The following is a 262,066-nucleotide window of genomic DNA, read 5'->3' on the forward strand; positions in this document are numbered from 1 at the left end:
CTCACACAGAAAATATACATGAATGGATTAAGAAATGAGATCATACTTATGCATATTTATGTATAGATTTGACTAAAGTGGAATATTTTCAGTTTAAAATCCTTTTACACCCCTCTCTGTGTATCTGTGCTTTTACTGTAAATCTGTATGTATGGTCCACACAACTTCAGAGGGCTGAAGTCTGGGTTTTAGAGTGCATTACATCAATGACTGCGTGTGTGTGTGTGCGTGTGCGTGTGTTGCATTTGAGAGTGTGAGTCAGGAAGTATCGACATTAGTCTTACCCACACATTGCGCACGCAAACACATTTTAACACACACAAAGGAAAGATTCGGAACAGAAGGTTCTGTTTTTTCCACCGCTTCCTGCCTGGCCCACCTTGATTCTAAGTCATTACACACATTTACACAGACACGCCACATCTTCCTCAAGCCTACATTATAGTTAAAGCATCAGATGTATATCCTAGACTTATTATGAGAAGAAATAACACAAGTATGTGCAGATACTCATAGTGATTTATTGATCTTCTCAAGTACAGAATTTATAAGTAAAAACGTTTTGGTGGTGTGTGTAAATGTCAGTGTGTGTTGTTAAGAATATATCACAGAAATTAATTACATTTAAGAAATTAAAAGGACAGAAATTCAAACAGCAATCATTGGTGTTTATTTATGTATTTTGAAATTGTAGATAAATCAGAAAACGGTGGAGACCGGAAACATGTCAGAGAGACACACAGACACAGAGTGAGACGGAAACAGACAGAGAGGACAGAAAGTTAAGAGTCTGAGCCAGTCCAAACATGTTTGTCTCTGGTTTATGTGGTATCTTATCTTTTATGGGAAGAACACAATATGCCTTGAACTGGTTTGTCAACATGTATACTAGTGTGTGTATGTCTGTGTGTGTGTGTGTGTGTGTGTGTGTGTGTGTGTGTGTGTGTGTGTGTGTGTGTGTGTGTGTGTGTGTGTGTGTGTGTGTGTGTGTGTGTATGCAAGATATGAATGTCTGTGTTTGGTGAAAAAGCAGGGATGAGGAAGCTTTACATCAGGATTTAACGTATACACCCACACATGTGAGGAAATGATAATGCTCTTCACACCTCATATGCACAGACACACATGTTAATGTCATGTGTGTCAAAACTGTAATAATCACCAGCTGATCTTGGAGTCTCACACTGGAAAAGGAGATGTTGGGAAAAACAGAAAACGACGAAATAAAATAGCTTTGACTGGATGATAACTTCCTTTTTTACAGCTTTCCACTACATCACATTGTCTTCATTAGTTGTCATGACGGTGAGAAGATAATTATATTAAAATGATTAGTAATTGGATGTTGGCAAACATCCTATTGGTCCCTAATTCACTATTAATTTAGTTAACTGCCACTGAATGTATTAAAAAAGCAAAGGGAATAGATATCCTAAAGTATACTCAGATTGGGGCGGCTGTAGCACAGTTGGCAAGGCACTCATCCACCGACCACAGGGTCAGTGGTTCGATCCCCGGTCCTGGCTATGTGTCGAAGTGTCTCTGGGCAAGACACTGAACCCCCAACAGCCCATTCCCATCCCCAGCTGTGCAGTGACGGTCCAAGCCCGGTAGAAATTGGGGCTTGGTTGCCTCAGGAAGGGCATCCGGTGTAAAAACTGTGCCAAATCATCATGTGGACAATTTTCCGCTGTGGTGACCTTGAACTCAAGGGCAAGGGATAAGCTAAAAGGACAAAAATAAAAAATAAAAGAGAAAAACTCATAAAAGAAGATGATGAAATCTGATTATGTACTAGTCAGTAATAGAGTTTGATGATGACAAATTACTGTGTGCTCATAAGCACATATTGGCACATGTGGAGAAATATTCTATGTAAAGTGTTTATTTCTTAATACTAACCCTAACCATAATAAAATTAAACTTAAACACGTGTAATAATGATCTCGACCCTTGGAGCCTTAACATTGAAGATATATTAAAATTAGACAGATTCTCCTTTCTTTGTTTTAAAAGTTCATAAACATGACTTCAGAACACAGGGGAGACTGAAGAGAGGAAATACTGGTATTGGAATGAACACAGCTGTTTCTTTACACCCTCCAGCTTCACCAGGAGGATTACCTCTATTTATTATCAGCGCATTACTATATTTATACATTATATTTATTTATATTGTATTTAAACTTTTACTAACGAGAAACACCAGAAGCAAAGGGCACGACCCCCCCCCAGCTACCCCACACACTGCAAAATGTTGTTTGGTGGAGCACACAACCAAATCCAGGTGATCCCATTGCAAGAGACTGAACCAGGCTCAGACCAGAGAGCACTGACACATCCACTTGTGACTCTGTCTGAGTCACAATTCATTACTGCTTTGATGAGTGTGTGCTTGAAGGTGCAGCGGTCACAAGGTTGGCCGAACAGTTGCACCTTACTGTAAATTGCCCTCTGTCTCCATGGTGACAGGAACTTCAAGAGCAAGGCATGATAACAAAACAAAATACACTGTCTGTGACTCAAAAAAATTATGCCTTACTGTATTAAGTTTCATCTAAAATAATAAGAAACAGTTCTCTCACATTTAGTTTAATTCATGTGACTTTTCTTCTACATCAATGTATAACAGTTATGTTCCTACTAGATTTTATTAAACGTTTCTTAACATTTCAAACAATGAAAGTTGTCATTACATTCAAAGTAAGAATCTTAAAAAAAACCTAATGTGCTCTGTAAATATAAAAGTTCATTTAGCTGAATGTAGGTGACTGAAATCCTCTCAGAAACCATAAAAAATAGACACAATAAATCCCATGTCAACTTTAATTTGAACCTCTGTCAGCTCATCTGTCTCTGCTATGTTTCCTGTGGCTGCAGGAAGCAATTACTCCGTCTGTGTGTGTTAAAAGTAACCTGAAGTCCTGCTCGTCATTCCTTAAACCCCTTCCTGGCTTAAACATAGGCCATGGACAAGGTCAGCTTCCTGTGATCACATGCACGCAAACACAAACATAGGAACAGATGTATTCACAATGCATTGCATGCAATGCATTTCCACCTCAAGTTTTATAGAAAAGTCTTGTCAATGCCAAAAAAGTCTGAACTTTGATCCAACGATTCTTTAACAAAGTTTAGAAACTAGTAAACGTATCAGAAACAATCGGTGTTGTGACAGAATACATTTAAAAGTATTTCTGTGTCAGAAAGATCCAGCTGTCATGTTAAATTAAGTTCCACTATGATTGTAAAAAAATCGATTACATCTATTACATCAGCTTCATTCAGTTATAAAACGGCCTGTAGGGTGATAGAGTATCTCTGGGAAACAAAGCAACACAACAATAATTCACCAAATTTGTTGCACAGGACAATAAGACGCCGTATCAGAATGCTGTGTTCTGAAATTTCCTCCTTGTATTATGATTTCCACTTGAAATACCTGACACTTAATCTCCAGGACGTCACTGTATGAGAATTATAGATAAATTAAAGTTCTTTTTTTAATTTTTCTTTTTGACATCTGTAACAGTTTTTCTGTAATAGACGAGCTAAATGCCGATTCAAGATATTGATAATAATTTTATAATCCACACAATAATACATTTTCATGATTCTTATTCAAGCAGATTATTATTACTACAGGAAATTCCATGTAGTATATAGGGGTATTTAAAAATCATTATTGCAGTATTACTTAAGTACTTTTTAGGCAGACCCCTTTTTGCTCTTATGGTAAAACACTAGATGGTTTTCCTCATAAATGTGTTCAATTCAACTTTATTTATATAGAGCCAATTTACAACAAAGTCATCTAAAGGCACTTTACAGAATAAAGTTCAGACTACACAAGTATGTAGAGGCAGCCCAACAAATCCCCCCTGTGCAAGCCCTAGGCAACAGTGGAGAGGAAAAACTGCCTTTAACGGGAGAAACCTCCAGCAGAACCAGGCTGACTGGTTGGGGTGAGAGGAAAGTGAAGAGAGAAAAGAAATGAAAAGAGCAACAAAAAGCAACAACATGAACATTATACAGGCTGTTGGGACGAGTAGTAGTTGTTGTTGCTACACTACTTCAGTTCATGTGATCACATGCTGCACTCTTTACAGCAAACTTTATAGATTTCTGAAATGTCACTTTTTAGATTCTTGTTTTGCTCCCAAATGACTGAATTCCTCCTCCGCACTATTTTCTTGAGGCTTTTACAGCCTGATAAATGGACTTGCTGTGCTATAATTGTCCCACATTGATTTGCAGTCTTTAGCATTTTTCCTGCACACAGGATAGTCGTCCTGGAGAGTCGCCACTGTGAATGAAAACCGAGGGAACACTGTATCAGTTGACAAATGAGCTTCTGTTATCTGAACTTGTCATGGGTCAGGATGAGAAGAGGATGTTTTCCTTTTTCACTGACAAGCAGGACATATTCTCAGAAAACACAAAGCCTATATATAAACATAACAGTGTTAAATCCTGTTAAAAATGACAAATTCACAGGTTGGCAATTAATCCCTGCTATTCTACTCCGACATTTTAATACAAGTTCAAGTCCAAACCAAATCAAATTTCTGAGAGAGTGAAATTATCTGAGCTTTCAAATGTCCCTCTAAGCCTTAGTCCAAAACACAACTTCTCTACTCAGACCAGTTTAATCTGTTGGTCTTTCTGGAAGACAAAGAAGCAAAGTTACACATTTCATCACACTGAAGACATCCAAAACAGACAGAAATAGCAAAGTCTAACGTCTTCTGCTCTCCTCTTCTTACATCTTTGCTGCCACCCACTGGTCACGCTGTCCCAGCTCCACAAGCCTGTTTCTTATAGGTTGGATTGATTTCAAACTATATATAGTCAGTTCAATGTTTCAAAATCTTCTCTCATTTGTTCAGAGTGGTGGATGTGTTATTGTTACATTACAGTAAACTACAACTACCTGCAGACTTGTAATTCTTGCTGAATGTTTTTGTAGTTTGGCTCCTCCCTTCTTTTTCTCAGTGCAGCAACAAGATGACCTGCTGGCCGGGAGAAACACCCCGAGCAAGGTGTCTTTACTGTGTGCATCAATTACTCTGTAATAAATTAAATATATTTTGTTTATTTTTGTATTTCAACTATGCTGTATTTCCCACAGTCTTAGCCAACAACACTATCCACAGGAGGTCCAGAAATGATCTGTTAGTTTCAATTTGTACTGTGGTTTCAATTTGTATGAGTGGTAATAAGCCTTATACTAAAGCCTCCCTCTGCTTCAACTCTTCAAATGATGACAAACAACCCTCCAACTAATGTCATCTAGCTCATACTAACAAAATGCTCTTCCAGATGATGTCATCTTCTGAAGTAAAAGTAGAAATGTATTTCAACACAGGCTTTGTCTTTAGAGTTAAACTTTAAATTGATATACAGTGAACTTTGGGTCCTCGTGCCGACTCTAGAGGGAGGTCAAATCCAGAATTTTCTTTAACAATAAAATATGTTTCAGTGTGAAATTTTAACCATACATGTTGTCTAAATAGCTTGTAATTAAGATTAAGTTCATATTTGTTGAGTGTTTAACTTCAGTGTGTAGCTAAGTTGACTTTAAAAAGTTCTTCAGTGTTGTGGGAAGAACAATGCACAGTGGATGTGTAGAATATGATCATAGCACATGAGTTAAATCAACTCAACCTAACTGAAGGGTATAGACTTAAAGGGATAGCGCACGCATCCATCTGTATTTTCATATATAAATGTAAAAATAGGCCCATTAACTTTGATATTTGCTGAGGTCATCAAAATCAGAAAAGGTCAAAATCTAAAGAAAGTGAAGTGATCCCATGATCTAATATGCTGATCTGTGATACTGGCAAGTCACGCCTTTGTCTCCCTACCCACCCCAAAGCGGACTTTCCATTTCAAACTTTCCCAACCAAGCTTTAATTTACTTTGTACAGGAAATTTCATAATCTTTGTACAGCTTCGTAAGCTGCAGAAAGCTTTAAATACATTTTAAATATTTCTTTCTTTAATATTTGTATGTATCTTGTCCTATCTAATAATAGCAATCAAGTTCAGATTTCTTTATATTTTTTGTCAGACTTTTCCATTAATAATCCCTGCATTTGACCAAACATAATTATTTTAAATTGTAATTAACAAATAAAAATTTCAGAGTTAGAGTGTATTTGGCTGCAAGTAGCTGCTGCAGTTTTCTGTTCTTGTTAAAGTTTACCTTTGTTCACATGGGACAACTTGAAATTATTTTTCAAAAGACCATCAGTGTACACACTAAATTATTTTAACAAAATTTTGTCTGCACTATAATATGAGGCTGAAATAAGTGTGATTTTCCCTCTTAAGGAGATTTTTTAAGATTTCAGTTGGCTTTTCACACGTCCATATTTGTACGTTCTTGTTGCACTTTACCCCTACCTGTGTAACAAACCACAGGTTTCCGTTTGAGTATGCAGGCAGAAGGTTTCTGCTGTACTCAGCTTCTGGGGTTTTATGTTAATGTCTGTACTATGCAACTAAGGACGCATTAATTCTGTCAAATTTAAATACACATTGAAAGACACAGTAAGTATTGCAAGCTAACACACACCTAAACAAAATTTACAACCACCCACATGTGTAGTCAGGTCATATCAGATCATTTCTACCCAGCCAACACTTGGACATTAAATCCATCTTAATGTTTAATACTCGAGAAGAACCAAGTACGTAATATGGACATTCAAAAAGGGTTTATTTTCCAAATAAACTTTGGTGACAATCTTTTCTTTCTCATTTTAATTCCAAACAAGGATTTTTATCATGGCCTGATCTAAATGAGGTTATGTTATCTTCTGTGTGGTTAAAACTGTGTTTGTGTGTGTGTGTGTGTGTGTGTGTTTGTGTGTGTGTGTTTGTGTGCGTGTGTGTGTGTGTAAAAGGTAGCCATAGGTGTACTTGTGGCGGTGCTGACCATAAACCACAGTGTCCGTCTCCAGTCATCTCACTCCCCAGGCCCCCCGGCCCCCCCACCAGGCTGCCAATTTAGTCAGCAATTCACCCCACCTGCATGTATCTGGACTGTAAGTGAAAGCTGGAAGAAATCAACACAAGCACAGGGAGAACATGCAAACATCACTAGCCAGTGGATTCAAACTACAGACCTTCTAGCTGTGAGGTGGCAGCGCTAAGTACTCCACCACTGTGCATCAGCATATATCATGACATGTGGTATACGAGAATGTAATTGCTGTTATCTTCTTTATTTTTCAGTCACCTCATCATTCCCATTCCTGCATACTTTACACACACCCTTAATGTCTAGAAAAAGAAAATTATTCAGAAAAAAGCAATATATTCAGTGATTTTAGTATCAATATCAATACTGACCTTATGTTTTTATAAAATGTGTTCATAAACAAAGCTTTTGTCAGCAGGTGCTAACCTGTTTGTTTTCTAACCTCAGATCATATACAAAGACTATTTGCGGTTGAAAGACCCCTGAGTTTAAATGAGTAGAAATGATTAGATTAAAAAAACCCAGCTATATTAAAAGTTTAATTCTTTCCTTTTTCAATCAATATTGTAATTTTCAGGAGCTATAAATATCAGAATATTAAAATTACGGTAATAGTTTTTCACGTTTTATCATTTGAAACCATATTCTATCAATAACCACATAAAGCAGCATCATGGGAGGAGTGTAAAACCACAGTGCATCTGCACTTTGCAAAACAGGAACATGCACAAAAGGTGCACACATTCACACACACACTGACTGCAATACACATGTGACGTTTTCTCAATTTCTGCTCTCGCATCTTTTACCCCCGGCCCCTCACCCAACTTTCCCCTAAGGCTCATTTTACTGAGAAGTGTTGACCACATGACCACAGTCTTTTTGCAAGCTGGGGAGTTTCAGGCCTTTACTTTGTCATGGAAGCTGCTACCCATGCTTGCAGCCACACACACATGCGCACACATGCACACACGCACACACACACACGACAAGCTGCATAATAAATTGAGTGGCTGCAAAGAAGCGGACACAAAGGAGACAGATACTGACATCTGGAGAAGATGATGACAATGATGAAGAACCCTATGATTCTGGTGGCCTGCACCCTGCTTTTCGCCTCTCTCGTTGTCTTGTCATCTCAGTGTAAGTCCACTGTTTTTCTTTTTTTTCAGTGATTCAAAGACCAAGTGTTATTTTGTCTTCTTGCATGTTGTTCTTTGTGACTGGGGAAGAGAAATTGTTTCTGATTTGATTGTGTGAAAACAAGCAAGTTAAGACCTACACATGTTCTAACGTTAATAGAAGTTTACAGAGTTTATAGAGTTAAACTCACTAATCACTTACTTTATTGGTTATTAACATAACATTACATCTAATCAAATGTGAGTGAAAACTACACTTTTACCTAACTATAAAATATGTGCGTTTTAATTTATTTTAGTATTAGTACCTCATATCAGCAACAAACTAAACCACAGCTTGTTTCAATGTGTATTTATGTGCTCTCTAAACTTACTGTACACCAATAAATCATTTTATAATATTGTAATGGTTACAGTACTTTGATTGTAATTTTAAAAATTTCTCTCTGTTGTACATCTTTTCTGTATCTGTCTTTGCTTCACAGCCAGCTTTGGTCCGAGTGAGTGCTGCTTCCGTTACAGAAATGCGGTGCTGCCTAAGAAAAGTGTTGTGTACTACAAGTACACAGACGTCCTTTGTCCAATGGAAGGTGTTCTGTGAGTGTCTAACGCTTATTGTCTTTAGTAAACTTTAACAATCCAAGTTCAGATTATCATGTTTAAATATGTATAAGCACCGGATTGCTTAAGAGGCAAAAAGAAACACAACTGGTGACAAAAATCTGTTGCAGAAAATAACTTTAGGTTTTTTTCGGTCTCTTGTTCAGCTTTACAATGAAGAACGGGGGAGAGATCTGTGCTGACCCATCCAAGGAGTGGGTCAAGAACATCATTGAGGCCAAAAAAAGAGCCAATAATAAGAAAGTGAACAATCCCAGCGGAACAGAAAGCTCAGTGAATTAAAATGCAGAAGATGGCAGAACAGATTTTTCTATTTTTACACAGATTGTTTTTTGTTTGCTTTAAAATAAATGCAAAATATCTCTTCAAACTTTCCTCCCTTATTGTCCCTTTTTTATTTCAGTGTGGTTTAAAGTGAAACATTGACAATTTGATCTAACTTATTTTATCACAAACATTTTTTCGAGTATTATCTTACACAAGCATATACAGTATGTTTTTATTAGTCTTTTCTTCGTTTCTGGTTGTGCTCATTGAACTCATACAAATCACATTTATGTTAAGCAACAGTAAAACATCAGAGTTAAAGTGGTTTTTGATGAAGCCACAGGAAACTTAGATCTTCACCACAGAGGCAGGAGAGGCTTAACAAGCACAACCAGGTGTTGCTCAATAGACAAAGTAATCGTGTCAGATTGTGGGAAATGAGTAGCCAGCAGATGTCGCTCATCTCTCTTTTTAAACATTCTCTAAAGTCCAGAAATGTTTCCCAGAGGTTCCCAGAGTCCGGTTTCTACAGTTCTAGTTGGTCTGCAGCTAAAGGAAGAAGTGTTTAATCCCATTTGTAATTCTGATTTGCACTCAGTCACTCAGTGAAATTTATTTCAGCTCTGTATTTTTAACAGCTAAACCCCACTGAATGTGATAATTCTGTCAGATAGCAACTGCCTGGGGTCAGTGCTAAAATAAAACACTCTTAAGGGAAAACATATGATGAAATTCATGAGCAGACTGTAGGTGGCAAGTCTAACTCCCACTGCTCTTTGAAATTTCAAGAAAAACTGACCTGAAAATCTACTCTTGCCCCTGAACAACAACTCAGATGATGCCAGCACTGTGACATCATCATCCATACTTTCTTTAAATAATTTCAGACCCAGATTCTTATTTTTATCTCCTGCTGGAATCCATGCTACATCAGGAAGTGTGTCTGTTTGTGTGTGTACACAGTGAGCACAACTACTAAATAAAAGCTGGAAGCTTTGTACTCACACTCCAGGGGACCCATTGGAGTAGATGGGCTGATCATATTTGAAAAATAATGAGCCAAAAAAAAACAAACAAAAATAACGCGGCACACTGGAAAATTCCCAGTGTTTCTTGTTTGCAATTTTTATTTAGTTCAAAAGGCTAAGTGACGAGCAGTTAAGTTAATATAACAGAGGATTAACGCTGTTTTTCACTTGGTCCTCTGTCACATTAGATTTGCTTTTATGAGCTCGAGGAGAGCGTTTTGGAGATGTCCTATTAAATTTACATATAATCATGTTTGTCAGTGTGACCTACCTGTAGCAGAATTAAATTAGGACACAAGTAAGAAGCCTGAAGCTTTACAGTCACCAGTAAAGAAGTATTCAAAACAGAAGGAAACAGAAGAAAATATTAATACAATAAATAATATGCAGTGGGGTAAAATGTACATTTCCCACTGGAATTTAGGTCAAAAATATAACAACAAATAGAAATAAGTCAAGTACAAGAACTTCATTGTTATACTTCAGTGCTGGAAACTAATGTTTAGACATTATAGTAAATGTATTTAGATATTTCCAACCACTTAAGTAATCATGGCAAAAAGTACTAAGCAATACCTCACTGTAGATTTCTTTAGTTTAGTCAGAATGGAGTATGAAACTATTTTAAGTAAATGTTTTACGGTTTACTAAAAATGTGCTCCAAAATGTGGAGAGCTGCTGTTGAAGTCTTCAGTGACTCAGACTCTTTGAACAGCTCTGGCAGCAGTGCAGAGATGTTAACCTCTACCATTAACATTTTTTGGTAAGCCTCTCCTTTCTAACCAATTACGGAATTTCAATTCTCTCTGATAAATAATTTTATTCGCAGATATTTTGATTTCATAACAATGATCTAAAGCGCTGCACAGAGGGGAGCAGAGCTCAGGAGGGGGAGCGAGGGGCAGTATTATATATATAAAGTATTTGAAGATTATGCTTTGATGTAATGATGTGACTGTACATCTCATAATGTTTTACATGTTGAAGGAAGTCTTAATGATACACAGGCACTGATCATTTGAGCCAGGAAATGCAAAGTCGTGACCTTGTGATGAAAAAGCTCTAGTGTTAGTGAATGTTTGTTCATAGGAAGCTGAATTAAAACATAGTCTGCTGTGATATGATTGTATGGGGGCCTATGTTGCATTAGGGGCCAACTGAGAAAAATGGAAAAAGGAAAAACATAAAAGCCAGCAGGAGTCAGCCAGGAGTCTGCAGATGAAAGGCGAGAGAAAAGGAGTGTGTACGCCACAGTCACTGTGGTGATGATCTGGTCTGGGGTGAAGCACACAATGGGATGCCAACAGGAGTACTCACACATTCATCAACCCACACACACACACACTAACACAAACACACACACTCAGGAGCAGGCATGAACAAATGGTGTGGGTCATGTCAGCTTTCCCTGACAGATTTAATCAACACATAATAAACCCTGAGCGAAGATGACAGGAAGATCTCTGTGTGCGTGTGTGTGTTAGTGCATGTGTGTGTGTGTGTGTGTGTGTGTGTGTGTGTGTGTGTGTGTGTGTGTGTGTGTGTGTGTGTGTGTGTGTGTGTGTGCGTGGCAGCAAGGCAGGATGAGAAGGAGTCAGAACCAGAGAGGTTTACACTTTCACAGGTGCAAGGCAACTAAGTGTCTCAGCATGTGTCAAGCACACACACACAAACACACACAGACACACACTCACATACAAACACACACACAGTCAAGATTTTTTAAGAGTCATGCATTGTCAGATATCACATAATGGTGCTTTGCATGACAAATAGAGAGTGAAACTACCTATAAATCAGTTATCTTGTGTGTTTAAAGATTAAAAAGAAATTAAAAGTGAGAATTGGCCAGAAATGAGGAGAAATGGGATTAGACAAAAAGGACCAAAAACCTGAAGATCAATATCAGTATAATTACTGAAAGTTTGCTGGGTTGCTAGGAGACTAAATGGAAAGAGGAAAGTAGATGAGACAGAGAGAGACAGAATAACACAAAAGTGGAGAAAAATCTCAGGGTTGCACTCATTCCCATTGTGTTTTTGCCACTTGTGATTGCGTAGAGTGGGAACGAGGCAGAGAAGAAGAAGAGGAGGAGGAAGAGGTGAAAATGTGAGCTAGAGAGACTTAAATGAAGGTCACAGATAGAGTTAGGGGATAAAGACAGAGGATGAGGAGACAGAAGGATATGTTTGATCCTTAGGGAATTGGGTTGCATGAATAATTACTGAGATATTGACATTGGCCATCTCTTCATCTTTTCCTCCTCCATCCAGACATTTATTTTTATAATTTTGTTTTATTCCTCATTCCAGCTTACTTTCACTCTCCCTCTTTTCAATGCATAGATTTTTTTGCACAGCTTTTCTCGTTTTTTTTTTCAGTCAGTATCTGTGCTTACAGCTTCAAATCTTCTTACAATTTGATTTGAAAACATGTCTTATAATATTAGACAAGCACTAACATGAGCTCTAATGAGCTGTCAAATGCTTGCAGTTATGTCTGTATGGATGAACCAAATGATTGTAACCAAACTGCACTATGTATGGCTGTAGCTATAGCATGCAAGGTTCTCTACATTTTTGCATTATTTAAGATATTTTAAATCTGAAATGAATCCATTCAGTTACATGGTGACACCATCATCAATCACCGATTAGATTAAGATGCACTAAATTACAGCTTGTCAAATGTGACAAACTGTTGCTGTCAACGTCGGATTGGCGCACTGTTCCTTTAAATGGGGGGAGAGGATGGGGAGGGCAGGGAGAGAGGGCGGCGGGGAGACAAGAGAAAGAAAGAACGAGGGAGACGTAGTAGAAAGAGTGGGCTTGATGAGAGCACTTCTCTCAGAAAGAAAATAAGAAAGAAAGAAAGCAAGAAAAAAAGAACAATAGAAAGAAAGGACAAAAGAAAGAAAGACGTGAAATGAAATTGCTGAGAAGAGCTGCACATCTTTCAAGGATTTTTCTGAAGACATTCAAACAATTTCAAGAAGGACCTGTGTGTGATTCAGCTTTGCTTCTGAGAGCATGTTAGACATGGAAACCTGCGACAGATTTCACTGACCTCTGACGAAGCAGTGTGGGCATGTTTAAGGATGTTTAAGGCATGTGCACAGTCTTGAAGACAAATTCTTGCTCCTCAGACCCAAACACCTGGTGACTTTTTCAGAGAAAAGTTTAACCTTTTATATAAGAAATGATTCAAAATGAATACTTTTAGGGGACACTAAAAATACTGGAATATTTTTTACAAGCTTTTTAAAGTTGAGTTTTAGGATTTTTATCACAGGCTATTTCACTTTTATTTCCCGGGATAGTATATAGTATAGCATTTTAATTTTCATTAATTTAGTCCCACCAATTCTCCATATACTCTACAAATAGACAACTTGTTGTTGCTTTTTATTGTTAGTTAATGGGAAATAGACCTGTACTGCTGAAATTTTAGCAAATTCTCTGAGGATAAAATCATTTCACTTCAACCACTAAGTGGAACAGAGAAAACAAATTCTAGTTCTTTTGCAGCATCGCACCAACTAGTCTTAGTCTTTATTCATAGATTAGAGCAAGTAAAAGAAAGGAAGAGCGATGGCACAGAAAGAAGGTGGAACAGAGCAGGGGCGTGTTACAACGGGGGACAATCTGGGGGCCAAAGCAGTGACTGGAGCCGCTACAGCGGGTGGTGGAGTGGTGGTGGAGGTCAGGGAGAAAAAGGGACCTCTGCGGGCTGCAATACCCACAATGCCTTTCCCTCTGGCCGTTATCTGCCTCTTTCTGAACACCTTCATACCTGGACTTGGTGAGTTGGAAAACTGATGTTTCTTCCTGTTAATTTTTCATACTTGTTATAAATTACGGCTTTTCCTTTAATTCATTTTCCACCTTTTGTTTAGTCTTTGGGTCTTATTGTACAACAATAAGGTGATTATTGATGAAAAAGTCCGAATGAAGTGATGTATTAAAAACTGAAGAGCCAATGTGACTGAAAATAAATGTGTTGAAAACAGCAAAATAAGATGCTGGCTGGTCACAAAAACACACTCACTCACTCACTCACACATACACACGGTGATGATGTAAATAAATATCAAACATTAAGTAAAAGTCAGAGTGGGGTGAACTGTGGCCACGAGAGTTTTCAGACAAGTTCACATTAGTTTGACATAATAATCATCAGATAACTAACAGCTAAATCTTTTGAACAAAAAGTATTACCTCTATATGTGTAAGACATTCTCAAGTCTGCCTACACATTCAAATATTTATGAATGTGTATGAAGTGATGCATTCTGTGTGAAAAGAAAAGTAATTACCCAATGTAGAAATACAGGGAACAAAAATCACTGAAAATAAAACACAACAAGAAGGAATTAGGAAATTCAAGTTTCCATAGCAATCACTCATGACCACCATCAAAGTCCATCATCAAATAACCCATGATGTGTCCACTCCGCCTCTTGGCTGTTGGCTGTAATTCTCCGGAGAGTCATTGATTGTCTGTTTATTTTCTCTTCCTCTCTTTCTTTGTGATCATCAGATCTACCACATTGTCTTTTTCTCTCATCTTTGCCGACAGTCAGTATTTTATCTACTGCAGCCCTTCAACAATAAATGTTGAATTACCGATGGCTACAAAATGTCACAAACACCATACTACACTGTAATAAAGAGAATCAGAAATTACCAAAACCACCAAATTATAATATTTTCCCCTGTGGCAGAAATGTTGAAATGCCCTGACTTGTTGCCTTAATTCTGACTCCAACATGGAACAAAAGCATCAAGGCGACACCTCATCTAGGTGTGTGTGTGTGTGTGTGTGTGTGTGTGTGTGTGTGTGTGTGTGTGTGTGTGTGTGTGTGTGTGTGTGTGTGTGTGTGAGTAGAGTGAATGTGTTTGCTTGGTATGCCTTGACATTTCATTGAATAGCTGCACCTAGTTGCCATGACAACACTGTCTAAAACGAACACAATGCATGCAAGTGTGTGTGTGTTTGTGTCAATGCCATTTGGGTCTAATTGACTGAGACTAAAAACAGCGTCTTGTTCTTTGAACCTCCAGCCAAAATGAAATTTAGAAATGTGTAACTGAATTTAGTCAAGGTCAATTCAGGACATTTGTAATAGTGTCTGTCTCCTAAACACAGCAGCGAAAACAGCCCTTGTGCAGATTAACATCTGGATCACTCGCAGTAAGCAAATCTCAGCTGAACTGGAAATTCTGCTCTTTAAAACTCCAGTGAGCGTTACAATGTGATGGTTAATTTTTGGTTAGTTTAGGCCCATAAATTAGAGAGACACAGAGGTTATGGTTAAAGGAAAAGGAGAACCACCAGTCTGGGTCTTTTTAAAGGTGAAAAATCCACCTAATAACACAATGAACCCTTGATTTTATTCCTCACTGTTAAATCTATGCGGAAACAAAAAGGTGATAAAAACGATTTTGTGGTTTTATGTGTTTATACTAATCCAGACAAACCAGCTGCTTCATCTATAGTATATAAACTTAATTGAAAGTTATATTGATTTTGTCATGTAATTTATACCAAGAACATGAACAGAGTTGAAGAAAAGTGTACTTATTCCAGAAGACTGAAGACTGAATGGGTCTGGTCTGGTCTGTGAGTTGATGTTCTCTATTTCGTCAATTTGTAATTAACATTTGGACAGAGGAAGTTAGAGTTACACGCTGTTTGAAAAATCTACCTTCTTGCTCAGGGTTTGATAAAAAAGAGCGATTAGACCAATCTCATGCTCCAGTAACTACAGAGCTAGAGCCAGGAGCGGATGGCTGTCAGCACCCGCAGAGTCCAGCACCCAAACCCCATATGTTGTTAGTTTAATCGTACACAATCACAATTGTAAAAAGGACAACCCGTGGCTGTGGGAGTCAAGTTATGTAATTATTCCGTTGGTAAGCAACAGTTCATCAGACTGTAAAACTGTATAACTGTAAAAGTATTTGATCATGGTGCAGAAAAAAAGTGTTGTACCCAGTAGGTTGGTCTGGAATGTGAGGGAAAAAGTGTGTGTGTCCACACCCGGAGCTCTGCTCCGCAGTTGGTGAATTCAAACTGACAACCTCATTCTGTCTGCTTCGCTTGTTCTAACTTTACATTAATTCTGCCTGATGTTGTGTTACCAGCTCCTAAGATTGTCCCTGTAACACAATAAAGACTGAGTAGAAATCTGTTGGTGAGCACCACAGAGGCTGATAGTCAGTGTGGTGTAAACTGATTAAAGAGCTGCTAGCATGGAAATAATTACACATCCTTACTGTGAAAAAAGATGACAGCTCAATAGTCATGTTACAATCTTTGCCATAAGAGGATTGGAAACTCTGAGGCTTTGACACAGAGCTGAAGTGAATATAGGATATAGCCCCTCAGTGTGAGTGTGTGGATGGCAGACGTCACGTGTGTGTGTGTGTGTGTGTGTGTGGGTGTGGGTGGCAAGTTGTCTACTGTATGTGTATGTGCACGTGTGCTGATGGTGTGTGATATTGGAGACACTGAAATTCTTTAATGGGTCATGTTGACATCTTGCCTCTGGATACTTGTGAGTGAGTGCACCGGGACGTTTAGCCTTGAGAGTGCACCCTGCACAAAAGTCTTGTGAAAACGCTCTAAAGTGAGAACATATCGCTCTTTATAACCCAGCTCATTAGAGGTTATTTGACATCCAAAAGATGTCTTAGATTTAGGATTAAGATTGTGATGTTAAACATGTTAAACAATATTTTGAGTTTGAGATTTTTTTTTGTGTTTCACTCTAACTTGAAACCAGATTTATATTACCCTTAAAATCAACACTCATGTTGTTTATTGCATTTGAGTCTGATCTTCACACCGAGTCAGACGCACACATTGTGAATACCTGTAAGAGTTCTGAAGGACCCCAAAGTCCAGGACGTGACTATATTGATGATTAAAGCTGCTGCTTCCCGTGCATCCTTTAATGTCTCTAATGGTCTGTTCTGTAACTTTGGTAAGCATTCCTGATCATTTTGTCAATAAAGGAAGGAGACAAGTTTATTCATCGAGAGAGATTCTGTTTCTAACCTGTGTGTATGATGGGATGTGAATGCAGAGAAGTGGTGCTAATATTTGACAGGTTTGGCCACATTAACAAACTGGATTGGGATTGGCAGGCTCACCAAAGAATGTACCTACACGGGTGCTGAAATGTTTCATTCTTGAGCACCGTGCAGCATCTTTATGGGCAGACAGAAGCCTGCACAGCTTGTGCCTAAAAAGCAACTATAAATGAAACAGTTCCTTAAAAGCATTTTTGACTAAATGGGGCTGAGTAATACAGTCATCCAGTTAATAATGCACTTAGTTTTTCAATCAGGGACGTCAGATGATGCCGGACACTGCTAGGCAGAACCTGTCTTTCTCCTTTAATCTATCCCTTTTTTCCTTTGTCCCCTCAGTTCTTTCTCTCCCTTTATGTCTCCCTTTTATTCTCCTGTTCTTTCTCCTTGTGTCTTTCACGCTCTTACACTCCATCATTAACCTCCCACACTAGCAGTGGGTGCTTTGTGGAGTTCTCTGTTTAATTATAGTCATTAGTCTGGGTAATATCTAGGCACACAAGCATCCACACTGACACATAGATCTACACGTGCACACTCACACACACACACAGAGAAAGAGAGAGAATCTCCCACATGCAACATACAGAGAATCCAAGAGATTTTCACACACTGAGAAATGTTACAGTAGATTTTTGTATGTAATGAATTGCAAAGCTATCAAATCTTTATTGTTGCAGCACGAAACAATTTGTATTCCTAAGCGGCTTTTGGTGTTCTGATCAATAATGAGCACTTTAAACACCTCTGTTGACATCTGCAGCTGCAAAGTGCGGAGCAGTGAAATAATAACATTATAACTAATTTGATATTGTCTCTATTATGGGATTAATCTTCTATTAACAAAATATGGCAAGTACTAGTGACAGATGGTGTGTTTGAAGCCATGCATTATTTTGTTTAATGAACTTCTGTTCATGCAACAAAAAGAAACAAATGGGATAATGAGAAAACACAGAAAGCTAAAGCTGATTTCTTGGGTGCCAGTAGCTGGAAACATTTCATCAGGGAAGCTTTTTCGATAGAACCGATCTCTGGTCATCTGACTGCCCTGGTCAGTAAGCTGCTTAGGAAGTGAATACAAATTAGAGCTGAACTTATGATTTGATTAATCAATGTGACAATATTTTAAAGATTTATCAGAAAATGTTACTATTCCTCTATAGTCTCTGCCCAGTCACAAACAACAAACACGTAACTAACAGCAAGTGAACGCGCTGCTACTGAAGCAGATATTGGCCTCTCAAGATGGAAGAGACCAAAAACAAGGATAAAAAAAGAGTGAATATTTATTGCATAGCCAAAAATTCCCAATTAATGCTTATACTCTCACTCTCTAATCAATGTGTAACTAAGCTACTGTTTCTGCTACAAATTATTAATAAAATAATATCAGCTAAAATGTACTGCATGTCAGTTTACATCTTGTTTTTGCTGCCTCAAGTGGCCAAACTATCAGTTTCTGCATGTTCTAAGCTTTTTTAAAGCCAAGTTTCTAAATTGAATATTAATTTGTTGTAATCAATACATGTCACAACAAGCTATTTGAAGAGGTTACTTTGGGCTCAGTTGGTTTTTACTATTATCTGAAATATAACAGATCAGAGGATGAAATGAGAAAACAGTAGATAAACCATTATTCATGGTTTAGAAGTCCATAAAAGTCAATCACATTGACAAGTGCAGAAAATATCTATTTCTTCCAACACTGATATGACAGGAACCTACTGTTCAGTGAACTCAACAGACAATATTGGTACCTAAGTGAATCTACAGAAGCTGGAAGTCATACAGAAAAACAAAAAGTATCGACCAGACGGTGTAAAGCCTGTTTTTCATGCCAAACACTCAGATGGTAAAGATGTGTAACCATTTAGCCACCAGCTTGCTGTCAATCATGGCTCATGTCTGGAGGTGGGCAGCTCCATCAGCAGCCAGAGCATCTGCTCGTGGGTGTGACCTCTGAAACCTGCAAATTTCTCTGTCTGATCAGACCATATCGGCTCTGGGTGGAAGCTTTTTTAACCCGTCGTTGCTCTTTCTGCGAGAGGCTTTAAAATGGGCCATGTCAAAAAGCATGAAAGGAAGACTAAATATCCATTTCCTCCCTCCTTTTCCACATGAAAATGTTGTCCTTTAAATAAAGGGTTTCCACAGCTATTACTATTCTGGGATTGTGATGGTTCCATGGTTTAACTTTTTCCAAATAAGGGCAATGTAGGCCATGTGAAAATAAATATTTTGGCGTTCAATCAGATTTGTCAGAGATTATGGGACAGACTGAGTAAATCTGGCATCCCTGACTTTTAAGTGTGCCTGCTAAATAAAGAGAGAGATGGAAACAGGAAAATACAAAGTGAAAGAGAGAGAGAAAATAAAAATCAACCCATGAGTCAACTTTGCTCCTTGGTCCTGAGAAACAAGATGCAGCTGAAAGCCCCACCAGCACTTCCCCACCACGCCTCCCCTGTTTGAATTCCTCCAGTGTGTCAAGAAATTGAGCTGTAGCAGAAAAAGCTGGGCCAAGGCCACCATGCACTCAATGCCCAATGAGCAGTTCATGTGTCACATTTGATATTCACTGTATTCAGTTCCGAATTTGCATATGGGCACAAAAAGCCACCAGAGAGAAACCCTGACAACTGACTAATTGTCTGAATTAATGATTTTATACAAATGAAAACATTTCATGGACATAATGTTTGCTAATAAAAAGTAATGCTAATAAAACACCTCACATTCAGACAGTTTTGCAAAATAAATTTTACACTTTCTGAATAATACAGAACTAAATAGAGGAAAGGCAAATACGCTATATTTTTGTTGTTTCCCACCGAATCTTTATCAGCTAGTTTAGTGACACTTTTATCAACGACAAATCACAAAAACACAGAATCCCACTCAGGCTGTTTATACACTGCCGGAGATGTTTTGAAACTGGCATGTCTCATAAATATTTGGAGCTGGAAATATGCACAGTTATATTTACCAAGGACCCACTGATAAATTATGTAAAATAAATCTGCAGCATCTCCTGCACAATGTCAAACTATTTTAAGCATAAGAGTCAAAAAAAGTAAAATTTTACATCATTACTACTGGACCCAACCGTGTAACTATAGTGTTGGTTTAAAAGCCTCTGTAGGCTGCAGTTTCTGTAGAGGAGATGTGCACTGTGAACTTGCCTGTGTGCTGACTAAAATGTCATACAGTGTTTTTCAACGCTAATGTCTGTTTTTTGTGCTATGATATACAAAGACAGGGTCTAGAGATGAGTAATTATCAGGATAGAAATTATTTCCAGCAGCTGCCTTCCCCTACATCAGATGAAAACATTCTTGCATATAAAATGATTTTATAGGTTGACAGACCATAAATGTGGCACAGCTCTGAGCTGCAACAATTGTTCCCATTCCTCCTCATTTTCAACTTCATGAGAACTGGGAACTGGCTTATAAAGTGGCTGTGGTGAGTGCAGAACGAGCTGCAGGTGTGTGTGTGTGTGTGTGTGTGTGTGTGTGTGTGTGTGTGTGTGTGTGTGTGTGTGTGTGTGTGTGTGTTGGTTGGGGGGCATGCTAGACAGAGGTGAAGAAAAGTAGAACAAAGGAAGTGGGAGGGGCTGAGTGAGTGAGTGACGGGGAGAGTGCAGAGTGGAAACAGGTGTGTTTGTGGTAGACAGCGGGCAGACTGAGGTTTGGGTGGTGTAACAAGGAAGGAAAGAAAATGAGGACAAGAAATAAACAAAGGGCAGGACTGTGACATTTGCATAATTATTCCTAGAATTTTTTGCTTCTTTGTTCTGTTTCTCTTCATTTATAAGAAAGACACTGCATTTCTTCATGGCCTCAAGTGAACTTAAGGCTCCTGGCTTTACAACTATGACTCTATAGATGTCGCGTAAGACGAAACAAACACTGCTAGTGTGTTTGCAGTGATTCCTGTGTAGGCTGTTAACATGATAGTAGCCGATTTGAATCATCATTGATAATATGAGGTGGCGCCAAGCTACAGAGAATAAATAGCAGGTTTTATAAATATCGTATTCCTGAGGGAATGTTGTCATGGAAACACTATGTAATGAAATAACCTGATCAATGTGCACTGAGACACACATTTGGGTGTGTAACACATGCACCGCATACACACAGACACACACACATTTGCTCTCTAATGAACAGGGCCTGGGAAGGTCCAGGTCTTGAGATAATGGGACAGAGAGCAATAGTTGATTTAATTCAGACAGAAAGGATTTGTCCACAGACATAATCCTGTTTGAGTTTTGTAACAGTGAATGTGAGCACTGATGTGTCAGTGCACTTTTACAAGGCACTGGATCCACTGTTGCCATGGCCAGACACACTAACAGTGGCCACTTTAATACTGACTCACCTCCTCAGTGGACAATGTGGGTTAACACTACCTAGAGCCGCTTCACTGTGCTGAGCCTAGTATTTCCTCTAGGCACATTGAATATTTGTATTATTTTATTTTAGTAGAGAGACTGCAACTGTCAAAATATGTTTGGCTATGATTGGCCATATTTCTTTAACAATTAACATAAACAGAAATATGAATTTGTACTATCTTTATTCATGTCCTTATCTAGTGTAAAGAATATAATACAGGCCTTATAGGGCTAAGCAGCAACATAAATGTGTTTATTATTATTATTATTATTTTGCTGGGAAATTCTGCTCTAGTTACCAGGGTCTTCTGATGGTTTTAATGTTTTTTATGCATAGAAATGAAGCCAGTGTGATCAAATGTCACCAAGACAATTACTGTAAAAGATCAGAACTTCCATAGAAGTTTTACCCTACTTTACATTTATTACAGACATTTATGGTCCGTAAATGCCATAATTTTGCTGATTCTTTGATTTTTTTCATAAAATCTTTCTTTCTGATTCTTATAGGATCGGAAGATAAACCTTTGGGGACCCATCATTGATAATCATCAAGTGTTGAAACAATGACAAACATAATGAGCCACTTAATAAACATCAGCTTGTGAAGTTAGGATTCAGATCAAAGCACCGCAGCATGTGTCCCATCCTCCTTATTTCAAAGGACATTCTACTGTCTGCTGTCTAGTGTACTTCAATGCAACTAACAGAGCGAAAAACTTTTTCCTTTTTGTAACAGGATGTTTTGCTGGTTTTGTCCCACAGGTACCTTCATCTCAGCGTTCACAGTGCTGTGTGGAGCTCGCAGTGAGCTGATCTCAGAGCGAGGCGTGTGCTGTGTGTTTTGGCTCAACGTGGCAGCGGCTCTGATCCAGATACTGACAGCTGTTATCATGGTTGGATGGATCATGAGCATCTTCTGGGGAATGGACATGGTCATCTTGGCAAGTCAGTAGCTTTTAAGCTGGCTGTTCCTTTTTTTTTTTTTAATGTTTGTTTCGGTTTTAAGATGTTACAGAAAGTATTTTCTCCATTAAGTCTTAGATTCCAACATTCTTTAGATTCCAAGTTATTTTTAGAAACATTTTTAAAGGATAACTCTCTATATTTGTCCTGTGGACAAACCGGCAGCAATCAATAAATCCATATATACATAAACACTGCCTGTATGTAGTAGTACTTAAATTGAATTACTAAATATTGCAGTTTCAGACAACGTGACCACCCCATCTGTCACATATTAATGAGACTTTCATAAGCTGTCTCCAATAAAAGACTATTGTTCAGCTTCTTCAGGATACTGTTGTTTTATTTAAGAAGTTGTATATATGACTAGAGATCAGGGGACTAGGGGTAGAGGAACCAAAACACTGCCCACATTTTTAGGTATTGTTTTTTTTGCACACACAGATTAGTTCTAAAGGTATTATTCTCTGTTTTTGCATGTAATAGAATGAGAAAGCAGAATCACTGTGGATGGAGAGAGCAGAGATTGAAGCTCTGTAATTGTAATACACGCACACATTCTGCCTTTGAATTACCACAATTCTGTTTCCTTTGTGTACATGTGATTGCGCCAATGTGAGGTAACCGCTGCCTGCATGCGCAGCTAAGTGTGTGTTAGTATGTGCGCCTGCAAGAATCTGTGTGTTTGCGTAAATGAGGTTCAGTAATTGTGTGCGTGGGAGTGAGCAGCCCCCCGGTGTGTTTTTGTTCACAGCTCCCCTCTGCTGTTCAGGCCTCTGGGCACACATCATATTCAACTGTTGCTGCTAAAATCTATATATCTGTCTGGAGTCACATAGCAACTTATGGAAATTTATATTGAGTACAAAAAACATTTTCCTGCTAGCACTGAAGGATTCTCATGCCCAAATCATGCTTTGCTTCTAGGACCAATTGTTATTCAACTGTTCATTACCATAAAACATGTCTTTGTAGCTTTGGGAGTTATGCCCTTATTCTTCCTCCATTCAATGAATCATTCTATAATGTGGCATATTTATCTCTTTTCTCCCTCTCTCCCTAATGAGCCCTTGCTGCATATGATCAATGTATTCCTTCTTTCTGTAGCTCCATCTCTACTGACACCCCTCCTTCTCTTCTCATTCTTCATCGTAATAATGATCAGAGTATTATCTTCCTCCCACTGATCGCCTTCCTTCTGCCTCTCTCTCTATCTAATGATTGTTTCTACTTGATGCCATATCCTTGCTCCCTCTCACTCACAGAATTCCTCCCACTCTCTGCCTGCCTCCCCCCAGTCTCCTTCTCCGCCTCAGTTTGTTCTTCTTCTTCTTTTTTTTTTTTTACTCATATCATCTCCCTCTGTTCCTGTCTCCACCTCTTTCTGCTTATTGATCCGGGGCTGTGTTACTGTATTTGTGTTCATTTGATTGTGTAATGTCTCTGAATCAAAGTGAGGTCACATGTTGACTTTCCCCTTCAAAGATCCTTGAATGGGTTTGGAAATTACTTTTTTTGTGTCCAAAAAAACCTGTTTTGTGTTATTTCAATCCATTGAACCTCACAACACAAAAATAAAAAGAACTTTGCTATGATGTTTTCTCCTTAACTTAGATTTTTGCTGCCTAGTACCTCACTTGTAAGTCACTAAAAAAAAGCTAAAAAAAGCTAAATGACTAAATGTAAAATATCTGGAAATTGTTCAACAACTCATCAATAATTGTCTCTTTCCTGTCTCTTCTCTCCTCCCTCTGCCATTCTTCTTCATGAACCAAAGTTTCTGATGGTAAGTGTTTTCTCTTTCCCTTACTGTTAATAGTAAGTTGATGTAATTTTGCTGCGATGTAGAAGCATGTATTATAATAATAATAATAATTGTTACTATTTGCTATTTGTCATTTAAGTTGGTTTAAATGTACTTTATCAAAGTTGATTCTACCTTTGCAAAAAAGAAAAAAGCTTCCAAGAGCTTCAAAGCACATCATGCATGATTCATCAGTGAAAGCAGTTTCAAAAGGTGGTCCATCTGGTGGCAAAGACTGTGTGATATGATTGAAAGCTCAGTGATAATGGGCTCTACTCCATCCTCTGGTAAAGGTGGACACTGTGAGCCCTTGAAAAGCTCCAGAAAAAGCTGGTAGCTGAGGCGTTTTTTTAGATCTGTTGAGAATTGCGGCAGAACGAAAGAGCAACAAGTGGTTAATTTGATGATTGAACTCATCTACATTTCACTGTGGATTTCTTGATGTAAACAGAGTTATAGCTGATTTTGTGCCTGTGTGTATCCATAAAGTCTAAAAACAGGTAAAATACAGTTCTTTCTACATTAAAATGTGCATGGCCATCATCATACAAATATGGAACCTACAGTCTTTTTCTTTCCTGTCTTTGTTGGCACATTGCTGAGTTTGTTGGCGTGTAATCGCCACCAACTGTTGATGAGTGGAATAGTGTGAAACTGTGACAGAGCATGAATGCCGCAAAAGAGGGACCCAGTCTTTAAAACGCCGCTCTATGGTGCTACTAGTAAACGATGATCCTTATGGTGCCTTTACTGTAAATACAGGTAGTAAAGATGAATTATGTTCTTAACTGGGGCCACGGAATGCAGATAATAAGGACTGAAGTAGTCAAACATCTCCCTGTCTGCATGTCACCATCCTCAGGGTGTCGAGACCAGGGTGTACCCCAAGATGTCTGAGAGACATTACTCCTCTGTTTGGTGATGGATCACATGGACTGTTTGACCTCTTTAATGCCCCTGAATCCTGATGTGACCTTTACCTGGGTGCTGACCTGAAGATGACAACAGAGCGAGACCGAGATGCTGGGAATGGATCAGCCAAAGTGAATCAAGTGACTGACCTTTGCTAAATGTTGCTTGACTGCTTTTGTTGCTGATGAGTCAACACCTGGCCACATTTACATTTACAGTCAAAAGGAGCAGAACAGGAAGAAAGACTTAAACTGTATAATCTCAAGAGCTTCAATGGATTAGACAAAACTACGTGTTTGTATACTGCTGGCTAAATATATTAGAGTGACATTTAATTTCTGTCTTTTGATATTTTTATTTGAGCTGTTTGAATGAATTTATAGGTCTGTTAAAATTGTAGGTCCACTTAATGTTTTCTACAAGATATGATGGAGTGAATGAAGAAAAATTTATTAGTATGATGGTGTGAAATAATGAAGCTACTAATTTCGACGTTTTCTATTTCTGGCTTGTGAATTTTCTCTAAATCTAGTTTTAAAAAAAAAATAAAAATTTCACCAAATGCTGTACCAACACCAGATACTTTCCAACAGCCTTTACAGTCTGAACAGGAATCCACAGAAACAATCACATCCCTTTAGAGCCAAAGCATCCTGGTTCATTTTGAACAAGCCTGTTGTTTTCAGGCTGTGTGAAAGCAGAGTGTTCACTGTATTTCACTTCCTGCTGCAGTTGCCATTTTTCTTAAAGCTGGTAATTTTAATGTTAGATGTGATTGGATTTACAGTTTAAAACTGACTTTAGAGTTAGACTCTAGTTAATCTTTAGTGCCCTTTCCATTGTGATATTGTGAAACCACTGCTCTGAAAAGGTAAAATATATTAATCCTTCAATCTTCTCTTAGTTGTGAGTTTACCTATAAAACAGGCAGTAAATCTTACAATCATTGTGCCACATCCCAGGATCAGCGTTGAGGAAACTTCCTTCCTTTGGAGCATGTGACCAAACTGTACCACAAACGGCATGTTACACAGATAGTACAGTATTTTTCTTTGCAGTATTTTAATTCAGTGTTTCAATGGGAAATACATTTGTAACATGCTGCATCTTACAGTTGTTCAAAGGGACGAACAACACAGATGTGTTGAAAATGATTCATGCTTTCTGATAATAATATTTGATTTGAAAATTCATACTTCCTGAACGTGTAAATGAGTGTCTAAAGGATAGTACACATTATTATTGTATTGTATCTAATTCACAGTTCTCAAAATATAACCGGCCATTTTGGGGAACGATAGTTACCCGCCTGTCTTTCCCATCGTGGCAAAAATAGAGTTACAGCAATGTGCCTGAGTTATGTTACAGCAGTCATTTTTTTAAATGGCTGTTTTAGACTTTAATCACAGAAATCTTAGGATTAATGAATTCTGGTGTTGAGTACAAAGCCAAAATGTGTACATTCTGTATGTATACTGTATATGCATGTGTGAGTGACTTGTGTTTATGATTGATTGTGTGCGATATAGAGAATATGTGGTGTATCATAATGTCATACATCATAAAACAACCTTTTGTATTGTAATGTACAAAATTAAAATTACTGCAAGTAGGTTTGCATTAAGAGTGTGGAGTAAACTTAATTCAATTACCCAAATCTGCTGGCTGGTTTGGCAAACGTCCTGCAACATTACTGGAGAAAACTTCTGATACACGTATTTATCTAAATGATAATATAACAGAAATCAACATTAATGTGCATAATTTATGCTGGGACTTTAACCTGCTCAAGAGCAGACCTAACTTTTTAATTATTCACTTATCCTCTGGGTCTTATACTCAATGTCTTGCCAAAATGCCTTTTGAGGGTACCGCTGTATTTTTGGATGACAATATCTATGATTTTATGGTTTGTTGTACAGTGCGAGAACGATGATTACGTCTGTAATGGTGATGATATTTTATGCCTTACAAAAAAACAGTGTTCTCCCATAAGTGTTGTATGTAGAATTGGTGCTGGAGTTGTTTGATTTCTTTGAGTTTGGATGTGCATTAGAGCTTTGACATAATAACCTAATCATAAATAACCTTCCAGCCCTAATTGCTGATTCTGTTTAGTGTTTTGGGGGAAACAGATAAAAACATGTTTTTATTTTTTATCAATGAAGGTGTTGTACTGCCATGTACAGTTGCATGTATATTCTTCAATATTCCATATTATTAATATTCAAACAACTGCATAGAGAAAGAGACACACACAGACTTAGTGTAATAGTTTTAAGATTACAGCTTAATTTAGTGGCTTTATTGGTTTTCTTTTAAGTTCTTCAAAGTGACAAAATCTTGTTATTAAAAAATGCACTATTTCTACCTACTGAATACTTGTGATCGAATTATGCATATTGGTGTTCATTAATGAGTATGTACAAATGTGTGTGTAAATAAATTATGTGAGTTCAAATTTGACCACTGGTAGGTTAGGAAACACTTCCCTTTGTCGCGGCACAGCAATGGCTCAGCATTGCTTCCAAGCTCCACCTGACTCATGAATAAGCTTGCTACACACAGTGACATCTACATTTAAGTTTCATTACTTTATGTATTTGTCTGTGTCATTTCCACAAGTATTGTTATGCATAAGTGGAGTGTGAAAGGATCCATAGCCGTTATTTATTTATTTAATCTATATACTTTATTTCCTGAACCAGATGTTGCTTCATTTGTGTCTGTGAGCTTTATTAGGAAGTGAACAGCTCTGGTACCTTTAGGAGCCTCTCATTGACAGGCGTTCTCATTAAAACACGTCCATCAGACAGAAAGTAACAATCGAACATTTGCCCTGGGAAATATTGCAGTACTGTCTCAGTGACCACTGCTGCAGGTTCAAGTAGCAGAATGTTTGAATGTCAAGAAGTAGTAATATTGACTTGTCGAGACAGAGTCCCACCTATAGGTTTACTTATCTGAATGCACTTCTTGTTGACAGCATTATAAAATAATAGGGCATTTCTTTACAAAGCCATATTAAAATAGTCTTCATTAGCAGGGATCCTGGTGGTTAAGATAATGATGAGTCATCCAAAAAAATCTGGTAAAGCTAGTGTTGCATGTTGTTTTTGCCTTTAAGATTGGTGCCCAGAGTCTGACTGTCCTCTCTTACCAAAAAAGGATTTGTCACTGCTCACTTTGTTTCTGACCACACATCTAGGTGTACACCCCCCCTCCCCCCTTACATTTCCACCATCCTATCCGTAGTGTAAATACACACCACTGTCAAGTTGTTTCCATCTCATCTCAGCAAGCGGCAATGTCTAAACACATTCATGTCACTGAGATGTAACACAGTGACAACACTGAAACTCCAAATTAACTCCGGTTGATATTCACTTGATATCATCACATCATGAAAACAAACCTGCATTCTAATCGCAAAGCATTCACAAAAAAATTACTTACTTCGACTTACTTTTGTTTTTAAACTATATTAAGTTTCGAACTCATGCTCAAGATATTCTGAGGGTTTTCAGTGTTGCTCAGGTGTTTTTGGTATGTGTGAAGCCATTAGGCTCTAGAGGTTTAGATGCACATCTCCCTCCTCTGCTTTCAGGATATACTGAGGCAGAAATGCCAAATTAAAGTCAATTAAGTGTGTTTAAGGGTTTAGGCTGGTTATTGTTGTTTTTTTTTGTTTTTTTTAAGGCTTTGCAAAATAGCTATTGACATGTCAGTGACTGGTTGTAAACACAGCAGTGCCATGTGCTGTGTGCTGAGGTAAATTACAACAAGCTCTCAGTTTAATACAAATATGGCAGCTCTGAATTACTGGGGGGAAAAATGGTGTACAGGATTTTTCGAGCAAGAACAAAAGACAGAAACCTGAAACTTTGTGTACATGTCTATATACATTCACTCACCCTTACCCACTGCATTTCCTGTGTGCATGATTCATTTGCCCAGATGTTTACACGTGTGTGTGTGTGTGTGTGTGTGTGCGTGTTTGTTTGCGTTCATGTCCCAGGCTCACTGCCAGTTCTTCCACAGCTGGCCAAGACATTACTAAATAAGGAAGACACCCTCTGTCTCCCTGTACAGTATTTTTACTCTTCTTCTTTAAACACACGTTACAACCGCTTGACCTAAAGACTATGATACATGGATAAAATCTGGGTTATATACATGTTGAGATTTGTTAGAAAATCAAATCATACCAGTGCTCTAAGGAACAACTCTTACAATGACTGTAAGCCACAAAAACACACAGAGCCACATGATGAAAAGTAGATCCAACGTTTACTCTTTTCATAAAATATCACATCTTTTTGTTAAGAATGCAGTTTGATTAGAAAAAAAGTTTTCACACAGTCTTTAATTGAAATACAAAGTTGAAAAATTTTAGCTAAAAGCCTTCCACTGCAAACTTTAGGCACCTTGTTTTTTTTTTGTTTGTTTTTTTTTCAGCTTTACACAAGAGACCATCATAACTGTGAATAGAATATAGAGAACTCTCACAGTCACAGAGCAGCCAGGTGATGGAGGATTTCACACCAAAGAAGGTGTGGAGATGTCCGGCTTGTGGAAGCAAGGTGAGCCCGCAAGCTGAGCTTGTGCGATATAAGCTTCTTCCAAGCCTGTAGTTCATTAACATTCATGACCGAGCACAGGACAAGTGCTGATGTCGTGTCTTCTTAGAAAGAGAAACATGGATTTCATGTATGTGATTTTTTTTTTTTTTTTGGTGATACTACTGAATCTGAATAATTTCTAACAGTACTAAACCTCTGAGGCATGGTGCTAACAGTTTATTAGGAACCAACTGGAATTCAGTGAAATATCTGACACATATAACCATAAACCATGAGACGTCCTGACAGCTCAAAAAGGGGCAACCATCTCTACTGTAGCTGGAGTTCTGCACACTTTTGTCCCAAGACAAAAAATAAAAAAAAGAAATCATGCCTTGACCAGAGGTTCTTTGAAACAGATCTGGTGATTTAATGACATGTCCACAGTATTGTTTCCCTAAAATGCTAAAAGCTATAAACAGCAACTGATTAGATCAACAGCATTAACTATTGCAAATATGGAGGGTACGTTGATGTGGAGGCTACGGTGTACCAGAAATAATATGAGCGTAGGAAGTTTCAGATTTACTAATTGGCTAAATTTAGCTAAACCCGATCACTTAGTAACACCTTTATTTGAACTCCATTATCTTCTTATCAATATGACAAAAGTTATTTTGCTGTCTAAATTCATGCAAAGCCTAAATTCTTTATGTCTTTATGTTTAATTAAGCTTCCTTCACAAAAAAAAAAAAAAAAAAAAAAAACAGAAATTATATTTATGACCCTGACAAGTTGGTCCTGGTCAACACTGTGACTTATATGTCCTACATACTAACGTAATGCCATTATTTTTCAACTGTGGGTCTGCAATAAAAGTAACGGATATTCCATAGTATCATGGGTAACACCTCTGGCAGTCAACAAGTTCAACAAAACACAGCAATTAAAAAAAAAGAATCAAAAAAAAGAATCATCTTGAAAACATCAAAGAAGATATAAAACTAACATTTTTACATTCATTTTACACCTAAACACAGCAGTTTCTCTCCGTCTTTCTCCCTCCCACCTCTTACCAATCTGTCCTCTTGGCGCCATATATTGGTAAGAGTTTGGCCTTAAATCGCCCATGATACAATGTTGACGCTCCCTTTCAGACTAAGAAATAGTGGTTGTGAAGATGAACCATAACCCCATTATAGTGGGTTGCCCAAAATGAGAGGGCTGAGCTAGTGTTCAGTTATAATTAAAGGACGGAAACCGTAGTTCTTCGTCTTCATACCCTAACCTCTCCATTTACGGCCACATTGCTCTTGGCCCCATTGTCTGTCAATCAAAAACACTTGACACCTGAGACTGACTTAGGCTGAGTGAGGGGGTGGTGTGCGGCCTTCCCAGTACTTCTGATATGCTTTCTGGAACATTTCCTTACACTGCAGCTTTGCATTCAGCCGGGAGCAGATAAGGAATGAGCCGCCCATCTTGCGGTGCAGCGAGTATGTCTCTTCAGGAGGAGGAGTGAGCCGGTGTTTGAGCATCACAGGGATGAGGTTGTGGATTCTCTCTGTGGTGGACTGGCAGCTAAAATCGAAGGTCTCCGTGGAGGCGAAGGCCTCACCGAGGATCATCACCGCATCTACATGGGCACTCACCATTGCCTGGATGAAGAGAGGCAAAAACACACAGCGATACAACTTATACAACCAATGTTCCAATTACACATTTCCAAACAAGAACAGAGATATTTGCCCCAGTAGTAAAATCTAACACATTAATTTTGTCGTGTTCTTAAAGCAAAAGGCACATGGAAAAACACACTCTTATGTTTTTGCTGATCGATTAGTTTAAAAGTGAATGATTACATATACAAATAAAACTAATAATTCAATCATTCAATTAATAAGCAGCGGTGTCTTTGGATTGTTTTTACATCCATTGCAACAATTTACAGACATGATCTCTGAAGTCAAACAGGAGGAATGAATGAGAGAGCGAGAGCGAGAATTACCTTTGACTCAAATCCAGTTAGGAACTTCATCTCAATAGATTTTTTCATAACTCCTTCTCTATCCCCCTCAGCAGCACAACGGATTATCTACAATTACAAACAGATCACCACTGTCTCTAACATAATGTCAATTTGACACACATTTCAGTTATTTATTGTTTGGTCACTGTGTATAATTAAGACATTTCTAATACTGATTTGAGATGCAAGTATGCTTTTGACAACTGAGTCACTGCAATCAAACTAAACTATGTCCATATGTGAATTCAGTACCCTCTTGATTTCACAAAATACCTTTTCTCACGTAAATAAAAAATAAGAAGCAGCCAACTGGTCTTACCTCTATGTAGACATCTGTGAAACTCTGATCAAATCCTCTAGTGGCCCCAAAGTCCAACAGTGCCACCTAGAGAGATCAAATTGTTACTTTTTCATAACTCTTAAATCTCACTGGAACCGACGATGTGTTCAAACTAGTAGACCTATGTTCTCTTTAGACAGACTCACCCTGTGTGTCTGTGGGTCATAGAAAAAGTTGGACCAGTTTGGGTCAGTCTGCATGTATCTGAATTCAAACAGCTCTTTGAGGCACAGTGTCAAGATGTTCTGACAGATCTGTGACAGAAAAAAAAAATACATAGATTCTACTGTGGCAAATAGAATTATAAATATTCATTTTTACATGTCTTCATGCTTGGCTGTGTCTTTCTAGTGAAGTCCAAGGCTAAAAACTAAGGATGAAAGAGAGAAATCTGTGAAAAGGAAATCAAAGAATTGAGCAGCAGGAGAAATAGTAGATAGTAGAAAGAGGCAGAAACAGTTCCTAATTCTGCCACTAGAGACTCATCCATCTATAAGTAGAATTACTGATCAGAAATGAATTAGTTCACGGTCTCTCTCTCTCTCTCTGACAAACAATATCCCACATAAATGTAATCAAGTTCTCATTAATTGTTTAAAGATTCATTAGCTATACCTCGTTCTTCAGCTCTTGTGTGAGGCTCTCAGCCTGGTCCAGAGGAAACCCAGAGACAAGCTCTGTGGTCAGGACATGGCTGCTGCTCAGTTCCTCTATCACTTCTGGCACATAGAAGAACGGATGGTCCTTCAATAGTTCCCTGAGTGAGACATGAATTTATAGTAATACATAGCACATTCATAGTAATAAATCTATTTATCATTTATAGAAAAATCTAGTTATAGTTGGCTGACAATTGCATTAATTCTGACCCTGAACGGCAGATGAAAATTTAATAACTGAAAGCAATAAGCTAAGTATAGAATTGTAATTATGAACCTATATTTGTAAGTGTAACACAAGTCTCTATGTTACTGTGTGTTGTAAATGAGAAACAAGGTGGGACAGCAGAGAAGACAGTGCTGTTAATTTACCAATGGTTGAATAAAAAATTAAATCAGCAACAGAACATAGTGAAGTTAAAATACTTGTTTGACCTGCAAAAACGGTTATAAATTTGAAGTATGCTGTAAACCCTGAATTAGATAAATTGTCGAATACGTAGGATGTCATGCAGAGAATAAGTGACTGTTGACTTTCTAGACTGTGACAAAGCTTTAGTCAAACTTTTGCTAAATAATACCTGAATTTCTTTGCACACTGCGCTTCTCTGATATAGTCACACTCCAGGGCCAGCTCCTTTCTCATTACATAAATAAGATGCTCTGGAAACAGACCTTAAGAAACACAAAGACGAAAACAAGAGGGGAAAACTGTAACACAAGCTATTACAGGACTGTACCATTCTAAATGTTGTTTTAGACGTTTGTAGAAGACAGTGAGGAGCAGAGGAAAGTGTGACACAAGAAGTGAATGTATGAGAACGAATGTATGAGAATGTATGAAGTGTGACACAAGAAGTGAATGTATGACAACCAAGTAAGGGTGAGTGCAGCAGAGCCGCACGTACAGCTGACAGATGAACTGCATGTGTTGTTCCTGTGGGTGAAGTAGAGTACATTTCTGAGAGTGTGTACCTTCAGGCAGGGCATTACTCATATTCAGCACAGTCATCAGGTTGTTTACATCACTGTTTATACTTTGAGCCACACCGGGGTACTAGGGACAAACAGACAATGAAAAAATGACTCATTTTAATTTGATTATCAAAATACTGTGGGAAAAAAAATACTTCCATGTCATTAACATTTCTGTAGTGGGGACACACAAAGGAGAAACTTGAGATTCCGTGTCTTTCTCAAGGACCATATAATATGTGCCCTGGAGGAGCTTGCGACAGAAGTGCAAACATTGGTGGACAACCTGCTCTACCTCTTGAAAAAGTGCTACCCCATGACATATGATCAGCATAGTCAACACAAATTCTAAAAAGCATTTAGTCTGAAATTACTAAGACAGCAATCATAACAGTGATTATGTTATCAACATGAAAATATACTGATCACAGCCCACCTGTATTTTCATAGCCACCTCCCTGCCATCCTTCATCTTCGCAAGGTGAACTTGACCAATGGATGCTGCTGCAAATGGACGCTCCTCAAATGTTTCCAGCTTGTCTCTCCAGTTAGGACCCAAGTCACTGTTTAATGCTTTCTACAGATGGACATAAAACAGCTCATCATATAAATGAACAGACTGTCAGTAAAACAAGTCTAATATGCAGGTAATGTAAAAGAAAGGAAAGAGTCTTACAGTCATTTGTTTAATTGGCATGAAGTCCGCACTTTGTCTAACGCGGTCAAAGATCTTGGCAAGCTGAGGGTTGATGAATGCATCATCTGGCACACACACACACACACACACACACACTATTTGAATAAAAGTTCGTCATGAACAGAAAAAAAAAAAACTCACACACACAATCCTTCATCCTAACTTTAAAAACATCCAAAATCAACAATAACAATTACAATATAACATTTAAATAATATTTTACAGCAACCACTTGAAGCCTAGTCATTACCAGGTTTAATCACAATTAATACTAATACTGCTTGACATTTACAAGCATTGGGTTTAGCTGACATTGCTCGTGATACGAGGAATCACTTTCACAAACTTTATTATCATATTTAAAAATAGTTTTAGATTCTACAAGTGCAACTATTTTGGACTGGTGCTAAAGGGTCCAATGGTTGGACACAATCAGCCAGCCACACAGTGCATTCCTGCCATGAAAGATAAATGTCAACAGTGGGCAAAGACAACTGCTGTGATTTTTATCCTTCACGTTCACTTACTTCCAGTCACTGACAGCATAGTGAAGTGTTTTTCAACCTTCTCTGTATGTAGACGACTTTGACCTTTTTATCTATAATTTAGCAATCAACTTGTCACTACTTCAGAGACAGAGAGAGAGACAGAGAGAGAGACATACAAAGAGACGAAGGAGAGAGAGAGAGACAGAGAGAGAGACAGAGAGAGAGAAAGATAGAAAGAGAGAGAAGCTTTGCCTGTTCTGCAAATACTCACATACATGCACACAAGGTCGTTTCAGGACAGAACCTGATCAGCAAACACTGGGCAGCGGTGTGCTCTTCTCTCCTACTATGCATTTTGCAGTTTACACGTTTACTGCACAGTACTGTACACGTGCCGTAACATATTCAGAACTACATGACTGCCACAGAACAAAGGTCACCATCCAAGGTCAGATGGTAGAGGCAACAACCAAAAACAAAATTAATGATGTGTTTACTGCCGTTACCCGATCAGGCTGCACTTACTCTGTGCCAGGACATTTACTGCAGCAGACTTTCCAGTCTTTAAGTGTTTGCTGTATAATCTGTACACAGATGAGTATTAAAATTAGACTGTAACATATTCTTAGCTTCTGTTATCAGCATGTTTGTGTCTCTGGTAACACATCAATGCTCTGATAGAACATATACGCAAAAAGCAACATCATTAGTGGTACCACAACAATCATCTCTTTATTCTTGTTTTTTTCCTTCTACTCTCTTACATTCAACCTCTTTCTCATTTTACAGGTTGGCTCTCAGCTCTCTTTTCTCATGCCAAGCCCATCTTCTCTGTATCATCAGTCTACTGCTCTTCTTTGTGAATGTGTGCGTTTCTTGCTCACCTTGAATGCTCAACATCTGTCCCAGTTTTAATGCTGCTCCTCTGACTTTGCACAGGGTACTGACGATGCGTTCGGCGTTGGCCTCAGACAGGAAGGGGCTTGAGTCCAAAACTGCCTTTTTATTTTCACCTGAAGCCCGACAAATCAGAAAGGATTTGGGTCAATACACAAAGTGTATGAGTACTGGCTGCTGTTTACACCACATGCACACCCCTAGTTAATCTCTACAGGTGTTGACTATGTAATATTTTGTGTCATGTACAGTGAATCTCTTTGGCACTGATAATTAATTTTAGGTTTAGGGTTGTATTTAATATGTGCTTGAGTTTGCATACAAACGCCAATATGTGTATGCTTCGACTTAAAGAGCATTTGTGTCATTAAGGAATCAGGTAGGGGCTTTAACAATGGTCACACACACACACACACACACACACACACAAAGACAAAGACACACACAGCCTCTTATCCAGGATTAATGTGCACACAAAGATAAACGCCCACAAACAGATGCACAAATGCCACAGATTTACGCCCATACGCTCTGTTTTAGCATTAGCTGAGTCACAGTACGGAGCAGGAATGAATGTTTAGGTGACAAGTTCATGAGAGAAGCAACGTTTTTTCCTCCTCTTCTTTTTGCTATGTTGGCATACAACAAGTGTGTTGGATTGAAATAAGCATAAAGCATGGATACTGACAATAAATCCATTTTTACAGTGGTGCAGTTCAACATGACAGCAGTTGCAGAGGTTTAATATGAACAACAAATCAATTGAAACGTCTGTCTTTACAGGGACAAAAACTTGAATACTAATAGCTGCTGTGTCACAAAAAATATGTTGATCCTGTTTTTTCTGTATCAAATCAATATTAAAATGCATTCAGAGCAACTGTATGCTCTGAATGCATTTGTACAGTTACCTGCACCTTTGTGTCCGATTGTCTTCTTGGCAACTTCTGCCAGGGCTCCAATACCCAAACCAACAGCCAGACCTGATAGGAACAAAGACAGAAACGGTCAGACAAAAGCAATTAGAATGGACCAGCTTATTAAATGTAACTATTATGCAACAGAAGATAAAGGCACTTTGATCATCTCAACATAATGCACTGGCAAAACAGGGACTGAGCAGGCGGAAATTAAACCAGTCATAAAACTATGTTATTAAGTTGCTGAACTATGTAATGCTCTGAAAAGTTTGAGTACTATTTCAGCAGCTAACGAAGAGAAAAAGTAAAACTGCACGAGTAGGGGATTGTTTGTGAGCACGTTTCTCCATGTTACGTAATGGAGGATTACATAATCAGTTAGTCAGCAAGTCTCCGAAGAGTCAGATCTGAGATGCATTACTAAATGCAGAAATTTGGGCACAGCTTGCTTCAGTGGTTTGTATATACAAGTTTCTTCACTTGCCAAAAACAGGTCATAAACTCTACTGTTGCAGACAGGTTGGCCCAGAGGGAGGAAGTAAATGTGTCTGAAGTTTTGCTGAGCACATGTGTGTTACCTTTTCAATTTCTGCCTTTAAGAATCACTTTGCTGCTTCTTTCGGGCCTAAACAGTATTATCTAACTCCAGTTAAAGCAATGGTAAAAACATAAGCAAAATAAAAAAGATTAACTTGACTAATGCCCTCAATGAATTTTCCCGGACGGTGAAGGGCAAACCAAGTTTATATTTCTCCACCACCTCCCCTCCTCTGTTCAACACCTAAATGTCACCATTGTCAACATGCTGTATAAACCCAGCGCTGCCCTTTGTTTCTCATTGACTGTGTTTACATGCACTTAACTAACACGGTTGCAGTCAGCTTTCTCCAGTGAGCTGATTTCTAAACTCTTTTGTAAACAAGAAACTCAATTTCTGCAATCGGGCCGGGGGGATATAAGAAAGTACATCTGCGCAGGTAGATTTCTGCTGCAGCGTGCTGATTCTTCTATGTAAATGCATATCTTTCATTTGTTTGGAAAGATCTGCAGCTAAATTCTGCTGCATATTTGTGTGGAAGGCGACTCTGACTCATTTGAGACTCTGGGTCTAGTTTGAAACAGTTTATGTCCTCCCTCACCCTGTTATTGTAGCTTTTCTGTATAAACTTTATGTCACCTGTTACCTTCATCCATCAACTGTCTGAAATGAAACTACAAGCTGCTAATGTGTTACTCCAGCTTTGTACATCAGAAAAATAACAGCCACACAACCGAAGACATGTGGATTGCAAATGCCTTTCAGCAGTGTTTACAACTGCTACACTGAAATATATAACAACTTGAAAACATGAACAAATTTTATTTGAACTCTATGTGAAGTCTTCCTGAACTCTTCCTCAGGCTGTTAGTGTCTAACCTGACAACAAATGTGCACAAGAGCGCAGGTTCTTTGTTATAATATCTTGGGAAGCTTGATTTAGTTTGTAGGTCAAAGTTTTATTTATGCGAATGTCCAAGGTGACGCTTGATGCTCATGTCATTCTCCAGCAAACTGTGTATTTTCCCTTCTGGGTAACTGTTTTGAAATTCAGACATACCTATACAGTATATGTGTAACGAAGGGTGTTTTCAGGCTTATCATCCTATAGACCTTGAGCAGGTCATTGATTGACACAACACTGCCTACGTTAAACCTGGTGGAATTCACCAACCAATTTTCATGTCACATATATTATCAGGATATAAATTCAGACACAAAATGAAAGAGATGTATTACTGTACCTCCAAAGTTGGCCAGTCTGCCAAGGCGAGTCACTGGCACCTTCCTCTCTCTGGATCTCTCACTCAGCTAAAGAAGGAACAACAATAATGATCGTTTTATATTAAAATCTGAGAATGTGTAGCAACAAGAATTTAGGAACAGGAATTACCATCTGTTTGTGTGGTTTGATCTCAGCCCTTTTGCTCTGTCTGGCTTTCTCAATGTCTTCAGCTGTCAGTCCCCCAACTGTGGATGGGTCCTGATGGTAGCTCCTGAGCTGACTGATTGGATGCTGACAGTACAACTGTCTCCACGTATGTCTGGTCAGACTGTGGTTGTAGAGATGATGGTGTACAGTAAAATGTCTGCCACACACAAAGTAAAAAAGATTATTTTATTCATAACAACAGCACAAAAACTATTTAGGGTAGAAGCACCTGAAAAGCAGGCTGTTTGTACCTGGCATCCTTGTGGTACGATCTTGTGTGTCCACTAAACTGTTTGCTGGGATCTTTGTATCCATCAAACAAAGACTGTTTTCCACTGACATGGTTCGTCCCTGCGGTTGCACTGTGAGGGGCTGTTGCATCAGCACTCTTACTTGAGGGATCCACTGTGAAGTCCACACCTTCCTCCCTGAACTCTGAAGCTGTGAAAGCACTCTCATCCTGACTAAAGGCAGATTCTGGCTCCGAAGCGGAGGTTTGCTGCTGGCCAGACAGCTCCTGCAAAGACAGAAACACATATGCGGATTTGCACAATCAAAATCTATGGAAAACATTCTCTTGACAGTAAATGTAATGTACAATTCTTTATTTATGATATCAATTCACACAATAATATTTACACATGGTCACACACCTGCATCTTCGTCATGGCAGCAGAGAAACCTTGTTCTGCAGCTGACTGGACACTTTGGACTGCAGCACCAACACCTGGTTCAACAGTGTTACAAACACAGAGGGAAAAAAATAGAACATTTAAAACTGTAAAGTGCAAAGAATTTGGGTTTTGGTCCGTAAATACCTGGTAACAAAAAACATGAGGTGTCAGACTTTGTTTAAGGCCTACTAGTGTTATTATTTTTACTACCCAAGTTGACAGCAGTAGTGGGTCTTAGTCTAATAGTAGTAGCACTACAAGTCCAGAAAAGTGGAAACAAATGATTCGTTGGAATTTCTATATGCAGTACTACTCTGGACAATTTAGGACACATCTTCTGATTCTCAGAATGTTTCTTACCATTATTTTTTACATGGTCAATTAATACTGATTCCGCCTAAATGAGGACACAAAGTGATGGAATATGTGGTGGCAAACATGTGTTTAAAGTTAAATTCAGACTTCTAGCCCATTTTTTGCTTTGATGACAGCTTTAAAACTATCAGAAAATAAGTGTAAAGCAGCCTTGATTGGAACTCACCAGGAATACTGCTACGTATTAGCATACATTTGCCTTCAACCTACAGGCTGAGCTAGCCACAAATCAGGTTAGCAATCCTACTGGTTTCTGTGCAGTTACAACTCTTTCTCAAAGACACTTTGTAGTAACACTGCATGTAAGGCTAATATGAGCTACTAAGCCAGTTAGCTAGTTAAAAGTATGAGCTTAAATCACTTTAACACAAAGGTTAAGGAGGCAGTTATGGGGAGTTCCAAGACAAAACGCTAAATTTTCTGAGTCCCACAAGTCCTCAAATTTGGGAAGCACATGAGCAGGATAAACTTACCAGTTCCACTGCGCAGGGCATTGGTCTGCGTCTCTACAACAGCTTGACTCAGCTTAGCTAAACCCCGCATAAGATAGATCATATCACCTGCCATGATGGACTAGAGACAGAGACAAGGAGACAAAACACGGAGAAATGCGTCAAAATCAACATTAGTTAGGCCGCATCTCCTTCCATATATAAGCGGGACTGATAGTTTAAAAAAAAGGGGTCAGGTAACTTTTCTGTAATTCTGTAAGACGCTGACTTTACTAGGTTAAGTGCTTTGAGATTATTAAAAACATTTGACATTAATCTGTCAAAAATGTTAGAAGACAAAGATGGACAAAAAGGCAAATGGCAAATCCCACACACACACCTGTCAAATCTTGGGACGACTTCAATATTGAGTCTAAAAATACTCATGACCTCCATTCCCTGTGTTCATGCACACGAACACTGTGCATGGGTGGAAGCTGTGAAGAAATCTATGTCGTCCAGGAATCGGATTTAAAAGCGTCACTGGAAACCTACACAGAGGCTTTCAAGAGTCGCTGCCTGTCACCCGTTTTAACTATTTCTAGGGACAAGAGAATGTGAGAACACACATATTTGTGCACACGGTTTGCTGTCCCACCGCACCTCTCTGCAACTGGTTGGTTCCTACTAGGGCCCAAAGGTTCATTAAATGCTAAGAATATTACACCTAATTTGTAAGAAATAATCTCGTTTATCCTTTGCTGATTATTCTAAGAATTATCACACATTTTGTTTAAAGGTGGTGTGAAGTTTGTAAATATGCAGTGAATATGCATCCCCTCTATTTAAAATGGTTTAAAATAGTTTAAAAATGTTCATTAATATAACATTTAATGCCAATGAAACTAGCATATGTTGTTTCATCAGAGATAATTAATTTTTAATAAAATGATCTAAAAGGGAAATTTTGCACTGATAGCTTTTTTTTTATTTCACTATTCTCTACCTTAGTTTTTTTTTTATTAATTCCTTTATATTTTATATTTTTGATGATATAGGAACATTTGTACTAGCTGAACGTGCATCAATAGGATGTTGATAAAAAACAAAAAATAACAATCGTGGTTTACCATTTTTGCCATTTCAAAATAAAAGGAATACATTTTTTTGCACCCATCAGTGAGCAAAGGTCCAATAGGGAAAGACATAAAAGTCAATTTCCTCTACGTTTTTTCTCCCAAACTCTTTTCTAAACACAGCACACAATACATTTCTCTGTTTATTGGTGTGTTACAGGTGCTGCTTTGTGGGTGTGACAACAAGCTTCAACACAGCTCGGCTGGGATACGGGCCAATGGAAAAAGCTGTTGCTGGAAGAGTCAAAGCAGTGTGTGGCTGTGTGCGTGTGCGCGCGCGCGTGTGTGTGTGGGCGTGTGCATGCGTGTGCGTGTGTGCGCACTGTAGCGCACATAGCCAATAGGTCTGTATGTGGGTCATCCATCTTTCTTTGGGGCAGCTTAGCTTTTTCAGAAAGTGGACAGAAGTCCAGACGTGGGCTTGCAATCGCCACACAAAGGCCCAATAGCTTAAGAAAAGTATTAGTGGACAAAGATTATTAGGAAACATTACATGCGCTAACTTTTTGTCCTACCAAAACATAAATGACACAAACACATATGTATGATAGAAATAATGTAGCTACAATTAATTTGGTGCCCTTCTGAAAACACAATGCATTTGTGTGCTCCATACTTTATAAAGCTTCGTCGTGTATTGCTGCACTAAGATTCAGGATTCAACTGCGAATGTGATGAATGCCTTCAGAAAACAGAGATCCCTGGGGCACAAATACTGTTTCTTGCTAAATGTAATTTATTGAGCAACTTCCCATTTGTCAGCATGGGTGTGTGTCCTTTCAAGGTGCCAGCAAGCATCTTTACTTTTCTGTTATAACAAACCTAAAACCTTAGTAAATGTAACTGAGGCAAGAAGGAAAACTGAAAGGTCACTTTTGATGTCAACAAGCACCATAAGATAACTGTGAAAACATGTAGACTCTGATTACACATGATACTGTATGCCCGAGAGAATGCACATAAACACTCCTAAGCCTCAGCTGCTGTCTCGGCTCTACTGACGTTTCTGCACAAGCTGTTGACTCACTGCTATGAAAATAGCTCCGCTGTGACACAGCCCGAGTGGGATTCGGCACTGATCAGCCAGTGGACTGGGGTCAGAATGGCCACTCTGACCATTAGGCAGCAAGCTGCGACGCATTGCTTGTTCCGAAACATGTTGATCATAGCCAAGAGTAAATCTGCGGTAATTTGTGTAATGTCGGGGGTGACCGGTATATCTCGGAATCCTGCTCAGCACACCCCAGGCTTACCCAGCTGCCCGTCACTGCCCTCAAAAAATGCGCCTGAGGCAACTGTGGAAAATGTTTCCTTAATTACTGCGTAGCCTTGAGCCACCACAGCAGCAGAGTCACTACTACTAATAGGGGAAACGTGAGCTAAACCATGTTTCCTGAAGCACTGCAAAACAGGAGAGAATCTGTACTTCATGTCAGTAAATTACCCATAATACATAATTCTTGTACAAAGAAAACACAATCACTAGAAACATGTATTGTGGCTGTTTGATCCATTATAACACCGTATTAGATGTATTTATAGTAACTGCGGCGCTGTCTGTTTATAGAGGCAGTTTGACAGAGACAAACAATATAAGAACGTTAGTAAAAATGGCTATTTGTTTGTATATAATGTTAATATTTACTCTCACAGAAAGGATAATATACTTTTTTATAGTTGTTCCTTCTTTATTTAGTTTTTAAATTTTTCTATCAGTATCAATTTGACAACATTTTTTAATTGCCAAGTAAATAACATAGGAAACTGTTTTGAAAAGGACTTAATAAATTTGGAAATTAAGAAAACTGTGACGGCTTTGTTCTGGGTCTGACATAAATCGTGTTTTTGTTATTTCTGTGCTGACATTTGTTGTTACTGATTGACTGTCATAAAGAACCATGGTGATAAATCTCTGATAAGCACATATCAGTCAAGCAATTCATTCACATACTCATGTTTGTCAAATATAGACATGCATATGTTCGCTCGCAGGACTCACTTTTTATTTATATGTTTCACATTAAAACAACTTGTAGTTATTGTATTCAATTTCATCATTTTGTCATCATTTTGTCCCTGGATAAATTTAACACATTCACCCCAAAGGGTCTGAGGAGCCTTACAGCATACACAGTGTAGAAGTACAATTTCAACAGTCCATGCAACTGTTCCCAAAGTTGTCAAGTGATTGTGAACTCAAATGAAAAAAGGAATCTGAATATTCCACCGTTTCATGTCACAGGGCCAAACACTGCTCCAACAGGACACGAATGAATTCACTTCTCATCTATCAAAGGCACTTTCATAGACTGGCAGTGTAGTCAGGGAAGCTACTACAGTTTCGTTCCTCTTTGTTAGAGTTGGAGCACACGAGTACTTCAAAGTACTACAAAACAGCCCATTTCAAAGGTTTGATTATTAACTTCCTCGTGTGCATGCAAACGTTGGCCACGCGACTGCATCAACAAACACCACGTCGTTAACCTAAACTGTATTAACGGAGCGCAGTAAATCCTTTGCATAAATGTGTATAAATCACGGCCGTTGCAGCGGGTTTAGCAAAGTTTGCGGAGAAAGCAGCGAAGGCAGCAGCCATGGGAGGAGCAGAGGGGGCAGGATTGTGCCTGTCGGAGCAGTTTGAGGTCGAAGCAATCGTGAAGGGGAGATGATCATAACAGCACTAAGCACAAAATGCTGACGCTCTGGACACATATGTTAGCTAACGCATGATAATGTGGAGGAGCATGTCAAATACTCACCTGCAGCTGTGGTGCTCGATGTTTTGTTTCCCCAAATCCGACGAGGTCAACTTGACGCAAGCAACGCCTTTATTTAAAGCCACGATATAAAGAACAGATGGTTCCTTATATCCCGTGAAATGCAGCAGTAGTTTTTTTACGGGACGCGGTTTGCTAGCAGCATGAGCTGCAAGATGTCTGAAGTTCACCCTCTTCCTCCTGCTGGCAGTATTTAATCCAGTTTGTCTCTCTGACACGAGGTCAAACCTTATTTACCAACTTCGCACAGCAGCCAGAGCCGCGTATTGACGCAACCCGCTCATATCTGCCCCCACTCCTCTCCCCGACTGTTGTGCAACACACACAATGTCTAAGTGTGCACAAAACATGCACAGCAAGCTCTGCGTTCACGTACCTAACAAAGAGCTGGTGCTTTCTGCAGATGTTCGTGTGTATGTTTTCAACTGCAATGTACCTTCGTATTCGCCCCCGGGATCATTACAGTAATCCTGCTCCAAATTTAACCCGACCTCATTTTCCCACGTCCATAGATGTAGGGCGGCCAAGCTGCAGCACTTCATTTACAAACGGCTCTGGGTTTGGGCCTTATGGTCTACTGACAGCAGGGGGCGGGGCTATAAAGGTGTTCCTGGTTGGTTCAGGCATGAAAAACAAAGTGCTACCCTGTGCTGCTTTACTAAACTTGACTGGTCGTTATTAACAATAAATTTCACTTTTACAAGGCGTTGATCGGCATGAAAAGGTGTTAACAGATGCCGCATTAAAACACAACAACTTGAAAGTTGTCGCCCAAAGCAAATAAAACGTACCTGGAACGTGAAATGAGGCTCTGCTGCCATCTAGTGTTGATCCCGGTGGTGGAAGAACTACGTATATGTATGTTAAAATGAGGTCTGCATTGAAGGTATTTGCTGTAAGTAAAAGTGCCAAATCATTTTCAGCTAACGATAGGATCAAAAATAAAATCTAAAATATTATGCAGAATGACTCATATTAAGAGACCTGCATTTCAGGTGGTAACAGGGAGCTACTTTATCATGCAGCTACCTAGTTTGTGAATCAAATTACCCCCAGGATATCAAAAACTTTTCTTTTATCTTATCCCCTAATAATAAATCACAAGTGATTGGATTTTGTATTATCTGTTTGAATCTAAGCCGTATATGCAACAATCATATAAATGTAGTGCAGTAAAAGTACATATCCTCATAAAATTAAAAAGCCCATTATTTCTGACAGTTATTTAACCAAATAAGCCCTATTAAGATTATAAATCTATTTTGGATGGGCGAAAAGGTTAGTATTGGCACACACACACACACACACACAAAAAAAAAACCAAGTACCTCACAGCTGCAGTTAAATAAGATATTTAAGTAAATGTACTTCAGTTTCTTTCTACTACTGGTTATTAGCAATTGACAGAGAAGATTCTAGTGAATGTTTGTTTCAGAAATATTATGATATTATAATTTTTAGTGTAGTGAATTGCTATTACAAAAGTTTTGATATCAAAATTATATGTATTTCTAGAAGACGATAAACTAAAAAAAAAAAAATTAGGCTGATACGTTGATGTCTTTCTACAATGTCAATGAAGTGACAGCAGAGTGCGCTACATGTCCACACAACCCCATGTTATTCAGCTTTGTGTTATGTAAATAAAGTTATAGCTTTTCCCAGTTTCCACGCTAAATAAACTCTATCACCCTGTAAAGTTAACACATTTCTTTTCAAATTGTATAATATCAAATTTAGTTCTTAAATTACCCAAACAGAACAAAACAAAACAAAAAACCATTTACAATCAAATCACATCTTTGCTCTGTTTGTCTATTGACAACCTCACTGCGTCCCTCAATCATGTCCTTTCTTTTCCGCCTTCTCCGGACGCAGCTGTTGTTGTGGACAGGTGTGATTTGAATGGTAAATGAACCTCATGCAAACGAAGCAATTAATGTGGCCAAGAAGCAGAAGGAGCATGTGGTCAGTGAGAGTTTCCTCAGGTCAGCTTCATAAAGGGCTGCGTCTTTGCATTTGAAAGTTCCTTTAGTGCATTGTGTGTTTTCTACTAGTTTAAATACAGGTTGATCAGACTGCACTGATTTCCTTGACATCGGGGAACTACATAGACAGATAGATCCCACCCACATTTAACATAAGCTTAAATTACAAATGCAAGCAGCAATACACACATTCTAAAAGGAAATATTGACACAAATAGAAGCTGGCAAAAAACCAGAATCACATACATACTAGCAACTGTAAAAACAGCTCAGATGGTTGGTCCTAATACATTAGTTTGTGATTGAGCAATACACTAATCAGCTTTCTTTTTTAGCTGAGATGATGATATACACTACAAATATTACACACAAATCTGTAGATAAGATAAAAGCTAACCAATGCTGGGGGACTACCTAGTATCAGGCAACAAGTGGAAACAGCTGGTCATAAAATAATCATCCTATCTCTAAAGTTCACTTAACATGTTATAGTGTTTTTGATTAGTTAAGAAACTTTCTCCCCTATTTCTTCCTGATGCTAAGCTATGGTAAGCAGCTGCTTTATGGTTATGCTGTATATTTAGCGTAGAAGAGAGTAGTCTCACTCTGAACAAGAAAGCTAATCAACACATTTCCTGAAATGTTGAATTACTTTAACAAAGCACTGCCCAGAATTACAGTCAGTCTCTTTGTCTGATTACTGTCACTGCACACATTAATAACAAACAATGACATTTTAAACATATCGTGAAACCTACACACTGTTTAGTTTTTATTGTTCATCAAGAACCTGTTACATTATGAGAGATGTTTTTCCTCCGGTGTCTGCATTTCCGATTCAAATAAATGGCTGTCATCTGAAAGTCATCGTTTCTACAGCTTTGCCGGCTGATCTCGATGTCAGAAGCCTACCCCACAATTTAACTTTCACTCATACTGTAACACATGCTTGAGGAAAAAACCTCACAGCCCAGAAACTAAATTGTCACAGTATCCCGTTAACAAAAAAAAAAAAAAAAACAATAATATAATGTTATAAATAAAAACAAGTAAACTACAAATGAAGCCCAAACGTTAAGAGAATTAATAAACATGCACCCTTGTAAGACTAAGTATACAAACCCACAATTAAGACTAGGCGCTAAATCCATCATTACAATAATAGGTAGAAAGATATTTTCAGCTGTCTGACTTGGCTTTGTAACGTCAAGGCACTCTATAGCTTAAATAAAATTGTTCATGGCTGTAAGTGTTCCACAGGGTTTGACTAAAATAATGTTAGAATTAAAAACTACATCAAACATAATTAATCTTACTGTACAGTGTGAAAATTCCCAACTAAGTGTAAGAAGGGTCATAAGTGTTTGGCCTTGGAAGTATTATGAACACCATGCTGCCTGCAAATATGTTACATGTGAGTCAGTGTCCTTCATAACAAACTGAAACTACTGTGAGATGTCTAATTCAGCTCCACCTAAATGCCAGTTATTGCCAGATTATAGTGGAGCAAACATGTTTGCCACTGCAAACCCCAATGAGCAATTTACAGAATCTAGCCTCTGTCTCTGGCTTTGAGTGTGACGGCTTAAAACGAAAAGGGAAAAAGAGCTTAAAGACTAGTTTTGTATTCCACTGTAAAACACACCTAAAATCATGTTTTGATGAGTAAAACCACACCCAACTGTATAATCACTAACAGTGGAGGTGCCATTAAGTGCAGGTAGTTTTAAAGGAACAGCCAACGTGCTGTTATTATAGAAAAGAGAGACAATCTAATCAAACAGAGTGCAGTTCCACTAAGACCTCTGATTCAACAGAGGTGCATTTTTGTGGAGTCTGGAAACAAGGTAGATATTTAAAACGAATAGGTCCCAAATTACTGACATTAAATGTCAGTATAGTTTATTTAAATCTCTGCATCTGCAAAGTGTAGAAGCCCAATCACTTGCTTTTGGACATGGGGGATTGGAGTCAGAACTCTTCCCACACAGCCAAACACCCCTCAAAAAAATGAGAGGTGTTTGGCCTTTTCATGGGATTTGTTCAGAATAACAAAAATATAGCATATCCTTAGATTTATTCATCGATATGGATGACACAATCCATTTTTTATGCTTTTAAGCTGATCATTTCTAACTAGAAATTATGTCTTGTCCATATAATGCATGCAGAAATATATTTTCTTCACTGCAGTCACTTTGACCTGTCCTACTGCAAAAGCACAGGTGTAACAAATAGCATTCATGATATTCCTCATGCATGTTCATGGGTTTCTGGAATATCTACTAATGTTATTAGTTCCACCTGTTTTTCCTGCTGTGACATGTTAAAATGTCTGCTGTAAAGAAGGTAGAGAAAGGCCTGTCCTCGAGTCGAAAAGGAAAACAAAAGAATGCTACGAATGAGGAAGAACTAGGTTGTGAATCTTCACTGGATAAAAATAAAGAGGCTCTATCTGTCAGTGACATGGCCACATGCTGTTTTGGGATGTTGTGGCTTCTAACAAGTGGACAACCGTCTGTCAAAGAGTCCTTGAGGAAGTCCAAAGTATTCCCTACCAAGTGTTCCCCAGAGAAATGAAGAATGAATGGAAGTGGTTGTTGTCAGTCCAATGTTAATTCGGATAAAGGAAAATAACTCTTCAAGTCTCAGAATTCACCATGGATGAAATAATGTCCACCAAACTATCAAGTCCAAAAAGGTAGCCATCTTCTCTGTTGCCCTCTATCCAAGATGCCCGATGGGTTAGTTCCTCCCCATCAGGTAGAGGCGTGGTTTTCCCAAAGTCGATCATCCAGACTTTGGCCCTTCTCTTGCTGTCATGAACAAATAACAAGGAGCTGCCGATCACCTGCAGAGTCACAGAGAGACAGAGGCCATGAGTAAGAAAATAAGAAATAGTCAATAAGTCCTCTCTTTTTTTACTCAACATTACGTGTTTGTTTGCATCTTTTAAAAACTTGATCTCGCTTCCTGTTTTGTGACACCACCTACTTACATTCATGTCTGGTATGTTTATTTGTATCTGTGTGACTGTGACACCGGTTGTGTGAATGTTGTCAGAGCCGTTTCTGACCATTTCACTTGAGAACATTTGCTATGTACATAAACATGGCATACGGGTGCGTTTGCGTCACTGAGTTACTGTCACTAAACAGCCCTTACGGTAATTACTAACGTACATAATTTACATGTAATGTATTATGCTGAGGCCAGTTTACAAAGAAAGAAATATTAAAACACTTATTAAAACAAGTCCACATAAACACATATGCCTTAACATTTTGTGCACCCAATTTGCAATTGTTTGCTACTGAACAATGAATCTAAAACTTTTCACAAGCATAAAAAAATACCCAGTGTAGCAAAAGTAAACAACAAATCTGAAAATAACCTTGTATTGCTTAAAACCCACACAGTGGTTTTGTTTTCTGGTAATACATTTTTATTTATTTTTTCTACTTAGTATTTAACACACATTTTTTGTCATAATGTTTTTATGAATATAAGTTGACTCATAAGTGATGCAATTTATGTTTGATGTATATATGTATGTGTAAGAGTAGCACCAACATGAAAGCAGCAGTACAACAGTTCCCATCAATGGACAAGTGGCTATTACCTCGTGGGTTTTGAAGAATGGGGACGTCTCCAGAGTGTCTCTGATTTCCTTCAGCCTGGATAGATAAGAGATCTGGAAAGTAAGCACATAATGCTTTGTTTTATTTCATTCTTCGGCTTCTGCCCAATTCTGAAACAGACTCTTAGACTTTACAAGAACTGAGCTGCAGAATGGTTCAATGAGCAAACTCAACTCTTAAGTAAAACATTTGATTTCCTGATCCTGATGCTTTATGATTAAAAGAAGGGTGTAAGCAAATTTTAAAAATGTGATTTTAATAATTCCTTATTCATCTCTGACAAATAAAACATAAAACATGCTTATAAATGTAGACATATAATGTGTGTTTGTTAAAACAGACAGTACAATACAAACATATTCACCAGTATGTCCTTATTTCCTTTGACAAAGTCGTCAAAGGCTAAAATAACTTGCTCTCTCGTCTTTGTCTTCTTAAAATCTCTGTTCACTGTACCGTCCTCCTTCTACATAGGAGAGGAGAGGAGAGAAAAGGCCATCAGCATGACAAATGTCATCTGACTTCACAGTCATATGAGAGGTCAACATAATGATGATGATGTAGTATGGTATTATGTATAGTAATTTTGTGTTAATGACGTGTTAATGACGTAACATTCAGGCTACGAATGGGAACATTGGGGTTGATAATAATAATAATATTAATAATAGCTTTATTTATAAAGCACTTATCAAACAAAGTGCTGTACATTAAAAAGGAAAATAAAGATAAATATAAATAATAATTAAATAAATAAAATCAGGTTAAATATAAAATCATAAATCTTAAATATAAAATCCAAGACAAGCACAAGGTAAAATACATCAAGTTATATAGACAGAATACACTATTTATACTAAAACCAGAATCTCACATGTCAGGAAAGGCAAACCTATAGAAATGCGTTTTCAGACAGGACTTAAAAGATGACACTGAGTCAGACTGCCTGATTTCCTCAGGCAGGTTATTCCACAGTTTTGGAGCCATGATGGAAAAGGCTCTATCCCCCTTGGTTTTTAACTGGGAAGTTGAAACAGACAACAATCCACTGTCTGACAAACTTAAATTTTGTAATGGCACATATGGAATTAAATGATCAGAAATATAGGATGGCACTAAACCATGCAGTGATTTATAACTAATCAGTAAAATCTTAAAATTTATCCTAAGAGTAACAGGGAGCCAATGTAGAGATGCAAGACAAGGTTTAATGTGGCTGAACTTCCCGGTTCTGGTCAGGAGCCTCGCTGCTGAGGTCTGAACAATTTGTAGGCGTTTCAATTGTTTTTGGTGAAGTGAGGGGCAGAGGAAGGGAGGAGAGGAAAGAGAAGAAGCAGATAGAAGGAAGAACAAGAAAACATGAGCAAACAATTGTTGGTGGAAAGGAAGCAGGGAGGGAAATATATTTTTAGAGTTTTAGACTTAAATCAGGGCAGGGTCACCATAGTTGGATATAACAAACTTTTTTTCTTACAAATTTCTATTTAATTTCTGTGGCCTTTTGACAAGCTGATACAGCATCTGAAATTAGCTTTATTAATGATTCATCTATTACATTTTATTAGCTGACCATTTATTTTATTACAATTAACCAATTGATTTATTCATTTCAAATTCAGAAGTTTTGAGAAACATCTGATTAAGTAGTGTTTTACACTCATTTCTTTTATAAAAGCCTGACCTGTGGTCTGACATGTGTAACCTCACAAGCTGACCTAACAAGAAAAAATAAAAAAATAAATATTATGCAAAGAAGCATGATAAAAAATATTTCATCTACTGGTAAAGAAAAGAATCATTTGTATTAGATAAACGTCCATTAATATTATATTATGTTCAGGGTGAGCTAGCATCTCCCTACATGAATACACATCCAGCTAGTACAAATGTTCAAACAAAGTTACGTATAAAAACAATATTAAAAAACTATATTGGTGCAAGAGTTTGCAATTCCCTTGATAAATGAATAATAACTCTAACTCTAATAACCCGCAATTTATTTCTGAAAACTTGCCAAATGTGTTCTGAATATTACTTTGACAAAAAATATTTGTTCTACTTTTTTACCATTTCAAGATAAGGGAATGCAAACTTTTGCACCCAACTGTAGCCATAGTACAGTTGAGCAGCAACAGAAACAGTACCAGGAGTGGAAGGCAACCAATTGGTTGATTCAGAGTGGAATCAATGAGCTTTTCTTAATCTACTTGCTGCCAGGCAACAAAGTACTATTTGGAAAATATTGGAGACAAAAGTATTTTTCCCTTTATGGTTCATGTCCGAGCACAGCTACGGCACACACACACACAGGTTCATATTTCTAATGTTGTTAGGAGTTTCATCAACATAATGCATTCCCTAGCTCCTTACCCTAACCTTCACAACTACATACCTAACTCTAATCTTAAAGCCAAGTTTAACCCTTAAACATGTCCTCTCTTCACTAAAAGGTCCTAACTTGGTTAGGAAAGATTTTTCACCCCTAACTAGGTAAAAAACACAAGCACACACACACACGCACGCATGCACGCACGCACGCACGCACACTGATGTCCTTATATAGACACAACACTCAAATAAAGACAGGGACAGAGTCGTGTGTGTGTGTGTGTGTGTGTGTGTGTGTGTGTGTGTGTGTGTGTGCAATGTCAGTGCCAGATGTCAAGGCCTATAGAGCTGCCATGGACAGGCGTCTTGCATGACAAAGGACCTCAAGTACAAATGTACTTCAGAGGAAGTTTCTGTTCAAAACAGGAAGTAAGGAAACAGGACCCCGAAGGACACACATACAGACCTCTACACACAAACCTGAATTGAATATTGGAAGGAAGGGAGTATGGACACACACAGACACACATACACACACACACACACACACACACACACACACTAATATTGTGAGTCTTACCTTGACTCCCTCTATCCTAAATCCCAGGGTAGCTGTTGAGCTTATGGTCTCTCTCCACTGCATGTATCTGGGTTTAGTCACTGCTTTCTGGTGATTTTCCTCTGATGTAGGTGCCTCAGGATCAACTTCAATCATCTTCTGATACATGTCGGGTCTTGGAGAGGGCTTCTTACGGGCCTTAGTAAGCTCTTCCTCAAGGTAGGTTCTGAGGCAAGAGAAGAAATGTGTGATGGTGGAGAAAAAAGTGGGTACAGGTATGAGCGCACTGAGCTAGGACGAAGGCAAGAGCTCTTTCCAATACAGCAGGACACAGCTGCTTGCAGTTTCATCTAGAGTCTTACTTGAGCACATGAAATTAAATTTTGCATTTTGTTTTCTGAGAGCTACTCCCCTTTATCCTTAGTGTGATTTGTTTTAATGTGATATGAAAATTTCTCACCTTACTCCCATCTTACAGTCCATCACACATGGGTAGTCAAACTCCGCCAGCAGATCCTCCATCTGGTTGTATTTCTGGCCGTCCTTCTCAACGTCTCCATGGTAACCAGGGACATAAGGGCGCAGCACGTCCCTCATTAGAAGGGACAAACAGCGCTGCTCACATTCACAGTGTTTCTAAAACATATCAACAAGTTAGTAGCATTACAAACACAGCTACAATGATTCACAATTCATATGAGCAATCTCAATAAATGAGGATCTATTAAAGCATTTCTGTTCACTTAAAGAAGGTGTAATTCATGTGAAAATGCGTCTTACTTTTAATATGCGACCATTTGCTCCTGCCTTGAAGCTCCCTGTAAAAAGACACTTTTTTTTTACTGTGAAGCAGATGCAGAAACTGTACTGTCACATTGAGTTTACAAGTTTGTTCAAACCAACAGATGTGATTTATTCATTTTATTTTTTTCATTTTTGTCAGCTCTATCCAAATAAACTGATTAGGGGGGGTTAGCTCGGCTGTGCCTCAAATCTCTAAAACATTTATCTAATCAATTGAGACATTCCCTGACGTTTAAATATGCCATTGTTAATTAACCATCCCCACATATATTTTCTCTTGAAGCGCAAAGTTTCTGTGAAAGTATTGCCACTGAACACACCATCAAGAGGTGTGACTGAGAGGAAGTCATTCACATTTGTAACCATGTAGTTTGTGTAAGTGTATGTAGTGTGCAACTACCTGCGTGCCCAGCCAGTTGTATCCAGGGATATTTCTTCTTGAAGGACATAACAAAAGGAGACCAGTGGACCATGTTCTTAATCTTCTTCCAAGACTTGTGCTAAAAACAAACACACAACATAATTGATTATCCTTAAGAATTATATTTTACCAGTGCTGTGTGCTTTTGAGTAAGGAATTAAACACAACCTCTACTGGAATCCTCTTTGTGTATTACCATAATGCTCCTTCCTGGTTTAAGTATAGATATCTGCGGTCATGGCCTGAGGTTTACAGTCCTTAAACCTGTTTACAACCAGCTTTATCTGTCTAAAATTGACATGAACCAATGCAATATTAATGTTTGTACTTCTGCCTATGTAAACAATTTGGACATTTTTGAAACATACCCTGGGGGAGCTGTATTCAATATCTCTCTTCTTGGTTTTCCTACACTGTCTTTTTCATTTTGTCTGATTTAGAACTTTTTTGGAGGATCAAGCTGGGGTTTCCCCTGGTATAACACACACACACACACACACACACACACACGGGATCTCCAAGTGATCTTCTTGTCGTTGGCAAGGACACATGAACTGCAGGACTCCTGCCACACACACACACACACACACACACAGACAAACACAAACAGAGACACATGCTGTCTCTGACACACAAACACACACAGCAAGTTGTTTCTACTTCAGTGGACTGATTCAAGTCCAGTTTTCCTGCTCTCTGCCTATGTGACGCAAAGACTTTCCACAGTAACTCAATATTAATATTTAACAGTAGCAGCTGAAGAAACACACGCTAAACGCAAATTACTATCTGTTCCCTGCATAACAACAACTGCTATAGTTACTGGAAAAAGACAACACAAGTTAGGAAAAATATATGTGAAGAACAAGGAGTGTTAATAGATCCTTCTCTACTGTCTATGGAATTGCCATACAAAATATTCTCCTGATTCTCCTGCACCCCCTAACTACAGATTCACATGCTCATTTTGTACCTCATGGAAGCCACAGTAAATCAACGTATTAAGATTCAAGATTCAAACAATTTTAATCATCTCATAGGGAAATTGTGTTTCCTTGTTACAGCTGCTCTTTACGTGAAAAGTAGAAAAGAAAGGAAAAAACTTCCACCAAACCAAGACAATAAACAAGTACAAATAGAAGCTACTGATCAATAAGTAAGAAAAGGTCAGCTAGAGGAGTAAACATGAATAAAATAAAAATAATAAATGAAATAAACACAATGCTATTTGTCCTTTTGTAAATTATTAAGCAAAGGATTCAAGCCCCAAACACATTTTTTATCCCTGCTGCATTACATCAGATGGAAAAAATTCAGATGTCTTGTTCTGTGGGTTTAAACAATGCTCAGCTGTGCAGTGGACGCAGCAGAAATGAAAATATGACAACATCAAAGTCAAGATTTATGTTCCACTCTTAGAACTATTAACACCAACATCACCTGTTTATATAATAGTACAAAATGTCTGCTTTCCTCATCTTAAAGATGTGATCACACATGCACAAGATTTCTGTTGGTCTGCAAATGCCAGGAATAATAATATTTCTATGTCAACAACTCGAAAAGAAGGAGCGGAAGAATAAGATAAGAGGACCAAAGAAGGAGATATATAACCCATGTCACATAATCTGGACATGATGAAAATTCATCAGTTGATAGCATTACTATCTATGGTTATATGCTTGTGCACACACACACACACACACACGCACACAAATGTATATATATATATATATATATTTTTTTTTTTTGCTGACTTTTTCTGTCTTAAACCATGTAGACACACCTCAAGGAGGTTTTCTGCACTATCGAAAGAGACAGAAAATTTTACCCTGGACAAAAAGTGACCAAAAAGGAAGAAATAAAAAATAATTATAATGAAATAAAATAAAATAAAAAAACATGTAAAAATAACATGGTGGAAACTAACAGCAGAAATACATTTCAGAGAGCAGTGCATCGTCTTATATCAAAAGGGTCTATAGGCATTGCAAAGTCCAGTCTGGTAGCAAAGTTCAATGTGCTTAGAGATTTACTAAATTGAATTGTTGTGTAGAAATCAACCAAACATTTTCCATAACTCGCCATGCTTCACATCTAATAAATTCTTTGCAATTTCAGGAACACAAAATGAAGGTATTCAGTATGGTTTATAGTAAGATGATGGCAGCCTGGAGGCATAAGAAACTATTCAGTCGAAGCTTGACTTGGGCATCTTCGTGTCTCAACATGTACAGTATGTATTAGAGACACAAGGCTATACAGCTTTGCCTGACTAAATGACGCTTGAAATAAAACAAAATGGCAGCATTGGCACACATATCTTAATCATAAAAGAAATACACATATTACTGAGCTTTGTAGGCCGTTTGAAAGACAAACAATTTTGATAGAATGGTATTCTGCTTCTCATTTTGTCACCATCTTAAACAAGTTAGAAAGAGAGTGTCAGACTACAGATTGGTAAGTAGCCAGGGTCTGTACTTTCTCTGTCAACTCTGTCATCCATCTACCATGTTGCCCACCTACAGCTGCTGTGTGTGTGTGTTAAAGAGAGACACAGACAGAACAGTGGAGAGCAATAGAGAGAAACTAAGATCTGCACTGCCTCAAGTGTGTGTGAGTAATAACAGACATTGTCACTGGGAGTTGAGACATTAAAATGCAATCAGAGGAGAAGAGGAAGAGAAGAGAAGAGAAGTAAAGAGCGGGTTAGTTTGTGTGTGGCTCCAACTATTATATGTGACATTACTAGCATTATTATAGGTCCATGAATAATTCCAAGAATAGAGCTGTCAGACACTAATTAACAATGAGTGAATCATTTTTAGCCATTTTGTGACAGTAAATGCAAGCTATAGTAACAGTACCTGAATGTTGTTGGTGCAGAAGTGGATGATGGTTATGATAAAGATGGCTCCAACTGACACAACAACACTCCAGACTGAATATAGCCATGCAGACCACATCATGACCGATGACCTTTCAGTGAGCCGAGGAATTTACAGGCTAACAAGACTGATTACCTGCGCAGCTCCGTCCCTCTCTGCTTTAAAAAGTAGCACCTTGGCTCACATACTCCTCTTTCTGTGTCCCACAAGATTTACACTTTGTATGTGTGTGTCTGAGTGTGTGTTTAGGGATAAACAATTGTGGATCATTTGTTTAGCAAAACAGAAGACAAACAATCTGGGCATGCAAATCTAAAACACAGGTCACAACATATGAAAGGCACAAAAAGAGTGTGTGTATGTGTGAGTGGGTGAGTAAGTGTGAATGCACACTAAGCACGAGGAAAACATAGGGGCTTCGTGGAAGAAGCATGCAAAACGAGTACATTTGTACATAATTTTAGCGTGTGTATGTATCTCTGATTGTGCAAATTGTGCATTTGTGAGAGACAGAGAGATAAAGTTACAGCACAAGCTATGATAAACAAGGTGTTCATTCCTTTGATTGACTATATTAAATATTGGAATTTAATTTAGTTCTTTTATTGATGAATTATTTCATCAGTCCTACTGCAGTTTTTCAGCAAACCACCAAAATGCAGTCTAATTGGAGACTTTTTTACTTTTACAGAGGTAATTTACTGCCGTTCATTCCTTTACACAATAGAAACCTGTTTCACGCATTCTAGTGTATATCAACCACAACACGCAAAGTATGTGTTGCCTTAATTTGATGTTGTCCGTGTCCCAGTGTTTTTCCATAACAGTGTGTGCATTATTTTTATACTGTAGGCGCTCAATCATCAGACACCCACAGGAAGATATGAATATCTTCCCAATAACTCCTCAAAACATGCAGTTCAAACTAATCTCTATGGCTTTATATATTTTCACATGCATGTCTACAGTTGCTTTATTTTTGTTTTATTTTGTAATTATCATGTTAAGTTTACGCTTTAACAATTGGGTAAAAATTTACATAAAGCTGGATTCATATCCAGCTTTGAGAATTCTGAAATACACTTCAGGGAGGTGTTTGGATTCCACAAGTCCACAGTGGCTCTGTGTCTCTGCCTAAAACTGCCAAAGTCAACCTTTCTGTTTTTCTCATATCTCTTTCTGGCTCACTGCAATTTGGTGGTCTTTCTCTCTCTCTCCTACAATATCTCTATCCCCAGAATGGCTAGATGACAAGAGCAGAGCAGAAAAACATGAAAGTTTCCATTGAGAGAGAGAGAGAGAGAGAGAGAGAGAGAGAGAGAGAGAGAGAGAGAGAGAGAGAGAGAGAGAGAGAGAGGGGAAATGGTAAGCGAAGGAACTTCTTGCAGACAGGAAGTTGGGGGGGTTGCCGCTCGCCTCAGCGACAGTATTTTCCACATCCGCCGCTGACTACAAACAAAAGATAGAAAAAAAGAGGCTATGTCCTCTGTAAACAACAGAAAAAGCACGAAGAGAGAAAGAAACAATGAGGCAAAGAGTTTTTATCGGCCCATGAAAATCATCTTTACAAATGTGTATCGTGCTTTTCAACACATACATCTGCAGATATGCTTTCATGCAATATGCATATTTACATATATAAGTGCGTGTGTGTGTGTGTGGGCCTTAAATATATGACAATTTACTGATGAAATTGTGCAATTATCAGGTGCTGTGTTAGAAAGGGTGTTGCCTGAAACAATGCACTCAAGTATGAAAATTTGAAGGTTTTTTTGGGGGGGGTGGGGGGGTTAAATATGGCAACCACATATTTACATGCAGGGAGGAGTGAAGAGAGGCTGAGAGTGGTGAGAATGATAAAAAAAAAATGGGCAAAGGGTAACTCTGGGTTACAAATGTAAAATGTGAACAGGCAGGGGAAACACTGATGCATACTGATGTTTTCAACCGAGAGGCACTGAGGAAACAACAAGCCTATCACTCACCACAAGGTTTCCTTGCAGATACAAATATTGCAACTGTCTGAGTCTGCAAAGTTTAGACTGACACACACATACACCCAAATTAAATATACTACACACCAAGACATATTTCAACTGCACGGAGTGTGGTGCAGGCTTAGAGAGTGCATTTTAAATCTCACTGCATGCAAGGCTGCTCACTGGTGTTGCAAACACGATGCTTCAACAAAAGTGGGAAAAACGGACACCTAAAAGAAAAAAGGGTTAGATGTTTGTGATGTGACTGTTCGGTTATTTTATAACTTAATGCTTTAGTCAGATTCAGGTCACTCTGGAAAACGAGAGATTATCAGATTTTAGATCGGGTCTCAACTCTAAAACATTCTGGTAAATAGATGTGGTTTTGGGGGTTTCACTAGTCTTCAGGATAACCTATACAAAACACGGTTTGGGTTAGTATGAAACTACCAATTCAGATATAAAACAATAGCAAAGACATTAACACAAGCATTCATGAATTCTGAATGAATTCTCTTGTCAAAAAGTTATCACAGCCTATTAATCTTCAGACTATGAGCTGCATGTATGCTTTGTTTTTATTAATGTATCACATCCAGCAGGGTTTCCCCAGTGCGTCTCTGACAGCTCTGAAACCAAGTGAAACTACTTTTCACTTCTGCACTGGACCCAATACTAAAAGATACACTTTCAGATGTCAGCTTTTCTAACTGGCGGCTACCCTGACTCCCCCCAGGCAGGGGCAACTCAAACATGCACATGCATGCAATCTCACTAACAAACTCACACAGAAACACCAAATAAAGAATTGACCGGTGTTTCCCCTCACACAAGAAACTAAGTAGGCACTCTCTAACACACACACACACACACAAGGTAGACACACACCCATAATCTTACAGACTTTCTGTATACCCACACACAGACACGTGTGCACATGCACGCACACAAACACACACACACACAAAGACACACACACACACACACACACACACACACACAGCTGTGAGAGGGAAACTCAGTTTGACGTCACAGGGTTGCTAGGCGACTGGCCGCCGTGGTAGCGAAGATTTTCCACTGCAGTACAGACAGTGCGTGTGTGTGTATGTGTGTGTGTGTGCATCCCAGTAAATGTGTGCGCTTGAGTTACAGTTGAGTTACAGTTCTGAACACAAAAATGAGTTTTTGTCAAGTGCAGTCCACCACAAAAACTCTTTTTTTGGTCATTGAGCGGAGGTTAGAGTCACAGTTGGATTAGTAGAGGATAAACCTGGAATGGTAAAGATTAGTGTTTGGGTCAGTGTGTGACTGCATTTCAGATGATCATAAAAAGGGATATGAGCCCAGGTAACATAGGTGTGTTTGTAAAAGAAAACTGTTTCTGTGTCAGTACAGTACTATCTATTAGCGTGTTGTTCTGCAGAGTGCAATGAGCAAAAGTTGCACTGTGGCGTGTACAGAGGGTGTGTCAATGTTAGATGTGTGTCTTTTGTACAAGAAGTATGGGTGTAGTCTTCAATCCAAAGACATATTTGTTTATATAATCTGTTTATTTAATGGATGCTTCTGAGCAAGAACCGGAGGTGTATTAAATGGGAATAAAAATGTAATGCACCCCAAGCTTTATTTACAGTAAAGATACCCAAAGGAACAACAAACCTTCTGCATCATTTGAAAAGAGACTTTCATATGTCCTGCCCCACTTCCGTTATAATGTAGCTTTTGCTCTACAAGCTTTACTTTCTTTCATCATTAATTCTCAAGCTGAGGGATGATGCTGGAGTTCCGTGTAAATTTGACTTTAAACAGCGCTACCCTTATTATAAATGCTTTACTTTTCTAAACAGCTGATAATCTACTGATAATTTTGACTAAAAGATGTCAAAAAGTGAAAACATATCCAATAATATTTACTCTAAACTCAACCCACAATTACGTATCTAAAATGTATTTTTTACATGTATTTTTTTTCACTCAAGCAAAACAGAAAAGGAATTCAGTTTATTATGATTCAAAACAGACAGTAATAGCTGGAAGCAGGAAATGTCAGGCATTTGTGCTCAACTGTAAATTATATTATTAATTAACCAAAATTTGTTAATTTTCCAGAGTGTAATTGATGAAATGGCCAATTTTCTAAACTAATGAAATGAATTCAATTATTTTAGCAAGTACTGTCATGTGTAAAGCATTTTGACTGGCAGAAGATTTGTCTAACTTTACTGATAACCCCTCTAATTCTCAATGTTCACTGGTGTTTGATCGAGCTCATTTACACACTAATATTTGCAAGACTCTGAATACCTTTTTAGACTAGATAATTTCCAAGGATTATGCATTTCCTTTGTCTGAAACTCATTCACGAATGGGCGTGAATGCCCAAAGGTAAATTAAACAGAAAAGCAAACAAAAGACTCAGCTAAGACAAAAATCAACAAAAGTTTGGAATCCACAAACTCAACTGAAATTTGACAGTAAAAGGGAAAACGCAGATGCCAATCTATTGCAGGTGCCCTTTTGCTGCCAATTTACTAGAACTACAAAAACACTGGCAGCACATGTACCTTCTCACCTTGGCGAGATGCCCAATAGTCAAAAGATCAGCCAAATAGTGTCTATAAATGGCTGTGTTCAGGTCCAGCCTCTACCAGTGTGCACACTTAGAAAATGAGTTGATATAATCCAAAAGTTAATACCATAACAAAGCTGACGTGTTTGACTGTGTTTAAACAAAAAATGAAAATGTCATGCTCACTTGGGTGAATAAAACAAAGGAGTATTAACTAAAACTACTGTGGATAGTGAATTCTGTCATTAGGATTACAAACGCTTCCACAATGTGCTGGTAAATACAAAATGTAAACCTTCAGTAAAACTGTGATAAATGTATTCTGCAGACAACATTTTTATACTTCCTATTTTTACTAAGCATGAAAGAAATTGTACTTGCACATTTATTGTCTGCAATAAGTGTTTTTTCGAGTACTAACAGAATGAAAATGCATAAAAAAAAAACCAAATTAATTCATGTCACTCCTGCGATGATAAGTCATGAAAACAATAGTGTCATTTAATGTTGGAATAAAGAAAAACAAACTGTAGAAGTTGTGTAACTTTTCCTTTGATACTTTTTCTTTAATCAGTCTCTCTGCCAATCTTGCTCTGAAGCTCACACTGTTCTTTTATATGTCTTCCACTCTCAGTCTTACTCCTCTTCTCTGTCCCTCTCTTCTCTCCTACATACCTCCCACAGAAGCAAGCATGCTTTATGTGTTTCTGCATGTTTCCCTCTTGCACACATATACCAGGTTTCCTTAAACTACAGATTAAGAACTGTGCCAAGCTACAGACAAAAATGTGAATAACCCCCGTGTTTTTTTTTTTGTTTTTTTTTTGCACTACTGGGGTAAGAGACATTTACTATTTAATGTAAATTCAACTGCACGCACCAACTGGAGCTTCTGTCTTATTGTTTTCCTCGATAAAACAAAACAGAAAAAACAATGCCCGGAAATATGCAAAAAGTGATACAAACACTATTCAAATCTATCAGCCAGATTCTATTAAACAAATAGTTTGAAATCCGTCCTACCTGAGAGGGCTGGGATTTGGTTTAGGGATGGGTTATTTCATTACATGTGAAAGAAAACTGCTTCTGTTTCTAATATTAAAACTAAATACGGAAAATTAAGTTTGAATGATTTAAAGGTTAGAATAAAAATATCATAATGTAAAAATATATGTGTAAATATAGAAGTGCTGAATAGACTGTATGATTGTTTTGTATTAATTTAATAGTATAAAATAAACACGAGCCCCTTATTCCTAAAGCCAAATATCCAGGAAGAAATATTTTTGTACCATCTAAAATGTCCCAAAAGTGTGATTTGTTAAGAGCTGGCACAATGCTTAAGAAACACTGGTAAAATCAGTTATACAATCCTGCATTATCCTGCATGTTTGAAAGCAGAAGTGAGATGGCCTTGTGAACTTATGTTGGCTACAAATAAAAACACATCCACCCACCCACCTACACCTACACACACACACACAAACACAATTACACACACGCACAAACATACTCAAACAGGCCTCATCCTCCTCTTTGAGTTGTGTCCAAATCCAGGCAAAGCCTAAGTGTGTGTGACTGGCAAATTCTCTTGCTTTGCCTTTCTGTATCACCCGTTCTCTCTCTCACACACAAACACCCACATTACCTACACTCTTACAAACACACCTACACACACTCACAAGCATACACACATAGGTCGGGGCACAGAGCTAGCTTTGTTACTGTGAATGTCAACCATTACTCAGTGAGACAGCACAGGCCAATTTGACACAGGAGCACCCAGTACACAGACTCAGTCAAACACACACACACTAACAGACACATACATGTTAAGGTGTAGTAGGTAACAGAGACGCACATCAAATTCAGTCACCAGATGGACACTAGCTAGAATAAAATTTTGTTACATGACCTTTGTCAAAAATGTGTTCCTCTCTGTAACACTGCTGAACTTGCTCAAAATATTAAATTATAAATTGTAACAAGTATAAACATTATTTTAATGCAAGAATTGATGCAATAACTAGGACACAAGGGTGTGAGTCTATGGCCATCTTTGCCATAATCTGTTTTGAGCTAAATACTAACATCAGCATCAGCTTAATGATGCCAGGCACACAATGACAAAGCTAACATGCTGATGTTAAGCTGGGTTCACCATGTTTGCTTTAGCATGTGAGCAAGCTTACATGCGATTTCTAGCACTACAAACAGGCAATGTGGAGGCTGGTGTGGATGTCCTCAGTTAACCCTTATTATATAGTCATAAAGATTAATATTGGACTTGAAACAACTTGAAAAGTAAGTCTGATGCTGGTCAGGTGTTCAAAAAAGTGATTTTAAATTTTGAATGTCCAAACCAGACAACAAGTCAATGGTGTTTTAACTTTTCATGACAGAAACCTGAGCAAGAAGTAAAGTTAGGGATAAACAAAATCACCTCCAGGGAGCATTTATGATAATATCTGAGATATTTTGTGGAACCATAAACAGATTAGGCACTATCATCTCTAAAGCCACATCACAATGGATCAAACCTTTTGCAATATTCCAGTTAAATAGAATAAAATTTTTGCACAACTTTAAAAAAAAAACATAAATTTCTCTTTTCCTGTGTGATGAAACATGAATGCCATTTCCAAAGGTGTCTAGCGAGCTAAAAAAGGCCTCCTAACTACAAGCAGGTTGTACACACAGAGATAATATTGAGCAGACAAACTCTCACTTGGCTCTACTTACTGCTTTCTGTTGAGAACTGAGGAGAGCAGGGTTGAGAAGCTGCTCCCCTTTTTCTGTATCACTGGAAATATCCTCCTCCGACTCCTCCCAAGACGAGGAGAATCCGGCCGAGGAGGCAGAGGAGGATGACAGCTTCCTGAGGGAACGGGTGGATGAGTTCGGACCGGGGATAGGGCTGGAACTGGGACTGGGGGTGAAGCATGGTCCCACGTCTGACCCTGGACCATCAGAAGTTTGAAGCTGGCTTTCCAAACCATGGTCAGTTATTATGACTGCGGGGATGGAGGGAGAATGGTTGGAGGGCTGATCGGTGATGTCCAGGAAACAATGGGGTCTCTCACTGCTTTGTGGGTGAGATAAACAAGGGCTTTCTGAGTTAACCTCCAACCTGTTTTCGTTTGTCTGGAGCAGCATCACAGGACACAAGTGTCCCTCCTTCTCATCTCTTATTTTTTCCGCAGTCCGTTCTCTTTCATATTGCAGAATCTCTCTGTTTTCTACCTCCCATCTGTTTATTTCTCCCTCCTTTTCTCTATGTCTTTCTCCTTGTTTATTTTCTCCATCTGTTGTTGCATCCGGGGTTAATGTATCAAAGGAACCCTGACCAGCAAATGATCTGTCTATAGAGGGAGTTTGCGTTGTTGTTTCAGAGTGACGGCCATTTTGACCAATCAGTGTTTTATTCTCTGTGTTCATTTTAGTGCCACTGCTGTCTCTCCTATCTCCTTCCGTTATTTTTTGCCCACCTGCTCTTCCATTCTGGACAACAGAGTGAACTTGACTCTCTGTGTTTCCTTTGCTGGGATGGGAAGGGGTTTGGCTAGTTGATCGTCTTGGAGATCTAGGGCTGCGCTGGAGTTCACTGTTAAGCACCTGGGCACGAATCCCGGAAATGTGTGCCTCGAAAATGCCCACTTTACCCCTGACCTGAGAGACAAAGAGAATTAAGGTTTAGTTTTTCTTAATCTGACTGTAAAGAAATGTACTTTAATGCTTGTTTTTCCCCTATTTGCCTTATTTTAGATGTAGGCTACTTATCTTTTTACATTTGTACTAACATAAGCAAAGCCTGAATAAACCCTGACTGAGTATTTTCTCTTGTTTGACAATAAACAAACTGTTTGAAAACTGAACTGCTGACAAGCTTAAAATTCAGTGTGGGACTGTTTCAAAAGTTTAACAGTGTGTTCTACATGCACATAGCAAAAAGAGTACATTGGCACAGTGGATCATTGTCCGCATGTTGATTTGCCACAGTTCTCACAATAGGGCAGTTAGGGGTTCAGTGTCTTGCCCAGAGACACTTTAACATATAGCCAGGACCACTGACCCTGTGGTCTGTGGACGAATGCATAACATAACATAACAAAGTTTAAATAAAATAATCTATATCAATGCCAAACATAAATATCCCATAGAGGTGTATGTTTTTAGGGTAATTAATGCATATTTTGTCACATTACAAAAGTACAAAAAAAATCCAGAACTAGTACACAAAAGTCAGAAGAATGTTTTTTGACATCTGCCAGCTCAAAGTACACATCAATTTACCTTTTTCAACATTCATGCTAGATAACAAATTATTGTACAATATAATAGCTCATCACCTCTGGCTGGGGTGAGAGTAGCTGTCATTGTTCTGACTTGCCCAACAAATAAAAATAAAGTAGTAAATCCTTCAGAGGTTGAATACCTTGCTCTGTGTAGCTTACCGATCACATTCTTAGATAAAGACAGACGGGGGGGGGGGGGGAGATATAAAGATTTAAGGAGCCAAACTTGGAATCACATGTAAAATCACCTCAACGTTTTGCAGCTCTCTGTGAATCTGCAGCAGCTGTGCCTGGCGTCTCTTCTCTTCTCGTCTATCCCCTCCTCCTGTCTCTTCTCCTCTCTCCTCCTGCCCGTCTCCTACCTCTCTGTCTTCACCACCGGGTGAGCTCAGTCGTCGGACCCGCTGACCCACATTGACTCCTAGAAGCTCCGGGCTACGCGGGGAGGGGGATTGCGCACGAGGGGTGGGGCAGGGAGAGAATGAGGGTGAAGGAGGGAAGTCAAATTTTTGACCCAGCGAACGGGGACTTGTCTAAATGCAGGCAAACAAGACAGGGTTGGAAGAATTTCAACAAAATGAACAATTTATACAAACAAACATTAATATACTACTTTTATTTTCCACATATAATAATAAAAGTATCACATAAATGGTAGCAGAAGCAATGAGTTATATTGTCACTTATACAACAAAATGGAAAAGTAAAATCTAAAGTCTGTTAACATTAGCTAAGCCACTGGTCAAATCAGAACAAGTAAGACTTTAGTACTAAAAGCCCAAAGTGAACTAAAGTTAGCTGTATGCTTACGAGAGAATACATAAAAAATACATGTGCTCTTCCAAATTATCACTTTCAAAAACACTATAGCAGTTATATTAGTTTAATACTGCTGACTATCTAGATTATATTTATATCATACAATTTTACGTGTTTGTTGACCTTGAATTCAGGGTAAGCTTGATCTTATTGTACACTCATCAAGCATGGTATTGTTTATGTAAAAAATGGAGCATTTATACATTAGTTTTATTCTATTGTAATGATTTATACATTTGTGTTGTTTTTGTGTTTACATAAATAGCATTTTTCAATTTATGGCACATGTGGTATATAAGCTACCTTGGGACTGGTGGGGCTGTAAAGACCTTCACCCAATGCTCCCCCACCTAGGAAGTAGGGTGAGGGAGCACTGGTGCTCCGATCAGGGACTGGCACCACAGGTCGGGCGATTGGGCTGGTTCTAGCTCGAGAGGTGGTACTAGAGGAGCCTGGCTGGGTGTGAAACTGATTACTGCTGCGGAGAGAAGAAGCGATGGTTAGTTGGCTTGTCTGTACTTGAAAAATGCTATAACTATAATATGACTATCACATATATCAGGTTTTGGATTTGCTTTCTACAGAAAAAATAAAACCTAAACCCTAGCTTTGTTAATTGCTCTGTAATGTATTGAAAACAAGTTCCTACCAATCTGGTCTAACGGCTTCCGAGCTGCAGCAAACCATACTAACCAAACATGTTTAAAGCATGTATTTCCACTAGAAAACATCTCCAGGACAATGGTGCACTCTTTAAACAATTAAAAGTAAATACATGGCAAACACTGTAAAAATAACTGACCTGTTCATGACGCTGAGGCTGTTCAGGTTTAGGGCAGAGGCTGCCATCCCCGCAGCCAGGCCAGGGGCTTTGAGTGCTGCGTACACATCTGACAATCTCCCCTAAAACTGCAGGGAGAACTTTCAGTGTTTTCTCTGCATTCAGTCAGGAACATCAGCAGCTCCACACTGCAAGGAAATCAGCTCGCAAGGCTGAAAAACGAAAAATGCCAGGAAACGTCATTATACAGTATCTTGCCTGTCTGACCATTTAAGAAATACAGTGAGCATGAACCACATTATTTAAGATAAAAATGTCAAAATTTTTTAGAACTGACAAGACACTGGAAGTCCAAGTTTCCATTCCAGTGAAAGCCATCTCTAACTGCGTCATGGACAAGGGAGATTATTCATACAGTCCTGCTAAAAGCCCAAAATAAAATATATCATTGTTGCTACTGAGAATAAAATAAATGATATGGAAAATATAAGAGACAGATGGAGAGATAGATAAAGTGAAAATAGAAATAAAATGATTTAGGCTCAGCCACTAGAGAGTTTGCCTTTACTCCGTTTTCCATATAAGTAGAGATTTTTACAGTGCTCAATTAAATTAAGCAGCAGGTTTATTAAACAATCCACTGTGATTGTTTTCTATCCTGACAATCATAATAACTAGTAATTCTATAACAGACTGTCTCACAGTTTCATATATGTAACTACCTTGTTTTTGTTTTTGTATCTTTGACTTAGCTTCAATCATGTAGTTCTATACCCCTACTTCAGCTTGAAAAAATAACTTTAACGTACTATTACTTTAAAGTTACTATTACGAAAATTAGGGAGGCACAGGAATTGGGGTTGGGAGGTGGAGATCAAGAGAAACATGCAGAGAGGGCAAATGGGAACAGGCAAAAGGTAGAGAGGGATCTGCAGATGGAGATAAAGAGATACATAAGTAAACAAATAAAGTGTGGCAGCATATTTAAATACTAAAGGAGAATCTGCAAGAATAAGGTACATAGAAAGCTACAGTTGAACTGCGAAATCTCCTCGTCATGATGTGATGCATTAAAATGAAAAGAGATGCCCAGGGTCACTGTATTACCACGTCTATTTTTGCAGTAAAAGACAACAAATTCACTTGTATGTGGCATGTTTTAGCCCTGTACCGTTTTAGCTCTGGCTTGTAAAATTTTATGTGACTTCTAACAGCTGCTTTATTAAAATAGGGGAAGACTGAACAAATGGCTGAGATCAACAACAAGAATGAAAGCTACTCCAGAATGTGCTATTTGCCGATTGGATTGAATAAATACACTCAGGCTCAAATAACAATAGAGCTAAATACAGCTGTTTAGTGATCTGCACTTATGCAGTCATGTTCAAATTCTGTATGTTTATGAACAAGAGTAACAGGTTGTAGTATCATGTCCTGCTCTGAAATACACTATGCAAATAAGCTTAAATGAGAGATGACAGCTGGTATGTGCAGTGGTCAACTGTGCAACATCTCTTTCCCCAATGAGATTGTGTCTGAGGACTTTTACAGACAAAACTCCTGTAAAATAAAATAATCAGCTGTAGTGATATCCATAAATTGTCTTAGAATTTTAAAAATTTAAAGTATAAAAAAGACTTTTTTGCAATCTTGCAATTTTTTTTGCTCTGCAAATCTTACTCATTTTCTTTTCATATTTTCTCCAAAGCAGACTATAGGTCAACTAACTTCATCCTATTATGCATCTGTCTTACTCTAATATAAGGAATCTTAAAGGATTAAATGATGGTAAATATGGAGACTCTTCACATTTCAGTCAAATGTGTCAATGAACTGAAGCGTAAATGCAATGTGTGTGTTGAAGAATAGCATATTCTTTTGAGTCAGGTCTGGGTCTCAGTCAAGAGTACCACCTTGGGATGTGTTGGGTGCCAGAAAAAGTTAGACATCAGGTCATGAACTATGAGATAAACATGGGATTTCCTTGTTGCAATGTGACGCAGTTAGAGAGAGGCAGGAAACAATCTGAATGGCTCATCTCTCAAGTAGCTTACTAACCACCAGTGCTATTTTCACACTGTATAATAACTTCTCTCTGTGTATTGGCCAAACTATTTTTTGAGTTTACTAGACAATTGTGTGGAAACCTTAGGGTGTATAAGGGGGATTCAGGAGATAAATTAAGACAAATAAAGTTAGCATTAGTACTCGTTTTCAAAATTATTTGAGATTTCCATTCATTTCACATTTCTCATTTAATATGAAGAACCTAATCAGCAGCTCTTGTACTAAAGTCACCAAAAAGAAAGGATCTGAGATTGCTCCCACAGACTGTTAAATTCCGAGAAGTTAACTGGTACGCTGGTTCTGTCTTTATTTTTATTTATTTTTTATTTAACATAATTAGTTGAGGTAACTTACTAAATGTCTATGACCGAGAGAGATGGGTAAAAGAAAGAAGAAAAGAGATGTTTAAGGGCTATTAGGTCTTCACAGTGACACACAATGGAGTGCACAGCTTAAAATTGGTAGACTACATTTACTGGAAGAAAACAGCAAAACAAAATGACATTAGAAAGGGTCAAATTTGTCAGCAGAAAACACGTGTCACTATCTCCATGTAACCATGTAGCACGGTAGTGACCCAAACCATTAGCCTGACAATAACTTCATACTGTGCTGATATGCCGTGGTCAAGCTTTTACACAAAAAAACCCTGCCTGAAGCACATCTGATCTGACAATTACAATAAAAAGGAGCCGCAAAAAATACTGGTGGTGATGATGCTGGTATAATAACACGTGTAAACTATGTAACAATTTTGTCTCTTTTCAGCACAGCCTGATGTCAGATTGAGTGGGTCTGTGTGAGTTTGCAAACTGTCCACTTGCCTACACAAGTGGGCAATAAACCAACATTTAGTACACTGACAAAACTTGCATGATGTTTTGATGCTGATTGCTAATGATGTCTAAATTTTATGTAAGCAGCTATGCAGCAGGTGGGTTATTCAATTATATATTACAGTAATATATAGTGAATACAGAAAATCATAAATTTTCATGACATGTACATTTTTTAATGTCACAGATTCCACCATATTTTTATTCTGTTTACATCCATTTCATATTCCTGGGTGTATTAGGTTAATGTTTGCATCAGTTGACCGTCTATATTAATTCTAAAGGGTATTTAATGCACCAAATCTGCCAAAACACACACTGCAATCTGGTTATCAAACCATAACGTGAGGAGTTTGTCGATAAAATATCTGGAAATGTTACTTTATTACAATTACTCGTAATAGTAAAATATAGAATCACGCATACCACAACAGGCACAAGGGCTTTTCAAAAGCAGAGACACACTCTGATGTGTCACTCTGATGTTTTTCTTCAATATTATTAATAAAATGTCTTCGGGTGTTGGGCTTTTTCCCACACTAAACATACTGACATTTGATAATGTTTGCAAAAATATGATGGCCATTTTTCACCATTGCCAAACACTTTATAGACCAAGCAAAGAACTGTGGAAAACGTATCTAAATGCAATGTTGGGTTCGTATGGTTATTCCTCATTTGGATGGTTGCAAGTTGGAAAACAATTTGTTAGGTCCATCTGATAAATGTCTTGCTGCCTGTTTAGTGTGCTTTATCCAGCTCGTACTTTAAGTGTGTGCAAAACATTTACGAAGTCCAGTTGACATGAGCCTTCGGATAACCAAACCTGGATGACTGAGAAGCTTCACCAACATTCAAGTAGTCAGTAGCCAATCTTAAAAGTAAATATGCACAAAAATGTGGAAAATCCTAAGTGTCAGTTATTAGAATAACAATATTTGAGTTTCAGTTTAAGAGTAACTTTTGTTGCAGTCACCTTTTGAGACCTAAACCCAAACGCAATTCAATTTTGGACTCGGGTGCAAACACAGGATGACCCCAGGATTAAGTAATACAGTATTATGGCTAAAAATGAGTATACAGCATTACTACTGCAATAGTACAATCAGTAAGCACATACTACAGAGGACAGAACTGAGGAAGATTAAATGCCTTTTCATAATAAAGATGCAGCTGTTTAAATAAAACTACCCCAACACCTGGGTACCCCCACTTCCAAACTTTGATATGCCTGAGCTCAACCCCGGTATTAAAGTGTAATAATCTCTCTCCAGTAAGAAAACTCTGCTGAGATGCAGGTCCTGACTAGACAGCGGGCTTTGTTTCATCTCACCTCAGCGCCGTCCGTCCTCTTCAGGGCTTCTCCAGCACACTTGTGTTGGTCTGATAACCACCAGTAATAAAACGAGGATGTCTCTGTGTGTGTGTGTGTGTGTGTGTGTGTGAGAGAGAGAGAGAGAGAGAGAGAGAGAATGTGTGTGTGTGTGTCAGTGACACTCGAAAACAACCACAAAACACACGGATACGACTCCTTGTGCACCAGAACAACTCCTCCAATTCCGCTGTGCTTTTGGTTTCTTCCCCAACGAGCTCAGTCGACGCTGGGTTCTTTTTTCGCTTCTTCACCTTCTCACTCACAATCCTCCTCCACGCAAGAAGGAGATTTCAAAATGTCTTTCTCGTCCTGTGGCAGACTTTTCCTTCTTCTGTTTCGGGTTATTAGAGGAAAGACTCCACGCACTTCGCACCGAACAGTGAAATCCTTCAACAGTTTCTCCTCTGGATAAATTGTTCTGGGGAGCTTTGTGTTGCCATGCCTCTTGCTCGACACGTCTGTGTTCGTAGTAAAGCGCTGTTTGTCTGCGTGTGTGTGTGTGTGTGTGTGTGTGTGTGTGTGTGAAGCCGGAAGCGTCTCTCTCTCTCTTTCTCTCTCTCTCTCTCTGAAATGCTGTGCGCGTGCTCGTCTTAGCTTGTGTATGCACGTGCAGAGCAGGGAATCTAAAGTTGACCTTCGCGTGCACCAGCGCGTGCCCGTGAATTAACTTGGTCTTTGAATACTGTACATCTCACAATGTATGAATGTGCATTTGTGAATTGTTTGTTCAATTGGTCAAGAGTCAAATCAAAGAGTTTTTAGTTTTTTTTAAAGTTTGTTATTATCTTTGACTTTTTTGCTTGCTGTTCATTAAGTGATCCCTTCTTTGACTACATTTGTAACACAAAGAAAGCCTACAAGTTTTCCTGTTTTTTCAGGGATGTCACTGGTGTTTGTTTGTGTGTGTGTGTGTGTGTGTGTGTGTGTGTGTGTGTGTGTGTGTGTGTGTGTGTGTGTGTGTGTGTGTGTGTGTGTGTGTGTGTGTGTTTCACCCATAGGAAATTGAAATGACTTTACTTACACACACAGTGAGTGACTAGGGGTTCAGTGGCTTATCCAGGAAGGCTCTATCATTTGGACTGGGCATTGAACCACTCAGTTGATGGACAACCACTGTGCTTGCTGAGTGACAACCAGCCCATTGATAGAGGACAAAATCCACAGTCCTGCACAAAAATTAACTGAAGATGATATCCAAAGCTAATACGAGGCTTTAGCAGTATGAAGTAATGAAGTCATGTGGCTGTCTTCCAAAGTTAAAGTCCTTTTAGTGCATATGTCCTTCTTTGTGTTTCCATGAACAGTGTTTTCCTAATGATTTGCAGTTGAAGGCAACTTGCATAAAATTAAAAAATACTGCAGCTCCCGAAGATTTGGAAAATTGAAGCCTTCAGATACACTTTACCTTTTGTATACTATCACTTGGCCTATATGGAATTTCTTAAAGTCTTGTATAACCAGGAGGAATGATTACAAACCAGTTCCAGCAGATCTATGTGGACACCTGACTACTGTCTTTTGACTGACTTGGAAAGCTGTTTATCAATTATTACAATAGGCTTATTATATATGAACATTAATAGTGACATAAATTCTCCAGACTCAAGTCATTCATATGTGCATTATTAAAATTTACTGAATCACGTGTTCAAAGCAGAGTGTGCAAACATTTGAAGTGGGAGATAAAGTACAAAATAATAAAAATAATAATAATAATAATAATAACAATGAGAAGAAGATGATGATAATGAAGTAATGCACCAATATTAAACAAATGTTATGTAAAAGTATTGCATTTGCCTTTTGTCTCTCAGTGTTGTAAAAAAGAATAGAATTAAGAATTCAAATTCGGATTATCAATAATTGTAAATCTATCATGTGTCTGTTTTTTGCACACATCTGTTGCACATCTGTCCATCCTGGAAAATAGATTTTGTGTGTGTGTGTCTGTGTGTGTGTTGGGGGGGTCTCATTGCTGGGACTGAGGAATGTGGGTGTCCATTGTTGTGAATTTGTTCCTGTGGAGTATGTAAATAAAACTTCTAATGTTGAAGTAAACAGTATACCATGAAGCATTTTGCTCATTAAAAGCACATATACCTAAAATTAATTCTGAACTTGATAAATACATGAACTTCTTGGCTTAAAATAACAATATGAAATTTGATTGTGATTTCACATCACTGCTGTACTAGAATTATTAAACACTTGATGATCAAATAGGCAGAGTGAGAAACTACCCAGACCTCAGTCTATCAAGTTATTAATACAAGCTCAGGGAGGCTATTGTGGCAACACAATTTCCCTATGGAATCAATAAAGTTGTTGAATCTTGAATCTATGCTGGGAGTTATTCAGTGTCGCCAAACTTTATTGCCTGATGACAATAAATCCTGTGTAAACTGTCGCACCCATACAAGTGGAAAACCAACCACCAGGACAGTGAAGGAGCTGTCAGTCACAAACAGTCTATACACATGCACACATTGTTCAGAAGACCTATGGCAAACCATGGGTCTGATGCTGGCTTTAATGTAAATCATGATGCCCAGTCTTGTTGAAATGTCAAACTCTGTAATATCTCGGTCCACTAGATGCCCAAACAATGGAGCCAATTGTGTAATTTCTATTCATCCAATGTAATTTGATAGAGACGTCCGGGTGATAATAATTCCTCCAAATGAGAAACATAAAAACAACCACTTTAATAAATCAAATACACTCAGTGATAACTAGCATCATAAAACCTTTCTAAACAATAAATGCTCCCTCGCAGATAATGAACTAAGTGAAAGTCATTGGACTTATGTGTGTTTGTTTCCATACTAGTCCAAGTCCATGAATATGTATCTGTTTATTTCATCTTTCCATGCCACGATAGAGAGTATGGCTGGACATTGATTTGAATGTGGCCTGGGTTGCGACAGTAGTAAAATGAACTCTCCATTAACCGAGGAGAATATAGTAATCTGCCTGTGACAGCAGCTGTGCCTAGATAATAGTTTCTCTAAATGAGAAAAATAAAAATGACCAGATTCACAAAACAAATACAAATCAGTGGTAATCATAAGTAATCCGTATCGTAAATACCTTCTAAATAACAAATGCTCCCTCGCAGATACTGAACTAAGTGAAAGTCAATGGACTTATGTGTGTTTGTTTGCACATTATGCCATAAATATTTATCTGTTTACTGCATGTTTCCGTGCCATTATGGCCAGTGATGGGACAGTAGTAAAATTAACCCTCCATTATATGAGGAGAATATAGCAACCTGCGTGTGAAAGCGGCTGTGCTTCGAGGACCAGATCTCAATTAGACTTATTGCAATTCATAGGAAAGTCTTAAAAAAACACCATAAAGAAATTAGCAGGTAACTCAGTACACAGTAGGAGGAGCTACTTCATGGCCCAGGCTGTCTTCAGCCGGAGTGGTGATGGTGATAATGATAATGGATGTACTCTATTTATGGGCCAATTTATTGGCAGTTTTCCTGTTACATGCAGCACAATCTGGGGACAGTGTTTGGTTGAATGGTCAGCCAAGTAACTATCCTCCAACTGTAACCTCCCTGGGTGACTACAATAAATGATAGAATCAGGCTTCACTCTTGTTGCTAAAGTTGCATCAGTGGATCCGTTTGTTACCATAGATACTGGAGGAAGAGTTCCTTGACAATGTGTTCTCTTGAGACAGGAAACATTGGCGTCAAGTTTGTCTGAGATATGTGAGCAAAGTCTGGGCAACAGGTGGCTGCTGGAAAATTCCAAGATGATGGAATGTAACTATCTTCGTGCAGAAAAAATAGCATCACAGATTATATAATTCTTCATTTGTTTGTTTGTTTACTGTATATAGCTGCACTTTTCCACACTGGTGTTGCCTCTACTTGCAGAACATAGGCAAACCAATCATAGTGAAACTGATAAATTGAAAGTAATGGGAAGTTGTAGAGAAACTGAAACTTTAAGTGTGACCACTGGCATCAAAATAAAATTAAAACAGAAATAATTTGAAAATGTCAATTTAAATGAGTCAGTGCAGTAAAACAAGTTTACATTGCAGAACAATGTACTGACACTAGTTTATTACAAAGCTTTGTAAACACTAGTTTATAAAAGCTGCAACATTTATATTTGTGCTGTGTGATGGGGAAGTGTTAAACTCAAATACTAATGTAAGTATTTTTACAGTAGAAGATAACTAATAGTATAAAGTAATAATCATTACTTACAATAATGACATTTTGCAATTTGTTTTACATTTTTAAAATTTAGGTTGATCAATTTTATCAGATTTATCACCGCTCGGGCTGAGAGGAGGATTTCCCCTCAGTCCTCTTGCTATGAGATACACAAAATTCCCAAGATTTCTCTTAGAAAGTTTCAGTCTGACTCTGCAACTCTGTGTACATTCCAAGTGAGACCATATCCCACAATCTCCTACTTAAGAAAACAGACAAATTAAAGAATTCTCTTATTAAAAACACTTTTTTTCTGAGCCACCTACATTTATAACTATAGTACACCCATGGTTTTATTCCACTTGGCCACTGAGGCTAAGGTTCATTTTTGGCTCATCTATCATGAATCAGATGGTGATGCGGAGACTAGCTGCCTCCCTCTAGTGGTCCCTCAGTATTATGCAGGCTGGCAGTTAGACCATTACCAACCACAACAGGCCTGGTCGAATCAGGAAACATACATTAATAGTGTGAAGCTTCAATGCAATGCAAACCTGTCTGTTGTGGTGCATTCAGGTACCAGGCCACTATTGGACTAGCTTGTAGGGATAGCAAAAATGTTTTCTAGCTTCCTATTGATGTCTTTGTATTACACACTATTATGGTTCTTCTGAATTCAGCTGCTTGCATAGGATTTGCAGGTCTTAATAAGTGTAAAGATGAAATTGTATGTATAAATGTTGGGGTTCATAGGTTCATAGGAGAAGTGTTGTGTTTTCTTACCTTTTTGCTTTGCCTTTTTTATGATTCACACATTTTAACGATGAATGTTTTCCTGAGTATAGTGAGTGTTAAAGTCAAGTGACACATGTTCCTCTATTATTCTGAAAGTGAGCAAAACATTTATGGCCCACACAGAGCCCTTTGATCACCAATATACTGTGTGTGGGTGTCAGTAAGTGTGTGTTACTAGATAGTTGCTATTCTCATAGATGTGCACGCAAGGAATAATTAGAGAATTTGTTTATTTTACTGGTTAAGCTCTTTAATCCAAGCTACAGTGAAATACCCATGAGTAGAAACTCTATCACACAAACACTTGTTTTTGTCTATCATGACGATGCTGTGTTACCCCATATTAACATTCTAGTGACTTACCCCTACTTGGGGCCGGTAGTTCCCTCCATGTGAGACTGTGAACATTATTGAAACAAGCACACACAGAGATGGGTGCATGCAAGTGAATACTCATACACATTGACAACTCAAAAAACAGGTTTCAGAGTAAACATTTTACTATCCCATCCGCTTTTCTTGTAGTGATAAGGTTATGGTGTTACCCATTAGTGTCAAATATTTCCTCTCTGTATTTCATGCCTACAACTTTCTTAACATTGTTCTATCATATTGCATATCTTCCATCTGTTTGTTTCTCTTGTACCACTGTTTCTTACTGAGTCTTCCTTATTTCTTTATCTGACACCTGAACCTTGAGTTTAGTGTTACCACGCACACAAAGAAGTGTAGAGAGCGAGCAAGAGAGCTGGTGGTTGGCATTACATAAAACAAACAGGTGTGAACTGTGTGAGAAGTATTTGTTTTAGTACTTGTTTGACACATAGGAAGATAGAGATAGTAGCGTTGCACAAGTAAAATACTCGTAGTCATCTAGGTCAAGCAACTTGTTGCAGCTGATTATCACCTGGTTGGCAGGTAAATTTCAGTTTGAGTTGTGTGTGGCTAATTAGGGCAAATTTTGTTGTAGTATCATGTTTTTGCTGGTATTAAAAGCTTGTGCAGGTCACCAGGCTGAGCATGTACATAGGTGCATGTGTATATTTATTGTTGGCTACATTCTGGTATTATATTTTTACTATTTATACAATTTATTCCTAAAAATATATTAAAAGATGCGGAGTGGTATCTCTCAGTGCTGCCCACACATGGTGGTTTGCAGTATGAGAGTTTCTGTTGAACATTATTAACAGAGGTGTTTCCTCAAACATAACTGGTTCGCGACTCGGCAGTATTACAACAGACGACATGTTAGGTAATAAGCAAATTCATTAGTAGGGTTTTGTATATATTGATTTCTGATTAATGGGCTTATGTATACTTTTCCATACACAAACATTTTCCATATTGGCTGGTTTTGGGTAAATATTTTTTAATTGCACAGGGTTTGGAAGCATTATCCGATGCTTGCAGAGTCTTAAAGACTGTAGAGGGCACACCTTTCTCACATTTACAATGTATTCAATGTGTAATGCTAAAGAAAGCTTTCAGAAATCTATATCTTCAAATAGGGCAGCTTGGTGGCGGTGTCGTTAGTGCTGCCGCCTCACAGCTAAAAGGTCACTGGTTTGAATCCCCTGCTGGCTGCAGCCTTTCTGTGAGGTATTTGCATGTTCTCCCTGTGCTTTTGTGGGTTTCCTCCAGGGACTCCGGTTTCTCCACAGAAAGGCTGCATGTTAGGTTAGTTGGTCACTTTAAATTGCCTGTAGAAGTGAATGGTTGTCTGTCTTTGTATGTGTTTCTGTATTGGCCCTGAAATTGATTGGAGACCTGTCCAGGGTGGACCCTGCCCTTAGCCCAGTGGCACAAACATGGGCCCCAGCCCCCCAGTGGACCTGAACAGGATTAGTAGTTAAAGATAATGGATGGATGGATAAATCTTAAAATTCTTTTAACCAGTAATTAGTTTAAATAGGCTTCACCTTAATGAAGTCAGATCATTTTCACCAGAGCACTTGATATTTCTTGAGTGATTGTCTAATTCAATTATGCAGTTTGTGCTCCATAATTGAATTGCCTCAGGCTTCGTAGAGTTGTAATATTTCAACTGATGGTTCGCAAAAACCTTAATGATGATGTAACGCACATTGTGAAAGCAAAAACAAAGACAAACAAACCTTATATATTAGTTTTAGAATTAGGATTACAGTACATTCCAATTATGAATTTTTAATTTAGTCACCACATTGAAAAGAGTGCTACATATTTTTATAGCAGTGGAAATAAGATGCAGCTTTTATTTTAAGGACCCTTTAATGATGTTTCTACTAAATTGATAGTTTTCATGCTGGTTTGCATCATATTTGTGTAAGGTCATATTTTTTTAAGGTCATATTTTATTGTGACCAGGTCAGGTCAGGTTTAAGGTATGACTGAGCAGTAGCTGACTCTCTCTGAATGAGAGTTGTTCTAGAGCGTGTCCAGATGGCTTTATCACTGTAATTCCCTTCTGAAGGACTAACTACTAATCCTCCAGGGAATCTATCCTGGACTGTAGCTGTAGCTGGCTGTGTTTCTGACTGTTACCTTATCGACACTAGCACAAACATCACTGTGAGGACGCTGCGAGCCTTTGAGCATAGGAGCACAGGAGTCACTGTTGTGTGACTTTCGCAACACACAATCAGTGGTTTTTGTGGGCAAAACAGGAGGCGATGACGTGGTCAGGCGTAGTAAAGGAGGGAGAAAGAGTAGGAGAGCAAAGACAGAGAGGTTGAAAGACCTTACAGCAGGTCAGGCTGATTAGGTGTAGAGTCAAGACTCACCACTGGCTTAATCTCAGTGTGGGAACTATTTCTGCAATATGGGACCTTTGACAATCAGGTACATGTTTCAGACTTTTTAGGATCTTTAAATGTTCTTAGAGAACTAGGTATGCAAGGACGAGTGGATGCAAAGCCCTACGTTTGTTTTAGTTTAGACCCAGTAGAACCTTCCATGGGGAACGTCTCTCAGAGATAACAGATATACAGCCTTTCACAATGATGACGATACTCTACATTTAAGTTAATGTTAAGTATATAAAAAGGCCTGCCATTCTTTATTTATGGAGCACATTTTGCATTTGAATGATTACAACTTTCAACTTTGGTTCTCTTGACTTTTGCTGTTTAAAGAGGTGATTGAGGGGTGATTTTTCAGAATTTTTGAAGTGATATTGTCCCTGAAACACTCTGTGTTGTTTTGATTATGATTTGAACTCAGACTTATAAAGGTCAAGCTGCTCTGGGACCATCCTCCCTAGCAGACTGCAATTAAATTTAAAAGCTTTTGAGTCAAAAGGGTTGAAGCCTTCAAGTGCAGAGGGAGGTGACTGCAATTCACTTATCCCACTATTATTTGTGTGATTAAATGTTCCAATGTGGGTGTGTTTCCTTTTAGTCTGCTAACATGTGGACATTATGTCAATAAAATTAGACTAATGCAAGACTCTTTGCAGTCACACCAAAGACAACATATGCTGTATGTCATCTTTTTATCATGCCTTGTCTGAAAGCTCATTTAATCTAGTGAACATTAATCAGATATATCACTTTCACTGGTGAACATACAGGATTTAGATTTGTATTTGCTCACTTGCAATCTCATTGTGCAGTGTAACCACTTAGTGAGTAAAATGTATTTTGTTTATGTATGCATGAAGTTACATTTATTAATCTTGACCTTTTCAACTACATCTAACTAAAGTATTTGCTGTTGTAGAGGCAACACAAGTTGATTTGATGCAAACTAAAGCCCGGGGTTTAAAGGCATGTCTGATAGTACTTATGCTTAATTATGTTTATGTGTCCATGCTCTTCTGGCCTGCTGTGATCTGCTTCTCTGCTGGATTCATGGTGCACTGTTTATGGTAAGTATAATGAAACACATCCATTTGTTAGTTTATTAATGGCTTTGAGCATACATCAATTTGCAAAATGTGATGACTGAATGTCATTCTACTCTTTGTGCTATCAAAAGGCCTATAACTGTTGTCAGTTTAGCTTAAACATATTTTGAAATTAGTATGTTTCTAATGGACATTTCTCCAACACATCTTTATATTATTGTACTATAAGTGCTGCTATTATGTACTTGTTTACTCTTCCTCTTTTGTTGATGTCAAACCTCCACACCGCCCAACACTGTAAGCCAATTACTGGAGCTACTGTAATCTGAGTGTGGGTATATATGTAAGAGGTTTGTGTGTGTGTACAGTGGCAGTAACCAGATTTTATGTAAGGCAATGTGTGCGTGTGTTTGTGTTTGTGTGTTTTGTCTAATTAAAGACAGTCAAGAACAGGAATAATAAAAGACCATATTTAGAAGCAATGCATCATTATAGATTTGGGGTACCTAAAATGTATCTACATGATTATAAATCTGTTTTATACTTGCGTGGTATGTTTTTAGAAATCACACATTTCACTGATTGCTGGTACAGAATCTTTACTAGTATTATTAGTAGCATCTGTATATATTTTATCGTATGATGAGTCAAAATGTAACCTACTGTGCAAACGGAACAAAATTTGACAAAAGATTGTATGTGAACAGTCAGTATGTTAGGACATGTTGCAGGAATCCCTTCTTGTTTCGAAAAATATTTAAATATACTCGTCCAATAGCGACATTATCTTAGTATGTGAAAGTAAAGTAAAAAAGATACATTTTGAATCCTTATTAAGCCCAATTCCACATTCATTTATTAATTTATGTATGTACTTATAAAAATGATATAATGTACATGGACTATCACAAGAGCAAATGTGGGGGAATAGGTAAATGAGGCTTCAACCGGTTGCAGTGACTCACCCTGTCCTCTAGAGGGAGCTGCCTCGTCACACTAGCGCCGCTGCATCTTCAACGAACATCCCTCAAAAACGAACAGTCAGATGCGAGCGACCAATCACATGTCAATATCTAATACAGTAATCCACGTGAGCCAATGGGAGGTGGTGAAAAGATGTTCTTCACTGTATAGGGCGGGTCTTGACGTTGATCGGCACCTCTGCCTTGAGCTCCGGCCAGATTTTCAATGTGGACTGTAGTTGAGATTTTTGGAGGCTGAGATAGTGGGACGTACGTTATTATTTGGAGGAGAACCAAGAGAGAGGCCACGTTCGAAAAAGTTCCCCATACGGATCGTTAGAAATTACATCAGGTAACGTTTGATTTTATCCCCCCTTTTAAATCACGTGATTTATACATCAGCGGCTGCAGCGCGTTGAACGTCTTTTGAATATTTAGCGTTTAATGTAGTCGATTTTGCTGCAGAAAATATTGCTCTACCTGTACTAACAACCATATTAACTAAACTCAGTTTTTGTGAAACGGCCAAGCAGACACCCGCTTCCTACTCAGATCCGTTTTGCAGAGTTTTTAGTCATATCTTCGATGTAGTTTAGGCGCTTCATGGCGCCTACCTTCTTCCACATGATCCCTGTTATTATCACCTAAACTAGTTACCTTCTTGTCACGCTGTGTTCGATGCGGTTAGCATCCAAGAAGTCGATGAAACGTTTAGCTCCGGTGGCTATAACGAGCGTTTACAAGTCATTTTCAAACGAATAGGCTCCAATAAGTTATTACTGGTTGTTGTATTTCCTGGTGTTGTGACGTGAGGTAAATTCTACCGTTAACGGCGACTTTAACGTTGGACGGCTTGTTCGTGTAACGTTTACTAACGTTATGCTAATGGAGACGTTACGTTTAAAAGACTGTGTAAACATCCGTCTGCGATCTTAGTGGCTTAGTGCGGGTGGCTGCTTCCTACCGCTAACGTTACGTTACCAGGTGGTCCATGGCTGTCTGAAAGCTGTTGAGCATATTTCATTATTCCTGTGTCATTTCCCTTGTGTAACGTTGCCGTTTTTGTTTGTTTGCTTGTTTACACGCTGTAGGTAAAATAAAGACGAAGCCCAGGTTAATTAAAGCAATAGCAATGTGATACATTTCTTGGATTCTTGCTACCATATAGTGAAGAAAGGAAGAGACAAAAGGAGGTTTATCTTTCAGTTTTTAGTTTGTTATAAGCAAACCCTTATATGTCACAAGCCGCTCATATGGTCAGATGAACTGCTGTTTAAAAGTATCACGCCATTAAGGGCACATTTTTGCCCCAAAATAATTCTTTGAATGGCTTTTATATAGTTTAAGATTAAAATTTCCCACCATGGTGTCCAAGTTTCTATTTAAAGGCCTCCAGGTTTCTTGTTTTTCTGCTGACTGCATCTCCGCACAATACAAACCTTAAGTGTGTGTATATTTCCCACATGGCTCCAAAAACGTTATACATTACGAGACAGAACAAACTCAACTAGTTCAACTAGTAGGCAGATGGGCCAACAAACTGGTCTGAGCTAAGATTGTGCTTTGTCAGTTGCAATTTCAGACATACGTTAATGTAATTGAATTCTTCTTAGCTTAATTAAATTATGCTCTACAAGTTGCCACAGTCAAACTTAATGCAAACTTAAAAATACCCCCCCCAACAACAATTTGTGTTATCATGAACTACCTGACGCATTCCAATTGAAATTTAGTGTTGGATGTGTGTAGAAACACATAACTGAGATTGACCACAGAGGCTGTAATTACTGTGCCTAGCCATGCACTTAAATTCCCAACAATCACTCTTAAATGTACCTTTTCACTCCAAGGCTTCTTGTGTGTATATGTGGAAAAGAATTCATCATCTTAATCAGCACAAGTTAGCTTTGGTGCCTCTCCTTTTTGTATATTTCTCAGTTTTTGCGACTTTTTTTAGACCTAGGAAGTGTGTCTAGTTTTGCTTTACTGTGCGGCATTGCAATGATTGCTTTGGATTGTTTTCCATGAGTAATGAAACAGAAGGTTTTTAACTCAACATAAATTTGGTGTAAGCAGGAAGGATTGTTGATTTATAAATCCATAAGCCTTAGCCAGCAGTAAGCATGTCTGACACTCTGGTATGTTTTTGCTGACATGCCCTCCTCTCTGTGTGTACTTTATCTATAATTATCAGAGCCATGTTCATTCTCAGCCTCTCAGGATGTGTAGAACAGTAGCAGCTCTGTCAAGGCCGCTAATGAGAGACATTAATTGGTTGTTCTGGTGGGAGAATCTGCTCATTAAAGGTGGCTGGAACTAACTCTGCTTGAACTAGCTACAATGAGCATGATTGCTTTTTCTTTTCTCAATATTGTTGTCACACAAAAACAATGCATTTCCTGTCATTGTGGGGTCTGAATATTTGATAAAATTATGGTTTATGAATGAGTTTTCAGTGACTGGGCTTAGCTTTTCCTGGTTTTAACAATCATGGGTGGGAGCACTGCAAATTAAAGTGAAAAGTAGATTCCAGTAGTAGTGGTACTGCTGTACTTCTGAGCTAAGGACAGGTGCATTGCTGTTTAGGAGTAGGTCTTCTGTAAGTGCTTTAAACACATACAAACAATGATCTTTGGTAGTTAATCATCTTTGTGTTAATCAGAAAGGCAAAACAGGGAAACATAAGGAGGCAAAAAATAGGAAAATGTGAGTAAAGAGAGAATGAGAAGAAATGGAGTAACCAAATGAGAAAGGGAGAGATGACAGAAGCAAATGGGGAGTAAGAAAGAGTCAGACAAGAGGAGAATAAGAGTCTGAGAGAGAGCGACAGAGAGAGTGAGAGATATTGCTTAACCATTCGGAAGGGCTATGGGAACATCCGTGTTGAGTGTGTGTGTGTGTGTGTGTGTGTGTGTGTGTATGTGTTCATCCTGACCCTGTGATCAAATCACCCACATTGGTTTGAATGAATTGTGGCGATTGTTTTTATTGAAAGAATTCAATCTTTAAAATTACAAAGTCATAAATCCAGATGGCTAAATTTTTTTGCCTTGTTGCCTTGAAATTTCAAGCCTCACTTCTCCTCCATAGAGGCAATCACAACAATTACCAAGGTGAACATATTCTTCAGGGTAGCAGTCAGCCGTGATCAGCAGCTATTAGCCTCCAGCATTTGGGGCACCTTGGCCCCCAGGATTCGGATTCACACAGCGAAGATCAGAGAAGCGTGATACAAAAGAAACTGTAAAGCAATGTTCATCTTACCACTTTAGAGACAGCGAGAGAAGGATGGTAGGTGACTGGGAGGTGGGGAGAATGGAAGCAGGATGGAGATGTAAAAGATTTGTGTACTAGAAGATGAAAAATGGAGAAGATCCCCTAAATGTCGTTAAATGTAAACGAGAAAATAAGAATACACAATAGTAAAATGTAGTTAATATAATAGTCATCAGTGAGAATACTGTATTATCCTAAATGTTTGGAAGGACAAACCTGAACCAAGTAGTTTGACTGTACATTTGAATCAGTTGAATGATATATCTTCTAGTATAGGGGAGGGTCTATTAGGGGGGAGTAGAAAATCCTTGTGATAAAGGGTAACATTTTCAGTGAGAGAGGAAGAAAGAGAGGGCAAACTGCCGTCCCCAGCAAGGGTCCATCGCTGAAAGAAATGATAGAATGAAAAATACAGGGAGAGAGCGTGGGCCTGTGGCTTTGGCAGGGAGCCAGACATAGTTAAAAACAGATTAATCAGCATAGGGTCACATTCTCACAAAGAAAGGCACAGCAGAGGAGGGCAGGATGGGGCACAGCCCTCATCTTTTCAAAGCCACATCTTGGGGAGCAACATGCGCAAAATTTGACACAGAGGTATATATTGTAAAATGGACACTATTGTTAATAAAATATTAATATCTGGCAAGTTGTCAACAAAATTATATTGAGAAAGACAAATCTTCATGTCAGTCATCAGTTCCTGTCTTTGACCAATAGCATGAGTAGACAACATAATCTGAAAGAATGGGGTGATGCACTAAAATACTAATTAAAATATATAAACATATATTATGTAAAAATATATGTGTTTGCTGTGTTATTATTTTGTATAGATAATTGTTCAATAAAGGCAGAAGGGAGTACAGTAGAAAACACTATTCAAGTACATTAATAGTTAACAATTACCAAATTTTTTTGTGAACTTGGCTCACGATCGGTTAAATAGAATTTAACTGATGTTGAATTGTCATGAGAATGTTGGAAGGGCTTGTGAATATGTGTATAGTGGTAAGGGGGTGTACCAGGACAGTGTGATAAAGAGGTTTGGGTGAGGGTAGGAAAAGGAAGTCGAAGTAGAGGAGTGTAGTAGTTTCATTTGAGAAGCTAAAATTAGCATAACATTCTTGAAATTGTGGAAAAGACCTAGTATCAAGACAGAAAGCAGAGGTAAAGTAATGTTTTCCAACAGGTCAACAATAAACAGGGCAGGGGGTTTCAAATTATGTTTGAAAAGGTTATCAGAGAAATCTAAAACTTTGATGAATACTTAATAATACAATAATAATTAATAATAAGTTATTATTATATTTCCTACTTTTGTTATATAGTAATAGGGTTGGTGTGGATAAACATGTAAAACTAAGGAGCAGCTCAGTGTCTGTGTATTTAATGCCAGTGGATCAGTGATGGGGACTGTGTGGCTTGTTAGCTTAACCCAAAACACTAATCGCTAACCAACTTTTGCAACCAGCCTTGTTTCTGCAGCTAAGATTCTTCATAAACTAGGTATCTTTCAGTGTATATAAGGTTAATAATTTAAAAGTTGTATATTATATTCATTAGCTCCTAAGGTCTGATGGGAGAGTTTTTTTTTTCTTTGTAATATATCACAGTACTAATAGATGCCTTTCTAGAGGGTTGTGGCAGAAAAATCCAGGAACCTATTCAACTCTTTTACAAAAGCTGAATAAAGAAACCATTTATTAGAAAGCCTATTAAATTACAGAAGTTAGGCAAACAAAGACTGATGCCATGGCATTGTACAGTCCCTCTGTGAAAAACACTCATGGAGATGGTTAAGTTTACCTTAAGATCAGTCAGGAGACATAAATGTTGATAGAGAGACAGAAGAAAAAAATGCACGGATGTTTTTGTTATTTCCTAATTTTATCTTGACAGGTTTTTAATAAGACCTGAGACATATGAGAGGCTAAAATTGAATAGAAGATAAACATTGAGAGATGTGAGATAAACCAAGGGAAACAGGCATATTTACAATTGTCCTATTGTAGAGGTCATAGGTTACCGCCAGGTTCTGGGGTTACTAGCCACCTAAATAAACTGTCTGGTCTTGTCATTGACCTGTCCCAGAAAAGCTGGTGACTGCAAAACTTTACACCAAATCATACGTAATGTGTGTGTGTGTGTGTGCCTGCATGTGTGGACTTTTTTCACAGTAATTGAGAAAACGGGATAATGTTCCAAAAATGAGGGCGTCATATGGTGTTCACAATGGGATTGTCTAATTTTGGAGTTTCAGGTTCAGGTTAGTAATTAGAAAATTAATGGCAGCTAGGTTGTGTCGCTGGAGAACAAATTCCACTGATATGCTGATTAGAACTGCAAATTGCATTATTGTTAAATAGGTTTAGTTTGTCTGATTAAGTTCAAGAAGAATTTAGTAAGTAAAATGTCAGAATAGGCAGAAAATGTCCATAGATGAACAAATTTAAAACATGAATCACAAGACTACTTGTAATTTTTCTTGAGTAATTTACTAAATAATTTATTGTAAAAACAGACAGTAATATGCCCAGAATGGATGACGCCAGTATTGAATTTAGTGTTATGACTGAGAAAAAACACATTTTGACAGTTTACTAATAGATTGCAGAGCTTTTAGTCTGTACTAATACTTGATAACCCCACACATCAATGTTCATTTCTGTGCCACAGGAATGGGATGTTTTTCACTCAACTGCATCAATCTGCCACACAAAGCAGCTTTAATAATGAGCTTTGATGACCATGAAGTCATTTGTTTTGCCAGAGCACCTGTTGTTACCACCCTCTATGGGATGTACGTTGCCATAGTAATACCACACCCACTGCTACTCAGGAGAGACTAGGTTCAGTTGTGCGGTTTCACTAAAGTTTCAATCTTTTCTTTTCAATCCCTCTCTCCTCCCAGTTACCATCCGCTTTATTCCCCCGTTTTTTCATCTTTTTCTCTGTCACACACATGCACAGTATCTCCCTTCCTCATGTGTACTAGTGTGTCCCACCCATGCTTTCACTCTTTGTCTTGCAGTCACATGTTGACACACACACACACACACACACACACACACACACACACACACACACACACACTCACACAGACCAGGCATATGCACCTGACTGCTTTAATTGCTACATAGGGGAATTAAGCAGTTAACATTTGTAAGTCTTTATTCTTTCCTGACTATCCATGGCACTAAAACAAGGGGAACATCAGGAATGCACAGATAATATAGTAATTCTGGCTGGATACTAATGTAAAAAAAAATGATTTGGGTGTTAGCGATATAACAGCTGAATTTTACTAGTGTCATTACCCAATGGGAGAGGGGAGGGGAATTTGTATTTACTTGTTGTTTACTAAATTGATCATAAGTTAATACAGTAATATGATTTAAAAAAAATACATCTCCTTGTATTTGCTGTCATTTTGAATTGTTCATTCGACACTACTCTGTGTTGTCCTCTAGTTTATTACTGTGTTTCAATAATACTTCTTGTCCAGCAAGTCTTGCGAAAGCGAGACAAAGAGAGTGTGCAAGGAGTAAGGCTGAGCAGGTCAGTGTGCTATACTCAACTCTACTGAAATAAGATCCTACTCATTTTAAGGAAATACATCAATGCATGGGAAACACTGTGGTGGGCCGCCACAGTCTAGGTAATCAGACGAAAGCAGAGCAGATTATCCTTTAACATTAGCCATCAGCGAGTGACCTGTGATTTTCCTATAGGGTGATTCTGGTAACAAGGAGAATATGGGGAAATGCTGCTAAATATGTGCATCATTATAGAGTGTGTCTCCTTATGCTCCACGTAGGCTCAATGTAAACCAAATTATATGGGTGATGTGTAAATCCCAGCTAACCTTCAGCCCCTTGATCTTCTTGTTTTTCTTTCATCTACGACAAGAGTATCACTGAACAACATGCACTTTCGATTAGCTCTACCTGCCTCCGATGGAGAGTAGGCTGTTCTTATTAGACTTTGGCAACGTGTCAGGTTTTTGCAGAAAGTCCAGCCCCAAGCAAAATGAACCAGGCTGTTAAACTGGAGGCAAGCTATGAATTTTAGACAGAGAGTTGCTGTTTTTTCTGCTACAGTGGATAGAATAAAGTACAGACACTTTCCAGTTGGGTGACTGAAACGGTGGGTAAACCTTCAGTGCCATGCACTTTGGCCAGATTTTACTGCCTCTAACTTGCATCTGGAACCAGATTTGTTTACTGCCAGGAATATTTGTTTACTGGAAGGAATAAAACAACAGACCACATGAAAAAATTTGGTTCTGTGAATATCTGGATGAGTAGCACTCTTGCCAGTTGTTTAGAAACCTGGGAACAAGAAGAATTTAAAGGGCCAAAAGTTGGCTGTCTTGTGGTATTTATAGCTGGGATACATACCCTCTTTACATTACATTATTATGTATATGCAGAGAGATGAAAGAGACAACCATAAACTACACTGATCAGCCACAACATTAAATGTTGTAAGAAAATGTCACTTACAAGATGTTTGCTCTCCAAGAGAGCAAAGTCAAATTAAAAGAAAACTATGACTGATGACATATTGTGAGTACTTTACGAGTGAAACTATGAATTAAAGGAAAGAATTCCACATGTACCAGTTTACAATATGTATACATTTGGTGCTTATCTGTGTTATATCAAATTCAGACTGTGGTTTGGAAAAAAATGTTCAATTCAGTGTCACATTGTATATTTGATGATTATTTTTCTCACAACTAGTGGAGGACCAGTTAAGAAACTGTCAACAGATCAAGCAATAATTAAAATAAGTAATAATCATCTAATTGTATTTGCAAAACAGTACAATAGTTCATTGCCTGTGCGTGATCAGCATATAAGGACTTAGTGGTGAGGGATATGCTTACAGTATTGTAGTGTTTTTGTGCACCTGAATTGAAGAAGTTTAGCTTAATAGCACTGAATTGAATAGAGAGTCCTGTTGTTGAAGATTTTTGCGGACATGGGCAGAGCTGACAGCAATAACTAACTGAAGTGATGATTGATCGAGTAAGCATTACTTACAAGCTGACCTTTTATTTGCTGTAGGCTGAAACTGAGGGCAACTTTAGTGAGCCTTAATGTCAGTGCATGTTGTTTCAAGCCAGTGAAAGCTTGATATCAGTAGAGATAGAGAGCAAGATGAAGGAATGAATGGAAAGACAGACACTCAAACATACACAGGGATTATCCTTCATGTAATCCTCAGTTTTAGGATCAGAGTGCAATGAAAAGAGACAGACATGCTCAGAATTTTCACACCAGCAGTGTGTGTGTTTGTGTGTGAGGGAGAAAGACAGATAATGTGGCTGTGAGAACACACACCCATATCGAATGTGTTTATCAGTGCCAATGCATGACAGATGAACAGATCATAGAAAAGAACAGCACAGATTAGGATTCAGCACTATTTGTGTGGTTATTTCAAATCCAAGCTGGGGCTCACTAAGTGTCAGATGTTGGAATGGGCCAGAATAGTTTGAAAAGCTTCTAGCTTGTTGCATCAGTGTTCAACATTTGGGATGTCTTGGTTGGGTTTTTAATTCATTACTTTTTGCTCTAAGAAGGCCAATTAATTTCCTGTTTGTTTGTTTGTTTTTAAAAAAATCTGAACCCACTTGAACTTCGTTTACACCAGCTGTCAGAAACAATGTCTCTATGAAATACTGACTCTCAGTTGAAACTGGCAACCCATCAGATCTGATCAAATCAGGTCAAGACTAATACAATTACAATAGAACAAATTCTACTCTGCTGTCTTGGACTGTAAATGGACTATTGTCTGCAATATGCTACTTAATTTTAAAAGCCCTTTGCACTGACTGATAATACATTTTGGATTGCAGCTCTGGGTATTTACACTTCAGGAGTGTAACTATATATTTGTCTAATATCTTGTTTCATTAGCTCGTTTTATCAGTAACTTACCCTCAACGATTCTTTTTTTTATTGTTTTATCAGTCCTATTTGGTATATTGGTGAGGTCTGGCTAAATAAAAAAAATCTTGTAAGGGTGAGCTCAAAATGATCATTATCACCTTTATTTATTGCAACATTGCCTTATCAAACTGGCTTAGTTTGAGCCCAATAAATTTACCACTGAGTGGAAATTTATTTATCCATATCTACAACAGCAAAGTCAACATAGAGTCGATAACATCTCTCTTAATGGAATGGAAACTGGGAATTTTAACAAGAATGAACATTAAATCAGTTACTATTACTGATCCGTGTCTTCCTCTGACTGCTCTGTTGGGGACTCTCTGCTGACAGCTGAAGGGTCCTGCCTGGTTTGCAATTGTGGAGGCTACTGTCTCAGTGTCCACCAGAACTTAAGGTGTATTAGAATGAACAGTTGGTGCATTAGGTATATACAGCTCTACATAACCTACAACCTTAGGTGTATGTAAGTCAGTGATTAGCCGACAAGCCTGATTTGGTTTCCTTTACTATATATTGGTTGTCCAGTCGAGTTGAGGAGTAAGTTTGACATGACTTTGCCTGGTCTCTCTCTGCTGCAGACAGGGACACTTGGCTGAGCTCTGCCTTGCTCATACCCAGTGAGAAGAAGCTGCTCCACAAATATACTTTCATATCTGCTAATCTCAGTGGTGTCTTAAGTAAGTGATATCCTGTGAAGTAAGAACACAAATACATTACAGGGAATTCCTTGGTGGCTTTAGTGTTTGTGTGGGGTTTGATGAAAAAATGAATCATTTAGAAAAAAGACCAAGTTATCTATCAACCTTAGTCCAGACCTCTGAATCCAGGCCCATGTGGTTTTGATGGTTGTGTTTTATTATTACAGCATGACACGATTAGGGAAAGAAATTGCAACACCTTGACTTTGATACCGGTTCCTGATTGATACTTATTTTCACTACCAATTTTATAAAATCGATTTTACCAAAAAGAGTAATTACTCTACACAATGCAAAACAAATCTGTTTAGTTTATTTTTCATCACCTTGGAACTTTCTTTTAATTAGATACATGGTTTCAGCTTTTATCAAATTTACATAAGTAAGTACAGAAGTACGTATCATTGAAGCAGCTGAATCCATTTTTTGACACACAGAGATATGGTGTAGATCTGTTGTGAATCACACCACCTAATTATCATGTATGGTGTATTTGTGAGGATAAAAGAAAGAAGGGAAACGTAGCTGCTGCAATTGCTGTAGTTCCACCATATAATATCTGCTGTCGATCTATTGTGGTTTGAAATGGGTTTAGGCATGGTTCTAATCTCTATTGTCACTTCTATGCTTGTCCACTAATCTGTATTTTTGCTGTGGTAATCTCTTGTCTCCATAGGGATTTGTTGTTGTCATGGAAACACGTTCCACCCCCCTTTGCCCCCCACATCTGCCCCAACTTTCTGCCCCATAGAGTGGGATGGTCGACTTTTTATATCAGCCCAATAGTTGACATAACTGCTTTGTAAATAATTGCAAATGGGAAGCCAGTAAATCAGCACTATCTTTTCTCAACGTTTGCACTGACTCTTGAATCTCTCTTGCATTAAACTGTATCTCTTGGCCGTATGCCAGGAAGTAGTTGTTGCTTTGATAACAAACCTTAAATCACCACTAAAGTTGGAAATGTAGGGGCTGTCGAATGTGTGTTTGTTTGAGTCTTGTGACTGTGTTATGGTTTGTTACAGTCTGAGGTATAAAATGAGCAGTGTTTTAGTCAAAATAGGAAGATCTGATAGGATGAGCCTCTTCCTTCGTGTTACAATAAACAATTATCATGTGCAACTGTATATTTATTGCATTTTAATTTTTTGTAGGATTTATGTAAAATGCAGTCCAAGGACATAAAGTATGGAAACACAAATCTTAATTCCCCTTCTTCCTCAGAGAACCTCTCCAAGATCAACTTATTTTGAAAGAGGGTGTTTTCTGTACTAGCCTACCTTATAGTGCTAAATGAATGGATATTCGGTAACCAGAACTGTCATGCGGGTGTCCATTAGTAATCCATTGCCGTTCTTCTCTCTCACAAACTCGTCTTTACCACCTCCAACTCCCCTCCACCCTCCCATGTTTTTACTCATTTTCTGCCCTCGTTTCTCTGAGCGATCGTCCCGGGGGAAGCAGTCGCAGAGTTTTGAAGAGAGAGGCAAGGATGGAGGGGAGAAAATGGCAATGACAGTTTGTAGGGCAGGCATTTGCTGAGAGGTGGAAACGAAAGTCAAAGAAGGAGAGAAACAGGCAGAAGTGAGATTAAGGAGAAAAACAAAGGTGAGAAAGAAACAAAGAAAAGCAGGAGGTGAGAAGACGTAAAAGGAAGAGGGGGGGAAAAGAAAGGACTTATACAAACGGAAGCAATAGGTAAGGTTATTAATTGTAGCCATCATACCCCTGAACCTTCTCCTTAATCCTTCATTTAAAACAAATAAAAGAGTATTTGTAGCTGGTTCAGAATGGATGGATTTACTGTCTTATGGAGTACAAAGAAAATTCTAATTAATGTCTTTAAGCTCCGTAAAAAAGTAAAAGCTACATGTTTGGTAGTTAACTAGTGCTGTTCAACAGACATTTGCTGAATACAGACTGTATTAATGTATGTATGAGTTGACTCAAGCAAACAAGAATAAAACATTGAAACTAAAGACTAAAAACTAATAAGCTGCCTTTAGCAGCCAGTAGCCACCAAGCATGTAAGCTTATAGATAATAATTTAAATTGAGACTTACTTTGTTAGTGTTTAAGAGAAACAGATGGAGAGAAAGATTCTGGAGTTGAAGTGGGAATAAATTCACAAAACTCTTATAAAGGAACTGGTAAGATAGGCTGTGTGTTTGTGTTCAGCATGGATCTGCAGAGATTTATTTTGTCTTTTTGGACAACTAAGTTACTTAAATAGAACTAAATGGCTGTGAAATATGTTGGGTAAACATTGCAACACTTAAACCACAGTACAAATGCTGCCTGAATAGATACTTGCTGAAATAACAGAACACACAACATCTGATAATAGTTCAGCCACTTTCATACAGGCCATGAGTTTGTGCTGCAGGTCTGTTTAAAACACGTTTAATCTGCATTTGACCCCATTTATATGAAAGTGCTGTCGCATTTGTAGTGATAAATATTTTTTGGCTGTCAGAAGTACAGATGATTTTTAACACATTACTAATTTAGTGTGTGTTTATGTTTCTATATGATGAGAGTCTGTAATAATGTCACAGCTATTTTCTAAATGGACTGTGGGAAGAAGAGAGAGAGAGAAGAGGGGTTTAAGGGGGAGATAATGCTAGTAGTCAATTGGGGTAAATTGAAAGGGGACCCAGTAGAAAGGGAATGAGAGAGGAGATGAGTACAGAGATTTAGTATTAAGGGAAAAAAAAGGAAGGCAGAAAGAACGAGATGGGGAGATGTGGGCTAGAAAGATGTGAGAGTTAGAACAACGTTTCCTGGTGTTAAAGAGTTGTAGAGTGAGAGGGCCAGTATAAAGCCGGCCTAAGTGGCCGTGACGAACATCTTTCAAAAAAGCTGGATTCTGATGCCAACTCTTCCTCTCTCTTGCACACACTCACACTCACACACACACACACACACACACACACACACACACAGACAGAGAGTGAGCCAGTCCATTGAGAAACACAGTGTCTCAGCAGAGTGGGACCTCCAGTAACTAAGAGACCTTTTTTGATAACTTTACTTTAGAAGACACTGAACAGAGACTGAGTACATTGTTTAATACCTGATTTAAAATTTATTTGGACCCCCCGCCTACACAGATGGCAGCCTGAGCATGTTACAAACCTTTCACAGAGGTCGTTGACAGTCATCTACATCTGAATTTTCCCATCCTGTGAACGTTAACCTAGTGGTTACTTTAGTAGGAGCCAAGTGGGCTTGGGGTTGAGTGAGGAGGGAGGCATTAAAGACAGACATTGAATTTTATTTGGCTTTTCATTTACTTTGTTGACCTAAAGGATACTGAGGAACAGCAGCCCCATACCTTTTTATATTTATTGATGGTATGTCCTATGATAAGAGAGCAGTCAGTAGTATTTGTCTTTTGTTATCCTTATGTAAACAATGCATATAGCCTGTCACAGCTGTACACACCTACATACACACCTCTCTACCCATCTCTCCTGATCCCCTCCCTGTACCATTAGCCAATCATGCGTAAGGAGACCTGTTCTATTTTTATTCCCGCCCCCTCCCTACACAGCGCTGCTGCACTGTGTGTGTGCCTAAGTGTGTCATCTCTTATTAAAGGTAGCAGTGTAGAGAGTAAGACAGAAACAGGAAGATTCCAAGAGAGACATAGTAAAATGTAAATACAGTGAAATACAGATGCTGCATCTGGAAAGCTGGAATTTGGAGTTTATAGAAATTGTGAAATATTTTAATCAGGTGCTGCAGCCAGTTGGGCTTTGAAAAAGAAACAGTGGTGTAAGTCCTCCTGTCTGATGAGGCACATCTCACTGGCTGGATGGAGAGTCTAAAATGCAGACACCCTAATGCATAATAGAGTGAGAAGTAGAAGGCTAGACTGAGCTAGAGTGTGATTTATGAGTAAAAACAGGGTTAGCAAGACAACATTTAAAAGGGGAGTGAATTGTAAAAACTTAATGGAGTATAAATCACGCCTAACTTTCAGCCTGGAGCTGATTCTCTATGGTCAAACACGCAGCAGACTAAAACAGTCTCTTCATGCAGGTAGACACTTTTATGCCTCATTCTAGTCTCGACATCCCTTCTGGACCACTGTCATGGTCATATGATGTTTTCAACAAAATTAGTGTCATGCTGAATAATTGTATCCGTGGTCTCGATTGGGTGTGTGGACAACACTGTGAAACATATTTGGGTTGAAGAGTGTTTGTGTGTTGACCACAGCTGCAGAGTAAATCTAATGACTCACATATTAAGAATTGAGTAAAACATCCCTTGTTCTGTGTGGGTGTGTTTGTATGCTCACCATGCATGTCTTTATTTTCTTGTGTGGACAAATTTTGTGTCCATACCATCGCTATTAGGACGTTTTGGTGTTATAGGGACTTTTGGCCAAATGACATCTGTAATGGTTAGGGTTAGAGTAAAGAGGTTGGGATTGGATTATGTCAATGAAAGTCCCAGCAAGAATAAAAATACAAACCTGTGTGTGTATCTGCTTACAACAGCTCATGAGCTGTTGACCCATATGAAACTCTGACATAATGACATACTAAACTGTGTATAAATTTGTGTATTTGAGTGAGAGAAACAGGACAGCTCAAGAGCTAATATTTCAAACAGCTATGAGCTCATGCGCTAGCTGTGAGCCAAAGGACCAGACTTGGCAAATGTAATAATTCTAACATATTTAATTTGGTATTGTATTGCCGGCATGACAAGTACCTACTAGTTTTATAACTAAACCAACCTGTATTTGTTGACTGTCTTTTTAACAGGAACCTTAAATGTTCTTACTGACAAAATAATGTGGCCTCATTTATAAAAGATAGTTGAAATAGCATAATACATTTTTATTGGTGCCAAAATCAGTGAGGCTAGCAGATTTTTTTACAGCTATTTGTCTTATATTATGAGCCAAAACAAGCCCTAACTATTATATGAAAGGTTATTTATGAGCATATCCTTAAAGATGATGAACCAGTGGGACTAAGCCTATATAAAAATATATATGTATTATATTAATAGTAATTGTGTCACTATGTGATATGTTACATATTTAATCAAATCTAAAAGATCTGCATCACTCTCAGGTCAACGTGTCACCATGACAACAGAAGCAGGCTCTGAGACAGAGGTGAAGGAGAAAGCTGAGGAGTCAGCTGCTCAGTCAGACAAATCAGAAAAGGCAAAAGAGGAAACCCAGGAAGTGGCAAACGCAGAGGGAGAGGAAAAAGAAAACGAGAAGGCGAAAGAGGGAAAAGGAATATCTCGATACCTGCCAACATGGATTAAGAAGCAAAAATCTCAAAGCCAGGTGCAGTGAATTCACAATCAATGTATAGCCAAGACAGTCATTTTTGCATATTACTAGCACAGCTGAAACTAAATTAATGACAACCTCAATAGGCTTTTTAATGTGATTTTTTCCCCCATAATGACTCCTGAAGACCTCCCCAACCAAGGAGGTCCCACCAGCAGAGGAAGCCGTTAGCAAGGTGACACAGGAAGAGCAAGGGCCTGCCCCAGAAGTAAATGGTCACACAGAGGAAGTGGAAGAGGAAGAGGCAGTAAGGTCCGAACAAGTAAAGGAAAAAGAGGCAGAATCTCATTCCAACGCCAGTGCTGACACTGAGGTATGGGTCACGTGTTTCTGTAATTGCTCTCTCCACACCCCAGCAATACACATATTGAGCTAAAGTACACAGGTGGTCAAAGTGTATTCTGCTTAAGAAGAATGACTTGAGCAACTCATATGTTTTGATTGTGACATCCTTCTCCCTGCGTCTTCATACATGTTTTTAAAGGTTTATTAAATAGTATATAAATTAGAAAGTAAAGTAGCTTGTAATTGTACATAAATTATGTCGTCATTATTTAGCTTTTACGCTGAATCAAATTGCTTCTTTTTGGACCATTAGCTAATGTTATGATGTCTGGTATCAGTCTGTAGCCCAGTCACTGGGAACTGCCAGGTGCTGATAATGTTGAGTGCATGAATAGAAAACCACCCACTTCTTAAAGCAACAGTTTAACATTGTTTTTCATTAGCTATTGCTTTCTTTGTGACACTCTTGTCACCAAAACTAAAAACCATATTGAAAGCCACCACCAACCTTGTTTCCCAGCATGAAGCTGGTCAAAAGTATTTTGCCTAAACAAATTTCCTCTTACGCCAGACAGCTATGTATTGTTTTGGACATGCACTGCACTGAGTTACTAATTTTCCCATAGAACAAAGAAGCACAGGGATGAGATGTTGTTACTGTAGATAGATAAGCAAAGTAGTCTGATGATTGTTTAAAAGTGCTGCATAGCTAGAAAAGAAAGAAACACACAAAGCATTTTCTCTCAAACACATGCACACACTTAAGCTGTTCCATTCGGTGATCACATCAAGCCACCCAGGCCCACCCAGTGACATCAACATTTCAGTAACCAGGCCAAAAGAAATGCCTGCACTTTCTACGCACAAATTGAGACTAGAAGGGGACTTACAAAACGAGAGTGCTATAGAGCAAACTGTGGGTCCTCTTACTTTGCAGTTTGGTTTTAGGCGATTTCCTTCATTCTGCTGAACAAATTTTGTGTTCCAGTAGATTGGACATATTGTGCAACAGCTACAGTGGGGGAAACCTGTGTGTGCATCTGTGGTTTGATAGTTCCTGTTGTTTGTCTTTGCAATTTGCCAACTCAGCCTGCCAAGGAAGAGAAGGTGGAAAAGACTGCTGAGAAAGTTTCAGAAGAAACCAAGGAGACAAAAGACGACAAAGGAGCAGAGGAACAGAAAAAAAAGGAGGCAGAGTCAGAAGCTGAAGGAGAAGAAGAAGGCCAGACATCCATTTTTCAGTCTCCTCTTAGCCTGACAAGGAAGCCCAAGATGAAGCTGGTAGTGTGTCATGTTACCCTCCTGGATGGGACTGACTTCACCTGTGAGGTGGAGGTAAGGCTGTAGACACAAGTTCACAGAATTTAAAATGTTCCTAAAGTGCAGTTGTGTTCTAAACATATTGTTTTAAAAGGACGGGATTCCAATTTAAGGGAGCGCTAGTGCAACACAAAATAGTCCCTCTGACTAAAAGCATTTTTTCTTTTTATTGTGACTACTTCAGTCGATTAGAGACTAACCCTCTTTACACCGTACATGACAACAGAAAATCAAATGCTTTTATTGGTATTTTTATCAACATAGAGGAATTGCACATTGTTCGGCTTACATTCTTTTGCCAGTTATTTATTCCACGTATTTAACTTTCTGACTCAAAGTGCAGTTTTTGTAGAAGCACCTGCTGGGTGTGGTTTAAGGGGATAAAAGAGCACCCTGCAGGGGCCTGTCTGGTGACTGGGACACACACACACACACACACACACACACACACACACACACACACACACACACACACACACACTGCAGATTATTAGGGTTCTACCAGATTAGTTTTTTGCATCTGCTACTCTTAAAAAACACGTCCCCTACATCCGCTCCACAAACTCTCAAACATACATAGAAACCCTCATAGCATAACATGCTGTTTACATTGTTGTCACAGGGATTTTGCTTTAACAATAACATAAAAAATAATATTTAATCTAGAAAGATATCTCTGGGTTTTGAGATCCATAAACGACTGAATGAGAGACAGAGGTTTTTAATTTACTTTAACAGTTAGTAATTTAATGTGGGAGCAAAATGAGTAATTTGACTAGAATTGTGTCTCCATTGTTGTTTTGTTACTTAATTCTCCGTTTACATTGCAAGAAAAATTTGGGAAAATCCTACAAACCTATGTATTCCTATTATCATTTTGGTGATGGTTGTCAATTCAGTGGTTGTAAATGGATCACAAAAGGTTCAAAAAATCAACTATACTGTCCATTATAATCTCCATAGACATGCTTCAATTGTATCCAGTCAGGAAAGAAGATGCAGTAAAAGGCCCACATGCACATCCACCTAAGAACACAAGATGCTTTACTGCTCCTGAACTGGCTGCATCATTGAATAAAACGAGAGAAACCAGTGTGCACAGAAATTGTGCACAAGACATTTGGCTCAGCTGGCCTCATGGACAGAGTTGCCACGAAAGAAACCCTACTAAATTTGGCAAATTGTAAGAAAAGGTTTCAGTGGGCCAAGATGCAACAGTGGACTTTAGATGTCGGAAACATAGTCATGCCGACCCGAAGTTTAAAGTGTTTGGAGCCAAGCAAAAAAACATGTATCAGATGGAGAGCTCATGAAAAGATGAAAGACTCCTACCTAACACCATCAGTGAAGCATGGAGGTGGAAATGTGATGATCTGGAAATACTTTGGCCATGGAAAAGTGGGTGATCTGAATCAGCATTGACAGCACTACATACTGAAGAAGCATTCCCATTCTCTTTGGGGAAAGAGTGATTAGGGATAACTTTATATTTCAGCAAGATCGCGACCTTCCTGCTTTCTTCCTGGTTGTGTAAGAATTATCTGGAAAAGAACATAGCTGCGCGAATACTCTCGGTGATGGCTCAATAAGCAGATCTGAAATCCCATCGAGCTGGGGTGGGAGAAGCTGGACCAAAGAGTTCCAGATCACTGCCTAACAGGACAGCAGATCTTTGAGAAGTTATTGTGTTACAGTGTGATTTTTTCCCACGTCTTCAATAGAAAACACAGGAAGAAAATCACACTGCAATATCTGTAAAAACTGATCAGTAGAATGCAATTTATTTGTCAGGTTATTACTGCAAATGTAAGTTGTTTTTTTTTTTTTTTTTTATGAAAGTAAAGTTTAACATGCAAATTTAATTTGAACATACATACTCAAAAAGGAAGCGTTCATTTTTGTGTTTTGTGATCCATTTACAACTATTTGATTAAATAAAACCATCAACAGATAATAAGCATCAGCATCTAGGCATTTTCAACCTTAACTTGCCAGTGTACATGTTTGTTCTTCTCCTTTTAACTATAACTTGGGACCAAAAACTTGTTTCCCATGTAGGATGCACATTTTTAGTGGTTCCCCTGCTCACATTCCCACACTTATATCCATTGGGAGACTTCCAAGAATAGACACTGTGCAGGTCCTGTGGAACTCTTAACAGTTAAGTGCCTGGTTCATAGACCCCTTTATAGAACAGTGAGCATTTTTCAGGTCTGTATCTTGCTATTTCGTCTGGGAATTTTCACTGGCATCTTTACTGTAGCAAACCTGCAATGTAATCTACAGTATGCCAACGCCCAGCAGTGTGCCTGTGAGAGTCTGTGGTCCTTTGAACAGTAGCTGCTTTGTCTTGCAACAGATAACGCTGATACTGCAACTAGCTGCTATTGTCCTAAAGTGCTCACACACATATCCAACCATCGATCGCTCCCTCCACACACTGGCATAGTTAGATTGAGAGAGGGAGAGATGCACAATGCATTCCAGAGATTAAATTTTCTGTTTTGGCCTGCAGGCCTCCAACACACAAACACACTCGCGCGTGCAATCTCCCGGTCCATTCTTCTATTGGTCATCTATCCTATTTATTAACTGATGGCATTAAATGTAAGTAATAACTTAAAACACATATGTTGTACTGCCCGATTCTATTTAATAGTGGATGTCAAAGGAAAGTCCTAGTGTCACAGGTTCTTAATGCTGCATGTAGGAATTTCATTAACATTGGTTTCAGCAGAATTTTTGTGTCACAGGTTTTAAGTACTATTACATAGAAATTCATTAGGTTTTAGGACTTGACATGAGTCGGGGAGTATTTAGTTACTGGGTTCATTGGGCAAAGTTACTAGGGTAGTAAAATTAATGCTTTATGTTTATTCTGAATAAAGACCATTATATCTTTCAGGCTCTTATATAATCATTATATGGTTTCATATATGTTCATTGTTAAGCATATATAACTCAGTTCTTTAGATTTTTCTTCAGTTGTGACATTTATACAGGAAATGAGGAGCTACTTGGCAAAATGGAAAGAGCTCTGATCTGGTAAACCATCCGCATTTGGAAAAGCCTCTCATATCATTGTTGTACAGGCACCCAAACATTTGTGACTATGCACTGCCTTGCTTTTGGAGGCACACTGTCACAGACACAGAAACTCTGAAAGGTCACATTCTTCAGGCGTTCAGAATGCAACTACACTGTGTGTGTATGTGGTGCATGTGTCTGAACAGTAATAGGAAAATGCCACAGATGTTTTCAGCCGTCCCAGGAGAAGAGGAAAAATGCACTCTTTTATCCTCTTTCCTTCCAGTTTCATCACCCTCCCTGCCCTGTCTGTATGTCTGGCTGCGTATTTACACTCTCTGTTTCTGCCCCAATGTCACACTGAAGCTGTGCTGACTAACTGAAAAGAAATGAGAATTATTTGATTATTTTTTTCTTCCCCCCCCCCACCCTGTCTGTGTCTGACCTTCTGCTTGTTCAAAGGCGCCACTCACTGTGTGTTGGCGTGCGTGCACACTTATTCACGGTGGCATGGATGTGTGCTAAATGTCATTGTCATTGTCATAGTTGAATGTGGAGGATTTCATGGCCTGGGCTGCCATTGGCCTTATGAAAGAATGTGTCACCCAGAGACAGATGGAGAGACTGAGCAAGAGAATAATAAAAACAGATGCAGATGATGGAACAGAGATTCATTGATTGAGAGCTACTGACACTAACTTCAAAGTGTTTTACTTGACCAAATGAGTTTAGATCTTTTGTGGTGTGCTCATATTTCACTTTTTCAGGCTTGAAAGGGACATTTGTGAATGACAACTGTAAACATTATATAGTAACTCCTTTTCTATCCAAATGTAATTTTACTCGATGTGTCGGAATCTCATTCTCTCTACTTTTGTCTCCTATCTCACTCTACAGAAACGTGCTAAGGGTCAGTTCCTATTTTTTAAGGTTTGTGAGCACCTTAATCTTCTGGAAAAAGACTACTTTGGTCTGACATACAAGGATAGCCATGAACAGAAGGTATGTAAACATACACAGGATGTACTGTATGCCAATAACTCAGTAATGTAACACACAGAGGCTGCAGACATGGATGTCTGTACAGTGTCTCACACTGTTTTGTGATGGAGGTTTGATGTCTTCTGGCTCTGTGACTGTCTGATTCATTTTTTTTTTTTTGCTCACTTCAGTGTTGGTTGGATCCCACTAAAGAAATTAAGAGACAGATACGCAGTAAGTTTTACTTATCAAATCATGCTTTTTCCTTTTTCTGGATTCTTCAAAATTGTGCTGGTCGGCTCATCCATCCACCCAACCAACCACCCACCCTTTACATATCTCCTTCATGCTGTCTCAATAATGCAAGTGTTTCACATAAAACCGAGCCCCAGCTTCTCAGCCAAAAGGGAATGAATAAGCTTTAAAATATTAAATTAATAATATATCTGAACCATCACAATTAAGTCAAACAAAGCCAGAGACATCTGAAACTAATTGACAGCAGTCTGGCAGCATGAAAGAGGTAACCAGAGCGTGATCACTCGGCTTCATTATTTATACATCTCTTTAATAACTGGTGTTAATTTATGAGTGCGGGTCAAGGTGTCGGTGTAGAGTTTACGTTAATCAAGTTACTCATTCTGCAGTCTGTCATTTCATGTGTTTTCTTTGGAGTTAGCTTGTGTGTTGCCTTAAGAAGAGTTGCATAAGGCATTTATGCAATGTGGTTATAACCCATACCTTTACACCTATTTCTCTTGCTTTCTCGCAGCTTTTTTTTGTGCAATATAACTCGAAGCTAGCATTAAAACAGACTTAACGTTTAGGTTGTACTTTTAAGAGAAACGGGGGAAAAAACCACTGTAATATAGGTTTATTGTTATTTTACAATTAGCACATGTGAAGTAGTTATGTTTGGGTGTGTGCAGATTGTGTGGTTCCATGTGTGAGCTTCATAGACTCTGTGGTGTACATCCATGCCAGTGTTTTTGTGGCTGTGTCCGTGTGTGTGCTTGTGGTTTTCGGATGAATGATCTGCATCTGGGTCCACAGATTCATTTGTGTACATTTGTCTTCCCTAAATGTTTATACAGAAAGAGAATGACTGTATTATCATGTATGCCTGTGTTCATGTAAGTTGCATGCCTCTGTCTGTATGTTTACAGCCACAGTAACATACAAATTACATGTTTGACACTACTTGGCTATACTTGGTCTGTACTTGGACGTCATAATTCTTCGTCACTACATACTGTGCTGGGACATATACATAAATTCCTCCTGTTTTGGGGGGGGTCAGTAAACTGTTTTGAAACAGTCAAACTGCTGCCTATATTGGCCCATAATTTAACGTAGATATCTATAATACTCCTGTCTGGATGTGAGAGTTTTGTTTTTTTTTTGGCATTTGGAAGAAAAAGTATTCTCCATCATATGTAGTTTAGATGTAAAGTTACAAATAAAAAAAAGCAGAAGTGGTACAGCTCCTTGAAGATGCTAAGAGCCACAGAAAGAAAATAGAATCATCTAAAAGTCATCAAATTCTGCTCAGTTGTATAAATTCTAATGATTTTGTTTATTTTGATGTTGTAAAAAATACCACAAAGTCTAACCACAGCATTACTGCAAGTAAAACATCAATTTGTGAAAATGTGAAAAAGATTTTGTCTCGCCTTTGAAGTCATGCACAATATCACTGGAAACCAGGCACTCAATCTGAACAGGCTGAATTTAATCCCCTCAGTATACCTCAGCAGAGCTTGTGGCTGTTGGTAATGTTTAACAGCAGCACTCATGTCCTCTCCATAATAAAACTAACCTGTCTCATTACTTAGATTGTGTCAGAGTGTGCCATGGTGCATTGGCAGCCATTTCAATTCAGATTCTCTGAGAGTTAATCTATGAATATGTTTACACACAGTGAGGGTGATGCCAGGATGAGTACAGTGTACCCTGGAAGGTTAGGTATATGCCGTGTGTGTATGTGTGTGAATAAATACTATAGAAGGTGCAGAGAATTGATGGGTGGCATGTAGTTGTATAAAAGAAATGGTCACAAGAGACTCCAGAGCACTTACTACTGCCAACAAGACATATTTTATACAGGAATACACACACACACACACACACACACACACACACACACACACACACACGCACAGACTGCAACAGAATAACTGTGTTATTCTATAATTACCACTGTAAAAATAATGCATCACATTGCCTAGTTTCTCCATGTGATGTTGAAATGTTCCCCATCCTTCCGGTCCTTGTGTGTACATGTGTTTGTGTGTCTGTATGTGATGAATGGTGGTTGTCTACTTGTGCATGTTTGTGTAGGTGCATGTGTCTCTGACCTTGGAGGAGAATTAAGTCTTGGTCATGATGTGATGTCAACTTTTATGGGATAAATTTTTTTGATCATGTGATGTCCGTATTATGTCGTTTGTGTGTATTGGGTTGAGTCAAGCTATGAAGACAGGCTGGAAGTAGAACGGGTGGCTGGCGTGGCAATAAAGCCTCCTGTGGGAATGAGAATAGAAAACTAGAGCCAAATGGAGACTTAAATGAAATTAGCGATTTCCTAAAGGAAACCATAAGCCACAACAAGAGAAACATCAGTGAGGATATCTTTTGTGGCGACCCTGTTTTTGCTTGTGATTAAGATTAGTTTGCTCTTTGGTTCAGCTAGAATGACATTATGTAATACCAGATGTCATACATGTTTTTGTCTGAATGCGTGTGGGATGTATCAAGCTTAGTGTTTTCTAAAAGCTGTTGTGCTTTACTTGCCCTCTCTCACACCCGCTGAGCTCTCTCTCTCTCTCTCTCTCTCTGTCTCTCTCTCTCTCTCTCTCTCTCTCTCTCTCTCTGTCTCTGTCTCTGTCTCTGTCTCTGTCTCTGTCTCTGTCTCTGTCTGTCTCTGTCTGTCTCCCAAACACAGATGGGTGGGATGGGTGGAATTGGACAGAAAGTTAAACAAATAGATATACAGACCTCCCAGTGCTGATATGAAATTCATAGGGATTCCTTTGCTATTAATCCCTAAGTATGTGAGAATACAGTGGGGTTTTGAAATTGCAAAAATGTTAATATTATTATATTATTATTATTATTATTAAAAAACATTTCAGCAACACAATATTAATCAGCTAGTACAAATGTTACATCATCAATGTTACATCAAGTTCATTTATAAATTCGTTTATCACAGTAAAATAATGAAGAATGTCAATATGGAAAAGTTTGCATTTTGTGTTAAAATTCAAATTCTTTGTTTTAATATTTTTGCCATTTAAAAATAAGGGGATGCAAACTTTTGCACCCAATTGTATCCTCATGTACTAATTAATCAGAAGCTAATGTGTAATGTTAGTGTGCTGTAAATCACAATGAGTAACAGTTTCCTTTTCTCAAGGTAACAACTGGCAGTTTGCATTCAACGTCAAGTTCTACCCTCCTGAACCCTCACTGCTTACTGAAGACATTACCAGGTACATGCAAACACACTGGCCAGAGATGTTCCAACCTTTATTTCGATCTGCACTGATATAGTTTTGATGGCCGTTTTGGGAAGTGGAACCAGCTCTTACCAGAGTTGCATATTATCTCCGTATAAAATGTATTTTAGCAAATGTAGTGTTTGCCTTTTTACACAGGATAACATTAGCCTCCAGCAGACACAGAGTAACATAATAATGTATTTATTTTAGGGCAAACAGATGCAGGCATATTTGCAAAATGGTCATGTCAACGCAACACATGAATCTGTTAACCACAGTGAGTTATAACACCTGTCTGTATCTTACGCTTGATCTACCTCCATCCTTATTTTCACTCAGTTTTCAGTTCATTAGCTTTACCAAGTTATTATCACAGTGCCTTGTGTCCACTCTTATGCTGGTAAAAATATAAAAAAATTAAAATGTCTCTTCACAGCAAATTCTGAGTAGATAAGAAGTGTTAACTAGGGACAGTCTGCAGTTAATCACAAATAAAAGTTTAAATCGAATGACAGTCCTAATAAGTTTTGTTTCTTTCTATCTGATAAATACTCACACTCTTACCACTCACTCTCCCTATTAGCTCTGTTTTCGGGTTCCACCATATTCTATAAAAAAAATAAACTACTCCTATATCCTATAACTAAATGATTTTTGCTGTACAACAGCTTCAACATATGATGTTGAAGTGTCTCTGGGCAAGACACTGAACCTAACAGCCCATTCCCATGCCCAGCCGGTCCAAGCCCGGTAGAAATTGGGGTGGGTTGAGTCAGGAAGTGGACCCGGGGTAAAAACTGTGCCAAATCAAAATGCAGACAATGATCCGCTGTGCCGACCCTGAACTCACAGGATAAGCTGAAAGGACAAAAAAAAAAGCAGAAATAGGTGATAATTCTGTTCAGGTAATTACCTTGTGTGACCTCTCTCACACGCTGCTGTTGCGAACATTGACAATTCATTTGAATTTATACATATGCACACACACGGCATTTAGGGTGAAGTGTATGTCTAATGGAGCGAACAGCTTGTCTGATGGGTGTAGCAAAAGGTTAATTGAGGACACACACACACACACACACACACACACACACACAGGCACACGCAATTTTGATTTGTGCAGTTACCTATATTAACATGGTGAAAAAAGAGTATTGTCCAGGGGCAATAAGGCAGATCAGTGAAGAGAAGCAAAGTAACTGGATGACTAAGGTTTAACTCTCCATCATAGCAAGTGTCAATACTGCTAGAATGACTTTGAATGACATTTTCCGACAGCATCATTCATTCATCAGATGTCTGAAGCTCCACTCACACAAAGAATTTGTTCATAACCTTTCCAGGGGACAGCTTTTGCTGTTGAAAATCCACACAACCTCACAGTTTGCTAACTGCAAATGTGAATGTTATGCAACGCAGTTGCAGTACAGTTTGAGTCTGTGAGGATTAGACTGAGGGTTGTCCTGCTGAACCAGTCAGTGTACCACAATACTAAGAAAATTATATGACACCAACAACGATATTTAATCTCTATAAGCTGACCCACAAGAGAAGGCAATTTGGCTACACACATCACACTTTTTTTTACAATGAACAATGGAGCCAAATTTAGTTGGAAGAAAGATAATCTTTACTTGTTGTGATTGAAATTACATTCAACTAAAACCCAGTAACTTTTTCCATTTTTTTTCCTTACAGGTACCTGTTGTGTCTGCAGCTTCGTGAAGATGTTGCTTCTGGTCGACTGCCTTGCTCATTTGTCACTCATGCGCTCCTGGGATCATACACATTGCAGGTAAAGTACTCTGTCTATGGATATGTGGTGTGTAGGTGGGTAAGGAGCTGGCAAATATGCTGTTTCCAGATGTGGCTCTGCTTATCATTGTCCTGTATTGGTACTGTACACAGGCGGAAATGGGTGACTATGATCTGGACCAACCTCGACCTTTGAACTACATCAGTCAGCTGACCTTTGCACCCAATCAGAACAAAGAGATGGAGGAGAAAATACTTGAACTCCACAAGTCACACAGGTCAGAGGAAACAGAGTCATGTTGTCAGAAAGAATTATGAAGTACACTAATTTTTATTCTGTAGTGGTGTACTGTATAACCAAAGTTATTACTTATATGTAATCTTTTCTGTGTGTTTAGGGGAATGACACCAGCACAGGCTGACACCCAGTTTCTAGAAAATGCCAAGAAACTGTCCATGTATGGGGTGGATCTGCATCATGCTAAGGTACAAATGAATTCTTGTCCTCTGCTTTCCTATGCTCTGCTCTGTTGCTGGCAACTGGGGATTAGCACAGTTTCTTTGTGGGACAAGTGTGTTGGTGTGTCTGCATGTTTGTGTCACTGCCTTTTTCTGTGTGTGTGTCAGCTGTACAAACACTCAGGGAGGCCATTGCCATGGGAACAGCCAGTATCTCTCACTGGAATAGCAGGTCATCAGCGGAGTGCGTGCATGTTTCCATTTGTGTCTGAGTATGTTTATGGGTCTTTGTGCAAAACGAGAAGGGGAAAAAAAAGGAAATATGCATGAGTGAGAGAGTGATTCTTGAAATAGAAAGAGAGGATGAGAGACTGGGGACATAGAGAGGAGACAAAGAAATGAGGGACCAAGATAAGGTCAGAGTGAGATACAACACATCTTTGAGCTGGAGAAAGAGGCCAGTGTCCTTTTAGAGCACGCTTCACTTAAGTGCAGCAGGGGGAAAGAGAGCTAGAGGAAAAGATAAGAGCAGCACTTTTTTTTTTTTCTGTCCCGTGCCATTAATTTGTTTAAGTTTCATAACACTGAGATGCAAATAGAAGCCCCTTCAGAAGATCAGATTATTATAATGTTGAACAAGTACAAGTAATTTTTTTCTATATATAAGAAAAAGTTACATTTAACACATTTCAACCATTCTTCTGCCTTTTTTAATTCTAGTGGGATTACATCTAGTGGGTAACATTAAAAAAATGTTTCATTACTTCCAAAATTGAGACCTTCTTTTTCAAGAATGAGGTGAATGATGGTGATTACCAGTAACCTTAGTAACAAGGTTATCATTATCTTTCTGTTGCAGCCTCCAAAGCTGCATTAGTCATTAAGAGAAATGACAGAAATCAACGAGAAGAGTTTTTTCTGCTAAATTCATTGTGTAGATGTGTGCCAAAGCATTTAAAATGCGTCTGTTGTTACAGCACAAATATAGATATCAATGACTCGCTAATAGCATGACAAGGTCATGTGATGCCTGTTTGTTTTTGTCCCAGTAAAACTGTCCATTATCAACATATTGCCTTGTCCATTAGTCCAACGGATTTCCCCTGTGCTAATTCACTCCCATAATCAATACCCACTTACCATTACTAGATGGGTTTGGACTTAAAAGCTTGCTGGTGAGTTAGTGTGCCAACTAACTATGTTACAGCTACATGACAGCATTTGTGTCTCTGGTAATTGAGTTTCTATTGACCTTTCGCAGGCTATTTTGGAAATCAGTTGATGTACAGTATGATTTGGTTTAGACAAAAATGCAGCACATACAAATGTTTCACAGTTAATCCTTTTGCAATAAAATGTATTCTGTTTCCATTTGTATCTGGCTGTGGCAGGATTCTGATGGTGTGGACATCATGTTAGGTGTGTGCGCCAACGGGCTTCTAGTTTACAAAGACAGACTTCGGATAAATCGCTTTGCTTGGCCCAAAATACTCAAGATTTCATATAAGAGAACCAACTTCTACATTAAGATCAGACCAGGAGAGGTATGTTTCCACCCACATGCGTACTTGTACACACAGGCTATAAAAACTAAGATTTTAGATGTATATTGACATAACAAGCCACACATTGCATTCTGTACATATGTTGATATAGATTAAAAATTAAAAATTTCTTTTTTGCTTTTTTCACAGACAGAGCAGTTTGAGAGCACAGTGGGATTCAAACTCGAGAAACATCGATTTGCCAAGAAGCTGTGGAAGGTCTGTGTGGAGAATCACAGTTTCTTCAGGTAGGTACATACACTCAGACACACCGTGAAGCAAATATGTACTCTACTTCTGGAACTGAATTTCAGTGAATGCATTCTCGTGTTAAGAGTATCACTTCACTTTTAGTACTTTAATTAGGTTGAGTAAAATGATGCAGTCTACAAAGCTCAACAGAAAGTTTTAACTTTTGCCAGAAAACAAATGGGGAGAGGTAATTCCAGTTGGTTAGCTCACTGGGTAATCTCAGGAAAATGAAACACACTTAATAAACAGAAAGGTGCCCTTTTTTAAAAAATGTGTAGTGGCTGTGAATGTTTGCTCTTTTTCTGCTTTTGTCTGTGTATGAAAGAAAGGGAGAGACAGGAATAAGCTTTAATATCCTGCAAAGTATATCATTAAATACGTTTTGTCTATTGAATTACACAATCTGTCTTCATTTTTTTGTGTTTCGTCTCTAGGTTAAGTGCACCAGAGCCTCCTACCAAGGCTCGTTTCTTGACTCTGGGCTCTAAGTTTCGTTACAGCGGGCGTACTCAGGCCCAGAGCCGCCAGGCCAGCTCCCTCATAGATCGGCCTGCACCCAAATTTGAACGCACCTCATCAAAACGTATTAGCCGCAGTCTGGATGGAGGTAACACAGTCAAAAAGACAAACTGTATGACAAACCAGATTCAGTCTGAACAATAATTAATCAGAAGAAAAATGGAAGGAATGATGGGTAAATGAAAGTGTGATCATAGATCATAGGGATTGTGTGTGTGTGTGTGTGTGTGTGTGTGTGTGTGTGTGTGTGTGTGTGTGTGTGTGTGTGTGTGTGTGTTTGGATGTACAATGCTCAGTGTCTGACCAGATACAGGAAATAGCTGCAGCATATGTTTCCTGTCACTCTGAGAGTGACAAAAAGAAGAATGAAAAGAGAAGAAAAACGGTTCAGAATAAAATGAAAAACTACAACATGGATCAAGAAAATCGCAAAATTTGCCATTAGCAGGACAAAAATTAACAAGCACAGGATAAAAACTTAAATGTAAATGCACTGGGATTTTGTATAGATATGTAACTACAGTATTTGAAAAAGAGCCAGATATCAAATATATATATATATCTGACATATGTTAATGTGTTTGGAAACAGTTTTTTGTGGTTTTCCAGATATGGCTCACAGATCCTACTTTAAACTGTTTTCATTTATTATTAACTTATACTGCCCCCTGCTGGGTAGATAGTTGAACTGTATCCTTGTTACTTATTAAATTATTATTAAATAATAGGTTATATATAACAATTTATGGATTTAATTTGTATTATTGTATACAGAGAATGTGTTTTGATGTAGTTCATCTTAAAGTATTCAAGCCACTATACCCTGAATGTTACAAAAATAAAACCTGTTGATTTTTGGGTTTGTTGATAAGTTGTAATAATTCATTTTGTTTGTGTTTTTTCAAATTGCTTTAGCACCAATGATCAGCACAACTGAGGCTGGCAGGGAGACAGCTGAGAATGGACGGGAGCCCCGTCTGGAGCTCCATTCTGACTCTAAGGTGTGTTGGTGTGTACATCCTGTGTGGATACATTCGAAAACAAGACCGATAGAAAACATGTCCGCCTTAGTATTTGTTTAGATGCTTTTGTTATATTCAATATTGTCCCACAGGAGGCGTGATGGAAAAAGAGAAAAACCAGTCTGGCTCTGCTCAAGATAAAGGCTTGGTCTCAACATAAAACCTATAATATAGACACGCTTACATGTTGATGGATTTTTGCATATGCAAATTTGTATAAACAAATTTGTATAAGCATCTTAATGATTATGACATTATTATGTATGAGCCAATAGTATACATTCATGAGAAAAGTAGTGACACTGTTTGTCATGAAATATGAAGAGATCTTTACCAAAATTCCAAATGTCAACAAAAACAATATTTCCAATATTTCTAAGCTGATAAAACATAAAAAGTCGTGATATTTTCAGTCTGTCTTGATCATGGGTCTTCTGAGAGCTATTGTTTTGTCCAGAGGATCTCTAACCCACAACACATTTGTCTCATTGATTGGACTCCAGGTTTGCAAAAACCTGACTCCAGTTGACACTTTGGTGATGTCAGAAGCCTGGTGTTGCTATTACTTTTTCCACCAATTGAATGTTTGAGTGTGTTTAAGTCTTTTACTAAACAAGATCACGACTGTTTTACCAGCTTAGAAATATTGTTTGTTGATATTTGTGACTCTGGTCAAGACCAGATCGCATTTCATGATCAATTTAAGCAGAAAACCAGGATATTGCATATGGTGCAATTACTTTTTCTTGCGACTGTATGGCACGCAGATGACCATGACCATTATTTTGAGTGTTGTGGGAACCGTGCAGAGGTTTTACTATGGGGCCACTCCATGGGACCATCTTCACTGAACATCTGGAGTTGTACAATATACAAAAAATGTATGGACAATTGTATCAGATTCTTACTTAAAATCTGAGGTGAAAAAATGACATGGAAAAACCAATGGTTCACAAATGCAGTGACTGAACAGGACTTGGTACCAGAACTGAAATAATAGTCTGAGGTCTTAGCCTTGGTCCTGTCTCTGTGGGGGTCTTCATATTATCAGGAGGTTTAATATGCTCATCTGTAGGTACAGGCAATTTTTTTCTGTTTTCACAGGATCCTTTAGTTACTTGAACCACGGCAACGAACCACAAACAACCACACTCTGTTGTTTTTCATTTTAAGCCTAATATATATATTTTTTGTGAGTAACAACAGTTTTTAAGTCAGCAGTACTTTCAGAGTAAATACCTCATTTTTAACTCATCATACAGAAAATTATATTTATATTAATTGTTTTTATTAGATTTTTGCATTTACAACCTTGTTTGCCTTTATTAGAGCAGTAAAGTTTTGTGTCTCTGCAAATATAAATGATTTCACATACCTCGACTCTGCATCTTCAAGCATCCCCCCTTTGTTTAGGGTCTGTGCCCACTATTTAACTAAACCAGCCTATGCCTACCTGCAGTAGCAGATAAAGAGCATTATTATATTAGCATGCTTCCCCCATGCACCCCTTTCTCTGCACTCTCCCTTTACTCCTGCTAGCTCTGTCACACCCCACTACTGTGGAATTGACCTCTGTCTTAACCTTTGTTTAGTGGCAGCACCATGTTCGCACCCTTTTTGATCAAAACTGTACTTTGTATTTTGCCCTCTACTCTCTACCCTCCTATGTTCGCTTTTAACTATTGTGGTGTGTTCACTGACTAATGTTTTGTCTCTTCCCCTCTCTCTTTTTCTTCACACACTCCTCTTTTTTGTTTTTCTCACTCCCGTCTTGCATGCTCTCATTTTTTTGCCATCATTTTATGAAAACACAAAATGAAATGATCCTTTTAATGCTAATCTCGCCCATGTTGTAATTTTATATGTAAATTACTTTACTTCTACACTTCTTGCTTCCACACTTGGGGCTGTGTGAGTGTGTCCCCTCCCTTTTTTCCCCATCTTGTGTCCTCCTTCGCCTCCCTTTTTTTTCTTTCTTCATCTTTTTCTCACCCTGGATGTGTTTCCTCTCTTTCAATCCTCCCATCAGTCAATCTTTATGTTTCCTCTCTCCTTCTCTTCATCATCCTCACTTTCCTCCATCCCCCCTTCCCTTGACTCCATCTCTGAGCTCGACCATGGGCTGTCAGACATCTCTGAAGATGACGACCTTATTGATGACTCATCTGCCTCACCGTGGACCCCTCCCTCATATGACTCCATCATGTCTGATGAACAGTTGGCTGATCTTGAACATCTCACACAAAACCCTCAAACATATTACCCAACCACAAGTTCCCAAACAGACGCTCCAGAGCTTTTTGGAGCAGAGGAAAGCTGCCGGGCTGAAACTGCAGCACCAGCTGGAGTACCAAATTTGAAGAGCTGGTTCTCCCTGAGGAGTGTGGTTAAATATTTTTTTTTCAGCCTGTGTTTTCTGTCCATGTTAAACAGGAATGGAAACAGGTGCCTGCCCATAAGGATATTAGCTAAGCTAACAAAAAAATTTAGCATTTTTACTCTCAGTTTGATCAAGCTAATGTCCAAGTCAGCAGATAAAGTGAACATTTTTACCATCCTTGCTCCCAGCTATATAGCTTCCAACATGGGTGCATCCAGGCTATGGCAGATTCCTAATGGTTTGGCATTAATGTGGTCGAAGTTAATGGCATTTATAAGTGGTTGTTTGCCTCCTAAACTCATTAGCTTGGCCCCTGCTATTCCTCGGCACACAACACTGCCACATTTGCCCTCAATTTTTTCTTTTACCTTTTACACAGTTTTCCCTTCCTTCTTTCGCTTTTATTTTCCCTCATTGCCCTTTTTCTCGTATGTAATTCTTTGCTCGACCCACTTGTCTTTTTCTTGCTCTTACCTCAGCTCGTCTTTTCACCATTACCTCCTAAATCAATCTCCCTTTCTCCTTCCTTGTCTGCTAGTCCTTTTCCTATTGGTTGTGATGCTGACAGCGAGCCAGTCTTTGGTCTTAGCTCTGATTTTAGCCACACCCCTGGGCCTTACATTGTGTTACCTAGAGAACGTGGTCTCTCGTAAGCGAAGGGCAGTTTTGCCACGGTTTGTCCCTGAAACACAAAATGATCAGCCCAAGGACCATTTAATCGCTGGTTTTATCAAGCAAGCACACACACCTCCTCGCATCAGGCACCACACAAGTGCTACCTGGATACAAGAAATGTGCGATCCTGCTGCATAAAAACAAACTTTTATGTATCCAAATTTCCCCACCCTATTTACCCTCTTCTAATTTTCTTTACTTTTAACCCCCGTTCTGATGATTGTGCAATCTGTTTGCCTATAGTCAACTCCTTAAATTCATGCAAATGGCCACTTCCTTTCCTAATCTCCCTGATTTCCTGACCCTTTTTTTTTTTTTAACATCCCTGAACCCTGCCAACCCCACTGTGTTGTTAAACAGAAAAAAGATTAGATCAAGTAGTGTAAAGTAAAGTATTAAGATGCAGAGTTGATAAAGTATTTCAATAGAGAAATTATTGTTCATATAGATAAAATGTAGATATTAAAGATTAAGAACTATACACAATAAAAAGAGAGAATTAAATAGTTTAATTTACAACAGCAAATCACAATGACATTTGATTTGTGTGTTAGGTCTTTAAGATCACAACCATCAGACGAGTTAAAATAATTGTGTGGTGCAATTAAAAAAAAAAACACTTAAGAAATAACAGCTTTTTAGTCAAACTTGCTCCATTTCCTTTGGGTTGCAGATAAATGATGTAACTGCAAAATGATATGTTAAAGTTACATTTGCACATAGCGGTAGATATAGTAAACCCCTTTACCCTTTAGCATTAAAACTTATTGGATTTGTATATTGGTAAACGATATTTAGATTAAACTAGTGTTACACTTCCCTAAGTTTCAGAAATCTCAGTGTCCTGTCCTTTACCACTGTATAAAACACACTGCCTTGCAAAAGTATTCATACCCCTTAAAATTTTCCACATTGTGTCACATTAGAACCATAAATGTAAATGTATTTTGTTGGGATTTTATGTGATAGACCAACACAAAGTGGTACATAATTGTGAAGTGGATGGATGATAAATGTTTTTCAAACTTTTTTACAAATAAACATCTTAAAAGTGTCGCGTCCATTTGTATTCAGCCCACCCTGAGTCAATACCTTGTAGACCCACCTTTTGTTGCAGCTCCAAGTCTTTTAGAGTGTATGTCTCTACCATCTTTGCACATCTAGAGAGGGGCATTTTTGCCCATTTTTCTTTGCAAAATAGCTACTTTTACTAATTAGGTGATTTCTAAAGGCAAATGGTTACACTGGATTTTAGTTAGTGGTATCAAAGTAAAAGGGGCTAATACGAATGCACGTCACACATTTCAGATAATTATTTGTAAAAAAAAACAAAAAACTTTTTTTAAACCATAATTTTTCTTTCACTTCATAATTATGATCCACTTTGTGTTGGTGTATCAGATAATATCCCAGTAAAATAAATTTACGTTTGTGGTTGTAACTTCAATGGGGTATGAATAGTTTTGCAAGGCACTGTAATAGTGTATAATAGCACTTTTTATGCTGTGCATTTTTTGGCTTTGTTGAATTAATCTGTTTCTCTAGATGGAACAGATGGGGCATATTCTGCTCAGTGCCTGAGTAACAAAGCAGAAGTCCTAAGTATAAAGCTGGTCTCCGGTGAACACATCGTGGCACTTATGCTGTAACTGCAGAATGATTTTAAAATGTTTTGTTTGACATAAAGTAGTTTCTGTGTCTTAAAAACCTACGCCCGAACATAGTGGTTTTTGGAATTTACTTGTAGACAGAGCGCATCTGACTCAGGTTTTTAATATGCTGTATAATAGGATAAACACGTGCTTTGACACAAACTGTAAATCTCTCTTCTTTTTTTTTTCTCTAACTGTACATAAGCAGTCAGCTGTATCTGCTTTCTCCCTGTATTGACCATCTCAGAATTTTTCTGTTAATGTCCCCATCGATTTGGTGCAAAGGACATGCTGGGGAAGGAAATAGCTTTTCCCATTATCCATTTCACTTTCTTTTTTTTTTTTTTCGTGCCCCTACCCTGCTCATTTTGTCATAATTACCTTCACAATGACTACGACACTGAAGGTTAAGGAGGTGGACTTGCACAGTGGCGATATGGAAGTCACACCCTCCATCCAGGTCTGTAAGGCCTGTTTTTACCCAGCACAATTCTTAGAAGAATAATGTTTGATCTTTGAGGATCTGTGTATTGAATGGAATTGGTTTTATGGTGTAGTTGTGCACACATGCAGCAAACCTAACCTGTCATTACTTTTTTCCTTACTTTACCACATCAACAGTCACTTGGAGCCAGTGAGCTTGGCCCCTCTCAGGTTCACCCACTATTGATATTTGGTTTTGTATTTGGTCTGTCAATCATTTGCGCTGATCGTGGTGGTTGTTTGGGTTCACTCATTAGGGTGAAAGTGCCCAAATGTGAGGATGTTAACTCAGTTTCAACAACTATAGGAAAGCTCCAATCTGGCATTTGTAAAAAACAAACAAACAAACAAACAAAAAAAAAAAGAATAGTAATAATAATAAGAAGGCTAAGGAAGGAAATTTAGACAGGAATAAGTCTAAAAGCACACAGTGTTGAGGATTAGAGGTTGGGCGTGAACCTTAAAACCAATGCTGAATGGGCACTTTCACCCAAAATCTTCACTTTCAGTTGCACTGCTGTGGCTTATGGTTTCACACTTTGAGTTTGCTTTCTGGTTCATATCTGTGGTTGTCATCATTATTTCTTGGTTTCACTGAAAGCACATTAGGGTTTGTTGGTTTGTGTATGTAATGTTTTTTGATGTGGTGATGTTATGAATGCTTTGAGTTTTTTTTAACATGGACACAGGTACTCGCACTGTTGCATTATCAAAATTAAATTTAAGCTTGTGAAAATTCTCCAGCTTTTATTACAGTTCTAGACATTTCGACTGTATCATCACATGCCTCCCTTTATTATTTATATTTTTTTTAAAAATCTTTATCATTTACTTAATTATATTATTTGTGTCCCATGTTTTATTTTGTAGTGTTACATTTGTTGATGTTTTTACAGTTTTAATTAATTTATTTCATTTTTTGCTTCATGTCTGCCTTCCAGAGTCCATTGAGAGTGCATGGGGAAAATATTTATGTGAGGCACAGTAATTTAATGTTGGAGGTTGGTACTGGCGTCACCTGATGGCTGAACAAGACTAAATTGTATTTTCTTTGTATTTTGACGCCATCGGCACTACAACTTCCCCTGCATTGTACTGTACAAGACTGCTGCCCTCTCGCACTCTCAGGCTCTGACTGCATGCCTGCGTGTATTGTTGTTTGTGGATGTTTTTATATCAAGTCTATACTGAATATCAGCTATTTTAGAAATCCTAGCATTGTAAAAAAAAGTGTAGTATGAAAAAGCTGCACTGCTAATTGTCCTAATTCATGTAGCAGCAATTATGAACAGTTGGGCTAGGAAGTATGACTACAGTATATATGATCCCATTTATGATGTATAACACAAATGTCCATTTAATACTGCAATAATCTGTATTTTAATATTTTAATGTTCTGGGTGAAGTGACAAACCCAAAGACTTTCCCAAAGATTTTTACATTTGCAGTTAGTTGTTTTGGTTCCCCCACCACAACCCTCGGCTTTGTTATAGCCTCAGTGCTCATCAGCATTGTCTACAGCAGAAAAACGAAACCACAGTGTGCTAATGTGACAGATTAGTTATATTAACTTCTATAACTAAATTCAGGCTAATTTGTTTACACAGTCTAGAGATCAAAAGGAGAATTAAAATGAATGTATGAAATGCAAAAGCCTTTGATAGATATTGATCTTGGCAAACAACAGCACAGAGAGGACTTGCTCTTCCAGGATATTTCCCAGTCCAGGTTTTCACAATGGCTGCTTTGTGAATAGGCTCAGCCGTGTCTGAATGTGGCTTTTATGCATGCTGTGTGCATGTTGAATGCTGTTTTGTGATCATTTTATCTTTTTGCATTTTCAATCCGTGATTAATTCAAGAGTTTGATTTTTGCCAGGCAGCTGTGTTTAACATGACTAATCCTGCCTCCTTAACCCATTTGGGGACCTCTCTTCCTGTTTACTGGGGATTGGCTTCCAGCATCAAGTGATGTGTGCTGTGATAACATACTAAAATATAAACATGTTTTATTTCATGACATGGGACTGATAGTGGTGCATTGCCAGGTGGTGTTTGTTGGAGTGCAGTAATACTGAGATTGAGGTGTTAGACCTTTAGAAGAGTAGAAAAGCCAGTGAACTAGGTCTGGAAAATTCTCCTTTAGTTCTAGTCAGTCCAGTTAAAATAGCTCATTGATAATGTTACCGCTTAAGGCAGAAATGGGTAAGATGATATGACACAGAGATGGATAGATACTGTAGATATGGAATTGGGGAGGTGAAACCGAGAGTATTGGCAAAGTTAGAAAACTAATAAAAAGACAGAAGAAAAGAGAAAGATGGCAGGTCAGGATTACAGGGTTCCACACTATCAGCTCCATGCTCTGCAGTTTGCCCTGCTGTTGCTTAGGAGTAAATTATTTAATAAGACAGAGGTGCCTTATTTCACTGTAGCTAAAACAGATACACTATATATCTCTCTGTCTCTCTCTCTCTGTCTGTCTGTTTCTCTCTCTCGCGCTTTCTCTCGCTCTCAATCAAACCCTATAGGCCAAATTTTAAGGTTCCATTTAAAATCCATTAAAGAAGGCTTCAGTGAGACATGGCATCCATCTTGTTTCTCTCCTGATTGACAGACTAATGTTCCTATGACCTCAATTTTCCCCTCCCAAATCCCCTTCCCCTTTTCACCCTTGTTGTCCCCCCTTTCCCTATTCTTTTACCCACTATACTTTTCTGCCATCTCTACTTTCAAGCCTCTTTTCACTCTGACTCTTTTATATTTTCTTAACAAGTTACTTTTCCTTTACTCTTTTTCTTCATCCTTGCCTTTCTTTTTCCTATTTCCTTAACTTTTCCTTCATCTAACACCTCTATTTGTTTTCCTCTATTTGTATTTGTTTTCTTTTCCTTTCTACTTTGCCCTTCATCTCTTTGTTATCCTGCCCCTCTCATTCTTCCCTAATTAAACCATACATGTTATTTACTCTCCACCCCTTCCTCGTCTCCCTTACCTCTCCTCCCCCATTATTCCTCTCCTCCACTCCCCATTAGGACCATGATAAGACCCAAGACGAGGTTCTGAAACACCAAGCTAGCATTAGCCAGCTAAAACGCTCCTTTATGGAGGCGCCACCTCCCTCTCCTCCTCAGCCAAACCAGTGGGAGAAGCGTCTCACCTCCTCTCCCGCTCCAACGACACGCGTTCAGCAACAACAGCAGCAAGTGGTACGTCTGTCTGGGTGTTTCTGACTCGGAAACTGATATACAGAGCTTTTGTGCTGCAAAAGTTGTGCGGTGCTTCAAAACTTTATGATTTGCTCCAAAGAAACAACAACGTATTCTCTGCCACAAGAAGTACACATCAACTTGTCTGTCTCACTAATGTCTCACTGTCTCCAATTTTTTTACCTTCATTTTTGTGTTGTTGAGTTGTGTAATGTTTCTTTCTCTTACTCCTAAGCATATTTTTTCATGTGATGCTTTTGCCATGATGGAGTTGTCATGATTGGTTTTTCATAGCTCAGTCATTACCTAGTGGAATTTATTCTTCAGGATTTGTTTTATTGCTATCATAATCAACAACCGTTTATCTATTTCCAGCTGGACCTATTGCCATTGTTAAATTTAGCAGTGTTCTGCTCTTTTTTTTGTTTTTTTTGTTTCTTTTTTTTTTGCTGTCTGTGTTGCTGTACAGACTTGAAGAGGAGATGGATGCTTTACTTTTTAATAGAAACTTTTGCACAGAGTTATTATATTCAACTGCTGTGGCTGCATGTAGAACTACTGAGCCAACACTAGATGCTATTGTAACCACTTATCCATCTAACACAATTTGTTGTGGTCTTCTTAAAGACCCTGCTGACTCCAATATCATATTTCATTTTATGCAAGTGAAGTTGAGCTTTAGTGTAAATAATGGACTAGTCTTTTCCTCTTCTGTTCTCCTTTTAACTCGTTTATTCCATCAGTCAATTTATTGTCTGTTGCATTGAATCTGGCAATGTATGTGCATTACAATATTGCTATTTGCTAACAATGATGATGTCACTGCAGTGTCACTTAGTGTGATTGATAATTGTCATGGTAACCTCTCTGTTATGCAGGTGAGTCTGCCCCAAACAGAAGCATCTACAGTTGATAGCACGATCTGTGATACCAAAGAACCTGCAAAGGTGGTCTTAACTTCTCCTCTACTAATCCCTTCAGACTTCCCTTCATGACGCTTTTTATCCATTGTGTCTCCTTTTTTTCCTTCTTTTTCCATTTGCAGCAGTAAAATATTTTTCTTACTACAGCCATGCATTCTGTGACTATTCATTTGACTGCCTTCACAATTGTCACTTTCATGTCCACAGTTGAACATTTTCATGTTCTTTTTATTCCTGACTTATGTATTATTATTTATTTTTGCTTAATGTAGTTTCATTTGATTTATGTTCAATGATCATGTTATGTTTTTGTTTTTGTCCCCATGCGTTGTTGTGTATGTGTGTGCACCTCATTGTGTCTGTCTGTGCACTCTGTGTACATGGGTGTGTGTGAATGTGTGTGTGTTTGTGTATAGACGACCGAAGTTGAAATCGAAGAAACTGTTGTCATCCAAGAGGTTTCCAAAGCAACAAAACCTGAATTTGTCACAGTTCAAACCAGTTCTCCTGCCAGCCCACCTACAGAGCAGGAAACAAGCGAGAAAGATCTAAAGATTGAAGAGGAAGTAGTGTTAGTGGAGACAGTAGAAGAGGCAAAGCAGACTAGTATTTCATCTGAGAGTGAGAGTGAAGAAGAAGCCGAGTACCACCCAAATGTCTCAGTCTCCATTGCTCATACACAAATAATAGAGGAAATTGAAGAGGAGGAAGAGCAGGAGAAGAAAGAAGAAGATAAGACAGGGGAGCTTTACTTGTCTGCTCCAGATTCTTCCACCTTTCCAGCTGAAGTCAGCCAACCTCGAGAAGAAGCCAGTCAAGAGGTGGAGGAGTCCAGGACAGAGGATACAGAGGTAGAGAAAAAGAAGAATGCAGAGGATGAGAAAGAAGGGGAGCATGATACGGAGGAACCCACAGGTGATCCAATGATGACTCCTGATGAAGGCCCTAATGGTCTCAATCAGTTGGAGGAGACTGTTACCATGTTGGGTGCTCCAGCTGAAGCAGAGGAGGAAGAACGGGAGCCTAAAATGAACGGAGAATCCTGTCTTGTTGAAACAGAACCACGGCCACAGGTTATTTGTTGCTCTGAGGTAAAGTCTTCGTTGGGCTGACTGCTGAGCTTGCCTGGGCTTTGATCCTTCCACCAGCTGTAGAAACACCCAGATTATTTTTTCTTTATCATGCTTACCTCAGTGCCGGTTTTCCTTTCCTGCTTGTCAGAATTTGTAAGCCCCATATACATCCTCACACTCACCTTTGAAAACAGTTATAACTCCTATTCAAACTGGCAGAAGAGGGTTTTTTAGGAGACAATTCACCACTTGTGTTGGTGTGTTGTGTGATGTTGCTGTACCCTACATCATTCATTTCAGTTTTTACTTTGATTTTCATCATATTTATATTTATTGTCTCTGTTGTCTGCCATCTTCATACTTTATAGCATTATCATGCCTAGTTCACTTCTGTCCCACATACAGTAGTGTGGTGTGTTACTTTTACTGCCTCCTACACTGTAATTAGTGTTATGACGTAAATGGGGCTCAAGCGGAAATTGCATGGTGCTTTTAGCTGTATATTTGCTTTCCTCTGCATGGCATATTTCACCTTTGGTGTGTGTGTGTGTGTGTGTGTGTGTGTGTGTGTGTTTGTTTCTGTGTGCCCTTCATCTGTGGCTGTGAAGCTTCTCTCTTTTTGTTGTGCTGTGGCTTGTCGCGGTCACCATTGTTACAGTATTGTGGAGATCATCATTGCCAATCATTTTAGAAATGCCAAATGCTCCTCTGAATGTCATTTTTGCATGTTGTTTACATTGCGAAGGCCCGTTTGTCTGCCAGTACTTTTAAGTATTGCTTGTATTCTTGGATAAAGTTACATGCATGTCTGTGTTGATGCCAAAGACAGTTCTGCAGCTGATCTGCTGTTGTAGTTGTTGCTATTACATTAAGTAGATTCTGTCCTATTCTTTGTTTTGACATGTTGTGATGCATGAGTTTTCGAACTATTAATTTGTTGCATGGCATTTGCTGAATTCACAAGCATGTGTTGTGTTGTACATCTACAACTTTTAGCCTGTAACACAGTTGAACTAAACCCTAATATAATTAAATATTGCTTTTAATTGGTTTCTATTAGCTTAATAAAAGAAATCTATACATAAATTAACTTGGAAATCTGATGCCAAAGAATAGAAGTCGCATTGATCCAAACATATTTGTTTGTTTCCCTAACTGTCTCAGATTTAATATATTAACATGTTCCCTTCCCCCTCACTTCTCTCTCTCGTCCCTTTCCAGCCACCTGTGGTAAAGACAGAAATGGTCACTATATCAGACACATTTGCAGCCCAGAAAACTGAGATAGCTACAAAAGAAGTGCCCATCGTACATACGGAAACCAAGACCATCACATATGAAGCTGCACAGGTGCACTCCTAAGAAAGAGAAGGAGCTTTTTTTCACCTTCTGTGTGTTAGCATTTAAAATGTGTACTGTGTTTGTGTGAAAAACTTTGCCTAAAAATAATGATAGTCTGATTAATGTCCATGTTCAACTTTCCAAAGTGTTTCCTATTTAGCAAAAGTGCATGAGAGTGCATGTCGTCATCATCCATTCCTTCTTCTACAGGGCAAGAGTGCTTAGGCACAAACATCTTTATAAAAGACCGTTTTAAACATTGCAGATCTAATGGGGATATTCTAGTGATCATTTAAAGCTCATTATCTGTCTGTGTCTTTGTTATCAGTTGGATGGTAATGGTGATGGTGAGCCTGGAGTGTTAATGACTGCTCAGACAATCACATCAGAATCTTTGTGTACTACTACAACCACACACATTACCAAGGTACACACAAAAACACACACACACTCTTCTTGTGGCCCAGTGCATTATGATATTTTCTATTGCTGGCTCATGGCTGTCATTATAATCTTCAGCTGTATCCCACCAGCACTCCAGTGAGCCCTGATAATGAACAACATAATAAACTAGTTGTGATGTCCATGAAAGCATTGATGTTGTAAAATGTTTTTTTTTTTTTCCCCAGACGCTGAAGGGCGGCCTATCAGAGACAAGGATTGAGAAACGCATTGTCATCACTGGTGACTGTGACATCGACCATGACCAGGTCAGTTTTCAGCTGCACAGATGCTAAGACAGAGTCTTACCTGGTGTTTTAGCAACTTGGCTAATGGGTGGCTTTATTCTAACTGACTATACGTGGTGTGAAAAGCACTCCGAAGAATCGTTTTGTAGACGTGTGATCCAGTTGTAAGTAGAAATTTTGCACCGTCTGTGTATGGGTTTGGTTCTTAGAATTAAAAAAACTGATGGGAAAATGATAAAGCTGGCTGTGATGGCTGCTGACAGCAGGATGTTACACTCCAGCATACTTTAATCAGCTTGCACATCAACAGAATTTTTTTTTCTGGTTGCATAGACGTAAGGGCACAAGCAGATGTCTGGTGACATGTTGAGCATGTTGTTTGCAATCTGAATGCAGGTCCCACTCAGATTTCACTTATTTGCTTCGATCTTCATCTCTCTTTCTTTTCTCTTTTTTATCCACGTGTTTAGAAAATGGTTGTATTAACCATTTATTCTCATGCCTGTGTTTTGTTTCTCATCTTTCACTTGCTGCATATTTTCACAATAAAAGAAAATGTACTGGGATTTAAACAGCGTTCACAACCCAGTTAGTGCCACCCAAATGTATTTGGACCATGACAGCAACATTTTTTTGTTGTTGTCTTATCCCTTGTCCACTGGTTTGTTTTAAGTTGCTTGTCTGTTCTGATTTGCTGGATTTACACAAGAACAACAGATTTGTGGCACATTAAGTTGGAAATAGAAATCTATGACAATTTCTTTCCACTTGATGTCACTGCTCCACCTGAAGCCATTTCACTTTATTTTACTGATTTATGATCCCTTATTTTTTTAACCCAAATAAGTAAAATGATACATGTCACACTTAACGTAAATCCAGCATTGCTGTCATTTTCTTTATGCTTCTTAGTTAATTTTGCATTCAACTCCACCGTTTTCCCCTCCTGTCCCTCCTCCCCCACCTCCTACACTGCCCGCTGTACTTGGTGCTGCCACTGTGTGGTCGCCCCATGGTACTGCAGGCACTGGCCCAGGCCATTAAGGAGGCCAAAGAGCAACATCCTGACATGTCTGTTACCAGAGTGGTGGTTCACAAAGAAACTGAACTTGCTGAGGAGGAGGATTGACTGAAATCAGGTAATAGTAAAAATAGTAAATGATTATTAATAATATTTATTGTTAATTTAGTATTAGAGATGCTTTGTTTGCTGAAGACAAAAACTGAAAATGAATGGGTTAAAAAATAAAACCCCATGAAGATACTAAAACTGTCAGCCATCATCACACGGGAAGAGAGAGTTTAAGGAAGGGAATATTAAATTTAGGCATTGAGTGATGGGGTTTTGTATATGAATGCAAAATGAATATTTGCCAGATTAGTCAGACCACCCATAGTGATAACATTTGTCTTTATTTTTCTATATCCAGAGTTGAAAGACCCACCATGAGTGTTCTCTCTGTTGATGCTGACTGACCTTCATCACCCTACACCAACCAACCTTGACTGACTGACTGATGAGGAAAAGAAGAAGCACTAAAGAGCAGGAGAAGGGTTTGACAAATGGAAAGAAGTCGCCAGTCTCTTTCCAGTCGCTCATTCTTACATCTCTGTGGTGCATCTAAATCCCTCACTTTAAAACCAAGAAAATTTAAAATAAGATCCTCACAAATATTGTGGGAACAAAAAACAACCACTTTTATAGCATAACATTTGTAGCCCGTTTTTATTTTTTATTAGTTTTTTTTCTTCTCTTTAACTGTTTTTTTACACGAGGAGAGAAGATAGTATATTTGTCTTATGTTTCACAGATGAAACCTTTAGGGATGCACTGATAACTAATCCTGGTGAGAAAAGATTCAGACTAATGACTGTATCATTGTAAAACTTATTTTACCAGTACAGGTATATTTCAGTGAAATGCAAAAGTCAAAGCATAGATTTTAAGACAGTTGTGATCTCAAATGAAGATGGCTTTTATTACATTGTTTTTGTCCAAAATTAATGATTTGACACTGAAGTTTTGTGCTTGGTGTCAGCAGTGGGGAACTGGTATTGGTGCATTCCTAAAATATTGATTTGTTTGTTAAATTACAGCTCCCTACCTCACTTTATTAACTGAAGAGTAACAAAATAAAATTTAAAAAATCAAAAGAAACAACTATGACTGCAGAAAGAGGAATACACAAGTAGGTGTTTTTTTTTTTTTTTTGGTACTTTTATTTTAAAAAGCAGCAAGTTCAGTCTCATTACTTTAAAAATCCACACTCAGCTGAATAGTAGTGATCAGTTTTGTCACATTGGCTCATTTTTTTATTAGTAATCAGAAAATAGGGAGCTGTAACTTAATGTATTGCAGTAAAGAACATTCAAACTTATTTTTATTATTGGGATTCTGTCCTTTTTCCCTGTGTGTCACAATATTATTCATCCACATTCCTTGTGTGTTGACTACCACCTAAGTGAGTTCATTTTTGGTTCAATTCAATCTTTACTCAAACACAATTTTAAAAGATGAGATTTTAATTGACTCTGTTGGTTTTAGTGTATTTTAGATTACATTTTAACTAAATGGCAGTGATTCTGAACTGAAACTGAACTGACTTTAAAGCTGGTGTGTACAGTTTAAAAAAAAAAAGGTTATTATAGATTGGAGCCTTAATGCAGCTTTTCATTAGCTAAACATTTTCCCTGTGGCCACTCTCTGTACAACACTAACCATTCCTAATGGGCCACAGGGAAGTGAGGTGGCAGTAAACAAACTTTTTGTTTGGCAGAGAGGACCAGTAAATTAAAGGACAGTTGGGAGATAGATGTGGCACTGTACAATGCCCTCTAACAAGCTGGGAGTGAGAAAGATTTTAAACATTGATGCATGTTGGCAAGTTTCAGTCCTGCTATTTTTGCATCCTGCCAAAAGTTAAAGCTGTTTTAATATAATGGCAGTGCTTAATGTTAAGACATAGTCTGCAGTTTAAGTTACTCAAAATGAGTTTTGTGTGTCAACCAGTGCAGGTACCAAAATTAAGAGATGCAGTTGGAAGAACTTGAAACATTTCTGTCTCAAATTCAGAAAATATATATATATATATATATATATATATATATATATATATATATATATATATATATATATATATATATATATATATATATATATATATATATATATATATATATATATATATATATATATATATAAATAAAAGCTATTTCTGCCAGTTTGTTAACTCTGCATCAAAGCCTGATTTAAATTTCACTTCTAGCTTCTTTTCATACCTATGAATCCTGTTAGCTGTGAGATCTGGGATTTAATTGAGGATGTCTTCACATATTTTTATCTTGCAATATTTTGAGTGAGTCTAGATAGAAGGCAACTGTGTTGATTGGTTTGAGAGTGTGTAGGTAACATATTATCTCAGCTCAAACTCTGTTTTTAATATGATTATCCTTGATATGACGCTGGCTGTGTTGTAACCGTTTCACAGCAACCAAATATTCTGATGCATTAATGTGATTTATTTAATACAGTATGTTTTTAAATGGTTTCAAAATTGTGCTAATTTTTAATTTAAAGAGGAAAAAATTATCTCATCCATGGATGTGATGTGACTAAAAAAATCAAGTCCACTCAAGTTAATGGTGCACAATAGAAAAGCATTTTATACATGTGGGACATGAGATTAGAAAGTACACCAAGCACATTTGCTGGGAATTAGAATTTTTCTTTTAATGTCACTCAAATTGTCTTTTCCTCCTCCAAGAGCACCAGCAGTTGGGAGGGAAACTGGAAGAACTCCTGTTTGAACATGTGTTTGTATTCTATCACTTATTAAATCTGTCACTACATTACAAACAGAACAGGGACTTATTTCGTCTAATACATTTGGTTGACACGTTTTCAGTGGAAGCAGAACTACAAAAGTAATTTAGTTGAGATTTAACTGATTGTACACTAAGAAGGTGCCACAGATTAAAAATGTCAAAAACATTCCACCTTGACCTGCCTAGATTTGACCAATTCATCCCTCCAGATGGGAAATGATGGTAATTTGGATTGCAGGCAACCAAATAATGAATGTATGTCCTGATTTGACACAGTTTTAAAACTTTCTTCCTGGTCTGAGGCATGCCTAGATGATGGAGCGCTAATGTTACTCCAGGCATTTTATTGGGAAACACTGGTCTGACCTCCTCTATGCAGGGGGGAAGCTTTAACCTCTAACCTTACAAAGAGACAAAGCAGCAGAAGAACATAAAGAAGACAAACCATGCAGCATTAGGCAGCTTTAGAAGCTTTCACTGTTCCAAAAATCTTTTTAAAGCCTCGATAAGATCACAACAGCTATCTTTGTAGCTTTTCTCGTAATATATTTTCTCTGTGAAATTGGTGCAGTTATTAAAAGGCAGAATTTCTTATGCCCTCTCTGTGATATTTGTAGTATTGTCATATTGTGTCTTGACACTGAAGGGACACCTCTTCAAATCACAATTTCTGCCACTGTTTCCTGTTTGTAGCACGTTGAACCTCTTTTCGGGGGTGTGGGCTCTGTCTTAACCATTCACAGGAGTACTGGGGCTGCTGAGCTCTGGTTTTTCAAAATTTCAGAGCTTTTTGTGAATTTATGAAAGATTACTAATGGGAAAAACATATTCCAACATTCCATAAACGTCTTTCCCGCAGTTAACTTTCTTAGGGATTATAAAGCATCATTGATGGTGTTGCATCATTACCATGCCAACTCCAAGGTGTCACTCTGTGGTTAAGATACTACACCAGCTGATTATAAAACTGTCAGGGATTTCAACAGGACGACATGGAGGGCATTGTAACATTCATCTGATTCACACCATGTCATTGTACTAATGAAGTAAATGCCTTAAAAGGCAAAAAAACAACTGGGCCACATTCTTCAACATTATATCAAAGGCTTTTTGCCACAACTTGGCACAATAAGCCAGTTAAATCTAGCACAGGTTTTTATATTGTCTAAATAAAGAACAACTTTTGAAAGTTACTTTTTTTGGAAAACCCACAGCAGCCTCATTGCTCCCTCTTAGCCAACCAGTGATCGCCAGTAGTTTTTTTTTTCTTTTTTTTTTAGCAGCTTCATTGTCTTGTGTCTCCCCACACATGACTCCCCTGTGTAACACTGTTTAATAAAGGATTGTGATACTTGGAAATATTTTGCATTCATTTCTCCATTTAATTCATTGGTTCAAATGTATAAAAAAGGAAGGTTATATGAATGTACAGGTCATGAACAGTTTTCTCTGCAACCAGTTTAATTATTACACATGTTAGATGCAGAAAAATAATACTCGTAAAGTTTTATGTTCTAAGCTTATAAAAAAAGTCCAAAATCTACATAACATGTAAAAGTTGCTTTTTGCTTTGTAAAGATGTTTTTTTACAGTCAGTGTCAATTGTCAGAGAAGAAAAGAGATGTTTTGATGGCTTTCAGCTTTCCCTGAGCATCTGAACAGGCAACAGTCCTTTTCACAGATATTGTGTGACAGCTACTAAATAGTTTTTTCTTTAAAGGCTTTAAAAGGCATCTTCTGGAGGTAATTTAATTATGCCTGTGATGACCCTCACGGTATCTGATAGCTGTTTACATACAGGCAGTCTGACAATACTGCGTGAGTAATAAAGACAGACTCTGTTTCAGCAGGCAGGATGTACTACTCTTGTCAAGTCTTTTGAGTGTGTGTGTGTTGTTGGGGAGGGAGGGTCCATCAAGTTTTTTCAGTGTCAGATGTGTGAATGGGACCCAACGCTCCTCCTCAGGTGAGCTTCTCTATCTGTCTGTCTGTAGATGGCGCTTCTGTTCTGTGAAAACACCCCCAGTTCAGCTTCAACTAAGGGGCGAAGAAAAGATCATCAGACAGAAACAGCGGAACACGAAAGGCAAACAGCTTGAATTTAGCCAATCCAGCTACCTTAACCTTAGATGCTGGAAGTTGCATTTGTGCCAATTTATTTATACTCTATACGCCTAAGAATGAAATAGAGGGAAATGTTTATGATGTGCGGTCCCGTTTTGAGCGTATTTTAATTTTTTAAAAAACAAACAAAAAAGAGCCAAAAACCCCTGATGAGACTAGAAACACTGGTGTAGTTTCTGGGCATGCGCAGAGCCACTACTTCCCCCTCACTCTCTGCGCTGATGGGAACCAGGTGTGATAGCAAGTAAGGAAATTCCCCAAATATAACTAATATTTTATTAAGTCAAGCAGTTGTAATGAAATAGAAATAGTTAGCCTTTGGAAGCTCTCATGAAATGTTAACTTATTTTCACTATTTTGCATTGACAGGCGTCCGCTGACTGTGACCTAAGCGTAGCTTCAAACCAAGTTAGCTTCGTTAGTGATACACAGTTTCTATTTAACTTTTTTAGTTTAAATGGTTTTATGTGAAGTGACTTTGTTGCTGAAATGTTGTATTAGCAAATTAAAAGATCGGTCTTTTAAGGTTTTACATGCTGTAGTTTCCCCGTTTAGTGAAAGTTTTCTGGCCACAGAAAATCCAAAGGAAAAGGCCGCCACCTTACAAAAAGGATAATAAAGTGCTGTGATAGTATTTTACACACCAGTTAATTAATTTTCCCAAGACAGATACTTACACCAAGTCACTAAAACACTAAACACAACCGAATAGCAAGCAGTTTTGTTTTAAACAAGATTCACTAATGGTCAACTGAAGGTGTACAAATAGGATGATCTCTAATTGGCCTCAGAGTAAAAACCACACTGAGACACAAACATTGTCTGACTCAATTCCTACCAAAAATGTAAATCGGTTGTTAACTTGTTAACTCTTATTCTGGGCAACAAAGTGGTAAATGTGTATTTTCTCAGTATTTGTTTGAATTATACAAAAATGTCATCTCTCCAAATTTTGTCCTTTTTTTTGTTCTAGTAGCCTGTTTTGGATTGTTTTCAGGGCCCATGTTCATTTTTGTACTGGAGTGACAGGAGCTGTCAGGTGTTGTTTAAAAACGCAGTGCGAGTCTGAGACATGTACAAGCTAAAATCATAGCTAATGTGTGCATCGTGGTATCAAATAAGAATAGAACTGTTGTGCATACTGTGAAATGTCCCTAGAAGAACCATTTAAATGAATAAATTCTTAAAATATGTAGATAAGCATGAGGACAGAAAGACTCCAGAACCATTTAGTACAGCACTCATCTACACAGCAGCATGGTAAATGTATCGTAGCAAGCAGACTGGACATGGGCTACACATGAAAAATTAATAAAATGCCTACCCTGTCTGAGTTTCCAGCTAAGGTAGATGATCAGTTGCAGCAGCAACAGACAGACGGACAGGAACAGCAGGAAGCCAAAAAGCCAGAGAAGAAGAAAGCTGTCTGCCTCTCTGTCTGTCTGTGTGATTGTCTGCCGCAGGAGAAGAGCCAGATCAGCCCAAGGCCCACTTAGCACCCCCATATTGCTCCTGCATGGGATAAAGCCAAGCCAAGGCATCCGAAAAGAAAGGAAGTCAAGGATAAAGTCATAATGTGTTTGAAAAGTATTTCTGTCTAAGTTATAGTAACTGTTTTCACAACAAGAGCAGTGGTAGTAAAATAGATCCAGATAATATGTTTTGGATACAGCAAGCATTTAAAAGATCGCACAGTAGAAAGAGGTGGCCAAGTAAAGTGACTTTTGAGAACAATTTGAACAAACACATCAACAACTGAAGAGTAAAACGATTTAATGATCCATTAATAGTTATTATTTCTTTCAAAACCCCCAGGTGAATATTTCTATGCTTGTAGGAGTTAATTCAAGGAGAGACTGGGGGGATTCAGTTGTAGCTCACATTTAGGATTTAGAAATAATTTACTTACTGTAGATGGATTTCTACCTGTCAGTGGAATCTAATTACTATGGTACAGTGGTAATTCGAAAAAGTAATGATATGCGTATTATATTTAGAAACTGTGAACATTCAGCTTTCTAGGATGCAGCAGTTTTCCCAGATTAGCATGTCCTGAATACTGCCGTCTCCCTCTGTCTTTTTAGTGCATTTGGTGTGAGCCATGAGAAGCAACTGGCACGACACTGAGACACAGACAGTGGTTGTTACAATTACAGTTACACTTGCAAAAAACATGTATGAACAGAGAGATCAGAATTAGATATTACAAAATATCTACTTACAGTTTTCAGGTTTTCCTATATTGCAGATTGGAATGATCACAGATGGAAGTGGCAGATATCAGAAGGCTGCCAAAAACAATGAGTATAGTTTGTTGTAGTTGTCCTCCTTAATTGTAAATTGTCTTTAGTAGTTTGACTTCAAGTTGAGGACAAAGACAACTCTTGACGGCAGTCACAAAACCTGAATTCCCAAAAAGAACTTCTCCCCTGGCTTAAAGGGAAGTGAAATAATCCAAAGAATAAATCCTCGGCGAGAAACAATGTTGTCTAAAGTTCTGATTCTTGTAATCGTCTCTCTGGCTCATTTTTGATGCCTTTATTTCTTATCTGTCTACTCTGCACTTTGTCTGTCACTGGTAGAAATACCACCTCTGTTGTTGTTGACAAAGTGAACTTTGTTCTGTGCAAATAGTTGAAACTTGTGATTGCTAAGAAGATTAGCTATAGAAGCATGACGTGAGTGTGTGTGTGCGTGTGTGTGAGAGAGAGATGTAGTAGTTGTACAGTTATTACAGGTTTAAGCGCCCTCGGATCATGAAAGTGTGGCAAATCCATCCTGTGTGTACTTGTATAAGGTCTTGTTTTCATTGTTGAACCTTAGACTTTTGTGCTCATTACATCATAAAACACACATTACTCACTGAGATTTTTTTTTCAACTGGCCCTGCTGAAATAGAAATGTGTTAATGATTTGCTTAAGTTATTTTAGTCTCTCTCTGTCTGATCATCGTTTATTTTCACTCAACAGACTCTGATACCCATTTGTTTGGGAGTAGTATTGAATCACTTATAAAAGAAGTGATAGTATCAACCTTGACTGCTAAGGAATGAACAATAGTTCATTTGATGAAGATGCTGCAGACTGTAACTCCTCATAATCGAAGGACGCTCATATAGCACATTTCAAATAGGAGGATGAATGATATAAAATGCAAAGGGATATGATTTCCAAGTTTTATAGTACACATACTGCAAAGTAAAACTGATCCCTATCCACTGTCCCTTTGGCTCCTGAGTCTGACTCCTGTCTCTTTAGCTGCTCACTACTCTACTAAATTTGCCTTCATTTCTCCTTTTATAAGCTGCCTGATGCAGGTGATGTGGTGAGTGACTGCCTCAGGTCAACCCAGATGTTGTCACTTGCGGTTTTAATTGACCACATTTTAACAAGCTGCCATTAAGCCTGGAGCATATCATGTTTGCTTTAAATTACTGTTGGGTGTTTCCATCACCAAGCAGCCCACACATACAGTATTTGTTGTTACTTGGCAAAGCAAAAGTACCACTGCCCTCTGTGTAGTTTGACACTTATTTACTCAGATGTCAACATAAGTCCTATCGTCTGATGGACACTCATTTAAATACTCAGGCTGTAGAGGTGATAAAATCACAGGCATCATTTCATTCAGGACAGTGAGAAATGCCGGCAAATAGATTCATGCTTTAATCAAGATTAATAGAACTGATGAGATTTGCCTTGTTTTTTTCTGATTAATTAAAAGATGATGGCATTATGTTTTGGAAAGGTGCTTATGTGTTTGTTTTCTGATTGGCTATTTCTGGAGAGTTCACAGCCACACATCACACAGTGAGTGAGATGTTCTGCATAGTTATGTTTAGTGTGTGTGTGTGTGTGTGTGTGTGTGTGTGTGATTGTCCTCATTGGTCAGTGGATGGATTTGTTCGAATTGATTAAACTACTGTGAGAAAAACGGGGTTATCATAACATATACATTTTTTCTTGTAGATTTTTAATAACATTTATTAATAACATGTTTTTTCTGCTTATTTAGTAATATTTTAAAATGACACGTGTAATTAAATCCATAAAGTGAGACAGTAAAATAGAGACATACAATAGGAACTACACAAACTCTGCAGTTGTTTATTATTATTTAAAGTAACTGATGAAATGGTTCTTGTGGAGTTAGATTGAAAACATGAGCTTCACTTTCTGTTGCAAATATCTCTCCTGAGCAGCCATAACTTTGGCTGAATGTTTCCTCAAGATTGCATTAAATACTTCCCCTGGTACCTGGAGTAAGTCTGGATCATTTTGCAAGCTTCCCTTAATCAGGGAAGAATAACAAATATTAAGAAATCGCAATGTATACAAATGAAAATTAGCGCCACACCTGTATATATTTTTACTAATAAATGCCTGCATGACAAATATTATCAATAAAAGCAGATGATTTTTTTTTTTAAGCAACTTGTGTTTTTGTTGGTGAATCAGAAATTATGCCTCATCTTTTTGTCTGCTGTAATAGCTATAAGTCAGCATCCAGTTTGATGTGTTACCCATCATTACCCTTTCTAAACAGCACATTATTAGACTACATAAAGTTCACTGTTAGTTTAAAGGTAGTTTTAATCATGTGAAGTATATGTTTTTATATCCCACAAAGCGTTAAACACTAATCTCTTTAAAATGTTTACTGTATCACATAAAAATGTGTCTAATTTTAACTTGTTTTTCATAGTTATCAGACGAATTCCCACTTGGATTCTGTGTGCTCTCTGTACTCAATGAAGTGCCAGATTCAGCTTGGTTGTAGTTTTCATTTTGTTAGAGGGAATTTAAAATCGTTTAGGGAGCCAAAACATTAGATCCACCTCTTCTTATGATGCACTCCTGTACGACTCCGCTATCCACTTCACCTAATAAGCATCACCTTTCTAACAGTTTCAACTTAAAAACTGGGGAAATTGTAACCCTATAAAAGTAGAACTTATGGCAGAGCCACAGTATTGGATTGTTTTAAATTGCACAGGTGGTCATAATGTTATGCCTGATCAGTGTATGTCATCAGTGTTTTCCAGTGCACAGCTTCTGGTCCTACCAACCTGCCCACTACTTTGTTGCTGTTTTCTTTTCTCTCTCCACTTTCCACTCACCCCTACCAGTCAAAGCAGATGGCCGCCAACTCTGAGCCTGGTTCTGCTGTAGGTTTCTTCAGGTAAAAGGAGTTTATCCTCTCCACTGTTGCCTAGGGCTTCCTCAGGGGGGATTTGTAGGGTTTTTTTGACATATCTTTATGTAAAGTGCCTTGAGAGGACTTTGTTGTATATTGGCACTATATAAATAAAGTTGAATTGAAGTGACTCTTAGGCTTTGTGTTGGACAAACTAAGCAATTTGGAGATATTACACTGGTAAATAATACAGGACACTACTTACCCATTTATTGTAAATGTCAGTAGTTATCTTCTTTACATGTTTACATGTAGTTTACGACACACAGTTTAACAAAAGACCTATTTCACTAGTCTTTTGTCCTGATGTCTTTTATTTGTTTTTCATCAAATCAAATCTTTATTAATTTACATGTTTTAGCTCATCTGTTCTCATAAGAGGATCTTTTGGGTTTCTAGCTGTGCTTAGTTTTTTCTTCTCTGAAGAAAATTTTTATTTAGTTGTTGACTGGATTTATATGTATACTCAAGCAGATAAACTTGTAGTGTTTTTTAAATTCACTAGGGATTTGTTGCAGTCAATCTGTTTATTTTTGCCATAGAGTCTAATACCTTGCTCTATAGCAGTTCATTATTAGAAGATGAGGGGAGCCACTTCACTCACCACTTTATCTTGGGATTAGCACATACAGTTGGCAGAAGGCTGTCAGATGGTCTGTAATACATCCTTACAAAAACAGATTGGCTAAGCGCAGCCATTACAGGGAGCACAGGTCGACGCACGGGTAGACAACTGTAGAAAACCTCAGCCATGAACCTGTTTTAGAGGAGTAGTTTGACAGTGATATGAAAAAAGGCGTTTTTTTTTTTTTTGTTTGTTTGTTTGTTTTTTGATAAAAAGGTTATTTCACTTCAAAATATATTGTTAAAATAATGTTTTAAGTTTCAACATTATTCTTAATAAACATTAATGTAAATTTGCCCTAACATGTTGCAGCCATGCTGTTATTATTCTCTCACTGTACGAGTGAGATTGTGTGTACATATGCTGTGGGATGGACCTGGAGAACAGAATGACGACGATAATACAAAATGTCTTGAACTAGAAAACTAACGTTATTAATTTTTGTTGCTAAAAGAATTATTGTTTTCTTTGTTTGTGTGTGTGTGTGTGTGTGTGTCTTGCTCTTTCTCGCTCTCTCTTGTTTTTCTTCCAGTTGTCATAGCAACCTCTTGGCCTTTTTAGCATAAGTTGCACTGGGGGGTCGCCGATGATGCTCATTGCCATAGTTACCGGGTCTTTGTTAATGAGAACTGGTGCTTCCAGCATTACGTAACGTGTGATATTTACCTACAATCAGTGACACTCTGTTGTGCATTTAATAAGATGGAGGGGACATGTCAACATACCAACGTCTCTAAATACCTGCAGTTTATCTGTTGTCAGTAAGTGCTTCAGGGACTTACAGTGGATTTATTCTGTTCTGTCAAGATGGTCTCAGTAACCTCCGGCATAGGAATCAGTCTGAGGGTTTTAACCTCTTTAAATGTGCTGCATAAATTGACTCATTGAAAGTAAATATTTTTATAGAATATTGTTTTCATTTTCTCTTTCGCCACAAATAATATGAACAGATCTTCAGCTTCCTCCATAAGGGATGATAGTACTTTTCAGCCCATTCAGATTTTGACATATTGTCTCTGTCTTTGTTTGGTTCCGTCCCGTTTATTGTTAATACGTAAAAGTTCATTAGTTGACTCTCCAGGAAATGTAATGTTTCACCACATTTATTGCAAAACAATTAGTATTTTTCTATAACGAAATGTATGGTCACAGGATTTTTCACATATCATCCATTCTTACTGTATGCTCAAAGTGGTATTCACTATCCACAATCTCATCAGAAACCTTAGGGAAACCACCTTCCCAGTATGTATATGGTGATCTATTGTTTTTATCCTGAACATATCTGTTTTTCTAGACTTGCTTCTTTCCCTTGTAATAAGTATTATTTTATTAGTAGAGAAAACGATCTGGAGGTAGCTGTTTGTCCGTTTAATCTTGTATTTAGACTTTTTTCTGCCATTAATCAAATGTTTTTCTTTGCAAACTTGTTAAACATCCAGCCAGAGTTTTTAATTGCTGTGAAGAGATTAAATCACCTTACGTAAATTATTTTTCAGCAGCGTGTTTTCAACAACTTACCCATTAAAGATGCTACTGCTGGTGAACCACAGTAAAAAAAAGCTTTTCACATCTTTAAATCTTAAGTTAAGTTTTAATCTTAACACAAAACATTTCTTAAGGATCTTAAGTAATACCAGTATAATTGGGTATAAATGTAAAAAAAATCCATTCTAACAGCTCCTCCACAAATTTTACAAACATTTTAACATTAAATTTTGATTGACAGTGTGAGAAGGGCATTAACTCAACTACAAGATTGCAACTATGTTGAGCTTCTGCACCATATTAACAGTATTTTCTAATTTAAAGGTAGAATACTGTATGTAACGTGCCATGTGGATATGCTGTTCTGTAGGTGTATCTTGAATTATCTGCCAATGTACATTAGATACCTTTACTGTCATCTCTCTGTATATTGTATAAACACTTTGCTCTTGCGTATGGTTATTTGTGATGCCTTTTTTTTTTTAGAGTGAAAAAGAGCAAAGGTGAGCAGAACAAATTTCAAGACTGAAAAGAGCAAAATGGAAAAGAACACTGAGGAGACTCAGGACTCAGACAAGGCACGCAGAGACAGGAAAAAAAAAGAAGAAATCTCTTGGTTCTCATGTAGTTTTTCCTCTAATGTTCGCAAATGCCTAAAGTACATAATGTTCATCCTGGCTCTCTGGCTGCTCCTCTCTGTGACATTCACATGCTGATGCTTGAAGGTAGAGCTGGCATGAAGGAGTGAGACAAAGGCAGTGAGATAATGAGGAATTAAATTTAATGGTAATTAGCCTGCGGTTAGTAAAATGTGAGAGTGACAGGTCTGAGGGTGAGGGAAAAAGAACGCAAAACAACCACAACAAAGAAAATGAAGAAAATAGTTTCTTATGTATTTATCTGTTGTGCTGATGGGGAAAAGGATTAGAAAGTGTGTTTAGAGAGATTTAAGATGTAGAGATACTAATAGTGACAAACAAAGAGAGGATGGTGGGTGGAAGTGTGAGACGGAGGGAGTGGGAAAAGTAATGGAAGTGAAGATGGAGAGAAAGGAAAACGGGCAGAAAAATATTTGGCATTTTATCTACTGTTAATATGATTCATCACATTGTCAGTCAGGAAGCTTGAGATGGAGATTGACAAGGACGGGTGAAATAGAGGCAGGGAAAACTGTTCGAAATAATTAATCCATTAATTAAGTAGTTGTTGAGAGAGGGATTGATTGAGAGGGACCAGACAGATAAGGAAAGAGAGGACTAGACATTGAGAGAGGATGGGCAATATAAGCAGTAAAGAGACATGGTGGGTGGGTGTGAGAGAGAGAGAGAGAGATCTGTGATGAAAGAGACCTGGGGGAATGAGACATGGGGGAGGAGAGGAGAGAAGGGAAAGCTGATGATAGTCAAAAAAGTAGAAGGAGAGCGTGATTTCATGTTTCATTTTAGCAAATAACATTTACACTAATATAAATCTAAGAGTGAGGATAGAGAAAAGAACAAAGGTGAGGATTGAGAAGAATAAAGCAGATGGAGAGAAGGGCCGAGAGAGAACGACACACAGAAGGGAGAAAAGCTTTGCAGTAACGAATTCTGTTGCTATGGTGACGATTTAGCATTACGGCCGACGGGGTTGTTACATAAGAGTGGCCGGCAGCATCCCTGATTACGTTTAAACACACAACATGCACACAGCAAGTGTCCTTATGAGCCCCTCGCCACTGCGAGACTCTGTGTGTGTACGATATATACTGTAAGTGTGGAGGCATATAAACACTGTACCCACACGTTTCCTCACAGCAGAGATGAAGTTAAAATTTCATAATGCAGGTTTCATCCTTTAATCTCCAGTTCCTAGACACAGAACTGCTGCTGTAATCCCTGTGAGTAATTACATATTCCAGATGGAAACGTGAAACAGAGCGTTGCCCTCATCAGAGATATGGATGAGCCGTTGTCTTAAGTGGATCAACATGGGCTGATATGAGAGAAATTATATTAAAACACCTTGTCTTATAGCGCGTTGATGACACGATCCATGATAGGTGACATTTGGAAGCACAGCAATATAGCGGAAAAATTGTTGTCTGTTGATAACAAGTGAATTATGTTACTTTTAAACGATAATACACACACACTGTTTGCTTCAAAAAAGTTTTGACAAATCTACTTAGATTAAACAGCCACATTCAAAGGTTTGTTTGCAGCTGATCTGTCACAGACTCAGTTTTTGGACTTCAGTTTTCTATAGTTTTACTTCCTGCTCCTGGCTTTTATTTTGTTATCCCTCAGCACCACTTCCCAGTTAGTTTCTTTAGCTTGTTTCTTGTTAACCCTGATTGTTTTTTTTACCTGTGCCCCCGTGTACTCAAACCCAGCCCTCCCGACCGTTCCCTGCCAGATCGTCCCTCTTTTCCTTCTCGCTGAACCCTGAACATTTCTATGGACAAACAATACTTTTGGACATTGCTCTCATCGTTATAGTCAAAAATTAAAAATTTGCCTCCAAGGGTTTTGCAATCAGTACTACATAGAGATATATAGTATGCACATGCACACATGGTCAACACCTTGTATGTGTAGACTCATGACTCACAAGAGAAAACCTCCCCACAAATTTCTTTAACTGAGAAAGAAAAATTGCCAAGGTTTTATTTAGACAAGCAGGTGAAGTTATTTTGGATTTTTTTATATGAAGTAGCAACATGAGTGTGTACTATGTGTGCAACATAGGGAAGTGGTTAATGTACACACATAATACTAATGCACCAGGGGGCTGAACCAACAGTTTTGTATTCTAACCCAGGTCCTCTATTGCTGCCCTGAGACAAGCAAATGATACGGTTCAACAAGGATTGTAATATTTTTCTGATATAGGCTCTGCGCTAAGTCGTAAGTCAAGTCACCTGCTTGACCAGGAGCAACCATCTCCTTGTAAAGCAAATGAAGGAAAAAAGCTTTTACTTCCAGGTTTAATGCAATATTTACTAATGTTAATTTCTCTCCTGGCGGGGAGAGCAGACATGTGAAGGGTGGCTTGTTGCAGTTTCCTCTCTCTTAGTTACTTTGAAATTTGAGGCAGCTGCACATGTGCACACATACTCCCAGCCAGGCAGAAAGTAGGAAGACAGATGGAGAAGAGAAGGATAGAGGGAGACCGAAGCACATAGAAAAGATGTGTGAGAGAGGGAGATTAAAAGGATGGACTAAAGGGTTATCTCATCCCCCTGATGATTCTCTTGTACTGGGGTTATTTAACCTCAGACAAAAGGGAGGAGTCGGGGGCTTTCAGACCGAGGGGGAGAAATAGGGCATTGAGGAAGCGTTTGGTGCCTGAGCCAAGGAGGTCAAAAATGAAAGCGTGCAGAGATAAAGAGGAAGATGGAAAATGGGATTAGCTCTTGCCTTTCTCAGCTTCACACTTTCATTTTTCATTTTCTCCTCTTATCCACATTTTGAAGCATTTGTCTGTCTTTTCATCTCCCTGGCCAGCATGTCACTTCGTTTAACTTTGAAATGGAGAGACTACGCTTGCATAGTAGGAGTTCTTATGGAAACTGTTATGTCAAGTTATAGCTAAAATAATCAAGACTTAACAAGACAAGACAATTTTTAAAATCTTCCTATCTTACACACTGTGACAGATCAGCAAAGAAAAGAACTCGGCCCATAGACTTTTACCTGTACACCATTCTGGAAAACAATGGGTTTTATTAATACTAGCACCTAAACTTCTAATCTTTACTTCTGGAAACAAAGTTAGATCCTGTATGTGGGTCAGTTTATACTTTAATATAATTTTTCTCATACAGGCAACTGATTTTTCTGTGTACTGCCAAATTGCGGCGTCTTAAGTTTTTTTAAATGGAAAAAGCTGCGTGGATCTTACTCATCTGTTTGTTTGCTTTTGCTGTGTTTGCTTTTTTGTTTGTCTGTGTTTGGTTGACACAGCTGTATGGTTTGGCATGCAATGCACACAGAGTAAGCTTGAAATGTGTTTTTTTCGGTTCAGTTTTTTTACATCAAGAATCGATACTGAATTAAATCATAATATAACCTCCATCCTCAAGAATGTCATTGTTTTATTATTTATTGTGTGATTATTATTTATTGGGTAATAAACCAAAATATTGACCTGAAATCTGCCCTGAGAGTGATGTGAAATAAAAAGTTAAGGGATCTCATAGCTCATGCATGATCACCAGAATTCATCATCTAGGCAATACGGATACATTTACTAAAATTAATGATAATCCTCTAAAGGGTCACTGAGAGAATTTACTTTTAAACTAAAAAAAGCCTCACAGTGGTGTTAGGATAATTGAGAAAGATTCATCCTCTGGGATTTAAAAAAACAAATCATGTCAATCTATCCTATACTGTAGATGTAGCAGCAAGTGAAGGCTCAACCCGCCTTGTTGATGATGTGAGTATAAATCTTACATTGAACATCATGAATCCATACACATGCATAAGCCATAAATTGATGTTAGCCCATGCCTGTTTTACTTCTGCCGTGTTTTTCTCTGATGCATTAAAAACAGTCTTTTACTCACATTAAACAGCAAAGCAAAATGTTAAGGCTAATAATTCCCAGTGATCCACTGTTGAAAACTCTGGGATGCCGAAAAGGTTCCAAACAAAATGGCAAAGAAATTCACCCAACAACTCGTAAATAAAGGTTTTTGTGTTGAAAGTGCCCTTGAATTCTTTTGTGTGTATATTTTACATTGCCTCTAGACTGTTAAAGAGTACATCTTTTTCATTTTTCATTCCTTTATTTTTAAATCATCACAGACCAGGCAGTTTTTTTTCCCAAGTAGATTTAGCTTGTGTGTGTGTGTGTGTGTTTGTGGTTTTCTGAAAATTGCTTGCTTGTAACTTGTTTCCTTTTGAAAAAAAATATACAAACATATCGTATTGATGAAGATATTCCTTTAAGAATGAATTGAGGAATAAGTAAAGTATAATTTCTGTTATCTTTAGTTTTATTTATTAGTATTTTTCTTTATTAATTAAAAGGCTTTTTTTTATAGTGAACCTGTAAAGAAGAGAATCTAAGAAAATGATAAATATAGGGAATAAAGGCACAAATGAGAGGTGGTGGAGGAAAGGGATAAAGATTATAAGATTAAGTTATTAAGCTTTGAGCTCTCTGCTTAGAATAAAAAAATGCATGATTTGCTGAAGTAATAAAAATGTAAAGATTTGTATGTGTTACAGTATTAGTTTAGAATATGTTGACCAAACTGTTTAAGCTTCTCTGTTTCTCAGTTTTTTTGTTTTATTTTAAATTGGGAACATTTTTTTGCACAATTTATTGTAAAGTAAATGATGTAAATCAGTTATGTTCTTGAACATTTTGAGTCGGACACAACGCATATTATGCATTATGAACATGCTAATATTAATTTACCTATGCCCACATGTTTATACCCTCTGATCAGACACTAACATTAACGCATGTAAATGAAACACTAACAGCACTTAACAAACATCCTGTCCACAATTCCACATCAATGTCCCTGCAGCACTCAGTTGAACAGTGGCTCCAGGACTCTCGTGGGGCAGAAGTGCAGGCTGCCACAGCTTGGCAGAACACCCTGTGGTGGAATAATGTTAGCAACAGCTTATTGAAGCGCAGGGTTCGCAGCCAAGGCCACAGCGTAGGCACAATTATGTTCATCACTTTAAGCAATTTGCTTGAACGATTCAGATATTGAATTACGATTCTGTCTCTAGTTCTTATACTCAGTAGTCATGCAAGTGCATGTGGTCAGTGTATTAGTTGGCAACATATGCCCTCATTGATAAACAAAAGCACTGAAATATTTCGTTATTTCTTGTGAAACACAAGATTGTTTTGTTGGTAATGTCCATCTAAAATAAAACCAATTACTTCACAATAGAGGACATTAGAAGTTTATGATAGAGACAAGCTGAAAGCCTTTGATTTTTACCGTATCAAACTCCAAAAGCTAAGCAACCTGCAGCCCCTCAGGGTTTCCCCAGTACTGCACTTCATGCTCTGACATTAAATCCATACATGACAGCTTAGGTTTCTCTCAGACAACTAAGAGAATACAGTTAAAAAACCCCACTGAACATCAGCTTTGTTGTGTGTGTTAATAAGTGACAAAACAACTTCCTAGTAAATAAAGCAGGATCTTTTCCCCCATGTAATGCATCACAAATAGACTGGCTCCTTACATAGAATAGCTTAGGGCTCTCATTGTTATTAGTAACACCTCTTAACGTCATGAGTTAAACTGTGTAGCACTGCCTAAATTAAATTTGAGCATCGTATAGAGGATGTGTTACAATATATAACTGCTTCAGTTTGAACCTAAAAAGAGTAGAAATAAGGTTGGGCTGGGGTACTGCTGCAATTACGAACAGTACCCCGGTACAGCTACTATTATATTACACATAACTTCTTATGTGTTACTTGTCTTCATTTGTTTTCTTTCACCGCTACACTTACACACAGGTAGAAATATTGTCTTCTCGGTTTATTGCCTAAACTTGCAGCTGAACCTGTTTCATCACAATAGTTAATGATGTCTGTCCTGCCGAAACCTCATTCTCTATGTACAAAGAGCCTTCACTAGACTCGCATAAGGCTTTATTGAGGAATTGTTTGCTCATGGCTACCTTATTCACGATTTACGTTGTGACAGAGTTGTCCATCATTATCATATAGATGTTCACTCAGTCTCTTGTTATTGCTTTTTGGCGAAGCGACACCTAATGGGAGGATTATACTGTAAGACAGTTTTTTTTTCCCCAGTTTCATCCATGGCAGAGCCACAGTATTGGATTGCATTAAATATGCACAGTGTGTCATAATGTTATGCCTGATTGGTGTATGTTCTGTATGTCTCTAATACATTAAGCAAAGGTATTGATTTTCTGTTAAAACAGCATGTTCAAAAAGCCCATTGTGATGATCAACTTTGTTCTCACATGTACTTTATCTGCTCTGTGCTTTGGTCGTCACAATCAAAGACTTTAGCCTGCTGAGTGTATATGTCAGTTTCTCTCTTGTCTCTGTTTCTTACACCCCAACGCACACACACGTACACACTCAAAATGTAGCTTTTACGTTCTGTGTAGGCTGCTCTGTCTATAATTCATAACTCTGTTACTTCAGATCAAATATGTATTATTTTACCAGTGGAAATAGAACAATGTGGGTGTTTGTGTGTATGTGAGTGTGTGCACATCACAGAAAGGAATGCAGACAGCGACAGCATACAGGACAGAATGGGGGGGAAAGGAAAAAGCTTGAATTTGTGTGTTTGTGTGTACAAATGTTTTCATTTAATATCTGTGCATTCCTCCAAATGTTTTTTGTTCCACATCTGGCTCTGGTTTGTTACAGCTCTGATACAGTTTAGATGTTGTTTGGATAGTTATCATGATTACATCTCTTTTTGTAAACACATGGGGTGTGTGTGTGTGTGTGTGTGTGTATTTTCTATGGTCATCAGTAGTTAATTTTGTGGCTGTAGTAACTAATGCTGCTGAGTGACCACTGAGCGAACACTAATCAATATGTGCTATTACATTGACAACTATAACACAGATATGTCTCTAACATTTGTGTGTGTGTTTCAGTTGGTCATTGCCACAGTTATCCAATGATGGCAGCTGGAAACATTACTGATGTCTCTGTCGCTCACTTACTGACTAATTGGGAAAAATTCAATTCAGTTTCATCTTCTAACTCTCGCTGCCTTTTTCTGTCGGTGCGAAGACAAACTTTGCTCCAGTTCTACAGCAATGCTAAATCATATCAGCAATAATTATTTATATTTTTGCGCAGAAGAGTCATTATTGTTGCACCCTATTAAAGTTTGATTGAACTAGTGTACACATTTGAAGCTTGTTTGCCCTAAAGAAGAGGGTCATAAACTGTAAAATGTTTAAAATAATATTTCTCCTTGTTTTCCTTTAATAGTATAGCAAAAAGCCAATTTCCAACTGTCCCATCTCTACTTTACCATTTTTTAATGATAATTTTTAGTGCCTCAGTCTTAGCCCTGGGTCAAAGAAGGTGGTTTGGTATGGGATTAGTCTTCTAGTTTTCTAGTAATCGCCCTGTAGGCTTGGATGTGTCCTGTTTAAATATGCATATTGCTCTTCTCAGATCTGGAGGGACAGAATTTGATCTGGATATCCAGTGACAGAATCAGATGCTCTGTGGTTTCCTAACCATTTAAATCCAGGCAACAAGAAACACAACAGATGTTTTCTTACATGTAGAATAATTTGCTGGCAAAAATAAAACTTGCCTTCTCACCAGGGACTGTTCAGTTTCTGCATATACATCGCTCAAAGCTCTCGTCTGAAAATGCTTTGTTGAGTTGATATCCAAATATCTGCAAAGCTAAAGGACGCTGGAAGTGCTCTGATGTTGCTGCACCTGGTCAGCAACAATATTTGGGAACACTGTTCAAATGATACTGAAAGGCACTGACTAATCAGTAATAACCCACCCGAACTCTACCAGCTTGTACTTCTCAGGCAAGTCATGGCAGAGTCGCAGATTCATGTTATTTATGCCAATTTCTCATCCCACTATCAGCATGTTAGAACAGAAACCAGGAGTTGTTAGTCAGTGTAGACGCAACTCAATTCAAGTTTATTTATTCATATAGCACCAATTCACAACAAAGTCATCTCACAGCACTTTACAGAATAAAGTCTAGAGAAAACCTAACAAATCCTACTTTAAGAAGCCCTAGGAAAAACTCCCTTTAATGGAAGAAACCTCCAGCAGAACCAGGCTCAGGGTGGGCGGCCGTCTGCTTTGACTGGTTGGGGTGAGTGAACAGTTAATGTCATACAGTGGTGACAAATAGATGTGGGAGGAGAGGAGAGAGGGACTAGAGGAGGAAAGGAGCTCAGTGCATCGGGAGGGTGGGGTCAGTTATCAAAAAGGAACTTTTTAAGCCTAGACTTAAAAGTAGAGAGGGTGTCTGCTTCCCAAATCTAAACTGGGAGCTGGTTCCACAGGAGAGGAGCTTGATAGCTAAAGGCTCTACCTCCCATTCTACCTTTGGAAATTCTTGGAACCACAAGCAGGCCTGCATTCTGAGATTGAAGTGGTCTACTGGGATGATATGGTGCTATGAGGTCTTCTATATATGATGGAGCATGGCCATTCAGAGCTTTATATGTAAGAAGCAGGGTTTTAAATTCTATTCTAGATTTTGTGGTATGCCAATGGAGAGAAACTAGTGAAGGTGAAATATGATCTCTCTTGCTAGTTCCAGTCAGTACTGTTGCTGCAGCATTTTGGATTTTGAAAGCCTTGCAAATTTAATACAAATACAAAAAGGAAAAAATCACATGTACATAAGTATTTGCAGCCTTTGCCATGACACATGAATTGAGCTCTGGTACATCGTGTTTCCACTGGTCATCCTAGAGATGTTTCTGCTACTTTAATAGAGTCCACCTGTGGGAAATTCATTTGATGGACATTATTTGGAGGCATACACCTGTCTATATAAAGTCTCACCCTTAACAGTGCATGTCAGAGCACAAACCAAGTCCAAGGGGAGGATCTGGTGAATAATTTCTCTAATGGCTACATAATAAGGGATAATAAGGGAAAAAGTAGGCTCAACAGAACTCTGGCTCTTACTAAACCTGGCTACAGTGCCAACCCCCGATACAGAAACCGGGGATTGTTCTTATTCTCCTCTTTTAGTGATGAATAATATGCTGTTTTGGCATTAGAGGAGGACTTTTTTGTACATGTTTAAACTGTTTTTTCCAGGCTGAACGGGATTCTTCTAAATTCGCTGAACACCACTTCCATTCTAACTTTTGTGTTGCCTGCTTTAATTTGTGAGTTTGTGGACTATATCATGGAGATCACCTCTTCTGATTTTCTGCTTTTTCAGAGGGGCAACAGTATTGAGTATTATATGTAGTGAGGCTGGAGAATTATCAACAAGATAATCATTTGTAGACCTTCAATCCTGTGATTATAATGATTATCATCATAATTTGTTGTTGGTTTGTTATTGTCACATAAATTTATTCCTGGCTTTCAAGTCTTTGTTTTCTCCCGTTGGCCATCTGCTTAACCATGTGAGAAGTAGTTTGTTATGGGATGGTCTGCTAGACCTCATTGTTTCTACTGAGGTGTTGTGATAATTCCAGATTGACCATCTCTCAAATGCTTTAACCAGTGTGTCATACCAACAATTACTAACCTGATTCTAATTTATATTTATATCTTTACGAAAGATGACATTCCAAAGGACAAATCAGCATGCAGATTCTTACATAAAAGGCACGAGGAGCCACTGAAAGGTTTGATGAGTACAAAACCAGCTGAAACCCAGTTAAGAAAGACAGCCCTCTATGTCTTAGTGTCAATCTATCCAACAGTGCTGTAACAAGCACAGTTAGGCCTGTGGAAGCAGGAAGGATAAGAGATATGAGGAAATATTATCCAGGGAGGAAAGAAGAGAAACATCTGGTGAGACAGAAACAGGTGCACAAAGGAACAGAGAGAGACAAGGATTAAGGACAGGGAGACGTGCAAAAAGGCAGGAGAGGCAAACAGCAGTAGAGCCACAGATGGAAGGATAATAGAGATGGTGAATAGTGATTGAAGAAGGACAGAGGGATAGAGAAGAAACAGCAGTAGGAGGGTTGGAGCACTGAAGTTGTTCTTTTCAACAGCACCAATTTAATTGGCTCATTAAGAAAGATCTGGGTGCTTCCTCTTGATTGGTTGAGTAGGCAGATGATGCCTGCAGAGATCAGAATTACGGCAGGGGGGAAATTACCACACACACGCAAGTATAGAGACAGATGGACATGCACACATATCATTTTACTTGGTCCATAAATGCTTTGGGACACAAGTTACGTCCAGTTATAGACTAAACACACACAGAGATCTTTATTTTTTAACCCTCTGAAACTGTCTCTCACTCACAAACACACACATACACAGATTAGCTCATTCATGCATGTGCTATAATTTATTAATGAGACCAGAGACTAAGTATCTTCCTGCAGTGATTATACTATCAGCTGTGAGTATATGTTTGTGTGCTGCAGACGACAGTGTACAGACACTACTTGTGCACTAATTGTGTGTTAAAGAAATGCACACACAAAGCTGTGTGTGTTGTGAAAATACTTTGGGTTTGCTGACTCTCAAAGACCCACTTTGAGACCACGAACATGCACCCAAAGCACAAAATGCACACAAACTCAAACTCAGTGAAATTGTGCGACCTCTCTGTCAATCTACCCACGCTTAGTCATTTTCCACCCATGTGTCCATCTACAAACCACCAGAATGTCTTAATTTCCCATGGGCCTCTCTTTCTCTCTAAGTCTCTACTCATCCTGTCCTCCCCTGCAAACATCTAATCTAATTATATGTATTTCTTTCACTTCTTACCCATTTAATATTGGAACTCCTGCACACTTGATTAAAACTCAAATGCATTTACACAAAGTACTTCAGACCTCATCAAAGATTCCTTATGTTTAGAGAGCAACAATTCTGTGTAGCACAAAATCCTATTAGGTCTTAGCAGAGCTAATTAAAATGCTGCTTAAACACTGAAAAAATTATGTTGCAGCTTCATGCTGAACATTTGTCATCCAAAATCGAAGCTAGTGAGCTATTTCTGTTTTGACTGATTAAATCACTATAAGAAGACTGTTGGTGTACAGCTGTTTACCTATAGTGATTTATCAGGCCGTCTTTTTTGACCACATATATTTGATATTACCATATGTAATTTTTATCTTGCGTATCAACAAAGGGGGTGTGTCATAGGTCAGGTTCAGTACTGCTGTGTTGGATGTGCACATTTTTAGTTTGCTGAAGACAGAGGAATCAGAAGGGTTATGTGACCATGACCAGTTTTTCTTACTGAAGTATCTGTTTTTTATATATATACCATGCTTGTACCTCTACTTTATTGTCAAATGCAGGCACACTTACATATTTATTTATTTTATTACAGAATATGCTGAAAACTGATGCAGCCCTACTGCTTAGTGCAAGTACATGTTACTGCAAGTACATGGGTACTTACTAACAATGAAGGTCTAATATAAGGTGCTCTGCTCAGTCACATGTATCTATATCTCTCACTTGTACCATTATAAACTCATACTAATCATACTAAACTTAGCTGCTCTCCTGACCTGTGTGTGTGTGTGTGTGTGTGTGTGTGTGTGTGTGTGTGTGTGTGTGTGTGTGTGTGTGTGTGTGTGTGTGTGTGTGTGTGTGTGTGTGTGTGTGTGTGTGTGTGTGTGTGTGTGTGTGTAATATATTACCACTTCTGAGTTTCTAGTTTGTGTTGGAGCTTTCTGCTAGTTCCTACTGCCATGTTCTGACAAAATAGAGAGACAGAGAGAGAGAAAGGACAGGGAGACTCAAGGATACTAGTGGGAGAGATGAGGGGGGATCAGAGACGTCCAGTACAGAGAGAAAACAGAAACTGGAATAAATCTCTGGTAGAATACTTAAGGTGGCAGGCAGTACAGGGAGAGGAGAAGTAAGAGGAAGAGAGGAGATGGCACGATGAAGGTGGTGACTAAGCATGAGGTAAATGAGAAGGAAACAGAAAACCACAAGAGGGAAAAGAAACAGATGAGTGGAGACAGTAGAGACTGTTTTAGGAATGTGAAGCAGATACAAAGCCCACTGGTGACTCACCTGGTTCTGACTCTGTGAGTATTTAATGTGCTTCACTCCAGATGCGTTGTGTTCGCTACTAAGCATCACTAAATTCTGATGCAAAGGGATTTCCAATGTTCAAATGCTCCTACTTAAAAAGATAAACATGCTGGTTGTGATTTATTCTGGCATTTCACTCAATCTAGCATCTGCCATCTCTGAAAACTTTGGCTAATTTGCAGAGGAAGAACAGTCTTCTATGTCCAATAAATCTATAATGAAATGCATCAGATTCTTAAGAGGATTCAAAGTCTAATAAACCATAGAAAAGATTTAACTTTCATGATGGAAGAAACTAAGCTCACATTTTGATTTTAAACTGCAGCTTGGTAGTCAAGGAACCAAAATTTGCAAGAAATTAGGTTTTGTTGGGATAAATATTCACATGAATGATACAATATTTATTTCTGTAACGCTGAAGTATTTTACAGTGTTCCTTTCAGGTATTGGCAGGTCTGAACTCCTAGTTTCCCTTTTTAAGTTTAGAAAGCCTTGGGTGATGAAGCTGAAAAGGTCAAAGCCAGATAAAGAAAAGCTGTGTAACAGAACTATTTGTATAATGCTGGTATCACTGAGTGCATGTGCCTCCCTTCTGCACAAGTTCCACCATCACATCACAGCAGAATATCCAGTCGTACTGTGTTTCATACAGTATCATCACAGTCTGCACTTTACACATCTTTAGTACTACAGTTTGCCAGGGCAGTTCTTTGAGGCACTGGTGTCATAGCAAATCAGCCGTGGAGCAGATCTGCGAGCAGTATGCCTCTTTTTATTCAGAGTATTGGAACAGCATTTCATTCACGTATTTATTCAGTAGTACGTTGCTTTTTTCCCTGCCAACAGTCACTGGACAAAGCCAGGTCCAGTGCACCAGATAAAATGTGGTGACCTTAACTGATCTGTCCATTATCACTGTGGGACAAAGCAGGAGCCAATTGGATTCACCCCAGGACTGCAGATCTTTATTACAATTTACATTTTTTGGCCTTATTTACTGGATGGTCATTGGGGGTTATATTGTTTTTAAAAGTGAGAGAATTTACCGCTCAGGCAGGGGTCCAAAACACATCTCAGGCTGCTATGGCAACTAGGCTGGCACCCCCGCTGCTGGCTCATGGCAAGTGCACAAACACAGATAGACGCATGAACACACATGCACACAGTGGATCTTTCGCCACAGGGCTCTTTCTGTGCCACACATCACAGGGAAACTCAGCATTCTGCTTAATTACACAGGATTCAGTGCAAAAGGAAAAGGGATAACTGGGGGAGGGGTTAATGTGACATGAGGACTACATGGCTACAAGTTGATCTTAAAGACCTTGACAGATGCCTTAAGTCTGTTTCCTTATAACACAAGATATTCCTCTTTATTCTGTAGCTGTGTTTTGAGAAAAGCACTATTAAAGCACCTAAAATAACATTCTGCCCAAATGTTACAATGCAATTGTATTATTTTCAAATCGGTAAGAATTGCACCGTCTGACCATTATGGAAATCTGGTTTGATTTAAAAAAAAAAAAAAACCTTTTCTGTTTCATCCTTATCAGTACATATAACACATTTAGCACTCTAGAAGACAATATGTTAGTAACATGATGACTCATTTGCTTTACTAATTCAGCCTCACTCATCCCAAATCCTGGTGCGTTATTATCTGTGGCAGCTGTGCTAATGTGGTTTGCCTGCCTGGCAGCCATTCTCAGCTAATCTGCAAACCCTTCAATTTACCCTCCAGATGTGTTGTACTAATTAGTCTGTTTATTAGCCGATTATGTCAGTAAACTGCCCACATCACTGCTGCCATTACTGGCAAAAAAAATTGTTGTGTAATACACAGTGCACACATACTGTTGTTTTCATTTTCATCTAGCTGCATTTAGTTATGACATCTGTGGCTGTATGTATTTGTGCATCCTCATCCACACCTGTATGAGGCTCGCAGAAGTATTGCAGCATTTTACCTTCTTTCCCTATGTTTATTTCAACACAAAACAATAATTTTGAGATACTTTTCCTTGAACAGTGTTCTGTCTGTCCTGAGTCTGAGTGCTTTGTGTAACTGTCACTCTCTCTCTCTCTGTGCAGCCTTGCTGCTTGCACTTCTCAGTGTACTACTCAGATCTTTTTGTATCTCTTCCAAACTGCTGTTGGAAATCAAAATCAGGTTTGTAGAACAGAAAATGTAGTGGATTTTCACATTTAAATTAAATAGTAAGTGTAAGTTTTTAATTTAAAGGACAAGGCTAGTCTTAATCTGACTTTCTCACCACGATGTGCCTACTGTATCCTGACTGAAATGCCTATACAACTATTGAATGGATTACTATAGTGTGCAGTATGGTCATTCACAGACTGTAGGATCAATTGTAATAAGTTTGGTGATTTTACCTTTAGTGCCACCATGAGGTTGGCTTTTTTTAAATCGTTTTAAATTTATAAACCACTAGATAATTATTGCATCAAATGCTGTAAAAGTTTATACTCTTGCTATGTCATAGTCCCTGGAGTTTGAGATATTGTGAGAATAATAAAAATAAACTTAGAGCAACTAATGAGAGTTTACAATGTGCTTTACAAAAACGAACTTCACCTCTGTTCTTTGATTTGAAAACCCCCTACTAAATACCTGCAAAAGTAACATCTACTTCTGTTTTACTTTGTGTTCTGTGTTAATAATTGTTAGTGTGCTAACACACCTAATCAAAATTGTGAACATGGCAAACATTATTCCCTCTAAGCATCAGCATGTCATCATTGTCATTTTTAGGATGTTAGGATGCTTGCAGTTTCTTAGTGTTACCATCGAAGTACAGTTGTGCCAGCCCCACTTATTTTTTATCCTGTTTGTGATACTGACACCTTTATAAGTGGGTCACGCATATAGATTATGTGGAATAGAGTCAAGTGATACCTCCATGCCCATGTTCAGTGGAATGAAGGAACGTGTAACCCATTGAAGCAGTGTGGCTTATTTATTTATTTGAAATTGTTTTGGGGCAATGATAAATATTAATGAAATGGAGCAATAATGTATTTTAGACATTGGACACAACATTAGTGATTTGTCCCCAGCCTAATACTTTAACAATATGTTAGTGTCCATCACTCAAAATGAAAAATAAAAAATGAAAGATGTTTTAGTAACCCCATGCACTTCTTCTAAATTGACAGAATATTGCAAGAATATTGCAAGACTTGGAGTCTCATCAGAACAGATTCTCAGCCCTTCAGCTAGCTGACGTGTGTGACACAGCAAGGGAGGTGAGAAGGCTCTCTCTCTCTCTCTCTCTCTCTCTCTCTCTCTCTCTCCCTCCCTCTCTCCGTAACACACTGGCTGCAGAGTGTGTGTGTGTGCTGTGCTTGGTCACAGTGTCCCTCAGAAAGTGGAAATTGAGATTTAGATACACCACCTGTCGAAGCAGCAAGGATTACAGGGAAAAGGCACTTGCATTTAGATTCTCTGGATTTGTTCCCAATCCCAACCCACAGTGAAGCATTTTGTACATTTGATTCAGTAGCTTTTAGCAATCTGTCTTACTGGGTCAAGCTAAGAGATGTGCTTAGCAACCAGATTGCAGTTACAGGAAGTTCTGTATCCTGAGTGTCCTTGCAACTTTAGAGGAAGACTGTTAGTTCTGTAAGGTTAAAGTAGTCTCGGTTATTTTTTTTAATGATGGGGAATGGACAGTAGAAGAGTCACAAGGTCCATATAGTGTTTCCTGGCAACATGATGTGCCACCCAAATGTGAATTAAACAACAGTGGAGGTAAAACTCTTGTTTCAAAAGATTTGACATTTAATGTAATATTCCAAGTGAAATCCTGACCTGGAATCACACAGATTGAAACTCTAATTGGGACAAGTTAATTTTTCGTTTCCTTCTTAATGTAAACTGGAGGCAACATCATTCATCTCCACTGCCTAAATATGTTTCTTGCCTTCAGAAAGGATTAGGATTATCATCTGTTACCTCAGTAACACAGACAAAAATGAGACAGCATGATCCGCCTTCTGCTTTTGAATCACTTTGAAAGTGTGTATTTGTGCGAGCATGTCTGCTTTTGTATGTCTATATTTGCTTTTAAAGAGGAATATGTTTTCAAGGTTTAATCTAAGCAAATTATTCGGTCATTCAGTCTGTGTGTGTTTGTGTGTGTGTTTGTAACTGAGCACTGTTATCCCACACAACTGCAAAGCATATGATAATTGCTGGTGACTCATCTAAACCTTTGCTTATCATTTTATATGCCAGAGATGAGGAGAGAAGAAGGAAGAAAGGAAGTTGTGGTTTGTTTAGGAAGTTGTGCTTGGGTGTAGATTTAGACTGTGTGTTGGTATGTGTGTGTGGGTGTGTAAATAGCCCAAAGATTCCTTTGTCTCCCACTGACCTCTAGAAAGGGTCCAATGTCTGAATGCACATGTAGGAATAGGTTTTGGTCCGATACACTCATCAGGACAAACAGCATGTTTCATTGAAAATACAGTTTATTTTGAGAGAGGATAAAATTGGACATTGACCCATAACCTGCTGGGAACAGCTAGAAAAAGCTCCCTGGCAAGGTTCCTGGATTTATAGTTTTCACCACACATGGTGTTGAGTGCACGCATCCTGTCAGATCTCAAAAAAAGATGTGTAACTCTTCACGTGTGTCGCATCAAAAGTAGCAGAGAAAATATTCCTAACACCGTTTATACATGTGTTAAGTTTGACAGCGTCTGTAAGTTAGCTGGCAAACCTAAGCAATTCTAAAACAGAGCTACTGTATTAAGCATGACGGAGGCATCAAATGGGCGGCAGTGTGGCTGCACCTGTCAGGTTTAGGACAACACAACATGTGATGACAATAAACACGTATTCTCAGACGTTATTACTTCAGCCCACTTCACTCCTGAACTCAGTCCTGCAATCTCCATTACATGGTGTTTATTAAATAAAAAATCAAATAGCAACACAATATGTGTCAGAAAATATGAACTGTGGCAGAAAACGGCATGGCTCATATTTCATTATCACTGCTCCCTGGTTTGAGAAAGACAGCACAACATCTTTCTTTCTGTCATGTATACACTCTGTATTAGCTACTGTTTCATCAATCATGCAGAGCCAGAAATCCGTAGTTTAAATCAATTAATGACAATTTAGTTCAATTATTAAGGAATTTCACAAGTAGATGTCCTTAAATGTGACCATTTATTTAATACATTTAATAACTTGGGGTTTTAGCTGTCTCATGATGATAGTGGTCTGAATTTGCTACTGTAATTATCCTTCTTGTGACCGATCTCACATCTACAAGTATTGAACTATTAGGGCTTTCATCACGAATAGACAAAAATGATCAATATGGTTATGAAAATTATAGGCTAATAATCCTGAGTGAAATATTTTTTAGTGATAAATAAATGCCTATAGCAGAGCCATAGATAGAGATTGTTACTTCATACTACTTTCTAGGGCAAGGGCAGCCATATTATGACTGTAGAAATTGTAAGTGACTTTTTCTGAATGATCCAATCTGTACACCGACCACAATCTGATGATCAGAGAAATGCAAACATACAAAAACCAAAATTTCCAGAGCTAGTTTACTATTAGTATCTACGTATTTTTGGACTTGCCACTGCACTTTGCTGTTCCGTGTTAAACTGATTTACATCAGGCAGCTGGTTCTGGATCAGTTTGGGGTTTTTTTTAATGGTTTTTGCGTCGAGACAGGTGGATATTTAAAATGAATCTAAAGCTTTAGTCTTTCTACACAATGTGGTAACTTTAGTGATAGTGTCAATGTTAATAAAAGTAAAATTGTTTGTATTAACTTGGATCTTTATCTCCAGTCATATTAATCTATCTATGTTTATTTATCAGGTTGCGCCTTGACCTTGTTGTTAAGTTTTCTGATGCCACTCCTACCCACTGAGGAAGAGACTTCCTCAAAGTGGTTTCGGCTTGTTCTTGATTTTGCCAGCAGCTGCTGGAATTAAAAAAAGCTAAGTTCAAAGGCAGATATAAGGTACCAGTATCGATCCTAAAGTCTTGTCTTAGATTAAATCCTGTCAAAACTAAAAATTTCTTTTGTATTAAGAAGGCTGATGATGTAATGCGATTTACTTTTATCAGTCCCTTTTGGGAACATCCCTTTTTGCTTGCCTCCCTCCACAGAGGTGACCGGTCAGGGTAGGCTACGGATACCTCACAGCGGGAATTCAGTGTCTGCCCAACCTCAGGCCTCAGCCTTTTACTGTGCAAGATGGTCCATTACTGACTACTCTTCAGACTGCTGCTCAGTAAAGTGTCTTTAAATCTACTTTTGAGTTCTACAGGGTGCTGCTGTTAAACCCAATCAGTTTCTGTCTGAAACAAATATACTGTACACTCCAACTGTCTGGAGAGCAATTTACACAGCAAAGACAGAACTTTCTTCAACCATAATTTCACTGCCTTCAGAATCGAGTCTCAGAACTGCCTCTCTTCAGTGTGCTGCTGTTAAACTCATCATGCTCAAAGCTCAGATTATTATGTGACCTTGAAATCATGAGCAGTTTCTCGCGCTTACTGTAGTCACGTCTCACTGTCACAGATGTTGAGACCTCCAGCGGCCGCTCCCCTTGCTCTTCCCTGTTCTCTAGTCGCATGTAGCCTTTGCTGCTGCCCCGGTTGCCACTGTTACAGCGGTTGCTGTTGCTACGGTCGAGGCGTGGCCAGCTGGGGTGCTTCCTCTGCTCTGGGCGTACGCTGAGCATGCTCGGTCCACGTTCGAGGTCCAGTGATTTGGAGTGACTGCTGAGTATGTGCAGAGAGGAGTTGGAGCCAAAGTCACTCCTCGCTGCTCCTGGAGAGAGCCAGCAGCCTGAGGTAGAAGACGGAGTGGGGGAGAGGGAAGAGGAGGAGATAGAGGTGCAGTGGGATGAAGAGGAGGCGGAGTTACTCCGGTGTAAGCATGGCGGTTTGGAGGCCTTGGCCACAGATGCTACAGGAACTGTCAGAGACTCCATGGAGCTCAGAGGCTGTGACCTCTCTCCATCTCTTCTCTCTTCTCCTCTTTCCTCCTCAGTAATGGCCTCCATCTCTGGTTCATCAATAACACAGTTATTCAGTTTTATAACAGGGAGAGTAAATGCAGAGATAGAGGAGGAAACAATAGAGCGTGCATGGTGTCCTCCTTTTTCTCCTTCTCCATCCACTGACCACTGGTGGCGCATTGAATCTGAGTGTGCCAACCCGAGCCCCGGACCACTGAATGAGCGATCCTTGTAGAGCGGAGCCAGCAGGCCCACGAAGCTGCAATCCAACTTGGCCTGATCTTTGTGCCTGTGAAACTCCTCATCCCTTAACAGCACCTCCTCCTCCTCTGTAGAGCCTCCTCCCCCTCCGGCCCTAGAAGAGAACGCTAGTAGGGAGTTGCTGGCTAGCCGCATAGCATTATCACCTCCATAGCTGCGAAGGTCCCCAGCGTCTCTTGCATAGGTGCTGTTGCGGTGATGGTGTTGTCTTTGCTCATTCTGCCTGAGGCGATGGATGTCAATGACTGTGGAGTACATGTCTCTCATGTGGATTATCTAGTGAAGAAGATAAACATATTATTAATAGTATCTGTAGGATTACCTGACAATTTTTGATTATAACCCACTGAATTAGTGTTTAGTGTTAGGTGTTTGTGACCTTGTGTACATGTCTCTCCAGGGAGGGGGGGGGGGAGCAGGAGATAATGCAAGAAAGGAGAGGGCATAAGAACAGAGGATCGGAGGAAATATTTGGGATAAGGGTAAGAGGAGTCTGGAAGAAAATCTGATTTGCATGTTAGTAATGTAGGATGACTGTAGCGCGACTGACTTTCTAGAGAGTGGAGGAAGAAGTTAAATGAGAATATGGGAAAAGGAATGAATAGGTGGACTTAGATGTTCCACCATGTGTGCATGGATCTGCTTATTTCCACTTTACCTTTGTCTCTCTGTCTCTGTTTTCATGAAGTATGGCATTAGCGCAGATAAAGATGAAAATCCCAATTCCCATGGTAAAGGGCCCGAGCATCTTCATCCGCTCAGAGTGACGATGCTGTTCTAGGAACCGCATCAGAATACCCCCAGTCTGCTTGGAGGATGCACCTACATGCAGTGCACATGGATGGTTGGAGTCATTTTATATTAAATGTAAAGGCTAGTTTAAGATTGTAATCCCTGTGCTCTTTCCTTACCTTGCACATCATGGGTTGTGCTAGAGTTTACAATGTCTCCCTCTGTGCCAGCCATCTTGGCTCCCTCACCTGTGGTAGATGTTTTGTGGCCTCCATCTGTTGCTGTTTTAGATCCTCCTCCAGTCTGAGTTCTGGCTAAGGGCATGGCTTCACTGTGCGGCCAGTAGCCCAGTGTTGCCATACAGATCCCTATGGCCAAAATTACTAGTCCTAGGAGAAGGAAAAACCCAGATGCGGAGTAGAGGCGGAGCCTACCACGTACCACCACAACGTCAGTGCGTCGCCTCCTCCTTCTAAAACAAAGGTATGGGAATAAAATTACGTTTTTCTACAATGTTGTTTTTTTTTTGTTTTGTTTTTGTTTTTTTTAATTTATAAAAATAAAGCTAATAAGCGATAATCACCTGGGAGCAGCCTCTGGGGCAGCATTTCCCAGGCCTTGGGATGTAGACGGTATGGAGCGGTGCTGAGAGCGAGAAGAGTCTTGGCGTTTTAGCTTGGCCAAGCCTGTCAGCACGCCTGCTGCTGCAGTCATACTTATCCTGCAGATACAGATGCACACACACATGAATTTAACATGATTTATGTCTCTGTGTGTGTGTGTGTGTGTGTGTGTGTGTGTGTGTGTGTGTATGTGTGTGTGCGTGCGTGTCTTTAAGCAACACGTCACTGAAGGAACACTATTATAGAGCTGATGTTTGTTTTGTCTTTTGTGCAACTTTAAAGATGAATATAGGTATAAAAGGCTTAATAGTCCAAGTGCTGCATCTCCCACTATTATGCAGATTTAACCAGTTCTAATGATCACAACTGTGTTTGTCTCTTTATGCAGGAGTGGCACCTCACATACCACAGTGACTTTGCAAAGCTGATGGTGACAAGTTGTTTTACACGCAGTTTGCAGGAAAAGTGTGTGAAATTTTAGTTTTTTTGAGTTCACAGAATCACATTAAACAGTACACACCATGCACCTTCTCTCTTCTGTCTACTAGTGATATTTTGTCATTGGCTGAGATGTGTGTGTGTCACACATACATGCACACACACATTCCTGAAGGATACTTGTTTGGTACTTTATCCTCTTGTATATGGGGAAGAAACTGATCACAAGGAAACAGGATAATCACAGAAATCATACACTATTTGTTTTGTTACATTGTGATTTTATCATATGTATTTTCATCCTTTAGTGCACTGGCATTTTTATTAGCATCATGTAATTTACATTACCATTGCAGTTATAAAATTGGAAATACAGAGCTGTGATTCTGATATAATTTTCAAATGAATCATAGTCTCTGCTCACCAGCTGCTCACATGTCTAATAATAGTTACTAAGAGAAAGAGGGCTTAAAACAAACGCAGGCTTATTTCTGGAGCCTTCATTTGGGTTTAAATGCCTGTTAATCTGTGCTCACATGAACATTAGCATTGTCCTGTCTAACATCAAGAGGATTAAACAAACTACATTTGATGCTGAATAACTGAGGTTGAAATTTCAAGTATTTACCATCAGAGCAAATTCTGGAAAAGTAAATTCATAGCAATGTAATCCAGCTAACGGGGGGGGGCTCAGTGGCTGGGATGCAGAAGGCATCGGGTTCGAATCACACCCCCACCAGGAATGGCCCCACCCACCTACCAAGGGCGACCCTGGTGCCGGTCCCGAGCCCGGATAAAAAAAATAGTAGTGTTGCAGCAGGAAGGGCATCCGCCCAACACATCCTAACATCCTCACAGTGATCCACAGCTAGTGAGGGTAAGAATCGCCTTTGAACAACAGAGTGGCACCTGTTCAAAGGTGATTATACACATACTGATGTTGTCAGGGAGACTCTGAGCCAGTCGGGAGCATTAAGATCATGTCTGTAAATCCCTTGCAATAAATAATAGGCTCCAACTGGCCTAGCATTGGGGAACCCCTCCACCCTCATTGTCAGGAGGTTTAAATGGGACCCGATTACCCTGTACTGTTGGGCCAACATTAGTTTTAGTTACATTGTTCCAGTGATGCAATTTGACACATTATAGTGCATTATTCTTTCTCTATCTCTTTCTATATTATTGTAAAATAACTATGCTATTAATATGTAAGATGTAGTGGTGTGTTACACAATAACTCTGAGACAGAGTTTTCAGAATGAGTGAGTTTATTTTGTTAGCAGTTATCTGTGTGCGCGTACGTGCGTGTGTATTTAAGAGGATAAAACCGACTTAGCATGTGAACAAGAATACACTCACGACCTTTATCTGTCTACTCTCTACCTCCATCACTCTCCGTTTGTTTTTTCTTCCAAGAATGTATCTGTTTCCAGAAATCTCTCCCTCTCTTCATTCTCATCCTCAGCTTGTTTGCTAATGCATTCTGGTTGTGACCCTGCATGTTTTTTTATTTCCCGTCCCTCCTCTTCCTCCACCTAAGCTTTCTCTCTCATCTTATCTCTCTATGTTTGTCTTCCTTTCTCCACCCCCACCCTAAGTCCTCTTGGATCTATTTTTAATCTGTCTCTAATTTTAATTTTATTTGGTCACTTTCCTCTTCCTCACTCCCTGCCTTTCTTTTCTTCTGCGGATGTGAAAGCAATTTAAATCTGCTTTATGATTCAAAGTCGGACAATGCTTTTAGTATTCAAAATAACTGAATCACACAAAAAAACAGACATTGTCTCCACCCTTTTTTCTCCTTCTTACATATTTTTCATATCAATCATTTTATTGGTAAAATTGGTGTAGGAAAGTGCTTTACCACAGATTGTGAATCACAAGACGACAAACCAGCGTATTTTCTCGTGTTTTTCTGCACTTACTCTATCTCTCTACTTATCTCCCTCCTTAGCGTGCGTCAGACAGGAACCCACACAATGTTTCATGAGCAGGGGGAGAGATTTCCTCAGTTTACTGAACGTGGACAAAGGGATAGATTGGATGACAAGACAAGGGTGGAGGAATACAAACAGGAGAAGGGTGTGGAATACTAAGGGGTAGAGGCAGAGTTTAGAGGACCCAAAAGCTGAGCAATAAAGAACTGAGAATAGTAAATTGTTTTGAGAAGACAAAGTGAGGGTGATGAGCTGACGACAGAAAGTTCTGACGATACGGGTGGACAGAGAGAAGTGCTTTTCCTGCCAGTGATGACAGGCAGAAAACAAGCCAAGTGCATCTGCAATTTTAACAAGGCTGGACTAAGAAACAAGTGGAGGAGAGAAAAAGAAATGCTGGGAAAGACACACCAGCAGCCTAATGAGACAACCGTTCAGGTTGTGATAAAACAAGGCTTTCTACTGCTGTGAATGTGCAATGACCACATCAAATTAAATGACCATGCTCAACACCTAATGCTGATGCGGTCAATCTGTGCTGTTTATTCATTTGGTGCATAAAACTCTTTTGTGTGCAGAAAAAACAGGGGATCTGGTTTTCTAGTGCAGTATAAATATTCATATACTGCATGGATGTTAGCCTCCTATCTAAAACAACATAATGTAAAATACATAATGTGAAATGCCCCATTTTCCATTTTACTGCCTAAAGTTTTCTAAATTAGCACTAAATAAATAATAATTAGCTTCCATGTGATCACCTTATTAATGACTTATTCACTTTCTTGCATTGTTTATCAAAGCAGCAGAAAAATATCAAAACAACTAATCATGCCTCACCATTGAGGAAGCAGACTCTGTTAGTGGAGTCTGTTAGTGGAGACATTAAAACCTTTAAAGATGCTCTTTTAGTAGATGTTTTAAAAATATTCCAACACCACCATGTCTGTCAGTGCTGAGATATCCCCCTGCTAACATTTGCTGTTTCAAATTCCTCTGTGCTTGCTGCATGTGCAAGGAGATGCCCTTTGTAGCACAACAAAAAGAAGTCACCTTATCTATAAGACATGTCACGTGATGTATTGTCCCTATAGCAACTACATGTCCTGCTGCTAGGTCACATGTTTCTATAGCAACCACCAGCAGCATCCACAAATAATGACAGGTATCATTAAGACCTATATACAGTGTCCCATATATCATTTATATTCTATTATATGATATCACATTTATATCTCCATGTGCAGATATTGGAAGGGTGGGATGAATTAGAGACATCATTGAATTGTCAAGTGGGATGAAAAGGGAGGAGGAGCTAATGAAAGGGTGGTTACCAACAAAAGCCAGCATTTTTTTGGCATTTGCAATAAAAATGTCAATTACATTTTTTTCATGTAGTTCAGTCATTGCTAACGCTTAAAAATTGTGTCTGTCATTCTACACATTAGACACAAGACCACTAGGAGAGTGGAAGAAAAGGAAGAAGTGAGTAAGATAGAAAAAGTATGTAAGAGGAGACTGGTGATCTGTCCAGGGTGTACCTGTCTCTCACCCCGTGACCTTCAGCATGATAAACAGTTACAGATAATGGATGGATGGAAGTAAGGTGGAGGTTGAGTAAGTTCTTTTTCATTCCATTGTTGACACGCAACATTTCTGCAAAATGGTGAAATGGTGACTACATGTAAAGAGTAAAGGGAAGACAGAAAATATAGGAACTAGTGACATTTACATTTATATTTACTCATTTAGCAGACGCTTTTATCCAAAGCGACTTACAATTGAGTTTTACATCCAATGAACTCTGAGAAGAAGTTTCTCGAGACTCACATCAGTGAACTTATGCAAACACATCCGAGAGAAAGACATTCAACTTAGACATACATGGGGTAAGAAAGAAAGAGAAGCAGGAACATAAAACTGGAGCTTGGTAGGGAGAAACAAATGTGGCCTTCATAATAGTATGTCTCCCATAATAGCCACGTGTTTTTGTTTCTGTGTCATAAACTGCTGTGCTAAGGTTAACTGAGGCTAAATTGCTCTAATAAATGTGACAAAGAGAGAACTCTATCAATGGCTCTCATGGAAACATGCAAGACTACCCTCTACAACACTAGTCAGTACTATTTCTGCTTCTCCAGTGTTCTTTCTCTTTCTTTCTTTTTTTCATTTGGCAAATTTTTAGCTTTGGCAAATGTTCAGGATATCAAAAGGCAGTTCAGATTCTATTCTCTTGCAAAAGCCTTGTGGAAATTACCTGTTTCAGTCAAGTGCAAAAAGGTTGCAGCGAACAGTATCTGATCTTTGTACAGCCTTTTCTTTACACCACATTTAACTTCAAATATTCAAAGAAACGCTCAAGCATTTTAATGCATGGTTCAAACTTGAGTAATTTATCTCACACCTACACCACAGTCAAACACAATATTACAAGGAAAGAAACATGTTTACAGACTAATTAATAAAAATTAATTTAACAAAATAAAAAAATTCTATTTCGTTGCTTCTTAAATAAAATCATAAATCATCCACATTATTAATTGGCCAACTGGCAGTTGAAGGTATGTCATACCTGATTACCAACCTGATACCATGATTTTTAATTCAGAAATAAATATATCTCAACCAGTGTTGACAGTTTTGTTTATATTATACAGTGCAGCTTATATTGATCATTATGATATATTATACTGTTTAGTTGAGATTAGAATTGTATAGTTTTGTTGTATAATGTTGTACCTTTTTGTAGTAGTAAGAGTAGTGTACCATATTAGTACAGATAGTACAGGATAGCAGAGTATGGTGTGGCACAATGACACTGACTTCACATGTTCACATGATCCTGTTTACAGTGTCCAGGTTTGCTTTCTTGCCTCATGTCTTTTTTTTTAAGCAGAAATGTTTTTGGCAGCTCTCAAATATTAAATGCCCATAAAAATTCTAAAGATACACTAATGTGGATGAGTTTGTACACAGGCTGTGTTGCAACTGCTTTACTTGGCATGTTAGTTACTTTGGCCACATAAATACATAAAATTGACCTTTCTGTGAGGAATTATTAAAGGATAAGATTTTTGTAAGTTAAATGTCATTGTTGTTCATTGTCCACTAACAACTGCCTAGAGGGTAGAAGGTCAATTGAGTGACTTAAAACCTTTAAGCATGTCACTGGTCAGCAGGAGCTTACAATAAACAGAGTAATTTTATTGCTCTGAAACATGCAACATCTCCATTAATATTAGCCTTTACAGATGATTTAAGGCAGGTTGTGATGTGAATTGCAGCACATGATGTGCCCCTTAGTAGAAAGTGTTTTTTACACAATGTTCACTCATTGTGTATGGTGATTCCCTGAAGTAGGATTTTCTGTTCTGGATTCCCCTGCTGCCCCAAAACTCATCCACTACCTCAAATTCAGAATACGTCATTCAGAAATCTTTCTAAACTGCTGTATGTGTTGTAGTATATCAGGGATATTATCTCGTACAATACTCTTTGCTGCAGTCCTTGTCACTTGGCTTCTGCACTAGTGATGATTTCTTACTGGGATATTTTTAATCGTCTGTCTACAAATGGCTTTGGTATTTCAGACATCACAATGCTACTAACTCTCCCTGACTTCCTTTCACTGTCAAATGAAAGGCCTTGGTAGTGGCAGGTGATAAAAGGATTCACACACTACAGTCTAAATACATCATGTTATTTACTTTACTCTGTGCATCTGACCCTTTGTTAGTGAATCCTGCTAATTTGAAATCTACCAATCCTAAAATGCTCGATACCTTACTAAAAATTCACGTCAAATGTGTTACATAGTAGTTTCCCGTGGTTGCAAGTGTCCATGTCATCTAATAACCTAAGACAATTGAATGATTGTTATTTTGATATTGCTGTGAACATTAGTGTGTTGCTGACTGGTTCCATTATTGTTTGGTATTAAACGTGTGTTTTTCCTGAAGCTGGGTGACCTAAGAATTACGTGAGGTCACCAAATCCTATGTCGCAGAAAGAGTAATCGAAGTATGTAAGCAGGTAAGTGCAGGTGATATGCCTCCACACAGTCCTGAGAAGAGGTCTGATAAGAAGGTGGTGTTAAAGCAGACAGAGGCTTTTATAATTTAGCATGGAAATATGGCTTTTACCCTTGGAGTTAACCTCCTGAATAGATTTGGTTCACAACATTCAATGTCCTGTTTTCTACCATTAAAGTAATTTCAATGCATTAGAACACAGCATCACTTGGTAAATATGATAGTGGCAAGTCTGGCTAATTCTGGCACCTGAATAATCAGGCTTCTACATGAACCTCATATCCTAAATCAAGTCTCTGTCGTTTTTGGGCTTTTAGCTCACCAGGGAAGCAGTTTGCCTTTTGGTTTATGGGATTAAAAGGTTTTTTATGTCCATTTTATTTGATCTCAAGTTCCTCTGGAAATAGGCTGTCGTTAGAGACGACACCAGGGATGAAAAGAGCACAGAAATCTGTGAGCAGATGGAGGAGGCAGAGGAGTTTGTATCAGAGAAAAAGAGAATGAGCAAAAGATAAACAGATAGTGAGCGAGAGTTTGTGCATTGCTTTACTCCTGCAGACTAACGGTCAAGGGTGAGTCATCTGTCTGGAGAATATGTCACTTTGTGTTTTCTCACTGACCTTTCGGCAGCACATTTTCTGATGCAAACACTCGAGTGTCAAATCCATTGACCCCCTCATCATCATGACTGTTTATTTTCCTCATTATTTCGATGATCCATGCCGCTCTCTTTTTTTAGTCCCGCATCCTTCACATTGAATCAGTTTCATTGCCTCCCGTAGTAAATTCAGCTCTACTCAATTGAATTAGGTTTTGAATTGAATCATCAGATGCTCCTGCCAGGCACAAGTGTCTGTGTGTACTGGAGGGTGCCCCCTGTTGATTCCGGGAATATGACTCATTTCTGTAGTCCTCAGTCCCAATTGACACCCACACTCATCCTGAGGCATGAGCTCCAACTACCCTGCAGTGGAACCCAAGCTGAGGTCCTTTGTGAGGGTCCATGCCGGGAGATGCCAGCTCTCTGATTCCTAATAAGTGATTTTATTCCACTATGTTTTTTACTTTAAGCTAACAGTTTAGTCCTTTTTTCCAGGTGGTGGTTTGTGGACTTTGTGGAACTTTGGAGTGAGAAGGAAAGGAACTGCTCACCCACAAGTATATTCAAACTTGATTATCCAATCACATCGTATCTGTGACGGAGAACTTGCTGATCTGTTGCCCATCTTGAAAATCCATCCATCAGTTTATTATCTTTAACTGCTTATGCCATTCAGGGTCACAGGGGGGCTGAAGCCCATACCAGCTGTCATTGGGCAAGAGCTGTGGTATACCCTGGACAGGTCTCCAGTCTGTCTCAGGGCCAGCACAGAGAGACATTTATAGACAGACAAACCATTTACCTCACATTCACACCTACGGGCAATTTAAACATCGGAGAAAATCGGTGGAAAGCCACACAAGCATGGGGAGGATGTGCAAACTCTCTGTCTTGAAAATTATTCTCTAAGCTCCAACATATTTTGGCACAAAGTATTTAGCAGCAAACTCTAGCTGTGATCCATTTGTCTCGGTGAATTACCCTTGTTCTGTAAACAGCTCTCAAATTGAGAGTTACTCCTGAATCACAAATATCGATTCAGTCACACTAAACATCTGTTATTAGGTTAAGTTCTCCTTCACCTGACAAATGTGTTTTTGTTTGTGTTCATATTTAAGATGTTTCTTTGTGTTCATTTCTGACTTCATAGTTAGATTTTAACACGTCCATGTACAAGCCAAGTGACAAGTGACATCTGAGCAGGAAGACAGTGGTGGTCCAGTACTGTACATATGTGTGAAGTGGAAACTTGCTCATACAATGTGAATGGACTTAACAATAAAATAAAGTTTACAATACATCACCCACTAGTTAAACTTTTGAGACAACTAAGATTTGCATATCCACAGATTCTCACATTTTTAACTTGGCAAATTAACCTTTCAGAAAAATATCAATATTTTTATGACTAAAACCAATCTGAAAATTATCTTAATTGTTTGCAGGGTTATGACTAAAGAAAAATGGACGCCTTCACTGATTTTGAACTTGCTTCTTTTGGTTCTAGCTTGAGAAGTATATGTACATAAATGCCTTTAAACCCTCTGACTTCCCTATATTAAAATATCTCTACTTTTAGGTGAAAAATGCCTCCAGATGACATCACTTATAGGGACCTTCATTTCAGATTATGTTCTCTTGTTGCTCACACTACCTGCTTTTCCAGAGCTTCTCTAGATTACATTATCTGAACTCTAATGAATGAAAAACCCCTCCGGGTGATGTCATCTGGAGGAGTCTTTCAGCCGGAGGCAAAAGAATATTTTAATATAGAGGGAGGTTTAAAGCATTAATATGCATTTACACACTAAACTAAAGCCATTGAAAGCAAGTTTTAAATTGGTGAATTTGCCATTTAAATATTCTCCTTGACTCATCTTTCAAAACATGAATATAATGTCTTGTTAGGCTACTGAGAAGTTCATATAAGAAAACACAATTGCCTTACATAGACGTTTGGCACAGTGATAAAGGATCATAGGACCCCCTTCTAAATATGAATCAATACATCAATGAGATGGGAGATATGCTGGACTATGTTAGACTGTATTAAAGTTTATCCATATTTATGCAATTACTGAAAGACTGTCCTGATGCTACATTTCCTTGTTCATCAAATAAAAAAAACAAAAAACGTCATTAGATAAAGTGTGACTTGAAAAGGTCAAATACGGCTCAGTTCTTACCTTCACAAATGCTGAGTTTTCACTGTCACTGTGCCATTAGGCATGGAGGGGTGTTAGGCTGTGACCTCTGGGAAAGTAAAAAGCCATGTTCCACTTTGGAGGCTACTTCCACTGAAATGCCATGCCGGAGAAAATTAAGAGGATCAAACACCTCGGCTCATATGCAGGCTCTGGAAACAGCAGCACAGTCTTTCCAAACATCCAAGGTCCTCAGTGGAGACAACGTATTTGCATCACGACAGTTTGGCTCCGTCCGATTTGACCTGTGAAGTTTCAAAAAGTCTATTCTGGCGACTTTGTTCCACGCGAGACGCGTTTTTACGCCATGTGGAGAGTGTGTGCGCTCAGGACGATGAGGGCGATGAAACCAGCTGCTAATTACGACTCAGGGAAAATCCTTTAACACATTCCGCCTTTTTAAGGTCGTAAATTCTCAGCTTGTAATTCCTTGTGTAAAATATGAGTTTGGCTTAATGCGTAAAAGTCGCTATTCCCGGTGCTCGTGTCCCAAAACTGGATTCACATTACATCAAAAAAAGGGGAAAAAGATTCAGTTTCTTTCTTAGGAAATTTTACTGAAATTTCACGATACGGGGTTTTGGGAAAATAGTGAATAGTTCACACGAGCGAGTAATGCATGTTTTTTTCCATTCCTCTGAGCCGGAGAGAGACGCAGCAGCTCCATCCACTCCCCCCAAAGCGCTTCTACGCTTGTGGGAATGTGAGAGGCTTTCGCAGCGGTGAGTGAGGAGGGGGAGAGAGTGAGTGAGAGATTGGGGGGAGGTGTATGTGAAATGGGAAGGTAGGGATTCTGTGTGTATGTGTGTGTGCTCTTTATGGAGGAAAACAAGGCACTGTGCCGTGTTTTTTGTTAGTCTTTTTTTAGGGGGGGTTAAGGAAAAATGGGCTTGTGCTGTTAAATGCATCTCTGTGGGGACAACAAGTAGCAGGGGCATGTGAATAGAGTATTAGCATTCAAAAGCAAGATGGCAATTTGTGTTTAACATCTGTAACATTGGCTCAAGTGAGTCCTTATTCTAGTCAGGTAAGTTATTGTAGAGGTTAAGCATTATCCACACACGCTGAGCGCTGTGTTTTGGTTTAACTCCTCAGCTTATCAGCATGCACACAGAAAAAGAGAGAGGGGGCAACAAAAACGTTGCAGATGTTGGCATGCATGTCATTTCCTGTATTTACATGCTGGAAGTGATTCAATGAAAATATACCAGCTGGGTTGAGGTGAAGAGAATGTGAGACAGACATTTGGGCTAATATGTGGAACAATAGGCTGCAAGTGTGTGTGTCTGTGAGAAAGACAGAGACAGAGACCATATTTTTCAAATTCCTGAAATTAAGTTGGCAAAATATGAAACACCCTGAGGGTGAGTTGCACGGCTGCACACGTGCACACTGAATACACACTTGGACACAATCATCAGGACATTCTGCTGGTTCTCATATTTGGCATCATCATCTCAAATCCCGACGTAACATATCTGTTCTTAACCCCTTACCCCACACACATGCACACTCTAAAATAACCCCTTAGGGTCCAGAAAAAGCACCATTTTGCTGATTGTAAAAATGTAATAGACAGTCTGGAGCCTGTAAGGTCATTAAAAGCATGTTGACACTCAAAACCTTGCCCTCTGTTGAACTCATGGGACAACTTATTAGAGAATCAAATGGAAGTCGCTTCCCTGGTGCAGTGGTCAGTAAGTTGCTGTATTTACATTCCATAAAGGATTGAAATGAAAACATACTGTAGAGGGGCAGAGAGAAACAGAACAGGAGGAAGACGGCGAGAAGTGAGATGTGGAGAGAGTGTGGGAGAGAAAAGAGAGGAAAAACAAAGCCTTACATTGTTGACTGTTGCATTTCTCATTTAGAAGCCCACTTGGGATTCTGGGATTTACAAAATGTGTTGACTTTTTTGTATTATACTTATTGTAAGCAGCTGTGGACAAAATTCTGCAGTTAAAGAATTAAAGGAAAGCTGGGACTGAGAGAGAAGAGAGAAAATGGGACAAGTTGGAGGACAAGGGTAAAGAAAGAACAGGAGGAAAAACGAGGCGGTGATAAGAAGAGAGGTGTGAGGAGAATTAAAGTGAGGGAGACGAGAGCAGGAAATGTGCGTTGTTTGGGGCATTTGTTTTATCATTTGCAATAATATCTCAGTGGGTGAAAAGATGATTTAAGTGAAAGCCACTGGAAAAAAGTTTAATGTTAAATGCAAATATTTGCCATTTTGGCTTTAAACTGATTAATTTATGTCTCTCTCTCCATGCAATTCCCCTCCTCTCTTTCATCCTAGTTACTGTTGCCTATTTTTGTATATCTTGAATGAATTATGATGTATCAGTGCATGTTTGTGTGACGTCACGACTATCACACACACACACACACACACACACACACACTGAATGGTAATTACAGCCTCTCTGCTCCTTCAGCACACCACGTTGACGTACGGTATAAGTCGTCTTCATATGACCTCTCCCTCTCTTTGGATGTTGAATTGATTTGAAGTTAAAAACGAGAGCAAGGGAACTGCAGTCATAACGTTTGTACATTTCTCTGCCAACGTGGATACAAAACAGATTGTTTAAACTAACTCGTGGTGTAAACACTCTCTCTGGAAACAAGCTTTCTGCTGTGGTGTCTCGATACGTCCCTATTTTTATATTTGTATCAGCCCTGAAGCTGGAAAAACTGTATGCACCAGGCTGATAGCTAAATGTACTGCAACTGTTTCATTTGCTTTAAGTTAATACAGGCTAAAAACATTAACAACCTTACCAATATTAGAATTTGTTTCCCTTTCGCTGTCTGTGCTCCTATATGTCTCTTGTTTTTCATTTGAGGTTTAGTATGGGTTCAATAATTCATAAGTACTTTGACATGCATCTGGAAAGCTTTTAAGCTTCAAAGGTTTAACTGCTCTTGTTATTTCACCACAAGCTTTTGGCTGTGTTGTGCAGGAATTAGGGTCACACGGGTGACCGTGGTTTTTCAAACCTCCAAATTAATATTAATATGTCCTGATATTAAGAAAGGGACTTTAAAGCACCGATTCCTGGATTATTTTCACATTTACACACATACAGTAACTTTACCTGCTGCTGAAGGCAAACGCCTGCTACGGATGTAAAAACTTGACATGTCAGGTAATACAGCTGTTTGCTTTCCAGGATACAGTTAGTTTAGCACAAATATTGGTAACAGGGAAACCATGGGGAAGGAGCACGACTGATTCTCTCAGTGATAATTAAATGTGTCTATACCAGCATTTCTAGTCATTTCACGTTTTTCTTGTATGGTTTGTTTCTGATTTCTATACATTTGATCATGTTTTCATATGGACAGAACCAGGCCGTTTCCCTTTCCTGTTTCCAGTCTTCAAGCTAAACTATGTTACCCAGCTGAGGTTTGCACCTTCTTACCCTCAGCAAAAACATTTATGTGAATTTCCCAAAATGTATCCCAATTACTGAATTTGTGCACAGTTACTTTGTGACGTTTTCATTACACTATGCTAAAGACTTTCATTTAAAAAAATAAAATCCATCCTGTTTTTTTAGTAAACTTTACAATAATAAAATGTACCAACACACCCAAACGCACACAGAGTTATGACGCCTACTCTGCACTACATGCCCCCACTCCCCCTAGTCTCCATCACTATGGTTACAATGATGCAGGTTCCCGTGGCAGCCAAGTAAACCCCACAATCAAACACAAAGGCACACGTGCATGTGCCTTACCCCACACACACAGACATACGCAGTGGATGACGCTGAAGGGCTGAATATAGTTACTTTCCTTATTTCTGGAGGGCATGTTGAACTCTCTCCATTTCTGCATTTACCTCGTTGGCATCACTTCATCCATCACTAAGCCATTTTACTTTATTCTCTTTTCTTATCTTTGTCATGAATAGATACTGGTTGAACACGTTTTCCCCTACAGATTATCTCTGATAATTTTTATTTACCATCACTTAACTAAAAATCCAAACTAGAGAGAATGATGGTTTACACTGATGTATACATTTGATTGGCACAGCAAGAAACATTTTTCGGTGTTGCAAGTCCTGTTCATGTGGTTCTTACCATGGCTGTTCTTGTGCTGGTTCTTCATTAGTGGACCTGTTCTATGTGTCATTGTGAGCCTGTGCTTCCACCCTGTGTTCACATTGGGAACTTTCAGGCAAGATTGAAATCAAGTCTTTCTTACAGATTTATCCAAATGTGGAAGTTTGAGATGAATCACAGAATCAAATGGGGTAAAAAGAAGTAGAATGCCAGACCGGATTGTATGTGTAAAAAAATACATGTAAAGGCCATGTTTAGTTGTTTGTATGTTGTGTCTGGAGATCACTTGGTTGATTTCACGTGGAACATGTCCTCATTCTGAGATTGCAACTAACAAAAAGCTACATTAACATTTTATGTAGCAATTATCTTCTTAAATACAGGTGAAGTTTTGTCTTACTAACAATCCAAACTCACAGATTTTTAGATGAAGATGTATATACACACACACTGATGTTAGAGTAGGTTCACCTTTATTCCTTTTGGGATTTACTCAGACGTCTTAGTAGTAATCCCATTTCTCCTAATCCAGCCCTCCCTGCCTTACCCCCCCACATGCTCTTTCACACACAGATAAACACATGTAGCCTACAATGCTCATTTAAACCAGCAGTCATTCATGTTGTTGGACTACTGCTGTCGTTGTTGTGGATTCACACTCATAAAACGCCATGGACCCTTCTCCCTCAAGACTACACCCAGTGATACCTGGGTAAGGGCTCTGTACAATGTAGGATGTATTAGATTAGAGAGATAGGAATTGTCTTTGGAGTTTGCCCAGCGAGGTGTTTGTACAGCTCTAATAGAGGCAAACAGTACTTATACAGTAATCATCCCTACTGTCCATTGACACAACTGCAGTGGTTGGTCATGTTTTTTATTAGAGTGAGTAAAATTCAATGGATTACTAGAATAATCAAATTATATAATTCTAATCACAATCCAAATTTAACTTACTGTAGAAGTTTATGAGTTTTGCAGCTTATGGACAATTGGAATTCAGTGTTTACCAAGACTCTGAAGCTACAGTCGTGGTTTTTTTGTTTTGTGCTAGTCTGATGATGGCAAGGACACTTTTCTGCTTTCAGACACACCATCAGACACATTTTATCCTTTCACATCATGTTAGTGGTTTGATAATTCTGTAATTTGGCATAGTGAGGCTTTGGGCTAAATGCTCTACGTCTTAGTGTGTCAGCATGGTCACATTTGGTAATTAGCACTGGTCACAAAGTACAATGAGGCTGATGGGAATTATTTGCAGGTATTTGTTCATAAACCAAAGTATGTGACATATTGAAATGTTAAAATAATAAGTGAAAGCTCACCAAATTTATCAGGTAATGTAAAATTAAAATCAAGTTTTTTGAGAACAAGAATAAAATTTTATGGTAATGCATAAAATATTTCAGTCTGGCAAAGTGATGGACCAACTGTCTGTAGAGCCACAGCTAAACACCAAATATTCACTAATCCCGCCTCCCGAATGTTAGTGTTTATCACAATTCTGTTTGATAGCAGATTTTGGCATCCTGTTAGGTGAAAGCCAATTAAAGATATTGCCTTGGAAAAAAGGAAAATTATAACGGCCACTTTTTGTGGCACTTCATAGACCAAAAATGAAACATTATCAAAAGTTACGGATAAATAATAAACAAAGACTTAATAGTCATTTTTTAACCAATGTTGTGTATCATCTGATCCGTTGTCACAGTCATTGCAGCAGACATTTGATTTGTCACAGCAGGAAAAGCACAGTTGTAAGTAATAAGATTACTCCATTCCATTAAGGTTTGCCAGTGAGCCAGCGTGCAGAGCCCTGGCACTGCTATACCTGACTGGAACACAACCCATTATAAATGTCTTTAGTTACACCTACAGTTGGTGACAAAAAAAAGTGTGAGAAAAGAGGACTTTTCTTCGCCTCTGAAGGTGTCAGGTAACTTATTTCTTGGAAAGGCTGCAATTAATCATCAGTGAAAGGAAAGGAACCAGACAAAGGCTGTCTGCTCTTATCTGCTGTCATGAGCTTATGCTTGCTGTGTCACCAATGACAGGAGAAAATAAAGGACAGAACTCACAAAACACATCCAATGATGATGACATCATACCTTCAAATGTAGAGTTTTCTAGTCTGTTTAAAATCATTGTCCTATAGGTTTAGGTTCCCTTGCTATTCGTAGTCTTATTTTTTCAATGTGTCTTTTATCGCTGTGCTTATCTGAAGCAAACATTCCAGATGGCTGATGGAGAATGTTTAAAATGCCAAAAAACATTCTCAGCCACTCTCTGAATGGCAGCACCCGAATAAACTATTAATTTGGGAAGTTTAGCACACTAAGGATTAGAGTTTAAGATTTTTTTTAAACACCTAAATGGAAATAACAAATTAAGGTAAACGTAATGACAGTAAGAAAATGTACCGTAATAGACTAGGGCAAGTATAATTCTGTCTCTAATGGTTCCTCTCCCTCGGAAAGAAAATTCTTTTTATGGTACCTGCTGATTTTTAAAACATATTATTGCTTATTGCTCGCACACAGAGCTTCATCAGTCTACAGGTACAACATAACTGACTTCTCTGCTCCTCAGGTTGTCCTTCAAAATCTGCTGATGTGCATGGTGTGCTTCTACTCTCTCTACTACATCGTGGTCAGTCTCTGCATTGGACTCTTCAGGTATACACAGATACAGTACACAGAGACAACCTGTTGCTCTTAAATAAAGTTAATTACTTGTGCATCTAATATGTAACATCTGCTTGTGTTGTTAGGGTTCATGAGATCAACAGCTTGCTGGCTCCATTCGACTACACAACACAACCATCATGGCAGAATCCCAAATACCTGGGTCAGTACTGTAGCAGTGGTAGAAGGGATGTAACTACTGTTCTGTACCTCACTAAAGGTTTATAGTTATTAATCTCACTTATTAGATTGTATGATACTTCACACGAAACAATGCACCTTTTTCTTCACTGGTTACTTTGCATATGTAGGTTTTATACATTTAATCAGTTTAATTGCTTTTACTGTTACATACTGTATTAAACTACCCGACAGCATATAGCGTAAAGTAGTTACCATAATAGTAGCTCCAACTGTTCTGGATATGCCATGACAGGGCTGTTTACACATTGATCCTTCAGTAATCGTATTAGATAATGTGGATGAGAGCCATTATGTTGCCTACTTTTTCATTTGATACTTTAAGTACATTTTCCATAACTATGCAAACATGTAATTTTGCAGTTTTTGAATGTAGTCATTTCTTGCATTGTAGTTCTGCTTATTTGAGTCAATTGGCCACTGGTGAGAACTAACTTCAAATTAGTAGGCTGATTGTACTCTCGAGGCCGCAGCAGGAAATGTTGACTTCTCTGACAAGTAAGAGCAGTGAAACTATGTATTTATTGATGGCTGAATTTGATTGAACTGCTTTGATTTCAGGGCCCAGTGTTGTACATAGAAACTTGCAGTCTCACTGTTGTGATTTACTGGGTCACTTGATTACAGCAGAATTATCATTATTGTTGTTAGTAACACCTTTTGATTTACTGCAATGGCAAGTCAGAAACATCTGCTGTAATAAAGTCCTGTGGTCAGTCAGGAAATGTTATGCTCTTTTCTGGTTAAAGCTACTTAAGATCAAGGAAGAAGCAAGTAATAAAAACATGGTAAGTATTGATTTTATATTTGCAGATGTCCTTTTAAGTTTAGAGAGGGTAATAAAACATTTTAGTATTTTAAACATCCCAAACAATTAACAATACAATATGATAAAAGCTGAATCTGAGAGTGAAAGAAGATTATAAAAGATGAGGCAACAATATTATTTAAGTACTGTTTGTACAGTATGTGTTGTTTCTTCCCTTCTTCAGTTGGTGTCATATCCACAGAAGTGACCTATGTTTTAGGAGGCCTGGTGTTTGCCTGGATTGTAGAGGAGTGGGTTTGGGATTATGCCATAACTGTCACCCTGCTGCACATTGCAATGACTGTAGCAGGTAAACACACATAAAGTGGTTCAATAGAGCAGAGCAGCTAATGGGATCACCATTACACAATTACACTCGGCTACACAGCCATTGTACCCATTACAGATACTGTAATGAGTGCAAAGTTTGACATCCTTTGAATTGGTAATGGAAAAAAGAGTAAAGGGTTTTCAAATTTTTTATCGACATAACACTTGATGCACATTCAACTAGTGCAGTACAAATGTTTCTTCATTATCAGAAGTAAAAGAATTTTTTAAAAAGTTTATAGTAAAATAAATAAATGCTAAATTTGTCGATTTTTCCTCCTAATTGTGTCATTGTGTAGATCTGATCTATGGATTTATACGGTTGTCTTTTAACTTTGAACATTTGTGTCGTATTTTGTAGTGATGTCCGACTTCCCCTCTGCTGAGCACTGGTGGATAGCACTGGGTAAGATTTATATTTCATTTTGTTTCTAGTCCCGTCTGCAGAAAACCTAAACCCTGCATGGTGTTTCTGTCTCCCTTTTGTTTGTCCAAGATCCTTCCTGTTTCCTTAGCTTACCTCTGCACACTAAACTCACTTTCAATTTACTTTCCGCTGCTGTTGCTTCATTTAATTAAATCTACGTGCTTTGTTACTTAATCCCTCTGTGCAGGTTCAGGCCTGGTGATGATGATATTTGGAGGACAGCTCCTGGCCTATAAACTCTTCAGAAGCAACTTCGTCTATCCAGCTGAACTGCAGAACTTCTAATGACTACAAAAAGGAAAGCCTGTAACTGGCTTACTGGTTAATCTCAGGTCTAGGTTCATTGCAGTCTGTTCACTTTGCAAAGTATTTAACTGCTACATTCATGTTGATATTCCTATGAGCAACTAACTAAAAATATCTGCCTGTCACTGTACATTTTTTCAATAAAGCATAACCCCAGAGACAATAGTCTACTCGATCCTTCCTTGTACTTTACAAATTGCACAACTTTGTTTAGGTAACGTTTTTTTTTAAACACTGTGCTTGAATATTGTTTTCTATTGTTTCTTTAAAGATGCCAACATGTATATTTAAGCTAAAGGTAATAAATGAAATGACACCTGTAAGATATTGTATTTAAAGTAAATACAATAACTGATATATTTACAATAAGTCAGATATTTTTAGTAGCCAGTAATAATGTTTGAAATGTGTTTCATAGCAGATTTGTCAAAAGAAAAAAACACCTGTGCTGCATGTGGTCAGAAGCAAATCCAAATCCTCTGTAACCAGAAATACTGTACCTCTGTAAATATGACTGTAAGCGTGTTGCTTGTTGTTTGTTTGTTTTGGTGCTCTGAAAAGATTACATCTTCCCCACAAATAATTATTTTAATGCTGGCTGTATATATAAATTAAAAATGTATTTGATCTACATTAAATTCTTGCAAAAGCAGTGGTTTGATTATGAGTGTGTCAGTGTGTTCATTTCTGTATTGGATCTCCAGGTTCACTCCAAAATGTACGTCTACATAATTTCATTATATATTGATTTGTTAACTAAAGTTAAATATTACCATAACCATCACCAATTGGGTGATCTGTGTAAAGTGTCCAAATATGGAAAATGCTTATTATTATTCCCTGGAGCCCAGTTGAATATTTTGAAGTTAATATTGGAATTTATTGTTGTTAGTTTGAATGTCCAACATGTAAAAAAGGGAAACTAGCAAATATTCGGCAGCTCCCGGTTGAGTCTGGAGGTCACCTGACCGCACAGCTAAAACCAATTTAGCAACCGGGTTTAGCGTGAAGTAGAACTTTATCCTCACTAAAATACACATTTCTACTTGTAGGAGTGACTTTATTCAGCAGCCAAATGTCAGCAAACGGATTTACATCCAGAATCCGGAGGATAATAAACACTGACGAGCGACTGAGGATGAATCATCCTGTAAGTTGACTTGTTTAACGCCAGCTAACGCTAACGTTAGCCAGCCTCGGCTAACAGCGTGTTAGCAGGTGACGTTTACGTTTGCTTCATCTCAGCTGTTCTTAGAAACATATTCATATTCCACAGGTGTGGTGCTGTGTTCAGCATTATTTTTACAATCAGATAAGGATTTTTGCTTAACCACAACTACAGGTCTTAACCGGGGGCTGCGGTAGCGCTTTTTCACACCCTTTAACATTTAGGTGACACTATAGATTTTAATTTGTTTAAAAGTGGAACCAAGTTTTGCTGTTGCGTGGACAGAACGAACATTCAATTCCAACTAAATGTTTTGAGAACAAATAAGGAAAAGACAAAACAAAGATGAACAAGACGCTGGTTAACGCTTATGAGTTTAAATGCAACTTTACTCGTCATTGATTTGATTATAAAAATAGTTTGGCTTGTTTTTTGGCTGTTGTAGAGTCCGTTTGAACAGCTGACCCACCAGATGGATGATGTCTTGGGAGATGGTGGGATCCTGAAGGAGGTGGTCCAGCCTGGAGAGGGCCCACCTGTGCCCCAAAATGCTTCAGTATTAAGTAGAGCAGTTTTCTTTTTAAAGCCTCCAGACAAGTATTCTTTGTTGAATAATAGATTGATTGTTAAAGCATAATGTCTCCTTACTCTTTGTTTCATGCAGTGCATTATTCTGGTTTCCTGGAATATTCTGACCAGCCTTTTGAAACCAACACAAACCTCAAACACCCGCGGATGATGAAGTTAGGGAGAGGTCAGAAATTTCTTGTGTAGCTTTTGTTTTACTATTCTATTTTGTTACTTTTGATAATGCAAAACACAACCTTTGATGATGTTATGGGCAGTGCATTGAAACATTTCCACAATTTATCTTATGTTTCTTAGGCTAAACAATATATTAAAACAAAATTATCAACAGTTTAAGCAATAATGAAAGTAATAGTTTCAGCTCTAGGTTATAGCAAGATAATTAATTAGGGGCCTACAGAATGGGCTCTAGACATCTTCTATCTCAAACAGATGTGACACTGGCTGGACTGGAGCTGGGTCTGCTGACCATGCAGAAAGGGGAATTCTGTCGTTTCCTATTCCAACCCCAGTACGCGTATGGTGACATGGGTTGTCCTCCGTTCATTCCTGCTAATGCTGTGGTTCTCTATGAAGTTCATATCATCGATTTCCTTGACTCGGGACAAGTGGACGACTTTATTGCACTGAGTCCGGTAGGTAGGCTGCAGGTGTCGCAGTCGGAGCCCTAAGATATAATTTCATCACTTGACAACATCAGATGTTTTCCAAAGCAATAAACTAAACTGCTTTTCTAAGTGCAATTAAGGAAAAGTAAGAAGTGTTAACGTAAGGTCAAACACATATCGAACTGTCTTTGGTGGTTTTCTGTTTATCACTAGTGCTGCCCCACATTCCTCTTGTCTTTTTTGTGTTCAGGTAGAGCAGAACACTGTTCCTCTGTCTACACTTCTGGAAGTTGTCAACACACTACGCAGCTTTGGCAACCGTTGCTTCAACCAGAGCCGTTATGACAATGCCAAAGATCGCTACAAACAGGTAAATCATAATGTTTGCTGTGAAAATGCTGCTTTTTATTTAGATGCTCATTAATCCATTATGTTTAATACCATTGGTTTTTGTAGGCACAATGCATCTGTTCACATGTGTACTGTTAACAATTCAAATGTGGGTTGTATATTCTCTGCTTGGCCAAAAGGCAATGATGCTGTTGAGAAACAGGGAAAGTCAGAGTGATGCAGGGAAGGAAAGGATCAAGACAGCTTTGCTTCCTCTCTATCTGAACCTTTCTCTAACCGAGCTCCGTCTGGACAGCCCCCACAAAGCCCTGAAATATGGCAACAACGCCTTGGAGATAGACTCCGCCAACACAAAGGCACTTTTCCGCTGCGGACAGGTTGGACGAGAAAATTTTAGTTTTTTAAAAAATCAGATAAAAGTACTGACAGGGTCCTTGAAACAACAAAAAAAAAAGTTGCCACAGAAGTTTGAAAAAGAGGTGACATCATGGAAATGCTTAAATAAATGTTCAAGAGTCTAAAGAGCATTTATGTAATGCAGCAAAAAGAAAATTGTTGTTTCTGTGTCACATTAATTTTGACCCTTTTTTTGCTTGTTATCTTCCAGCTCTTTGTCACTCTCCATTCATAATGTAATTATTGACACTGATGTCATTTGTATTAGGCTTACCTTGAGCTGCATGAATATGAGAGCGCCCAGAGTTGCCTCATAACAGCCCAGGCAAAGAAGCCCTTTGACACTGACATAAACAGCCTTCTGAGGAAAGTGGCAATGTAAGTCAGCACATTCAGTATTATCCCCAAATATGTTCACAAGACTACAAAACTAATAATAGTTCAGTACTACATTAAACTTACTCATACAGCAATTGGTAGAGTAGTAAATTATCGTTTAAGGTTCTGGCTTCAATTTAGTGCACTTGTCTTTACATCCTCTTGTTGTGTTATATATTTGGGGGTTTGTAGAAAATGGATCGCTAGCCACAAGCTAACATGTTTTTTGCAAATCATTGAATTTTCCAGATGCTATAAAAACAGCTTGGACAAGCAGAAGGACATGTACTCAAAGATGTTTCGAGACTGGCATGGCTCTGTGAAGATGTAACTATGAGGGGAATAAACTGTAAGAAATCCTGGTCAGTAAGTTTACATAGCATTATTTATGCCTATTAAGATATAAAATAAGGTGTTCATAGTTAAAAAATATATGATAATTTAGCTAATAATCAGAAAGAAAAAGATTTAAATATCATTACCTAAGAAACCTGATGAACTGAGGTATTGTGTTTCAGATGGAGTAAGAGCAAACATCAAGGTTCGGCAACACATTTCTCTTCAGTACTGATAAATTTTGCATGTCCTGAATGATATTGTAAACATTTATTAATTTTCTTACAATAAGAAAGAAGTTCCTCAAATTCAACAGATGCTTGCTTATACTAACAATTAAAGAATTTGTTTTTCCCTGAAATACTGTAGCTCAATATTAATGGAAGAACAATACACGAATAGTGGGAGAGGATCCTGAGTGGGAGAATGTTTCATAGATTTGCAATAATTGATCCTAATAAGTGCTGTTTGTACTGGAGTGACAAAGTGTTATTCTTGGTATGATCACTTATGAGCTGATAATAAAATAAAGGATTTTCACTGTTAAGATCCTTGATGTGGATGGATTGTAAAAACAAAAAACTGGCTGTGTTTTTTAAAAGTATTGTCATTTGAGCCGAGCTCCAAAGTCAAACATGCTGAGTTATGCTGTTGATATAGGGCTGCCTTTTCTTTTAGATCAATCTCAGCTTGTGTCACTGGAATGCATGTTTTGTATTAATATATCCTGAGAAAAAGTGCATTTTGCTCCAGTTTGTCTCAGCAGGAAAACACAGTTCCCCTCATCCCACCCAAACACATGAGCTATCACTGTGCTCTATTGAGCACAGAAGGACTCCACTACAGAGGACATAAATGAATAAGCTAGGGCTCAAGAGGGTATACTGATAGTTTTTGGCAGAAATATTGGATGGTATGATCATCACATCACATTACGTTATTTTGGCTGCATTTTTAACATTTACATGGACTTTATTATCTCTTACATGCTTAGGCCATGTAAGATGTGTGTGGTGCAGAGGTAGAACTTCTGATTGAGTGTATGTTGACGTTTAATCTAATTAGCAACAGATGGGGTGGGGGGAGTCCAGAGAGAGGAACTGAGGTGCAGCGGAGCTAAGTGTAATGAAGCAACACTAACACTTGGCCACGCATGCAAAGACCTGGTGTAATGGCCACTACTTGTGTGTAACAACAGACACGAGGGGGCATATATGAGCAATGTGTCTCCCTAACAGTTTTTCATCATTATACACGAAAATTGGAAATTCAGCAAGTGTTTGCGATCTGAGTGTTTTGCTTTGAGCTATTACTTATCTATACAAACATGTTGGTAAATTGCAACAACCTCTCCAAGGTGCACAGGTTTGGTAAAGTGGGCAGAAAGAGGGGGCCATGGTGGGTGTATCATGAAACAAAGTGAAGGGTGAGAAGAAAGGAGGAAATAAAAGATATAAGGAAAGTTAGGAGGAGGATTGAGGTATTTAGTGAGGAGGAAAAGTAGGTGGGTGAGGGTGGAATGACCGAATCAGAAGTGGGGAAGGGCAGATGGACGAGCAGAAAAATCTAATTGACCTCCTTGGATAATCCACTTGACACAGTGTGTATGTTTTACTATCATCTACCAGCACATGGCCAGTAGGCTACAGTCTACGTGGGATGGTTTTCAGGGACAAAATGGTCTCCAGACTTATGTATTACCTTCATCTCAGGTAAGGGAAATGTGAAAGAGAATGAGCCTGGAATGCCAGACGGAATTACTTTGATTTGTATGTGTGGTAATGACTGCTCTCATAGACCCAGTTTTGTTATCACATTTGTGTAGTTTTACAGACTTTGTTTCAAAATCAGAAGCCTCAGACTGTGTTTCATTTTAAATGAAGTTGTCATTTTCTAATTATTCCCATGTAGAAATGTTTGGATTGTGCCTTTTTGCTTATTGCTGTGAGATGTAAACTAAGTTAACTGAGAGAAATTGGAAACACCAGAACCTAAGTCAAAGAAACACAATGCTTTAGGAATGTGAAAATTGTGCGAATAAAGAAATGTTCTTGTTCAAATATTGCTCAATAAAACAGCCTGTCAGTCTCTGATGTCCAGGACTCCCAGACCAAGCAAAACATTTTGGGGTGATGCTCCACAAACCCTGTACTGACATTATATCAATTCCTGCTTGTTTTGGGAGATTTATGTCTTTAGTTTGGTTTCCAGCCAATGAAATGCACGATCATTTGGATTCATTTGGCCATTCATCAACATTGGCTGAGCCTACCAACATCCTTGCTTGTTTTGGGCTGTATGTTGAAGATGTTAGACAATGTGCATAAAGACAGCTAGGATTGCTGCAAATTTACTGGAACTTCTTTTAAACAATATTAAATTCCTATTCACTGTTTCATGTCACGTCTAAAAGCAAAAATGTGTCCATAGGTGGACAAAGTGCTCAGATCCTTTATTGAAGTATCAGTACCTCAGTGTAGAAATGTTCTGTTACAAGTAAATGTCCTTCATTCAAAAATAAAAAGTATCAGCTAAAAAAGTACTAAAAGTAAAAGTACACCTTGCATACTGTAGAAAGGCTCATCTTTTCACATCAGTGAATATGATATAATTGCACAAGAATTTCCTTGTGATCATGGCTGTAATGATGCAGCTGGTAACAATAGCACTTAGTTTAGGCCATTTTGGACTGTTTTGATGCTCATATGTTACTTATATGCTCTTACTTTGCATTTTCCTGGGCAGCTTGTGAATTTCACAAGTGTGTCAATAAAGTTTTATTATACTGTCTAATGTTGTATTAAACCAAATCAAAAGTTTGCATCTCCTTTGATAAATAAAAAAAATTAACCTAAATTTATTTCTGTTGGTAAGTCATGGAAACACCATCCTACGGTGGTGCACATTGTTGCACAAACTGCGGGGGGCGCCATCAACTATGAATTTTAGGATCTGCGCTTTCAGCCAATCCGTATGCTGGGGTGGATCTGTAATCCAGCCCCTGTCCTGGCTCAGCCGGACACACTCCGACAAGTTGTAGAGAAAGACGAGAACAGGAGAGGCGAACCGAGGGCAGCTTGGTGTCAGGATGAGTCGTCATCATGGGAGTCCAGCGATGGGAGGAATAGACGGATAGAAACAGAAACTGAGCCCCAAGTGGACAGACACGTCCTCTGTCAGTCTGTGGAAGGCAGAGGAAAGAAGAAAAGGAGGAAACATGAGCCGGCTGCAGCCGCAGCAGCAGCAGCAGCAGGAATCCCAGGGAGTGGTTTTAACGGGTTACCACAGCAACTTGGAACTGTTGCCGAAAACCGCACCGTGGACTCCCAGCTGTCCGCCAGGCCAGGACCACCAGTCCAACCTGCCCAGGTGGGACAGATGAGTGTAGTTGCTATTGCACCAGTTCAACCTAAGGGCAGCAGCGAGTAAAAGTCAGCGTGTGTGCATGTGTCTGTGCGCATGTGTGTGAGTGAGGAGTGAGCAAATGGTAACAGAGCTAATGTGAGTTTCCCCTTTTCTTAACTCGGACATATGATGTAATTTGTGTACTGTAGTCAGATAATCCGTTAACTGTGCAGGAGCCGCACTGCATTCAGCCAAGAAACTTTATTGTGACCATGGGGGTAACTCCACCCTTGGCCCAGGGTTAGGTTTCTCCTTTAGCACATTTCTAATCAGCAAGTTAACCTTGACCTCGATTTGTGAGGCAGCCAGTCTCGCTCTGAACTCTTCCACAGCACTGTATAGGTCTGATAATAATAGCTTCTAGAGCAAAAATATAGTTCCTGTGGGTTGTGATAACATAGTCAAATCTGTGTTATTGCTGGACTCTGGGTTATGTAAAGCTGTAATCATTTTATGATTCCAGCCTAAATAATCACAGGTTCAGGCTGTAAATTAAGTATCTTTGGGCTTTTAGACAAAAAACAAAGCAATATGCAGATGCTGCCTTAGGTCCTAGGAAATTATGAAGAGTTGGTTTTTCACCATTCTACAACCTTAAATGACAACAAACAGTGTCAGGTACAACACATGCAGGCGTTTGATTTAGCCTAATGTGACTTAATGGAAACATCATTGAAAAATGTATCATACCAAAATGTATCAAGTTATCAAAGCCCAATCTAACATTTTCACAACCCTCCAACCCCTCAAAATACTGTTCAGTTTATTACAATGTAAACAAGAGACAAAGCAGCAAATAATCACATTTAAGAAGCTTGTGAAGAACTTAAGCTAGAAGAGGTCAGTGCCACTGTTTCTGAAACTCTAATGGGCAACATAAGATTCACTGGTTTCAGTATTTCAGTATTTTGTTTTTGCGTCCCTCCATCTATATTCCCACATAAAGCCACAATTTAATGTTTGAATTGAAGGAAGCTAAGCTTGTTAAAGCTGCTTTTGTTTATGACTTATTGTTTAAACCACAATAACCTTCTTGTCAGACTAATTTTGAGTCCAAAGATGCTGTGAGAGAGGAAATGCCAAATAGGAACTAAGCTCATGTGGAAATGACTGTACACTCAGTGCTGGCTGTGTGTGGATGTGTGTGTGTCCTGTACATGTTTACATCAGCAAACTGCTGTTAACAACCCAGAGTTTAGTAAAAGTGAAAAAACAAATCCAGCTGGTGTCCAGATGGACATACCTGCCACCGTATCTGTGTAAGTGTGTGTATATTTAGAAGATGTAGGCCTACTATGTGCATGTGTGTGCTCCAGATGGCCTGTCCGGCTAGCTCAAAAACAGCATCACGTTACAGCTTGCCTTTGTCTCACCTCCCACAGTGCATCTGTGTGCTGTCTAGGTTGACTTGAAGTCTTAGTTTTGTGGTCATTGTTTCCTCTAGTCAGGAAATGGGAGACAGAGTGACACAGACAGACAGATAGACAGACAGAAATCGCCTGGTACATTACCAGCAGTGGACATCCGACCTAGGGAGCTTTAGATTACGTGTCTGCTGGGAGAATTTGTAGTGTGATTTGGAAAAACACTCAAATGATTCACATGAATTGACGATGATTGCCAGGAGCAACACAATGCTGTGCAGGAAGCAACATCTGCAGAAAGGAAGGCAAGTTGTGAAAAGGGAACCGAGCATCAGATAAGCACAGACAGCTACAAAAACACATCAAGTGAAATTTTGGTAATAAAAATTAGCAATCACACAGCTGTACTCTGTTGCTTACTCCCAGGTTACATCTGGTACCTGTCAGGATGAGCGAGAATCACAACAGACTATTGTGAAAGAATAACTTGACACATACAAATTGGGGTAATCTTGAGAAATGGACAGGCCCAATAAAGAGGGATGGACAGATTGACAAAGACAAACTGGCAGCTGCACCAGCTGGCACCAGCACAAACACAAGACCAGATTATATAATGTAGGTCCATCACAACCCAAGGGAGCTGATTTATGCAGCCAGTGGGTCACTGATGTGGGTGGGTGAACAGAGGCAGCCTCTATCTCCACAGAGGGCAGCTGGCACCTATTGATGTGAATGGGAACAGCCCACACACACACACACACACACACACAAACACACACAATCTTCTCATCCTCTTCCCTCTTGTTGTATTGGTTCCTCAGCTGTCCATTGTTCACTATTTATTCTTCAGCTACCAAACTATAAAATATATCTCAACTAATTTGACTATTGGCTGGAATCTGGGCAGAAACTTTAAAGGAACTTTACTATTTGCTTTCTTGGTGAATTCGATGAGAAGAATGATACCATAGTCAATATCTCACACACAAAACTCAAGGCAGAACTGAGACTTGGCACTTAAAACTATTTATTAATTTAATGTCAGAATTAATTTGCTTCAAGTATAAAACAAAAACTCTGTAGCTGATTAATCTCAGCAGCGCTGAACTGCTTTACTGGCTGATACAGTTTTCTTTTATTCCTGTTTGCCATATATACTATGGGATTTAGTTTTAGTGCCTGCCCCCCCCAATCAAACACACACAGAAACATAGCATCTGATAAGAGCTGTGGTGATAAAGGTACAAAGAGTAGAACAACCACATTCACAGCTGCAGTGCTGTTTTCCTTAAGGTCATTTGTGCGTGTTGGTAATAAAGTGTTTGTTTTACTCACAAGGGCAGAACACACGCTACAGTGGGAGTGTGTCTGTGAAAGAGCAAAGTCAAAAGCAACATTTTATGCAAATTTAAGTGATGTGTTTATTATGATCTTAACTTTCACATTTTATTAATTGGAATTCAGAAACGTCAAAATTCTGAGATGATTCTGAGAATCACAGGTTAGCTGAGTTGTTAACCAAACGTGAGTCTTATTTGGACAGCTACTTGGAAGCTGCAAAGCTTCAGTTTAAACAAGGTTGTAAATATGTTTTGTTGCATCATAGGTTCGTCGGGAAATGGAAAATGAGGATGGAGTGTCTTTGCCAGTCAGATAATTCAGGTGTTGGTTGCACCAGAATTTAAAATCTCTAAATTTCACGATAATCACTTAAAACCACAAATATCAGTCTCTGAACAATTACATTGTAGCTGAATTGACAAATAAAACACTAAGATCTTCACTAATTTGACCTACCAACACAGATAGACTAATGTGTGTGTGTGTGTGTGTGTGTGTGTGTGTGTAAACCTCTAATTTATGGTTTAGTCTAACCATATTTGTTAATAATGTACCTCTGGATAAAGGTTAATGATTATCCTCATCCAGTGAGTTCTCATGTTTGTCTGCCAGCTTTAAATCTACTTCCAAAGTAAACACATCTTCTCTAGAATATCAAAAAAAAAAAAGGGCATTTTCGCCAAATGTTAGGAAAATATTGCAGTTACCAAGATTTTCAAGGCAGTGAGCATGTGTCAGACTGACATTAATATTATTCTAACAGCATGTTTGTGCTGGACTAAATTTTCTTGGGAGAAAGTCTGAAAGAAGGGATGAATACATGTTACCACTATATTGATAGATAAATAAGGTACTAAGCTGAAACTGAATAGTTTTAAAGGGAGATGAGTAATCCACTAATAAGATCTTGAATCTTTGGTTTCTCGAACTGAGTGTACAATAAGTGCAATAGAGTCACAATAGTGTGCTTCCCCATTTCACCCCCCATTCAGGAACAAACGGAGGAAAACGGATGAAAGCAGGGGAGAGAATGCAGAGTAGCAAAGAGAGGGGAAGAAGAGACTACATGTCCCTGTCTTAGGGGAAGGAAAGGAGGGGGAGGAAGACTTTGACAGGAAGAAGAGGGGGGGAGAAGAGTAAGAAAGAAAAGGAGGAAGGAAGGAAGGAGAGGTGGTCAGTTGCTGGTAAAATACTTTATGGTCTTTGTTAAAACCAGATAAAACTGATTGTGTAGATGTTCTGGTGTTATTTATGGCTCTGTTAATATGAAGTGTGTGTGTGTGTGTGTGTGGCAGGAAGTGTGCTGTGGTATGTGGCCTCAGCAGGACAACTCATGGTAATATTCTGCTGATAATTCCAAATTAATGAATATAAACTCCACACTGTTTAGTCTGACTTTCCAGTTCCTTGGGGTTAGATGCCATATTTGGAAACTAAATACGTATTTTAAGCATCATGTTTTTCTGTTTTTGTTTGTTTAGTTTTATCTGAAGTGCACCAGTTTCCCAGTGACTTGGCCATTCATGTAGCCGTGTTTGGCACAACTACAATGTTGTTTGTTCATGTTAATACACTTAAAAACTGGTATGATAGAAAACATTCAAATGCGATTTAGGGTGAATTAGCACAGTGGCCTGATGGGCTGGTAAAGTGCTGAGCTCTATCTCTGCAGTGTTTATAGGTTATTTTTAAGTTTGAATCTCCTGCATGGAGAGCGAGCAGTGTTCAAGCTGCTCCCACTTTGATGTCACACAGGGGATATGCGAGGATAAGCCCACCCATGTCCAGAGCTGTGCTGAGTGGGCATCCAGAAAGGCACAGAGGATTCAGAACCTCTGTAGACAGTAGGAGTTTGCATAACAGCCAGATAAGGAGCAGGGCAGGAAGTTTGAAGTGAACTTTAAACACCTACCTTTAAACACCTCTAAACATCAAACTACTCCACAAGCTTAATAAAAAACAGCTGTAAACATTGTTTCTTTTCATTACTCAGCTAGAGAATTACAGTACACTGTCTGTGGTCCTGCCATAATAAAACATCCTGTCGAAGTCTGAAACAGGTTCTTCCCCTTCAGAGGGGATCAGACTCTTTTTCAGTGGCCAACATTACGCAGAGTAGAGTAGGTGCAGCTGCAGCATAAGAGAATATGCATTGTTAATTGGGCAAATTCTGTTCCCATTGGTTGTGGTGAATGTGTGGCCCCTCCTCTATCCAATCAGAGTAGGGGTTAATAAATAATGCAACTTTGTAAAAATATGGACTGATTGAGAACAGAAGGAGATCTGGACTATTTGTAAAGATGGATCTTAATCTAATCACTGTTGGGTTAATAAAATGTCAGATGTTTTTATAATAGCCTCTGTTTAAAGCTGATTCAAATGGGCTATATTACCAACTTTTTACCTTTATTCTTTATGGTATTTCTGACTATTGGCTTATTTTGCCACAGCTGTTCCTTTCATACTTGTACAGTTTGCTTTCCTTTCAGTAAGATACTATCAAATCAACATGCAGGGTCTTGAAGCTTTGCCCTCACCAAGGTACTGACATCCATTTGTGTTTTTTCTGTGTGAGGACTCAGCTTTTCACAGCTCCCACTGACAAATATAGATTTTATAGGTAACGCTTTTGACATATGTTCCTCAGTAGCTTTAAATGGAAGGAAAACAACCAAGGATATTTTATGAAACATCAGTAGAACTGAAAATGAGCACATATGTCATATGAGCACATGCATTATCACATAATTCAGATATTTATACAACAAAATAGTAGCAGTACTCCACTCCTGCTGAATGCTGTGTTTGGGTGTTTGTAAACTTGTGAACAAACGCAGTATGAATTAGAACAGATGTTAAAGCAGCACTGAAGGGCAGCTGTGTCATTCTGAAAAAACTGTAGTAGCACATAATATCAGTCATGAGTACCTACACAGCATTTGTGAGATCATCCTAACCATAATTAGCACTAATGGCCCAGGCTGTATTTGCAACTGTGGGCTAAAACTGCATGAGTATGCTGTATGCAGTGATGAGTTGACGGTGTTGAGTTGACAAAGTCCAAGCTGCTAGTGGTACTGCCTGCTGATGTTTTTATCATTAGTGGAGTAGCTGGAAATTCTACATGCTGCTGGCACGACTGTAGCTAGAGTCAGCTTCTGTCTGTCTGAGTCATGTGTCTTGGTGTTAAAGGCACAAGGCTGACAGAAGTGAAGTAAAGACAAAACCTACTTTTAGAAATATCACTGCATACACACTTTTTACAACACAGCAAATGCGAACATTTCTCTGACTTTCCATTTGTAGTTTGTAGCAGAAGGGGGTTTTGCTGATGGCAGCTGCTATGAGATATCTGTCATAATATCACTGGTAAACAAAGAGCAAAGTTCACAGCTCTGCCACTGTGAAACAGCTTTGAACAAGTATCACTCTACTTTGACTTTTATCAAGATGAGAGATTTTGATTGGACACGTCGGCCAACTTTCAGTGCTTACTAGCAAGGGTTATGCTAGATCACCAGGGGTGTCTTTCTAACACTCTGACTTTTCTGTCTCTGTCTTTCTTGTAGCAGCAGAACAGGCCACTACACCGTTCAACAGACTCAAAACACACAACATGAAGACAGATGTGGGCCTGCCACCACTAGCAATCACACCAGATCCCGCAGCGCTGAAGCATTGTCAGTGCAAAATCCAAGCTCTGCCGCTTCCCACAGGTCGCAGTTCTCCTCCAGCCCTAAGCCTAACTCCAGCCTCAGGCACAGTCCCAACTTCAGGTCCAGATCACGACCTGCATGTCAGCGCTGTAACTCTCAGGTAGGCTGTGAATTATGGAAAGCGGTACATTGGTATCTCTCCACTCTTTCCTGGAGGTCACTTGATGAGGACATGTACAATGTACATGGTAGCACATTCTTATGTATATCAAAGATGTTTAACGTTTGATATTGTCTGTACATCTTTTCTGCCATTACACCGACTTATATATCAATAATATAAATATAAATACCTTCTTTAAATATTTAAATCAGCAATCTAAAATGGTTGTGTTTTTACAGGGGGTTTGGTTGGCAAGCATACATCCCTCCTGCTATAAATTAGTTTTGCGTGTTTCTCTGATAATTTTCCTGGCAATGAGTCACCAGCACAGAGACTCTGCATTGACCTTTTAGAAATGTAATGATTTTTTTGGGTAAAAGCAGAGATCTGGAGAAATCTGAATTCTTTTTACATTTTGGTTGTGTGTGCGTTTGCATGTGTGTCATCTGAAAGCAATTATCCAGCCTGGTTATCGCTTCTTTTGAAGCTTGTTCAGATTAGTTCTGAGTTTTGTCCTTTTATTCAGTTTTGTCCGTCTCTGGCCAAGACTGTAAAAGCATTTTTAAATTGATGAACAAAAATGCAGGGAGTCCCCATTTTTGTTTTTCTGCACATCTTGCAGGACTCTCTGGAGTTGGAGTTGCAAATGGAAGACTACTGGAAGGAGGTGGAGAATATCACGCACTCAGGAGGAGAAGCAGGAAAGGGAGAAGGTGGAGGAGAAGGGGAACTTCAAGAGGAGGAGCAGCAGAAAATTCCTGAAGGTAGAGACAGTGAGATACAGATGAACCTTAAAGCGAGATAAACCGCCACCATTTTTCTCATATCTGCTGTAAGTGCACATAGACATTTTTAGTATTGTTTTTTAGAGGAGAGATACTGTAGTGATGTACAGTAGCAGAATGTGATCACATCCTTTTGAGTAATGAAATAAGTAATGAAAAAATAAGAATACAACAGTAGAAATAAGACCGAGAATCAGCCAGTTTAACAGAACTAGAAGAAGGAAGAAAGACATTTACATTTGTTTGACAAATGTTAAAACCGTGTTTCAAATTGTAGAGTGTATTTAGCAGTAGAGTAGCCTGGTTATCAAAACATAAAAAAATACCGCAAGCTCTAACTCGCTGACTGGCTTCATGTGGCCGTGAACACGAGAAGTGGAATTCTTGTGTGTACGTCTGAGAGTCTCAGCCTGATAATGAACAGTATTATTCTCTGAAGCAAACACACTCTTCCTGTATGTGTGTCCAGTTCTGCCTGGGGTCACTCCTTTCCCTTTCCTGCACCTCTAGAATTGTTCAAGTATATATATCACCTCAAGAACTAAATATAAAAGGATGCCTCGTTCCCCCTTTCTAACAATGTCTCTGTGGTTTTCTCTTTAAGAAGGAGAGCAGGAGGAGGCGTGGCTTGCAGAGGCGGGGCTAGCACGGCTGTGTGATGATTCACTGGCAGCTGACCAGGATCAGGTGTCAATCATTTATCCTTTATTTAATCAGTGAGACATGAGTCCAAGTTGAGTCATACTTTATCAGTTTCATATTTACAGTTCAGCTCTGTGAATTAGCATATATTGTTAAAAGCAGTTATAAAGATAAATAAACAAATTTAAAATATATCAGATGGATGTTATACGAAGTGACTGAAAAATAATGCTGACTGACTGACTGGCTGACAGGAAGAAGACAGCGCAGTGTTCCTGTCCACTCTGACGAGAACTCAAGCGGCGGCCGTAGAACGCCGTGTGACATCACTACAGCAGACGTTGCTACGGCGGCGCAACCGGCAACATGTTCCTGACGTTAGGGATATATTCAGACCACCTGTACAGGTTAGGTTGCACATTTGAAGACGTAATTATGTTGTCTGAGGGTGTTTATTAGAAAGTAAAAGGACTTTCGTTATTTCATGTGCTCAGCTTCTTCATTTATCAAATACTTATATCTGTGTATTGTTGAATACATGTCCTCATTATGAAATAGTTTTTATATGGATATGTGTCAAATACCAAAAAATATTTTATGTAGTAATTAATCTATAAAGGTTTTGTCTCTCAGAAATACTAGAAAATGCAGTGATTATAAGCAACATGACGTTTTGCTGAATGTTGTAATATCGTAAACAATTATTTTGCTTGAAAAACTGCTGTTTTTCCTTCATGATCTCTTCCAGTTTTCTTAGTTGTGAATGCAGTTTCCACCGCAACACACGAGTGACACATTTTCCTTTCCAAAAAAGGAAGTAGTCACAACTGTGCTAAGACTGTATTTATTTGTTACTTGTTTACAGACATGAATAACTACAGTCGTTTCCAAGTACCACCAAATTCATTTTTAGAAAGCAAAATCAGGTTTAAATAACTCAAACTGACAATTAGGAAACATAAGGGAGGATTTTGATAGACATAGGATTACTCTTAGGTAAGTGTTCCATGCTATTCCAGTAAGAAGAGTATGTTGTTTTTAAGGCAGGTCTTGTATTTTCTTTTTGTTGCCACAGAGTTTGTCCACTAATTAACAGACAGGATAATATGTAACATGAAAAAATGCACTTGGAGGGGGAGTTATGGTGGATTTGTGACTTGTTGAACATTGCACTGTGTCATGTACACTTGTGGGTGATTTGTCTTTGTGTTGTGCTGTGTTCTTCAGGATGAGGAGCCCAGTAAATTCAAAGGAGGAAGTGAGAATGGGCAGAAGGATGTCACTCCAGCTGGTATGTGTGCAGTACCCCCACAGACACATACAGACATGAAATCTGAGTCAGCATGGGGAAGGGTGGCGAACTGTGGCCCAAATAATCTTCGGCCTAGCAACTGTTACAACTACATACATACAGTATTGTACATGTGCATATATTAAATATTAACGATGTAGCACAACAGCACTTTCATAACTGCCTGTTATAGCTCACAAAGCTCTATAACTGTGACAATTTATTCCATCTAAACAAAAAGAGAATGGTTCATAAATACATAAATATATTTTACTCTACTGTGCATCTCTATGAAATGGATGCACACATCAGGTTATGGCTAGTTCATTCATAAGGGGAGTTTTCAATCAAACGGTAAAAGCAGGAAGCCCTTCTTTTTTTCTTCCTCTTCCTACTTTGACTAAAGCACTGTGGGATTAAACTAAATTTAAACACACTTGACTGTCTGTCTCAGTGTATGTACGACTGCACTTTACTTAGATAAACACATATGTCATAGAGCATTTGTGTGGTCCTATTTTTATGACTTTTTTTCTGTGCGTGCGTGTGCATGTGCATTTGCGTGTGTGTGGACAGAAACGGAGACGGAACTGAATGTTGAAGTGGCATTTTCAGAGCAGGCACTCACTTACAAGGACAACCATCAAAAGTTCATGACCAGCCATAACTCACCTGATGACAAACTACCAGTGAGTCACATACACAAAGACCATATGTCCATTCACTTCCTTTAGAAATGTATTTCTGTACTTATAGCTGGAACATGTCTCTACATGAAGAAGATTCTTTGTTGAAGTTACAGTGAAAAAGGGTGAACTGATAGTATGGGTTTAAATCAAAACCTATACAAAACAACTTTCTCATGCTTTTGTGGTCATTCTTTATCGCAGGGTTATATTAGAGCTTGCATTGATAACTCATTCGTTCACATGGGTCACGGATTTAAAGACAGCTAAAGGCACAGGATGGTTTTTACTTTTATGGTCAAGGCAGATGTGACAACATGGTGTATGTTGCATCTGAATGTAATATAACTACGGTAAATTGGTTATACAAGTAGCACATTTTATGTTTGCCTGATGTTTTACATTATGCTTTATTATTATTATGCTTTATTGTACTCATACTGTGTTGAATAGGGTTTAGGTAATGGTTCATTTGTGCTGTTTTATTGCATTGTTTTTTTTTTCAACAATTTGAACTTGTAATGCAAAAGCAGTATGTGTACAGACTAGATGATGTGTATTGCATACAAGTTGGGTATTTGTGTGGGAGCTTTTTGACTGCTGGTCTGTAGGGACATCTAGTGGTTCAAGCTGGTATGACAGACATTTCCCAGTTACGTATCTTTTCATGTGGTCTCAGTCAATTCTCAGTGCATATTCAGCATGCAATATAAATACAATTACAGTCACAAAGTGTGCTTACTTTTAATGCTTTTCCTGTATTCAGCAGCATCCTTCTTTCTCCCTTTGTCTTTGCTCTTATTCTGTAGAACTTTAAGCTGCTCCGAGACAAAACAGGTCAAACCAGAATAGGAGATCTGTCTCCTTTGGATATGAAAAAGGTATGTAAGCTAAATGTATTGATAAATATATGTGATTTTAGCTGATTTGTAGATGTGTGCATATATAGTATGTGTTTAGTTTATGCTAATAATGATTAAAAGACAAACTTCCTAATGAGGGACAAGGTAGTGCAGCTGTTTTTAAAGGCCAATATTTAACACCAGTATTTGTATATATTTTTTTGTTAAATGTTCTGTCAGGTGCGTAGACTGGTGCTTGTGGAAATGACTGCTTTGTTTGACACAGCTGGCATAGACCTTAAGGCACACAAAGCTGTCAAAGTGAAGACCAAAGGTACACACACATACTCACACAACATAAAATTAACACAGACACAAACAAAAACAACTTTTAAATGCAATTGCACACAAACAAACAGCGATATGTGACACTAGAAACAACAAAAATGAGTACGTGAAATTACATACCCAACATGTGTAATTTGCCTTATGGAGACGGTGTCTTTTACTCATTGTATGTGTGTATGTGTGTATGCAGAAAGTGGTCTGTTCTGTGTTCCCCTTGCCACTTTATTGGATCAGGACCAGAGGCGGGCTCCTGGGACCAAAGTGCCATTTATACTGCAAAGGGTGAGCACACCAGCCAATTCCATTGTCAAGTCAACATTACAGCTGTGATGAGAGGAAATCATACAAGAACATTTGTAATAGCAGCACTGTATCAACGACTGGATCAATGAGTTTTCCAGTTATTTTTTTTTTCCATGTGATCCTCACAATTCACTAGCACTGTGCTGCAGTGGTTACTATCTTAAGCTCAATCTTCCTTTCTTTTTCAAGCTTATTACTCATATCGAGGAGGAAGGATTAGACACAGAAGGGCTGCTACGGATCCCAGGAGCAGCCACTAGAGTAAAGGTTGGTGTTTAACTGCCACCACCACGGACACAACCAGTTATTGAGAGTCACTGTTTATAAGATTTCTCTGTCTGTCCCATATCCAGTCACTGTGCCAGGAGCTTGAGTCCTGTTTCTATGATGGGATGTTTCCATGGCAACAGCTGAAACAGCACGATGCTGCTAGCCTTTTGAAGCTGTTCATCAGGGAGTTACCTCATCCATTACTGACTGTGGAGTACCTCAACGCATTTATTGCTGTCAACAGTCAGTATACCATGTGATCGTGATGTATTTTGCTATATAGCCCCAAATATGAGTCAATGAACTGGAAAACTTGTACTAAGCTTCTCTGTATGTGTTTACAGAGCTTCCCACAAAGAAGCAACAGTTGCAGGCTTTGAACCTGCTGGTGCTTTTACTGCCTGAGGCCAATCGGGATACTTTGAAGGTAGAGTTATATTTCGTTTGAAAGATGCAATATTTTCACTTCAGTAAATGATTGAGAAATTCCTGAGGGTGTTTATTGCTAATCAAAATTTTGGTTTGCAGGCATTAGTGGAGTTTTTCCAAAATGTGATTGACCATCAGGCAAAAAATAAAATGAGTCTCAACAACGTCTCTGTTGTCATGGCACCCAACATCTTCGTGTTTAAAGGCTTCCGCTCCAAGGTTACAGAACAACAGGAGTTCTCCATGGCAACCAGCACAGCCAACATCGTCCGGCTGCTGATTAGATATCAAGATCTTCTATGGACAGTAAGGATTGGATAGACAAATCAGCTTGACAAATCACCACTATAAACAAACTATAATTTTTTTTTTGGTCAATGTCAAACCACATATTCTTAGTGCACCTTATTAAGCATAGATACTCACAGAATTACCAGGTAATTTTTTTCATTGAGCACAGAGGATGTTACAGTGCATTCAATCTCAGTTTTTTGTGTGTTTTGTCTCCAGATCCCCAAGTTCATTGTGACCCAGGTCAGACAACAAAACATGGAAAGTCACAGAAAACAAAATAGAGAAAGAGCTGTAAGAAAGCTGCTGAAGAAGATAACCACTGACAAGCCAGCAGATAAAGCTATCCCTGAGGTAGGATTTAATTTCATGGTTATCCTGCTGTAAGAGAGCTGCAGTATTTTAACTAATCACCTTCTGAAAAAATGTGGCAGCCTAATGAGAGATTGTAACTTTGCTTACTTAACACACATTACACATACTTTTTAAAGATCTGGTTTATAAAACCAGTTGGCGTTTATTAAAAAGAAGAATGTGTTTAGGATGATGATCCCATTTTTGTGAAGTGTTTATGGCTGTGTGATTGACTGCATATTTCTCTTTCTCTCTTTCTTTCTTTCTGTCTTGGCAACCAGGAGAGTTCACAGGGATTTATTAGAGTCCAAGCGCCTCAGTTCAGCAAAGTTTCTATGGCAGTTCAGCTTACTGACGAGTTGCAGGCTGCTGATGTATTAACACGCTTCCTCAGCCAAGACAGGTAATTTGTATACATACAGCACCAATACACAATAAACAGCATTTGCCTTGACCGTATAAGGCCTATTCTCTTATCATATCACCAAACTCTCTTACTGTATTTCTGCCTAACTCTTTGTCTTTCTTCATACAGTTCAGTGGCAGTTAAACAAGAAGAGCTGTGTCTCTATGAGATTGGCGGAAATATCAGTAAGTCTGAGTTCTACTGAAAAGGAATTTTAGAGTTTAAATTGTCTTCTGCTAATGCGCAAACAGCCCAGAAAGCGTGAAAATGTACTTCCTGCTGTGTTTCTAAAATCCTTTAAAGTGTAGTAACTATAATATATTATAGTAATTTGTTAAATGTTTCTCTGTGTCTGTGTGGCTCCCCTCTAAGAGGAGAGATGTCTAGATGGGGAAACATATATGAAAGACCTCTTCCAGCTGAACCCTACAGCAGAGTGGGTCATCAAAGCTGTTCAGAGATAAACAGGCTGCTGCCCAGTCTTACCACTATGTCCTACTTAGAGGAAACATCACCTGGTTCTCTGCACCTACTGCTGGTTCTGAACATACACGGGCCATTTGTAGCACACGGTGTTTATATACAGTCGGTGTAACATGGTTTTACACATTTTGTCAACCTAAGATTCCAAATAGATAACTTATGAACAAATCCTTACATTTAAATTTGGTGAAAAGTGTGGTAATACACGTATTTAACTAAAAGTTAAAATTACAAGATATTAGCAAAACTTTTGTCTGATTTCAGAACTTTAAGTTGTTTCTTACCTTGCTTATGCCACTTACTGCAATTTTGTGCCTCAGGGATGATAGCCTGAAGTACAGTACAGGTGTGCAGGTGAAAGAAAACCACTTTTACTGACAGACCACTGTGGAACACTGGTGACAAAATATTTGTCTTCTAGTTTGTCTTAGCACTTGATCCACATTATTGTGATTCTTCATTCATGGGATACTGTAAGTATTGAAATTGTATACTGTGATTTATTACCACTAATCACCTTGTTGTGCCTTCAGCAGTTAGCTGAAATAATATAGTTTGGGGCAATATTAAAATCTTATTAAAATCATAAATTTTGAATATCCATTTTCTGTTGGCCAATTTTGAGAATTTTGACTTTTATTTATCCTTTTTTTTACTGAATATCTTAAAAAGTAAATATATGGTCACAATGAATAATAATATTGTTTTGAAGCAATTCACTATAAGGATAAAATGAACAAAGAGTGAATGGGAGAGATTCTAAATCTGAGAGAATGACTTCCCACCTATAGTTTATTTTTTTAACATAGTGAACATGGAAGCCAGCATAAACTGGTCACAAAAGTCTTTAAGGTTTTGGAATAAAGCATCACTGACAGCTAACCAAGGCATGCAATGATGACTTCACTGTTTTTAATGGTACATTAATATTGCTTCATGTTATATTGTAACTTTTAAAACTGTGGATGTTTGAGTGTGTTAGTTTGTGATAATCTGTCCATTGCATTTTTGGCACATGTGTAATACTCTCGGCTTATAGCAAAATCTTTATCTCATTCAGTGTAGTTTTAGCAGCTGGTGGAGGACTATTTCAAAGTCAAACATTGCAGATGTTTCCATTGTGCAAAGCTGGAGTATTTCATAATTAATAATGTGTCTCATAATTAATAATGTGTCAATGAAAATTTTTTGAACAGTCTGTCAAGCCTTCCATTATTGCATGTATTGTGAATGTTTTGTAACGTCTTTGTCTTATATCTAGACCTGAAATGACCGCTCGAACAGTCTGTTAATAAAAAGGTGGTTATTAATTACAACGTCTGCCAATGTTTTGTACTCAAATAACCTAAAGAAGTGCATGAACTGTTTGCTAAGGCTGTTTTTCTCGAACTTTTACTGTACTTTTACCTTTACTGTATTCTTGAAATGATTCAAGAAAATGTAAAAAAAAAAAAATTGTTTTGAAAAATCAAAATAAGGTGTTAAAAAGAGCTATAGATTTCTGACTGGTAAGTCATCTAGGATACAAAGAAAACTTTTCCTAGCATTCTCTTCAATACATTCTTATTGATCTTATAAGATTTGGAATGTGGTAATTGTAATAACTAAAAATGTTGTTTTTCACTTTTGCATTCTCATTTTAATTATAGAAATTTGCAGTGGTAAGCTAAAATAAGAACACAGCTACATTGACTTTTGCAATCACTCTGCATAAATTTCTCACAACACAGGCTCACACAAACTTCATGCCCTATGCCCTAAGACATAAACGTGTATACGTATAAACACGTAAAAACATGTCTTAAAGTCATACAGTGCAGAATAAAACATTCATTGCATCATTAAGTTGGGTAACGTTAGGACACATTTCCTGCACTTTTGACCTTTTATTCATATGTGCAGGGTCCATGTTCTTACTCATCGTTGTAAAATGAATACTTGATGTGTTATGGAGTAAAACACGTCAAACACAATTACCTCTAATTACCAGGGGATCAAGAAAGTTATTTTCACAACGTGTTTCGCTGTCGTAGACAAGCCCGTCAACCAGAAACATAATTGTGTACGTACCTGATTCGCTGACACATCTTTGCCTACCGCTCATTGGCTGTTGTCCTGCTGAACGCGCTGTGATTGGTCAAATTACGAAAATAGGAAGTGTCGATCAGTAGTAGGGGTTTAATATGGTTAGCTAACTATAAAGCATACGCTGAATGTTTTGCATGTTACTCCGAAACTCGGCCGTTTAAAAAAAAAAAAAAAAACCTACTCTGGAAGAAATTTGTAAACTGAGAAATTGTGTCAATTGCAAATAGTCCGCCGTTTAGTTGGTCTTTTGTTCTGGCTGTATAACCTTACCTTAATAGCGGGACGTCACTTCAGCCAGTTACTACTCTGCTAGCTTAGCTTTCAATTGGAATTTGTTAGCTTGTTTGACAGCTATAGTATCTAAAATTAAGCAAGCTGATATCCAGCCCAGAAATAAGTTCTCTTTTGTCGGTCGTGCGTTTGCGTTCACGTATGCTGACGTTGTATCGAAAAGTAAGACTCGTCTGTAACTGAATGTTTGGTGATAGAAATAGCGGCAGCTACAGCTAGCAAATTGTTAGCTTGTCAACTGCAATAACAATGGGTTGTACGGCAAGAACATTTTATATTTTGACCATTGTGGTGATAGTCTGCAAAGGAGTAACAGCTGGTAAGTGTGTGAGTTTGTGGTTAGTCTAGCTAATACCTGTACGGACACATGTACAGTTCGTGTGTTAAACTGTTGCTAGCAACTATATTTTAGTACTTATTTACTTTGCTTTGCTGCAATAATTACTTTCTGTAATTCGTCAGATGAAGATCAACCCGGGAATGACGGACCAGAGCTTAAGGTACGTCTCGATCTTAAGTTATCTGATATCCATGGTTTACAAGTTCAATTCTTGTGGATAATTCTCTTACTTTAATGCTTTGGAAGAAAAAAAACAATTTGGCACTGTTAATTTAAATCTATATCAAGGTCAAAAACTGATTTTAGTATCCTGACTCCAGTAAAACTGATTCCAATTTCCCCAGAGACTCACAACTGTTGACATTAAAAATTTATTCATCAATTTATTAGGAAATGCACAGTGTTTGGAGTTCAAATTGGATGTTAATCAGGTACAGAAGAATAAACAAGTTTCTCTGGGGTTCTATCATACAAAAAAATGTAATTGTTTGCCAATATATTACATAATTAATTCAAAGCATTTGCTGTATGCAAATGCTGTTCCTTAACAAAAATTATTTCTCTCTGTAGTCGTACCATGACCCATACACTGAAGAGGAAGACACCTATGTGGTGTCAGACACAGTAGCAGATACCACTTCTGGCCATGATGTCTCCCAGCCAGAAGAGGAGAAACAGTTACACGGAGAAAGACTAGAGGGAGAGGAGAAGGAGGACCTGCCTGACCAGCCTGCTCCAGCTGAGGAGAAAACAAAAGAGGGTGAAGACACATTTAAAATCAAACTGAGTAATTTCCTCGGTGCAGCCAGGAAAAAGAACTCTATGGTCTGATATCTTTAAGCATGCATACAATAAACATGTTTTTGGTTATTTTTAGTGTAGTTTCAAGGCAGCACGAGATTGAATAAACAGTTAAACCCCATGAGAAAAAAACAGGTGCCTTGCACCTGTGGATTCTCTTGCCATTAGTTACATCATTTTACTTGGGGATTTAAAGTTATTTTCCTAATGGTGTCTTGTTTATGAAAGATGGAAACTTTAAAAAAAATATTTAATATGAAGACTGAAGGTTTATTTTATTTTATTTCCTCCTCAAACTAGTTCCCGTGGTGAATGGAGGTACAGCCCATGGAGAGCCCTGCATCTTCCCATTCCTCTTCCAGGGAAAGGAGTACTCAGACTGTACCACTGATGGGCGAGGGGATGGGCGGTTGTGGTGTGCCACAACTTATGACTATGACCAAGAAAAGAATTGGGGTTTCTGTGAGAGTAAGTTTTAAACAGCAGTGTATTTCATTTTTAATTAATAGATTATTTACTCTTACTTATTTAGCACATAAAGCCAACAATGGAGATATATTAGTAAATATGTGTTTACTGCTAATTGTTTACCTCTAATAATTAAGTTCCAACACCTACTGAAGTAGATTTTTAAAACTGGTCTTAGAGCACATAGTTTGAAAAAAGTTCTCACTGATATTTCCTTTTTTTTTTTTTTTTTTTTTGCATAGCGGAGGAGCAGGCAGAGCAGAGGTTACAGGCAGAGGAGTCTGAGGAGCAGTATCAGACTCTCATGCGCATGCTTAATGCCACCACTAGAAAAACACAAAGGAGAGAGTGAGTTTTAAACATGTTTGTTCAGCACATTCTTATTTGGTTATTGTGTGACAGTACTGCTTGTTATATGCACATCTGCATCAGCCTAATATCACCCATGTTATCTCTGCTTATCCAAACACTCTCTCAGATTATACGAAAAGCTGCTGAAGGTGGCAGAGCGAGGCCACCAGAAAGCCATGGAGAAGGTAGCATATGCTATGCTGTTTGGAGACTACATGAACCAAAATGTCACCAAGGCCAAAGAGATGTTTAAGAGGCTTTCCATCGAGGGCTCTCCCAAAGCTCAAACGGTGCATCTCCCATCTAAAAAAAATTATATTTCACTTATGAAAAGTGTTAAATGGCATTTGACTTGATATATTATGAGTTTTTATTTATGCTTAGTGGCTTACTGTATTCATGTTTAATTGTTTGTTTTTGCAAAGGCTCTTGGCTTTTTTTATGCTGCCGGACTTGGAGTAAATTCAAGTCAAGCTAAGGTACTTCTTTTAAAATTTATTATAAATTGTCTTTTATGCTAAATACATTTTAAGTTCCCCCTGACAAAAAATCTGGCAGGTGAATGTGTTGTCTGATATTTTTTAACATTTTCTGTATTTTGTTTTTGTTTTTTGTTTTTTTTCAGGCCTTGGTTTACTACACCTTTGGGGCTCTCGGTGGAAACTTGGTAGCTCATATGATTCTGGTGTGTGGATTTGTCAGAGCATCAATAACAGAATCACTCTTAACAAAGTTAGCTGTTAAAATCTTTTTTCCTGTTTTGTTATTAGGGATACAGATACTGGGGAGGTGTGGGTGTTCCCCAGAGCTGTGAGTCAGCTCTGACACACTATAGGCTTGTGGCAAATCAGGGTAAGAATATACTGTAATTCATTCTTTTTTTTTTTAATGTACTGTTATATCAAGGTGTGATGATTTATTTATTTTTATTCTTTTTGGAAGTACAATATGTGTATAAATTCTCTCTTCTACGTGCCTTTTTTTTTCTCTGCATCCAGTGGCCAGTGACGTGTCCCTGACAGGGGGGTCAGCAGTGCAGAGAATCAGGCTTCTGGATGAAGTAGAAAACCCTGGATCCACCAGCGGGATGTTAGAGGAGGACCTGATACAGTACTACCAGTTCCTAGCTGAGAAGGGAGATGTACAAGCTCAGGTGATTTCTATAGTAGTCCCTCTGATAATGTCCCATAACTAGTAAACATATTGATTTTTTTTTACTTTTCAATTTATAGAATGTCACTGTAAAGAGTATTGTTGGTAATAATCTGAAATGTGACACTAGCGTTCATATTTAAAATAACTATTTTGTGTCACTGAAGTTATTGGTGTCCCTTGACAGGTGGGACTAGGTCAGCTACACCTGCATGGAGGACGTGGAGTAGAACAAAATCATCAAGTAACATTTTCTTTTACAAACATTCTTTTCACTTCCTTTTTATATACTGATAGTAACAAATTTCTCATGCTTTGGTTTATCAGAGGGCATATGATTACTTCACCCAGGCCGCAAATGCAGGGAATACGCATGCTATGGCTTTTCTTGGCAAGGTAAGCAAAATGTCTTTCATGCCTTTTGTCTGTGTGTATCTGCTTTATTTATTATTTAGCAGTTTTTTTAAAGCAGTATAGTAGTTCCTTGGACTCTAATAAGCTTAAATACATTTACCCCCAAAATTTAAAGCAACTATTTCAGTATGTTCACATTACTGAATAGTTGAGTTTACTTCTCTTTTAACGCTTACACTGTGTTTGCAGTCATTATCACAAAAGAGCCCATACTGCTAGAGAAGAAGCAGCATTAGTTCGAGAGCAGCAAGAAAGTCTAAATTCAATTCAAAATAATGGAGCCAATGATTTGGCATTTCTGATTTCACAGAGTATTGAATTTGCATTTACATCAAGTTTTTCATTGCTGTGCCCTGAGCCTGGTTCTGCTGGAGGTTTCTTCCGTTAAAGGGAGTTTTTCCTCTCCACTGTTGCCTATGGCTTGCTCCAGGGGGAATTGTTGGGTTCTCTTTATATATCTTTATAATCTTGACTTTATTCTGTAAAGTGCCCTGAGATGACTTTGTTGTGAATTGGCGCTATATAAATAAAGTTGAGTTGAGTTGAATTGAATTGAATTGAATTGACTTCCCTCAGATGTACTCAGAAGGCAGCGAATATCTCCCTCAGAACAACGAGACAGCTTACCAGTTCTTCAAAAAGGCTTCAGACTTGGTAAGATTAAAGCATTAAAATAATGTCTAGTTTGTCTCTGAAATCGTCAGTTTCCCTTAAAGTCTGTAGTTCACCATTCATTTTAGCTCAATGCAGTTTCTGTCATTTACTGGTTGTGTTTTTTTTATTCTCTTTTTTCTCATCCAGGGTAATCCAGTGGGGCAGAGTGGTCTGGGTATGGCCTACCTGTATGGAAGAGGTGTCCCAGTGGTATATATAACTATTGTTTTTTTTTTCTAACCCGGCAGCTAAACCTTTTGTGCTCAAAGAATGTGTCTCACCCGATGCACAAACCAGAATCAGAATACTAATTTGGACGTTATGTGTTTGTGTCTCCAGAACTATGAGCTGGCATTAAAATACTTCCAGAAGGCAGCAGAGCAGGGCTGGGTGGATGGACAACTTCAGCTGGGCACCATGTATTACAGTGAGTATTAAGCGTGTACTGAGTGTGTGTGTCTATGTACACACTTGTGAATCTTATGACATAATGTCATGGCTTATTGGCTGTCTGCCAAAATCCTGTCACCTGATCTAATGGCTTCATTATTTCAGTTTTATTATTAACGCTCAGCCCCTCTTTAGTTTCCTTACTAGGTTTTTATTTTTGTTGACTAAAATACTTTTTCATTGTGATTTACTGTTATGCTCATTTTCTTCTTCCTCCTGTTTCACAGATGGCATTGGTGTGAAGCGTGATTACAAACAGGCACTCAAGTTCTTCAACTTGGCCTCACAGGCAGGTCACATTCTGGCTTTCTACAACTTGGCTCAGATGCATGCAACTGGTACTGGTGTGATGCGCTCCTGTCACACTGCTGTGGAGGTGAGCGATCCTGGAGCTGCTGGTAGAATTGGAAGAAATGTCTTTTAGCTGTGATTCAGCGCTAATCCATAGTCTTTCTGACCAGAAGATTCAGCAAATAAATAGCCACATCAGGATGAGCATATAACTTTACGCAACTATGCATAACTCATAAAATTGTCATTTTGTTTAGTGTCTCCCACGGTTTCCTCATATCTTTTATCTTATAAGCTTTTTAAGAATGTGTGTGAGCGTGGACGCTGGTCAGAGCGGTTGATGACTGCCTACGGAAGCTTTAAGGAGGGTGACACAGATGCTGCGCTGGTGCAGTATCTGCTGCTGGCTGAGCAGGGCTACGAGGTGGCCCAGAGCAATGTGGCCTTCATCCTGGACCAGAGTAAGACAAATCATTTCAGTAACAGCTGGACTGCTTGACATTTACTTGGATTCAGTATTTTATGAATAATTAACACTTACCAGTTATCCTTAATGATTACATGTACACTTGGTGATACTTTTACATGTTATTTATCTCCCAAATGAATCAAAAGCAATGTACCTATTGACAGTAACTGTTATTCACCTGTTGGTAAACAATAGCAAAACTGATTCAGTGGAATACATTTGGGAAACTTTCTTGTCCTTTTGTGCAAAGTGTTTAAACTATAAATAAACTGCAGACTTTGGGGAATGTAAGATTATAACCTTTTTTGTTGTTACAAACAGAAGGGGCAAGGATCTTTAATGAGAATGAGACCTATCCTCGTGCTTTGCTCCATTGGACAAGAGCTGCAGCACAAGGCGAGTTCCAGTTCCTCATTTACAGCTGACCATTTCCATTTCGTGTGAAATTTTGTCTAGATTTGTCTTAAAGAAAAAGCTTTATAAATAAATTTATAGTCAACACAAGAAATTGTCTTTTCCAGGCTACACTGTGGCAAGAATAAAACTAGGGGATTACCACTTCTATGGCTATGGGACAGATGTGGACTATGAGACAGCTGTCATTCACTACAGACTGGCATCAGAGCAGCAGCACAGTGCCCAGGCCATGTTTAACCTGGGGTACATGCACGAGAAAGGCCTGGGCATCAAACAGGTGAGCAGGAAACATCAGCTACATCCTATGCACATTATCACTTATTCACTTTAGACTTGGAAATCCAGAGTACAGTTAATGTAGCCTTTGGTCTCTGGATTAAAAAGCACCCATATTCTAATAGTAATTTAGAATTTGTGTCTTCTGCAGGACATCCATCTAGCCAAGCGTTTCTACGACATGGCAGCAGAAGCCAGTCCTGATGCCCAGGTCCCAGTTTTCCTGGCCCTCTGCAAGCTGGGCCTGATTTACACACTGCAGTACATGCAGGATTTTAATGTGAGTACTTCATTTAACACGTTAAGTTGTAGCTGTCATGGTTTGGGTTTAGTGGACCCTAGATATTCAAAATTGGATTTGAAGCAGGAAAAAATGCATTAGAGGGAATTACATTTAATGCCTGTGTCTTTGCCCTCTGTTGTCTCTTTGTTTGGCTTCCGCCAGTTGAAGGAGCTGACTACTCAAGTTGACCTGGACCAGCTTCTGGGCCCGGAGTGGGACCTCTACCTCATGACCGTCATCGCCCTGCTGCTGGGCACAGTCATCGCCTACAGACAGCGCCAACACCAAATCATAGTGCCCCCTCGCCCTCCTGTCCCCACCCCAGCACCTCCCAGACCACCTCAGGAGCAGCCAGAAGCACAGGCCGAGCTTCAGGGTCAGGGAGAAACACAAGCCCAGGGTGCAGCCCAGGAGGAAGAGGAGAACCAGTGAGAGAAAGCCAGATGGAGCGAGGGCAGTAAAAGAGAGACACAGGCCCTGCCAGCCCACTGCATAGGGCAGCTGGTGCTTCGTAGCTGATTACCTGCTAGTGTGAGCACCACTGCCGCTCTGCCTGCCATCCTCCAAATGGTTTAAAAAAAAAAAAAAAAAAAAAAGAGAGAGACTAAAATGGTTAAATCTCACCACTCCCTTCCTCTATTTAAATATTGTGATACTGTGCTGACAGTATGTGGACAGTGCTACAGTGTGGACTGATAAAAGGAAACAGACTGGGGCCTTGTTAGTCTGTGACTCAGGATACCACCAGAAGCACCCATGTCCTCTACATGGAAGTAGTACCGCGGTTGCCAGATCAAAGCAGTTCTGGATCTTGACTAATCAGCCAGTCAGCATAATTAGAATTTGATATGGTCTTTTTTTTCTCTCTCCACATTTCAAATACACTCTGTTAAACTGCTTCAATCATAATTGTGTGCAGTATTTAGAACACAGATTCAGGCAATAAAATATTAACCAAAATAATATTATTTGCTTAATACCCTGGTCCTGCTGATGGTCATGTTTTGCATATTTTCTCTGATCATTTTGCATAATTTAATTTTAGGCACCTTTTTTTTAGATATTTATTGAGTGAACAAATTGTCCATTCATTTTTTGCATTGCAGTTTTTCAGCCATGAGTTCTTTGTTTAATTGTCAGTACTGTTGCATACCGGCACTTCACTGAGCATTAGTTACAGAGCTAAAATGTACTAAGGTCATGTTATGATGTTAGTAGAAGAAGCAAACATTTGATTAATTGTTTTACACGGCTAGAAAAGCTTAAGTGGATGCTTGTGAAATTCTTTTATTGTAAGCACAACAGTGCACGGCAGACATCTAGAAAGGATAAGAAGCTGAGCAGTCACCAAAATATATGATGCAGAAACGTCTTTCACTCTCTTTTGGTAAAGAAAGCAGAACAAAAAACCTTTTACACATAGCATTGATTGATACAGTCCAGTTAAAGGAAACAGAACAGGTTTTCTCTACACTGATAATTTTTTAGATTAATTTCAGATCATATTAATTCTCCTTTGTGCTAATTTTTTTTTTCTCTATTTTTAAGCTGTGTGTTAGTGAAGACAGAAATTGGAGCAACCTCTTCAACTTTTATAAACGCAGAATTTTTTCTACGTTAGACTGAGTTGGTTACACAACTTCAGCTGTTGTGAGAATTTCCACCCCCACACCAAAAGTCCAAGTAGGAGCTCTGTGCTCTGCCTACACTTTTTAACTCAGATGGACCTAAATCTGGGCTTCACATGTGAAAAACTAATGAAGCCATGTTCCGGCCATTGACTATTTATCCCAGCGAGAGTAAAAACTTCTAATATAGCCACTTGCAGTCCATTTGTTCATTAACACAATATGTTTGTTAGAATTATTGAGAATTTATCTGCCAAAAAATCTGCATGAAGTAAATGAAGTCAAACAGGACAGTGAAATGTTTTTTACAGGATGATGACACCTTCTCAGCGGTTTCCTGCATCCATGCATTGTTAACTACTGTACACAACTCATTTTTTTTTCTGTAATGAAACCCTGGCCAAGATTGTTGACTGCCTTTTTACCATCACAAATACAAATTTATAAAGAAAGTAATAAATGATATATGGACATTTATTTGTTGTCACTTGGATTCAGCCTTTAAATGTTCTTAAACTGTCCTTTAGTGTATAGATTTTATATCCAGTTATATCCAGTTTCATGGCATTGATGTCACATCAGTGAATTATTGGCTTGTTTCTTAAAAATCAGATGTAACCAGCTTTTTTGTGTGTTGCTCACATTGTTTTGAACTGTCCATATGATTCACTGGGCCTGCAGGTTGTCGGTCAGCTTTAGAGGGAGAGTGAGACAAAGTGACAGTGCTGTAAAAACTGAGCATCACATTGTGCAGGCTGTAGGGGTGACCCATTGACAGGCCTATACACATTACTATGGAGTGGCTTTGCATCGCCGTGGCAACATGTGTGCTCGTGTGCAGCTCTGTCAAAGGTAAGTGCTAGAATAAGCAGGAGGGCAGAGCACACATGAGGCAGTGTCTATATTCATTGTTAAAACAGCTTTTGCGCTTCATATTAATAAAACTTTGTTTAAAAACAGACATTACAAACACTAAAGAAAACTAGTCCAGTATTTTTATGCTGCAAATAATGTCAAAAGAAAACTCAAAAGTCTTGACAATTGACCCTTCGGGCTATTTGAAGAGTTTGAAATGGAAAATTTGGAAATAATGTTTTCACTGCGAAAGGCAACGACTGGTGGTCGGAGTATGAAGAAGGAATACGACACTACAGCAAGGAGGCTCTTAACAAGGTACTGTTCACACCTGCTTCTATAACCAGTAAATGTTAGCGTTCAGAAATGGAATTCTTATTAAAAACCTTTATTTTTTTTGGTTGATTTTACTTTTTGTTTGTTAAGTAGGCCGGTCTGCTAATAACTGACCACTTAAACTTATTTATAAACACACAATGTATATAACTGTGGTTACCTACTTTTAAGAAGCAGATAATCAAAGAGACCTGGTGAAGGCTGGTTCATCCACACTAGAAAGATAAAACAAGTATCAGTAACCCAAAGGTTGTACAACAAAGTAAAAAAAACAAGTCATAATGAGCAGAAATTACATTAAGATAGTTTTAAAGAAGACAATATATGGTTTATGATTTGACGGTGGGATTTCACTGTTGTTCCTCCTCAGGAGTTTCCAGAGAAAACACGACCGGTGAGCTTTAAACACCCTGTTTTCCAGTGCCCAGACATGAGTCCCTCTCCCTCTGTTCCTTCCTCAGGTCTGTCAACACCCAGATCAGCCGTGAATCCATCTGTTATCACTGTGCTGAAACACTAGATGGACAACTAATTACATCTCCCTCTCTTTTTTCCCTCTTCTTTGTCTTGGTCTCCATGTTTCCTTTGATTTTTGGTCTAGTTGAATTTGTGAAGGCAGCTGATATCAAAATCATTGCTGCCTTGGGGGATTCTCTGACAGTAGGTGTTATTTGTTGATATTTTCTTAGCTGCACTGGCAGTGTATGAAACATCTACTAAAATATTCTCTGTTTGGCCATTTATTCTTTATTTATTTATTTTTTTTTTGTAATTGCTTATTCCTACTGAGCAGTCACATTCATTATTTATGGAGAGACCTAAAAATGTAACCAAGAGGGAAGATGGATAAATACAAAATTAAAACCATGATGACTATCTGCTGCAGCAACAGAAGAGAAGCCAGATAACACACATTTTCAACCAGACATCGTGAATTTTTATTTTTATTTTTTTTGTGAGATGTTGTGTCTTTCCTTTACAGACAGCCATCGGTGCCAACGCCACCACTGTCCTCGGGATTCCCATTGAGTTTCGTCACGTGTCATGGAGGTGACAGATATTCTATGTAAACCCTTTAACGCATCCCCCACAGAGAGAGTAACTGCTGGCCCCGAGGTCCCGCATGTAGATGACATCATCTGGAGGAGTTTTCAGCTAGTTTTATGTCATTCATATGCATGTCCTTCAGGAATTAAAGTCATTGACACCAAGTCCAATATCTGCAATGTCAACTTTTAAGAATATTTTCTGCTGTTTTCAACTTGTAAACCATAGTAATAAAACATTACTTGAAGATGAACATAAATAGCTTTTTTGGCACTTATATTTTTCTCTTCTCCACTTCTTCATCTTGCAGCATTGGAGGCTATGGATCATTTCAGGATGTCATAACTTTGGCAAGTAAGATCTTTTAGTTGCTGATAATATCTCGGCCATCACTTGGCATTAGTTTTCCATATGGAATAATAACCCAGTTACATTTTATTTGCTTATTTGTTTTCTAATTGTGTGTTTTAGATATTATCAAGTTATTCAATCCCAATCTGCTCGGTGCTTCTCCAGGCAAGACAGTTCACGGGATGCAGGCTCATATCAGTGAAACAGGCTTCAACTTGGCTGTGACTGGACACAACACCTTGTAAGGTCACGTCAGTGCAGTGTGCACTGGCTTCAACCTTTAGAATTTAATTCTAATCCCTTTGAAATCTAAAATCTTTGTCACTGGCGATAACGTTTATCGTTATTAATTAATCTTTTCTCTGACCACATAAAACAGCTCTGGCCAAAATGCCAATTTCTATTCTTGGGCAAATATGTGTGAGCAACATACATGTGACGTATTCAAAGAAGTTGTGGGTGTTTCTTTTCAGCAATCTCCCCAGCCAGACAAGACATTTGATTGACACTCTGAGGGGCTATGAGGTACAGTAATGCCCCTGTTTCCCTAAAGTCTTAAACCTGAAGGGTGAGCGACTGTTCCACTAAGGCTGCTTATTGCTAGAATATCATGCAGTGGATCCTCCTTCTGAAGCTATGTTTTATCTACCAGATTTACAACCCAATATCTAGACAAGTTATCTTCATATGAATCTGTCAAACTCTTGATGGTTGCTGTCTCCAGGGTCTGAACTTTGAGGGTGACTGGAAGCTTTTGACCATTCTCATGGGCATGAATGACATCTGTGACTATTGCAAAGATAAGGTTTGTGGTCTTGTCTTTTGAATATTGATAGAAAAGTTAGTTTTTATAGAGTCTAATTAATTTCTCCAGAGTTTCCATATTCTCTCTAGGCTCTTTTTTCAGTGGATAACTTCATTCATTACATGACTGTCTCCTTGGAAATGCTCATGAATGAGGTAGAGTAAATGGAAAAGAGACACACTAGGATTGATAATAGTGAGGCTTTGTTGTGTCACTCACTGTTCTCATACTGTGTTTCAGGTTCCTCGTATGATTGTCAACGTGGTTCAGATCCTTCCCATGCAGACGCTGAGGGAGGTGCAGAAGCCAACCCCAGGGTGCCTGCTCCAGCGGTGAGCCACTCTTTCATACTGTACTTGGCTCTTGTCCTCCTCCTCATTCGTGTTATGTTAAAATTCATTATACTGCTCTTATTACTTACTCTTTTTTCCATCCTATATATTTTTTCACATTTTGCAACTGATCATTTCTGGATTGGCTGACTTTTTAAAACCCCATTGCCACTCCGACCCCCACCACCCATCTTTTGTTGTATGACACTTTGTTTTAGGTCTTTTTGTTCGTGCTTGATAGAGCCCATAGCCCGGTCTCCTGAACTACAGGAGCTGGTGCAGGTCAATCTGGAGTTTCAGGTGCATGTTTTTGCCTCTCAGTTTATGAAACTGTCGTTCATATCGACAGACAGCAATTTAAATCATCATAATTTTTCCTAGTGCAATGAACCTATAAAATATAAACATATATGTGCTTATAAGATACAATTGTCTGTGAGTAGTTTGCACGTTTTTAAATGCACTCATGTTCTTTCCATCCTTAGAGAAGACTTGAGGAGCTGCTGTACAGCGACCGCTTCTTCAGGGACGACTTTGCTGTTGTTCTTCAGCCCTTTCTCAAACACGCTGACCCTCCTCGCCTCCCAGTAATCTATCCACACCCTCAAAGGCCACAACAATGTCAACATGGCAGAAGTGTTCACTTTCATGAGCTGAATCAGTGTGAAACATAACACAAGTGATGATTGAATCATTAAGATCCCAAATGTGACAGCTGTCGCTTGAGGTTTTGTTGATACAAGCTAATAAATTGGAGAGAAGTCACATTTCGCCATCAACACACTCTATCAGGAAATCAACACTAGTGTATGTTTTGTCTTTTTTAACAGAATGGGAAGGTTGATATGACCTTCTTCACTCACGACTGCTTCCATTTCACTATAAAGGGACATGAAGAGCTGGCCAAGGGACTGTGGAACAACATGGTTAGCAATAACTTATGTACACCGCTTTTACTTCACATGAGATTATATGCCAACAAGGAGCACATCAGCTTGTGTGTCCTGAAATTAACTGATAGATAATATTTGTAAGTTACAGAAAAAAATGAATCTTCATTTGGAAGAAAACAATCTGTCAGCGCAATTGAAGAAACACTGCACATTTTGATGCATGCAAAATCCCAACATTCCTGAATAATTACTCACTCTCTCAACATTTTCTTTTTCTCAGTTTCAGCCTGAGGGAGGAAAGATGATTGTAAGCAGCTTCTCTGACCCCATCCATCTCATCTGCCCACCTATGGTAAGCCCAACCAAATGGCTTTTAATGGTGTTTTAGGTGATGGAAATATTGAGTAAAAATGGATAGTGGCCAGTGAAATGTTTTTTTTAAGGGATTGTCATTGTTTGTTTTTTATTAACTTTTTTGTTTTATAAAAGTTATTGTTTTTTCTTTTCCCAGCAAACCCTTTAATGCTGTAACTGTAAGACTAGTAGGAACATTTGTGCTTATTGTTGTTGTTGTGCCATCTGCAGGAACACCCATATATCTTCACCAGACCAATTGCAGCCAAGTCGAGCCAGCTTCCTTTTCAGTCTGACACCCTATCACAGACAGCCATTGTCCTGCTGCTCACGCTCCTCGTGGGTTTTGAATGTCTTGGACTTATCTAGTTGTACTTTGCTGGACTTTTTTGTGGTTACTGTTAAAGTGATTGAATGGAACACCTGAAAAGAAGGGTTTGTGAGCCTCTCTGTGGCCCCAAATAGCAGCATGAAGGAAATTACTGCAGTGTTAAGATCTGAAGCCTCCATAGATAATGTAACAGTGAACTGTGTAAATTAAATCTAACATTTTTAGAGGCAGTTGGAGGTGGTGTTGGTGGCAAGTTTAAGTCGTCGTTGGTAGCAGCTTTCTCTGGATGAAATCATTGCTGCTGTTTGAAGATTTTCGATTTTGATGTAAATTGTATTTTTTTCACAACTGCATCAAGATGATTTACAGCTAGATGATACACAAACAGTGGGCGTGGGACATTCTTCTCTGTTCTCTCATAAAAAAATATTGACAACAATGATACATAATATTATTAAAAAGGTCTCACTCAAAGCAGCTTTAACTACATGTTTTGTAGGAATTGCAGATGTAATTAGCACCAAAATAATTTTTGAATGGCTCCTGTTATAATTTACATGAAAACATATTAAACTAATAAGTTGCCTAAAGTGTTTATGAATGTCTGTTGAATATGTGAATATATGATTCAACTTTATTGGTCAAGTAAGCAAACGAATACGAGGACTTTGTTTGTGGTCGTTGCTCGTTCTCAAGGAAAAGTAATGGCTACAGAGAACATAAGAATTACAAAAAGAAGGCAAACCGTAAAGGTGCAGTGTGTGTGGTACTTCCAACACAGTTCCTTGAGTACTGAAGGAGCCATGTGTGCATGTTTAGTCATTGTATGGAGATGTAGTGGTTGCGGGTGTCCAGCAATTTAGCAGAAAGTATGAGGCCAGCTGTTAGTGAGTGTGACAACCTGAAACTGCCAGCGTCGGTTGGATTAGCAGCTCCTGTGGTAGGTTGAACTTCAGGAAGTACATCCTCTGCTGAGCCTTTTTTCCCACTTCAAGTTATGGGATGTGGGGAACCCCAAGAACTCCAGGCTTGGTGAATATTGTGAAACGAGGCAGTGAGTGGGTGTCCTTCTGAAATCCACCATCATCTCCACAGAGCATGTTCACCTGCACAACAGTGCCAGCCAACAGACGACCTGTCAGTATAAAGACTCATCACTGTCCAGGATGAGGCTGATAATGGACGAGTCGTGCACGAACAGTTGAGTCACTGAAGGTGCAGTCATTTGTGTAGAGAGGATATTAATATACAGTATATGCAGCACAAGAGAGCACTGGACAAGACCAGTAAATGTTGTGCCTGCTGCTGGATAATGAGAAGTTGGGTCATTGTTAAAATCTATACAAACAGAATATAACCATTACCAAACAATAAGCTGGCCCAGCTATGGTATATGATCATCTACAACGGATGACTTCCCAATTCATCTGCTATCTGCTTACAAAGAGTCTACAGCACAGTATATATTGACTCTGTTTAATTAGTATAATTATGAGGGCAGGTGGAAGCTATATTAAGCTTATCTCAGGTTACTTGTGTTTGTACAGAAATGTTAATTTAACTCTTGAATGGCAATTGAAACCATATAGTACATGATGCACTCGGCATTGTGAAGGTAAATTGTGTGCAGAATGGGACGACTTTCTAAGCTTTGTCCTCAGGTAAACATGTCATAAGTACATGATGCAGGCATGACTTTGAATGGGAAATGCCCCTTTAATGTGTTTATTTGGTAAAATATTTTCAAAAATATAGAGAAATTGGAGCGTAAGGAGATATATTGTAAATTTATTTAGTTAAATATGCACTTTAAGATATAAAATACATATTTCTTTTCTCCCTATTTTCTATCATTTCTCCTGGAGGATTCAGTGGCATGAATTTCAATCAGGCCTTGTAGCTGTTGGATCTCACAATGACCTTATAATTGCATTCAAAGAAAACCCTCTTCATGTTTAAACAAAGCCATCGCTGGTTAATACGGGACAAATATGGATGCGGCTCTGACGCAAATGTGTCTTTATTGTCTCTCTGAAAGCATAATGAGATCTTTGGGATCTCAGTGGATGTTGGAGCAGGAAATTTGAAAGAGCAAACATTTCAGCCCACACCTTGGAAACCTCTTTGTCTTCTTTTAATGAATGTGTTAGTCACAAAGGGAAAATGACCTCATAGGCCCATGTCCATCTGGGACACGCTTATGATAATACAGGGCAAATAATTTTTGGACGTTCCATAGGTTACTCATAAACAATAAATCTATTACTTACAGTAGTCAAGCATTTCTAGGTTGACTGGTAAGACTTTATAGCAAGAAAGCACATTGTTAAGTAGTGCAGAGTATTCAGATTCCTAAAATTAGTATATGTTTTTAATTTCATTGCAGTGAGGCCTGTTGATTTCTCTTTTTTGGTTTTAGTGAATTATTGACCTTTGGATAATACTCTAACAATTACAACAAATTCCCATGAATTAAGCAGTGACACGCAGATGGTTGCTGCCAGTTTGATACTTAGCTGTAATGTGAAGAAGTGAAGAAGTGAACACGGTCACGATGGCAACATGTGGACTAATGTTTGCCACATTCACCATCTTAAATGAACATGCTGATGTACTAAAATAATAGTGGAAATAAAAATGAAAATAAGCAAACACATAGCCCAACCCAGTTCCATGGGTATTTTGTTGGTTGTTGGAGGTTGTAGTCATAAACCAAATTATCAGGAATTGAAAATGATGTAGTGATAAGGGCACATGTCAGATGACATCTGTACCTAATTTGTTCCTACTTGCCCTGTAAAATGCTGAGATACTTTAAAGAAAATGTTTAATTTTGTTTTCTAGCTGGAGGTGATCAAAATCACCTCAAATCACCCTAAATGCAAATAAAATTATATTTAGTGAAAATGCATCTCATAGTAGTTCAGAGGGGTTATTTTACTCAGTGAACTGACTGACAGACTAACCGTGCCGTCCTAAGAAGCTTAGAGCTTCATATTTCTATGAGAACACATACTGCTTGAAGCAAAGAGGCTGATCGGTTTTAAGAGCTTGAAAAATATTTAATATGTAACTAGAACTTCAAACTTTTACTTGACACCATATAAATGATGATGAATAACAGGAATTCAAAATACTGTTTAATTTATGCACTAGATTATCATGTCTTGTATCATGTCTACTTATTAGTAAAAAAAATCAGTGGATCTCAAAATCAGAACGAACCACTTTTGTTGCAAAGTATCTTGGAGCTCAATACATCAGGCTGTTAAATAATATATGTTAGATAACATATATTATATCACAACATACTCTAATACATGCTCCTGCTTGTCCACTGATAAGAAGGCTAAATGCAGCCGTGTCCTGGGTTATTAAATGTGAAAAATGCCTCCTTTTAATCTTAGCTCTATTCAGGCCGCCTGCACTCATCAAAGTGGGCACTGTTACAACACTGACAGAAATAATTTTCAATAAACTGTCACCTAGCAACACATCCAGGTAGTCAAGACTTAGTAGACTCAGTAAATACAATATGATGATAGAGCTTTGTCCTGCAGAGCATGGCACAATCTGATCAGTTAGTCACAAGTTTGACCTGTTTAATCAGTTTCATAAAGACATTTTAGAATAGCCTACATTGCAGTCCTGTGTTTTTTAGTTTTATTTGCGAGAATGTCTTATAGGAATGGTTTTGATTATTGTGTAACCTGGTGAACAATGTCAGGCTAAAGGCTGTGGACCCTGATTGCAATAAAATCATGCGTCCACAGGAATAAAATGGAGTTCATTTCCACACCTGTGAGGTGCTTTAAACCTGCAGGTTGCACGCCCTGACAACCACTAAGGTATGATCAGGTACAATCATTTGTCCCCAGTCTGATGTCATTTCCTCCCTCCGCGTCCTCCTATAAAAGCGGGCACTGTTGCGGTGAGGTGCTGGTAGAAAGACTTGAGAGGACGGAGGCTGCTGGGTCACAGATGCAGCAGGAAATTTAGCTCTCCAGAAATACCGAAAGGGGGTTAAGTCTTTGTTCAGAATGCGTCCTTAGTTCACTGGACTTTCTTCAAAAGGGAGAAATCGAACCTTCTGATATAAGCTTTGCTTGTCTTCCATTCCTGGAGAGCTTGATGCGCCTCGTCTCCAAACATGATCGGGAGAGGACTGTTCGTTTTGACTGTACTGTCCAACTGCGGTAAGTTAAACCTCCCTGAAGTTAATTCATACCACGGGTGCCTCGGTGTGTTGCGTGAATAGATGCGACTGCCTGGGTCCAACACCAAGGACAGCGACTAACCTCTTTAATTGCGGCGAAGATGAAGTGAATGCACCTGAACCTTTAGCACATTTATTCCCCTGTTACTAAAACAGACGTGTGTTTCAGCTGCAGTGACAACAACATTGAAGCATCAGGGATTGTGAAAGTAGCAGATAATCATAAGATGACACATGTTTTTCTCTTCTTGCAGTTCTGTCATTGCCAGTGACTTCAAGTCAGCTGGAGAATGAGGACGTAAAGGTACATATTAATATTAGCATGAGTATTTGTTAGAATTGTTGCAGCAAAAAAAAAGGCAATTGTGTATACAGTTCCCTGCTATTACTGCATTTAATGCTGCAGTACCTGAATGTACATTTCAACGCAGTTTCAACAATGACAAACACTATGGCACTTCTGTACCTATACCACAATCATAATTCAAGCAGTTATTAGAAATATGGTGGGTATCTGGGAATGACCTCATTGAAATCAATAGATCCCATTTTAAAAGCAAAGGAGAGCCTTGACCTCCATGATTTAGTATTGTCAGATCCTTTCCATACACCACAGAGACAGAGAGTCGCTTCTAGAATAAGGGTTTAGAGAGTTCAGAATATGAAAGACAAATGCACACAATGTGTGAAATAAAAAAATGATTGTGCAAAAGGCACGAGTAACAATCAAAGATCTGGCAGGCAGACGCGTTGCAAATAATGAGTGAAAAACCATCAGGCACGTGGCATTGACTCGGCATTGACTGTGCGATGGGAATTAATTTCACTTTGAATTGGTGGGCGACTCTGCAGAGGAACTGCACTCAAACAGAAATGGATGAATCTACAAAAGCTGTAAAGCTGGAATTGTTAATTGCTAATGGAACAGCATCAAATGGGATTTGTTTACACATGCTCAGATTGACACGATTACATTTCTATGTACATTACATTTTAATATCTACATATTTTGTCAAATATCAGAATGTTTTAAGTCACTTTGCGTGTCTTTGTCCACAGGTGTTGAAATGTATTGTGGAAGCGTTGGCAGATGTGCTATCAAGGCCCCACCCTGTGCCTGTGAGTCCGGAGTGTTTGGTTACACTAAAGACAGGTGAGTTCCTTCCTTGTGTAGTTTTAATTTCTCACATTTATTAGTTTTGTTACATCCCTAAAACATACACTTTGCAGATTCTTTGAGACAAACCATTTATATACCAATGCATCAATATAAACCTCATGTTTTAATTAGTTGCTGAAACTTTGTCTCAACGACCTGTTCAGGGTCATGATGGGGTGGAGCCTTGGTGCACGGACAGTGTTTTAATTAAAAGTGGCACTATATTATTGCCACTTTTGATTCGTGCATATACATTCTCAAATGCTGTTTGTTTGTTGATGGCTACTGGCACACATTTGTTTTTATTTCTTAACATGTTTTTGCATATGATTTATTTTCTCAACCACTTTGTCAAGTAACATTTTAATGTCAAGATATGTTGTGCTACAACACTCTGGAAGTTGAATTATTTTGTAGAGGTCTGTGACATTACAGGGGTTTAATCTAAGATAATCCTCATCATGATGTTTCTGCTAATTAGGGTTTGGTGATTTGCTGCAGCTCAGTGTGTTAACTGAAACCCCACTAAGATAACTGTACTTCTAGAGACTTGATACATACTCTCTTTTCATCATGAGAGCACAGTGCCCACATCATAAGGTTAATTGATGCAATGTCTGCTGGATTCAAACTCGCTGCAGGCGGTTTAAATACAGCAGGGTCACTAGAGCTCAGTCAAGACTATTCAGTTACATAGCCAGTGTATTACCTTGATGCTGTCCTTGTTGTAAAAAATCAATCGGAGCATTACTCACCAAGCATTTGTGACTGAGTGGGTGCTGCTAGAGAGGGAAACTGTACACCACCAGAGGGATGGAAAGAGACACGAGGGGAAGAGGGAGGGTCATGGTCATAAAGAGGAAGAAATAAGAGAAAAGACAAAGATCTTCAAGCACAGCACAGAAACAGTACAGTAAGTGTCTCTTTTTGTGCTTGCTGCCAATGGTATGGAGAATCATCTGTGGGTCAGCAAAAAGTCCAGAGCCCACTGCTGCTGTAAATCTCTAGGGGAGAGTCTCTTTGGGAGCCAAATGATTAATTGTGCTCATGCTTTGAAAAGCAGTAAATCAAAAGGCAATTAACTCAGACAAACCACTGAAGCACATTGCTGAGTGTTAAAAAAATGAAGGAGCAAGTTATATCTGTGTTTCCTGTCTTGACTTAGATGTTAAGCCACTTGTATTTGCATGAATTTTAATTTGTGTGTGCAGATGACCGGCTGGTTACCGTCCTTCGCCATCATAACTTTCTGAAGGAGCTGCAGGAGATCGCTGTTCAGGGTGAGTCACAGATCACACAAGCTGATGTCTTTGTGATGAACATGCTTGTTTATGAAGACAGATGGCATAGATAGAAATGTTGATTAATTTTAGGTGGCAAAGAGAGAAGTCGGCAGCAACAAGACACTGGTATACCTGACCCCACGACACAAGCCCCTCAGACTACAGATGATGCTGCAGGTGAGTTTCTTAAGTTGCTCTGATTCGTGGGAAACTCCCCGCAGAAAGACTTAAATGTACATATTCATTGCTGCATTGTTATGCTGTTTATGCTTATCACACAATCTCAGTCAGTTCCATTTTGAGAATATATATCTAATCAACATGTTAAATTGCACCAAATGTCAGAATGATGTATCACTCCCATTGTTTCCATTTTCTGGTGTCAGCAAAGCAGGGCTGACAAAGAGGAGAAATGCTGAGGTGACTTTAAACTCTGCTGATGCTTCCTGTGGACACAATCAGGCCGTACACACTGAGATCTTTCCACCTGACAGCACACCTGGCTTTGTAAAGTCAATGCCAGGCATTTGACTTTTGGCAATGGAATGCCAAGTATAACATCCAAACAAACAAATCAAATATAAAGATGGTGTGCCTTCAGAGCTTCTGTTAAAAACAAAAATTTACATTATTGATTAATCTGTTGACTCCCTTTAATAACCAGCAGCAAGTTGTTCTAAAAACTGTTAGAAAATGATGTAAAAGCCAAGAGATTTTTGTCCAAAGCCAAGAGATTTTTGTCCAAACCCAAAGAAATGTCAAATTCTTTGTGTTGACTGATAATCAGTCCAAAATCCCTAAAAGTTAATCAACAATGTTTCTTCTCCCTTTTCCTCTTTAGCGAGTAAGTATATCTTTCTATCAAATGATAGAAAATAGAAAAATAGCAGCCATTCATACCTGAGTAGCTGGACCCTTCAAACATTTTTCCTTTCTATTGTAAAATGATTAACCATTAACTGTTTTAATATTAGCCAGTGAATTGAATAATGGTCTAATTGTTTCAACGTTGGTACTAAATTACTGTTTTAAAGTGAAAAAAATAACCCATTGCGTGTTTTGGTGAGAAAATGACCAAGACAAACCCATCTTAGTATAAAGTAATTTTATAAAATGTAACTAACACTAACCAAATCCATTTAGCCAGTCTGACTGTTAAAATACACAATGATCACTGTCATAAACCTTGGTACAAGCACAAAAGCACTACGGTCTTTAACATCAATGGAAAATCTTTTTTGTCTAGTAAACTAAATGGCTTTCCCTCCCCTCTTTCAGATCGATCAATGTTGGAAGCTTTAGGAGGCCCTGGTGAGAGATCCATCTTGTCTCAGAAGAGTGAAACAGAAAATTTGGATGAAGATGAAGAAAAGGACGAGAGAGATGGAGAGTCAGAGGAGGACAATGACAGCACTGAAGAGATGCAAGAGAAGAGAGAAAATGACGAGAGCCCAGGAAGTCATGAATCTGAATCTGTGGATGAGTGGAGTGAGGGCAAGGATGGAAAGATGGAGGAAGAGAAGAGGGCAAATTCAGAGAAAGAAAACTTGACCAAAGATAAGAAAGGTAAACTGAGACAGCAGTTATAGTGTTATGGCTGGTTGCCTTACCTTGAACAAAGAGGAGACGGAAAACATGCGCATTTGGATGAAAGCTCTGGGTTAATGAAATTTATTTTTACTCAAGACATTAAGGACATCCAAGCAAATTACAAGATGCCAGGAAGTTGAGAAAAAGACCAACAGCTAGATTGTAAAATACGCAGAGTGCATACAAAAACTGCCTGCTAGATGAAACTGCCTGCCAACAAAGAGCAGGTTGATTGCTGGAAGTACTTCCATCTCCATGATGAATTTCAGTCCCTCCCACAGGAGAGCAGGCCAATGTAGCTGGCATACTGACAGGACCCCAACACAAATGATTAACTATCTCCATGTTGTAGAATTCAAATGAGCTGCTGTGCAACGGCTACGGCCGGAACTATAATCTCTATAAACTCATCTTTAGATCAAACTGCCCTCAGTGGAGCTTTTTGTCTCCAAACCTTCCAGGAGAGTAACAGAAATATCTGCTTTTAAGCTAAAATGGCAAAGTACAATCACATATATATACCTGCCAATGGAAGCCTCAGCCAAAGTATCTGATTGCTCCAGCCATGTCCTTAATTTCCGTAAAGCACAGCTCGCAGTACTGAGGGCAAAATGGCCAGCTGGCAAGAAATCTTTCATTACGCAGAATGGAATCTTGCTGATGGTGGATTGTGTTCTGTCATTGCTTTGCTAAAGTGTTGCTGTAGGAAATCAGATTTATAATTTTTTTTTTATTTTGTCCTATTCGCAGCTGCTGAAGCTGATAAAAAAGATGCACCCAGAAATGAATCAAAAGAGAAGAGATTTCATGAAAAGGAAGAAGCAGAGAAGAGATTTGAAGTTTTCTCATCCAAACCAGAGGGGGAGGAGGAAAGGGAGATGAGGAGAGAAAGCAAGGAGCATCTACAGCAATGGAACAAAAGGGGAAAGAGCTTGCAACTGAAGAGAAAAGCAGGTGGAAAACAAATGCAAGAAGTGCCACATCATTCAAAGGAGGTCACAGAAGAAGAGAAGGATGAGAAGAAGAAAAGGGATACCCAGAGGAGTCCAGAGATAAAGGAGCTGCAGATGATCGCTCAAAAGACACCAGAGGAGACGGGGGTGCTGGAGGAAGAGGGCAGTGCCAGTAGAAAGTCAGAGGTGAACTGCATTTCTTTTATCTTCAAACAGGAATTACAGGGTGACTTCTTAAATGGGACAAAAATTTTAAAAGTGAAAATATAAATGTTGTGCATCAGTTAATGATGTGATTGATATTATTCATCATTCCAAAGTGGACCTAACCACCTCCTTGGAGTAGCTTCATAATGCACAGACATGAGTGCCTTCTCATATTAATTTTGGATAAGAAGTTAATGTATTCCCAAAGATATGAAACTATTAATTTACACTGTTATGCATTAGATTTTTTCTGCTTTTACCTGTGGTGGTGCTGTGCTCACTTATTTACTAGCTCAAGGCCAGTTTTCAGATTAAAAGTGGCAATTCTGCTCAAAATATTGCTCTGATATGCATGTATTTGCAGAATTGTTTTGCATGTAATGTTTGCACATATTTGTGTTTCCTCACTTGCTGTTCTCTCATTCTGTCTGCAGGAGCCAGAGATTGAAAGCCTGGCAGCCATTGAGTCAGAGCTTGAAAACATTGCCCAGAAACTCCACGAGATGCGGCGAGGCTAAGACAGGGAGCGCTTGGTAGAAAGTCGACACCGCAACCTGCTCTGCCTCCTCGTTCTCCTCCGCTTTACCAGCTGCCTGGTTTCCACAGAGCGTGTGAATATGTGGCAAAATTTTATCTTTCGCTATTTTTCTCTGAAGATGTCCACTTGCATTGCTCTGCTGCAGTCTCCCTTTTGAAATTCAGTCCACACTAGATACACGTTGCAGCTAGACATGGACAGGTGTTGTGCACATGCATATTCTCTTAAAGGCTCTTAAAGGAAAACCCTTAGTCCCTGAAAGGTTGACAGCTTGTTTTCCTTAATTTTTTCTGACAATCATCTCTCTCGTCCTGCAAATGTATCAACCCTGCTTTTGAGAATCTCTTAACATAAACCACATTGATTTATGTAAAAGGTTTTAGGTAGATTCAGGTATTTACACACCACTATGGTGAGGTTGTACAGTAATGGCATGTATACATGTACAAAGCTCCTTCTGATATGCTTATTCACTAACAAGGAAAATGTAGTAGAAATAGATGCTTACCTATTAGTATATTAGATACAGTTTACTCAATCAAGCCAAGGCAATAAATGAACCTTTTTTTGCAGATAACTAGTCAGATTGTAATTTAAAGCTGTACTGAGTTTATGTAAATTAAATAAATTGAAAAGTTTATCTAAAGATTGGTTTTGTAAATTATTTTGGAGAGTGAAATAAAGTATGAATCAAGTATTTATATTGTAAAATTAATGCAATAAATATGACATAGTACAAATTCACAACAGTGTTGATTATATTGAGATTGTAGAACAGATTCTATCCATTTTCAGCACAGTGTATAATTGCTACATAGTAAAGTACATTCACTCTAGAGTTTCAGGCTGAACTCTTTTTGTATGTCTCATTTCTGGATGATGAGGCAGGCAACATGAATCATCACTCTGACACACAAGCTGTTTATACAGTATATTTATTTCCAGAACAACATTTTAACCCTTAGTTCTGGCATCAACTCTACATTACTGTTAAATACTGAACAGTATTAAGAGTAACATTAACTTATTTTTCCTATGCTTTGACAGCAACTTACCAAAGTCCTTGAGCAGAGGTATAAAAATGAAAGTACACAGGAATAGAATATGGGCAGAGGAGAAACTGAAAATGCAAATCAGTTCTGCTTTCTTTGAAGGGCAGAAATAAAGATTTCTGCTGTAGGCAGCTTAAAACTGAGACTGAACAGTATCTGTATCTGTGTCCACTAATACACATTTCAGATTTCACATCATACACATGTCCTATAAACATTTCCCACCACACAAATGCTTGAATTGCAATTTAAAGCTGACAAAAATAAAGATAACCAGGTTAGTATTTGCAGTCATATTGGACAGTTTGACCAACGACTATCAGACAAATGTGTTAACTAAATCACACATGGTTTCAAGTCTGGCATTAGAGGGTTAGGAAATAGAGGGTTAACCTGTGCACATGCAACCCGGACTAAATATTCATAATGAATTGAAAAGAGCAGCAGATGGCGACATTAGACTGTGTGTCTTTTCTAATGGCAAACACTGAGATTTGGGAGAGGGAGATTTGAAAGGGCACCACAAACACATTGAGACTTTTTCTTCTCGGGGGCTGTAGTTTTCACAAGTCATATGTAAACAAAAAGCACAAGGTTGTTCTTTTTTATTTCTAAATGAATGCACATACATCACTATTTTGAAAAAGTCACCTTTTGGTTCAGCTAAAACATTAATAGAGTGAGTGGTTAATTGGCACCAGTCACCAAATTTGTAAAGAGTGAGAACTCATTCCATTTTTATTTACTAAAGAATTAAGGTGCTGGAAACTATATTGCACAAACCTGAGTTGAAAGAAGATGAACAAGCATTTAACCATTACAGCATGAAATCTAAGGAGGTAATGTGTTTTCACACTATTCACACACACACACCTTAAATGTAAACAGAATTCAGATTTCTCGAGATCACTCTGCTTTTTAAAAGAAAATGAGCGCACATGCGCAGATACTCAGAAAAACGATCAGGGCACCAAAACACGGCTTCCTTTGAAGTAATTTACTGCTTGAGGGATGTAAGCTTCCCAAACAAACCCCTGTAAAATGTTATCCAGTTTAGACTGTTGATAGCAGATATTCTTATTCAAAGTGAGTACAACATATCACAACATAGTAGATCATTAAATATTATTTAATATTACATTAGTACTGTTTGTAGTTTATTAGCATATATATAATGAAAACTGAGTCATATTCATAATAATAAATAATAATAAAAAATTCTTCCATTTTATCACTTTGACCTGAAATCCTATGTAGAGTCAGACAGATTTCCTTCACCCTGAGTCTTAAATGTTGACATTTGTGTTCGTATGTATCTGTTACTTGCATGAACAAATGCTACTGTATTAGATAATTATGTGAGTCTTGACAAATATAATTCAAAATATTAGCTACTACATAAAACATGGATTGAACACTACTGAAAGTAGGTGGATGTTAAAGCTACATCTTGATGTTATACATTAACTAAAGCTGAAGACAGAACAGGTCCAGAATGTGTTTGTATAAAAAATATAACATTTTATTTCCAGCTACAAAGTGAAACATGTAACATTTTGTCACATTTCTCAATAAAATAGTACAAAATGGTTTTGACAAAAATACACCATTGATACATTTCAAAGCACAGAACAAATTTGGCTTTTAAATTAACTTAAACTGTACAAATATGTACATAATTTACACATCAACAAAAAAGGAATGAAATTACAATTCTTCCAGTCTTTTCTTCTATTTGTTGCAATTGTTTACAAAACAGACACTTGGTTTCTTCCTTCTGACCTGAATCCGTAATAGTTGTTTTTTTCTTTTCCTCAGTGCTGCAGTAAAGCCCACTGTGTTCCATGTCTAACCCTAAACTCAACATGCTTCATGCTCTTTCATCCATGTGCTGGGCAGAAACTCTGACCTTTCCTCTACTCAGTGAACAGTGTAGATACAGACAAGGCTGACATTCAGGCTTGTTCTGCAACACACACACGCACACACGCACGCACAGAAGGACACATTCACACCTGTCTGGACATAGAAACACGAGCCTGCTGTGGTCTGCACACTCCCTCTACAGCTGCTTACAGTTTGCAGGTCTGGTCTGGGCTTGGAAGATGGGGGGTGGGGGGGACTTATTAGACACCTCATTTAGAGAGGGGGTCAAAGTTTACATAAAGTACAAAAATGCATACAGTAAAATGGACGAGTTTGTAGATAGGATTTTAAGGGGAATGGGCGGAAACCTGGCAGTAGGTTTGTCAAAAATAGACGTTATAGTGCAGGAATCTCTTGGAGCTGCTATGCAACTCTCTGTCTGAGCCTATGTGGCTGATGTGCACCAGCCATACAAAACACAAAGACACCTAAACAAGTGTCTTGACTACTTTTACACTGACAAATTGACAAAAAAACATAAAAAAAAAAACATTTATACTGAGCTGCAAAACGAGATGGAATTTGTTTTCAAGTCATAAGCTGTGGTCATCCTTCAGTGGCTTATGCCATGTCCCCCATCATCTTCTTGTAATACATGGACTCGAAGATGTCGTTCTCCCCAGGGCAGTTGAAGTGGCAGGCGCAGGACTTGATGAACATCATGTTCTTCTTCATGACCTGTCCATCGGGGCATTTGAACTCCATGGGTAGGGTGGTGGTCCTGTGGGGGGTGCAGCAGCGGCCATCCAGGCAGACGCCACAGAACTTGGGCCTGTAGGATTTGGTGGTGGTGCAGCCAGAGATCTCAAACTTCATGGGCTTGGAAAGTCTGGGGGTACGGATGCACTTTTTTCCTTTCTGCAGAAACAAAATGGAAAACAAGTTCAGCTGACCTTCTTCAGCTATTTAAGTGCTGATTTTGTTAAATAATTGTAGTTGACAAAGGCAGTACAGTTCTAGCAAAAACTCACTTTGATGCTCTGCTCCAGCTGTGACTCGCAGGGTCGCACCATGCACAACCGGGTCTGTTTCTCAAGGCGGCATTCACGGTTGTCATTAGTGACTCTAGTGGAAATCCCAAGACCACAGGTCTTAGAGCAGGCACTCCACTCAGTAGTCTGGACCAGGCAGTTCTCTCTCATCAAGGAGGGATCTGGGCCATAGGTCTCCTCCTCTCTGTAAGCTGCAAACACAGGAGTAAACACTGGATTAGAAAGAATGAATAAAGATCATCTGTCGATAAAGACAAAGCTACTGAACTACATTATGATGCAGAAAAGGAAACAAACTCACCAGGCAGAACAGAGCCCATGAAACTGTGTGTGTAGGGAGAATCACACTCCCACTCCTCACAGCACTTTCCTGGCACCTTGACACGTCTGGGCATGGGACAGTCAGGGCTGGGCAGCCGGATGTCCATGGAACAAAGAGGGACGCAGCCTACAGCTCCATCCAGACAGGTGCATTGGTACTTGCAGCTGCTCTGGAAGGTCTCTCCACTCTTGTACACCATACCCCCAAACACACAGGTGGCTCCCTCTTGAGCTGGGGTAGAAAAACAATAGGGAAAGGTCATGATTCGGTTCCTACACTGAGGCCATGTAAGGCAAACTTCTGTAATGATATACAGTTTGATATCACAGCTATTTATTCAGGTTTTAGTTGCTCACCTGTACACACTCCTATGCGTCTGTTGTTGGGGGCTCCAAAGTCACAGTAGAGACCTTTGTGTGGATCGCAGATGTCTTTCTCAGTGCAGAGCTCCCCCATCTGTTTAGAACAAACCCTGCAGCAGCCACAGCCATCCAGCACCAGGCTAACTCCGGGTGAGCACTGAGGAGGATTGGAAGGGCACGAACACTGGCCGCTACACTCCTGACCTGCAGCCTGACCAAAGAAACACACACAGACACATGCTCAGATAAATATCATCTCCACATGTTGAATTGTTAGTATAGGTCAGCATCCAGCATGTGGATTACACATTTTAAAATGTGTGCTTGGAGAAGAGTCAAATCATTGTCCACATAATTAAAACCTATAATAATACAAATCACCAGCATGAATTTCTGGCTTACCGTATATGCAAGCATGATGCACAAAACTTGCAGCAGCATCACTTTCTTCATTCCAGAAGACATCTTTCCTCGCTTGTCGAAATAGCTTCTAGTTTTTCCTTAACTCTTGTTGAAAACGTCTTCCTTTAGTCTCACTGTCTGAGCTCGAGAAACCTTTTCTGATCAAGTCGATCTCTTGTCCGATTTGTCTCGTGTTTCTCAGCTGCTCTGGTCAAAGTCCTATTTTCTTTCTTGGTGAAAGCTAGAATTTAGCTTCAGTAAAGTTGATCTGAGCTCTGAGTGGAGAGGCAACCTCCCTTTATACTCGCTGCCCCTCGCAGGACGTCACTGGGGGCTGAATGGAGAGCCAGCCCTGGACAAACATGGACATGCTTGGCATTCTTTCCTTGCTTCCTGACCCCCACTCCAGACATCCCACATTCCTGCTGTCTGAAGGCAAGGCTCTGCTGCTAGGCCAAACAACACTGTCTCTCTCTGAGTGGCTTTCATCTGGAATGGGAGGTTAAGTCTGGTTAGAGTCCTGGGACCCCACACTAGGAATTCCTGAAGACTGACTTCACAAACAGACGATACCTATAAATATTAATTTTGTAAAAGGAAGAAAACAAAAAACTTTGAACACAGTTCAAAAGTGGCAGCACACAGAGCTTTACATGAAAGAAGAACAGTTATAAAACAACAGGTAGAAACTCATAAAAAAAATAAGAAACAATTAATGGTTTAATACAGTGATTGATGTGTGATGGGTGGTTAAGACTTTAAGCCCAGAGGAGCATTCCTTAGCATTGACTTCAAAGGTGCACAAACAGTTTGTACTTCAGTAAATGAACAGCTAGCGGTCGGGGAAAGGAAATTCATCGGTGTCATTAACTTGACACTGGTTATCTATCAAGGTGCTCGTTCCAGCTCAGAGACTTGGCAGCTGCTGCTGTCTTGTAACTTTGTCTTATGCAGCAGCATTTTTGTGCACTGACATCAGTGGCTGAGGTGCAGCTTTGAGTATTACTCATTTACACATATTATGGGCATATTATTATTGGCTCGTTCATATGTATGAACGAGCCAATGTGATCAAAAATGCTTTAAATCCAGTTGCAGTAAAAAAAAGGACCATATTTATGAGGACGGAGCATTTAAACCCTATTGAAGTAAAAGGCAGGAATATAATATAAGTGTAGTTGTATCAAAAAGTGCTCATCCTGCAGAAAAAATCTGAAGGATGTGACACAATTAGATTGTGTAATGCTTCTGCATCACTGTATAATTAGCATTTCACTGTTGTTGCTGTTTACTGTGTATAATGGCGTAGAACAGAAGTAGTAACAGGATTTTGCTACAATATATGTAGTTCTCAGGACTTGTTTGTAATATGAGATCATTTAAGATACAATATGTGTAGTTACAGCTAATTCAAAAATGTCTGAAACTTGACAAGTAGCCCGAGTACTACTTTTTGTAAGGCTTCACATATCCAAAGGTTGGTCAGCAATGCACAGGAATTTGCAAACTATCTATCATTTTTAATGTATATATGTATTCAATGTAGAAAGTGATCAGTAGTACACTGCTGACACTGGGGTTTTAATTTCACATTGATAGAACATTTTGACTTCATTGGGTTCTCTGGCTTCTCACCTGCCTAATGAAGTTTAGTCTGTGACAAACTTGAAAGGCCAGGTGTGCCCTGTCCCTGGCCGTGCTTATTTAACTACATCAAACTCAAACTGCAGGAAAGAGGCTAGACGGAGGTTTGTGTATTTTTTTGAAAAATGGGGGATCACACACCAGGCCAGACTCTTATGAAAGGCGGCCCTGCTCTTTCTCCAGCCAGCAAATCGGAAATGAAAAACTCCCAGAGAAACCTAGAGGTGAAGGAATGTAAAAAAGAAGCCAGCAGCCTGGGCTCTTACTACAGAGGAAGTGTCCCCATATAAGGATGTCTGCTCTTTCCCTAATATGGATATGTTCTTTCTCTGTGCTGGCTTCGTACAGTAGGGACTCCTATTAGAATATCTGACCAAGGAAAAACACAGCTAGAAGTGAAACTGTGTGTGTTCAGTTGTGTGTATGTGTATGTGCGTGTCCGTGTGTGTGTGTGTGTGTGTGTGTTTGTGTGTGTGTGTGTGTGTGTGTGTGTGTGTGTATATGTGTGGAGTATTCTGTCTCTCCAAACTGCCCAATGAGTGTGTGTGCTGTCAGTCATTGAAGCTGCAGAGCCCAAATTTCAACTCCCTGATATCTAAAGGAAACAGCTTGATGGAAAATCGTGCGTTCGTGCTGCAAAACAACATTCAACTGCTGACATTGTTATCTAGTGTGCAGAGCGATCTAGTGTGTGTCAGGCTGTTTATTAAGACTCTTATCACCGGCAATGTTTTGAAGCGAAAGAATGTCACTTGAAGATAATTACAAATACTGTATTGTTTTGTTTTATGAAACCTAATAATAGTAATAAAGAAATAATAACAAAGTCACGTTGATGCCTGGCTGTTTCGAATAGTGTTAATGTAACATCGGTGCGTTGTTATGACACAGGGTGTTTTGCTGTCAGACTCTATGTTCATTGAGTTCAGACTATCACTTTCAGAGTTTCCTATGCAGACTCTCAGCAGGCAGTAGTTTCACTGTTCTGCAGATCTAATTGTACAGATGGGCTAACAGTGGTGGCCTAAGCAAACAGATGGCTCAGTGTGTGGTAGGCCCAGATATGTCAAGGATAAGTATAGATTGAATTATTTGTCTAAACGAGAAACTGTGGAGTAAAATCTGTAATGGAACTGTGGTAATGATACAATGTCAGGGGAGTCTGTTCAGCTTGGTACTTTGTGGCATTAGTGTTTTAAAACATCCCTGTGTGCAAGCTGTCTCCCCCTAAATCTTGTTCACTTTTGCACACTGGAAAATGTGTGGTGTGCAGATTTGACTTACTAGTGCCTACTGTTATATTCACAAGAACATGGTGTACATTTCCCGTAGAGCAAAGTCTGACGGTCAGACGACAGATGTTTTTTAATGTACCAAAACTCCAGCTAATAAAAAATACAGTAAATAACACCATCCCAATATAAGACCCATCTTTTTTTAACCACTAGCACACAGAGTCAACAACTTAAAATAGAACAGTGACATAATAACAAATAAAAAAATAAATATTGAAAACTTGTTACGATACAGCTGCCTGTTATCTAGGAAACAGCTGATTTGGTGCTACATGCTCTGCCACTTTAGAAATTTACAAGGCCACAATACTTTATTATACTTGCTTCTATAATTTGGAAAAAAGTGCACTTGCACTACAGTGCTACGATAAGCCTTGCTCACTTATTTCACCAATAGTGCAAATGTATCAAATTAGGTGACAGATGTTGAAATCATAAAAGAGTTCCTTGAATTGATCATGCAAATGTAGCAACAGGGCCAGGACGTGTGCAGTGATCCTGAACAGTGGAACAGTAGTGTAGGTGACACCAGCATGTTTAACTGTGGTCACGTCATGTTAATGAATTGTTTCACTTTTGACACGTTGAGCTCCAAATTTAACAGGGCAAGGTCATGTGACTTGTGAAGTAATTTCAGGTCAAGGCCTGCTTTCCATCCTGGTCTGAATTTATGTGTGTTCCTGCCTGCCAGTTATAGCCTCATTGCTTCGCTGCTTGTTTCATAGCTACAGTGTGACATCATGAGGATACATACCCATGTCAGCTGGGAAGTTTCCCTTTTTAGAATCTGTGATGACACACCACAATTTCCTGTCCATACTGGCCTCTGGTGATGTCCCTGTGCACATTTAGTCTGTCTCTCACCTATGGAAAGTGGAAATTATTCCCAGTTTTTCTGAACACCATGTGTGGGAGTGTCAGTCCCATCACACCATTCCTGATGATGTCATGCCTGATGCTGATGTCAGACAGGAGCCCTTGTGACCTGTAGGACATATTCTAGCTGATTCCGTGGTTCTCATATGCTGCCTGTAATACGTATGGAATGGCTGCAGTCACACCTTTCCAGCACTTCAAAAGCTAAACAGGAAGATAAACATCAAGAGTTAAAAAAAAACCAATTGGTTACAACAGTCTCTTTGTACTGGGGCTGCATTTTTGCTCCACACTGGGCCAGGTATAGACTTTAATTTCCCATTTTTAGCATGTAGCGTTTCTAAGATCATCTGTTTGTCATTATTTGGTCTGGTGTACTTTCTATTTAATGTGTGAAGTTGGGCCGATTTATCCTAACCATGCTGAAGTATTTGCACACTCAGATGCCAGTTTAGATACATGTAGTTAAAACCTATTCCAACACAGTTCTGCAACAAAACATTTCTGAAGAATAACATAACTGTATGATAATTTTGATGTCTATTGTATAAAGTGGAACTAGTGTATATGTTTACAAACTGTTTTTCCAACCTAGGTTCATATTTGAAGTTTTGGTTGTGTTATCTGGACTCAGCTGTCCATTAAACTGATTTCCATTAGTGGTAGCTGGCACACCATTTGAGGAATGTTCCATGGCTCTAACCTTCAAACCGACCATCCATATACCACTGTGTAAACTGAATATGAAATCAAGATCTCCAAATGATTTTCCTGCCTGCATATTTCCTCTCCTTTGAACTCTTGGGCTGCCTGCAGAGAGAGGGTGAGGGTGGAAAAGTTAAAAACAACATGGTTGCCTACAGAAATAAATCCTGATATCTTGTCTCTTTTTTTTTACATGTTGTGTATTTTATTTGTCTTTTGACAATCGCAGTAGCGAGAAAGCTACACATTTTTGTGCCAACTTTGCACACAGTCATTTGTAAATAATGCACAACAAGGGAACAATCCTGCGAGAACACTAGAACGTGTGCATAAGACCTGTCATCTGTAAAATGTGTGCTTCATCAGCAAATCAAACAGGCTTTTGGAGACGTGCTGGGAAAGTAAATTGTTGCTTTCTTTTACAATTCAAAGCCAGCAAAAAAACCCATGGGAACAATTTAAAATGAATTGGATAGCGATCTGTTGACATTAAACAATGAGAAGGGATAGGTCCATTACTGGGGGATGAAACAGTTGGAAACTGATGGAAAGTTTCTAAAACCTGCCTATGAAGACAACAGCAGTGAAACCTAATAATGGATATGGAGCCTGGGATGATTTGTTGAGATTTAAAATCGAGTTGGTGGGCAGATGAACTCTCAAGATGGAAACCGTGTCTATTTAAAGACCATAGTGGTGGAAAATTCTCAATCTGGAAACGTGCATAGGACCCAATCTTTTTCAGGCACAGCATCCATGAAATAGTTGGGTTTAGTATTACTTGGGGTATTGGGCCAAAGTATAATATAATGGCCATTTGATGCCAGAGGGGCAAAGTTGGAAGGCTGATTGCATTTTTAGTCAAATTTTCTCATAAATCATTAAGTTAGGGACATCTAGGGGAATGCATTTACCAGTCTGTGTTAACAAGGGAGGGGAGAGCAATTTCAAGCTGAAACTTTGTACAGATATAACAAGGGGCACTGATGGGTGGCTGACTTGTCAAAGGCAGAGAGAGTGGAAAGCACCTATTTAAGACCTGTATCCTGCAAAGTGTTTAGACTACAAACTTACAAGAATTTTGGGCTCTGACTATTTCAACAAACAGCAGAAACTCATCCCAGCTGTAGATTTACCGCCACACACATTGACCTGGAAGTCAGGTGGTCTTTACTTAAACAAAGCTTCATGTGGGACCAGGATGGCCTCTGTTGTTTCATTGACCTTTCAGCTAGAGGTAAGAATGGTTTCTAATATTAGAAATCATATCCGACACACCACTTGGTTCTATGTCCTTCTTTGGATGTCACCATTGGATCAATATTGTCTAATGAAAGCCTTTTGGCGACAGCTTCATTCTTGGCCATCGAACCAGTTTGCCATCTTGATCCATGAGTCACCTCTGAAATCAAACCAGATGCCTTTTGTAAACTTAACACACCTGGTGCTAAATAGTCCAGTGAACTACAAGGGTCATGTAGGGTCTATGACCCTAAAGATGGTCTGCCATTTACAGGTGATGGTTTCTAAATATAGCATTGGTCCTACCACACACAGTGCTGCAACTAAATGGGGCACAATGAGAAACTAGTTCAGTCTAGTTCACCAACAGCAGGAGCTGCTTTGAAGGGATCTACAATATAAGACTGTTTTGTCCTCCAGTCTGTGGTCAATATGATGGAAGAAACCATTCATTTTTTCATTTCTCTCTCTCAAGATGCTTTGTTTTGCTTCGTTTTACAACTGGACACATCAGTAGCAACACATTTCCAATTATTTGTTGTTTGTGTGCTTGTTTTGTGTGATTTATTTTCAACAGGACAAAGAATTTGAGTGCATGTTTTCAGCACTCTCATATTTACTCACCTTGTGGACCCCTTAGTTAGACCACATCCTTACTTTGCCCTGGATTTGCATAAAAACGAAACCCACCTTATGAACAGTGTGAAATGAACATCTTGTGGCTCACACAGAGGAGCCTGTGAATGAAAACTCATATTCTGTAGCTTTCAGAGGCGACCGCTTTCCTGCAGGAATGTCAGCTTCCCCCTATTAGCTTGGCACACGACTGCATACCTCAGCTAATTAGCTTCCTGTAAAAGCCTTGAATAAAAACATCAGCTTTAATCACATGCTGCTGCTTTGTCTCATTTGCAGCCAAAGTAAATGTTACTTCAAGCATAGAAAAAAGTGACATTTTGCTTTGTGGGTTTCTACTTCCCAGACAGGTGTTTCAAGTTGTGCTGTGCAGGGATCCAGGTCAAGACATCACCTTAACATTCCTCAACATCAAATAAACAGACTGTTTTTCTATCATTAGAATTTAAAAACGCACTCATTTAAATTCATGTTTTTTTTCATTTATACTGAGGTTGCCTGAGATGTCAAACTTGTGTGTTTACTGTCTGTTTTACTTGATGGTTATTTACTGGCCGAGAGCAGAAGAACTGTGCTCTCTTACAGTATAAAGTACAGTGCTTTGCTGCTTTTACAGTTCATTTTGAGTCAGAAACAGAATGTACCTGTTACAGGGCTTGTTGACTGTGTTCTGGTTATTTAGCAGCTGCCTGTCAGTAAGACAATTTTATATTTACTGCAGGTTTCTCAAATGGAACAATAATTAATGACCAGGTTTCACTGCTCATTTACCATATGGGAACAGACATACACACTTACACAGAGCTTTATTGATTTGGACGGAAATGCCTTAAAACTCAGCAACATCTAAGAAACAAATGCATTTTATTGTGTTAAAATATAAAATTTAGCACAGCTAAAATAAAATTTGATACAGTGAGGTCCAGGGTTCAGGTACTGCGAGGTTACTGTAGTAGCTATTTTGTTGCATTCAACTGTATCTGATAATACTATATAACTACCTGATGCTGTGTATAGTGAAAAACCTATGAAAAATTGTGAGGTTTGACAGTATACTAAGTTGTAGCTCATGGTTTAGCTGTGTCGCTTCTATTTTTTTATACAAGAAACAAATGTACGTATTGCACAAACAAGACTCATGTGCATGTGTTGGATGTCTTCTGACAAGGAACCCATATCAGCTTAAAAGATGACATGTCACTGTCATGTTCGATACTAATTTAATTTGCACCGAATAAAAGCTGCAGGTTTTAATTTTGTGCCAACTTGAGAGAGAAACTTTTGAAGTACAGAGTAAAAAAAGAAGAAATGTACATGTTTACAATTTCCTGACAATTAAGAAAACAACTTAGCAAATCTGCTGATGAAGACCAAGATTGCTCCAGAATACTGTAGCTTCTAAATTGAACTTAATAAAATAGATGGCCAATACACTGAGCCCCAAGTTGCTACTGGAGGGTCAGGCCACCGCACTATAGTGTCATTGTGTGTGTGTGAAGGGGTGAATGAATAGCAACTACCAACAAGGTAGAAAAGCCTTATAGAACTGCAGACCACTGACCATTTAGATGTCAGTTCCCCAATTTAGGGAACTGACTTGAGTTCGGAGAAAACCCCAGAAATGTCCATAAATGGCCACTCATATAGCTCTTTTATCCAACAGTGGCTACCATGCAAGGTGTTTACCTGACCCACCTGGGCAACTTGGGGCTCAGTGTCTTGTGCAAAGACACTTTGATACAGGAATCTCATATTTGTTTTTGTTTGACAATCTATGCCTGGTCAGCAGTCATGTCTTTCTGAATGCTCAGCTTGTAACACAGGATTTGTACTACATGGGCTTCTTTTATTTTTTATGTTTGTTTTGTCCTTTCGGCTTATCCTGTGAGTTCAGGCTCACAACAGCGGATCGTTTGTCCGCATGTTGATTTGGCACAGTTTTTACGCTTCCTGGGGATGGCGATGAGCTGTTGGGGGTTCAGTATCTTGCCCAGGGACACTTCAACATGTGGTCGGGGAAGACCGGGGAATGAACCTCCAACCAACTAAGCCACTGCTGCCCCCTGTGTATTCTCCAAAAAATAGAGCAGAGAAAAAAAATTACATCATCATGGTTATTTTCTGACGCTCAAAAAATCATGGAAAGTGACCAAAGCCATTATACAACACAGGCTGAGTAGTAGTCTTAATAACAAGTAAACTAAACTTGATTCATAAAATCGGTGGGGGTGACCCTTTAAGATGATATTGCTGATGAGGTCTAAAAATCTTTCAAGTTGCAAGATGTTTTAGTCAGTTTATAAGTATTTTGTGTTGAATTAAATAAAAACAAGAATAGGTGCCCCATCCTCTGTCCTTTTGTGACTAAAAATAGAAATTTGCACTCCTATCACTATAGCAACTGTACAACTAATGGCATGAATTCGGAATGTTCAAATTTCAAAGCATTATGTGTGTGATTTTACAGAAAAAAACAGTCCACAGCTTCCCATGCTGGCATCATCAATGCAAAGGAAAAAAAAAAACACGACAAAAGAACAATGTTCAAGCCACAAACACTCATTAGCAAAGTGTGTGATGAGTGCCTCTCACCACTGCTAGAATTTTGGCTTTACCAGTGAAACGCGGTCTGACCTTCTGGCACTGACGACAAAAAAACTGCGTCTGTGTGGTGCCTGGAGTGAATGAATATTCCAGGCCAACAATAGATCTGTCCTTTAATGAAGTTTTTAGTGCTGAATCCTGCAAAAGGGAACAGTGTTTTCGCATGACTAATGCCAATGAACGAAAGATTAGTGTTAGGTGGACTGTTCTTTCATGAGCGGCTGTGAAAATATTGCCCTTCGAGGGCTTTCCCTTTTACTAAGCTGTCAATGCAATCACAAACGTGTCCTAAATTAAATAAAAGTGAACACCAAAAGAACTGTAGATTCGTAAATTTTCATATTTGTGGTTTTGTGACTGGTGGTTTGGTGAACAAATATTTAATAGAGAGAGCAAACTCAATAAACTGATAGAACTGTGCTGTGCCTTATAGAAACAGCCTGGCCGGGGTTCCCATCGTCTCTAATTGTTTCCAGATATGCACTTTCTGCACAGTGGCAAACAGGACCCCTCCCTGTCTGCCGTCTAGAACGAAAGGCCTCTCCCAATCTGTCTATGAGCAGCAAAGTCAGACTGCAGCCTACACCCTCGACCCATGTCTGTTTGTCTGTTCGTCTGTCTGCCTAGTGGCAATCTGACCCTCTGTGCTTGGATATGTGATTGTTAGTTGGTGGGTCATACCCGATTGGTTGTTACTCACTGTTTTTCTTCTCTTTTGCTAAAGTTAGCTTCATTTAAGAATCATGTTTTCTGTGATTCTCAAATAGATTGGCAGCTTCTTTTCTGTCGCTAATGAGAGACACACTTAATAAATAGGTAAGAAGAGGTCCAACAGTGTCCTTTACCTTGTAGCATTCCTGCCCACAGCTGACGGACAGTAAAAAATATTGTGCCTGTATCATCTTCTGGTGGAAGGTGGATTTCTCAGCCATGTGAAGAGGAAGTGATGACGCAGGAAGGAGTCATCACTCAGCCAGCTGTCAAACTGACAGCAGACAATGCGAGTTTCACATGTTTCTCCCACCTCACCACAGACAGCAAGACACATATTCCACTCCCAGCCGAAGTGAATCAGGGAATGAACAAATAGTTTTGGAGTGATAATGGGAGGTGAGCAAACCATGATGTCCATTTGGGAATTATTACCATTCAAACAGCCAAACTGATCAAGCTTTAATGTTTCCATTGTTGTTGTACCCAAACACATTCATTTGCTTATTATTGCGTACTTAACATCAGCTTAAAGAAATATTTCTTTTTCTTTGTTGGGAAGAGAGAAATGGATTCTCGTGTCTGTGTGCTATATATCAAGAGACATCGTCATTGCAAGGCACCAGGGTAAATAGGTAAATGGGTAAAAAAGTGTTACACTTAAAAGTGCATGCCAGCTTTATTGAAACAATAAATTGTATACTATTAATACATGTTATAATAATTCAAGTGTCAACCTTAATTGATACATGCTAATTGATTTGTGCCTAATGTATGTGCCTAATATTTTAACATTCTTAAATATTTAAAGTATTTTAACATAGAATTCAGTCACTTCTCTGTGCTAAAGCTTTTATGGAATTTATCGAACACTACTGTACCTTCTGATGCCTGTGATCAAACAGATTTATTGGGGGGCTGTGCCACTGGCTCGCTGGTAAGTGAATTTCTCCTGTGAACAGCTCATAGCTGTCCGACCCCTTCTCCCAGTTTGTTATGCTATGACGGATGTCGTCTGGCAATTGCTTCCTACTGAACGGTGATATATTAAAGAGATATTAATCTTCTCTTAACAAAAAAAATGAGAAACTGTATTTGCCAAAATGTTAAATTTATTCACTTGACGCTTTCAATAGATGCGGGTTTTAAATAACAAAGTGTCTTCGGCTACATGTGTAACTCTAAATTTGTCTCATGCATCATCAGCTCTGAGCTCATTGCTATTTTACCAGCTGTATTCAGTTGTTGTCAGCACATTTATCCGGCAGCAGCAGAAGAGGAACAGGCAATGACGCAGGACAAAACTATCACTCAGGTATCTGTCAAATCAGTGTCAGCAAATTAGGAATTTGTTACAACTGCTGTAATGCATTTGGTACATAACGATATTTTGTCATACTTAAGTTGCCAGAGTGAACTTTTGTTCCTGTTCTGAGGTCACTGTGATCCTTTCAGCCATGACCTTAGTTGCTACCTTAGCAACCCCACATTACTCAGAGTTAATATGTTTAAATCCAGGAAATAAGACTAAAAGATAGACTAAATCACTTATCAAGTGCATTTTTACTGTTCTGAGACTTCCAGGATTATACGTAGAGGCCCAGTAGCTAATAGGCAGCCTCCTGTACTCTAAAGCACAGCATGTATGGCCAGGGCCTCTTCTGAGGTATTGTACAATGACTGGAGGGTGCAACAGTTACGTAAATACAAGGTGTCATGTGATGCTGTGTGAATATGGGGCCTTGTCCCTGTGAGCAGAGCCTTTATAGGTGACGTCTGACAGGTAGGTGTTGTGTCAAAGCCTGTCAATATGCAGCTTGTCTTGGAGGCCCCTTTCTCACTTTTTCTGGTTCCAACACATTTTTTCCTTTCCTCTTTAAATGCTCGCTTTGCTCAATTATTACTGAAACTTCAGATTTGGTTTTCTCACCCAATCTCATTTCAGTTTTGACACTATGTCTTTGTCTCCTCCACCCATCTGGTTTCTTTTTTCTTTCACTCACTGTTAGCCAAATGCCTTTCACTTCATTTTAAATATGTTTGTGCTGTATTATATTATCTGGTAAGTTTTGTCTATACTTGCAAAACCTGATCCTTATATTGCACCATGACATTCACTAAGAATGTATGAATCAAATGTTGCACCTTTTTTACCTTGCAAACTTTTGTGGTTAAGTGTATTCTGCTAATTTTGCTTCTCACGATAACTGCTCCTAGGTATGTTATTCTGCTGCCATTTGGACATGTGGTTTAGCGTGCCTGGCAGGGCGGCAGGCAGTTCTCTTGGCTCGATGTGTTTATGCAGGTGTAGGACATTGAGGACACACCGCCCTGCAGAGTATTTTGGATGGGCTTTATGGAGGGGGCCGCCTATATGTGGCATTTAGTGGGACAGCCCCAAAAAGGCATTTCCTCAGGTTACTGGAAACGGAACAGTAAGAGGTTTGAAACAAAGTTTAAAAAAAAAGAGAGAAAAATGAAAGATAGACACTAAGAAAAGTGTTGTGAGTTACCAATATTTTCAGCAAGAGTGCTGAGTATGCATTTATGATCTACCATTTTCTGAAATCTATACACTGTATTACTTCATCTTCCTTATTTAAACAATAATAACACATTTCCATACTTCTGAAATGACCCCAAATCTGGAAAAGGCTAAACCAAAGGAAACAGCTAGCCTGGCAATTTCTACTACTACTATTACTCTGGTAGATTCTTCGTATGGAAAAAGCAAATAAGCACATTTAGTAAACCAATTCCAGCTTTTGCTGATAGAACCTGAGAGAAGAGACTGTAGCTGATTTCCACATACAGCAGCAATAGCAATTTTTTAAATTCTACAATATCTATTTATTTAATCTATTTATCTCCAGCCCAAGTTGTTTTAAAATCATAATGTTTAAACTCATATATTTTATCACGTAAACTGATTCTGTCCATCTTTTGTTGTTGGCTAATGCTTTGGGCTTTTCTGAGCCTAAATCCACGCTGCTTCTGCTAAATATGTAAATGCACCCTTTTCTTTCTATTATGGCCCTTTGTTCGGACTAAAACAGTGTTTTTATCTTATATACTCATATATTATACACTTTGTTTTTTCCCGTTTCCAATAAATTATTATTTTTTTTACCCATTAAAACATTTATTTTATTGTATATCGTATATCAATGCCAGTTTTGGCAAGAATACAGGAGGGTACATGACCACCCCTGACCACTCCTTCAAACTGTGCTTGTGCGGCAGCATACATTGGCTTGATACCAATCTATCAAGGTATAAACAAGGCTTTCCAAGTGGACAGGGTTAAAGGTCATATGACAAGAGAACAGTGGTCATTAGTTTCAGCAATAATGGCACGATTGTGTGTAGTGGTGTCACTGTCAGGAGGGGACAGGAAAGAAGAATTGCCTTCCCGTGCTCAGCTCACTTTGTTCTGCAGAAAGTTTGCAGGATAATAAATTGGTCAGCCAACAGTAGATCGAAGGCGAAAGGAGGAGGAGAACTAAATGTATGAGAAGGAAGTTGTTTATCCCTTCAGAACTGGTGGTGTTAATACTCTTAGGATTGTAGAAAATTGCAGATTACTAGTTGGATAAGTGGATTGACTGAAAGTGATTGTGGGGGAGTCCAAAAATGCAAAACAACTGATTCAAGTTCAAGAATTTGTCTTGTCCCTGAATGTAGAGGAAAATCACCATGTACAAGGCTTCAAGGATCCTGTTATTTAGACCAGACAAGTGCATTAAAATACCAGAGCAAACTCTGCAGCGACTGAAGTAAATGTGGATTAAAAAAACAGGCCTGTTAGCTCTAGAGCAGAGGTTGGTCAAATAGGTATCTACCATCTACTCCTCACATTACCAACTCACACTGGGGCTGGATGGATTTACACAGGCTCAGAGTTTATAAAGATTGAATTCTTTGGTATGTTCAACTTTAAAGCATGTGAACTTTGGCACCAGATTGAAATGAACACATGCTCAATGAACCATACTGTTGGTGCATTTCTACCAACTTAGATGCACACTTAGCACACACCTTTAGACATCGTAAACACGCACTTGCTCCCACATACATGCACACGCACACACACACACACACTATAAACTGTGCTTCCACAGAGGACTGAACTAGGTTAAGAAATTTGAAAGAAAACAAACAGGATTCCAGAGTGGTGCAGTGTGGCGTGAGGCTGCTGGACTGAGACACAAAGAGAGGCCTGTTCGCTGCGTACAGGAGCATTCCAGCTAACAGAACAGGCTCTGGGACACTGTTGATCTAAGCTACTTTAAAATGTTTGTGCAATAGTTCTTGACCACTTGATTAAAAATATCGTTTGATGCAGGAGCGGCTGGGTCCTAGCAAGGGGCAGATCAGACTGGTCTCAGCAAAGCAACATGCTGCCACATGAAGGGAGGGCTCTTGTGAAGAGGTGAGCACTGGGCCGTTCACCTGGGAACCACAGACGAACCATTGAGGATGACCATCCATGATGTCTGGCACTTAATTTACTAATTATATAATGTCAGATCTGTTGACATTATGTCTCAGTTTTTACGATGTGCCGACTTTGGACTGAAATCACATCGAGCAGATGACAGAAAAACAACATTTTGTATTACAACCTTACATTTTTTACAAACATTTATGATCCCCTTACAACAACCTTTAACTGTTTTGATCATCTCTTGACATTTCATCTAACCATAAATGCAAAAGAACAAAGAAAGTGTATTATTTGTAGAACTGTAAAAAAAAAAAAAAAAGAAAAAAACAATTGTCATTACTTTTTGTTTAGCAAATTATTTATACATAAAATACAGTGTAGGGTGGGTGAGTCTGTAACCATGACTTTACAGTAGCATAGAACAATTACCACTATTAATTACTACTATTAGAATTAGTGTAAATTAGCAAAATAAGACGAAGTCACAAAATAAACTAATATGCATTTACCACAGGCAAACTGAAATTATGACAATAAAGAGTGTCTCTAAATTATTACATTTTAATTAAACTTACTTTGAAAAACTGGATGGCAAAATTACAAAAAGTAAAAATGGGCTTATAGAGACTGATGTCTAAAAATGCTTGTTGATTTGCTGCCAAAGACACCAAAATCCTTTCACAAAGTGTCGGATTGTTTCTTCTAAATATCTTTCATCACACAAAGGGTCTAGTTCCAATATGTGGAGACCTTAAGTTTAGACAAGTGGGCTGATAAGAAGACTTAGATGTTGGATCCCTGATTTGCCAAGAAAAACATAGATCATGAATGTGACCAGCTCTACATTCCAACAGCTATAGCCATAGAAACATCAGTGAGCAAATTTCAAAATGTCCAAATTGCTCTGGTGAAGCCGCTCACTGGACAAACAGTTGAAGACTGTAGTTGCACTGGGCAGCAGCCAGCTATGAATGTGTGTAACTTTGTAAGTGTTAAGTAAGGCGCTGATGAAAGGCAGCATGTGTGCTTGTCAAATACTCCCAGGATAAATTAAGGTAAAAAGCACAAGTCTATACAGAGATCTTAAAAAAAGAAAGCTTTAATGTGGTGGCAAATTTGTGTCTTTGAGGGCTGGATTGAATTGGTCACAGAACAGAAAGGAGGAGACGGATTTAGCTGTAGATTGAGTTAGCTGGTTTAGTTTGATGTGCATATTTAGTTGTGTAGACGCAGCCTGAGAGAAATCCCTTAAAAAGAATAACAAGTCATCTCTTGTTGTATTATTTGTGTGTTTTTGTACTTGTTTATTCTCATCGTTTAATGTGATCCCATCTTCCCTTTTTTTGTCCAGGCTAATCTCATCTCACTTCATCTCATCCTCCATCCACCCATTATCTAAACCGTTTACCCTATAAAGGGTCGAGAAGAAATCTCACCTTTTTGAGTCACATTTTCACCTATCCTGCATGTTTTGGGGCTGCGGGAGGAAACAGCAGAAAACCCATGTGGATACGAGGACAACATGTAAACTCCACACCAAGCACATCATCGTCTGGCTGTGAGGCAGGGCTGCTAAACACTCCACCACCATACTGCCGCTCATCTCTGTGTTACAATGCATCAGGAAAGTATTCATAGCCCTTAACTTTTTCAACATTGTGTTATGTTACAGCCTTATTCCAAAATGAATCAAATTCATGATTTTGCTCAAAATAATCAAACAATTCCCCATAGTGACAACGTGAAAGAAGTTTGTTCAGCAAATTAATAAAAAATTAAAAAACGAAAAAAAAACCACACATACACAAGTATTCACTACCTTTGCTTAATACTTTGTTGAAGCACCTTTAGCACCAATTACAGCCTCAAGTCTTTTTAAGTATGATGCTACAAGCTTGGCACCTATGGGGCAGTTGCTCCCATTCTTCTTTGCAGTACCTCTCAAGCTACATCAGGTTGGATGGGGAGCGTCGGTGCACAGCCATTTTCAGATCAGGTTTTTATCAAGGATGTCTCTGTACATTGCTGCATTCTTCTTACTCTAACTAACCCAGGCTCAATCCTGACTAGTCTCCCAGTTCCTGCCACTGAAAAACATCCCCACAGCATGATGCTGCCACCACCATGCTTTACCGTACGGATGGTATTGGCCAGGTGGTGAGCGGTGCCTGGTTTCTCAGACATGACACTTGACATTCATGCCAAAGAGTTAAATCTTTGTTTCATCAGACCAGAGAATTTTGTTTCTCATGGTCTGACAGTCCTTCAGGCGAGCTGTCAATGTGCCTTGAAATGCTGCAGCTCTTTCAGAGTGGCCATTTGGTTTTTGGTCATCTCCCTGACTGACACCCTTCTCTCTTGATTGCCAGCCAGCCCGCTCTAGGAACAGTCCTAGTGGTTCTAAACTATTTAGAGATGACGGAGGATACTATGCTATAAATTTGCAAAGATTTCAAACAAACTTCTTTCATGTTGCCTTAATGGGGTATTGTTTGTAGAATTTTGAGGAAAATAACGAATTTGATCCATTTTGGAATAATTACAATAATAATAACAAAATATGGATAAAGTTAAGCGCTGTGAATACTTTCTAGATGCACTGTATCTCCTTTGTCCATCTCATTTGTGAATCGTATTTTGTCACTTTTTTTACGTCTAATTTGTATACGTCATTGCATCATGTGTCAGTTGTCAACTGTAACAGACCAGCTGTATTAAACTTAGTTGCATCTTGAATGTAAATTCCAGACAGTGAAATGGAAACAAGCGGTCAGAAAATCCCCTCAGTCTGAAAACATGACGAACATATCACAACACTGTGAGTAAACCGAGGGCCTCCCTCTCTCACTCTTTCCCTCTCGTGAGCGTCTGCCTTCCTCTCCCATTCTCACACACTTCCTCTGCCTCTCTCACAGACATGTGGCTATTCATATACCTGATGTGTTTGTGACAGCAAGCTGTGTTTGCTCAGCAGCTTTCACCCAGATCACCACCATCAAACCCCCTTTAACCTATGACCTCAATGGCCCCACCTGCTTACTAACACACACATACGCACACACACACACACAGACACATAGACACATAGAGACAAACACACTTTTCACACTTCTTGTTCTGGTAGCTTTGCAGTCCTTTGACGTCAGCAGATTTTTTTATTAGACCCCATTTACAGGTATAATTCACTCTGGGGTGAGGGCCAGGATTTTTAAATAATGGGCGTGCATTCCCACTGAGATAGGTGATTGACAAACTATGCAGAAAAATGTCCTTATGCAAAGCAAACATATCAATCCCAGAAAGGTGTTTGAGTTGATATTCATAAACCAAAGTATTTAGGTTTTTTTAGCTGCATAAATAGCCAGATATGGTACACATAGCTAAGACCATGGAAGGCCAGCAGAAATATGAAATTATGTAGATCTGGCTCCTTAATTGCCTAAAATTATGCAGTTTGGATGGAAGATGTCCAGATTACTCTACCGACATGTTTTCCTTCTTCATCCAGAGAAACTACAACCCACATTCAAAAAAGTTGGGATTATGTGTGAACGTGAATAAAAGCAGAATGCAATGATTTGTAAATCTCATCAACCCATATTTTATTCACAATAGAACATAAACAACATATCAGATGTTGAAACTGACATATTTTACCATTTCATGGAAAATATTAGCTCATTTTGAATTTGAGGGCAGCAACACATCAAAAAAGTTGGAATAAGAGCAACAAAAGGTCAAAAAAGTAATTGCTGCAAATCAAAACAGGAGCATTTGACAACTAATTAGGTTAATTGGCAACAGGTCAGTAACATGACTGGGTGTAAAAAGAGCATTTCAGAGAGACAGAGCCTCTTGAATGTACAAATGAACAGAGGTTCACTAATCTGTGACAAACAAATTGTGGAACAATTTCAGAAAAATGTTCCTCAAATTAAAATTGTGGGGACTTTTAAGATCCCACCATCTACAATATGTAATATCATCAAAAGATTCTGTGCACAAGGTACAAGGCCAGAGGTCAAAACTGGATGCACGTAATCTTTGGGCCCCCAGAAGGCACTGCATTAGACATGATTCTCTACTGGACATCACTGCATGGGCTCAGGAACACTTCCAGAAATCCCTGTATGTGAACAAAGTTTGCTGTGCAATCTACAAATGTAAGTTAAAGCTGTATCATGCAAAGAAGAAGTCATCTGAGAACACGTCCCAGAAATGCCGGCTTGTTCTCTGCTAAACCACATGTTGCATCCATCACCGCATGGATGCAACCGCAAGAGTCAAGGTGCTGAACTGTTCTGCCTGCAGTCCAGACCTTTCACCATGAGAAAACATTTTGCGCATTATAAAACCAAAATCAGACAACAAAGGCCCAGGATTGTTGAGCAGCTAGAATCCTGCATTAGACAAGAATGGGACAACATTCCTCTCCTAAAACTCCAAAAACTGGTCTCACTTCCCAGATGTTAACAGACAATTGTTAAAAGAAGAGGGGATGCTACAACATGGTAAACATCACTTTGTTCCAACTTTTTGAGATGTGATGCTGCCATTACATTCAAAATGAGCGAATATTGTCCATGAAATGGTAGAATATCTCAGTTTTAACATCTGATATGTTGTTTATGTTCTATACTCAATAAAATACAGGCTGCAATCATTGCATTCTGTTTTTATTCATGTTTTACACATCATCCCAACTTTTTTTGAATTGGGGTTGTACAGTCTAAAAGGAACTTCTAACCCAGAGCCAAATTCCTCCTTTCCCACCATGACAAACACCCACAATTTATTACTCATGGTTATGGAAACGGAGAAACAAATACCTACCACTGTACTAACCCAGGCTCTAATTCTTATGGTTCCACTATGATGAACCCTCAGAATTAAATACACCACTACATAATAACAACAAGAGCTAAGGTTTGATGAGGCCTTGCTACTAGCGAGCTATAGGCTACTACTACTCTAAGTGTGCACATATGTGTGTGTGGTCTGACCAGTGCCCACATCCTTCCAGAGCAACACCATGGCCACCTAGGAGACACACATCAATTCCTGAATTACCTCCCTGCGTTTCTCTATCCCTACCTCCACACTTCATTCCCACCAACGGCGAGGCTGTCGGAGGTTATGACGTCTTTTGCCTTTAACAAGGTCATCACAGTTTGTCTTCCTGGATTTTTTTCTCCTGGTTACATTCCTTTATGTAAACAGGGTCGGACATGTATAGGAGATGATTGGAGGTGAGCAAACCAGGATGCTATTTAACTTGCTCACAGAAGATGTAAAAACATTTAGGGGGTGGTTGATAAAAGCCTTTCTCTGTAGTTTCTCTTTGTTACAAATAAATAAATCAAAGCACTGACCATTTGACCTGATTTACAAATATACACATACTTAGGAGCTCCTGCACCGTCCCCTCAGTCAGGTTGTACAAAAAACGGAACATCATCACTCCCAACACCAGCCAGTAGCATATTAAGCAGCCAAAAACACATTTTTTAACTGTTTGTTTTTTGGTGCAGATGGAAAAAAAAAAGAGTTCACAGGTGTACTGAGAGTTTCTTCATTGTACAAGCTCTGAATTTTGACTTTGAAACGGCATGTGAGCGCAGCGGTTTCCTCTCCATGTCGAACAGCCATACCAGAAAGCTGCTTCCTCTCCAGAAAAATATCAATATTTACCAGAATACAGAGAAGTACTTAAACCAAACCCCCCTGTTACCTGCTCATATGTTTGTCTGTTCTGGTGCCAGTTGTCATTCAACCAGCGCCAGTTGTACCTCATCTTTATTTATGACTTTTTTTTTTTTTAAATAAATAATCCTTTTCAGAGAGAACACACCACAGACAGGACATTTCAGCAGCAAACATGCTGAATTTGTCCTGCTGGACTGTAGCTGGACTCCAAAACAAAGTTTACATTCCTGGGCTTGCAGGGAGGAATGCTCTGGGCTCTGGATCAGGCCTGAGGATTACATGTCAGGAATCAGAGGCAGACTGGGATGCTCAGTTACAGTTTTAAAAAAATGTTTTTACCCAAGTATCTTTTAACCATATGTGCTTCGATCAGATCAGCATGAGGAGAAAAAACATTGTTTTTTTAATGATGTGTTGATAATGAGTTATTGTTTCAGCCATACGATCTTTGAGCTTGAGGTGGATCTTCTTAAAAAACACTTCCACTCCAGACGGTGCTCTACAGTTTTACAAACATCAGCCTTTTAAAACACATGCTCAAGCACTATTATGCCACGGCAAATGCAATCTCTATTGATGTGAATGTCCTGATAAACAGCTGAAATCCTGTGGGCTTTCTGTGGCCCTAAAAAAAGTGGGGAGGGGAGAGGAGCATAAATAATAAGACACTAACGATAACACAAGGCTCCATTGACATTACTATTCCATTGGAAGATAATCATTATTGGCTGATGTGCACCCTAGAGCAGACAGGGCTCAGTGTCTCACACTCAAGGAAGAACACCTTGAAGGGCACTCATGAGCTTGATCTAAGGCAAATTACATAGATCAGGCTTGAAAATCCCCATTGGGTGAGAGATCAAAGCCCTAACTGGTTGTAATAAAGGCCTGATGCAGTTTAGGAAAGCTCAGGTTGTATGTTATTACTAATTTATTTATTTATTTATTTTTGGTCCTTTCGGCTTACCCTCCCCAGTTTCTACCAGGCTTAGACCGGCACTGCACAGCTGAGATATACTATTTGATTAACAACTTTACCCTCTGCATGTGTGCACTACTGTAAACAGTGGGCGGTGGAGGCGTGTTATGCAGCCAATACAGGCAGATCTCCTAAACACTTTTTTATGCCCAGTCACAAACTCATGCATAGTAACCATTCTGACACCTACATCCAGTATAGATAGATGATGGCATGTTTAAGGCTTGATGATTAAGGTAAGCAATCCAGTACTGCCGCCTGCTGGTAATATTAATTATTTTTGATCTGATGTGAAAAAAGTTTTACCAAATGTTCAAATGATCGTCATGGAAGTCATTTGTAAGGTGTTAAAAAGTGCAGTTTTACAAGTGACGGTCACATCACTATTCACTACCCAGCTTTTCATAAGGCTCACATTTATTACAAGACACATGGAGTTGCTTGATGGAAAGTGTACAATACAGGGGCACTTGTGGAGACAAGTGACAATGCTTCTGCTTCTATAGATTTTATTCCAGTCTGTCTTGTTTGTCAGTCCATTTGTCACTTTTTAGTCTCGTAACATGTTTAACATTAGATTCAGTCAAGATTTATTATTCACCACTGTGAATTGCTGACACTAGACGTAATCCACCATCAAAGGGCAAAATTCGAGTTCCTTTAATTAAAAGTTTGGGAGTCTGCCTCTGTCTTTTAGGAACAGAAGCAAACATAGAATGTGTCACTTTCCTTGTTAGAGTTACATATTTAGAAGCGCAGCTTTCATCTTACCAGTGTAAAGGAATACTAATAGCAACATGCTACTTCCACTTGTTCACTCACTAATGATGCCTGGAAGAGGCATCTCTGACTTCAGAGAGCTTAGTGTTTGCTCTGATGACTTGTTTTTTCATCTGCATCCCAGCAGAATGAAACATTTATCCAGTGGCTGCAAATTCTGCCATTATTTGTGATGCTCCCACCTGAGCAGGAAAAGCTACGTCTGTGCCCCAAACATAGGGCTTTTTATAAAGGAGACTTGTCAACAATTTTCTTCCATCTGCCGTCATGTTCATCTTTGACTCCTGTGCTATAGAGTCATACGTGGTTATGTAACATGGCTGTGAGAGGAAAATACGTCAGCGGAGAAACAACCTAAGGATTTTCTACTGTATGTGTCTATCCACCTCAGACAAAAAAAACTGTGGAGTAATTTTGCACTGGCTTGAACTTTCCTGAGCCTTCTCAGCTGTGACTTTTCTGTTTAGAAGGAAAATCCTGCTCAGCTCTTTGCAGCAACCTGCTCCTTTCTGTGAGTGTGTAACAGGACCAAAATATTCCCTGTCCTACTGACGTCCAGTTAAACCCAGTGTCTGCCAGAGTGATGCATTTACACAGTGTGTCCAAATCCTCCTCATTGCTCACTCTGCCAAAGAAACTTTTGCCTCCTGCATCACAGCAGTCTGTTATTTCCACACTGCAGTCCAACTCCAACACTGTCGGTTCTGACAAATACAAGCTAACTGCTGTCTGGCCCCTGATTTCATTATCTCATTAGATGACACAGTATGTTGTTTTTAGCTTTTTTCCTTTCACATTTAATGTTTTCATACAGTTTAAACAAAGTCTCTACTGGTGTGACACATGGATCTGCTTTTTGTCCTATTTCTTTATGTGTGATTTTCCTCATGTTTCTAAATTAAACAGGTCAACAGTGATTTTTGCTAATTAAAGAATTTTACTTTTATCACTTACAGTGCCATGATTGGCTCAGCCCCAAGAATTAATGAGGCAATTACTCATCTGAGCTAGCATTTGATAAGGTCAGTTATAGCCATGAGTTAATGCTATTCTTGAGAAACTGGAACAATTTGTGCAAAACAACCATATATATGTGGCTCATTTTGGAAGTTAATTAATAGTATGACAAACTGAAAAACTACTCTGCAGGTTCACCCAGGGCACTATTTGCCCTTGCTTTTATTTGTCCAAAGGGCCGAGTACAACATACAAATGTTTAATTCTGTTTGAACTTTTATTTTCCCAGAGACTGTCATTAGAAGAGTACTTGCTGAATACACATTGTATTTCAAATAGAAATATAAATTAACCTTCACACTGTGTCACCTAGCAATCTGCAAATTTATCTTTGAATGTTAAGTAAATATTGCAAAAATATATTTGTTTGCCCTAACAATTACAAGATTTATTGTCAGATGTACAAAGCAAAAATAATCTAATATAACTTTAGAGAGTCCAACTTAAGTTATTGTGTGTGTGGCTAACGTGAGACTCAGTTCAGAATCAGTTCTCTCTCCCTGCTCTAATAAAGCTTTGCTTCATCACATTCTGCACAGCCCTTTAGGTAGATGTAGTTATTAAATAAGAATAAATAAGAATGCTACAAAACCTACTATTCAAGCTGCAGGTGATGCTCCTCTCTGATTTGTTAGAAGAACATCATTCAAAATGATTTAGAAGTAAATATCTCACCAGTACTGTTCAATCACAGGAGGCTTCCACACACCTTTCCAAATTAAGATAAGTGTTATAATATTTTTATTTACAAATAAATAAATAATTCCCCTCTCGCCCCTTCTTTTAGGGCCGTCTTATTCCTTCCTTTGAGCACGGATCCTCTACCAGATCCCTGGGAGCTTGAGGGTCCCAGTTTTGGTCCCAGCCACTAGTGTTCCTATTACTACAGGTAGCACTCGTGCATTTACCTTCTACATCTTTTCTAACTTCTTCTTTCAGCCCTTAATATTTCTCGAGGTTCTTACGTTCCTTCTTCCCAAGGTTGCCATCGCTTGGGATGGCTACATCTACCACTACAGCCATGTTCTTCTGTTTGTTCACAACTACCATGCCCAAGGTTCTTGTAGTTATCCTCAACATCTGCTATCTTGCCTTCTGGTAGTACAATCCCATCAGTTCTGACCTTTACCTTTTCCTCTCTTTGTTATATGTATATATTTTCAGTGTTTTTGTACAAAGAAAAGCACAACCTCAGTGTTGCTATATTCAGGTAATTTATTCGGCACATGGTAGGCAGATAATCTTCAATTTTAAAAATACAAATACATTACAGTCATAATTTCACATCTGGGTCGTGTTGTTGTAGCAATATTGGTGTTAGTGTTTGCTTTAACATACTGTACTTTTTAATATAGGTTTTACTAAAAGTATTCTGGCAATAAGTAGTCAGTCACTGAAAACTTGTGTAAACTGACAAGGACCAACCTGAACATGCTTTAAAATAACTTAGGTGATTAAAACATTCCTCAGGATCACAATTGATAGACACATCTATGGTCACCTTCCATTAAAATTAAGTAAAGGAACTGAAAACACCAGTTGAGTTATTTTGGGTTAAATAAAGCCTTCCGACTGTAAGTAGATTAAAACAAACCAATAAATCACAACACATAGGTGATAGGTGATTTAATAAAAAGGAATACTAACTACAACATATTGTATGTGTACTTTCACACAGTACTTTTTGTTTTAAAAGGCAGTATTGCCACTTTGAGCACTTCATTAGAATAATCCAGCTACATTTTACTATGGAACAAGGCTAATTTCTGTGTGTATTTTCAATTAATTCACATTGTACACTTGATTTACAGTTTCATTACTAAGACATTTTAACTATATATATATATATATATATATATATATATATCATCAACAATTTGGCATTTATGAAGAGCCTGATCTGAGGGTTAGTCTCTCACTTGCCCTTTGAATATAGCTGCTTCATTGGACCTAGAAGCATTGTCTGTCCTGTATTTTTTTAACATTCAAAGCTGGTGGAGCCAGCAGAGCTGCCACTGTACACAGCATTCTTTCCACTATGTTTGCGAATCAGGCGAGGAAAAATCTTTACACTTTGCTGTCAAGGTAAATCATAAATCAAACACGAATAATTAAAATAAAGCTGATTATAATGATAAAGCTACCAGCGCTAGTTTTGTTTTATAGTGAAGCAGTGTGTAGTCCTGTCAGTGAGGGCTACAGTGGCTTCAAAATATTCTCAAACCATACAGACAGACAGTCTCAGTAACTCCCCTCATGAGGGCCTGAGACAGATGAGACAGGTGAGGCAGATGAGATGAGGAATTCTACTTGATCCTTGGTTCAAAGTGAGGACTGAAGATGAGAGGGGGGGAGGAAGAAGCCTTCAATTCTTGACAGAACCCCAGATTATAAGTCCAACTACAGTAGCAAGTACAGCCAGCACTATCATCAGGATGCAGATCTTCTTCCGTGAACTTCGCTGGGGTGGAGAAAATGGACAAATTGGTTGTAAATAAATTACCTTCTGAATATGAATGGACAGCGGGACTGTTTTACTCAGGCTTGTTGTATTTTTGAAGAGACTCACAGCTGAAGCATGAATCAGATCACCTTATGATGCAGGTTTTTTTGGCCCATGTATCTTTCTCAAAGTGTTAAGCAAACTGACTAATATACTGGTTGCACAAAGGCGTTTTATGCGTAGGAGTTGGAGCATCATACTGTATATACACACACATACTTCTGCCTCTGAGATGCCTCGAGCAACCAGTCTTGCTTGAATTGCGTCCAACAGTTACAAACTGAATTCTTTACTCTGTTAATTCTTTCTTATCTCCTGTATGTTTTACCTGGTAGCTAGCGGCCTGTCCCAGCTGCTGTGCGGCGCTCTGGACATTCACTTCTGCACTCTCCACATTGGCTTCAATACTGTCTGCAGAAAGCACCAAAAACACAGTTTTTATTGCAGCAGGTAAGTAGAAGGCAGCATGTATTTTGCAACTCTGCAAACTCCTCTTTGGCCTGTCTTAGTCAGAATGGTCCCATCAACATAATATTTAATGCACAGTCAGCTAGTACAAATGTTCCTTGATCAAAAATTTATTAAAGGTTTAATTTTAAACTGAGGTATCAAGGGGGGGTGCAAACATTTGCACAAATGTAATTTCTATTATTTTACTATGAATGTTTTACTATGAATGATACTAGGCATTTATTTTCATGTGCATTATGTTGATGAAAACAAATGTTTGTTTTTCTCCTTTTGAAATTTCATAATAGGGGGATGGAAACTTTTGCATGCAACAGTAAACACAAAAGAGTTCAGACAAAGCATTAGTTCAGATAATGAAGGAGGAACAGACAGGAATTTAAAAAGTGTAGGTCAGAGATGCTTACCTATCATATCCCCCTGCTCATGGACCATCACCCCCAAGTCCTTAAAGATGTCATTGATATCTACGATGTCCGACTGAATTTAGGAACATAAAGAAAAATGGTAAATGTATAATAAAGGGCAGCAGAGATGTCAATAAGCTCTGTATCATCATGGTGAACAAGGAGCTGTAGCAGCCATCTGATTCTTTGTACCTCCAACTGTCTGATGGCGGACTCTCTCTCTTGGATAAGCCTCAGGTCATCTTCTGTGATGGCCTCGGTCTGAGCCTGCACCTGGGAATCACTGCAGAAACAAATGCAGAGGCCCTAAGTATTTTGTTTTTAAATAATTTGTAAATTAATGACAACAGAAAGGATAGCAATGAAATAGAAGACGGACTTTGGGAAGAAAGGCGGAGTCCCAAAGCTGTCCTCAGGCTGGCCTCCCTGGTAAAAGAAATTCAGAGCATTAAATAAATAGACAGTTGTACTTAATATTGCAAATATACAAGAGAGGACATGCCCAGTAGGTACAGAGTGTTATAATCTCTGTGGACATGACTGTGATACTAAACATCTTTTGATTTGTGTGCATGGTGCCACTGGGCTAACACAACCTGCAGCATTTAACTCAGAGCCAAGATATGTTCCTTTGCAACAATTTAAAGAAGTAAGAACAGTAAGAACAGTTTCTGCTTATCAGTTTGAACATAGCAGGTACACTTACTTTTCTGTGCTGTGAGATAAGTGGTAAGGGAACAGCGTTGCTAAGCAAGCAGGCTCTCCTGAGGGAATAGGAATCTAGAATAATCACAACTAAAAGCACCGTCTAAAGCGCAGTAATTTAGAAACTTTGTCTCTAAACTCTCAGTTCTGTATTTATTAATTACAGTGTACATTATTCCAGATAACAACATTTGTGATGGGCATTAAGGACATTTAGGATTTTTTTACTAATCTGAATTAATTCTAACTTATAAACATAATTTAGTGGAATGAATTGAAAATGTGTTGTCAGCTTTATGTTCACGTGGATGTCGGCCTGATGCAGACCTTGAATGTTGAAATGTTAAAGAAGACACCAGCGGCCATGCCCCTGACTGTACCCCCCAACTAATTGGACATCTGTGTTAATCAGTTTTGGTGGGACGCTTAGCATCTGCTACTCTGAATTCAACTGCTTCTTACTCCAGTCTGCTTTATCTCAGTATCTTAACTGGCCTATGTTGCATAAGGATCAACAAAGCATAAAGAAAATGTAAAGGCTGCCAGTCTGACTTGAGGCCATACATAGAAACAGACAACTAATCACACTCACATGCACACCTATACACAATTCAGAGTCACCAATTAACCTAACTGCATGACTTCGAACTGTGGTTCTCTGAGAAAACCCACACAGGCACAGCAGTCTACTCACCGAAACCCTGGAGTTGGCTCTGACTCTTGCCACAAACTCTCTCTCTTTGTCAGCCGCCTGCCGCTGGATCTTTTGGAAAACGCTTAGGGCTGCAGAGAAGTCGTTCAACAGACGTTCTTTCTGTAACTTTCTCTGCCGCTAAAGGGCATAAAAAATGTTTTACGATTTAATCTATAGTATGATACCAGACAGTATTCACAACCAGAGATGTTGGGAATTGAATTACAGTAGTTTATTTGTTTTGAATTCAGTACCTGATCGGGGCCAATAGGAAGTGCACTGAATGTTTTGATCAGTCGGTCAGTCTCCTTCGCAAGCTGGTTGCCTTGCTGCTGTTTCTGTTGACTGGTGACCAGAGACACAATTATATCACACAGGAGAAATCTGTCTTTTACTGACAGTTGTGTCTGATTGCACTCTTTTCTTTTTAAGTACAAATATTTTTTTTGCACCAGCATCTGTTTACCATAGCAGATAAATAGTTTATTAATCATGAGTGAAATTTAGGAGATTCAGTAGCTTACCCAGCTTAAAATGCTCAAATAGAAAAAAATGAAATGAATGAATAAAATCAAAATAAAGAATCAATAGAACGAAAGAAAATATAAATGAGACAAAATCAAATATCCCCCCAGTATATAGAAGTCTCCTTATTTACAGGGTCTGTAGTAGCTGGCTGCTGTCCTGCTCTGTTCCCAGCAGAGACACTCCCCTCTGCAGCTCAGAGGCTGGTGAGACAGAAAGAATGCAGACATTGTTAATCTGCACTGAAGTATCTCCACGTGACTTCCATTATTCACATACTGGAGTCAATACAGTGGGCATAATATGAATGTTTCAACAGATGATGTTGGCTTCTTCTGTCTGTGTGTGTGCACTGTGTGTTCGGTATTACTCAGCAGTGTTAGCTTCTGGATGTTGGAACTGATGCTGTGAACCAAAACATTGGGCTCTTCTTGAATCCCAGCCTGGTAGGCCATGATGAAGAGCTGCAAGAACAAACAACAACACAGTGTGCTGGTGACGGACAAGAGGAAAATCTGTGGTAACTAGGCAGAATACGAATGGCAGTATCGGTCATAAGGGTTTCCACAAGATTTATAAACTGTAAAGCCCTTTAACATATAAATGATTATGTATGGAGCTTTAACATGTTTACACGATTGTCTAAAATTCTCAATCAACAACATGTGTATGCCGGTGGGTACTTCAGTGGATCCAAGGTAGTATGTGGAAAGATAGTGGAAATCATAGAAATTGTGATTAGTATTTCCATATTGGGGAAAATAAACATCATAGAAGTTGCCACAAATTGGTGTGATCTGATTTTAGGTTGATGTTATAACCAGCGTGATGGCTGAATGCACCGGTCACTAGTGTCCAGGTACTTTTGAACTGTAGTCTGACAGTGACAGTTAACCAATGAAATGTCAACCGGACGCGAGGTGAAACCATTTCATTGGTCCTTTGTTATCCATCTTCTATTCATGCATTTACTCTCCTTGATTATATGACAGGTCAGGTAAGTTTACAGTAAGTCAGTGGTGCAGACTTCCTGTGAGGACTGTAACCATGGCCGCTATGCAAATAACCACCTGCCAAGATACTGTGAGCCCGAGCCCGAAACTTAAACTGCTATTGTTGTGTGATGGCTGATTTTTGATCGTTTGATTTCAACAAAATGACACAGATCTTCAGACGTTCCGCTTTAATAACAGCCCCCCCGTCTGTCCTGTTACTGTCAATGTTACTACCAGGCAGATGAATGCGGAAATCACAGTTTACAGTGACAAGAAGAGTAATGATCATTCTTAATGTGACAAATGTATCTATAAGGTTTACAATATTCTTTTCTGACATTTCTTCCACGCTTAACCAAACACGTTATGAAAGTCATTAACAGTCGCAGCACAGTTGGAAGATTTTTCTCTCTCGTTTCCTGATAAACAAGTTGTGGGATTTTCTTCCTTTTTAAATATAAACCACAGCCGTGAGATCGCGCGTATCGAGCAAATGAGCAAGGACTTTAAATCCTCTCTAAATGTCCAGCTTTATGTAAAAGTCTGTTTTACCTTTTTTTGAGACTTGCTGCTGCGGGTTGTTTCCTGATTTTGTGCCACTCCCCCGTCACATGATGTGTGCAGCACCGACAGGGAAAAGACCATGTGAGGCATATTTGAATTAATTCAACAATCGGGACAAGACGTTTCATCGTGTCTAGTGCAACAGTGTTTATTATCCTTTATAATTCATCATTAGATGTTATTAGTTATAGCTACCAATATTCATATAATATAGAGCAGGGGTCACCACCATGGGTGGGCACCAGGTAGCCCGCAAGGACCTCATGAGTAGCCCGCAAACCTGGTCTAAACATAGCTCACCATAGCGCCACTTACCAATGAGCTGCATCTAAATTTTTTTGTTGCTATTTTTTCTTTAAATCACATTTGATAGTTATTGTGAGAAATCATTAACATGATCTGTGTCTTCACATAGATGAATATCATTAATTTAATTAATTATTAATAATAACATATAATTAACAGTAAATTGAGCAAATTTGTTATTTCAAAAGTGCGTATTAAACTGGTAGCCCTTCACATTAATCGGTACCCAAGAAGTGGCTCTCAGTTTCAAAATGGTTGGTGACCCCTGATAATACAGGGTTTGTGAAAGAACACAGAGGATCTGTTCCTACCTAGTACATATAGGAATGAAAGTTTGTCTGGTCTCTGGTGGGTTATAATTACTCCTTGTATTTTGAGTTAGACAGTTAAATTGCCAAATAAAATCTTCCATTGTGGATTATTTTTAGCTGCTGTTATTTGTATGTCCTGACACCAGTATGAATAGTTATGGTTTTAATTATGATGACACTGATTATAGCAATGATTGTTGTGTTATTAGGTCCAGTTCAAGGTACCGGAAGTGTGGGAGATTATTGCGCCATCTACGCTTACTGTGCAGCTCGCTACCCTGATGCAATATCTAAGATTCCTCTTTTCTGGTATTTGAATTAACATTGTGGTTTTGACATAATGCACCAGAGGGGACTGTTTCATGTATAAACCACTTACAAATCTACACATATTTGGGGCAGGGAAAAATAAGAAGAAAGACTCTCTCCTTGGTTTGTACTGGGCGGCTCAAACAGCTTCAACTTATGCCTCAGCGACATACAGTGCCAGGTAGCCTTTGGACATATCTGTCTATCAATTGTTTTCCTCTTGTAATTTGGCTTTTCTCTGTCACTATATGACAATATGTTCAGGTTGAAATATTTAGAAGTCACACAGATGCATGGTCGCATTAACCAGCCTGGGAGCCTTTGTGTTCCATTTGTTCATTAAATGCAAAGATTCATCCCAGAGCCAGTTATTCTAGCTTCGTATAAAGACTATAAAAAATGATGAAAGCAAGTCTGGCTCCACCTTGAGGTAACACAATCTGCCTACAAGAATGTCTAAGACATATAAATTAGCATATAATACATTGTTAGTTCAATTTATACAAACAATAAATTGTAAAAACAACATTGTGAGGTTTTTATGGGGGTTATTTCGACAGATGCAGTCATTACCGTCTCCACTGGGGGAAATGACAACAAGACTCCAGGATAGAGACTAGAGTCCTTCTGCTGATAGCTTCATAAATCAGTGTATAGGGATAGGTATGTATCTTCATCTATCTCTCAGCAAGAAAGCAAATACGCATACTTCCCAGAATGACAAGCTATTTCTTGAACCACTGTGATCTTTTCCCTCCTGTTGTTTCTTCTCATTCAGCCAAAGCTACTACTCTTCTGCAGAGGTGTCATTTGCTAACAGCTGGCAAAACGCAGCAGAGTACAAAAAAATCTGCACACTTTCTTTCCCCTCTGCCAAGTCAAGGTAGATAAGTACATATTCACAGCTTAATCCAGCCATTTATTTCAAAATCAAACATTTTTTATACAGATTTTTTCTTTTCTTTCTTATACAAATGTGTAGGTGGGTGAGTGAACACTGAAAATAGCTGATCTGAGGCAAGAGGAAAACCACTATTGTACATCTTCTCCTGGATGAAAAACATCAACACCCTGCTTGGTAGGGCAAACACACACGCACACACACACACACACACACACACACAGTTTTACAGTAAACAATAAGAGGATTACTATTGTATAACACAGATAGTTCAGTAATGCAAACAGACTTACTTTTTCTCATCATAATAATACTCAAAGCATTGTAAGTACTAAAAGCAATATAATTGTGATTATGTGATCACCTCTGAGTATTTGGAGGCGGTGGATCAGTGTAAAACAGATGCTTTTCTGAATGCTTTTATCCTCATTACACTTACATGAACATGTGTCTCAGTAAAGTCTCAACAATCTCTCTCATCCACTGTCATTTGGCTTCTCTTTTTTAAAATATCTTATTTCTAATTTAAAGTCTTCAAACTCTTCTTGGAAGATGCACAGTGAAGTCGGTTTCAACATTTAAATTATAGAACAGCAATTACCTATATAGCTCAACAAAAGCCTCATTTTATAGGAATGATTTTTCATCATGAACGTAAACATGATAAGTCTGCAAACTATACTATATAAAAGATAGCACCATCTTTCAGTCCATCTATGCAAAGTCCTGCAGCATGTCATGCAGAGGTCCAGTCCAGTAGTGCTCCCTAGTGGTACTAAGTTGTAGATACTAACCTAACGTCACTGACCAATGCATGAGCTGAACAATGTTACATGCAGTACAAAGGATTAACACGAGAAAAGATATTCACATCCTTATGACCTTCTACTTTAGTCTGTATCCTTGCTGAAGTTATTAAGGAGAAGATCAATAAACAGAAATTATCCCAAAGACAGAGAGAATCCTGGAAGGCAATGAATTACCTCACAGTCATGTGTTTCCAGACAATGCTGGGTTCACTCTGCCAAATAACCGTGGCCTTAACATTGGTAACTGTGCCAGGCCAGCGTGGGGGTGACATTACAATTTGTGCTAGTTTTAGTAAATGGTGTGCATATACGCATTGCTGTAATTCATCCAAATAACACCCAATATCTTTTAACTCTCTCGGACCTCAGCTAAAAATGCCAGTGGCATTGCTTGATTCTATAAATGCTGCATGTGACATAATCACAGTAGCAGCATGCACAGGGTGGATACAGCGGACCAACTGATTTCTTTCCTGCTGTGCTGCCAGAGAGAATATCTAGTTTAAATTGTATGATAACAGGCAGTCTCAACATGATGGTCTGTGGATCAAAAACACCCAACATTGAATGGCTACTTGTAGTTTATACAGCATTAAGGCTTCGTGGAAACACTTGAAAGAGTATTTCTGTAAATGTATTTAAAATTCAACACTACAAGACAAATAGACTGAGAATAAGTGCAAGGAAACAAGAATTATGGAAAAAGTCCATTTCAACACAAAAATGTAACATTTACTTTAACAAAATACATCACACATTCTGAATCACTGCAGATGACATTTTCAAATGAAAGACACAAAGGATCATTTTATCAGTTCATCTATTGGAAATGCAAAAATAAAAAGAAGCCTTTGCATGTAATTAACACCATCTATCTACGTAAACTTATGATTGTCAGTGGAAAAACAATATGAAACACAAATTTACAATAGCACGACACAAATGCAGAATGTGAAATCCCATCAAAGCCTGCACACTATGTGTTCTTTAAACACTATGTGTACTTTAAATGCTTTTTTAATATCCAGAGCTTATTCTTTTTTCTTCATATTAGTGATGAACCTTGTTTTTAGAGAGCAATGAATTAGTGCTGCCAAGTGTTGTTAGGTATAAAAACAAATAGGGTTTTAAAGATTTTGGTACCTAATTTCATATTCGTACACGTCAACTTTTCTCACGCGGTGACACTGAAGCATAATGTCCTGAATATATTCTGGTCAGAGCACCATAAAATCTTTACACATCTTCACAAACACTGTGCCACCTTTCAGAGGACAATGACCTGACTAATACAGTAGTGAATGGAGGATTGATAATACTGTAGACATGCTGCATTGGGTAATTTACAGTAAGGGTTCCCAAGCTGTGGAATGGGTCCCTCTGGTGGAGTACAGAGACATTGCAGGGGATGCACATCATGTCAATTTTAGAGTGAATCCAAAGTTGAAGCAACCTTTGTGACAGCACAAAATTTGAAATGTCCACGGGTTTGACTTCAAAAGTTCCACTGACCGTTTGCTTAGCCTGAAGAGATCTGGTTTAAAAGCAGCTTGGTAAGTCTATCTAGGCATGGCTTACCTACTTCCACATTAGCTTTCTTAATGATATGGTTTAGGGATTTTAAAAAATCTGGAGAACCCCTTTGAAGAGAACTAAGATTTTCCAATGCTAGAGTCTAGAAAAACATCCATGTATATACTAGAGTATAATACCAGGGTAACTAGCTCTTAAAATACACAAACAGTGGGGTTACTTGTTTTCACCAGCTGGTGAGGATGCCTGCATTTTGCCTGGATCTTAACTTCTGCATGAGCTCATTTCAGACCATTTGTACAATGCTTGTTGTTCAAAATGAGCCAGCTGGAAACATTAAAAAGTCAGCTGCAGTTCTTTTAGCCAACACTGTTATTTAGCTACTGTTGCTACAGTTCATAAAATCTATTAGCAAAATTGTCATGTCAGCTGTAAAAACTTGGTTTTTGGCTTAATATGTCAGGGCTGTTTCTGTTTACTTTTATATGATACTGAAGTCCTGTTGTTTCA

At 38.7% G+C, this 262,066-nt stretch overlaps 14 protein-coding genes and 1 long non-coding RNA gene across 40 annotated transcripts; 10 read left to right on the plus strand and 5 right to left on the minus strand.

Annotated features, from left to right (window-relative positions):
- Nucleotides 1-7,974: 7,974 nt before the first annotated feature.
- Nucleotides 7,975-9,124, plus strand: LOC137102474 (C-C motif chemokine 4-like). Its single transcript, XM_067482033.1, has 3 exons — nucleotides 7,975-8,134; nucleotides 8,619-8,730; nucleotides 8,901-9,124. Exons 1-3 carry the CDS (start codon nucleotides 8,053-8,055, stop codon nucleotides 9,034-9,036), a joined length of 330 nt encoding a protein of 109 aa, XP_067338134.1. The 5' UTR covers nucleotides 7,975-8,052; the 3' UTR covers nucleotides 9,037-9,124.
- Nucleotides 9,125-12,834: 3,710 nt separating this feature from the next.
- On the plus strand, nucleotides 12,835-27,699 carry stum (stum, mechanosensory transduction mediator homolog). Its single transcript, XM_067481149.1, has 3 exons — nucleotides 12,835-13,850; nucleotides 22,317-24,303; nucleotides 25,184-27,699. The coding sequence occupies exons 1-2, from the start codon at nucleotides 13,640-13,642 to the stop codon at nucleotides 22,505-22,507; spliced, it is 402 nt and encodes a 133-aa protein (XP_067337250.1). The 5' UTR covers nucleotides 12,835-13,639; the 3' UTR covers nucleotides 22,508-24,303; nucleotides 25,184-27,699.
- Nucleotides 27,700-29,504: 1,805 nt separating this feature from the next.
- Nucleotides 29,505-45,153, minus strand: coq8aa (coenzyme Q8A, genome duplicate a). Of its 5 annotated transcripts, none has more exons than XM_067481146.1 (17): nucleotides 44,600-45,153; nucleotides 40,293-40,392; nucleotides 39,424-39,497; nucleotides 39,022-39,287; nucleotides 38,732-38,891; nucleotides 38,583-38,649; nucleotides 36,792-36,863; nucleotides 35,868-35,996; nucleotides 34,475-34,560; nucleotides 34,235-34,375; nucleotides 33,799-33,880; nucleotides 33,405-33,498; nucleotides 32,780-32,921; nucleotides 32,311-32,418; nucleotides 32,144-32,209; nucleotides 31,804-31,890; nucleotides 29,505-31,453 (listed from the first exon to the last, which is right to left on the minus strand). In XM_067481146.1, the coding sequence occupies exons 1-17, from the start codon at nucleotides 44,621-44,623 to the stop codon at nucleotides 31,157-31,159; spliced, it is 1,995 nt and encodes a 664-aa protein (XP_067337247.1). In that variant the 5' UTR covers nucleotides 44,624-45,153; the 3' UTR covers nucleotides 29,505-31,156. The 5 variants fall into 5 exon arrangements, with proteins under 5 accessions (XP_067337247.1, XP_067337244.1, XP_067337243.1 ...); XM_067481143.1 differs by having other exon boundaries at nucleotides 36,798-36,863; nucleotides 38,732-38,927; nucleotides 44,600-45,139; XM_067481142.1 differs by having other exon boundaries at nucleotides 38,732-38,927; nucleotides 44,600-45,139.
- Nucleotides 45,154-45,767: 614 nt separating this feature from the next.
- Nucleotides 45,768-132,344, minus strand: itpkb (inositol-trisphosphate 3-kinase B). 4 transcript variants are annotated; one of them, XM_067481140.1, is made up of 14 exons: nucleotides 131,814-132,343; nucleotides 131,501-131,714; nucleotides 130,916-131,103; nucleotides 67,260-67,450; nucleotides 66,761-66,935; nucleotides 65,887-66,171; nucleotides 64,086-65,012; nucleotides 53,884-53,983; nucleotides 53,460-53,497; nucleotides 53,140-53,315; nucleotides 52,701-52,905; nucleotides 50,157-50,258; nucleotides 49,774-49,845; nucleotides 45,768-49,002 (listed from the first exon to the last, which is right to left on the minus strand). In XM_067481140.1, the coding sequence occupies exons 4-14, from the start codon at nucleotides 67,304-67,306 to the stop codon at nucleotides 48,793-48,795; spliced, it is 2,337 nt and encodes a 778-aa protein (XP_067337241.1). In that variant the 5' UTR covers nucleotides 67,307-67,450; nucleotides 130,916-131,103; nucleotides 131,501-131,714; nucleotides 131,814-132,343; the 3' UTR covers nucleotides 45,768-48,792. The 4 variants fall into 4 exon arrangements, with proteins under 4 accessions (XP_067337241.1, XP_067337242.1, XP_067337239.1 ...); XM_067481141.1 differs by lacking the exon at nucleotides 131,501-131,714 and having other exon boundaries at nucleotides 66,761-66,932; nucleotides 131,814-132,344; XM_067481138.1 differs by lacking the exon at nucleotides 131,501-131,714.
- Nucleotides 81,359-128,641, plus strand: epb41l2 (erythrocyte membrane protein band 4.1 like 2). 15 transcript variants are annotated; one of them, XM_067481123.1, is made up of 25 exons: nucleotides 81,401-81,637; nucleotides 96,322-96,545; nucleotides 96,679-96,864; nucleotides 97,926-98,171; nucleotides 102,081-102,185; nucleotides 102,356-102,398; nucleotides 105,583-105,658; nucleotides 107,366-107,462; nucleotides 107,576-107,700; nucleotides 107,821-107,908; nucleotides 109,273-109,425; nucleotides 109,576-109,673; nucleotides 110,112-110,284; nucleotides 111,112-111,197; nucleotides 116,332-116,385; nucleotides 116,547-116,579; nucleotides 117,350-117,409; nucleotides 119,443-119,616; nucleotides 120,495-120,563; nucleotides 120,956-121,630; nucleotides 122,834-122,962; nucleotides 123,282-123,380; nucleotides 123,583-123,663; nucleotides 124,667-124,781; nucleotides 125,073-128,641. In XM_067481123.1, the coding sequence occupies exons 2-24, from the start codon at nucleotides 96,336-96,338 to the stop codon at nucleotides 124,769-124,771; spliced, it is 3,165 nt and encodes a 1,054-aa protein (XP_067337224.1). In that variant the 5' UTR covers nucleotides 81,401-81,637; nucleotides 96,322-96,335; the 3' UTR covers nucleotides 124,772-124,781; nucleotides 125,073-128,641. The 15 variants fall into 15 exon arrangements, with proteins under 15 accessions (XP_067337233.1, XP_067337238.1, XP_067337236.1 ...); XM_067481124.1 differs by lacking the exon at nucleotides 81,401-81,637 and adding an exon at nucleotides 92,657-92,923; XM_067481135.1 differs by lacking the exon at nucleotides 120,956-121,630 and having other exon boundaries at nucleotides 81,396-81,637.
- A 16,756-nt stretch (nucleotides 132,345-149,100) lies between the features above and the next one.
- Nucleotides 149,101-168,225, minus strand: tmem200a (transmembrane protein 200A). 2 transcript variants are annotated; one of them, XM_067481148.1, is made up of 5 exons: nucleotides 167,466-168,225; nucleotides 158,233-158,370; nucleotides 157,898-158,121; nucleotides 157,576-157,739; nucleotides 149,101-157,193 (listed from the first exon to the last, which is right to left on the minus strand). In XM_067481148.1, the coding sequence occupies exons 2-5, from the start codon at nucleotides 158,361-158,363 to the stop codon at nucleotides 156,078-156,080; spliced, it is 1,635 nt and encodes a 544-aa protein (XP_067337249.1). In that variant the 5' UTR covers nucleotides 158,364-158,370; nucleotides 167,466-168,225; the 3' UTR covers nucleotides 149,101-156,077. The 2 variants fall into 2 exon arrangements, with proteins under 2 accessions (XP_067337249.1, XP_067337248.1); XM_067481147.1 differs by having other exon boundaries at nucleotides 157,829-158,121; nucleotides 167,466-168,223.
- Nucleotides 168,226-172,010: 3,785 nt separating this feature from the next.
- On the plus strand, nucleotides 172,011-176,961 carry tmem244 (transmembrane protein 244). Its single transcript, XM_067481150.1, has 6 exons — nucleotides 172,011-172,271; nucleotides 174,152-174,237; nucleotides 174,333-174,409; nucleotides 175,440-175,565; nucleotides 175,947-175,991; nucleotides 176,200-176,961. The coding sequence occupies exons 1-6, from the start codon at nucleotides 172,179-172,181 to the stop codon at nucleotides 176,295-176,297; spliced, it is 525 nt and encodes a 174-aa protein (XP_067337251.1). The 5' UTR covers nucleotides 172,011-172,178; the 3' UTR covers nucleotides 176,298-176,961.
- A 432-nt stretch (nucleotides 176,962-177,393) lies between these two features.
- fkbp6 (FKBP prolyl isomerase 6) lies at nucleotides 177,394-180,138 on the plus strand. The gene is made up of 8 exons (XM_067482878.1): nucleotides 177,394-177,468; nucleotides 177,932-178,049; nucleotides 178,151-178,240; nucleotides 178,507-178,724; nucleotides 178,933-179,052; nucleotides 179,213-179,410; nucleotides 179,698-179,807; nucleotides 180,057-180,138. The coding sequence occupies exons 1-8, from the start codon at nucleotides 177,394-177,396 to the stop codon at nucleotides 180,136-180,138; spliced, it is 1,011 nt and encodes a 336-aa protein (XP_067338979.1).
- Nucleotides 180,139-183,153: 3,015 nt separating this feature from the next.
- On the plus strand, nucleotides 183,154-198,534 carry arhgap18 (Rho GTPase activating protein 18). Of its 3 annotated transcripts, none has more exons than XM_067481579.1 (18): nucleotides 183,154-183,512; nucleotides 189,829-190,072; nucleotides 190,698-190,839; nucleotides 191,465-191,547; nucleotides 191,757-191,909; nucleotides 192,730-192,793; nucleotides 193,370-193,482; nucleotides 194,289-194,360; nucleotides 194,562-194,655; nucleotides 194,860-194,951; nucleotides 195,162-195,239; nucleotides 195,326-195,485; nucleotides 195,587-195,669; nucleotides 195,771-195,977; nucleotides 196,182-196,316; nucleotides 196,598-196,719; nucleotides 196,852-196,907; nucleotides 197,095-198,534. In XM_067481579.1, exons 1-18 carry the CDS (start codon nucleotides 183,361-183,363, stop codon nucleotides 197,184-197,186), a joined length of 2,142 nt encoding a protein of 713 aa, XP_067337680.1. In that variant the 5' UTR covers nucleotides 183,154-183,360; the 3' UTR covers nucleotides 197,187-198,534. The 3 variants fall into 3 exon arrangements, with proteins under 3 accessions (XP_067337680.1, XP_067337677.1, XP_067337679.1); XM_067481576.1 differs by having other exon boundaries at nucleotides 183,155-183,512; nucleotides 189,826-190,072; nucleotides 197,095-198,533; XM_067481578.1 differs by having other exon boundaries at nucleotides 183,155-183,512; nucleotides 189,826-190,072; nucleotides 191,468-191,547; nucleotides 197,095-198,533.
- An 832-nt stretch (nucleotides 198,535-199,366) lies between these two features.
- On the plus strand, nucleotides 199,367-208,055 carry sel1l (SEL1L adaptor subunit of SYVN1 ubiquitin ligase). Its single transcript, XM_067481575.1, has 21 exons — nucleotides 199,367-199,903; nucleotides 200,047-200,084; nucleotides 200,495-200,684; nucleotides 201,026-201,193; nucleotides 201,436-201,541; nucleotides 201,672-201,834; nucleotides 201,970-202,023; nucleotides 202,170-202,229; nucleotides 202,315-202,396; nucleotides 202,543-202,697; nucleotides 202,884-202,940; nucleotides 203,024-203,092; nucleotides 203,687-203,764; nucleotides 203,912-203,974; nucleotides 204,104-204,191; nucleotides 204,442-204,590; nucleotides 204,801-204,966; nucleotides 205,296-205,370; nucleotides 205,496-205,668; nucleotides 205,819-205,947; nucleotides 206,113-208,055. Exons 1-21 carry the CDS (start codon nucleotides 199,834-199,836, stop codon nucleotides 206,380-206,382), a joined length of 2,403 nt encoding a protein of 800 aa, XP_067337676.1. The 5' UTR covers nucleotides 199,367-199,833; the 3' UTR covers nucleotides 206,383-208,055.
- A 2,382-nt stretch (nucleotides 208,056-210,437) lies between these two features.
- On the plus strand, nucleotides 210,438-213,417 carry LOC137102617 (phospholipase B1, membrane-associated-like). 2 transcript variants are annotated; one of them, XM_067482305.1, is made up of 5 exons: nucleotides 210,438-211,127; nucleotides 211,213-211,604; nucleotides 211,790-212,230; nucleotides 212,478-212,549; nucleotides 212,783-213,417. In XM_067482305.1, the coding sequence occupies exons 3-5, from the start codon at nucleotides 212,150-212,152 to the stop codon at nucleotides 212,918-212,920; spliced, it is 291 nt and encodes a 96-aa protein (XP_067338406.1). In that variant the 5' UTR covers nucleotides 210,438-211,127; nucleotides 211,213-211,604; nucleotides 211,790-212,149; the 3' UTR covers nucleotides 212,921-213,417. The 2 variants fall into 2 exon arrangements, with proteins under 2 accessions (XP_067338406.1, XP_067338407.1); XM_067482306.1 differs by lacking the exons at nucleotides 210,438-211,127; nucleotides 211,213-211,604 and having other exon boundaries at nucleotides 211,625-212,230.
- Nucleotides 213,418-216,812: 3,395 nt separating this feature from the next.
- Nucleotides 216,813-223,474, plus strand: chga (chromogranin A). The gene is made up of 8 exons (XM_067482171.1): nucleotides 216,813-217,078; nucleotides 217,353-217,402; nucleotides 218,158-218,251; nucleotides 219,469-219,537; nucleotides 219,631-219,717; nucleotides 220,819-221,106; nucleotides 221,881-222,269; nucleotides 222,725-223,474. The coding sequence occupies exons 1-8, from the start codon at nucleotides 217,033-217,035 to the stop codon at nucleotides 222,806-222,808; spliced, it is 1,107 nt and encodes a 368-aa protein (XP_067338272.1). The 5' UTR covers nucleotides 216,813-217,032; the 3' UTR covers nucleotides 222,809-223,474.
- Nucleotides 223,475-225,380: 1,906 nt separating this feature from the next.
- Nucleotides 225,381-228,165, minus strand: ccn2a (cellular communication network factor 2a). The gene is made up of 5 exons (XM_067482172.1): nucleotides 227,885-228,165; nucleotides 227,477-227,693; nucleotides 227,100-227,351; nucleotides 226,778-226,989; nucleotides 225,381-226,664 (listed from the first exon to the last, which is right to left on the minus strand). The coding sequence occupies exons 1-5, from the start codon at nucleotides 227,945-227,947 to the stop codon at nucleotides 226,368-226,370; spliced, it is 1,041 nt and encodes a 346-aa protein (XP_067338273.1). The 5' UTR covers nucleotides 227,948-228,165; the 3' UTR covers nucleotides 225,381-226,367.
- Nucleotides 228,166-238,851: 10,686 nt separating this feature from the next.
- Nucleotides 238,852-245,099, plus strand: LOC137102638 (uncharacterized). The gene is made up of 3 exons (XR_010911248.1): nucleotides 238,852-238,912; nucleotides 241,943-242,029; nucleotides 243,396-245,099. It is a non-coding gene; the product is annotated as an uncharacterized lncRNA (long non-coding RNA).
- A 6,624-nt stretch (nucleotides 245,100-251,723) lies between these two features.
- Nucleotides 251,724-257,492, minus strand: stx7l (syntaxin 7-like). The gene is made up of 10 exons (XM_067483129.1): nucleotides 257,376-257,492; nucleotides 256,199-256,292; nucleotides 255,962-256,031; nucleotides 255,558-255,648; nucleotides 255,304-255,441; nucleotides 254,284-254,330; nucleotides 254,097-254,187; nucleotides 253,905-253,977; nucleotides 253,358-253,440; nucleotides 251,724-252,987 (listed from the first exon to the last, which is right to left on the minus strand). The coding sequence occupies exons 1-10, from the start codon at nucleotides 257,475-257,477 to the stop codon at nucleotides 252,892-252,894; spliced, it is 885 nt and encodes a 294-aa protein (XP_067339230.1). The 5' UTR covers nucleotides 257,478-257,492; the 3' UTR covers nucleotides 251,724-252,891.
- Nucleotides 257,493-262,066: the final 4,574 nt, after the last annotated feature.

This window comes from Channa argus, chromosome 17, assembly GCF_033026475.1.
Source record: "Channa argus isolate prfri chromosome 17, Channa argus male v1.0, whole genome shotgun sequence".
Lineage (NCBI taxonomy): Eukaryota > Metazoa > Chordata > Actinopteri > Anabantiformes > Channidae > Channa > Channa argus.

Excerpts from the sequence above, each read along its gene's own strand:
- LOC137102474 (XM_067482033.1), top strand. The coding sequence starts at position 8,053 with ATGATGACAATGATGAAGAACCCTATGATTCTGGTGGCCTGCACCCTG. Across the intron at positions 8,135-8,618 it reads CGTTGTCTTGTCATCTCAGT|CCAGCTTTGGTCCGAGTGAG; the intron begins GTAAGTCCACTG and ends TTTGCTTCACAG. Across the intron at positions 8,731-8,900 it reads TGTCCAATGGAAGGTGTTCT|CTTTACAATGAAGAACGGGG; the intron begins GTGAGTGTCTAA and ends TCTCTTGTTCAG.
- stum (XM_067481149.1), top strand. The coding sequence starts at position 13,640 with ATGGCACAGAAAGAAGGTGGAACAGAGCAGGGGCGTGTTACAACGGGG. Across the intron at positions 13,851-22,316 it reads CACCTTCATACCTGGACTTG|GTACCTTCATCTCAGCGTTC; the intron begins GTGAGTTGGAAA and ends TTTGTCCCACAG.
- coq8aa (XM_067481142.1), bottom strand. The coding sequence starts at position 44,623 with ATGATCCCGGGGGCGAATACGAAG. Across the intron at positions 38,928-39,021 it reads TCGTACCACAAGGATGCCAG|ACATTTTACTGTACACCATC; the intron begins GTACAAACAGCC and ends TGTGTGTGGCAG. Across the intron at positions 34,561-35,867 it reads ACAGATGTTGAGCATTCAAG|ATGATGCATTCATCAACCCT; the intron begins GTGAGCAAGAAA and ends TGTGTGTGCCAG.
- itpkb (XM_067481138.1), bottom strand. The coding sequence starts at position 67,306 with ATGGCAGCCTCTGCCCTAAACCTGAACAGCCTCAGCGTCATGAACAG. Across the intron at positions 65,013-65,886 it reads GAGAGCTGCAAAACGTTGAG|GTCAGGGGTAAAGTGGGCAT; the intron begins GTGATTTTACAT and ends TTTGTCTCTCAG. Across the intron at positions 53,498-53,883 it reads ACAACTGGCTGGGCACGCAG|GGAGCTTCAAGGCAGGAGCA; the intron begins GTAGTTGCACAC and ends GTCTTTTTACAG.
- epb41l2 (XM_067481123.1), top strand. The coding sequence starts at position 96,336 with ATGACAACAGAAGCAGGCTCTGAGACAGAGGTGAAGGAGAAAGCTGAG. Across the intron at positions 109,674-110,111 it reads GAGAATCACAGTTTCTTCAG|GTTAAGTGCACCAGAGCCTC; the intron begins GTAGGTACATAC and ends TTTCGTCTCTAG. Across the intron at positions 119,617-120,494 it reads AGCAACAACAGCAGCAAGTG|GTGAGTCTGCCCCAAACAGA; the intron begins GTACGTCTGTCT and ends TCTGTTATGCAG.
- tmem200a (XM_067481147.1), bottom strand. The coding sequence starts at position 158,363 with ATGACTGCAGCAGCAGGCGTGCTGACAGGCTTGGCCAAGCTAAAACGC. Across the intron at positions 158,122-158,232 it reads GCCCCAGAGGCTGCTCCCAG|AAGGAGGAGGCGACGCACTG; the intron begins GTGATTATCGCT and ends CCTTTGTTTTAG. Across the intron at positions 157,194-157,575 it reads ACAGAGACAGAGAGACAAAG|ATAATCCACATGAGAGACAT; the intron begins GTAAAGTGGAAA and ends CTTCTTCACTAG.
- tmem244 (XM_067481150.1), top strand. The coding sequence starts at position 172,179 with ATGTTGTTGGACTACTGCTGTCGTTGTTGTGGATTCACACTCATAAAA. Across the intron at positions 174,410-175,439 it reads GCAGAATCCCAAATACCTGG|TTGGTGTCATATCCACAGAA; the intron begins GTCAGTACTGTA and ends TCCCTTCTTCAG. Across the intron at positions 175,566-175,946 it reads CATTGCAATGACTGTAGCAG|TGATGTCCGACTTCCCCTCT; the intron begins GTAAACACACAT and ends CGTATTTTGTAG.
- fkbp6 (XM_067482878.1), top strand. The coding sequence starts at position 177,394 with ATGTCAGCAAACGGATTTACATCCAGAATCCGGAGGATAATAAACACT. Across the intron at positions 179,411-179,697 it reads CACTTTTCCGCTGCGGACAG|GCTTACCTTGAGCTGCATGA; the intron begins GTTGGACGAGAA and ends CATTTGTATTAG. Across the intron at positions 179,808-180,056 it reads CTTCTGAGGAAAGTGGCAAT|ATGCTATAAAAACAGCTTGG; the intron begins GTAAGTCAGCAC and ends TGAATTTTCCAG.
- arhgap18 (XM_067481576.1), top strand. The coding sequence starts at position 183,361 with ATGAGCCGGCTGCAGCCGCAGCAGCAGCAGCAGCAGGAATCCCAGGGA. Across the intron at positions 183,513-189,825 it reads CACCAGTCCAACCTGCCCAG|CAGCAGAACAGGCCACTACA; the intron begins GTGGGACAGATG and ends TCTTTCTTGTAG. Across the intron at positions 190,840-191,464 it reads GCAGCAGAAAATTCCTGAAG|AAGGAGAGCAGGAGGAGGCG; the intron begins GTAGAGACAGTG and ends TTTCTCTTTAAG.
- sel1l (XM_067481575.1), top strand. The coding sequence starts at position 199,834 with ATGGGTTGTACGGCAAGAACATTTTATATTTTGACCATTGTGGTGATA. Across the intron at positions 202,941-203,023 it reads GAGTAGAACAAAATCATCAA|AGGGCATATGATTACTTCAC; the intron begins GTAACATTTTCT and ends TTGGTTTATCAG. Across the intron at positions 205,948-206,112 it reads AGTACATGCAGGATTTTAAT|TTGAAGGAGCTGACTACTCA; the intron begins GTGAGTACTTCA and ends GGCTTCCGCCAG.
- LOC137102617 (XM_067482305.1), top strand. The coding sequence starts at position 212,150 with ATGACCTTCTTCACTCACGACTGCTTCCATTTCACTATAAAGGGACAT. Across the intron at positions 212,231-212,477 it reads AGGGACTGTGGAACAACATG|TTTCAGCCTGAGGGAGGAAA; the intron begins GTTAGCAATAAC and ends TCTTTTTCTCAG. Across the intron at positions 212,550-212,782 it reads ATCTCATCTGCCCACCTATG|GAACACCCATATATCTTCAC; the intron begins GTAAGCCCAACC and ends TGCCATCTGCAG.
- chga (XM_067482171.1), top strand. The coding sequence starts at position 217,033 with ATGATCGGGAGAGGACTGTTCGTTTTGACTGTACTGTCCAACTGCG. Across the intron at positions 218,252-219,468 it reads TTTGGTTACACTAAAGACAG|ATGACCGGCTGGTTACCGTC; the intron begins GTGAGTTCCTTC and ends TTGTGTGTGCAG. Across the intron at positions 219,538-219,630 it reads GCAGGAGATCGCTGTTCAGG|GTGGCAAAGAGAGAAGTCGG; the intron begins GTGAGTCACAGA and ends GATTAATTTTAG.
- ccn2a (XM_067482172.1), bottom strand. The coding sequence starts at position 227,947 with ATGTCTTCTGGAATGAAGAAAGTGATGCTGCTGCAAGTTTTGTGCATC. Across the intron at positions 227,694-227,884 it reads GCATCATGCTTGCATATACG|GCTGCAGGTCAGGAGTGTAG; the intron begins GTAAGCCAGAAA and ends TTCTTTGGTCAG. Across the intron at positions 226,665-226,777 it reads AGCTGGAGCAGAGCATCAAA|AAAGGAAAAAAGTGCATCCG; the intron begins GTGAGTTTTTGC and ends TTGTTTCTGCAG.
- stx7l (XM_067483129.1), bottom strand. The coding sequence starts at position 257,477 with ATGCCTCACATGGTCTTTTCCCTGTCGGTGCTGCACACATCATGTGAC. Across the intron at positions 254,331-255,303 it reads GAGCCAACTCCAGGGTTTCG|GGAGGCCAGCCTGAGGACAG; the intron begins GTGAGTAGACTG and ends TTCTTTTACCAG. Across the intron at positions 253,441-253,904 it reads TGAGCAGGGGGATATGATAG|ACAGTATTGAAGCCAATGTG; the intron begins GTAAGCATCTCT and ends TGCTTTCTGCAG.